This window comes from Eleutherodactylus coqui, chromosome 13, assembly GCF_035609145.1.
Source record: "Eleutherodactylus coqui strain aEleCoq1 chromosome 13, aEleCoq1.hap1, whole genome shotgun sequence".
In the NCBI taxonomy this organism is placed as follows: Eukaryota; Metazoa; Chordata; class Amphibia; order Anura; family Eleutherodactylidae; genus Eleutherodactylus; species Eleutherodactylus coqui.
Window position 1 is genome coordinate 46,312,949 of NC_089849.1, and position 288,358 is coordinate 46,601,306.

Here is a 288,358-nt window from a genome sequence, read left to right on the forward strand (position 1 = left end):
GCCTCCACCACTTCACCAATCACTGTACTGCCATCTCTCTTACCAAGCTGTGTCTTACGCTGTCCCAATCAAGATGGCCGCTGGCTAGGATAGTTTATCTATCTACGACACCAAAATACCTTACCTCAGACCTGGTAAAGGTGTTTAATACATTTGAAATTTGGGATGACTGCCCATAGTCTGGTGGGGAGAGGAATAGATTATTTGCAATGCTCAACTGTACTTACCTTTCTAATATCCGGCTGCTCATATGCTGATTTTTCATATCCATACAGTGGGGTTAAAAAGTATTTAATCAGATACCAATTGTACAAGTTCTCCCACTTAAAAAGATGAGAGAGACCTGTAATTGACATCATAGGTAGACCTCAACTATGAAAGACAACATGAGAAAACACATCCAGAAAATCACATTTTCTGATTTTTAACGAATTTATTTGCAAATTATGGTGGAAAATAAGTATTTGGTCATCTACAAACAAGCAAGATTTCTGTGTCTCACAGACCTGTAACTTCTTCTTTAAGAGGCTCCTCTATCCTCCACTCATTACCTCTAGTATTGGCACCTGTTTGAACTTGTTATCAGTATAAAAGACACCTGTCCACAACCTCAAGCAGTCACACTCCAAACTCCACTATGGTGAAGACCAAAGAGCTGTCGAAGGACACCAGAAACAGAATTATAGCCCTGCACCAGACTGGGAAGACTGAATCTGCAATAGGCAAGCCGCTTGGTGTGAAGAAAGCAACTGTAGGAGCAATAATTAGAAAATGGAAGAGATACAAGACCACTGATCATCTCCCTCGATCTGGGGCTCCATGCAAGATCTCACCACGTGGGATCAAATGATCACAAGAACGGTGAGCAAACATCCCAGAACCACATGGGGGAACCTAAAGAATGACCTGCAGAGAGCTGGGACCAACGTAACAAAAGCTACCATCAATCAGTAACACACTACGCCGCCAGGGACTCAGATCCTGCAGTGCCAGACGTGTCCCCCTGCTTAACCCAGTACATGTCCGGGGCCGACTGTAGTTTGCTAGGGAGCATTTGAATGATCCAGAAGAGTATTGGGAGAATGTCATATGGTCAGATGAAACCAAAGTAGAACTGTTTGGCAGAAACACAACTTGTCGTGTTTGGAGGAGAACAAATGCTGAGTTGCATCCAAAGAACACCATACCTGCTGTGAAGCATGGGGGTGGCAACATCATGCTTTGGGGCTGTTTCTCTGCAAAGGGACCAGGACGACTGATCCGTATACATGAAAGAATGAATGGGGCCATGTATTGTGAGATTTTGAGTGCAAACCTCCTTCCATCAGCAAGGGCACTGAAGATGAAACGTGGCTGGGTCTTTCAGCATGACAATGATCCCAAGCACACTGCCAGGGCAACGAAGGAGTGGCTTTGTAAGAAGCATTTCAAGGTCCTGGAGTGGCCTAGCCAGTCTCCACATTTCAACCCTATAGAAAACCTTTGGACGGAGTTGAAAGTCCGTGTTGCCCAGCGACATCCCCAAAACATCACTGTTCTTGAGGAGATCTGCATGGAGGAATGGGCCAACATACCAGCAACAGTGTGTGCCAACCTTGTGAGGACTTACAGAAAACGTTTGACCTCTGTCATTGCCAATAAAGGATATATAACAAAGTATTGAGATGAACTTTTGTTATTGACCAAATACTGATTTTCCACCATAATTAGAAAATAAATTTGTTAAAAATCAGACAATGTGATTTTCTGGATGTGTTTTCTCATGTTGTCTCTCATAGTTGAGGTCTACTTATGATGTCAATTACAGGCCTCTCTCATGTTTTTAAGTCAGAGAACTTGTACAATTGGTATCTGACTAAATACTTTTTTCCCCACTGTATGTAGTGTCCCAGAAAAAAAAGTTCTTGTTACACCCTAGTGCAAAGTTGTTGTGTGGTTGCATAAAGCATATTTTTCACATATTTTTCAAAAATATACATTGTTTGTAGCTTGCAGGACTTTGCATAAACTCAGACTATACAGAGATATAAGGGTTACATTGTACAGATGAGATGTGATGTTGACACATCCTTCAGCAAAATTTGCATCAATGATAATTGCGGAAGTGCCACAGGTCCGACGGTTTCCATCGACTTCAATGGAAGCCGTCCATGCGGACACCGCAGTGAAATAGAGCTTGCTGCGATTTTTCCTCCACAAGCGGAAACTACCAGTTGCTTTCCGCTCGTGTGTATCAAAAAGTGCCTTTCCATAGCATGCTGTGGAAGCTATTTGCTGTAGAACCCAGAGGCAGACACCGATCCGGATTCTACAATCCAAATCCGGTTGTGTGCACCGGTCTAAATAAATGTTTGGTTTTTTTTCATTACTATCTGTCACCAAATTCTGAGACCCAGAACTTTTTAAATTTTTTCGTCAATTGGCCTGTGTGAGGGCTTGTTTTTTGTGGGTACCATTTTGGGATGCACACATCTTTTTGATCAATTTTTATTCAAGTTTTTAGGGAGCCAGGCCGGCCCCAAAAAATACAATTCTGGCATTTTGTATTTTTTTATGGTGTTCACCGCATGATATAAACAGTACAATATTTTAATATTTTTTAGACCTTTACAAACATGACGATACCAAATATGTGGGGTTTGTTCGTTGTTATAGATTTTTTGATGGAAAAAAGTTTTCTTCTTTACTTTTAATATTTTTCTTTTTTTTTTAAAATTCCTCCATTATTATTGAGTCCCCACAGCGGTCTTGGATTTGCAATCACTCATTCGTTTGCATGGTTGATGATTGGGAAGGGGTTAGTGGAGCAATGTGGCTGGATCTACTACTAGGGCTGTTTCTGCTACTGGGACACTATGGATGGCTCTGTTATAGAAGCACTCTAGCTAACTTGGTTATGGGCATATTGTTGATGTCACTATTTGGGCTAAAACAGACTGGTGCATGAGCAAATACGATCGCTGCTACGGAGTGTTTTAGAGCATGAACCAGTGTATTTTTGGATTATTCAAAGTCCGCCCTATTGCGCACGAGGTTGAAAAAAAAAAAGCTAGAAGATTAGTCCTTCCCTATCCTTCTCGCACATAGAAAAACTACGAGCAAGAACGATAGGCCAAGTCCTATTTTTTCTTGTGCGTAGTATTAACTTGCAAGAATCCCGCTAGTTAAAACAAAACCATTGAAATCAATGGCTTAGTTTCATCCTGTTTCACGGGCATGATTTTCACGCCTGCAAAACAGATCAAAATCACGGTCATCTGTTTAAGTCTTTACTGTGGCTTGGTCTACTATGAAGGCAATGTAGCTGTGTCTACCGTTGCTGCCCTATTTAGGGTTCTGTGGCTGGGGCACTATTGATACTACTGATATAGGTTCACTTTGGTTGGTTCTGCCATTGGGGCACCGTTGATGGCTCTGTTATAGGGGCATTGTGGCAGGCTCTGTTAAATGGGGTACTGTGGCTTGGTCTACTATGACGGCACTGTAGCTGTGTCTGCAGTTGCAGCACTATTTAGGGCTCTGGGGCTGGGGCACTATTGATACTACTGATATGGGATCACTTTGGTTGGTTCTGCAATTGGGGCACCGTTGATGGCTCTGTTATAGGGGCATTGTGGCAGGCTCTGTTAAATGGGGTACTGTGGCTTGGTCTACTATGGCGGCAATGTAGCTGTGTCTACCGTTGCTGCCCTATTTAGGGTTCTGTGGCTGGGGCACTATTGATACTACTGATATAGGTTCACTTTGGTTGGTTCTGCCATTGGGGCACCGTTGATGGCTCTGTTATAGGGGCATTGTGGCAGGCTCTGTTAAATGGGGTACTGTGGCTTGGTCTACTATGGTGGCACTGTAGCTGTGTCTGCAGTTGCAGCACTATTTAGGGCTCTGGGGCTGGGGCACTATTGATACTACTGATATGGGATCACTTTGGTTGGTTCTGCCATTGGGGCACCATTGATGGCTCTGTTATAGGGGCATTGTGGCTGGCTCTGTAGTTGGGATAAAGTTTATAAGCTTTGTTGATGGCTCTGTGATTGATGTACTGTGGCTGGGGAGGCCGCATGTATGGCTTTACTATGGAGCACGTCTGTGGCAGGCTCTCAGCGGATCCCATAAAATGGATGCATTTGTACATCACAATGTGTAATTTATACAAATCTCATTAAAAGATTTGTCAGTGGAGGTTCCTTCTTGACGTGTATTAAGCAGCAGGAGTATGTAAATACCATCTGTCTTGAGAAAGCTTTTGTTTAACGCGCGGTACCCAGCGCTTGGTAATGTATACACCTACACATGGCCCACGTATAATTAGATCCACTTTGCACTTTTTCTTCAGGAGCTTTCATAACCTTTAGAAGTTTCGGCTGTCAATCACTGCCAGGCTTGCTTGAGTCATATCCCATAGCTTCATGTGCAATCTTCCATCAGGCACGTTTCCTATGGGAATCCTTGCCTGAGATTTACTTCATTCTTACCATATATTTCATTTCTTACTTTAATGTTTATGCATTCAGGTCATCATCCTTTATTCCCCGTCCTGCTGAAAGGCTGACATATAGGATTACCAGCCATCCCGAGCTGGAGATGTACGAAGATGTGGCATTCAGTGACATTTTCCAAATACTGCATAGAATGCAGGTTCTATAGGGAATACGCATTTAATATCACACCGTCTTTGTTCGCCCACAAATGCCTTCAAAAGAATAAGAAAGTATGCATCCAAAAGGCGAGAAACATTTATAGCTACCCAGTACGTGAATTAATTGTTGCCATCATTATTTCCACGCTGACTCTAAAAACCCTGATTGTAACTGCATGAAGAAGTCTGAACACCAGGGGGCACTGCTTAGCTAAGGAAACAGCATTATTTCCATTTGGTTCTATAAATGAATCCGGTCTCATCCGATTGAAGGTATATGGATATGAATAGTCCCATACCAAATTAGATACTGATGTAGTTGTAATGCAAGGGGTATAATTAGATTGGTTAGGTTTTTGCAAAAAAAAAGAATGTGCAATAAGTGATTTATATACAAAACTATGTAATCATGCCATTCCCCCAGTTACTAGATATTGCTTTCTCAGCATTTGGCGTGTGTGCGACTGCAAAGGATTCATCTATTTTCACTAAATCAATCTTGCACTCAGGTTGCAAATAAAGCATAAACCATACCCCAGCACAGTCCATACACCTCCAGATACATGCCGCCAACACGTATAGATGAAGGACAAGAAGTCCCACATACACACCTACATTACTCTCCAGTAGTCAAAGGGTTAATACTGTCAATGCTATAGATTTAGAGCAAACAAGGTCTACTTTGTTAAAGGTATATTCCCATCTTAGCATTTTCTAGCTGAAATGGGAAACCCATGTCTGTTTCCCAACCACCTGCCAGGCGTTACAGAAACAGCCAAGGTGGCAGCTTTATACTGTCTCCATAACTCCCATTGAAGTGAATGGCAAAAACGAACAATAAGAATGCGACTTATATTGCAAATGTTACTCCCTTCAATCAACATGGAGTATAGAAGGTGAATGTAGACTCACCTGGTGCTCAAAGGGTTAACCCTACCCAGGGATAACCCTTCGGCACCCTTTGTCCAGGAAAGCATGAAGAATTCACTCTCTGTCTGGAATCCACCGAGTACGTGGAGAGACGTCAAGGGTATACGAGTTCCCTGGTTGACCAGGAGCTCGTCATAAAAATGGCAGTAGGAAAAAATGAAAATCTACCCCGCGCTGCAGAGGACTACAAGTGAAAGGTTTCTTCGATAGATAATATAGGTTTATTACAGCCACACGTTTTGGCACAATTCCGGAATTGTGTCAAAACGCGTGGCTGTAATAAACCTATATTATCTACCCAAGAAACCTTTCACTCGTAGTCCTCTGCAGCACAGGGTAGATTTTCATTTTTTCCTACTGTCATTGAAGTGAATGGGTGTTACAGAAACAATGAAGCACAGTGTGCAACATCTTTTTCATAACACGGGAGTTACGGAAACAGCATTGCATACTATGCTATGTTATTTCCATAACACCCATTCACTTCAATGGGAGTTACATAAACAGCATAAAGCTGCCACCTCGACTGTTCCTGTAACGCCTGGCAAGGTAGTTGGGAAACAAATATGGGTTTCCCTTTTTAGCTAGGAAATGCTGAGTTGGGACAAGCTCTTTAAAGTTTTAAGCTTTAATACCAAAACCTGCAGTGCTTACAAAAAGCTAAAAAAGACAAACTAAAATGACATATGATACAAGCAAAACAGTTCTAAAATAAAAGGGAGGAAAACAAAAAGTTCAAATACTACCTGTAAGATCTTTCTGCTTCATTGGGGCTATGAAGAGTAAGCAGACACATCTCAAATTTGTTTATACCTCAAAATGTGAACTTCTTTCTATTGTCCAAAACATGCTTTGTAGCTTCAGGCTTCGACTTGGGTTTCAGAACTGCCCATTAGTTAATTAAGCAAGTTGAGTTGAGGACTGGACATTAAGGGCTCATTCACAGGGGCATGTCCATGAAATACGCAGCATTTTTACTGCATGTATATATGTGTATTTGGTGTGAATGTATTTTTTTTGCATGCGTATTCACTGCTTTAAAAAAAAAAAACAAAAAAAAAACAAAAAACAAGAAAGCGCAATTGTTTTTACAATTTTTTTAGACACTGTCTTCTGTTAACATTCATAAAAACGCACTGCATACACATGCAGCTGCATATTTGCTGCATTTTTACACAATCCCATAGACTTTAATGAGCAATTTTGGCCCATCATTACAAACAAAACTTGGACATGCTGCAACTTTTTTCATGTGACTGAAAGTTATGTTTAAAATACGCTTATCAGCATACATCAATACAAATTAATGCGGTTTATTCTGTTCACATTACATGTGTAAAAAAACACCTGTAATACGGAACGGAACTACCCCTGTATGAATGAGTCCTATGTCAACAAGGGAGCAAATCTCATGAATATGCAACGTTTTCCTATACTTGCCCTCAATATAAGGGAATGGGAAATAATCAGTTTGGATAAAGAAATGTCCATCCCCCATTCCTTTGAATCCTGCAAAACTTACGCTTAGGCCAGCTGTTCATGGGCGTTGTGCTGTTCGAAGAGTTTACAAAAAAAGAAGATAACTCTGTGCACACCAAATATATATAGTTGTGTTACCTTTTCATCACACTGGGGTGAGAAATAAAGTATATGCAAATGAAATTGTGAGTGTTTAGCTATTGTATTTTCACTTTAGATTATATTATAGTGTTCTTTAATGGGAAACACATTTACAAAATGGATTCCCTGTTATAATCAACAGAAGATGTTCTGCTACATCTTTATCTCCTGCTTTTTAAGTTGTTGTTATGATCTGTGGAAGGGGATTAGCAGACCACTATTTTCAGCCTTGTTACAGAGAAGTATGTCTGATTATTTAGTCTCTCTTTAAATATTTTTGGTTTCTGCAGTGTGGTGTGATTGATAGCTGTGACAGCATTGTCTATGCAGTATTCCTTGTTCTAGTTCCAATTATCTAGTTCTATTCCAGTCTAGTCTGTCTAGTCCAGGGGTGTCAAACTCATTTTCACCGGGGGCCACATCAGGTTTTTGGTGAACTTCAAAGGGCCGATTATAAGACAGTACAGTAAGGGCTCGTTCACACCAGCGTATTTGCGTACATAATATGCAGAGAACAGAAGCCATTGATGTCACATGATGTATATTCTCACACAGCATGACCTATATTGTTTCAAACTACGCACCCCAATAGGCCATTGAAGTGAATGGGCCGCGCAAATACGTGGTGAATGCGCAGGAAGCCTATGTATTCAATGCATATTTGCGCACCATCTCAGGGGCCCATCTGCGTTCTTTTCTGCGTGCCCAAATACGCAGGCATAAGCGATTTTCGATTGCACAAATACGTAGCGTTTTTGTGCGACCGAAATGCAATTACGCCCGTGTAAACGAGCCCTAATAGTGACCCCCATAGTGGTCGCAGTAGTAATAGTGACTCTGATAGTGGCCCCAGTAAAAATATTGACCCCCACAGTAGACCAGTTAGTAATAGCGATCCCCACAGTGGCCCCAGTAGTAATAGCGACCCCTACAGTAATATTACTCCCTCCCAGCAGCAATATTACCCACTCCCAGCAACAATATTAACCCCCCCACACAGCAACATTAACCCCTCCCCCCTGCACCAATATTAACCCCCACCCACCCAGCAGCAATATTAACACCCCCCCCCTCCTCCCCTTCCCAACCCGGCAGCAATATTAACCCCCTGCCAGCAACAATATTAACCCCCTCCCAGCAGCAATATTAACCCCCACCAGCAATATTACCACCCCACCCGACCCCCGCAGCAATATTAACCCCCTGCCAGCAACAATATTCACCCCCACCAGCAATATTACCACCCCACCCGACCCCCGCAGCAATATTAACCCCCTGCCAGCAACAATTTAACCCCCACCCCCACCCCCCAACACACCAGCAATATTAACTCCCTCAGCCCCGGCAGCAATCAGCATTATTAACCTTCTCCCAGCAACAACAATATTAACCCTCACCCCCCAGCAGCAATATTAACTTCCCCCTTCCCCAGCCATGTGCTTACCTCCACGATCCGAGGAGGAACGGTGCTGAGCCCGGGTGGCATATGAACTTTTCCCACAAGACTTCTGCACTATTGAGCAATTCCAGCAACCTGATTGGTTGTTTGGGGAATCAGCCAACCCAGACAACCAATCAGGTTGCTGGAATTGCTGACTAGTGCAGAAGTCTTGTGGAAAAAGTTCATATGCGTCCGGGTGTGCACTGACATCAGTGAGCAGCACGGCACGCTTCCTCCCTGAGTCCTCTCCTGCGGAACTGAAGAGCAGGGGACTCAGGGGAGAAGGGATCAGCGCTGTCAGTGTGATTACCAGCGGGGAGCTGCGGCACCCCAGCTGGTAATCACTACAGTGGTGAGCGGCCGTCGGCACGCCGCGGGCCACATAACACAAGGCAGCGGGCCGGATTCGGCCCGCGGGCCTTGTGTTTGACACATGTGGTCTAGTCAGTGTGTCTTGCTCCCTGGTTTTGTGATACAGTCTGTGTTTCCTAGTTTGTCTAATCCTTCCTTGTTTGTTTCTGTCTGCTTTGTGTTACTCCAGTATTTGCTTCTTCAGTCTCTGGTTTGGGCCCTAGTGCCCTCCTATTCTCAGGGATAGTGTTTTAGACAATGTCATTAGAGATGAGTGAACGTGTTCGTCCGAACTTGATATCCGTGCGAATATTAGGGTGTTCGGGATGTTCGTTATTCGTAACGAACACCATGCGGTGTTCGGGTTACTTTCACTTCCTTCCCTGAGACGTTAGCGCGCTTTTCTGGCCAATTGAAAGACAGGGAAGGCATTACAACTTCCCCCTGCATCGTTCAAGCCCTATACCACCCCCCTGCAGTGAGTGGCTGGGGAGATCAGGTGTCCGCCTAATATAAAAGTCGGCCCCTCCCGCGGCTCGCCTCAGATGCCTTGTGAGTTAGATGAGGGACAGTGCTGTTTGTACCGGAGCTGCTGTAGGGAAAGAATTGGTAGTTAGTGTAGGCTTCAAGACCCCCAAAGGTCCTTATTAGGGCCACTGATAGCTGTGTGTTGGCTGCTGTTAGCAGTGGCAATTTTTTTTTTCCTCAAAATCGGCTCTGCAGAGCGTTGCACCCGGCATTAGGGACAGAAGTGTTGCATAGGCAGGGAGAGTGTTAGGAGTGAGTGTAGCCTTCAAGAACCTCAACGGTCCTTTCTAGGGCCATATTTAACCGTGTGCAGTACTGTGCTGGCTGCTGTTAGCTATGCTGCATATTTTTTTTCTTCTCAAAGCATTGCACCCTCCATTGATACTGCAGGGAAAGAATTGTGTAGGCAGGGCCACAACACAGTTATTATTCATTGAATATACGCAGTGCGGCCTTTTGCTTGTAAAACAAGTGAAAAAAATTCTATTTGACCTGCCTCTGTCCGTCCTAAGGGCTGTGGACACGTGTCGGCTGCGTGTGCAACGCTTAAAAATCAGACGCACCCAGCTACGTTTTACTGCTGGCTTCGCCATTTGCTTTCCTTAATTTGGAAAAAAAATACCTGCTCTGCCAGAGTTAATAACTCTGCTACCCTCACGTTCTGTGCCACATTAGCAGGGCCACAGCACAGTTATTAAACTTCTCATGTTCATTGAATATACGCAGTGCTGCCTTTTGGTGGAAAAAAACTGAAAATAATTCTATTTGTCCTGCCTCTGTCCGTCCTAAGGGCGGTGGACACGTGTCGGCTGCGTGTGCAACGTTTAAAAATCAGACGCACCCAGCTACGGTTTACTGCTGGCTTCGCCATTTGCTTTTCTTAATTTGGAAAAAAAATACCTGCTCTGCCAGAGTTAATAACTCTGCTACCCTCACGTTCTGTGACAGATTAGCAGGGCCAGAGCACAGTTATTAAACTTAGATTATTCATTCACTAGAGGCAGTGGGGCCTTTCGTTTTCAAAAAAGGGAAAAAATTATATTTGGCCTACAGTCTTGCGCCAATTTATTTCCTGCCTGGGAAATCAAATCACTGGTAATACAGCATGCTGAGGGGTAGGGGTAAGCCTAGAGGACGTGGACGTGGACGTGGCCGAGGACGCGGAGGGCCAAGTGAGGGTGTGGGCACAGGCCGAGCTCCTGATCCAGGTGTGTCGCAGCCGACTGCTGCGCGATTAGGAGAGAGGCACGTTTCTGGCGTCCCCACATTCATCGCCCAATTAATGGGTCCACGCGGGAGACGGTTATTAGAAAATGAGCAGTGTGAGCAGGTCCTGTCCTGGATGGCAGAAAGTGCTTCGAGCAACCTATCGTCAACACGCAGTTCTGCGCCGTCCACAGCTGCAAATCCGAATCCTCTGTCTGCTGCTCCTCCTTCCTCCCAGCCTCCTCACTCCACTACAATGACACCTGCTCAGGAGCGGGAACACTCCCAGGAACTGTTCTCGGGCCCCTGCTTAGATTGGGCAGCAGCGGTTCCTCTCCCACCAGAGGAGTTTATCGTCACTGATGCCCAACCATTCGAAAGTTCCCGGGGTCCGGGGGAAGAGGCTGGGGACTTCCTCCAACTGTCTCAACAACTTTCTGTGGGTGAGGAGGACGATGACGATCAGACACAGTTGTCTTGCAGTGAGGTAGTAGTAAGGGCAGTAAGTCTGAGGGAGCAGCGCACAGAGGATTCGGAGGAAGAGCAGCAGGACGATGAGGTGACTGACCCCACCTGGTGTGCAACGCTTACTCAGGAGGACAGGTCTTCAGAGGGGGAGTCAAGGGCATCAGCAGGGCAGGTTGCAAGAGGCAGTGCGGTGGCCAGGGGTAGAGGCAGGGCCAGACCGAATAATCCACCAAGTGTTTCCCAAAGCGCCCCCTCGCGCCATGCCACCCTGCAGAGGCCGAGGTGCTCTAAGGTCTGGCAGTTTTTCACAGAGACGCCTGACGACCGACGAACAGTGGTGTGCAACCTTTGTCGCGTAAAGCTCAGCCGGGGAGCCTACACCAACAGCCTCACCACCATGCGCAGACATATGATGGCCAAGCACCCCACAAGGTGGGACGAAGGCCGTTCAGCGCCTCCGGTTTGCACCCCTGCCTCTCCCCCTGTGCCCCAACCTGCCACTGAGATGCAACCCCCCTCTCAGGACACAGGCACTACCGCCTCATGGCCTGCACCCACACCCTCATCTCCGCTGTCCTCGGCCCCATCCAGCAGTGTAGTTCAGCGCACCGTCCAGCCGTCGCTTGCGCAACTGTTGGAGCGCAAGCGCAAGTACGCCGCCACGCACCCGCACGCTCAAACGTTAACCGTCCGCATAGCAAAATTCATCAGCCTTGAGATGCTGCCGTATAGGGTTGTGGAAACTGAGTCCTTCAAAAGTATCATGGAGGCGGCGGCCCCGCGCTACTCAGTTCCCAGTCGCCACTACTTTTCCCGATGTGCCGTCCCAGCCCTGCACGACCACGTCTCCCGCAACATTATACGCGCCCTCACCAACGCGGTTACTGCCACGGTCCTCTTAACAACGGACACGTGGACAAGCACAGGCGGGCAGGGCCACTACATCTCCCTGACGGCACATTGGGTGAATTTAGTGGAGGCTGGGACAGAGTCAGAGCCTGGGACCGCTCACGTCCTACCCACCCCCAGAATTGCGGGCCCCAGCTCGGTGGTGGTATCTGCGGAGGTGTATGCTTCCTCCACTAAAGCACCCTCCTCCTCCTCCTCCTCCTCTGTCTCGCAATCAAGATGTGTTAGCAGCAGCATGTCGCCAGCAGTCGGTGTCGCGCGGTGTGGCAGCACAGCGGTGGGCAAGCGTCAGCAGGCCGTGCTGAAACTACTCAGCTTAGGCGATAAGAGGCACACGGCCCACGAACTGCTGCAGGGTCTGACACAGCAGACCGACCGCTGGCTTGCGCCGCTGAGCCTCCAACCGGGCATGGTCGTGTGTGACAACGGCCGTAACCTGGTGGCGGCTCTGCAGCTCGGCAGCCTCACGCACGTGCCATGCCTGGCCCACGTCTTTAATTTGGTGGTTCAGCGCTTTCTGAAAAGCTACCCACGCTTGTCAGACCTGCTCGTAAAGGCGCGCCGGCTCTGCGCACATTTCCACAAGTCCCACACGGACGTTGCCACCCTGCGCACCCTGCAACATCACTTTAAGCTGCCAGTGCACCGACTGCTGTGCGACGTGCCCACACGGTGGAACTCTACGCTCCACATGTTGGCCAGGCTCTATGAACAGCGTAGAGCTATAGTCGAATACCAACTCCAACATGGGCGGCGCAGTGGGAGTCAGCCTCCTCAATTCCTTTCAGAAGAGTGGGCCTGGTTGGCAGACATCTGCCATGTCCTTGGTAATTTTGAGGAGTCTACCCAGGTGGTGAGCGGCGATGCTACAATCATTAGCGTCACCATTCCTCTGCTATGCATCTTGAGAAATTCCCTGCAAAGCATAAAGGCAGCTGCTTTGCGCTCGGAAACGGGGGCGGGGGAAGACAGTATGCCGCTGGATAGTCAGGGCACCCTCCTGTCTATTTCTCAGCGCGTACAGGAGGAGGAGGAGGAGCATGAGGAGGATGAGGAGGAGGGGGAAGAGACAGCTTGGCCCGCTGCTGACGGTACACCGGCTGATTGCCTGTCATCCTTTCAGCGTGTATGGCCTGAGGAGGAGGAGGAGGAGGATCCTGAAAGTGATCTTCCTAGTGAAGACAGCCATGTGTTGCGTACTGGTACCCTGGCACACATGGCTGACTTCATGTTAGGATGCCTTTCTCGTGACCCTCGCGTTGCACGCATTCTGGCCACAACGGATTACTGGGTGTACACACTGCTCGACCCACGTTATAAGGAGAACCTGCCCACTCTCATTCCCGAAGAGGAAAGGGGTTCGAGAGTGTTGCTATACCACAGGACCCTTGCGGACAAGCTGATGGTAAAATTCCCAGCCGACAGCGCTAGTGGCAGAAGGCGCAGTACCGAGGGCAAGGTAGCAGGGGAGGTGCGGAGATCGAGCAGCATGTACATCCCAGGCAGTGCAACAGTCTTTAAGGGCCTGGACAGCTTTATGGCTCCCCACCAAGACTGTGTCACCGCTCCCCAGTCAAGGCTGAGTCGGCGGGAGCACTGTAAAAGGATGGTGAGGGAGTACGTAGCCGATCGCACGACCATCCTCGGTGACGCCTCTGCCCCCTACAACTACTGGGTGTCGAAGCTGGACACGTGGCCTGAACTAGCGCTGTATGCCCTGGAGGTGCTTGCTTGTCCTGCGGCTAGCGTCTTGTCGGAGAGGGTGTTTAGTGCGGCTGGGGGAATCATCACAGATAAGCGTAGCCGCTTGTCAACCGACAGTGCCGACAGGCTAACACTCATCAAGATGAACAAAGGCTGGATTTCCCCAGACTTCTGTTCTCCACCAGCGGACAGCAGCGATACGTAAGCAATACGTAGGCTGCACCCGCGGATGGAAGCTACGTTCTCTCTCACCATCCAAAACGGGGACATTTCTGCTTCATGAATCTGTGTCTAATATTCCTCCTCCTCCTCCTGCTCCTCCTCCTGAAACCTAACGTAATCACGCTGAACGGGCAATTTTTCTTAGGGCCACAAGGCTCACTCAAATAATTTTTCTGAACAATTTTTATAAGTTTCAATGCGCTTAAAAGCGTTGGAACTTTAACTTGAACCAATTTTTCATTACACTGGGCTGCCTCCAGGCCTAGTTACCACTTAAGCCACATTAACCAAAGCGATTCACCTGCCATCTTGGTTGGGCATGGCCAATTTTTACTGAGGTACATTAGTACTGTTGGTACACCAATTTTTTGGGGCCCTCACCTACAGTGTAATCATAGCAATTTGTATGTTCTTCGCCTGCACTCATGGTACAGAAAGGTGTGTGGGGTTGGCCTACACTTTAGCTACATAAATGTAACTTGGGCCTTGGCTATACTAAGGCTACTGAAATGGAACTAAGACTGCGCTCCCACTATACTGCTGCTTCAGAATTGTTACTGGGGCCTGTCTTGAGTGCTACTATTGCTGACATGGAACGAAGACTGCGCTCCCGCTATACTGCTGCTTCGGAATTGTTACTGGGGCCTGTTTTGAGTGCTACTATTGCTGACATGGAACGAAGACTGCGCTCCCGCTATACTGCTGCTTCGGAATTGTTACTGGGGCCTGTCTTGAGTGCTACTATTGCTGACATGGAACGAAGACTGCGCTCCCGCTATACTGCTGCTTCGGAATTGTTACTGGGGCCTGTCTTGAGTGCTACTATTGCTGACATGGAACGAAGACTGCGCTCCCGCTATACTGCTGCTTCGGAATTGTTACTGGGGCCTGTCTTGAGTGCTACTATTGCTGACATGGAACGAAGACTGCGCTCCTCCTATAATGCTGCTACTGATATGTTAGTGGGGCCTGTCCTAATGCTACGGCTGAAATGTTACGAATTCTGGGCTCTGCCTATACCGCTGCTAATGGTATGTCTCTGGGGTGTGGAAACAGAGGCTTCCCAAAGACATGATGGCGGCGAGGCCATTTCCCACCAACGCGGTTACTGTTAAGGTGCATATAACCACGGACACGTGGAGAGGACACGTAGTGCCTCAAAAACATCCCCCTCCTCCTCCAACAGGGAAACATTCTTGGCAAATGCCTTTGCATTGGTTCGTCTGGTGGCAGTCCAAGAATTTCACCTTTACCGACACAACAAGAGAGCCCCCACACCATCCCCCCGCCACGGCCCACTTAATCCTGGCCGCATTCCGAAAACCAACAAAATACAACCGTGCTACTAGGTCCGCAGTCACCACCACATTACCACCAACGCGGTTACTGTTAAGGTGCATATTACCAGTCTGACTGGGGCATGCAGACACCTTGACAGAATGAATAGTGTATGGCACATAGGTTCCCCATTGCTATGCCCACGTGTGCAGCTCCTGATGGCGGTGGCACAGGATTATATTTCTCATTGCTTCTGTACAGCATTGTGGGCTATCGCCCCGCCCCTTTTAAAGAGGGTCGCTGCCTAGCCGTGCCAACCCTCTGCAGTGTGTGCCTGTGGTTCCTCCTCATGGCAGACGCACTTCTAAATAGACATGAGGGTGGTGTGGCATGAGGGCAGCTGAAGGCTGCGCAGGGACACTTTGGTGTGCGCTGTGGGGGGGAGGGGGGGGCGGTTGGTCAGCATGTAACCCAGGAGAAGTGGCAGCGGAGTGTCATCCAGGCAGTGATTGTGCTTTGTTGTAGCTAGTGTGGTGCTTAGCAAAGGTATGCCATGCTAATGAGGGCTTTTCAGAATTAAAAGTTGTTGGGAGGGGGGGGGGGGGCACTCTTGCCGGTATTGTGGCTTAATAGTGGGACCTGTGAACTTGAGATGCAGCCCAACATGTAGCCCCTCGCCTGCCCTATCCGTCACTGTGTCATTCCCATCACTTTCTTGAATTGCCCAGATTTTCATACATGAAAACCTTAGCGAGCATCGGCGAAATACAAAAATGCTCTGGTTGCCCATTGACTTCAATGGGGTTCGTTATTCGAAACGAACCCTCGAACATCGCGGGAAGTTCGTTTCGAATAACGAACACCCGAACATTTTGGTGTTCGCTCATCTCTAAATGTCATCCATAGGGACAGTCCAAGCAAAGATAATGAAATGAGACACTCACTGCAAATCTTTTTTGAAAATGCAGTGACATGCTTTATTCCATATTCAAGAACACATAGACAGGAGGGTAAACACAGTGCAATACAATGACAGCTGTTTTGCATCTACCGAGGCTTTTAGAAAGATTTGTGGTGAGTGCCACTTTTTCATTATCTTTGCTTCGACTATGGCTACACCTCTGCTTGCTGAGCACCACCAGTTATCCACCTCAGCCACTGATCCTGGAGAAAATATCCAGAGATCTTTGCCGACTGCACTTTGCATTGTTCATCAATAGGGACAACTTAGGACTCTTTAGGTACAGCGGGGTCCTTCTGTTGAGGGACGGCGTCACAGAGAGTAGGGAGAGCCAGCGTTAGGCCTCCCTCGCATAGACGTTTTTGTACAGTGTTTAGCACTGCCTTTTCAGCGCTGCACTAAACGCTGTACAACACTTAGTCCAATTAGTCTGAAGTAGGAAAACTTTTTGTTTAGACCTCATCTACAGCATTACGTTGAGTCTCAATAGCCCCATACTATGGGGTTGTAGACCTCCATATAGCACGATTTAACAAAGAGATTCCCATTAGAGGCAATGCTTTGAAGAAACACTGGGGCACATTTCTTACAAGTGGTGTACGTTGTGCCTTTTTTTGATACAAATCAGTTTATACAAATTTACTCTTAATTTGCACCAGAAAGAACAGATGTCACATCTCACATTTGACAATGTTGGGAGATGCTGATCGTCTCACTAGCCCCCATGCCCTGTTATGCTGCACTTTCTTGTACTGTTATGGTCTACTTTCAATACAGATCATAGTACAATCAGGCTCTGTCTTAAGGCCCATTTACACAGGGTGCACTGTAAGGCAAATGATGCCCGACAGTGCGCCCCAGTGATGCTCACTCCTGTGCTGTTATACAGGAGTGAGTATTGCTCAGAGCGCAGCCAGCATGGTGGCGGGGCGGCTGGAGAGCGTACTCCCCTCGCCTGCCTCCATTCACTGCAAGCAGAGAGTAACTCAGAACTGATTGACTGCTGTTTACACTTAACGGCTAGTTGTTCAGTTTTCTGCATGCATTTACATGGGACAACTATCGTTCTAACTCCCATGGGAGCGCGGGGATTCAAACTACTCTGAACGCTAATTGCCCTGTTTAAATGGGCCATTAATGGACACCCTCTCTCACTACTTGTCATTTGATCTAAAGATAGCACTGTGTTGTAATTATGTAATCACCACCACCAACCTATTCCCCACTAGGAAATAGTAAACAGGGAGATAGCATTGTGTAGTACTGAGTGGGCATGACAACACAGCCTCTGACAGAGGAGAGTGGAGGGGTAGTAAGCTTGTGCCGATCAGTGCTGGGAACGGGTGGGTGTTAGCTGTAAGAAATAGCCAGCACCCACATTGGATGGAGCGGGATCGGCTCCCAATCCCACTCCATACAAACCCCGAACCTCCATGATGTAACTATACATCATTGAGCATTAAGGGGTTAAGAAACATTTTCTTGCTTTTAGTCCCAAAATAGACAGACCCCACACAAACAGCAAATACAACCATGTGACTCCAGGAAACTACTCTATACATCGAGCATGGTCACCTAGACTTCAGAAGTGGTAATACCTAATGTCACCAGCACACCCTTGACTTGGACAGAAGAAGGTGGGCATCGGTCTCCAGTTCAGACAACTCTACTCGCACTGCTGTAGCCTAGCTTGCTTTTGCAGGCCAAGTTCCTATTGAAATGAATGGGAACTTGGACTGCAATACCATGCGAGAGTACAGCGGCCCAGTGAACAGCTGACTGTCAGGAGTCCTAAGGATAGGCCATTAGTAGCTCATAACTGGATGCAGAGGTGTAACTTGAAGCTTCTGAGCCCCAATGCAAAACCTGTAACAGGGCCCACAACTATAATGCTTTATTCATAGTACTGGGCTCCCTCCTTGGAGAAGAGAGGCCTTATTGACCCCCTAAGGCTCCTGGGCACGGGTACAATTGCATACCCTATAGTTACGCCACTGACTGGATGCCCGCCTTAAGAAAAACACATGCCAAAATCACTATGGCACAGGGACAGACAGAGTTGAGTGGTTAGAGGTCATAGGTTCCTTACCAAGTGCTCTAGCCACCATAGTCTTTATTTGGGTTAATTTCATACTTCTAATGAACACGTAACACTTGTATTTCATTTTTCTTATAACAGACCCTGTACTTGTAGTTTTAACTGTCCAGGATGTGGACCCCTCCGGCCTCGGACCCTCAGGCCCTGCCTGCTCCTGCTATAGGTTAACAGAGAGAGAACATGTTATCATTGCACAAGGGACAGAAGTATTCCAATAGCTGGTAAGGCAGAATCCGTCTCATGTTTAAGATGCTTCATGTACTGAACATTTACATGAGGTTTTGCTCTGATAATGGATATGCTAAATTATTAATATGCAAAATGAGCAGATTAAATGTGACATAGAAGAGTATAACAAGTCGCTAATGGGTAAAGGAGATTGATGGCAAAAACCATGAAAGTAAGAAATCCAATCTACGGTACTCGGAAGACTTAATAAAGGTTTTATGATCCCCATCCTCGGTGTAACTAGTCTGTTTAATGGCATCACTAATGATCTACAATATGAAAATATGTTTCGTTGTCAAACTAGATCCCAATACAAGTAAACTGCAGTCACTACAGTACCTAACATCGCCACACGGACTAGTTTACGGTGTTTGTGTCAATTCAGTGTGCATACCACAAAATCCACGTAATGTGGACAGACATTATCCACCCTTCACTTCTTTTATTCAGATGGGTCTAGAATTTTGGCTTAGATACTGTAGTATAAAATCAAGCTCCCTGCCTGTTCTAACAGGACTACAGGACTTTTCTCAAAAGTAGAAGAGTCTCTGGGAAAAAAGTTGCATTCTCAGGAAAGGAGGTATCTGATCTGAGAGCTGGACATAAAAAGCCTGAATTCTTGGGTTGAGAATTGAGTAGTTTTTAGGAAGAAAACAGCAAGCAACTCGAATGATCTGAAAGTTTTCATACTTTCCAACATATTGTGAAATGTTTTTGTGATAACTCCAGGCTTCTCACCCAGCCAGATGGAAACGTACTGCACACTGATGAGGGGCAAAAACCCTGAGTGTCTGAAAGCGGCCCCATGGATGGCAGAGGGACCACAGGCAGGTCTTTGACTGGGGGCCCTGTGGAGTTCTAGGAGGCCTCTGGGCTAGCTCAAGTCACAAAGCCATATTGTCTCAAGGTTGGCAGTTGATATTGAGAGGTCTTCGAGAACGGAAGAAGAGTTCACATCGCTACTGTATCCAAGCTTAATTTTATTCAATGTCATAGGCAATCCAAGGCAACTTACAGCGCTATTGTTGAGGAACTCCTTTAAACTGGGAGTCAGTAAAACAGAAGGGGCAGATGCTGGGACTTCAAAGCTCCAAGGATGCAAATCCAAATTTGAACTTAGATGTAACATAGTATCATAGTATGTAAGGCCGAAAAAAGACATATGTCCACCCAGTTCAGCCTATTAACCCCTAATGTTGATCCAGAGGAAGGCAAAAAAACTCCAATGAGATAGAAGTCAATTTTCCCTATTTAAGGGAAAACAAAATTCCTCCAATCTGAATAATCTCTGGATCACTGACCCTTCTGAAGTTATTAATGATTATAACATATAATATTGTATCGCTCAAGAAAGACGTCCGGATACCTCCTGAACTCTTCTGTCAAGTCCACCATCACCACGTCCTCAGGCAGAGAGTTCCATAGTTTTTCTGCTCCTACAGTAAAGAACCTCATTTCCTCTAGATGTAGAGGGCGCACACTTGTTACAGTCACAGTCCTGGGTATAAGTAGATGATGGGGAGAGATCTCTGTATTGTCCCCTGATATATTTATACATAGTCACTAGAAAAATCTCTAATGCTTGGACAGATAAGTGGCAAAATAAGACCTGGCTGTCAAAGGACACGATGGCTGATACTATCAGAACGGATACTGGCAAGGATATCACACAACTGAAAGAAGCAGTGCAGAACCCCAAAACATTAGGGTCACCGATGGCCGTGAACGAATAAACAGCTAACAGCAACACTTATTAGGTCGCCCCTCAGCCATCTTTTTCCTATACTAAATAATTCCAATTTTGGGTCTTGTGTTCCACCCATTCCATTTATTACTTTAGTTGCCGCGTTTGTACCCGTTCAAGCTATGATATATCCTTCTTAAGTACCACTGCACAGAACTGTACACAATATTCCATGTGTGGTCTGACCAGTGACTTGTAAACAGGAAGAACAATGTTCTCGTCATGAGCCCCCTAGACCTCTTTAGATGCACCCCATGATCCTATTTGCCTTGAAAATTATACTGTCTTTAAGCAGACTCAAGCATCATACTTAACTCTTTGATCATTCTTTTTTTTTTTTAACTCATTTTTATTGACTTTTCCATAATTCTATAGTATACAACAAAAAGTATCCCAACTATGTCATATCGTACATTTGAAATACATTTGTAAAGTATAACCTGTGACTTAAGTATAATGTCAAACTTACACGAAAAATTTCAGTTTTATAAAGAATGTTCATGTATTGTCATCTCTGCTCATTACTAATATTCATATGCATATTAAGAACCCGATGCTTATTATTACCAAAATGAGATGCAAAAGTAGAGGTAACATTTTACATACAGTATTTTCTAAAACACACACACATATATATATATATATATATATATATATATATATATATATATATATATATTGTACTGTATATACCACATTGTTTATGAATATATACATAATTATATATATATATATATTGACATATATAACTTTTAACCCCACCCCCCAAACTCTTTTTGGTCATTCTTAATGAAGGGGCATTCTGTGTCCTGAATGCCTGAAATATTTAGCACAGAAGCTGCCCACTAAATATAAACCAACTGTATAGAGATTCTAATATTACTCAAACATGGGCTGACCACAAGTTGCCCTACTGCTGGGACCCTCAACGATCAACAAATTAGAGAATTGGCATCTCTGACTGACGATTCTAAACTAATTTGTGGATATTACAAAAGATGCTGAGTTTAAATATGCACTGTTTATCATCACTGCCGCTCCTGTCGTGACACCAGACATACAACATTATAGAGTTTGATGACAGCTAATAATGCAGGGAAATATACTTAAGCAAGGGTGGTAAACCATGGATAAATGTTCTGGAACTGAAATGTTTCGACCTACAGTACTGACTATCGCTAGCTAACTATAACAAGACTTAGTATGCACATTAAGCAGTTTATGGTTAACAAACACAATTACAGTAATGTTCTCCATGTAACAAGCTCAATTACATTTCTGCAGAAGGTATGAACTCAAAGGTGGCAATTTTCTGCACATAATCTGTATCTGACAAAGGAATCGTCCAAGGGCTTTGTCGGCAGAAGGCAAACACATATGTTTGCCAGCAGAGCTCTTACGTCCGAGCTGTCCGTGGAAACAACCTACACAAATGCAACCCAAATAAGGGCTGGAGGGAAAGGACGGAGAGAGGAATGGGACGTGCATACACGCTGGACACCGTAATAAACTGATCTTCAAATAGGACTGGCAAGTAGACATCCAACAACGACTGACAAAAACCAAAACACTTAGCTAAAATACCAACACGCATGAGCAGAAGTACTACGAGGTATCGGTTTGTATTTTGGCCAAAATACTTTAGCTCATGAGTCCACAACAAGGGTCCACGTTGTCTCATGAGTTATCACTCTAACAAGGCAATTTAACCCAAGGAGTCCTGCCTATAAGCGGGGCGATTGTCTCAATAAGAACAGCCCCACGCTGGATCCTAGGGGCCTGGAATGCTCTAGATGGTATATAACATATACACTGAACAGGACACAGTTCACACACACAAACAGACAAGGAACATACACTTTGGAGCCGATCACACCAAGTGTCTGGTCACCTACACAGACACTAAACATGTCGCTGTTCACACCAATAAAGAGGGAATCCCACCCAGAACCTCATGAATACAAGTGTAGTGGCCCAGAGTTAACGGGCCCCCCCCATTAGTAAGCATGTGTTTGTCTCATGTCATTGTGTTGTCAGGGTCTTCAATCTGTGTGTATTTGATGGGTATTGCAACTCTGCACCACTGAATGAGTTAACGTCTGGGTTATGTCTAAAAAATGTATCTTGCTGTGTGTCACATGATCATGTGATATATATGTGTTTTGCAAGGTGTGGTGAAAGGGTAGTTGTCTTCTTCTTCTTGAAAGGGAGAGTTAGTTTTCCTGGAGTCTAAGTTGGAGTCTTGGGAAGAGAGAGACTATGCCTCATCTTATGAGGATCCCCAGGATGCAAGAGGCTAAGCAATGACCTAATGTCTGCCCTGGAAGCAAAGCACCCAGGCCATCTTGGTATTAAAATGGAGAACTGAGAGAGAGAGAGAGAGAGAGAGAGAGTGAGAGGAACCGCCAGGCAGCGCTGAGTGTAACAACTAACTGTGAGTGTGTAGTGGTAGAGAGCTGGAGAGAGAGAGAGAGTAAAGAGAGTTTCAAGGAGCAGAACCCCACAGATAACGGGGACTGTGGACTCATTTGCCATCCTGTGATTCCTCCCTGTCACACCACTATTGTGTTCACACCAGCATCCTGATTGCTGATGTAAAGTTTGTGAACTGCTGACCGTTTATTCAAGTAAACAAGCACTACCAACCATTCCCAGCTTTGCTCAGAAAGTTATCCCTATGTGGACTATTTTATTTCAACAACTGCAGAGGATGGAATGGTGGCGTCACGAGTGACAAAGAGTACTCTGGCATTAGTGTTTCTTGATGCCACCACAAGTAGAGGTGGCGTCCAGATACAGGGGGTTTGGCAGGGCGGTGATGCCCCCTTAGTTTTGATTGGCTGCACGGCATTCATGGCTTCCTCCTGCTCACAGGTCCTACTTAAGCGCTGCTGTGAGGGCGCCGGTGCCTACTCTTACAGCGGGGCCACAAGCAGGAGCTGTCAATAGTGCAGAGCCAGGAGCCTGAGCTGTCAGTATTGCTGCCACTAGCTTCAGCTGTAACAAGGAGGAACGGCCGGCAGGGACACTGACTGCGGCCACCCCTACTAGCAATCATAGTTGAAATCGACAGCAGGAGCTGTAATTAGCCCGGGCACCGGCAGTAGCTGTAAGGAGGAGGATGTGCCGGCAGAGAGAGAGACAGCGGCCCCCCTACTACCAAGCGGCGCTAACATCAGTGCCAGGAGCAAGATGTGTCAGCAGCATGGCCAACGGCAGGAGTTATATAGAAGAGGAATGTCCGCTGGGGAGAGCGACAGCAGTGCCCCTAAAATCAATCTGAGGTGACAGCGGCAGCAGGAGCTGTCAGCAGCACTGAGACGACCAGCAGCTGTAAGCATTACCAAGGGGCGGCAGGGGGAGTGACAGCGGCCCCGCTACAAGGCAGGGGAGGGCATCCGCTTCATCACTGCTGGCGTGCCGGCTACTGTCACATCGGGGCCAAAGGCAAGACATGTGAGCTCGAACTAATACAGAATGCCATGCAGCCAATCACAAAAAGGGGGCGTCAATGCACTGTCAAGCCCCCTGTATCTTGACATCACCTGTACTTCCGGTGGCGTCAAGATACACTAATACCGAGTACTCGAAGGTAAATCGCAGATTGGGTCTTCCCTGTGAAACTCCCCCAACGGCAACTTGTTCAGGTGAGGAGGGGAGGAGATAGTAGAACCCGAAGACAAGGCCTCGATCTAACCTGCCTTCTCCTCAACTGTGGGCCCACTCCTTGGACACTGCACAAGTATCACCATAGCAGAACATGCATGACTCCAAAAAACAAGGTTCTGAGAGGGAATGAGAAAAATAGCAAAAGGAATAAAGGGCCAGCGCCCTCTAGGAAGAGGGGGTATTTATATGCAGCAGACAAGTGGTGATTGGCTGGTTGGAGAACTCCACACCCAGCCAGCTCAATCATCCCACACCTGTTGAAGTGTGCACCTGTTGAAACAAGAGCTCTGTTTTATCCCCGGTAACATACAATTGCCAATGAATGTGTTGTGTCCAACTGTATAGCATGATATGTCTTTGTCTCTAAAAGGCCTGCTTACTGTCTGGCACTGTTTACTTGTGTGCACACACTTGTTTTTTTTGAGGACCATCCTCACTTACGACTCGCAGGCAAAAGAAAACAGATTTTCATAGTTCTGGTCTAACACTGTCACAGCAAAACACAGCAATCCCTCAATGCTCTGGTCTTGACTCAGCTGCTGAACTCCTGGTTTCATACTCAGTTCAGCAGTAATAGTTTCCTTGATGCAGTGATGGCTTAGTCTCTGGCAAACAGCACCCACAGCCACTAGGCTGTACCTTGTCTCATGCAGCTGCACAATGTCCTCTGCCTCTCTACATGCACACAAACCAGCCATTTGCTATGTAGGTAGGACTACTGAGCACATGCGCATAATTAATAGCAATAGTTCTCTTATGCTTCAGCATGCAGTGAATGGGCAGTTTTTGGGTGCAAAGCAAGGGAACAACAGAGGGTGTAAAGATAAAACATACATATTTGATCTCAAAATCCGCTATATTATCTATGCATTACTTTTGTTTATGAAGTTCCAGAGTCTCTTTAACCCCTTCCTGCCACAGGGCGTAAGTGTACGTCCTGGCAGAGGGGTACTTAACGCAACAGGATGTACACTTATGCCCTGTGGATAGAGTGAGATCAGAAGAGATCCCGCGCTATCCAGCAGCACGAGCTGACTGTTACTGATAGCCGGTCTCCTGCTGCAACAGTAGGGGTGCATCAGGACAGCGACCACCACTGTTAACCCCTTACACGCTGCGACCTATGTAGATCGCGGCATGTGAAGAGCTCACAGAAGGTGAGCACTCTCACCGTGACGTCATCAGACCCAGCAATGTAATAGCGGAGGGCCGACGGGTTGTTATGGCAACAGGACCCCAGCTACAGCATTCTGCTCTGCTATTACCTATAATCGCTATTACTAGCGATAAGGCATTGCAGGACAGAGGTCCTGCAATGCTTTATCTTAGCAATCATAGGTGTTATGGTACAAGTCCCCTAGAGGGATATAAAACGTGTTTTAAAAAAAAGGAGAAAAATAGTGTAAAAAAAAAAAGAAAAATGTAAAAAGAAAACCTTTTTATTTGCTTTTTTCCCTATTAGTAAAAAAAAAAAAATTTAAATCCCACATATTTCGTATCGACATATCCATAATGACTTGAGCAACAAATTGAAAACACTTTTTTCCTGCAAAAAACCCCTAAAAAACTGAGGCAAATTGCTCATTTCTTTCATTTTGCCTCCCAAAAAATGCACTAAAAGTGCACAAAAAGGCTGTATGTACCCCAAAATGGTACCCATAAAAACTACAGCTTGTCACACAAAAATTACACTCACAGAGCTCCATCCATGAAAAAATAAAAAAGTTATAGGACTTTGAATGCAGCAATTTGGAAAAACATATAATTTCCAAAAAAAGGGATTTTATTGCGGAAAAGTGGAAAAACCTACAAAAAAAAATGTTGATATCATTGTAATCATACCAACCCACAGAAAAAAAGGATTGTGTCACTTATACTGCTCCCCTGCACTGCTGTCCAGCACTTTCAGCAGGCGGGAATTTAAAAATCCCCGCCTCCTGAAAGAGCTGTGCTGATTGGCTAGCTGAATAGCTAAGCACTGGCTGTAATTGACGGAACGCTCAGCAAATCAGCACAGCCCTTTCAGGAGGCGGGGATTTTTAAATTACCGCCTGCTGAAAGTGCTGGACAGCAGTGCAGGGAAGCCAGCCGGAGAACGCGTCTGAGCAGCGGACAGGTGAGTAATTTTTTTTTGTTTTTTTATCTAGCTAATGATGATTTTCATGGAGGGGCTTATATTTCAAGCCCTTCCCCGAAAATCATACTGCGGGGGTTGCCTCAAACCACTGCTTCCAATAGGGCCAGCAGCAGCGCCGACCCCATTGAAAGCAATGGGATAGCATGCTGCACTTCTGCCACAGCTGTCACAGTTGTGACAGCTGTGGCAGAAGTCCGCGGTATTCTACCTATGTTTTCAATGGGGTTAGCGCTGCTGCCGCTGGCCCCATTGAAAACACTGGCGATATCCCAGCGTTTTTTTTTGCGCTGCGAGGCGAATGTTTTCACTTGCTCTCGCAGCGCAAGAGAGAATAAAACGCCAGTGGGTGTCCACCCTAACCATTATGCATTTGTGCCTCTTCGGAATGTAAGAAAAGCTTGGTTTATATTTATTACTGTCTCCATTGCAAAAAGAGTTGGATCTGACATTGCATTAGGCTGCTTCACACTATTCTGTATTCTTTTTATTGCAAGTCCAAAGCGGAAAGATAGCTCTAACCATGCCCAAGCTGCTGCATTACACGATTACCTGTAAGGAATACAGGGTGTCTCTAAAGTAGGTCCCTCCTTAATAGATTTATGGCCGTTGGTTACTCTGTAATTAGAGGCTGTTTTCAGCTTTCTGTGATGCACAAGGATCCGAGGTTTAATCCATATTACATCAATTCAATGTGAGACCCATGGGTGACACAAAAAACATTGATGTAGTAATCGAACTGCTACCAGACTCTGCCTAACATGTCTGGCGCCTCAGTGTCTGCTGCTTCCTAAATTGTTATTCGCAATTTATCAAGGTTACATGGCAAAGGCGGCACATAGGTTTTGTCCTTGATGTAGTCCCATAAGTGAAAATCAGAGTGTTCAAGAAGTTGTCTGAGTTAGTTTATCCGTAAAACCTCTTCTGCATGCACTAAAATAACAAATAGTGGTGCACTCACCTCTCTCCACTCCCACTGTGTCCTGTGGCGGTGTCCGGTCTTCCGCACCCGTGTTGTTTACAGGTTGCAGTCTTGCGGTTTACAGGACGTCACAGGCACTGCAGCCAATAACAGAGCAAAGTTTTTAACCCTTTCCAATCCATTGTCTGACCTCTGAAGACATTATGATTTAAGGCTGTACAGCTCTGATGTTGGAAGACATCCTTCTGGGTTCTCTTACTGTACATTGCCAGCCTCTCTGCTGTCGGAGCCTATCCAATGTGTCACCTCATGCAGTACTGGCTTTAGCCAGCAGATAGCACCATTGTATAATGACAGAAAAAGAGTAAGCCCCCTAGGAAAACCAGGATAGAAATTGGATTGTAAAGGGTTAAGCGCTGAGCTTCGTTATTGGCTCTGTAAACAGGCTGGGGCAGACTGTAAACTTCATGTCAGAGGGGAGACCCAAAGCAGGGCCGCTGGACATAGCGGAAGCCAGGAGAGGTGAGTACATCACTATTTGTTATTTTAGTGCATGCAAAAGGGGTATTACAGATAAACTATAACTTGGGCCCCCCCTTAAAGTTGGCAATTGCAAGGGCTATTGCATAAGGGTCTAGTCATTTTTTCCCACTCTTCCTATCCAGCAGGGCATTGTTGAGGTAGGCATTAACTTCAAGGTGAACGTGGGTTGGTGCACTGTCCTGCTGGTAGAGGTAAACAACAGAGTCATCATTCAGTTGCAACATTTTCAAATAGGAGAGGTCAGTTACAGTGAACTCAGCAAAGAAGAACAGCCTGTACAGTTTGTCATCAAACATGGCACAGGAGACATTCCATTTTGGTGAGTCACGCTAATGCTCAGTCATTGCGTGGGGATTCTTGATCCCCCAAAACCTGCAATTGTGCTTATTCACCTTCCCACTGACATGGAATGTTGCCTCATTGCTGAAAAGGATGAACTTCATGAGGCTGTTTTCCATCCCATACACTTGCGTTGCACAAACAAAGCAATAACATTTATATCTGTCCTTGTGCATGAATGATGGGTACAGTAATAATTTGCACGGCTTCATTTGCAGCTGTTGCTGATGATCCTCCACACAACAATCGCTCAATCACTACTGTGTTGTGTGGGAGTGGTGCAGGTGAGGAGAGCTAAGTAAATTTTCCTTTTCTGGTTTGGTCTGAGGTCTGAAAAGTCTGAAAGATGACTACATTCATTACCTGGGGGCCCAGTGCAAAATCTACAACAGAACCATGTGTCATTTATAATACCAGCGTCTTCTTTTATGACAGAGGGGTCTTTAAGCTCCAAGAGGGTCCAGGGTCTGGGTGCGACCACTACTGCTGCATCCACTATAGCTATATCTGGACCAAAGATATTTCAGCAGCAAACTCTGCAGTCTTTGGGAGAAATTGCCAAGGTAGTCTGGGCCGAATGGAGAAGAAAAATAAGACTGCATGGAAAGAAGGGGAAGGGACTTGTTATTTGTATAGCACCAACTTGTTCTGCAGTGCTTTCAAGCAATTGGTTCCCTGCTTCCTTTTTAGGTATCTACCCAAGGGGGGGACACACCCAAGTCATTAAATGAAGGGTTGTTTTTTGAAGGGCCCACCATCCGCCCTAGCTCTACTTCTTTGCGTAGCTTTTCCCTCGCCATGTTCGGGTTCTCTTTTACTCACAAGTTATCTGATAGCATGAGAACTGCTGAAAATTCAAAGGCCATCACAAAACCACAACTAAATCCATCAGCGAGAAGCTTTGCTTCCTGGGATACCTTACCACTAACTGGTGTCCTCAGATGCACCCGATGTGGAAACATTTGAAGACTGTTTTGACCTGCGGAAGCAACGCACTGCTGCGTGGTTGCCACCACAAAAGGAACACTCGTGGCAGAATTTACAATTTGTGAGAAACTAGCATTGGCTCCTGTGCCAATGCTGTAGCTCCCTCTTGGAAGGGGCGAGGCTGCTTCTGTGGTAGAATACACAACATCCAAACATCCATGGCTTTAGTCACCCAACCTATGTCTGGTGAAAAGGCTAACCTGCGGCGCAATTGCTCTGCATAACGCCACCAAGCTGTACCACCATACAGTCTGTGAGTGATAAATATCGTATCAAGCTAAAAGAACAATTCTGGCCCCTTTTCAGGGAACCGCTGACAAAGCATGAATGCCAAGGTAGCAAAGCCCAGCAACGTTAGCGAATGTCTTTGCCACTTTACCACGCCTGCCAGAACCTTTTTCAAATAAGTGCTCTTTATCAATCATCACATGATCCATGGGAGTTAAGGATCAGACGTCGCCAAACGCCTGCCGAAAAATATTGTACCTAACCTCCACACACAGGTGAGCACCTAAAGGGGAAACAATGCAAAAAAGGAAATCTCTACACATGAGACTAGACTGTACAGACTCGTACTCTAAAGTGGGTTGCGTCACACAAGACGTGAGTAAAGACAAGGTTGTAGACTTGCTATTGAAACGAGCGGCAACAGCCAGAGGGAGGGAGGATAAATCCCCACTCCCCGAGGGACTGTGTACTTGGCCAAGCAGCATTATGAAATTACTTACCGTTAACGGAAGGCTGAACGACACCTGTTGGGATACCAACCGAAACTTCTAGTGAACTCACGGTTGCTGTAACCAAAGCCTGTCCTCTTCTAGGTTGACCGGAACAAGGGACATCCCAGGGTAATGAAAAGGTTGAACTGCAACTCCAATGACTCCCTGAATGCCTATCTTCTTGTGATCTGTGGGTTGGTCCATTCAGACCACCAGGTGAGGCTCTTCTACTGACTGGAACCGACTTTTCTGAGGAAGATGACCTCCTGCTACGAGATTGATGACGACGGGAATATTCCCTATTCCTCCTACTGACATCGTGCCTAGATCTGGATTTAGAATATTCCAGACTCCTGCTTGAACGAGAAAGACAAAAGTGAGGACAGGAACGATTCCACTCACCCTGGGCCTCCACCCATGCGCTGCGAGTCTCATGCATGTGCCCGATGATGCCTTCCAACATGGTTGTGAGCCATTGAAAACCCAGCAGCATTCCTTGGGAGAAGCCACACCTTGGAAAAACCTGTCAAATTTGTATAGGCTCTGCAACAGTCTTCTTGATAGACATCCATCACTCCTCCTGCCCTGCAGTACTAGGAGGGTTAACCATACATGGTGATCCTACCTCCACCATATTTAGGGCAGAAGCCTGTCTGCAGTACTTCTTTGTCAGAGGGATGGGAGATGACAGGTTACCAGCAGGTCTGACAACTGGGGATCTGCTGTTTGGATGGGACCTAGCACTGGGGCTAAGCTGCTCTGGAGTGTGCACTAAATGCTGCAGCCTACCTCATCTTGCCAACCTCCCTCGCGGGATCCTTTCTTCTCTTGCTGTAAAAAATTCCTCCATCCAGGATGTTACTTCTTCTGCAACTAGTGCTGCCATCTGCTGCAAAAGATCTTCAGCCATGTCTACCAGAGAAGGCAAGGTCTTGATCCCCACAAACACTGAAGGTAGTGATTGTACTGTTCTTCACGCTGTCTAGGGGGTAAGAGGAAGACCACACACCCAACATCTCCTTTTTATAAACCCAATCCAACCTCCTCACCCATGAACGCCAATCACACCAGGTGCCTCTGTTACCGGGGACATAATTTAACCCTTTAACCATCTTGCAGCCTAAGGGTCCGTTTACACATAACGGGTGTCGGCAAACGATGCCTTACACTCGCTCTATGATACTCGCTCTGCACAGGAGCGAGTATCGCTGGATTGCTAACAGTGCGGCCAGCAGGGAGGCGGGGTGGCTGGAGGAGCATTCTCTCTCCCCACCCCTCTCCATTCACTGTAAGCAGCGGTTGGTCAGTACTGAACGGCTGCTGTTTACACCAAACAATGTGTCGTTCGGATTTTAAGCTGCTTAAAAGTGAACGATTCTCGTCCAGTTGTTCAGTTTCTGCATGCTGTTGCACGGGACGATTATCGTAGGGTTTTGAACCACCAGAATGATAATCGTCTTGTGTTAAAGGGCCTTAGGGTCTATTTCACATGAATGTAATTTTAGCGCTCCGATTGCCGCGTTAAAAAAAAGGCGGCTATCCGAGCCTAAAATCACGTGAACGAAGAATAGCGAGACCAAGCTGGCTGTGGCGTCATACAGTGTACTGACGCCACAGTCCCGAAATCCCTCAATTGGCAAAGCAATGTAAATGACTTGAAATACCTCACAAGAGGCACCTGACATTGTTTATCCATGCTAGCCGCTGTTAAACTCTCTCCCCCTCTCTTTGCTGGCCAGCTTGCATAGACTCCCATAGGAATCTACGGAGCTGCCAGCGTTTTGCCATAAAAAAATAGGACAAGGCCTATCTTTTGATGTGATAGGAATATCGACATTGAAATAATGTCCTATGTTTTGACTCGTAGTTTTTTTTTTGGCGCGTCAAAAAATCGTTTGTCTGAAGGAACCCATAGGGAAACATGGGCTCCAATAGGCATGATTTTTGACGTGCCCACTTTGCGTTAACCTGACGCCCGGGTGAATGAGGCCTTCATCTCCTTCCCTATATGGCTTGGAGACTAAGTCATTCGCCAGATGAAATATTTTCTCTGCCTACATCTGTTTGTTTTAAATAGTGTATCAATCCATTTCATCACAGATCCTGCAGGGGTTGGGGGTTGCAAATGACCTAACCTGCCTAGGGTGCCAAACTGCCTTCTCCTGGTGTTGACTATTACCATCTTAAATGCAGTTTAGCTCCAATCGAATTTCATGTAAGAACAATCCCGCTGCTGTAACCTCAGTGCTTGGCGGTCCATAGCTTGACGGCAACACTTCTCCTACACTGTGGACTGACCGCAGCATTTACATATAGAGGTTGCTTTAAATACAGTATTTTGTAGCTTATTAACCCTTTCCAATCCACTATCTGACCTCTAAAGACATTATGATTTAAGGCTGTACAGCTCCGATGTTGGAAGATGTCCATCGGGCTTCTCTTACTGTATATTGCCAGCCTCTCTGCTGTCAGAGCCTATCCAATGTGTCACCTCATGCAGTACTGGCTTTAGCCAGCATATAGCGCTCTTGTATAACGGCAGAAAAAGAGTAAGCCCCCTAAGAAAACCAGGATACAAATTGGATTGTAAAGGGTTAAATTGAGTTATTGTAAATTTTATATTTTTCCCTTTGGCTAAAAACATTTCTTAAAATTTCTGATCAGCATGAAAGCTATTTAGCAGGACCTGTGCCTGTTCATGTGATATTTGTCAAGGTCATATGGAATAATATAGGATGACTAACACTTCTATCTCTCAGATGATTAGAGCGGTGCATGCCTTTTCATACTGTCTTTCAGCTTCACCTATCACCAAGGTAACTGAGCTGAAGAGCGAACGGCACGTGTGTAATTATACAACATCAATTAGTGGTACCGTTTTTTTTGCTCACGTGTAACATGTGTAAGGGTAACACTTTCAGGTTTTCGGCATGACTTATGTATTAAAATCATCTGGCACCACAAATGAGACTATGTGAAAAAAAATGTTAAAAAGTTTTTTGGAGCTCCGGCACGTGGCTTCGAGTTGTGCGGAGCTGCAATAAGGCACTTGTACAATTCTATGCGGCTCTACTGTACCTCCATGTGTCTATTATTTCAGGTAGAGACAAACACAACTTTTTTTCTGTATGGATACAATGGAAATTGTTTTTGCGATGTTCCATCATATTATGTATAACGGACGTATTCTGCACTTTTAGGGCTCAGTTTTTACATGTGTTCATTCGCACATAAAAATGATCGCACTGCGCCCGTAACAATAGTTCTATCTTTTGTAGGTGCAAAAACTGCTTCCAATGCAGGCAGTCCGACCTATGGCCCTTCCGCCATTGACATAGCGGAAAGGTTGCCAATTCCACATCTTCGCTAGGCAATGATGCGGGAGAAGCAGGGGTTTAAAAAAAATCTGTACTGTGCCTGTCCGACAGCGATTCTTGCGGACCATCCACAGTACAGAAGAGGTAGCCGAATCACTGGTACGCGTGGACGCTGGCCAGGCACAGGGTTGGATTCCGCTACGGGCTTCCGCATTGCAGAATCTGACCCGGTGGTGTGCAGCCGGCCTTAATCATTCTAAGCTGAGCTTGAAGACCACAATCCTTGGCCATGGTAATACCGCTGCTGTGACCAGGCATTGGCTACAGTCGCGTGGCAATGAAGACATCGTCATCTTTAGGGCTTGTTCACACATCCACGTGTTGGTCTGTGTGGAGTCCATGTTTACAACGGGGTGCAAATAGACGGTAATTACACAGACCCATTGACTTCAATGGGGCTTTTCAGACATATGATTTTTATGCACGGCCTTTTCTTTTACATGGAGCATGCATAAAAATCACAGCGTGTCCTATATTCCTCCATATCACAGTTAAGAATAGGACATGAAATGTCTGATACCCTGGGCCAGCATACGAACCTGCATCTGTGCGCTGGCCGATGTGAGTTCTATCTGAGAATTTCGGACGTAGCTTGCATACACCTGTGTAAGTAAGCCCTTATGCAATTACAGCCAGGTACAGCGGGAACTCTTGTAGTGTTAGTGCAGAAAGTTCACAGTGTTGTAATGCTGTTTAATAGGCTTCCCGAACACTAGCGTATTAGCATGTGTTGTCTGTGTTAATCCACGCACCCCATTATTGGGCTATGAGGACATGCACATTGATATTTTTCCTGTGGACGATCAATATCAAGGACGATACTAATGCATGGCAATGTTCTGTGTCTGTGTAAACCAGAGGGGTAAAGTTTTCCCCTAAGGAGAAACACAACCCATCCCAACCCACTTCACAGGACTCTCACCCAGCCAGCCAGCAACCTGCTTTACACTGAGGAGGGGCAACCAATCCAATTCCCAGTCATGTTACAAGGCCTGTTAGAAGGTCAGACATTGACTTGCAAGAATGTTACCTTCCAATAGGTGGTGCTGTAGAGGCATTGTCCCATCTTTTCATTTGCATAAATTTCCCCAAAGAGCATGCATGGCCTTATAAGACTTCTCACGCCGACTGGGTACTCTCACTAAGGGGCCTTTCACACGTGTGGAATATTTTTGCAAGACGCACCTAAGGAAGCAACATAATCTGCTTAATATCTACTCATAGCCCGCACATGTACATGCACATTTTGCTGCAGAATTAATTTTCTGCATCTTTAAGGGAGATTGCAGAAATATTCTGCATGTGTGAAAGGTCCCTAAGGAGAACCTTAACCCCTTCCAACTCTGATCACAAAATTTCACTCACCAGACGTTCTTAATGCAGTGATAGTTCAGTGTATGTACTCCATTAAAAAGGGCAACTTGACCACTAGAGTTGAGCGAGCGTACTTGGAAAAGCACTACTCGCTCAAGTAATTTGCTTTATCCGAGTATCGCTGTGCTCGTCCCTGAAGATTCGGGTGCCGGCACGGAGCGGGGAGCTGCAGGGGAGAGCGGGGAGGAACGGAGGGGAGATCTTTCTCTCCCTCTCTCCCGCCCGCTCTCCCCTGCTCCCCGCTGCGACTCACCTGTCAGCCGCAGCGGCACCCGAATCTTCAGACCCGAGCACAGCGATACTCGGATAAAGCACATTACTCGAGCGAGTAGTGCTTTTCCGAGTACGCTCGCTCATCTCTATTGACCACCAAAAAACAAACCTTCATACAACTATGTCAATAAAAAAGCCATAGCTCTTATAATGCAATGAGGAAAAATGAAAAGAAATAATCGTTACATCTTTAAGGTCAAAATTATCTACATCCTTAAGAGGTTAAAAGGGGTGGATCTTCGTTTTTCTGCTGTGAGCTCCACATACCCTGCATATACATCACCAACATAGAATGGGGTTCTCTACTGTAAGAGCAGTGAGACTGTGGAGTTCTCTGCCTGAGGATGTGGTGATGGCAAAATCCATAGAGGAGTTTAAGACGGGACTAGGTGTCTTTTTAGAGCGCTATGATATTACAGGATATAGACATTAAATAACCAGCGTGGTTGTTGATCTGGGTCTTGAAGTCGGGTAGGAACTCAAACATTGATCCAGGGATTATTCTGATTGCCACTATGGAGTTGAGAAGGAATTTTTCCTTCCAAATAGGCAAAATTTGCTTCTGCCTCATTGTTTTTTTTTTTTGCCTTCCTCTGGAACAACGGGGAAAGGGGGTGGAGTTTAAACAGGCCGAACTAGATAGACATTGTCCTCTTTCAACCTAACATACTACCGTGTTTCCCTGGAAATAAGACACTGTCTTATATTAGTTTTTGCCTCAAAAGAGGCACAGTGTCTTATTTTCAGGTGGGGCTTATACTCACCTTGTCCGCAGCGTCCCGATCCCTTACGCTGCTGGTCTCCGGTGGCGATGCGGCAGTCTGCAGTGTCCTCAGCACTGAAATATCCTCTTCTTTCTGGTGACGGGGGTTTGGTCACAGCGCCTCCAGCAAAGTACGCGCTGTGATTGGATCGAGCGCCAGCTAATCACAGACGGTGCTCAATGAGCCAATCACAGCCATTCGATGAGGTCATTCACTGAATGGCTGTGAATGATCAAGTGCTGGCTGTGATTGGCTGCCGCTCGATCCAATCACAGCGCTCATTTTGCTGGAGGCAGTGTATTCAAATCCCTATCAACAGAAAGAAGAGGATTTCTCAGCACAGAGGACACAGCAGCTTACAACAGCTCTGAGGACCATCGAGAGGGATGCTGCGGGGCCAGGTCAGTATTGATGTTGTAATTTTTCATGTAATTTAGCTAGGGCTTATTTTTCTTTGGGGGGTGGGGGGGTTATATTTCAAGCCTCCCCTGAAAACGTGGATAGGGCTTACTTTCGGAATAGGTCTTACATTTTCGGGAAAATGAGTATGTTATGTAGCATAGTAACACTGGCCCTTCATTTGCCAATCCTAATCTAAACTGTTCTGGAGAAAAATGCACCCAAATTATTATAGGGGTTCTGTCCTCAAATTAATGCTCCCCGACCCACGGTCATGATTAATCCAAGATATTAATTGTCTCCCTGATTGTTTTATTCTAAAATGGCATTTCATAATAAATATACTTTGAAAGTTGACTTGGAGCTGAGGATTTGGAACTCTGTATAACAAAACATGGATGTTACGGAGCTAGTGCTGCCATCTAGGGTTGGTCACAGTCACAGGTCTGGGCTGGCATCACCATGCTGGTGTTTGACAATATGATGCACTTTTTGGTGTAGTTTCATTCTGCACTTTCTACTAAAGGAGAAATGTCTCTCTTTTCTAACTGTACTGATAGTCTGGCTGGGCAGTCAATTATCTCAGTCAGCTTATCGGGAAACACTTGTAGGATACTGGTTCCTCCTTGTAGAAGATGCTGGCTATATTTTTGTATACAGATGAAGTGTTAGTGTTCACTAGTACTCAGTCTTCTCTGTGTTCACTGTTTTCAGTACTCACTGTATTCAGTTCTCTGCATTCAGTGTTCAGCAGTTCGTGTCTACTTGACCCTGTTTCTCCTAGCCTCGGACTTTGTTATTTACAAGCAGTGGGTTCGCCCTTTTCAGGGCGGTTGTTCCGCTTAGTGGCAGGTCCAGTCCAAGGTGATTCAAGAACTCCCTAGCAGCAGTATTCGTATCCTATTCTGGCTCAAGTCTTCCCGTGCACTCACCACTCAGTCTGTCGCAGTGATTAGCTCTTTAGGTTATTGACATCTGCTTTGCTGACACGTCTGAGTAGACGTGATTAATGGAAACCTCAAATACAGATATATTAAGAAATGAATTTAGCCGAGAAGTATTTAGATTAAAAGAAGCAAAATGGTGGACACAGACTTTAGGCCACGTCCAGAGAGCAAAAGAGTTCTAGTATTTATAGAAATATCTATTACCTCTATATATCAGTATGTAATTATCTCAGGGAAAGATGCATTTTTTCCTAATGCTCTATTTGCGGCTGACCTTCATCACATTATTCTGATTCTCCTGAATGTAAATGAGCACTGACATAAGCTAAGCGCATAGATCTTCTGCTTATTTGTACTTCTTAAAAGCCTTCATTCTACTGCAGTAATTCTCCCAATCTTAGCAGTACTAATATGAATGATAAATAACCCCGGCTTGTGGATGACACATTTACATCTACATTAGTCACATGTTCGTTGTCCGTTACATTCTGAACCATCGTCAAAGGTTGCTAAGCAACTGATAACCTGGGACCTGGCTGCAACTTTCAGCACTGATACTAACAAGAAGAGACATTTACCGGTCACAATATTACTTCTAGTCCTGCGGTTATTTCTGAATCTCATGCCTATCCTTTCATTATAGTTCATTTTGAATTCTGTATACAACATGACCTACAAGTGGTCACATTCTCAGTATGTAGGAACTACAGATGTATTATGATTCACGCACTGTATCCAGAACTCATTGTGAGGATGATGTTCTAAGATATTTAAAGGGGTTGTCCAATTGCAAACTATTGATGGACTATCAGTCAGTTAGGCTATCAGTAATAGATCAGTAGGGCTCTGCCATCCAGTACCCTAGTCAATCAGCTGTTGGCTAGGCTAGTGTGCTCATGCACTGAGCTCATTTCTGCAGGAAGGAGACCGCTCTCGTTCCCACTGCAGTGGCCAAGCATGGTATTACAGGCAAAAATCACACTGAAGTAAATGGAAAGTTTGCCTGCAATACCAAGCCTGGCCACTGCAGTGGGAATGGAGCTGTCTACTTTTTGCAGAAATCAGCTCAGTGCACAAAAACACTAGCCTGCCTAACAGCTGGTTGATGGGAGTGGGGCAAAACCCCACCAATATACTATTGACAGCTAAGCTATCAATTGTTTGCAACTGGACAACCGCTTTAATTTACATCTGTAGCCCATAAGCAATGGAGGCCACCATTTTATAGGATGAACCCCCAAATTGCATATACTGTATGATACATCAGTTATGTATGATGATGAGTTGATATTCTATATTTTCATTAGTATTTGTTCGCCTCACAAGATAGTAGTGTATGCCGAGCCTCCAAATCTACAGAGTTAGATAGTACACTATAGAATTACAGTGCAGATTTAAATGGTCACTGAACTTTCAACAAGCTTTGCATAAATCCTTGGCACAAGTAAATATATATGTGCCAGCCAACTTAGTAGGCGGGCAAGCCTAATTAGTTCCCATTGTTATCAATAAACACTGCAAAATCATGACGTTGAGTGCGTGACCTACCTTGGGACAAGTGCGCTTTTGTGCCCCCCATAGACTACATTAAAATCATTAGGTTTTAATGGATGGTGTTTGGCAACCAAAAAAGAAAATTACCTTAGGGCTCCTGCAAATTGGCAAGAGAGATATCGGGCCGAGAATCACAGCTCAATATTACCTTTGCAATCTTTTTGAAAACCCCTGGACGCAAGGATCTCACATAGAAACAGCCTCACATCCCTGTGGGGTTAAAGGAACACCCCATAGCGAGGAGAAAGAGGGAGGCAGAGATCTCCCCATATTTGGAGAGATAAGGGGACAAGGCTAGAGGGCTCCCCCAGTGCTTCCCCAAGAGCAGGGTGGGAGGGGGTGGGGCTTGAGAGGGACAGGGCTAGTGGGGGTTCCCATAGTGATTCCTCTCTAGCTGAGAGGGGCGGGGCTAGAGATCGGATCTGTCTAGCCACGCCCCCCTTGGCTAGAGAGGTATCATTATGAGAACCCCTCTAGCCCCACCCACTCTCTCAGGGAAGCCCTCTAGCCCCACCCCAACTCACCAAATATGGGGAGATCCAATGTAGCTCCGCACCCACTTTCTTCTTGCTTGTGGGATTCCTTCAGCCCCACAGGCTGTTTCGCGATCTTCTCCCCTTGATTTTAACGGGGTCAGTGCTGCTGCCGCCAGCCTCATTGGTAACAATGGGCAATATTGCTAAGAGAAAGGGCATGCTGCGATTTGTTTTCTGCATCACAATGCCCTTCTGCAATGACTCGGGAAAAAAGATCTGCACTGCACATGTCCAACGGCGAGCCGTGCCCACCATCCACAGTACAGAGAAGAGAAAAAGAAAGCAGATATGTGCGGTTGCTGCTGCTGCCATGCGGAATCTGGCCATCCCATGTGCAGGGGACCTTAGTCTACACTAATGGCAAATATACAGATAAACTAATAGTGTCGTGTATTCATTTTTGGTAAATCTTGGTTGTAAAACTTTAATTGTGCACATTAAATGCACAATTAATATTTTAAAATAACCAAAACAAAAAAACCTTTTGTACCTTCAAACGTTTCTTTGTAGCCTTCATCTTGGTTCCATGAACGAACCTTGGAAAGACATTTTTAACTGGAAAAAACACTTGAAACACAATTTTAAATAATAAGAAACCATTGGAACCACTTTGGCACGTAAAGTGTGCTTAGTATACGATAAAGATAGTAAGTGCCATGACTAATGAGGCCCCCTTCCCAGAAACAAATGAGGTCAGAATGTAGTCAAGACTAATGTATTCTTTCCTCTGCCTACATTATGATGTCATTTGTTTTTAGGATTCACATATTCATCATGGTCACCAACTGTTCGGTCCCCTTGGACCTAATTTAGAAACTTCTAACAATGCTGATCATAAAATGTTGAGTCTAAGACTTCGACCCTCGGACTTAAACTGTGTGATATTTCATTTGGATATGTACACAGACGTAATTATTCACTCTTCTATCCCTTTCATACTGCAGTGCCAATTGGTTTTCTTAACAATTAAAGCAGTTGCAGTACAATGGACCTTTATTTATCTATCCATAAGTCTGATTGGTGGGGGGTCTGACCATTGAGACCACCAGCAATCCAAAGAATGAGGGTCTCGCGTCTCCCTCTTCTGATACTGCAGACTCAACCACAGTGATGTTGAAATGGAATGTAGTTGCAGTTGCACATGTGTGGTGCTGCTTCATTCATTTTAATGGGGCAGATGGAAACAGCCAAGTACAAGCACTTGGCTATCTCTGACAGTCCCATTAAAGATAAATAGAGCAGCACTGTGATTGCATGACCGCTGCTCCGTTCAATTTCCTCCTCATTGCAAGGGATCAGTAAACCCAAAGTGAGGAGGAGAGAGGAGAAATGGGACACCCGGTCTTAGGATTGGTGAGGGTCTTGGAGGTGAGACCCCTGCCAATAAGACTTTTATCACCTATTCTATGATAAAATAAGGTGATAAGAGTCAGTTGTGGTACTATCCCCTTAGAGTATGGTTTGCTGCTCACTAATTGACCAATATCTATTTTGACTGGTTCACTTACCTTGTCTTCTCCTTTGTTTTTTGCTCCACTCATTCTGTTACTAGATTATGTTCTACCGTTCCTTTGTATTGATTTTAAATTTCCTTAGGGATGAAGCATTTAAATTTCTTCAAAAGCCAACTTGATCACTTAGATTATATATGATGACTGTACACCAATACTTGCATAATTACTACATTTTTGTGAATAACATCTGGTTAAATGTCATCTCCTGAATACATCTCCACACTCTGTTATTGTGACTAATACCGCCATCACTGTTGTAATTCATAAAAAAGTAATTTTGAAAGAAAAATTATGTAGGCTGGAGCAGTATTTCTCATATCTAGTACTCAAGTACAATCACAGAAAATGGCCGTTATTTACTGACTGAGGAGTTCATATAGATGCATCCTCCTCTCACCATGCAGGTAGCTGACTACCAAATGGAGGCGCCAATAACACCTGTGCAAGATGCCGATAAGATGTCCTGCACAGGTGTAATTCGCTCCTCCTTTTGGTAGTCAGCTACCTGCATGGTGAGAGGAGGATGCATCTATATGCTCTCCTCACCCAGTAAGTAACAGCCATTTTCTGTGATTGTTTCTAATTTTTCATTTCCCCTTCTGTGATGCTAGTACTAAAGTACCACCAATTGATCATAATATAGCATGTAGGACTGTATAAAACACCATGCACAAGTGCTGCCAGCTGGGGAAAACACAGGGCAATTGTCCTATTAATCTGATGGAGAGCTTTGATTTGAAAACAAATTTTTATTTGGCTCTCAGTTTTCATACAGATTACTATATGCTCAAGTTGGCAGTACTCATGCCCACTGATCATTTGCCCCTATCCCTGATGAAGCTGTGTCACCACCAGTGAAACATGTTGGTGGGTGAGTCTTTTTTATCTTTAATTGTTGATAGTCAGTGTAGCAATGTCCCTAGATCTTCCACTGTGGATGGCAAGGCCTGAGTTCTAGTTCTTTTACCCAACTGGAACACTAATTAGAACCTTCTTCCCTCAATAATTATATATCTATCTCTGCAGGCAATAATATTTTTTCCTTGTTGCCACCATGTGTTTTTATCACAACTGGTTGGTAATAAACAATGACTTTTGAATGCATCAATAAGAATTCTGCTTTATGTGAATGGAGTTTTGGATGTTCAATGGTGCTTTTGGCATACTTTTTTGTTTGATAACTTTTAGTCTTCTACGTGCTATACTCCAAACACTGGGACAATTTACATCATTGTGGCATTTATGGTTGGCATCTGCAGCTCCGGCCAAAGTTGGTTGTAGACTAGAGATGAGCGAGTATACTCGGTAAAGGCAATTGCTCGAGCGAGCAATTGCCTGCTCGAGATTAAACGTTCGGGTGCCGGCGCGGGGGAGCGGTGAGTAGCGGCTGTCAGCAGGAGGGAGCAGGGGGGGGGGGGAGAGGAAGAGAGACATCTCCCCTCCGTTCCGCCCCGCTGTCCCCCGCAGCTCCCTCCCCGCCGCCGACACCCGAACGTTTCATCTCGAGTGGGCAGGTACTCGATAAAGGCAATGCTCGCTCGAGCAATTGCCTTTACCGAGTATACTCGCTCATCTCTATTGTAGACCCATGTATACCATAGTTGTGGTTTATCAAAACTACTTTAAGTGAGCACCCATCTACTACCATACATGTTATTGTTATCTTCCCACCAGTACTGTATTACTCTATGTGGTGTTGTGCTTTTCTCTATTAGTGTATATGATTCAAACACCTGTGGCAATTTCCTAAGGACTGACAATAATTATATCACCTATGCAATACTGAGGTAAACATAAAAACATCACCTGTTGGGGGGACTTGAGGACTGGAGTTGAGAAACATTGGACTAGAGTGCTACTTGGATCGAAGGTAAAACTTCTGTCCTGTCCTGCTGTGGATCATTTAGCATCTCTGTGCGAAATAGGTCCTTAGGTTCCAGTGCAGGGGAGCCGTCCCTATTGGGACGATCGCCCTGCGTGCAGGCAGCTTTCATGTGTATATTATCTCATTAGAGTAGGGACCCACGAGATTAAGGATAGAATTACATCAACTGTCATTAACAAACTTTGGGGTGTTCTCTTCTGGTAGCTCAGCTTACCTTGGTTGAATTGGACTTACCAGCAATACCATGTTTAGCACATTAATAAGAGTGTCTGTGTTTTTAGAAAGCGAATAAGCATAATCAACCTTTTTAACTTATTCACACATTCAGCTGAAATCTGTTCTTGCACTTTTTCCCTGCCTAATCATGCCATACCCCAATAGCGTTAGGGTCATTTTACTATGCTACAATCTAGAATAAAAAGATTTTGATAATGTGGCTAGGAACACGTTGATACAAACGACTGAGGTACTCAATAGTTTTATAAGAAAAAGTCTTTATTTTTATTTTTTTGCAACTAGTATGAACAGTTTACCCCAAGAGTAACAATAAATTATGTAATCAACCATTACACAGCTTCTGAATTGAATCTACAGACAATAAAATAGCACATCATGTATAATTTCTTCATGTATACAAATTGCAGTACTTAGCTAAATGTCCAGAATACTGCAAGCCAAACATTACATTAAACATACTATAATTTGATATGCACAGTACTGTCTACTTTGTAGGCCAAACCTAGAGCTACATGCACCTGACAATATTAAAGAATGGTACTAAAAATTGTTCTTTTTTCACTATCACTTTCTTGCAAAATATATGAAAGTATTTTAATGACCATTCATGCCTTTTTAATTAGTAGATGGTTATAGGGCTATATGTGTATTGTATTGTATTTTTATAGGTTTTTTTAAACATTTTTTTAAGAAATTGTCATTTTTAATAAAAAGTGAAACTTAAATTGTAATACAGTTTATATATTAAGGCTAAATCATTTCTTTAATTTCCTAAACATTTACTAAAATAAAAATATGCTTATATGAGAATTTTTTTTAAAATTACTTTTAATGTTTGTTGATCTCATATAGTTTATATTTCCCTTTTCTTTGGATTAAAGTCATTTGCAGACAAAAAGAAAATTCAGAAATGTTTCCAAGTATGTAATGCGGATATTTCTTCAAGTTTTCTTATTAACCCCTGAGAGCCTCTTACTAATAGGATTTGAAAAAAAGATGGTTATTACAATTGTATAGATTTACAAAATGTTTCAAATTGAGATTACTTAAGACTAATTAAGACTAAGAATAATAAACAGGAGAAACAATTTAGAATATGTTTTCAGATGTTGATCTGCAAAGTGGTTTGCTTTAGAAAACCCGTGTTTATATGCCCTGTTAGGGAATTCTAAATAAACTGAGGAGGGTCCCTCATTCGAGACTTCCATCAAATGCTAAGAACAAAGATCTATGTCAATAGGACCCATTTTGTCCATGCATTTCAGACAGCCCACTAGTTTCAATATACAACATGCCATGCTTGCTTTGCCCTGTGGTGGTGCTGCAGAGAGATTGCCGCTGGGTCCCTCTGCTCCCAGCTGGACAATCAAAATGGACAATCTCATTGAGATTAATGAACTTGCTCTTCAAGGGTGAAAAAAATTACGAAGAATTGTAAATAAGATTAAAGGGAGAGTAAAAAATAAATAAAAATACAAAAATAGAATTTCCAATAGAATATCTTTAGTGCACATTTAGATTTTTTTTGCTTTAAAGGGAACCTGTCACTAGTTGGGAGTTGGTGAGACCAATGGCAGCTATAAAACAATAGAATACAGAGCATCCTAAATGTTATCTTGTTACAGTCCCTAATACCCTGCAAATGTAAGTTTTAATCATTCCCAAACTGTATGTAAATCAAGTCAGAAGGGTCTGGTGGGTGTGCTCGGACCATCCCTGGATATTCTCTGCATGAGAGTCCTGTCCAAATATTGTGCATATGCCGCGCAACCATGGAGCAGCGTTTGCGCAGAAGAGCCTGACGATTCTTTCACAATAGGGCAAAATGATCTGCACATATGCCAGTCCATGTTCATGCAAGTTCTGGACAGTTTTATAGATGATGCATGAGACGTTATCCACATCCCATATTGCCCATAGTGAGAATGTCTGTGGCTTGGAGAGCACTGACACCTGCAGACAGCCTGGCCCACCCCCCTGGACTGTTCAGCTGATATTAACATACAGCGCAGGAATGATTTAGACTCAGGTTTACAAGGTATGAGCCCATTAGATGTTAAAACAAGCCAACATTTTGAATTCTCTGCAATTTATTGTTCTATAGTTGCCACTGGTTTCATCAGCTCCCAACTGGTGACAAGTTCCCTTTAATGGTATGTTGAAGTTAAAGGAGGCAAAAATATTTGTTCCCAATTACCTTTAAATTCATTATAATCTAAGTAATTATGATTAATACATTTTTTTTATTTTTGCATTATCTAAAATGATCTATTTATTAGGGCTTGACAGATGGTTTGCTTTCTTTCCACTGTAAGCAGTGAAGGAAAGTATTGAGGTCTAGTTATGTACTGCTCTTAAGCTTTCATTGTTAAGGCTTTGAGTAGGAAAGATATAAACTTCTTAAAAATTTCTCCAGATTTTTTTTATTTTGTTCTATTTCAACTTTTAAGCCACTCTAGACGTTGGTACATTTTAAATATGAGAGGTGTATTTGTTTCATTTACCTACAATTTTTTTTCTAAACCTCTAACTCTCAGTACAATCTGTCATTTATATTGTGTAAGCACAAAAAAATGTAAAAAGGGGTTAGAAATTGACTCACAATATTACATTTCACTGAAATTAAGTTGTTCATTTCTTCCAAATAATTACAGCTATGTAAGACTTCATCAGTTTACTCCATATTTAATACCTGGGTAAAGAATTTCCTCTGAAAGTTAAAAGAGAAACAACCTTTAACACATATAGTTATTCTTAAAATGTTTAGAGATTTTTCATTATTTCGTATTGGTCATCATTTGATGACATTCTGTCTTAATATTCAATAAATTGCGTTACAAAATTCGGATAATGATGTCTTAATGACTCTGCCTTATTGGTCCCTCGCTAAAAAACATCTCAGTTAGATGCATCTTAATCAGTTAGTTATAGAGATGAGCGAGCATTGCCCTTAGCGAGTACTTGCCCGCTCGAGAGAAAAGGTTCGGGTGCTGGCGTGGGTGACAGGTGAGTTGCGGCAGTGAGAGCGGGGGGAAAGAGAGGGAGAGAGAAATCTCCCCTCCGTTCCTCCCCGCTCTCCCCCGCCGCTCCCTGCCTGCCGCCGGCAGCCTAACCTTTTCTCTCGAGCGGGCAGGTACTCGCTAAGGGCAATGCTCGCTCGAGCAATTGCCCTTAGCCAGTATGCTCGCTCATCACTAGTTAACATTGTCAGATGTTATCAGTCCAAATGACATTAATTGGAAACAATCCATAAAAGTTTCGAACAACTTCAATCCTCGTCATTCAGACAGTTAACACCTATGTATACTAGGTTCAAGGCTCTTTAGTGAATGGATCAAGGTTAGTATATCTCTCAAAGGTGTATAAATATGGGGGGGGATTTTTTATACCACTCATTTGACTCACTTAGATGAGTGGTGAAACATTTTCAAAATTTCTACACAAGTTCAATTGATTTGTCATTCATCGTCATTAGAAATGCCCTTACCAAGATTAATTAGCCCCCTTATATGCATACATTGTAAGTGCTTTTTTAGATTTCTAAAATCACTAGCCAAATAAGAGAAATGACCTCTTCTACTGATAATATCAAATGATTGTATGAGAAAGTAGATTATTTTTTTGCGTTTCACACTACCTTATACTATCGTGAAAAAAATCTAGCCCTTATTTTACTGTACAACCTACTTTTAAAAGCTAATCCTCTACAAAAAGTCTGATATTAGCATGATAGGATATTACTGACTGGCTAGCTATTATCAAGTACTCTTAGAAAAGCTTTGATGATCTTTCCATATCTTTCTCATTTTTCAGATTATGGTATGATGTTCCTCATGAATCCCAAATGGGGTTTAAAAGAATGTTTGCATTGTTTCAAATTAATGTACCGTATGAGAAATTGGTCAAACCATGGCAGGATACTTTTGACAAGGTTTGGCTTGCTAATACTCTTAAGTGAATGGACGTATTGTTGAATATCGGTAAACAAGTTTTCAAGGGGTTGTCTGTTTTAGAAAACCCATTAAGGACATTCTGAGTTGACACAGGAGGTCCTCATTTGATGACCTTCATCAGTTGGAGCTACAAAGATCTCTTTCTAGAGGACCAATCTTGTTTGTGTCGAACAGGGACAGTCCATGTAATGCTTGATTTCTTCTGTGGTGGTCCAACAGGAAAAATGAACACTTACTTTCATTTTTCCCCCCAAATTTCAGCTGACCACTAGGTGTCTCAGCATAGGGACATGCTTTGGGGACCTTTCTGTGTCAAGTGGACATAACCTTCAAATGCCAAATTCCTTGGCACTCACTGTCATGTTGGTTTTGAGTATTTTGAAATTTCACACACGCTCAACTATTCTTTTACATTTCTTATTAAAGTGCAATAAAAATACAATCCTCCATGGAGGAAGGTGATGTATAAGAGGCACCTGAACATAAAATACCTGTGATACAATCTGACTGATGCAATACTTGGAAATAATTTGTGTAATGTATCTTAAATACAACATGAAAGCTTGTGAGTTTATAGAACTCTTTTATAGTATTTTTGGGTAGCAAAACAACAGCAATGCACATTTCCTTCAATACAACTTGACTGATGCATAAATATTGTATATAATGACATAAGTGGATAACTGTGCTGCCACTGTCATTTATCAGGCATCTGTCAACAGCAAAATTGGTATGGCAGCATATGAATAAAGGATGGGATGTGCAGCTCCAGTCTATCTATGACTGGTGTTTCAACATAAGCAGTTTTACGAGACCCCAGAGTATAAAATTATAGTATATGATACATTAGATATTTCGGTTGATTCTACCCTATGGGTCAAATTATGTTTGAATAGCAAAAGAAATATCATATCTGCCCTAAAAAGACTTCGAAGACTAAAATCACACTGTAAACAATACAAAAGCCGTCTACGATGGAAAGTCTCCAAGGGATATGACTATAGACAGGCCGAAGCTTAGAATTTATCAGAAGCGAAATGTTCTGTTCATTGTATAAAAAATAAAAAGATGTGAAATCTAGAAATGCATTTTTGGAAAAATAAAACTTATTATAGTTTCTTTATGTTTCTAGTTAAGACAGGTCTTAAAACAGGAGGACGCGTATGCCATAGTATGATTATGTATTATTGCTTCAAACTACACATTGTACACAAGTAACTTTTGTGGTAAAAAGTAAAATTTGCGTTACTTTAACATTACCAAGAGAGCTAATTTTTGCCCCATTATTAGAGATCTGTATAATAAGAACAGATCTCAAGTACATCATGCTACACTAACTTCTAAATATCCTGGTGCGGTACTAACTTGTCGTATAATGAGTTACCATTTAAAGACCAGATGAGCAGACATTATGGTGACTAAATTTCTTACAGTAAAAGTGTCCCCGGGATGCTATCAAAGATGCATATAAGCAGAATTAATTGCTGTGACTAGACATACAGTCAACCGAAAGCGTCTTAGAAAATGATTTTGTGGGATACTGTAGGTGATGAAGGTGATGTGTAGCCTGCATTATCTTCAATGACTATTGGTAAGTTGTCAACGATGGTTCACAACCACGCTCCATCCTCACCAAATGTAGTTTTACCTCTGTCCATATGAGATGGAAGTGGACACATTCTGTATGGCGGTCTAGCCATATGTTGACCAAGAAGTATTGGAAAACATAAACAAACGCAGATACAATTCTCAGTAGTCTTAATTTGTATGGACTGCAGATGGATAGTGTGAAAAAACTATTAATTTACCACTGATTAAGCTACTCGATTCATAATTTACAGGGTAAAGAGGGCCTTGTATAACAGAAAAATGCATCCAAAGTTGGCACTGAGGCTATATAATATGATTTGGTTACAGATTGTATCCCGCTATTCCCGATTTTAAGAAAAAAAATCCCTTTTTTGCCTCTAATGGGCCCTTTAGCATATTTGTTAATCAGAATATTGTTGCACTACACTAATTCTGCTTATTAGAATTATGATTGCTTTTATCTCATTTTTATTTACTAGCAATGACATCTACCTGGCTTAAAACATAACAAACATATTTAGGCTCAATCTACTCAGTAATGTGTGGCCGAACTCTGCTGAAAAATTGAAGATTTAATGTCTCCCCATAAGGAAAAAGTGGCCTCTTGGCCATCATAGAAAATCCAACCGTGTCCAATTTTTCTTTAGCAGCGGTTGCAAAGTTTCTTGTAATTTTTTTCCCATAGAGGGAAATGTCAAACTTGCATTGTGGTTTTGCAATGATTTAATTGTGATTTACTAGGATCCCAGTGTCGCCCAACCTTATACAGAAACATAGTTACAACTTCAGTAATGGTTTAAATTATCATTCATTCTTTACTAATTGTCTGTGAACTCATTTAGGTCACCTGGAGGTCTACCTGTTGGAGATGTCTAGACTGTAACACACAATTAGCAATGAAGGATAGGTACAACATAAATAATAGAATGTGCAGTGAAACGTTTTTTTAAGAAAACCACTCAAAAAGTTGCTTTCTAGAGGGGTGGTCCTCTCATGGAAGAGGTTAATATACAAAGGACATAAGAGAATTGGAAGTCCATCATAGGACAAATCTAGCATGGACTAGGAGTGGTTTTCTTAAGAAACTGTTTTTTTTGCAGAGGTTTAACTATATTTACTGAGTTACCCAGTTATTCATGTAGATGATATCTGTATATAAAGAGTAAAATGGTGACTACGCTTTCTATTACAACTTAACTTTGAGTAACTATATTTAATAGAAGTCAGGTGGGCTCTAAGAGGAAATACAACATCGTTTTAGGTATTACCTGTAAAGGTAATTGTACATTATTTAAAACTTAAAAAAAAGTTCCTCTTTGGCTTATGTTATAAATATACGTAAAACAGATTTGGTTCAAAAACAGAAATTTTACACATACAAAAAAGTCAACCTAAACAATACCAAACAACAGCTGAATTTTCAATGGGAAAAGCCTTTGCATTTCATTAATCTGCGACGTTCAATTTGTTTTTCATTGGAAAAGTTGACATGAATTCACTCTTAAAGCGTTTGTTCCACAACTATATTAATTTATGTTGGTCACACATGCTCAGTAGTTTAGTTCACTACCTGTATCCTCTTCTGCAGAGTGATGTTTGCTATTGTACACGTCAGCCACCAGTGTCATCGAGCACTAGCAGTAGTTTCTTCTCACCCACATTCAACTCATTTAGGGCTCAGTCACACAGGCGCCGATCCGCCCGTGTTCCTGCACAAAAAATACGGCCGCAGTGCAGGTGCGGACGACTCTCCGCACCGCCGGAAGAAAGAACACATGACCGGCAATGGAGCCGGTCATGTGTTGTTTCTTCCGGCGGTGTGGAGAGTCGTCTGCACCTGCAGTGCAGCTGCCTTATCGTGCAGGAACATGGGCGGATCGGCACCCGTCTGACTGAGCCTAAGTGAGCAATTTAGAGAGGACATCAAATGAACATGGCAAGTATGTACCAGCAATATCTAGACACAGGAGCATTTGCTTAATGAATTGAAAGCTTGCTATGTTTTGCATGATTTAACAGACTAAATTAATATTTAATCGTGGAGCAACCCTTTTAATTGGATAGCCGTCAATTCATTCAGATTTCTAGTCAAGAGACAATATTAGACTGGGTAACAGTAACTGAATAGGATTCTTAAATAACTATCACAAAATAATGTGTTAGCAAATAATTAGCGTTTTCTACAAACAGTACATAGCAACTATTCAGATTCTGTCATTTGCCGGCAAATATGCGGTTGCCATGGGTAACACAAGTTTTTCTTGACATTTTCATAATTGCCCCCCTACCATTTCAGACCATCTTATAATATTATAACAAAATACTACATTACTCATCTCAAATGCATTACATTGGTTAAAGACAACATATACATTTAGCTTGTAGGCCATCATACCTAGCAGCCATCTTTCAGTCTTCGACTGGTTTAATTTTCGACAAGTATAGCCATCGATATGAACATTATTAACAATCAGTGACAAATGATGGGAGATTATGAAGTATTGCAATATGATGTAACTGTGTATTAAAGACAGTATAATGTGTAAGGACATCACATAGAGTACTATCCCTAAATGGCCGCACATTTCATCATTGTCTACAGTTATATTTTCCACAGTAAGCCAATAAAAGTTTTTTCTAAAAACACATAGACATTATGTAGCACTGTTTTTCTTTTACTATATGGTTTGTCCTAGAGGACATAAAGAGAGCTCACCGGACAAGATCTTTCCAACAGGACGTCTGTTACAATCAACAACAGCTATAGGGAAACAGTGAAAATTCCATACATAGTCCCACTAAGTCCATTTCTCTTGTTTATAGAGGACAAGTATGTGGACAGTTACTATGAGGATGATCTATCCATACTCTCTATGGAAAATTTTTGATACTATGTAAAAACTAGTGCTATGACAATACAAGCCTGGCTCTTATTTTGACCTCAGATAACTAATATTTTTGGACGGCAAATCAATCCATATTTTAAAGGGGCTGTCTGTGTTAGAATCCTTTTCATGGAGCAATTCGGTCTGGTAGGGGAACACAGATCAACAAGATCGATGCTCATCTACCAGGCCTCTACGCAGACCAATTCAGACCCTATAAAGGGATGACTGATTGTTCATATGATCGTTCATCCCCATAAAGTTTTATCATTATTGGCACCACATCCCCAATTCACATGGGGAGACATACTACCAACAAAAATAAATTTGTGGCACATACAAAATGCGATCAATCGACGAATGAGTGTTTCCTTGTTCATCGGGTTATTGGTAGCCCCTTCACCCAGCCTGATGATCAGGCATATGAACATTCCCAGGAATACACTTGTCAGATCTGTGTACAAGCCTCTTTAGATATTTTCTTTTATATGCTTTTCTATGGCACACTGAGTTGATATGGAGACCTTCTCATTGGGACCTATTTACAAGGACTGAATCAAATACTCAGAAGGACTGCATAAAAATTTTTTTTTTGAAAGTTGAGTGTTTATGGAAGGATTCTCACATGATAACAGCCAATTACGGGGAGGCTTCCATAAGCAGGAACCCCTTTCCAATCATTTGGCCTCAGGGAGAAGTTCTCTGAGACAAAACTCTTTCATATCTGAATGTCTGCTTTAAGTCAAATGTATTTGCACCACATAAAAAATTCTCAATATTTACTATTTTGTACTTTCTTCCATACTGAGTATGTAATGACTATCAGAAAGAAATTGGGAATGGAATTAAAGGACGAGCATGCATTTTTATTTCACAATTTTAAAGGGGTTGTCCCACATCTAGCAGTTTTGCTATATAGCATAGGGGCCCAGGTTGATACTGTAGACTGATTCCCATTTACTTTACTAGGACTCAGCCTGCAGTACCCACCCAGGCCACTGTGCAAAATACGGCGCTGTCTGCTTTTTGCAGCAAAACTGCTAGAAGTGGGACAACCCCTTTAAGATCTACCTCTAAAAGTTTTGTAATTTAACATTATATTTCCAAATCATATTCTTGCTTATATTAAGCTGACATCATAGCACCCATCTTTAAGTTAACCCTTCCAGTAGTGGTAATTAATATGGTTCGCCTTTTTGAAATGTATCATATATAATTAGCACTAAAAATGCTATAAACAAACAAAGCTACAATATAATTGTAGCAGATATTGTCCTTTATTATATGTATATAACTCTACTATCTATACTTTTCTTTACAGATCAATTTCTATGCATGTTTTAGCCACATAGATGTAAACGTAGAAAAATATCACAATTGATTTAACAATTATATATCTGCTAATTAATGAGAATTTAAATTCTGGTACGCAATAAAATAGCGCTTTAAATGCAGATACCTTGCATGCAAAATATAGTAGCTAACAAATTGTGTGGATTCTAAGCATAAATATGTTTTATTAAGGCTTTAGAGACTGCCCTAAGGGGGTTGTCCCTGAGCCTAGTGAAGTTAATGGGGCTCAGCCTGCAGTACCAACCCGGGCCACCGGACAATGCATGGAGCTGTCTGCTTCTTACAGCAAAACAGCTAGAAGATGGACAACCCCTTTAACAATCGGCATCTCTTCAATTGCTGTAAGACTACAAATCTCAGCACAAGCAGGTAGATGCCAGAACTTATAGCTCCATACCAGCAGGACACAGCTTGCTCTAGCCGGCTATGCGGGTGAGTGGGATGTGTTGAAGAAAGTTTTTTTTCTTCCTTTCCTTACATCACCAAGCTTCTGCTCTATTCTAGATAGTCATTAAATTGTGAATACATTGGATAATCGTTATTTTTTTGTACCAGAAAAGTATCATTATTGCTTAGAAAAGTTCTAAAGAAACTAACTTATCCGAAATGTACAGAATTCTTAATGGCATCAAGTGGATTTATAAGGCAAATTTTACCACAAGATTAGCTCTAAAGTAATAGGACATGCAGTGGTATTTGCAGGTAAGAGATTAAGAGGAAATGTGAAGAAGTAATTCTATCCAGTATTCAAAACTATATTTAGTGCAAATAAGACTCAGCGATGCTCAGCTCCCATCACTCTAAATGTTATAGCTAATATATTTGTTCCATAGATTTTAAAGGGCCAGTAGCAAAAATTTTGAGCATTTTAATTAACCTAAAATTAAGTCATTTACATAGAAGACTATTGGAGATCCTAACCACGTGACTGGGATCATCCATGGGTTCTGAATGCTCTTGTCAAATAAGAGTCCAGCACAGCTAGAGGTTAGTGGCACATGGTGATCTATTATCCTAAAGGCATAACGATGTAATCACTCTACATTGACTTATGACACACTATCAGTGAATACTATTTTTACAGCGTGATGCCACAATTTATGGCAGCATGTGACATCCTTGTTTGTTTGGTATTGGGCCCAGGTGTTAATTTGCACAGTGGCCCAGATGTATTAAGCTACACCTCTAGTTCACTGCTTTTAAGTATAACGACTAGCAACCCTGCAAAAATGACAACTTAAAGTTGGCAATAACCTGTTAGACATTTAATTCCATGTTCTAAAATATTCTAGAATGAATGCTCTGAAATGAGTTGCTCAGTTAAAGAGGGAGTCTTAACTGGATATTGCCTTTTAATAACCCATATAAAGGTATATGGACATTATTAAAAAGAGCTCCTACTCAGGATCCCCTTCTGTTATCTAGAGGAAAGAGCCTCCAGAAAGTGAGACTCGGAGGGCTCAGTGCAGCCCTGTATAGTATTACAAGGTCACTCATTTCTTTGAATGGGCACCATGTAATATTACATTTCATTGTAAATGTGTGACTGTTAAAGTTGAGTGAACATGCTCATCCGAGCTTGATGCTCGTTCGAGTATTAGCATACTCGATGGTGCTCGTTACTCGAGCAAGTATCACGCCGTGTTGAACCCCTCCCCGTTTTGACCCCTCCCCGCATTATCACTTCCTGCTGTGACGTGCCAGCGTGCACACATCTACAGCAGTATGTGGCTGGCTGGCTGGGGGGTAGAGAAAGAGAGAGAGATATAGATAGAGAGAGAGAGGGAAAAAAAAAAAAGCTCGGCACCCGGTGGGTCAAATACAAAAATGCTCGAATCTCCTATTGACTTCAATGGGGTTTGTTACTCGAATAGAGCTCTCGAATATTACAAAAAGCTTGACTCGAATAACGAGCACCCGAGCATTTTGGTACTCACTCATCTCTAGTGACTGTCTACATCTTCAGTTGATATCATTAGGCGTTTCAGCAGTTGGACCTACAGTGAACAGGTAATTGTTGGGGAACCTGAATTCTGAATTGCAATTGTCCGGTGGAGACAAACCCTTCAACTCATAAACTTGGTATTGTAGTTTAGTATAAAGATGTCTATACACATTAGATTAAAGTAGGAATAAATGTATAATTTCTATCAAAATGATCATTTGTTGGGTGAAATTGAACAACTGACAAACATTTTAGTCGACTGATGACAGACCATTATCATCTGGAAAGATATTGACCATGTCTGAAGTTTTTGTCCATTAGTGGGATGAAAAATCTTTCCTTCTCATGAAAGTTCTTTCATCCAAGAACGATCTTTCTTTAAAAGAACATCCCTAGAAAGATTGCTCATCCTTCGCCAGATTGGTCATTGATAATGTATAGCCAGTGTGCATGATTGTAATGGCTAATGTGGACTGCAATGTGTTGGCATAACGATTGATCATGAAACAATCCACCTACTTGTATCTAATGTGTATGGCCATCTTAACTCACATTACTTATTCCAGATAGTATTAAGCGTTTTTTGAATATGTTAAGAATTTAGATAAAAGAAACTTAACTTGTACAAGTTCAAAACTTATACTTATAATTGATGCTGGAATTAAACATCTTAGCCAAGTTATGCCCATAACATCTGCCTCTTATGTGTTCTGTCATTTTTGTCAAATAGTTTTGACAAAAAGGCTTTTGTTCCTATTCCTCTTATGTAATTTCTAATATAAATTATTTCAACAGTCAAAAACTGTTTTGGATTTCATAAGAACCCAAGCTATACATTTAAAATAATCTTTTAAATGTGGCACAAATCCACCAAAGCTAAAGAATTTCAAAAATGGACTTGAGTACAGATCAGAGGAGATTTTAAGCCCACTGGTAATTTTAATAAACAGGGCCATGTTGTAGGTGTAACTTGCCAACTGTACAAGACCATAAATAGATGCCCCATTAGTATATCTTATCTTCGGATAGTTACCTGTGCGGATACCAAATCACTTAAATATGACACAAAGTTTTCCAACAATACTCCACTTCCATTGTCAGGTTAATACTACAACTGCCTACATGTCCTAGACATTTTAGGACTTGTAAACAGTGGAGGAAGTGACTTGTAACCCTGTTTAACATACAGGAAGTTGTATGGGTGACTATCACCATTCAAACATGAGGAACACTGGTGGCCATGGTGGGAAGAGATCCATGGGAAGGGATTTTAATATTATATACCACATTGTATTTGATATTGAAATATGCAGTGTATTTCATAACTATTCTCAGAATATGAGAATATTTTATGATGATCACAGACCCATTTTATGATTTTACTACTGGATTAGAGCTTTGCTCTAAATTAACTTGTTATTGTGTATTCTTTGATTAAATGAGAATAGACGATGTCTTTAACAATGAAAATAAGTAAATTAAAGAGACTTAGCTTTGTGAGAAATTGATTTGGGTTATTTTGATAGTTAATGATTATCACTTAACAAGGACACAGCAGCCATTTTGTTGTAGCCACTGAGCTACTGTCAATCTGTTACTACAGTTATTAATTTGAAACCCGGAAAAAAAAATCTTTCAAACTGTTAGAGGAATTAGATCTATACCCTTAAAGCATTTGTTCCTTTTCAAAATACCTTATTTGTATATTACAGTGAAATATATTTGACATAAGACATTATTTTCAACAACATAGCAGTAGTTCAGTACATGCACACACATACATGGCTTTGAGGCATCAAAGCTGTTAAAATAACTTATAATTAAAGGGATTTTCCAGGGAGAATACTATTGATGACCTATTCTCCGGATAGGTCATCAATAGTTGATTGGTTGGGGTCCCGAGCAACGGACCCCGACCAATCACCTGAGCGGGCGCATGCTGTCAGTGCTGCAAATACACAGAGGTCAGAGTAGAAGCAGCGGAAGTCTCAGCAACGACCTCTGTGTAGTGGCCGGCGCTTGTAACTGCAGGAACGGCTCTCATTTATTTCAGTGGGAGCAGTGCTTGCTGTTACAAGCGCCAACCGCTACACAGAGGTCGGCATGGAGGCTTCCACTCCAACTTCGGTGTATTTATAGCGCTGACAGCATGCACCCACTCAGCTGATAGGTCGGAGTCCCTAGTGACAGACCCCAGCCAATCAACTATTGATGGCCTATCCCGAGGATAGGTCATCAATAGTATTCTCACTGGAAAACCCCTTTAATGTATGTGATGTTAAATATTCTTGTATATAAAAGACAAAAAGTATTATAGAGATGATACCTTTATGAAGAGTTTCAGATTTAGTTGTCCTTGCCCAGTTGCCCGTACATTTTATAAATGTTAATTAGAAATACCACAAAAAGGACAATTTGTCTATGACCCTTGTATTTTCTTTAAACTTATAGTGAAAGAACATTTGTGTTTCTTGAGTATCGCTGAAGCTCAAATTGTGTGGCCTGCATTAAAAAACTTTAAATTAATGTACTATTGAGTAAGCTAGGCGGCTTCAAAGTCTTTCTGAAATGTCTGTTTTTGCACTTAGCAGTGCAGATATCGACAAAATATTTTATGCTTATGTCAAAAAGTTAACTCTGACTCTAATGCTTCTAAACTAAAATTGATCCAAAGTCTTCTCTATCCAAAATAGACTTGTTGAACATGTATATTGCTTCTACATATGAAGGACTACACACTCCTCATTTTTCAAATTGTAACCTCTGAATTCATATAAGTTTTATAATCTAATTGCATTACAAAAATAACATTTCTAAACATGATCTCTTTAAAATAACGAAGATGAGCGAATCAATCCACCACATTAATACATTCGACAACCGGACAACAAATAGTATACAGTGGGAAAATTAGATTCACCTACTATTCTCATCCATCTCCATAAAGTGAACCTCAAGACTAAAACTGACTCCCAAACAATGGATCCACATGGCAGGTAAACTGCAAGTAGATTTGCACAGATTGATTCGCTCATGGATTAAGGATTAGCATTCACAGTTCCTCTTAATTCATTGATGCATGTGTTATGCATAATTACATTAAAAAAATAGAAGATATAGACACGCACTGTACAGAATTATTTGGAGTGAGTGGAAGAAAAGGGTTTGTGCCTCCACAATATGGACTGCAACATGCTAACCGAAATGGTTCTTTATGCATATGATTGCAAAAAGTGCTCAGTATGCATGACAAAAATATTAAAACACACAATATGTAGTCAGAGAGAATGACATTCACCTGAAATATATCTACACTCATATAATAGAATTCATTATCTTCTCTCAAAAACACCATCCTTCATTATTTTAGTATTGGGACGAGCAGCAGCACATATTCGAAAAATACAGAATATTCTATACATTTCTCTTCGTTTGTTAAGCAAGGAAGATTCTTTTTACTTTTTTCGGCAATTTCAATTTATGTCGTGCAAGACTCGATCCTTTACGGACTAATTACCTCTCTACGATAAGAACACAGGATTCTAATCTATTTTACCATGACTTTAAAGAGAGATTACATTAGTTTTCCTAAATCTGGCTTGCTAACATATTTTCTAAATTCCTGCTTTGAAATATATAGTATTATATCGTCTCAATATTTGCTATCTAATAACATCCTTATGAAGAAATTTGAATAACTTGAAATCATTCTGTTCTTCCTGTATTCTTTCAATTTTACGAGCTACAGTAGGAGACAGATCCAAAAAGATGAATTTTTAAAATACAATTTTCTTCATACCGCTAAAATCATGCTGAAAATGTATACAGTATGCAAATGATGATCTACATAATTAAACTATATGCTGGTATACAATGGCTTAAATTTATATTGGTTACTAGCACTTTAAGAAAAAAAAAGTGCTTCCCTGAACAAATTATATATATATATATTTATATTTACTACCTATTTCTTTACCTATTCTAATTCAATTATATATTTCATTCTCGAAATGATTTATCAACTGCATTGGCCAAGTAGTAAAAGACACTTCCTGGTAGATTGGCACAGTTTTCAAATCACAAAGATATCTTTTGATATACAATAAATAAAATATTATCCCCAATGAAAAGTTGCAGTTCTTTCTAAGCAGTTTCATAGTCACTTCTTTCAGGTTTCACACATTTTGTTTTAGGAATGTTTAAAAAGTTCTCGATAGAAAGTTATGAAAATACCTTTCTCTAGAATAAAAGATACTGCAACTTTCAACAATTCTCACTTTTAGATTCAGAAATATACAAGACGTTAAATGTGAGAATAGAGGTAATTGTACGATTGTAGACCTAGGACCATCACCCAAGGTTACTTTCATACACAAAGGGAAACCACACTTTCTCCTCTCTGAAGGTTGTTTGGTTGCTTTCAGCTTCCCAAAAAATTGGTCAAACATGCAAGATGTTTGAGGTCAGAGATCCAAACAAAGCCTTGGTAGTGGGTCATAAAAAACAAGTCAAGAAGTCATTGTCTTTACTATTAAGATCTTTCGCAACAGGGTCCCACAGTGCTTTCCAAGGAAAGTTGTGAAGCTTGACGGAGGAGAGGACCTGTTGATGGATCAACCATTGATGAGGTTGGGAATAACTTGTACCAGCCAATAACCATGCTTGATAAATCCAACTCTTCTAGAAGTATTCTGGCAACTCCCATAAAATGCTTCCTTTCCATTCTTCCATAATTTCCCCAAACCATCACCTTTAAGACAACACATATCATCATCATACGTAAGTGGACTTGCCACATTGGATTAATCAGCTTTCATAACTTTTTGTTCTATTATCATTCATTTTTTAAATTATTTACCATGAAAATACAGTTAGAGTTATTAAGTACAATGATGTACCTAGAATGATATTTTGGATGGTGTGTAGAGATGAGCGAACGTGCTCGCTTAGAGCAATTACTCGAACGAGCATCACTTTTTTCGAGTAACTGCCTAATCGGGCAAAAAGATTCGGGGAGCACTGGGGGTGAGCGGGGGGTTGCGGTAGGGAGTGGGGGGGAAAGAGAGAGAGAGCTGCCCCCTGCCAACCCTTGCTCCACCCCGCTGCCCCCCCGAATCTTTTCGCCCGAGTAGGCAGTTACTCAAAAAAAAGCGAAGCTCGATCGAGTAATTGTCCTAAACAAGCACGTTCGCTCATCTCTAATGGTGTGCTATTTGATTATAACACCAATCAATTTTAATTTATTAAGTTAAATAAAGTAAAGCAAAAATGAGGTTATTCATCTTTGGACACCCTGATGTTGAACGAATACTCTATGAACTTTTAGTTTGTCTGTGGAATTTCAGTCCCCATCTAACTTAAATATAACTGAAAATCTGTGATGCGTAAGCTCTCCTACCAATAGGCAGAATAGCACATAATGAACCCATTCTCAGCCAATAGGTTCAAAACAGACCTATTATATCAGTCAACCCATGGTGCCAGAATGAACACAGCCCTAAACTTTTTTTTAGTGATTAGAATAATTCTCCACAGCACCACCTCTGAACAGCTGTCTGTACATGGACACTCGGATTTAGATTACATATCTAGTCATGTTGCATGTTTTATTAAAAGATTGGCTCATGAGGTTGCTACCTTCCAATAGGTGGTGCTGTGGAGGATAATTCCACCATTGACTTGTATCAGTAGTATGAGAAACTGCCCCTTGCTTTTGGATGGACCAGCACTCTACCTCTCTGGTTCAAACTACCAAAGTACACTGTGTATAGCGTAGTTTGAGAATTTGGCAGCCATATTACATACATGAAGAGGAGACTGGACATAGGACAAACCACAGCAGCAACAAAAAGGAGGTCACCGGGTTTGTTAAAGATGTCCAGGAATAGCATAAAATGGCTGCTGCCAGTGCAGCCAGTGGAAACCCGTCCTAGGATGGAAGAATTTATTTGAAACCCAAAGGAAGAAGAGGCCAGGACCATGAGCAGCAAGTGGAGCCCAACGCTACACTGTTCTGAACAGTGCAGAATGAAGCTCTGCCCACTGCTGCAGCTCCGCTCTGTTACTCCCTTCTCTGAGCTGCATATAAAATCTCATGTCAGTATGCTGTTGGGCTTCTATGGCCCTATCAGCACATGAAGTCACATTTGCCCTTGGATAAAAGTTCTACTCATTGTTTCCCCTATTACACATGAATGTATTGATTTTTAACCAACTTTCCCATGTGTTAGATGATCTTGTGATCATTTTCCTACATTTTCCTCTGTACAACACATTTGTAAGTATTTTACAATATTACAGTTTTATGTTGAGGCCTTCATCAGCTCATTTATGAGCTTAAAGAAGACCAAAGAAGAAAATTGCCATGCACCTTCTCTTGAGTACAGATCTATTAAACCTGTAAAAAGCTATGTAAGTATCGGCTGCCGTGCCAACAGTCACAATGATGTTAAATCAACTCTTAAAAGAGCTGGAATAGGAAGTGAGTGACTAATTGCTTTCTTGGGGATGTAGTTTCAAATTAAATTATACAGTACTTGAAGAGAAAGGACATGGCTTCAAGTCAGCTCTGCTGTTAAGTGCACAGATACCGGGACGCATCTTGCATAGAACTGTCACAAAGCCAAAGTATTAAGTATGCATTCTACAAAGATCACTTCCCTTTTATCACAGAGGAAGAGTGTTAACCTTACAATGAATCCTCAATGGCTCCCCGAATTTCTGAGGACTATTGTAAGATGCGCCAATCCATTTTTGTAACCCAACCATTGGTATAATTTATATTGCCAATGTCACCCGGGCCAAGTAAGCACACAGCCAGCTTGACTCTGTGAGACTATGGAATTCTCTGCATGCGAGAGTTCACAAGGGGTATTTCTTGGACATAAAAATATTACAAGCTATAGTCACAAGATTATGGGAGGTTGCCATCTCACAGCCAGATCATTTTCCGTAAGGATCAATCCTACTGTATGCACAGAGTTGCTAAACCATTTATTAGGCAATCTGTGGGACATTTCCATAAATAATTACAGTCAGAAACCTAATTTCCTTTACCAGAGATTCTTTTTAAGGCCTTTTTCTGATATATCACATGGATGGTCATTCTTTGCAAGCATTAGATCAAAGATTTACAGAGATGGAGATCTCCTAGGAGCTTCTAGGGGTCTCAGTGAGCAGTTGAACCTTCACTGGTGTCCTCTTTTAACATCCCTTACGTTCATAGTTTTATGCTCTCTTCATAATCGTACTCTTCTATTTCTATTGTTTGGTCATCTTCAATGTTTTTTTTTACCACTTTGTTTATTAGTAATAACAATATTTATAACATTTTAATATTCAGGATAAAAGGGCTTCTCGTCCTTACCTGCAATACTTTCCCTTGTGGGCCCTCTGAAAATACAAGAACCTGATTATATAATGGGTCTACTGACTTCCGGGCAACTTTTGTCTTCTTTTTAGCAACACAAAGTCCATTCTCTAGTAGATAAACCTTTATGTAAGCAGCTGGAAGATATAAAAGCAGACAATATTAAAGCCATTTAGCAAACAATGCAAGAAACAGATTGCACGCTGAGCAACATATGGACAATGCACACTGCAAACTGCTGAAGCTAACATTATCAGGGACAAAAATCTCAGAGTCTGAAAAATGTTCTATTTTATTTCTAGTATATAAACTATTCAATTGTTTTATGCACAATTAAAGTTTGTAATACATTTGGCTACAACAATAATTTAACTAGCTGTATAAAATCATTAACTGTTAAAGCAATGGAGTACATAGAAGTCATGGGGCCCCATAGCAAAAATGGGCCCCTATTATGGTATCTAGTTTTGCCACCCAGGGCAGTGGAGCCCAGTGTTTGATTCGTGTTCCATGCCCTTTAAAATGACCCTTGAGAATATTCTCAATCTCTTTGTCTGCTAACAATGTAGTTCCTCTTTGCAGAAAGGTACTGCAAATGGTTTTACTATCAAGCAGAAAAAGGGAGAGTGCAATCCCAGCTGGGACCCCTCTCTTCAAGGGCCCCATAGCAGTCACATGGTCTGCCTCTGCTATGTATGCCTTTGTGTTAAAGCAAATATGTCAATATACTGTACAATAAAGGAAACCTGTTAACAACTATAAGCACCATCTAATATAAAAAAGTCTACATGCTTTTTTGTGCGCCACAGTTTGACTCCTTTGTGTCACCTTTGGTGGATGATTTTGGTGTCATTAGATTTGTGACATCCTCAGCACCACCGTAAAATCCTAAAACTTGAGTTTGATACATTGAGTGACCTCTCAGGCCAGGTCAAAGTTCCTATGTTAAGTCGAACGGTGCTGCTGTGCTTTAGCCAACAGCACTGCTAGGGAAAGTCAGGGCTCCTTCAGAGTGGAGAGGGCGATATCGGGCCGTGAATTACCACTTGATATCACCCTCTCAATCCATTTGGAAACCCTCGGATGAGAGGTGTTTTTACATGGAAACAGCCTTGCATCCCTCCAGGGCCAAAGGTATCCCGTGGCACGGCTGTCACAGCCACAGCAGGGGATAGCAAGGTTCTCCCATTGTTTTCAATAGGGCCGGTGCTGCTACCACCCGCCCTATTGAGAATGATAGGCGATATCGCAAAAAGAAAGGACATGCTGCGATTTTGTTTCCAAGCACAGGATCACAATGTGGTGCCATGCAGGAAAACATCGCAAATGTGAATGAACCCATTTTATGTTTGTGTAGCTAACATTGCGTCAATCTAGTATAGAAAGTTTTTTCGCTTATACTTTAGGTGACATGGAATCTGGGGAGCCTCTTTTTATTCTCACCCTGTGCCCCATTCCTGTGATGTCGCCCCACAAAATCAACACGCAGCAAGCGTGACTCTTTTCAGATGGCTGTTTATGCATTCCCACAGAGAGGAATAAAAGTGCGCGGGCGCAGCCTTCTGAAAAGAATCGAGCTAGTGTACGTGCACTTATACAGCAGTAATGGGAGAAGCAAGTGAATATCACCTAAACTATTAGCACAATAACTTAGTTTATGGTGCTTTAAGTTGGTGACCGAGTCCCTTTAATTTGTTTGCAGAAAAAAGTAGCTCATGTGACTGTATAAAACTGTATTATATCTCATTAGCCATCTTCCTCATATCCTAGCAGCCTGAAGATCCCCTTTTGCTGGCTGCAGACTCTTTGTAAGAGTATATTTGCAAGTGGCAGATTTGTTGCAGAAATTTCTGCAACTGTCCCATTCATCTTTGAAAAATCCATGTTGTTTCCTCCAAAACAACCTCATGCCGATGAATGGAACTGATTTTCAATTGTAGACATTTCTGCAAGAAATCTACCGCATGTGAATCTATCCTAAATGTTCACAATCTTCCTGATTAGTAACACATCTAAAAGGTATTGTTTCTCCTTGCAGAGATCCAGAAACCCCTTGGCAATGGCAGACTGCTGTGAGAGGGGAAGAGGAGCAATAGGGTGCAGCAGCCAGTTAGTCAGACCTCACAGCTCATATCTTCAGCTCCAAAATCCTTTGCCTATTTTCTTAGCATTTATGTATTTTAAATTGCTTGGTTAAAAAAAAGCAGCCTTAGGGCTTCTACCCACTAGCGTGTTTTTTAATGCTGCGATATCGCTGCATTTTTTCAATGGGACTTTCAAATGTTAAAATCGTATCGCACAAAAATCGCAAGTTTGTGCTTCTGCAATTTTAGTGCAATGCGATTTTAACATTAGAATGTCCCATTGACATTTGCATAAAAAAATGCTGCGATATCGCAGCGTTAAAAAAAACGCTAGTGGGTAGAAGCCCTTATACATTGGGGTGAAAACTTTAGTCTGTGTGTTTGATGTATAATGGACAACTCAACATTTGGTCACTTATACCAGATGATATTTCAAACTATACAGGCATAGATTGAATCAAACGGGTCTCATCCTAATGGGATGGGAGGCGGAAAGCTTCCTCACTGCGGTTCAGGGTCCTTTTACAAATCACTGTGACAGTAGGGTTCTTTTTAAACTTAATTATTTACACTGGGAAGAGCCCACTAACTAATTTTAAACATAAAATATAACTTTTATTCACTCTGTTAAAAATTGAGCTCACTGACAAACATACACAGATATATATCAATCTAAATGATCAATTTACGATCAGTAAAGTATCAACACTGTAGTTCCAATATTAATAGATTCTGTTGGTGGACAAAAAGTATATAAATTATGCACGATCAACTTGTTTTTGTGTATCGTGCAGAAATTAATTTATTCTCCCACAGTCGACGTGTTTCTTCAGTCACCTCCAACCTGTGACTGATTCATCAGGATGGGGAGACAGTATATTACAGAAATAGGTCCACTTTGATGATGGATAGTGAGGATGTATTAATCACTTATCAAAAACTCCCTTTTTTCTCTTTTCCTGTGGATTTTTATATAGTACGGGAGTTTTCTTTTCCCCAAAATTTGATGATACTTGTGTTGCAAATGGTCTGAATTCTGATATTAATTGGTTTCAGCTCAGTACTTGAAGTATCCAGCCCAGATTGATTTAGGTTTAATCATGGTTAACGGATGCCATCCGAGCTAGATCTCTAACCACATTAATGATATCACTCAGGAATCATGTGGTTACGATGATACGCGGACTGGTATCCAACTGATGTATGTATCTTCACTGTGACTCTGTTAGACTAATGGTCATCAGTGTGATCTTATTCCATAAATTATTCTAGTAACTTACTGGGGTACTTCTGTGTAGCTGTCCCTGATGTTTGTTTATAAACCATCAGTAAGTAGCTAACAGATGTTACACAGATACTTGAAATGTTTTTATATAGGCGGTCATAAACACAGTTGGGCCTCAATATTATGAGCCCATTGATAAACTGTGTTATCATTAGTGTCCTTAGTGCAGCTTTTGGTTAGTCTAAGTCAAAAGAGCTAGATCCTTTGGCTCAATTGCAGTGACTGAACACTAAAGCTGACTTAGTTTGCTGCCCAGATCACTAAAGAGAGCTGTAACATAGTACTGGAATCGGATGTGATATCTGATAGCACCCTTCAACCTTTCCCACACAGCACAGCATGTGCAACCGCTGGGATCAATGTCCCACAATAAACTGACAGACCTTCATGAATTCATGAATGGGTGAGTGAGAGCTGCCCCTGATTTGCCCTGCGCTGAGCCAATCAGAGGCAGCTCTCAGCTCACACCCATTCATGAATTCATGAATGGGTGTGAGTGAGAGCTGCCTCTGATTGGTCAGGCTGTGACCAATCAGAGGCAGCTCATTCAGCAGGCGGGGATTTTAAATCCCCGGCTGCTGAATACTAGAGAGAGCAGTTCAGGAGAACTGCCGCTGGCCCCGGCTGAACTCCGTCTGCCGGGACAAGGTGAGTATATATATTTTTTTTATTTTTACACATTTCTGGATGAATTGCAGGGAAGGGCTTATATATTTAAGCCCTTCCCGACAATTCATCCCGCGATCGCCGGCAGCCCATTGCTTTCAATGGAGCGGCTGTATTGCCGGCTCCATTGAATTCAATGGGCAAACATCGTTCTTCTCTGTCACAGCTGTTACAGCTGTGGCAGAGGAGAATGATTTGTCTTCTATATGTTCTCAATGGGGTCGGCGCTGCTGCCGCTGGCCCCATTGAGTGCATATAGAGAAGAGAACAGGAATCGCAGATCGCAGATAAGTGGGATCTGCGATTTCTGTTCTATAATTTATCGGACGAGCGCATAAAAAGCACTCATGTGTCCGATACCATTGCAAAGCAATGGTTTTATAAAATCGCCGGACGCATGCGCATGCGAAAATCGCGCAAAAAAATGCCCGTCTGACTGAGCCCTTACAGAGAATAAGGATCTCCTGACCAACATTTATGGTTGTTTGTGTGGCCATTCATTTCCGTGTTTGTTGGCTACATGAAGGACACTAGAGGGGATGTGCTAGAGACAAAGAAAGGTTTTCATGCTCACAAAAAAGATACAATCAGCCAACAAACGAGTGTTTGCTTATTTACTGGCTGATCGTAGGTCTATTTACACAAGGCAATGATTGAGAACAATCGTATGAATGCTTGTTCAGCCAATCACTGTCTCATGTAGAGGGCCTTAAAGGAAACTTGTTTTGTCCTATGAGTTCCATAAACTAAAGTTACGGGCTCGTAGGAGAGGGGCCACTGAATTTGGGAATGTGATTTTTATACTCATCGGTCTCCTCATTCCATTGCGGTTTGCCCATAAAGTTGCCACTCTACAGAGAGAACAGTGTGTGGGTATGCACGCAATGAAGAGAATGGATACACTGACTAGCAACCTTGAGCTCAGATAGTGAGGGATAGGGGAGGCAAGTGAGTATGAAAATCACACCCTCCAACTCAGCGGCCCCTCTCCCATGAGCTTATAATTTTAGCTTATGAGACTCACCGGACGTGACAACCTCACTTTAAGAGAGAGCTCGTAGAGAGGAGTGGAAGACCAGATGACAAAGAAACTTGCCTGATGAGAGATTATAATGGTACCTGTCAGACAGCAACTTCTTGCCTCATGTGAGATAACTCAGGAGAACAAACTGCTGAGTTTGCCCCAGAATGGCGGCACACCTTGGTGACTTTGTTGCCCAGAAATGTGTTCTGGTTGGTTGCCATTTTTTTCTAACATGGTTTTGATACATGAGGCTAATCGTGTGTCAGATCTTGCAGTTTGCAAGCAGACAGACACAAACGGTTTCTGTAAATAGTTTCATGTGCAAAATTGAAACATCATTGTAATAGAGATATCTTGTTTGTTCAACCCCCCCCCACCCCCTATTCCCGCGCTATCCATAATTTCTCGAGAAATCGTTGACCCATAATGTATGACTTGGAAGGTTCAGAGACAGATCCATTTGTTTATTGATTGATTTTCTATTAAAGGCCCCGCAGCGCACATTCCCAGAAGATGCTAAAAAACAGAAATTTAATTAGATGAACCACAGGCGGTTAATCGATGTCATCTTAATCTTTATAGATGCGTTTTCAGATTTTCAATGCCTGGATGATGTGGATCCGTCATTCATTCCCCCCCCCCCCCCCCCCCCCAGTTTTGTCACCTATAACAGCCAGGCTTAAACTTTCCCTTTTCTAGGATCAGTTGCAAAAAAAAGATGGCGATCTGATTGGTTGCAACACTAGTGTATAGAAATAAGACTTATGGTCTTTTCACAGTTAATAAGGTTAATCATTTTTCAATGCTATCCAGGGACATAAATCACATAAAAAAGCATATTATATGAAACTGCCAACAGTTTTACTACTTGTTGCTGAGCAGCTAATTCAAAAGTGACAACCAATATGGCTGCACTTGGCATGCAAAAATGTACATTGTAACGGAATAGGGAAATGACAAATTTAACAGTAGAGATGAGTGAGAATACTCGGTAAGGCGATATACTCGAGAGAACATCGCCTTTTTCGAGTACCTGCTGGCTCGTCCCTGAAGATTCGGTGGGGGCGCGGGGCAGCTAGGGGGAGCGTGGAGGAGAGTGAGAGAGATCCCTCTCTCTCTCTCTCTCTCTCTCCCTCCCGATCCCCTCCGCAAGCCCCTGCTCACCCCCGCGCCCCCTCCCCCGAATCTTCAGGGACGAGCCAGCAGGTACTCGAAAAAGGTGATGTTCTCTTGAGTATAGAGATGAGCGAGCGTTCTCGGTAAGGGCGATTTCGCAATCGAGCACCGCGATTTTCGAGTACTTCACTACTCGGGTGAAAAGTACTCGGGTGCGCTGTGGGTGAGCGGGGGGTTGCAGCGGGGAGTGGGGGGGGGAGAGGGAGAGAGAGAGAGCTCCCCCCTGTTCCCCTCTGCAACCCCCCGCTCACCCACAGCGCACCCGAGTTCTTTTCACCCGAGTAGTGAAGTACTCAAAAATCGCGGTGCTCGATTGCGAAATCGCCCTTACCGCGTACGTTCGCTCATCTCTAATTGAGTATATCACCTTACCGAGTATGCTCGCTCCTCTCTATTTAACAGTCATATTAAATTTACAAAATGTCACATTTTTATTGTACATTTCAAATTTATGTTTCATGTAAATATATTTGGCACAGAACTTGGTCTCCTTAGTTGCATTTTTAACCCATTTTGTGTTCCAGCGGTTATAACTTTTTAATTTTTTGTCAATGTAGCTGTATTAGACCTTGAATTTTGCAAGATGAGTTCATTATTTTGGGTCCATAAAATGTATTAAATAAATGTTATGTTTTTTTGCTAGAGCGCAATGAAAAAAAAAAACTATTTCTCCTGTATTTTTTAAAATTTATTATTACGATGTTCACCATGTGGTATAAATATTGTGTTACCTTTAATTTTGCACGTTTTTACGATTATAACAACACCATATTTATAGAGGTTTTATTCCGTTTTACTACTTTTGCACAACAAAACACTTTTTTTTCCTAAAAAAGAACTTGTGTGGCGCCACACTCCAGAACCAGCACATGTCTATATTTCTGTCGACAGAGCAGTATGAGGGCTTGTTTTTTGCAGGCCAACTTGTAGTTATTATTGGTACTATTTTGAGGTATATATATAATGTTTTGATTCTTTTTTTATTCATGTTTTGGAGGGAGCAAGATGAACCGAAAACGGCTATTTTGCCAATTTCTTTTTTTGTTTTACCAAAATTAACTGTGCTAGATGAATAATGTAATATTTTATAGTATTGGATGTTTTAGATGTGGTGATACTGATAACTTTTTTTTGTGTTCTTTTTATACGTTTTTTGTCATGTACATTTAACGTACCGTATATACCGGCGTATAAGACGACTTTTGAACCCCGAAAAATCTGCTCTGCAGTCGGGGGTCGTCTTATGCGCCGGTAATACAAAAAAAAAAAAAGTGTAAAAAAAAAAAATTTATTACTCACCTCCCACGGCGTTCTGTCGCGCTCCGGCAGGCTGTCGCTCGCTCCTCGTCCCCGGCGCAGCATAGCTTTCTGAATGCGGGGCTTGAAATCCCCGCTTCCAGAAAGCTAATACACACGCCGGCAGCCATGACATCATTGAATGGCTGTGATTGGCTAAAGCACACGTGGCTTCAGCCAATCACACTATTCAATGACATCATTGAATGGCTGTGATTGGCTGAAGGCGCACGTGTTAGCAATCACACCCATTCAATGATGTCATTGAATAGTGTGATTGGCTGAAGCCACGTGTGCTTTAGCCAATCACAGCCATTCAATGATGTCATGGCTGCCGGCGTGTGTATTAGCTTTCTGGAAGCGGGGATTTCAAGCCCCGCATTCAGAAAGCTATGCTGCGCCGGGGACGAGGAGCGAGCGACATCCTGCCGGAGCGAGCGACATCCTGCCGGAGCGCGACAGAACGCCGTGGGAGGTGAGTAATGAATTTTTTTTTTTTTCTCCACTGTATACCGGCGTATAAGGTGACAGTTGGGGGGTCGTCTTATACGCCCCGTCGCCTTATACGCCGGTATATACGGTATGTATTAATCCTAATGTGAACAGTCCCTAACTTTATTCATCTTCAAGTCACACAAGTGTTCACTTCTCTGCCCATCTCTCAAGTCTGACACGTCTGGAGTGGGATGGGCAGGGCAGGCTGTGGAAGATGCAACTGCCAATACTGTTCAGGGTTGGGGTTGGGGGGGGGGGAGGAGTCTGGTCCCAAGCACTTCTGTCTCATCATCCACCACCAGTGCACCTAGTTAAAAGGGTTGTCAAAGTTGTTTTTTTTCTTACGAAATCATGCAGCATCATAACAAACAGGCATATACTCTCCCAGGCTGTCCACTGTGCCCCGTGCCACTGCTCCGTGTCTGCCATGTGATATCACATTTACAGGCTGCAGCAGCTGGTTTATGTGATGTCACCGTCTGCTGCAATCAATGACATAGCTCAGCGCTCGATCACTGACTACATATGACTGTTTGTTGTTTCTCATGATCCTGCATGGGGTACATATTTGTGCAAGAAACTATTTTAAGTTGCGCCGTCAGTGCAGCCAAAGCCACAGAGTAGCATAAGGCATTTTAAAGGGCCCCTCTGGTGATTCTTTAAAATTCATTTGGCATGCACATATCCCTCCAGTATATATAAGTGGGCTAGTGTTACCTTGGTTAGTCATTTCCTTCTGTCTGAAACACCCAGCCGCTTTTATCTCAGATAGTTATGTGATCTCAGTTCTGACCAGCTAAGATCTTCTTGAGGTTTATGGATTGATTTTCTAGTCAATTTCTCAGTTTGTCTCATTCTGTTACATAGATCTACCACTGAAACTGTGTTGAGGGGGAGACAGACACTCCCGACCACACAGCTCCTGTCACACAGTTTTAATAGAGGAGATCACAGCTCATCCTCCTGATTGTATACTTATGGTCTGTGGATTTTTACAGAAGGTATTAATAATGAAACTGTTATAATAGAATCGCATAACCTTAGCTAATGCTGGGCTTATTGCATCATGGGATAGATGTGAAACTGAAAGTAAAAAATCTTACCATTAACATGGTGCCTGATAAGCATCAGAAAAGGGCTGTACTGCATGGAAGTAACTGGAATACACAGAGGAGGCTTCCAGAGTGTGACAGGCAATCAGGAGCAGGGATGGAAAAATGTGTTTTTGCCGAAGCAGTCCTTTAAAAAATGTAGGAGTTGTGAGGGGGCACTTTTAACCGTGAAACTTCTCCCTTGTGTATTCTCCTGATTTCAATCTTATAGGATGTTGCATAGGAGACCCTCACCTACTGGGAGAATGGGGATCCCATGTTCCAATCGTGTATGGCTGTTGTCCTCATAGTCTTTAAAAGAGAGGGAAGTGCACTAGTCTAGTCTATGAGAGTTATGGAAAGAGTTGACTATTTTATTTTGCCCTGTTTTGGGTCTTCAGACATTTGCCAGAGCCGACACTGTCTTCAAAGAAGACATCTGTGCATTACACAGAGTTGAGTTATTCAAAGGGTACCATTTGATGCTTAATTTCCCCTGTGGTGGTGCTGCAGGGAAATTGAAAACTCATTGCCAGATTCCTCCAGATGCCAGATCAGTTTATAGTCAGAGAACCCTTCTAAAAAAAGGGAATTGTCCGCAGCAGGCAACTCCTTTAATTATGGTATCCAGAAAAAATAGGAACAAATGGCCACATTCTTCTTTTAATCCGGCTGTTAGTCATGAAACAGGTTTTTATTTTTGAGCAGCTCGAGCCTCGATTTATTAGATATTGAACATTTCCGTTAAAATAATAGCCCTATTTTGCAGGCCTCTGTCGAATTACATCTAGTTATTTAGAAAGAGCTTTCTGAAAACAGCTGCGGCGCTTGTTCAATTTCCAATAATAACACAAAGCCGTGAGCCCGGTAATCTCTAGTGCTACAATTATTTGGCAAACAACGTAATCTTGATGAATAATGTATTTTTCCGTTCAACTTTCTTTTCAGGGACCTTAGAATCCTTTCTAATATATAAAAGCTGAAAAGCTGAACGTCTTCCTGCATGTCTTCTAAGGGCTAAGATGGTCTTTTATGTCGAGCTCTGATTCCTCTGTGATTAGCTGGGATTTTAAAGTGAACTCGAGATGTTGAAAGTGTGGACTTTGTACTTTATACAGTTAGCTATCTGTAATACATTATGAAAACAGAGTGTAGAAAAATGCAGGAGCCTGAACCTTCTCAAGAGCCAAAAATAACAGCTGTGTGGTCAACCAGCAGCAGAAGGAGATGGATCGTAACCCTTTGCAATCCAATTTTGGATTCAGAGTTTCCTAGGGGGCTTTCTCTTTCTGCCATTATACAATGGCGCCATCTGCTGGCTAGAGCCAGTACTGCAGTTAGGGACATGCTGGAGAGGCCCCCTGACAACAGAGCAGCCAGTAATATACAGTAAGAATACCCTGCCGGACGTCTTCCGACATTGGAGCTGTACAGGCTTCAATCAGAATGTCTTCACACGTCAGACAAAGGATTGGAAAGGGTTAAGAAACTGCAGCACAAATACATCCTCTACATTTGTACATACTGTCCTTTACCACCCCAAGGTGCTAACTGTGTTAGAGGAGTCATAAAAATAGCTTGTAATGGCAGCCTGTGATTTTTAGGTGAAAAACCATGGATAACGTCTTCTACTGTACTCCTAAACTCGACTTGTACATGTACACTATCCAACTAAAAGTAATTGGACAACTGAACAAGAATCAAAAGTAGTATTTTTTTGCATGTGTTAATACGTAGTGAGGCTCCCTTGGCCCTAATGACATCGGATACTCTCCCCGGCATGCTTTCTACTAATGTCTGATACACCTCAAGAGGTATTTCCCTCCATTCATCCTGCAAACATCTGGCGAGTTTTCACAAAGAAGATGCATTGGACATCTACTTCTGTTGCAAGGAGAGTTGTCATTGGACAATTGAGCAGTTGAAGTATAGTGATGAATCACACTACTCCATCTTCAAATCAGGTGGACATGCTTTGGTGTGGAGGATCCTGCGCAACACCTTTTACCTGAGTGGGATGTGTCAACAGTTAAATACGGTGGAGGTTCCATTATGGTCTGGAGATGTTTTTGGTGGCATGGTCTCGGTTTGTTGGCTATAGTGACAAGAACCATGAACAAGGAGGTGTACCATGACATTCGAGACAATAATGTGCTGCCAACAATGTGGTAATACTCTGCAAATAGTCAACAATTCTTCATCAAGACAGTGCGCCTTGTTACTAATCCAATGATATTTAACATTCAATTGAGGATCTGAACCCTACCGAACATCTTTAGGATGAACCGGAACGTCGGGTCAGGAAATATGAACAGAGTTCATCTTCTGTGAGTGAACTGACCAGATGTTTGCAGGATGAATGGAGGGAAATACCAGCTGAAGTGTATCAGATGTTAGTAGAACGTATGCCATGGAGAGTATCTGATGTCATTCGGGCCAAAGGAGCCCTTTAAGTATTAACATATGGAAATAAATACTACTTTTGATTCTTGCTCAGGTGTCCAATTACTTTTAGTAGGATAGTGTATGATTGTTATTTCTTCTAACAGCATTTCGGCTCAGTTCTGGTTTACAACTGGAAGCCATATAACTTCTTCAGTTTATCACATCCCTGGCAGACATACGTACACTGGAATATAAGAGATTGCTGCAGTGGTTCTCACTGCTGGACTTCTCCCTCTTATTGTTACAGATAATGTTTATTCAGCAGTTTCTATACTGTAAGATGTTCCAAGGTGGCTATAAGACTGGATATAATCCTGATTGTACTCTGCTGAATGCAGCCTTCTTCCTCTCGGATGATAAAATTCTCAGTGTATAGGGCATTCATATTAATTCCAAATTAGATATAATAGACAGAATAGAGATTAATATCACATTAGGAACAACAATAGAATACATATCATACATATCATATACCTGGTGGTGTTTTGGAACCGGCCTTTGCTGTCAGACCTCGAGCCTGAATAATTTCCACTTCAAGTTGTCCATTCCTCTCCAGAAGACCAACTTCAACGTCCCCTAAAGTAAAGGAATAAAACATTTATATACAATTTGATGTATTAAAGAGGTTATTTGGGACCTGGGCCGGCATCCGGTAAACTCAAGCCGGTGATGGAATCAATCCGGTCCTCATTCTTTGAAATCAATTGTATCAATATCGCAAAGACATGGATACAATTGACTATGACAGTAGCACTACAGGAAGCGGAGTACTTATTGCTCCACCGTTCTCTGTCACCACCTGCATTGTTTCGCTAGGTTCTGGCCAGAAGAGGCCAAAGCAGAAGATGGTTTGACGGGATTGAGCAGCAGAATCCACATGTGACCGATGAAAGTGATGCCAAAGGGCAAAGATGAGGTTGTAGTGCTTGCCAGAGCACCATGGTTCCTTCAAACAGCTGATCGTGGGTTGCTGAGAGTTGGATCCCTACCAATTTGATATTGATTCTAAGGAAATGTTATCAATATTCAAGTCTGGGGTAACTCGTTTAATGTAGATCCTCCACTGACTGCTATGTCTATTCATACTTAGTTATCCATTATTCGAAGAGGAGCTACGAAGTACTCAAGATTGTTCTGGGACCTGAATGTGATGCAGCCCTTGGTAGGTGGATTATGGTTCATATAGAATGTGAAAGCAATCTTAGTTTCTGACTATGATGAATGAGGGTAGAGCGCTCACTAGAAGGATACTGGAGAATATAATGAGTAGGTAGTCCTGATGTCCAAACGAATATTCATAGGTGTTGTAGACAATCTCATGAGAGAGAGCGGCTAGAGGAAAGCTCCGATCATGTGCATGAAGGTTTACTCTTATTCTAAGGTGTGAGCGCTGAGGTTTTTTTCTTTTCTTTTATTTAGTTTCTGACTATGGGTATGGTTGGGTAAGAGTTGGTGGAAACTGATCTGCAAGCTGTTAAAGCTTCTATGATTCATGCTCATCCAGTAGAGCAGGACATATTGATGTTACGCAGTGTACATGTTCTGGTCAACTGAATGTTCAAGTAGAGCCTCATGTGGCAGTCCTAAGCTCTCGCTCATGACCTGAAGGTTGTGAGTTCAATCCCCGAATGGTTCAGGTAGTCGGCTCAAGGTTGACTCAGCCCTCCATCCTTCCAAGGTCGGTAAAATGAGTACCCAGCTTGGTGGGAGGGTAATGAATAAAATTGACTCAAAGCTGTGGAATAAGTTGGCGCTATACAAATAACAAGATATTTTTTTAAGTAGCTTATCCTTTATAAGAAACTATTGGACAATACAAAAATGAGAATTGTCAGCAGTTGTAGTCTGATTACTGTCACTTACCCATGGATGTGGTTGCTAGTGTCTGACGACCAACAAACTGCGCTGGACCCATGCCAGAAAGGAAGTCACTAAACTGTCCATCAGATGCCAGGCACATTCCACTGTAGTTCAAGCTGCAGGTCATAACATAGAAAACCATCAGCGACAGGATTCATATAAGCTGCACAATCTGCTCTACATTCCTTTGCAGCATTGTATGAACTGGGCTTCAAACCGAGGAACTCTGAATCCATCAATGAAAAAGGAACCACTTGAAAACCACGGAGTGGGGTAAAATAGATGCAGCACATGAAGAGAGCAGAGAGACAGTATAAGGTCATCCAGTTGCTAATCTCTATTCTCATAGCACATTAAGAGGACATTCACAAGTATAGATATGTTGCGGAAATTTCTGAAAATCAGTTCCATTCATTCCTATGGAGATGTCCTGGGGCAAGCACATAGATTTCTGCAAGCCCCAATCAGATCAATGGAACAGTTGCAGTAATTTCGGCAACAAATCTTCTGTGACGGTGCATATACTGTCTGACCCCCGTCCCAGGCCTCAGTAGCAAAGCCAGACTCCTACTCTACACTGATGAAGGGCAAATACCCTGAAACAGCTGTCTGTACATGGAGTCTGGCTTTGCTTTTAATTGCCAGTCATTGTTACAAGGCTTGCATAAAGAGTCTAACTTTGGCTTGAAGGAATGCTGCCTTCCAATAGGTGGCACTGTGGAGGTATTATTCCATCCCCCTTATGTGCATATACTGTGAGGCTGGATTCATACAAAGCATTTTGCAGCACCTTTCTCTACACTTTACATCTGCTGTCTTGTTCAAAATGCTGTATACTCTGGATATGGCATTTTTATGGTGTTTTTCCCCCGAAGGCTTCCTTTTAGTACTTGAAAAACTCAAGTGAAATTACATGGTTTAAATGTTGGGCAAAACTTTTTGATGGCTTGTAAAAAAGTGTGATTTTTTTAAAACTAGAACTTGCCGTTTTTAGAGGCTTTTTTATTCATACATTTTTATATGTGCTTTTTTTCTGGCATGTTTCTTTCCTGTAGAGAAGCCTTTGAAAAAAACGGAAGAAAAAAATGGCTAATCTGCTGCCTGCTTTGATTGTACAGCAACCCGACTGACCCTAAAAACGCACCACAAGTGAAAAAAAAGGCACCAAAAAATCCCTCTTTGTGTAGTGCATTTCATATTTCAGCGTTGACCTACAGCTGGAAAATTGCGCAAAAACACGCAGAAGAATATCCCTGAAAGTGTGGCATTTTTTAGAAAATAAATGTAAAAAAAATACAATTTATCATCTAGGTAAAAAGGGTTAAAAAAAAAGCTTGAAACTCAGCAAACTTATAAGTGTTTTAAAATGCTGCTAAAACACTGTGTGAAGGAGACCTATGGCTCCACGACTGCGGACTACAAATGTCATATCAGCAAAGCGAACCATTTCTGGAATATGGATCATCATCTGCTATTAACAGTCTAACGAAACAGGAGCAAATTATCATTAGAAGTCCATTAAGGAAGATGAGCCCTGTCCAAACAATCTGTTCGATAGGAGGTCAGTGCTATGTCATGATATAGAATACGTCTTCTTGAATATGTTAAACAGAACCAATCTAATCAGAAAATTAAATATTTTGTTGCCATTTTTCTGCAAAAACTTTCAGTTTTTAATGTTTTCACAACTAGTAATATAAAAATCAGTAAATATTGCACTTTTCATATTAACATCTAGATGGCAGTATAACAGCTAAGCACTTGCTAACTGTATCTCACTTTCCAGCTTGCTGGAAGAACGAAGGTTATCAGCAGGGTTGTCTCACTATGCATACTATAGTAGGCAGTTACAAATGAAACCAAATGAAATTCCACTTATTTTATATTTTCCTGAATGTAGTTTTTTTAAGGCATGGGCTGTAAAGTAATATTACACATAGTGATCATCACACTGTGTCATTATGGTAGATCACAGGGTGATATCATGCTTATTAAACGCTATAGTGAACTAACGGGAAGGAACACGATATTAACTGTGTTGTAGTTGAAAATAATCCAATTGCAGTTCTATAAAAGGGGATGTAGAAATGCTATCTCATGCAACCTCCATAGGCCACAGCATTGTATTGTGTGATTCTTGGTATGCATGAGATCACTGTGGTGCGCCAGTCCTACAAGATCTGGACTGCTGTGATCTGATTCTTCTCAATGGTTACATTGCTTTCAGATGTTGGCAGGATTAACCCTATGTCACACTGTGCTGTTTCTCTGTGCATACCGTGTTTGCCCAAAAATAAGATATACCTATAAAATAAGCCCTATTCTGATTTTCCGTGGGAAGGGTGTGGAAAGATGGGGCTTGAAATATAAGCCCTACCCCATAAATAAGCCCAGCTACACTACATAAAAAAATTGCATGTGATTGACTGTGATTACTTCACTGAGCACCGCACTGATTGGCTGAGCGTGGCGCTCGAGAACCAATTAGAGCAATAGCTTGGAGGTGGGGTTTTCAACGAGAACTGCACAGAAGCCTGTTGAAACTGCGGGGACCAGTGGGAGGGACCCAGATGGCTCCTGATAGGTAAGTCTTATAAGACATTCCCCCAAAATAAGATCCTGTGCCTCTTTTGGGGCAAAAAATTAATATAAGACAGGGTCTTATTTTCGGGGAAACATGGTAGTAACTTTACTGTAGTAGTCATGAGTGCGGCTAGGGCAACAGAGAGATTTGATCGTATGACATGAAGATCTTAGGGCTCTGTCACACAAGCATATATCGGCCACCATTTTCACGGCCGGCCGATATACGCTACGATGTGATGCATTGGATTCCAATGCATCACATCACATGGCCGTATTGTCGCGGTGTAAAAGCACCCAGCTGGGCGATTTTACGTCAACCGAAAAGATAGTACTGGAATACATTGGCCACTGCATGGGTTTCTATGTGAGCCAATGACAGCGGCCGGAGAAGGGAGGTGGGAGGGAGTTTAGCAGCGTGACTGCTAAACTCCCTCTTCTCTCCTCCTCTCTCCTCCCCTCCGGCTGTTTGCAATGGAGGGGTCAAGGCGGAGCTGAGCACTGCCCCATCCCGCCTCCTGCCATTGCTGGCTGCGGACAAGCACAGAGGGGGCAGGAGCTTAGCTCTGCCCCCATCCCACCCCCTCCTATTGCAAACAGCCAGAGGGGAGGAGAGAGGAGGTGAGCCTGCAAGGGGGAGGAAAGGGCAACGGCATGCCGGGCCCATGCCGTCTGAACGGGTGCACAAATGTTAGATTTTTGCGCCCATTTGTGTGTTTTTACGGCGCTGGCGGGCGCACATAAAAACGCCTATGGCCGTGTGAAAGAGGCCTTACATTGAAATCTATGATTGAAAAATCGCACGCATCTTGCAACCAAAATCCAACTCAGTTGAATTTTCCACGACTGTCGTGGTCTATGATCTTCACGCCGTGTGATGCTGTGTACCCCCTAGCCTTATCAATATATCTGTACAAATACATAAAATATGTATCACTCAGACTGAGCACCATGAAGGTCTTTTGCCACATAAATGCCATTTTCGTGGTCAGTGCTTCAGAACTGCGCCAAGTGCGACTTATTAACTTTTTACGCCACTTTTCTAGATGCCTCGTTGAGGAATCTGGCGCGTTCTCCACAGGGAAGAGATACTGCCCCCTTGTTCCTACGGTCCCCCTGTATTAACAAATATCCCCCAATGTTCATTACACACCACAATTGCATTCTGTCTTCGCAAGCATATTTACGGTTCAAAGATGCCAGTTTTTTAGGACTTAAAAGCCCTAATGAGTTTAATTAAGAAAGATCTTTGCATCATTAAAATGAAGGTAAAACACGATCATGCTTCCCTATGGTCTGTAATTTAATTTGTATAGACGTACAGAACAAGAAAGTGCATCATTCGTAACAATTAGCGAAACGGAAAAATAAAATCAGCTGATGCAATTAGATGAAAGTTCAGCGGCACGATTTGCTGCGGCAGCCCTTTTTTCTCAGACTATTGTTTGGAACAACTTCTAAATATTAGATGGACTTAATTTTCATCTATTCTGCAAGTAAAAAAGCTGCGACCAGTCGTTGGATGATTAATTAGCTTTACTTTGTTGTAAAACTTGAGCTAAAATATTTGTTATGGTTGATTACAAACTATATTGGACGGAAATTGTAGTACACGAAGGAAAGCTCTTCTGGCCTCCAATTATAGGAAGCCTTTGATTAGGAAATCTAGCAGTATGGTGTAAATAGTTGCCAATGGGATGGATGTGACCCACTAAAGGAATGCGATAATTGCTCTATTTATCCCTGCATGATAAAAGGAGCATTGAATCAGATAAGGCAGAAAATCCCATCAATGCAGTCCAGGAGTTATAAGACCGTTATTCCAGGGCTGCAATGAGGATCATTCCAGGACCCGTTTATTTGAAACACCGGTAGGGGGTCACACTTCACCAATGCCATCTTTTGAACTGACTGATTGAAATGTCTTCAAGGGGTTACTGGGGAGGGAGGAACTTACTGTGTTCAGTTCAGATCCAGTAGAGCTGACACCTATGCTTTTGGTCCAGTTCCAGCACTGGGTCATGGGACATGGACCTCTCATCATCATAGGGGGCTGACTGGCACATTTCAATAAGTAAGCCAACTCTCTTCTCTGTCATTGCCCTGCAATGATGTCAACACCAATGAGAGGTCCATACCATGTGACCCAGTGTTGGCATTGGACTGAAGTAGAGATGCAGCATCTTGGGTACGTTTCTCCCTTTGTGGATAACCCTTTTCAGATTTTATCATTCGTTCCTCTTTGAAGAACTTGAAAATTTCTCAATATTAAGTGAGTCAGACCACCAGAGACTCCATTGATCTCACACTGATGACCTGTCAATAGTAAAGCACAGATCTGGGAAACCTCTTTAATCAGGAATGAATTGTAGACCTATTTCATGAAAACTAAAATGTGTATGAGGGTGGACATTCACTAGAAGCATTTCTTCGGCCCCATAGGAGACTTCACCCAGAACCAAGTTACAACCCTAGTGTGGACCTTGCATTCCAGTCCAGTCTTAATCTACATGAAAACCATCTACACTATCTTGCCACATATATTTGAATACCCCTATTAGTAGAATGGACCGTGTCTTATTAGCATGTCACGTATCCTAAACCATGCTACATAAGATGCAGACCCTTGGAGGTGTCGGCCATAGTTTGTGACGGGAACTACATGCTATTGCATATACGGGTTATGCTGATGTACTCAAGTTGTCCATCACGAAGCGCAATGCAAAGGCCAATCTACAATGGGGCAAGGAGCGTCGTCATTGGACAATTGAGCAATAGAACTTTCTATGGAGTAACACTATTCCATCTTCAGATCAGATGGAGGTACCTGGGTATGGAGGATGGTTGGGGAACACCTTTGCCTGAGTGTGTTGTGTTGACAGTTGAGTACAGTGGAGGTTCTGTTATGGTTTAGGGATGTTTTACGTGGCATGATCTTGGTTCATAGGTTGTAGTGACAAGGACCATGAACATGGAGGTGCACATTGATACTCTAGACAAGGATGTGCTGCTGATAATATGATAATGGGAATGGTTAGTAATACTTCCAAACAGACAATGTGCCTTATCACAAATCCAACACTACTTTACATTGGTTTGAGAATGTGGATGTTCCATGTGAACCTACTGAACATCTTTGGGACGAACTGGAATGTTGGATCAGGAAAAATGAACAGCAACCATCTTTTGTGAGAGAACTGTAGGATGAATGGAGGGAAATACCAGCTGAAGTATATTTGTTGTTAGTAGAAAGTATGCCACGGAGAGTTTCTGATGTCGTCAAGGCCACAGGAGCCCTACTAAGTATTACCATATGGAAATAAATACTACTTTTCATTCTTGCTCAGGTATCCAATTACTTTTCACTGGATAATGTACCTAATTTACAGTACTCCCGGATTGTAATTCTATACAAACACACTGTTAGTTTTTATATGAGACTGCTATAACATTATGTATACCGCTATAGGAGCGGCACAGACAAATGCACATCACCGAGCGGCACATACATCACCAACATAGATTAATAGGTGTAACAAACTGGAGAAAGAGGAATGATTCATGCAGGCTATACAGTTTATAGCTTTAGAATTCTAGTTCTGGGAATATGGCGGACGTTGATACATGATGATGATGAAGATGATCATACAGATAGAAAGCTATAAAAATCCATCATGAAGCATACACAGGAAAGGTGCCCAGCTGAATCACATTACTCCATCTAAAAAGAAGAGTTTCCATAGCAGAATGGAAAGATTATTCAAGGACAAGCGAGAACATGAGAGATTCCGGATCTGAAGATACATTTTTCAGGCTGTTCTTCAATAGGTTTTCTGCCTTACAAGCAACATTGAAGACATGGCAGGCAGTTGTATGTATGGTGCCTTATGGAGGAGCTGCCTTGAACTTTGGGCTAGAGTGAATATATATACCCGTATATATAGTTTATAATAGCTGCCATTCAAAGTACTTTGAGATTTGGCATTGTGTAGTACCTTTCTAATAATCTAGAATGATTTGGGCTGGAGTAGACCAGGGATACGGAATTTGCTGTCTCTACATCCAGATGCCATCTGACCGGACGCTACAACCACATTTTTTTTTTAAACTCGTCTTTTTATTAAACAGTATGCATCACATACAATAACAGTTAAGTTAACTGTGTATACATCAGAAAGCTCTTTGGCATTGGCATTCAGTACTCAAATACGTTACATTTCTTCTGTGTTTATCAGATGTATATTAACACATGCATTTAGGGCTCATGTCCACGGGCAAAATGTGATTTAAAATCCGCAGCGGATCTCCCGCGCGCGGATCCGCACCCCATAGGGATGCATTGACCACCCGCGGGTAGATAAATACCCGCGGATCGTCAATAAAAGTGATTTTAAAAAAAATGGAGCATGAAAAAATCTGGACCATGCTCCATTTTCATGCGGGTCTCCCGCGGGGACGGCTCCCGCGGGCTTCTATTGAAGCCTATGGAAGCCGTCCGGATCCGCGGGAGAACTAAAATAGGAATTAAAAGCATTTACTCACCCGCAGCGGGCCGCGAAGCTCTGCTCTTCCTCACGGCCGCATCTCCCTTGCTTCGGCTCGGCGGATGTGCCCGGCGCATGCGCGCGGCACGTCGACGACGTGCCGGCGACGTGCCGCCGGCGTCAGGAATTCATCCGCCGGCCGAAAATGTAGAATCTGCAGCGGATCTGATTTTCCCCGTGGACATGAGGCCTTATAGGATTAATGACAATATTTCTTGTTTTACATGTCGAGCCTGGGTGTGGTTCGTCTTAATAAATTTTGAAACATTTCCTGTGTAATGTTTGTGTTTGTTGACCCACACCAGATCCCCCAAACCTTGTCAAATTTTTCAGGATATTTTCTGTTTTTGTAGACTATTTTTTCGTATGGCAGGATAGTATTAATAATGCTCTGCCATTTTGTAACTGTCGGGGGGCGCCTGTCCATCCATCGTAGTGCTATAACTTTACGGGCATAAAATAGTACTTTGGTAAGAAATATTTTATCATAGTGCTGCCACTGTTCCTCGTCCATGACCCCCAGCAGACACATCGCTGGATCCAGTGGTATTGGTATTCCCATCAGTTGGGTTAGGAACTCTGTGATCTCCTCCCAGTACGTGTACACCATCGGGCAGTTCCATATTAGATGGTTGAAATTTGCGTTTGGTGCGCGGCAGCGATGGCACTGACTGGTAATTGACCTATTCATTTTATGGAGTCTACTCGGTGTTAGGTAGCATTGGTGTAGGATATATAATTGGGTTAGTTTGTTATTCGCAGCTGGCGAGACCCCGATGTATATAGCCATCGCGGTCTCCCAGTCCTCATTAGTCAGTGTTGGGATAAGTTCTTTCCATCACCGTCATCTGTGTGCCTTGGGTCCTGGAGTGCAGCAGGTGAGTATATAGTGCCGAGATTAGGCCCCTGGGACCTTGTGTGCGCTGTATACCTATTAATGGGTATGTTGAGAAGGGTCTCCTGGGCTCCGGGAATTGAGCCGTCAATGCGTGTCTGAGTTGTAGGTATCTAAAGAATCCTGTTCTAGGTACCTGGTATAGTTGTTGCAGTTGCTCAAAGGAGGCTAGTGTTCCATCTATGTATAAGTGTTCCAATGTGGTGATTCCTAAGTTTGACCAAAATTGTCTGTCTGGTAGGTTCAGTAAGTGCGGCAGCGCTCTGTTATTCCATAAGGGGGTCTCCAGGGGGGGTGTCTTCCCGCCTAGTTAGTTGCCTGCATGCCTTCCAGACATTTGTTGCGAGTCTGTGAATGGGCAGCATCTGTTTCGTCAACAGTCCTGGTGCCTCCAGGAGGATCCAAAGTGATGCCTCCGCGAGGAAGTACATCAGGTGGTGCTCGGAGTTCGGGAGAGGAGAGTCCGACAGCCAATGGCGTATATATCTGACCTGCCCTGCTAGGTAGTATATTTTAAAGTCCGGCAATGCCATGCTACAACCACATTTTAGTTCGTTATTGCATTGATTTTGGGTTTGACTATAATGAGGCTTAACCGGCTTCTATCCCACACAAAGTAGCGCAGCATGCTTTTTACTCTGGAATTTGTGCCCGATCTGCAATGGAGGGTCTGAAAGGAGCCTCCAATGAGGATGTAACCAGAGGATAAGTCAACGGGATCCCTTGGGATTCGTTACACAATGAGTATGTCATGGGTATACATCAGATTTACATTATTTAATAGGGTTAGGCCGGATTCACACGAGTGTATGCATAGTTGCGATGCATTTTTGTGCATCGGACGTTGCATATTTGTGTGCGCAAATGCATTTTTTACTGTACTATTTGCTAAAGATCAACTTGGGAAATTTTCATTGCACATGAACTGACTTGTGAAATACGTATTAACATGCATGGAATGCAGACTGTTGTAGGAGCTGATGCACGTTTTGGCACTGCCATAGGCGCAACTACGCTCACCGCTACGGAACATAGTTGCGCCTGATTGAGGGAAATTTCTTCTCACTCGCCGGCTTTTCAAACTCCATGACAGAGTGCAGGAAGATTGGTGCTGCCCGATCTTCCCTGCATGATGTATTCAGTACGTGTGGGGAAGATAGAGCAAGTCCTATCTTTTCTTGGCAGTAGTATTAACGGCCGATAAAAGAGCTAATGAAAATGGAACCAATGAAATCCATTGAAATCAGTGGATTCGTTTTGTCCCGTTATACTGCAAAACAAATCCATGTGTTTGTGCACTTAAACAGATGGGCGTTATTTCGTCCCGTTATGTGCCCATAATAAGCATAGCCTAAGCCACTTGCGTTGCTGATTTACACGGCATTTTTGCTGTTTTTTTGCGCGTTTTTCGCGCGTTTTTAGCGTGTTAATTTCGGAGCACAACATGAGGCGCTGCATTTTTGCAGCCCTCCATTGACAATCATGAGTGGATTAAGAGAAAAATAAGGAGACATATGCAACTGACAGTTCCTATGTGAAAAAACCCCATGAAACGGAAAAAAAACCCCAGATGGACAAGAACACATTCTATACTAATTGCTCTTGAGAAAAAACGCAAAATGCATTTTAGCATCGCAGGAAAAAAAAACGCAAGTGGGTAGGCACCCTAAGGGCGCCTACCCACTGGGGTTGCCGATTTTTGTGCGTGAAAAACGCAGCGTTTTTCGGGCCTTTTTCGTTAATTTCCATTGACAATCATGGGTGCATTAAGAGAAAAATAAGGAGACATATGCAACTGACAGTTCCTATGTGAAAAATTGCAACGAAACGAAAAAAAAACCCCAAATGGACAAAAACACATTCTATACTAATTGCTCTTCAGAAAAAACGCAAAACGCAATTTAGCATCGCAGGAAAGGAAACCCTAAGGCTGGATTTAGACGAACGTATATCGGCTGGGTTTTTCACGCCGAGCCGATATACGTCGTCTCTCTCTGCAGGGGGGAAGCCTGGAAGAGCCAGGAGCAGTGCTCTGAGCTCCCACCCCCTATCTGCCTCCTCTCCACCCCTCTGCACTATTTGCAATGGGGAGAGGCGGGACGGGGGCGGGGCTAATTCTCAGAACTTAGCCTAGCCCCTGCCACGCCTCCTTTCATTGCAAATAGTGCAGAGGGGCGGAGAGGAGGCAGAGAGGGGGCGGGAGCTCAGTTCCTGCTTCTGGCTCTTCCATCCTTCCCCCTTTCCCCTGCAGATGAGGACAACATATATTGGCTCGGCGTGAAAACCGAGCCGATATACGGTCATCTGAATCCACCCTAATAACAGGACGAAACAAAACCATTGATTTCAATGGCTTCCTTTCCACTAGCAATATTCTCGCCTATTAATACTACGCCCGAGAAAAGATAGGACTTGCCCTATCTTTCTCACACATGGTTATTACTACCGGTATGTGCAAGAAAGACATGTCAAGACCTATATTCCTGCTTTTTTTTTTGTCAAACTTGCATGTACTAGCACAATTTTTGAATGGTCCAAAAAAAAAAAAAAAAAAGAAAACCGTTCGTAAATGACATCAGTTGTTTTGACTCCAGTAAAACTTTCTCTATGTGCTGCTAGCTCGGCAGCAGCTGAATATGTTCCTGGATCTCTTTATAGCCTATGTATTAGGGCATAGACAAATAGTAACATAGTATGTAAGGCCGAATGAAGACAATGTCCATCTAGTTCAGCCTGTTTATCCTCCTATGTTGTTGATCCAGAGCAAGGCGAAAAAACCCAAGAGGCAGGAGCCAATGAGCCCATTTGGGGGAAAATTCCTTCCCGACTCCCTAATAGCAATCAGACTGTTCCCTGGATCAACCCCTAATAGTTCCTACCTGCCTGTATACCCGGATTAACAATTAAACTAAGATTTATATCCTGTAATATCCTTCCACTCTAGAAAGACATCAAGTCCCCTTTTAAACTCCTCTATGGATTTTACCATCACCACATCCTCAGGCAGAGAGTTCCACAGTCTCACTGCTCTTACAGTAAAGAACCCTTTTCTGTGTTGGCCATGAAACCTGCTTTCTTCTAGACGTAGCGGATGCCCTCTTGTTACCGTCACAGTCCTGGGTATAAACAGATCATGGGAGAGATCCTTGTATTGTCCCCTCATGTATTTATACATGGTTATTTGATCGCCCCTTAGCCGTCTTTTTTCCAGGGTAAATAATCCCAATTTTGATAGCCTCTCTGGGTATTCCAGTCCCGTCATTCCATGTATGAGTTTAGTTGCCCTTCTTTGAACCCGCTCAAGCACTGCTATGTCTTGACTGAGCACCGGTGTCGAGAACTGTACACAGTATTCCATGTGACAGGTGCCTTGTATAGTGGAAGAATAATGTCCTCATCCCTCGCCCCTATACCTCTTTTAATGCACCCCAAGACTTTATTAGCTTTTGCAGCAGCTGACTGGCAATGGTTACTCCAGTTTAATCTACAATCCACTAGTACCCTTTCCCTAGCAGTACCCCATTAAATGGGCGTGATTTAGTCCCATAACGGGACGCAACGAAACTTTTGATTTTAATGTTTTAGATTTCACCAGCAGTATTCTCGACCGTTAATAGTAAGAAAAGATAGGACTTGCTATGGCGCAGAGTTTGAACAGCCCAAGATGAAAAAAAAAGTCATGCACAACTACGCTTTGTAACTGCGAGAGTAGTTGCGCATACGGCCATGAGAAGCAGCCCTTAGACACAAATGTTTTCACCTAATCGGTGGCTGAAGCACTGATGGACACCAGCACCGCCACAAGTAGGGTTACTACAGAAAAGATCGCTACTGGCTTCTAGTGCTGAAGAAAAGAAGTATAAGTATATACAGGGATACGGAGTGATTCTCTCCCTAGGAAACCCAAACGTTCTTCAATAATTTTAGTTTTTGTCTGGTTCCCTGTGAACATTGATCTGTATTTACCTTCTATGTTGCCTGCAGCATCTGCTGAAAATAGCGCCTCCTGTACGTGAGTCTGCATATCGGCAAAGATATCTACTAGTGTGACATTGGTAATGGTAGTAACCTCCTGCCATATCACGTCTTTGAGGGCATCAATTGTTTGCTGCTTATTGCTCTATACATATTGATTTGTCCCAATTTTTCGGGGGCTGCCAGGTAATTCTGCCTATTGAGAGAGGCCTGTGGCCTATCTTAACAGAATGCCAGTAGAAATACCAAAGTATTGCAGTATATGCCATAAGCAATCAAATGATCGCATGTTCAAGTCCCCTAAGGGGACTAAAAAAAAGAAAAAATAATTGAAAAAAATGTCTTCACTATTGTAAAAAAATAAAGGATATTCTAAGTTTAAACCCGCCTATTCCTATATTTGTAATAAAAAAATAAAAACAAAAAAACCCCATAACATATTTGATATTGCCAAGTTCGTAAAAATCTGATCTATCAAAGTAATGCATTGATTTATCCTGCATGGTAAATGTTTTCAGAAAAGAAATACCAGAATTGTGCTTTTTTGTTTACCTCCTCATGGTCTCTAAGAAAAAATTTGATATTGTTGTAGTCGTATTGACCCATAGAATAAAGTTATCATGTAACTTTTACTGCAGTGTATACATCATAAAAAAGACCCATCCAAAAAGTTTTCATTGAAAGACTTTCAGTCTCGGTGCTGGAGGTGTTCTTTACACTATAGAACCATTTCCTTCTGCACAAAATGAAGCAGAGCAGTTTGGAGGTTTTTCTACATTTTTTAACTTTTTGCCTATATTCTAAACTATGAATAGTCAGCCTAAACACATCTACCATATAACCAAGCAGTAGCAATATACTGTCTATGTACTCTGCCATACTGACTGCAGGTACAGATAATACCCACCACACAGATCCAGGACGGGGGTTCACTGAAAAGAAGAGGAAAATTTGCAATGAAAGCCCCAAATGTCACTGTACAATTTCATCAATACACCTTCATCACGTTGACTGCTTCCAATTAGATTTTCTATGTCTTGTAGCCAAATGGCCTCTCCATCTCCCTCCAAGCGTGATTTTAATTTATCGTTAGGTCTACGCCATCAATAAAACCTATTTACGAAAGTGCTGTTTCAAAAGGAGTGCAATAAAATTACACACTCGGCACTTGACTGGCAACTATTAATTAGGAGGTTGGGCTGGCGGTAAACTTAGCAAAACACTTAGCAATGCTCAATGAGTGCAGGAGTGTCAAGTGTTGAACAGCAGGCTAAATACGACGGGTTCATCAGTATTACCATCTGGACCCATCGTGAATCCGCCTCCATTTACTGGTAATATATATCATGTACAGTAAAGCTTCTTGTCTTTATTATTATTATTATTATTATTAGCATATAGTTAGGAATAAGATAAGTTCCAAATATGACACTTTTATTTATCTGGTTTTGTACCAAACACATCAGCCCCCCGTCAATGAATAAATTGGGGGCTACAGTGTTTTTAATTAGATTGTCTGGATTAGAAAGCTCTCAGCAGGGGAGTTTTGCCTAAGAGACAACCTTTTTCTCTGAGCTGGCCAAGAAGCAGAGATTACAAAGGTGTTCTCTTTCTGGAGGACCCAGAGCTTTTGTCCATTACTCATTTCAGTGACAAATGTGTAATATTTAATATCCCCTGTGGAGGCGCTGCAGGAGAATCGAACACTTGCTATCTGGTTCTCTCCTGCAGACATCTTATTGATGGTGTTCCCAACAGCAGGACAACAGATATTGAGGCATATCTATCAATCAATTCTGGTGCACAAAAGTTGCAATTTTGCAGGTTTACACCAGGTTCTACAAAGGAGCAGACAAAAACAAGTGTAAGCACAACCTTGTAAGAAAAGTACAAATTTGTATAGTGTGTCAGCGCAACTTCTTCATTTTTACAGTATTAATCCAGAAATCCATGTGTTTCGGGGCTACACCGCCCCTTCCTCAGGATTGGTTGGGAACATACTTGATGCTCTTGATATGGGCAACAGATTCGGCGTGCGGTTTATCCATGAGTTTTATTCCAGTGAGAATTCAAGGATTGTGTCTTTATTGTACATCCTCCCCGGCTCGCAGGTGACGATCAGCCTTTTCAGCTTCTACTGGCTCAGGGTGCGGTAATGCCAGCAGTTGACCAGCCCTGCATTCTTATCAACCTTCTTGGACACCTTCACCAACCCATTGAGCTAGGGGATGGATCCTCCATCACCTGATTGCTTCAATCCTTTTTTTTTCTCTACTTTTTCAAAAACTGGACAGGGCCTAACATTATAGGGTGTGGCTGCACATGTCCCTTTACATTTACCATAATGTACACCAAAATCTTATGTACATTATAGCACAAACCTAGTCAAGCTGGCATAAGTTTCAGTCTGGTGCATGGAGGTTCCACCAGACGTGACCAGAGGTGTTAGCTTCTTAATACATTTGTCAAGCTGCTGTATGAAACGCCGGTCTAAGTAAATGTGCCTGATTGTTCAAAGCCGATCAATTCTTTAAAGAACTGTCTAAGTTGTTGAAAAACTTGGCTAAGGCTAGGTGCACACTAGTCATGAATGCAAGTTGCTCCCTAGAGACTCAGTCGTTACTTGCATCGGACACCTGTCCATGTGCTGTCCAATTTGGCGGTATATGGCACAAAATCACTGAGACCAGTCATTGGTTCCAGCAATCCTGTGAGTATATGGTCATATTACAGTTGAAACCATGTTAAACAGAAACTGGTGGGAAGGATCGGATAAGCAACGCTGAAGAAGCTTTGAATTTGGCTTGTAAGTTATACTTTTTTAAAAATTATTATTATTTTTTTAGATTCCACCCCCATCCGTAAGACCCTGGCATACCACCATATTTGGGGCTGTGTGCTGTCTGTCTTAATCCATTATGGCCCATGAGGCTATGCAGATGGATGATTTTTCACTCGAAGCGATGGGCTGCATAAAAAAACTCACAGCATGTCCTATTCCTGTCCATTTCACTGGTGAGAAATAGGACATACAGGTTAGTGTGCATCATCCAAGTATATTGCGCAGTATACGAACTGGTGTCCATGTGCTGTCCGATGTGAGTTGCGCCTGAGTTTCTTTGATACATCTTGCACTTAGAGTGGCTTCACACGAGCGTGTTTTTGTGCGTGCATACGCACGCACTAAAATACACATCTGTTAGAACCAATGAATTCCCTTGGTGTGTTCACATGTCTGTTCTTTACAGACGTGTGCCTGCAAAGATAGGACATGTGTGCACCATAGTGAATGCACACATTGCCTTCAATGGAGCCGCGACTGCTGCAGGTGGCTCCATTGAAGATAATGGTCTGCCAGCACTCCGTAATTGTTTGTCAGGGAAGAGCTTTAAATAAAAGCCCTTCCCTGAAAAACAAGGCAAAGTAGTGTTAAAAATAAAAAAAAAAACATACTCACCTTCCTTCCGCGTCTTCTCTGCACTCTCCCCGGCTCTGTAATGCAGTTCTTTGAGCAGGCGGGGATTTAAAATCCCCGCCTGCTGAAAGAGCTGCTTGTAAATGACTGAGGCGCTCAGCCAATCACATGCAGCTCTCGCCTGTCATTCATTCAGCAAAAGCTGCCTGTGATTGTCTGAGGTGCTGTGGTAGGGAATTTTTTATTCCCCGCAGGGATGAAGAATTCCTTCGCTGCATCTGTCACGTCTGTGACAGGTGCAGCAGGGAATTCTTTATTCCCCTCGGGGATGAAGAAAACATCTGCCGCATGTGGTAGATGTGTTCTTTATCCCCTCAGGGTACACAGCAGCGGCAGACAGGTAAGTATATATTTTTTTTTACACTAAAATGGTTGTTTTTCAAGGAAGAGCTTACATTTAAAGCTCTTCCCTGAAAAACAATTAAGGGGTGCCGGCAGACTATTGCCTTCAATGGAGCCACCGGCAGCAGCCACGGCTCCATTAAAGGCAATGCGCACCTACATACATGCGTGTTTTTGTGCGTACTGAGGTGCGCACATATGTACACACACGCTCACGTGAAAGCACCCTTATGGCTAGTATGCACCAAGCTGTAATCAAGTTTTTTAACAACTTGGACAAACCCTTTAACTTAGCAAGTTAAGTAAGTAGTGGCAATAAAAAAAAACATAGAAGGCCTAAATTCTCTGGGTCTTTTGAACCCATGAAAAGTAGGGTGCTAGTGATGAAGAGACCTTCTCTGAGTGAATGATCTGGCATGTGCCAAATATGTTCTCAGTACCCTATGCACAGTCATAACTAACAGAGATCCTGTCATTTGTCGTGCGTGGTGGTGAAGCTACGCAGGATACAGGCCATGATGCAGCAGACGGAGTGAAACAATATGCAAGATTTATTTTAGAATGCAAAAATAACAGTAGACAAAAGGATAATGATAGTTAAGCAATTGGTCTAAAGGCTGATTTACGCGCACCGATTATCGCTCAAAATTCATTCAAACGATGGCTTTTAAGCGATAATCATGCAGTGTAAATGCTCTTATCATTTGCTTTTCTGCCGAATGATGGATTTCATGTGAGCACGATATCCATCGTTCGTGATAGTAGGGACCGCACGCTGTGAGTCTCCGCAGAAGCGCTGATAACATTGTCTTCAACTGCGGACCCACGGAGGAACAATGGAACTGTATGCAGATAACAGAACACCTGCTGTTATATGCATACAGCGAAGGAAGCCTCATTTACATGCAAATGAAGCTAGTAAGCTACTAATGGGCATTAGTGCCCATTAGTAGCTTATGCAAAATTATCGCTCAAACTGTCAATCAAACTATCTTTTAAACAAATTTTTGAGCGATCATCTTTGCGTGTAAATGGGGCTTTATACTTTTGAGTTCCTTGGTTCTATCTATCGCTAGCTAAAATGTTGGAATAACAATGCTTTATGCAAAATACGTAAGAATAGTAAACCACTAACTAACAAGACCATATCAAAGAAATATAAATGGCTGGATATAGCGCAGAACTTCACTTTGGTGATAACTAGCCAATGCAGTCTTTTAGAAAAGCCAGTCCCTTTATACACGTACAATACAGACCACGACCGAGATTTGAACGCCAGAGATTTACACATTACTGTCCATAATATTAGTATTTCCTGGAGCAGGTCAGCTAACAACTATTCCTATCGGGGTGCACACCCAGCGGTTTTACTGAGGCCAGCCTCACTTACAAGTCATTGTCGACGAACTCTGATTTCCACACTTGCTGTAATCTGGTACTCTTTCAACAGTCCTACTCTTTCTCTGGCCTCCATACGGCTCCTCTCTTGATCAACCACCTCCTGTCTCAGTCCTCTGAGTCCCAGAGTTCTCTCTAGTCTAGCCACAGCTGCTTTAACGAGCTCACTCGCAGTCCCTGTGCTCCATGCAGACTTTTATGCTCTTGGTCTGCTGCAGTCTGGCAGCACCTCAAGCTCACTGCCCCACACTTTGCTATCTCCCTATGGTGCGACAAAAATTCTCCTTTTACATCAACCAATCAACACTCGTCCTCTGCTCATGCTCTGTTCTACTATGCCAGAATTTATAGCAAATTTTGGCGCATCTCCTGGTCTACCACCGTAGTAATGGTTTGGAGGAGTACAAAAACAACACAGTGGTGACACAGCGCGACGCACCAACAATAATTGAATAATTAGAACAATTAGGTAGGAATTTCTTTTTTAATTGGTCAAATAGACAACCAGTATTGCTAAACGCGTTTTGGGGAAAAGCCCTTTCATCAGTTCAGCTGGATTAGATACTAAAACAGTTGGAGACCTGAACAGAAAGAGGTCCAAACTGCCGAAGCAGACACTGGGATACCGGTGGAGGGTGCAGGGATCAAGGCTTAAGGAGTAATAGTTTAACCTTTTAGGGAGCCCCTTACAATTTGACAACGGTTCTTCCCTCGGCGTCCTGTTCAAACGAAGCTCCCAAGACTCTCTTGGTCGCGTTGAATAAAATACTCCAGCACATGAGGGTATACCGTGTTATTTGGAATATGATTGCTAGCCATGAATTGAGCACATATGACATTGGGCGTACGGCACTGAAAAGGCTTAATCACGTATATTGTACAAAAATGAGAAAAAAAATACTAATTGCCTTTATTTTGAGCATTACCGCCCCCCGCAGGCAGCTCTGCAGCACTAACCTTGTGCAATAACCTGGTATTTTAATGGCACATACACCGGCAGAGAATTTAGATTGTTTCTCCTGACCTGGTTATCTAATTTTAGTCTTGATCACTCAAGAACAAAACAGCTCTGCGAGCAGCGCCAGACGCAGAGGAGAATAAGACCGTGGAGATCTCGCGCTGCTGCTTGGTTTCCAATGTCTGAGATTTTTTTGCAGAGGGCAGGTGGCACGTCCTGGAGTTTTACTAATTATCCCATGTTGTTGGAGCTGGAACGAGCTTCCTATGAACTCTGCGTCTGACAGAGAACATCATGTCGGGCCTCAGCATGCTAAAATGTGAATTAGCAAATACCTACATAGCCAACCCCCTCCTCCCGGCAGACAGCAGAAAAGCCTGCGAACACATCGTTGCCATGGCAATAAAAATGTCCACTTGTTTATGACGGCTGGATACACAGCGGCGCTGACTTAAATGTGTGCCACGCACAAAAGATGCCAGGGTGAGGTAAAGTTGTAGGAAACGCACCTCACGCCCGGGCTTCTGTGCTGCGGACAATGCCGAACATGTGAGGGTGTTAAAAATAAACATGGAGAAATTTGCTGCCGTGTGCGGAAACGGGCGACGCCGATGGCTGAATGTGCTTCAGTGACAAATTTGCCTGGGAATTAGTAAATCCCAAGTTTCATCTTCTTTCAAGGACCGGCAAGAAGAATCAATAGGCGGCAAATTAATAAGGGAAATGTCAATGTGAGTGTCAGGGCCGCCCGTCCCAATATGCGGGCGCGGTAACGGTGAGATGGAGGGGTTTTTACAGTTTACATAGGCAGCTGTAGGTCGTTCCATAATACTAATCATCATAGAGAATGTGGCCAATTTTGCACATTTTGGACTGAAAAATCTGTTCGAAAATCCGGCGTAAATAGCGCCCGGTAATTTGAATGGGTGTAGGCTTTTTTTTAACACGGACAAATGGTCCAAGCAAAGAATATCACAGAATGTCCCATTCTTGATGTAAATAGTACATGTCAACGTGCGGTGGCCCACGCATCAGACAGACGGGATGTCCGCGTGCTGTCTGAACGGAGTTGCATGCAGTTGGGGTGCTACTATTTACATGTCTTTGTGCGTGTACCCACTGGCGTAACTAAAGAGGATGCAGGGGATGCGGCTGCACCCGGGCCCAGGAGCCTTAGGGGCCCATAAGGCCTCTTTTCTCCATATAGGGGGTCCAGTACTATGACTAAAGCATTATGGTTGGGGGCCCTGTTACAGGTTTTGCATTGGGGCCCAGGAGCTTCACGTTACGCCTCTGCGTGTACCCCAAGTGACTTTTCCCACAAGATGGACTATGCCATCCTTGAGTTCCACACTGCGGATTTTGGTGCTGAATATTCTGCAGAAGGATATATTCCGCAATGCTGTTGTTTTGCTGACAAAATACCAAGAAAGACGAGAAAATTGATTGCGCTCACTGCGTATTCTCGAGCTGCTGCAAAGAAAACTTTTTGCTCTGTAATCCCTCTAGGAAATGTCACTTTTTTACTGCAGTGTTTGATTGCATGTCTCATATAAATATATTTGGCGCAGAACTCAGTCACCTTAAGTCCATTTTGTAACTCCTAGGTGACATAACTCATTTCAGTCTTAAAGGGGTGGTCCAAGTTATATTTTTGCTGTAAAAGTATTTTCTTCAATGCAACAAATTGGCATATACTCACCTCTACTCCCCCCTGCTGTGTCCCATGCCGGTGCTCAGTCCTCCAGTTCGGTTTATCCACAGGCTGCAGTTCAGCATGGTTTAAGCGAAGTCAAAGGCACTGCAATAACAGAGCTAAGCGATTGAGCACTGAGCTCGGTTATTGGCTGCAGTACCTGTGATGTCCCATATATAGGCTGTTGCCTATATATGGGACATCACAGGTAGTGGGGAGACCCGGAGCACTGGCGCGGGACACAGCGGGAGCGAGGAGAGGTAAGTATGGGCTAATTTGTTATTTTACTGCATGGGAAACATACTTTTACAGAATAAATATTACTCGGACCACCCCTTTAAGGACCACTAATTAATTTCCCCTTTTGTGTTCCAGTGGTTATAACTTTTTTATATTTTTACTTCAATGTACAGTAGCTGTATGATACCTTGTATTTTGTGTCACAGGTTCTAGTTTTTATAGGAACCAATTTAGGGTACATGTAACGTATTGGATAACTTTTATCAACTTTTGCAGGGAGGAGGGGAACATGAAAAAAAGCTATTTCACCACTGTTTTTGGGGATTTATCTTTGTGGTGTTCACTATTTGGCATAAGTATTATGTTTACTTTATTTTTTTGCATTGACAGAGCTGCATGTGGGCTTGTTTTTTGTGGGATGGCTTGTAGTTTTTATTAGTATTTAGTATCATTTTGAGGTAAACACTGTAAGACTTTTTGAATACTTTCTATTCCTGTTTGGGGAAGCAAGATGAACACATAACAACTGTAACAGGGTGAGAGGAATGGTCTGGAGTGGAAGGTATGTGTCACAGAGGTTATTAGCCTCTGTGAGGTAGTCCAGTCCTCTTTCACTCCAGGCCAGATCTTACCACCTGTCCAGCATACCATTTAAGGAGACAGGTGGAAGGTAGAAGGAGGTGTGTGTGTGCCTGGGAGATACAGGCTGCAATTACTCTGTGCCTTCCAGTGAGAGCAAAGAGGCGCTGTGGACGAGGCACTGCAAGCTTCCAGCTGGACCCCTGGGGATACGCCTGCCCTTGGACTAGAGCCTGAGAGAGTGAAGGCATAAGGACCAGCTGCGCTCTGGACATCCACAGGTCTGTGCACCTCTAAGGACTTGTATGGTCTCCTCAGCTGAGGGTTTACCTGCGTTACCTCCGGACTGAGGAGGGTTAATCCTAAACAGAGACTTTTTTGTTGTTGCTATCATTTACTATTTATCTGGAGACCCAGTTACTTTTGTTTCTGTTAAAGACTGTGTAAATAAACCAAAAGAAAAGAAAAGTGACGGTTTGGAGTGCTCTTTAACCCCTGCTGTGCTACACAACTATTTTGTCTTTTTTTTTTCTTTTACAGAATTTACTGTGCTGGACAAATAGTGTAATATTTTATAGTACAGATTTTCAAACATGAGGTGATAACAGTTATGTGCATTTTTTTTGTTTGTTTTATTTTTTCAATATTTAAAACGTTCTGTAAGGAGTAAAAAACTTTTTAAATTTTTTCTCTATAAAACCACAGTGATGCTATTGGTCAGCAATGACTGCAACATTGATTGTGGCATCTAAGGGGATATCAGCAGGGATAGGGGTTTTGTCCGATTCTGCCGTTGCAGTAGGATCCCAGCTGTCAGTTACAGCCAACTCCCGCTGTGGAAGATGCAAGCTCATATATGGCATTGTGCGCTAACCATTTTCCTCCCATGACGTACATGGGGCAGGAAAGGGTTAAAGTTAGAAGTCCAATAATACTTTTAACTTCCCTACAGTTGAAAATTTTATTAGAAGAAATCTAGCCATTTAATCAAACACATTTTTTTTATTTTTCCGTTTTCCTTAAAGGGGTTTTCCAGAATTTCAGTATTAAAGGGGTTGTCCCGCGCCGAAACGGGTTTTTTTTTTTTTTCAACCCCCCCCCCGGTCGGCGCGAGACAACCCCGATGCAGGGAGGTAAAGAAAGCTTACCGGAGCGCTTACCTTAATCCCCGCGCTCCGGTGACTTCAATACTTACCGCTGAAGATGGCCGCCGGGATCCTCTGTCTCCGTGGACCGCAGCTCTTCTGTGCGGTCCATTGCCGATTCCAGCCCCCTGATTGGCTGGAATCGGCACGTGACGGGGCGGAGCTACACGGAGCCGGCATCCTGCACGAGAGGCTCCATAGAAGACTGCAGAAGACCCGGACTGCGCAAGCGCAGCTAATTTGGCCATCGGAGGGCGAAAATTAGTCGGCACCATGGAGACGAGGACGCCAGCAACGGAGCAGGTAAGTATAAAACTTTTTATAACTTCTGTATGGCTCATAATTAATGCACAATGTATATTACAAAGTGCATTATTATGGCCATACAGAAGTGTATAGACCCACATGCTGCTGCGGGACAACCCCTTTAATGATCTATCCTTTGGTGAGCCCCAATGGTGCCAATGTAAGTGATGAGAGTCTCTGTACGGCACTGCAGAATACACATATATAAAACTGAGTGGGGTTGGGCAACAAGGGAGCATGGCATTGAGCAGCCCATCAGGGTTACTATAAGTTATGCCAAAAACTGGTGTAAATTATAGCTGAACCTCTTCCAGCTCTTAGTTGGCACACGGCGGTGCTGCCAGATGCGACCAATGCATTAAGGATTCTGCCTTTTAATATATTTGTCACATATACCCCGGGAGACACTTTATTTAATACTGCTCAAAGTAAATGTGCCCCATTAACTTTAATAAAACCATAATACATTTGGAGAGCTCTCCCCGGGAACGGAAGCCATAGTGAGTTCTGCTACGGCACCCATGTTTTATGGTCATCGCATAAATGCCAAAACTTTCAAAACTTCCACAATTCCTAAATCCTGTTACTATTCCTAAAGCCTTGGGTTCTTGCAGGATTTGAGCTACTGTTTATTAAAGTCTATTTTTATGAGCGCGTCATATTTACAAAGCTTAGAGCCTCCGTTCTTGAGTAATCTCTCTAGAGGATGTTGTGAATATCGCCTAAATGTCACAGTTTTCTATCTGACACCCGCTAGATCTTAGGACGCGGATGGAACATGAGCTCTGTGTTCAATGATCTGCAAAGGTTTTTACAATCTGACTTTCTCATACAAGGATTTAATTTGATCCGTCAGGCAGATTTGGGCTCAGAATAATCCGAAGAAGCCAGCTTCATTAATTCTTCTGTTCATTACTTTCTGTTAATTTGTCTAGCAGCTCGCAGGCACTTTGCAGAGCCACTGAATTCACCCGATTTTAGACAGCAGACCTTATTCTGGGAAATTGCTGTAGAGGTAGAAAAAAAAAATTTGAAACTCATTTATGGGACTTGTTCTAGATAAAACCAACTAGTGATGGAAGAAATATACAGTCATCAGCCATAACAGCCATGTGAAGAGAGTAATATTGGTTATCTAGTGACAGTAAAGCCTGTTAGGTGGTGGGATATATTGAGCCATTCTAGAAGGGCTGTAGCATAGGCCTGCAAGGCCGTGGGCAGAGGCCACCATGACCGGGTCAACAGGGATGTGGGAAGGGGTTACCAAGGGATAGAAGAGGGGAAGACAGTGAAGGGGGGGGGGGAGCTACAAAGTGTGGAAAAGCTGGGGGTGGAGTTGAAGAAAAGTGCGGGAAGTGACAGTCTGAAGAGAGAGGAAAGAAGAACGAAGTCCAACCCTCCCGTCCTGGAAGAGGATATAGTTTAAGGGGTAATATTGTGAACTTTAGGGTTCAAAAAAAAGGGGAGGGGATGTGTTGCATTGTCATGGCAGTGGCGAATGGGAGGGGGATCTTGAAGTCTGCATAAAAGTGGTTAGGGGGAAAGGCAGGGGGTGGATGGCCACTTCCCCTCCCTTGTGATTAATGGTTACTAGTGGGTCTGTTGCTTCTTGGTTTTGACAGGGCGGAGTCCTTGCAGAGACGGTGGAGTGCTACTCTTGTAAAGGCTAGTGGATCTCTGTGTCGGGAGCTGGGCGGCTGAAGGCAATTGGGAAGTTGGGTTTGTTGAGTCAGTTGGTGTGCGGTGGGAGGCATTTCAGATATTTCCCTTAAATGGTGAGGCGACAGATTTTTCGAGGCTCCCTATTCTGTGGGGGAATGTTACTTGTTAATTTTATTAAAGTTTGTTTTAATAAAATGGCTCCTGTGGCCAAGTCATCCAAAGAGAAAAGGTGTCTGTCTTCATTCGGACATTGGGGTTGGAGACTTGGTGGGGCTATAGGTGGAAGGCTACAGCTAGGAACGACTCTGTTATACCCGAATCATGAAGTTAATGTGTTGGAAGCAGGATAAATGGGCAAGTGGAAGAATCTAAATGACTTTGCGCCATTACAATTTGGCCCTTGTCAGGGTGTTAAGGCAGCAGAATGCAGTCCTAAGCTCTCATTCATGACCTAAAGGTTGCGAGTTCAATCCCTGGATGGTTCAGGTAGCCGGCTCAGGGTTTACTCAGCTTTCCATCCTTCTGAGTACCCAGCTTGCTGGGAGTAATAAATAAATTACCTGAAAGCGCCGTGAAATAATTTGGCGCTATACAAATAACAAGATTTTTTTTTTTAATTCTATCTCCGAAATGGCAAGTCTTGTAGGGTGTTTTCAGTATGTAGTGGTTAATACCTACCAAAAGGGGTCCAAGAAAAGATAACTAGTGGAGTGGAGACAGGGTCGTTGGAGCGTAAGGCTCAGTGATGTGTGTGAGGAGGGAAGAATAGCTTGTAAGGTCCAAACAGAAGAGCATCTATAGTACAAACTGCTGAACAAGTTACTGCAGCATTTACACCACAAGTCCTGCGGAGGAGATCAGCTTCACATGGTGCGGAAATGTTATGCAACTAATCTGCAGCATTTTTTTTTTACATGTCTACGGTAGTTCTGCTGCGGAATTCATCCCTGGACATATAAGTGTTAAATCCTGCAAGAGATCCTCTACAAATACTGCAGCCAAATCCGCACCAGCGCAGGTTTTCTGTTGCCAAGTACCCGCAGCAAGTCTGCTTAGTATTAAGATACCCTAATATATCCGACCGCCTGATGCGCCACTTTACTTCACCTGGCAGTGATATAAGGCTATGACTGATCGGTGTGCGTGTATACACATATTATATGACCTAATGTAAGATATTGATAAATTGCTTATTGTCACTTAAGTCCCTAAATACGGTCTAATTTAGTTTGTGTTTATGTTCATTGCGTTACACTTAGGAGGCCATTTATCATTGCTGCTGTTTGTGCTGAGCCCACATCGCCGGTATAATCCACAGAGGAATGGTATAAAGGGAGCCATCAGCACAGGTAAAATGCATTTGCTAATATATATATATATATATATATATATATATATACACACACACATCTTATATATAAATGGCATAAAAATCCATAGTCCTGGTCCGATTTGAGTAAAATTTTGCATGAGCGTTCTGCAGCACAGGGCGACGAATACTGGCAAAATTAAAAATCCAAAACTCAACCCTTTCTGACTCTATATTCTAGGACTGCTAGTTATAAAAGCTGCATGGGTATATTACCTAGTACATATATATACACAATAGTCATCTGCCATTATCTGTGGTTGATGTAGAGGCCCCCAGCTTTGCTCAGCCCTGGCGGCTGTAACATCTACATGAACCCTTTGTGTGCTGCAGTAAGCTTCAGTTCAGCAGAATACATCTTGCTGAGCGCAGTGCTTAATCTGTTTAGCTGGCGAGTTCTGTCACCGCGGTCACATACTGAGGTTTGAGAAAAATCTCAGAAGACGGTCGTTTTAGCCAGGTTTTACTACTGTTTGCAAACAGCAGCAATCCTCTAACGTCCGGATCGAAGTTGTGAAATCTTTTCCTCCTAAGATGCAAAAACTTCTCCATCCAACCAAAATATGGCAACGACATGCATTTTACCTGATTACTGCCATACAATGCCTAAATAATGCTACCACATAGTGCCCACTGTGAGGGTCTACATGTCCTTCTCAGCTGCCCTGTTGTCACCTCTAGAACCAGCCCTGCTTTTACAGCAAGGATGCATAGTTCTGCAATGTGGTATATGGGATATGTCACTGCATAGCGAGACAGACGGAGGGGATATTCACATTAGCTATTTCTAACCATGCAGTGAAAATCACATTAAAAAATCATGATTTTTACTGGTGAAATTTGTAAAAAAAATGTTTTCACATGTAAAAACAGCAGATGAGGGGGGTAACGTAGTCAGAAAGGGAGCCAAAAGTTGGTATCAGAAGGTTTTGTAGCAATAGCAGAGGAGCAGGCAGAATAATGACGCAGTGACGGAGTGGCAGGGCCAGGCTTTTATTGGAAGTGTAATGTAGACTGGGGTCAGGACCAGGAGGCAGGAACTAGGTAACTGGGATCAAGAAACACAGCTGAGAGTCATGCAGGGGAATGGTCCACAGGCTGGATAGCTTAGTAGTGAGAGCTACTGACTGGAGCACAGGAGGTCCTGGGTTTGATCCCTGACAACTCTGTTTAAATCTTAAATGTTTCACACGGGACGGAGTTACACCGCAGTGGAATTCCACACCAAAATCCATTCGTCCAACTGCAGAATTGCAGGCAGGTTTTAAGCCATTTCAGGTAGCCTGCAGAATTTACCGTGGCTCGCATTGTGATATGTGCATGCACAGCCGCAGCCAATTATGGACTAGAGTGGTCTTGAGCCATATACCGCTGAGTCCAGTGATTGGCCGGATGGTCCTGTGTGTATACAGAACATCACCGCTGCAGCCAAGTCAACAAAGACTTGGATGGGAATGGCAACACTATACCTGCGGGGGTACCGAGCAGTGGATACACCTTAGGTTGTTCTTTTTAACCCTTTCTTGGCCTTTATACAGATGTTATAACTTTAAGATAATTTGGAAAACCCTTTTGTACAACTTAGAAAACATCAAAAATCCGCCACCAAATCACTTGCATGACAGTAGAGGCAGCAGTGATGGAGATGTCGACTACTTAGTGTCTCCCAGCTGCTTCCTTCTCTGCACCTATACTTTGTATTCTTGTAAGCCGCTGTAATATGTAATTTAGTAATAGATTTGTATCATTATTATTGACGGAAGCATCAAGCATTACAGCGGGGACCCTGCGAGGCACGGAAATAAGAACACTCCAGACATGTTTAATAGTGCCGGTGCAGAAGAGACGGACCGGCTGGAGTAGAGCAGACGCTTTCATCCCAGGTTTATATTAATACATAGCAGGTGGCACAGTTATCCAAACACTCGGCAGAACACATTATCCGGCTCTAGCACACTGTGGTAGCTGGTAAATGTCATCGGTCCATTCCTCCGACCATGTATGGGCCTTCACCCATGTCAAGAAAGCATTATGGGATCAGACAATTTGTCACGCAAATGCACAAACGTTCAATATGTACGCACTCGGCGCGGATCGCACAAGGTTTCTCCCAGCCATCCTCAGTTGGAACGGTGCATAAAAGCAGCATTGGCATACGAAGAACAGGAGTGCAATGCCACCCCAGTGACCCGCTGTAAAAGTCTAGAACAAATGGATTGCGTAGACGGATGTAACCTCTTACAACAAATCTTGTGGATTGGATTTAGGCCAGTCGCTGACGTACGGCTATAGAAACAGATTAAAGGAGACAGCGGCATCTAAAAGTAAGGTCGCGGTCACACCTGCGTTGGGGTCAGGTCAGGATTTCCGTCTCTCCGCTCCGTTTTTGGAGGAGAGAAACTGAAATAAAAAATTAGTTTTTTAAATGGGGTTTCAGAAAAACGGAAAGCAAATGGAAAAGAGTTGATGGAATTTGCTGTGGCTTTTGTTGCAGATTTTGTATTTGTACTTATGTGCGGATCTTCTGCGATGGACTGTGATACAATAGTCGGAGTTCCTGCATGGGGGTCACATGGGCAAACTTTATTTTCAAACATTAAGAAATGTAGATTTCCACGCAGATTCAGCAGAAACGCTTCAAAATCGGCAACAATAGTCTAATTGCGGACTTTGGTGAGATTTTTATGTTCTCCATTGACCTGCAAAATCCATTGCATTTCTGCGCAGTTTCCGCAACATTAATATACATACTATGGATTCGTAATCCTCAGCGTTTTCAAATTTCCGGTATTACCGCAACAGATAAAGCCTGCAATGTGTGAGGCCTCTTTCACACGAGCAACAGCGATATCGCAGTGAGAAAATTCCAGCTGTATTCTGCGCATTTTCTCGCTGTGATATCGCGATTTTGTGGTGCTACAAAGGTGCGTGACTTTGCAGCATTTTTTTGCCTGGATTTTCGGGGGAGTGGTGGGGGGGGGGCTTGAAATATATGACTTACCTTGAAAATAATCCATAGCTGCATTTAAAAAAAAACCCAAAAAAAACAATGCATTACCTAACAGGCGAGGTCAGGGGGTTCAAAAAAGCCGCCTCCAGGAAGCGCTGACTCTGATTGGTTCTCGAGTACCAATTACTGCAGTGCTCGATGAACCACACGAAAAACGCCATTCCGTGCGATGCGATACAACGCAAAGCAATGCTCCATAGGGAAATATATGCCACAAAAAATTGCAAATCGTGGCTGTATAGAGCATGCTGTGTTTTTTTTTTTTTTGCAATGAAGCAGCCTACAAAACATCACTAATGTGAAGGAACCCGTTGGAAATCTCGAGCTTCACATACATGCAATTTATAGAAATTTGCGCAATTTTGTCACCTGTGGGGAAGCGGCCTAAAGGAGATTGGTAAAATCTCATTCACTTTGATTTTACCATAAACGCTGCAGAATTTCCGCAGCGATTGCTCCTGTGTGAAGGTGGCCTAAAGCGTTATTCACACGGCTGTATATACGCAGCTCGTCCAAAAATTGGGCAAGAACCGTGACCATCAAAAGCATTGGATTCCAATGCATTCATTCAGATGAGCGATTTATAGCCATGTAAAAAAATTGCGCCGGCAAGAACAGCACATCGGCGACCGTTTTGGGCACCGATTGTATATACTGCGTCCAAAGATAGGTCTTGCCCTATCTTTGGCCGAGATACACTGAAAGCTCCAATACAGTCCTATGGAAGCTGAAAAAAAACGGAGGGGGAGGGAGCTTCGCTGCGTCCAACGCTGAGAAAAGACAGCTGGCTCTATTTAAGCATCAATAGTCATTCCAAAGATTTCTGCTGATTAAGGGATTTCCGTGCTGCAGTGTATTTTTTTGCCGATACGCAGCAGCGGCCCTTGTGAATGGCTGAAAATACGCGACTAAAATAGGGACCCGATCACAGCAAATTTTCATTCATGTGATTACGCCGAGTATCCGGGCGGGCGTAAAAATGAATACGGTCATGTGACAGAGCCCTAAAGGTGAATTCACGCATAGCGATATGTGATCACACCCTAAAAGCCATTGAAAAGGCAAATAAACTGTTCGGCACAGAACTTTTACTTAACGCATTAACTGTCAACTTAAACTTTGCTACATCTGTACTTTGTGTAAATTGTCATAATTTCCCAAAACTCTGCTTGCTGTCACTGAATACAATTTGCATTCAGACTGCAAATGTACCCCGTGGCCAGATCGTGGTCATATACAACATATCAGTAGTAACATATGGTGCTGTCCGTCCCCCATCCTTTCCTTATACTTGATGTCTCTGAAAATTAGGAAATGCCGTTTTTGGAACATCTACAGTGGCAGGCTATTACGCGGAGCTAGGAATGTCACATTTACATGTAATCCAGCCAGCAGAGTTAATAACAGATAATAATGGAACATCATTATGAAACACCTTCCTGCCACAGGGCGCTAATAAAGTTCTAATGAAGGTCTTCATGTTGCGTAATAAACCAAATATCTATAAAAAGCCATGCAACCCAAAGCCGAAAAACTCCCCAAAGTACTGAAATGATCGGAAGTGTATGAAGCGAACGTTCCGAGGCACGCACACTTCGGGTGATAATCCTCAGCTAATAAATTATGCATACGTCCAATTTATTCTGCTTCAGTTACACAATGCACAGTTATTACGCCGGGCTTGTAAACGGTCTTCGGTGCCAGAGTGTATTTATAGGGGACATACTGGGGAAATAAAAGGAAAAGAGTTTACATAATCACACTGGAGCGATTATATGACTGACAAGATCGTTAAAGGGTTTCCATACCTTATAGTAATGTAGTAATGTATAGTAATTTATAGTAATGTAATAGGTAATTGCATAAATATTCAATCCCCTATACATTTTTGAGCGGTGCCTGCATTCCTTACCTGGGCTGCCGCAACGTGTACGGATTTTCTACACCCTATTCTGTATACACTCTTAGCAGCCCAATGATCAGGCGCCTTATGTCAGGGCCACAAGACATGGGATACGGAGCGGAAGCAGTTAGCGCTGACCACTGTGTAGTCTGATACACTTCAGCTGTCCGTGTGCTGTCTGATACACAGACTGCCCACACATTCACATGCGTTTGCATGTACTAATTGTCGTCCGTGATATGGAAAAAAATGGGACATGCAATGAGATTTTTCACACTGACCATTGGTCTGTGTATAAAACAGCAGTGTGCATAGCCTTATAGGCTCTAGTGAGTGCGTATGCTGTCCATGAAGGGGACAACAGATGGACCCAAATACACTAGTGTGTCAGAGGCTTACGGGTGTATATCAAAATGCTTGTTGCAAACATCAAACCAGTTGTCATAATGCAGGAAATGCCTACCACCCATGACAAGCAATTTCTGGGGAGATTCCGTGAGAACACTGGGATGTAAGTGAGGACTGGCCTCATTAAAAGCCGAGGACTTTGTAGTTAGCAGGCCTGTTGATAGGGGTATTAATATAAACAGTGACCAGATACAGTGGGGATGTAATAGTGGGTCTGAGGAAAATCGTATTTATTGTTTATTAGTGTGTTGTTTTAATAGGACATAGGCGTTGTTGGTACCGGTGATGTATGTACATGATGCAGCAGAATAGAGAGACTAGATGTATGGTTTATGTGACATCTAGAACGTCATGCATCTCAGTGGTGAGACATGACCTCAACAAGGCGGGGTAGGTAATTATGGCCAATGGTCACATGAGTGAGCAGGTTACTGCAGGCTGGCTCTGGACGCAGTGTACAGCGATGTACCCAAATGTTTCATCTTGTTCTGACTGTTATGCCAAATAATGTTTATACAGCATTTCAGAATTACATACCCTCAAATAGCGTGAAAACCCCATTTTTAAAATAATATTAAGTAAAGTTTATTTTTGTAAAATGTGTGCTGCCACAGTCTCCGTCTTTCACTACTGTATGATGAGCTTGGTTCTGATGCTGTATTTATGTTATGAGTTTGGTTCTGATGCTGTATGTGTGTACTGAGCTTGATTCTGGCACTCTATTTATGTGCTGAGCTTGATTCTAGTGCTGTATTTATGTACTGAACTGGTTTCTGGTACAGTATTTATTCATTGAGCTGTTCTGGTGTGGTATGCTGCCATCTTGCTGCTTTGCACACAAACAGAACACAGGCAGACGGTCTATCAATACAATACATATATAGTTTTTTTCTTATATAGGGGGGCACCAAAAAAAACAAACACAAAAATTCTGCACAGGGTGCCATTTAACCTTGGGCCGATTCCGGATAATTACAGCACTTTTCTTTCACATCTTCATCCAAGCAGCCATTGAAGCATTCAGCATGTCCCTTTAAGCCGCATCATGACGCTTCCCCACCACTCATGAAACCCCTCACCCCTTGCAATGAGCTATTTCATTTCTCACATGGTTGGCTTCCTAGATTTTAATTGCATCAGTCACTGATATCTAAATTGTTGCATTTAAATTGGGTCTTTCATTATCTGCAGCTAAATATCAATCACCGCGACCCCTGACCTTCTGCTAATTGTTAAGAATTCTCCATGGGAATTCTTACAGTGTTTTGCGGTTCTGAATATAAATCTAAGAAAAACCAGACAGCATAGCTGATCAAAATAAATGGAGATTTCTAAAGTATCAGCAATGCTTCCAAAATAGGTGAGACCACCTACCCAATCTATCTAACAAGCGGACACCTGCAAAGATAGCAGTGCAAGCCCTGACCCCAAACTATGCCCTGTATCCCCCCAATATCCAGCAATGCCCATTCTCCTCACTGCTGCTAAGATCAACAGACCATGAAAGTGGTATCACCTCGTAGCGGTGACATACTCTACTGAGTTATGCATTTGGCTACTTTTAGACAGAGGGACTTAACTCAAGGCTACTCAACTGGCAGACCCAATTCTGAATCTGGACCAGGGAAGCCAACTGTCCTGACCCCGCATAGTGCATGAAGGAGGGCAGTGTCTACTCCAGTGTATCTAGCGGAACTACTGACGGGGCCCAACAGCTTTCACCCATTTCCTTCTGTGAGCAATAAAGGACATTAGTCATTATTATCCTTGTGTTTTTTAAGGAGGTTGTCCGGTTATTTTTTGAAAATTTAATAGCAGGCGCAGCTGTATGAAAACAAAAAATACAGCAGTACTTACCTGTCCTTGGCCCCAGCACTACAGCCCCGTGGTTGTCCCGATCTCTGTTGACAACAGAAATCAGGTGACCATTGCCTGCCAATCAGAGGCCATAGCATCACTGTTTGGAACTCCTGGCATCATGGCGCCTAGAATGTGAGTGCTGATGCCAGGAGAATGGCTGATGATGCTGCAGCCTCTAATTGGCAGGCAGTGGTCACCTGACTTCCGCTATCAATAGACACTGAGATAACAGTGGGGCTACAATGGTTGATCGCCAGGGCTGAGGATTAGTAAGTATTGCCTGATTTGTTATTTTCATGCAGCTATACCTACATTAAATTTTCAAAAAGTAACCAGAGAACCATTTTGTTTCTTAAGTAGGAAGTTGAAGTATCCTGCTTCTTTGCTTCTACATAAAAATGTCATGCGATCCGGGTGCCTGGTCAATACCTTTGACTGTGATGTGACCTCTAGAATCCTGGGTTGTGTGTCTACTCTCATAAGACCTGGTGACAGGTCACCCAGCTTCCCATGGAGCAGATAGAACTATGGCTGAAGGGGTATTTTTTGGGGTCCAATGTCCAGCCATTTTGACCTCACTGGAATTGACCTCCTCCAGTGAACTAATCTCTGGGGTTCCGCACTCTACATTTAAGTGGGCAGCTTTGATATAAGGACCGTAAATGGCACATAAAAATGAAGAGAACACGGGGCAATTGTAAGGTTGTACTCTTGGGACCTGTAGTTCTATGGGTTTCCAGGAGCACATTTCCACAGGTGTTGGATGATTCAGCTGACTGGATATGTACTGCTCCAGCCAGCCAATCACCGCCGGTCTGCTGCACATAAATACCAGCCGCTCTGGCTAGAGGGTGCTGGTCATTTATTCATTATCTCATTCCATCTCAGAACTCTGGTGTTTGAAGTCATGCATATTCTGCTTTGGTGTTGCTGCATGCTTGAGGTTCTGGGTGGGATTCCCTTGTCTGTTTGTTGGTGTGAACAGTGAAATGTTCTGTGTCTGTTTGTAGGTGTTCAGACATTAGGCGTTAACTGTCCCATTCAGCTTGTGTTGTTTTCCCCTTGTCTTGTGTTCCTGTCTCTTACCATATAGAGCAAGCCAGGACCCAAGGCTCCAGCGTGGGGTCATCCCTATTGGGAAGATCACCCCACTTGTAGACAGTACTCCCTTTTTGGGTTTTATTTGTCCTTAGTTGGGACTTACAAGACAACGAGAACCCTTGACGTGGGCTTGTGTATTTTGGCCAAAATATTAACCTATACCTCGTATGTACTAACGTATTAGATATTTGCATCTGTCCAGGTGCTGTGATATATGGGTAAGTATTTTGGCATCTGTTGCATGTTTGATGTTGGTGTCCAGCATGTATGCACATCTTTTTCTCTTCTTTCCTCTCTCCAGACCTTTTTTTATGTTATGTCTGTGTAGGTCGTGTGAACAATGACCTACATAGACGGTATTTATGTGCAGAAAACTGGGGGTGATTGGCTGGCTGGAGTAATACATACCCAGCCAGCTCAATTATCCCAATCCAGTAGACATGTGCTACTGGAAACCCATAGAATTACAGGTCCCAGGAGCACAACGTGACAGCAACTACATTTTTTACCTGTCTGGTCTGGAATTAAAATTAAAAGGGTATTCCCAAGATTGACTTGTATCACCTATCCACAAGTCTCATATGTTGTTGGTCTCACCACTGAGACTCCCACCAATCCCAAGAAAGGGGGTCTCTCCTCCTCAATACAGGTTCGTAGTACTGTTTGAAATAATGTGGAGATTAAATGGAGTGGCAGCCGAACATGTGCGATGCTGCTATATTCATTTCAATTGGGTTGATAGAAAATAGCCAAGTACAATCGCTTTACTATGTCTGGTAGTCCCACTGAAGATGAATGGAGTGGCGCCATGCATGCATGACTGCCGCTACATTCAAACTCCTTACTGCTGGGGGTGCAATGCGGAGGGGAGAAGAATACGAGATCCCCTCAGGATTGGTGGGACAGTTAGATCATCATCGGTATGTGATAAAAATCAATTCTAGGAACACCCATTTAATTTTAGAGGTCGAATTCGGAATCTGAAAGACATTAGGTTTCTGAAGAGTTGTAGTGGCCCAAAGTTAACAGGAGTCCCTCCATAAATATGAATGTGTTTGTCTTATGCCTATGTATTGTCAGTGTCTTCTATGTTGCATGAATGTGATGTGTATTGTACCTCTACAGCACTGAATGGGTTACTGTCTGGGTTATGTCTGAAAAATGTACCTTCTTGTGTGTCATGTGACCATGTCATATATATGTGATTGCAAGGTGGAATGAGAGAGCGTCTAGTAGTCTATGCAAGTGAGTGAGTTGGTCTTGCAAGGGAATGTGGAGTCTAGCAGCAGTCAGGAGGAAGCAAGGAACTTTTATTGAATAGGAGAGACTGTGTCTTCTCTTGTGATGAGCCCCAAGATGGAAGAGGCTGAGCGATTGCCTTGTTTGTGCCCTAGGTCCAATTCAACCAGGCCTTCCTGCTATTAACATGGAGGACTGAGAGAGTGAGAGGAACCGCCATGCAGCATGAGTGCCTTATCCTTAAATATGAGTGTTGATTGGGAGGGGGAGAGAGAGGGAGGGAGAGAGAGGGAGAGAGAGGGAGAGAGGGGGAGAGAGAGAGAGAGAGGGGGAGAGAGAGAGAGAGAGGGGGGGGGGGAGAGAGAGCGAGAGAGGGGGGGGGAGAGAGAGCGAGAGAGGGGGGGGGAGAGAGAGCGAGAGAGGGGGGGGAGAGAGAGCGAGAGAGGGGGGGGAGAGAGAGAGAGGGGGGGGAGAGAGAGAGAGAGAGAGAGGGGGGGAGAGAGAGAGAGGGGGGGGGAGAGAGAGAGAGAGGGGGGGGGAGAGAGAGAGAGATGGCTGGGCTGCGATGTATACACGCCGCAGCCCGGAATGCCGTCGGCCGGGGAAAGAGTTCAGCTCTGCTATTGCTCTGCATAACTCATCGTACTCCGTAGTACCGAAGGTCCGCAGCATGACAACCTGGTGGCCTAATGCCCCATAGGTGCCAACAATGTCACTAAATTTAGGAGCTCCGCGTCACTGCAGACTTTCACCCACCGTAGGTGTGAATCAGCATCGTCATCATAGAACTACGGTTTCATGTACAACTTCGTCTGTGCATAGCGCTGCAATCCCGAGCTGCTCAGACCAGTGCTGAAAAGCACTAGTCTTCTCTTCTTCCCCGCTTCCCCTACCGGCTGTGTCCGTGACGGGAGGAGGTGAGGATTAAACTTGCAGTCGTCAGCCGCTCTGACAGTATCCTCCCCTTACCTCCCCTTAACATAAATCTGAATTAATCTGACCCGGCAATATTTTTCCACTGCTTAGTGATCCAATTTTTTTTTCTTTTTTACCCATTGGAGTCTTGTCTTTCTTTATTTCTTAACAGCAATGGCGCCAGTGGAACTGGTGGTCTGCCGATATAGCCCACACGTGCTATGGTACATGTTAGCTCGAGCACCAGTGTTGTATTTGACTGCAGTTTGCTTGACTGCGTACCACCTGTTCAGCAGAACGATTCTTCACATCCTCCTTTGACCCCTTTCATCAACGGGTTGTTTACATTCGCGGGACTTGATGTTTTTTCTTTGATCACACCATTCTCAGTATACTCTCCACCTGAAAACCCCTCAAGGTTGATAGTGTAATCCTAGTCTAGCACTGATGACCAGTCCTCGTTGTTCGCTTGGATCGCTGGATTTTCCCATTCTAATGTGAATTCATAGTGATTCACTGAAAATTATTACCTGATTTTATGCTGCACTCCGGCGTCACGGCTCTACTTTCCATAGAGGTAAGTTCTAATCATGAAAGGATCGGTAGCTCTAATTTTTGTCTTATAGGAATGTCAACTCCAGACAAGTCAACGATCCCGGTCAGCTGTGGCCAGACAGAAGTCTCATAAAACATGGCTTCCATTGTTCGGAATAAGTAGAAGATGACAGACCACACACAGGAGACTCAGAGTTTTATAACTGAAAAATGACTTTTGATAGCGGCACAAATCCAAGATGACATTTAGATCTCTCCCCCCCCCCCCCCCCCCGGACAAACCTCTTACATGAGCATCGCCTTGACTTTTATCAGTGACAAATGGTTTAATTCCTGCGCTGCAAGTGTTTTTGGTGCAAGGCAATAAAGTCGGCTACTCAGTGTATTTAGCATTTTCTGCTGCTGTCAACATAACACTGATCTATTGATTCGCCATAGTTGTATAATTGTCTAGAACTGAAATAATTTACTGACATTTTGAGCTAAGTACCAGCAACTGTGTTTTACTGCAGCAGACGATGATCGCCTTGTAGAGAGCTCGGAAGAGCATTCCTCCCAGAGATCTATCATGTTCTGCGTTCGGGTCAGTAGACAGTAGATGTAGGGCCACGACACTTGTCCATTATACAAACACATAAGTGCACTTGGAGTACCCTTGTGTGAAAATGGGCTTATACTACATTCACATGGGCGGAGAAACTCAGCCCCATATTGAATGTGTGATTTTGGCGCCGATGTTTTTTGATTTTAAAAAATTGCAACGCTTCTGTGAAATTGCAATCCTTATGCATATGTTTCACTCATATGATAGGATCGCAAGTAGAGATGAGCGAGCATACTCGCTAAGGGCAATTACTTGATCGAGCATTGCCCTTAGCGAGTACCTGCCCGCTCGGAAGAAAAGGTTCGGCTGCCGGAACGGGGAGCGGCGGTGCAGAGCGGTGAGAAACGGAGGGGAGATCCCTCTCCCTCTCCCCCCCCCCCCCCCCCCCCCGCTCTCCCCTGCTCACTGCTGCAACTCACCTCTCACCCGCGCCAGCAGCCGAACCTTTTCTTCCGAGCGGGTAGGTACTCGCAAACGCACAATGCTCAATCGAGCAATTGTCCTTAGGGCTTATTTAGACGACCTTATATCAGCTCGGTTTTCATGCCGAGCCGATATACGGTGTCCTTGGCTACAGGGAAGGGGGGGGGAATGGAAGAGCCAGGAGCAGGAACTGAGCTCCTGCCCCTTCCCAGCCCCTCGCCACTATTTGCAATGGGAGTGGCGGAGAGGGGAGGGGCAGGAGCTCAGTTCCTGCTTCTGGCTCTTCCATCCTCCCCCCCTGCAGACAAGGACACCGTATATCGGCTCGGCGTGAAAACCGAGCCGATATACGGTCGTCTAAATAAGCCCTTAGCGAGTATGCTCACTCATCTCTAATCGCAAGTGCCTTCTATTGACTTTAATGGGAAACATCACACTGCACTTACATGCACATCGCACAGCAATGCGAGTGCCATGCGATGTCTTTTAAGATCCCATTGACACCAATGGGCAAGGTGTTCCAAGGGAACGATCAAAGATAGAGCACACTGCAATTTTTTTCCCTTTGCTGCATGAAGTTCATATTTGTGTGAGTTTTATGTGTATTCACCCACTGAAGTCCAACGTGGTCAGCCTCCCCAGCTGAAAGACATCAGCAAGAGATGTACCCCTTTATCTCTGCTGGGTTTCTACCAGGCTGCCAGGCATCTCTTATTTGTAGTATTGGTCTCCTTATATGGGGCAGAATGACCTTTCAGGTCCCCGCTAGCTCCAGGCTCAGGGGGGATTGCAACCTCTGCACCCTTATAGCTATAACTCTGCAGAAACATTCACTTTTCTCTCCAGTAAATTGGATCAAGATGACCAATTAGCTAATCAATGATTTCTAACAGATATGCTCTCCAAACGAGATCCTCTCCAAAAGTGAGTTCACTACATAGTAAAAAATAGCAAAATTATCAATACTTCTATATCATGGTATTTCTATAAAGTAGGCATAGCAGGTCTGCAGTACACAAGAGGCACAGCAGAAGTGCAGTACACAAGAGGCACAGCAGGTCTGCAGTACACAAGAGGCACAGCAGAAGTGCAGTACACAAGAGGCACAGCAGAAGTGCAGTACACAAGAGGCACAGCAGAAGTGCAGTACACAAGAGGCACAGCAGGTCTGCAGTACACAAGAGGCACAACAGAAGTGCAGTACACAAGAGGCACAGCAGGTCTGCAGTACACAAGAGGCACAGCAGAAGTGCAGTACACAAGAGGCACAGCAGAAGTGCAGTACACAAGAGGCACAGCAGAAGTGCAGTACACAAGAGGCACAGCAGGTCTGCAGTACACAAGAGGCACAGCAGATGCGCAGTACACAAGAGGCACAGCAGATGCGCAGTACACAAGAGGCACAGCAGATGCGCAGTACACAAGAGGCACAGCAGGTCTGCAGTACACAAGAGGCACAGCAGATGCGCAGTACACAAGAGGCACAGCAGATGCGCAGTACACAAGAGGCACAGCAGGTCTGCAGTACACAAGAGGCACAGCAGGTCTGCAGTACACAAGAGGCACAACAGAAGTGCAGTACACAAGAGGCACAGCAGAAGTGCAGCACACACGAGGCACAGCAGGTCTGCAGTACACAAGAGGCACAGCAGGTCTGCAGTACACAAGAGGCACAGCAGGTCTGCAGTACACAAGAGGCACAGCAGGTCTGCAGTACACAAGAGGCACAACAGAAGTGCAGTACACAAGAGGCACAGCAGAAGTGCAGTACACAAGAGGCACAGCAGAAGTGCAGTACACAAGAGGCACAGCAGAAGTGCAGTACACAAGAGGCACAGCAGAAGTGCAGTACACAAGAGGCACAGCAGAAGTGCAGTACACAAGAGGCACAGCAGAAGTGCAGTACACAAGAGGCACAGCAGGTTTGCAGTACACAAGAGGCACAGCAGGTTTGCAGTACACAAGAGGCACAGCAGATGCGCAGTACACAAGAGGCACAGCAGATGCGCAGTACACAAGAGGCACAGCAGATGCGCAGTGCACAAGAGGCACAGCAGATGCGCAGTGCACAAGAGGCACAGCAGATGCGCAGTGCACAAGAGGCACAGCAGATGTGCAGTACACAAGAGGCACAGCAGATGTGCAGTACACAAGAGGCACAGCAGGTCTGCAGTACACAAGAGGCACAGCAGGTCTGCAGTACACAAGAGGCACAGCAGATGTGCAGTGCACAAGAGGCACAGCAGATGTGCAGTGCACAAGAGGCACAGCAGATGTGCAGTGCACAAGAGGCACAACAGAAGTGCAGTGCACAAGAGGCACGGCAGGTCTGCAATACACAGGAGGCACGGCAGGTTTGCAGTACTCAAGAGGCACGGCAGGTCTGCAGCACACACGAGGCACGGCAGGTCTGCAGCACACACGAGGCACAGCAGGTCTGCAGCACACACGAGGCACAGCAGGTCTGCAACACACACGAGGCACAGCAGGTCTGCAGCACACACGAGGCACAGCAGGTCTGCAGCACACAGGAGGCACAGCAGGTCTGCAGCATACATGAGGCACAGCAGGTCTGCAGCACACACGAGGCACAGCAGGTCTGCAGCACACAAGAGGCACAGCTGATGTGCAGCACACAGGAGGCACAGCAGGTCTGCAGTACACAGGAGGCACAGCAGGTCTGCAGTACACAGGAGGCACAGCAGGTCTGCAGTACACATGAGGCACAGCAGGTCTGCAGTACACATGAGGCACAGCGGGTCTGCAGTACACATGAGGCACAGCGGGTCTGCAGTACACATGAGGCACAGCGGGTCTGCAGTACACAGGAGGCACAGCGGGTCTGCAGTACACATGAGGCACAGCGGGTCTGCAGTACACATGAGGCACAGCGGGTCTGCAGTACACATGAAGCACAGCGGGTCTGCAGTACACACGAGGCACAGCAGAAGTGCAGTACACAAGAGGCACAGCAGAAGTGCAGTACACAAGAGGCACAGCAGAAGTGCAGTACACAAGAGGCACAGCAGAAGTGCAGTACACAAGAGGTACAGCAGGTTTGCAGTACACAAGAGGCACAGCAAATGCGCAGTACACAAGAGGCACAGCAGATGCGCAGTGCACAAGAGGCACAGCAGATGCGCAGTGCACAAGAGGCACAGCAGATGCGCAGTACACAAGAGGCACAGCAGGTCTGCAGTACACAAGAGGCACAGCAGGTCTGCAGTACACAAGAGGCACAGCAGGTCTGCAGTACACAAGAGGCACAGCAGAAGTGCAGTACACAAGAGGCACAGCAGAAGTGCAGTACACAAGAGGCACAGCAGAAGTGCAGTACACAAGAGGCACAGCAGAAGTGCAGTACACAAGAGGCACAGCAGAAGTGCAGTACACAAGAGGCACAGCAGAAGTGCAGTACACAAGAGGCACAGCAGAAATGCAGTACACAAGAGGCACAGCAGGTCTGCAGTACACAAGAGGCACAGCAGGTCTGCAGTACACAAGAGGCACAGCAGATGCGCAGTACACAAGAGGCACAGCAGATGCGCAGTACACAAGAGGCACAGCAGGTCTGCAGTACACAAGAGGCACAGCAGATGCGCAGTACACAAGAGGCACAGCAGATGCGCAGTACACAAGAGGCACAGCAGGTCTGCAGTACACAAGAGGCACAGCAGATGTGCAGTACACAAGAGGCACAGCAGGTCTGCAGTACACAAGAGGCACAACAGAAGTGCAGTACACACGAGGCACAGCAGGTCTGCAGTACACAAGAGGCACAGCAGGTCTGCAGTACACAAGAGGCACAGCAGGTCTGCAGTACACAAGAGGCACAACAGAAGTGCAGTACACAAGAGGCACAGCAGAAGTGCAGTACACAAGAGGCACAGCAGAAGTGCAGTACACAAGAGGCACAGCAGAAGTGCAGTACACAAGAGGTACAGCAGGTTTGCAGTACACAAGAGGCACAGCAGATGCGCAGTACACAAGAGGCACAGCAGATGCGCAGTACACAAGAGGCACAGCAGATGCGCAGTGCACAAGAGGCACAGCAGATGCGCAGTGCACAAGAGGCACAGCAGATGCGCAGTGCACAAGAGGCACAGCAGATGTGCAGTACACAAGAGGCACAGCAGATGTGCAGTACACAAGAGGCACAGCAGGTCTGCAGTACACAAGAGGCACAGCAGGTCTGCAGTACACAAGAGGCACAGCAGATGTGCAGTGCACAAGAGGCACAGCAGATGTGCAGTGCACAAGAGGCACAGCAGATGTGCAGTGCACAAGAGGCACAGCAGATGTGCAGTGCACAAGAGGCACAACAGAAGTGCAGTGCACAAGAGGCACGGCAGGTCTGCAATACACAGGAGGCACGGCAGGTTTGCAGTACTCAAGAGGCACGGCAGGTCTGCAGCACACACGAGGCACAGCAGGTCTGCAGCACACACGAGGCACAGCAGGTCTGCAGCACACACGAGGCACAGCAGGTCTGCAGCACACACGAGGCACAGCAGGTCTGCAGCACACACGAGGCACAGCAGGTCTGCAGCACACACGAGGCACAGCAGGTCTGCAGCACACAAGAGGCACAGCTGATGTGCAGCACACAGGAGGCACAGCAGGTCTGCAGTACACAGGAGGCACAGCAGGTCTGCAGTACACAGGAGGCACAGCAGGTCTGCAGTACACATGAGGCACAGCAGGTCTGCAGTACACATGAGGCACAGCGGGTCTGCAGTACACATGAGGCACAGCGGGTCTGCAGTACACATGAGGCACAGCGGGTCTGCAGTACACATGAGGCACAGCGGGTCTGCAGTACACATGAGGCACAGCGGGTCTGCAGTACACATGAGGCACAGCGGGTCTGCAGTACACATGAAGCACAGCGGGTCTCCAGTACACACGAGGCACAGCAGAAGTGCAGTACACAAGAGGCACAGCAGAAGTGCAGTACACAAGAGGCACAGCAGAAGTGCAGTACACAAGAGGTACAGCAGGTTTGCAGTACACAACAGGCACAGCAGATGCGCAGTACACAAGAGGCACAGCAGATGCGCAGTGCACAAGAGGCACAGCAGATGCGCAGTGCACAAGAGGCACAGCAGATGTGCAGCACACAAGAGGCACAGCAGGTCTGCAGTACACAAGAGGCACAGCAGGTCTGCAGTACACAAGAGGCACAGCAGGTCTGCAGTACACAAGAGGCACAGCAGATGTGCAGTGCACAAGAGGCACAGCAGATGTGCAGTGCACAAGAGGCACAGCAGATGTGCAGTGCACAAGAGGCACAGCAGATGTGCAGTGCACAAGAGGCACAGCAGATGTGCAGTGCACAAGAGGCACAGCAGATGTGCAGTGCACAAGAGGCACAACAGAAGTGCAGTGCACAAGAGGCACAACAGAAGTGCAGTGCACAAGAGGCACAACAGAAGTGCAGTGCACAAGAGGCACAACAGAAGTGCAGTGCACAAGAGGCACAACAGAAGTGCAGTGCACAAGAGGCACAACAGAAGTGCAATACACAGGAGGCATGGCAGGTCTGCAATACACAGGAGGCACGGCAGGTTTGCAGTACTCAAGAGGCACGGCAGGTCTGCAGTACACAGGAGGCACGGCAGGTCTGCAGTACACAGGAGGCACAGCAGGTCTGCAGCACACACGAGGCACAGCAGGTCTGCAGCACACACGAGGCACAGCAGGTCTGCAGCACACACGAGGCACAGCAGGTCTGCAGCACACACGAGGCACAGCAGGTCTGCAGCACACACGAGGCACAGCAGGTCTGCAGCACACACGAGGCACAGCAGGTCTGCAGCACACAAGAGGCAAAGCAGGTCTGCAGCACACAAGAGGCACAGCTGATGTGCAGCACACAGGAGGCACAGCAGGTCTGCAGTACACAGGAGGCACAGCAGGTCTGCAGTACACAGGAGGCACAGCAGGTCTGCAGTACACATGAGGCACAGCAGGTCTGCAGTACACATGAGGCACAGCAGGTCTGCAGTACACATGAGGCACAGCGGGTCTGCAGTACACATGAGGCACAGCGGGTCTGCAGTACACAAGAGGCACAGCGGGTTTGCAGTACACAGATGGCACAGCGGGTCTGCAGTACACAGGAAGCACAGCGGGTCTGCAGTACACACGAGGCACAGCGGGTCTGCAGTACACACGAGGCACAGCGGGTCTGCAGTACACACGAGGCACAGCGGGTCTGCAGTACACACAAGGCACAGCGGGTCTGCAGTACACACAAGGCACAGCAGGTCTGCAGTACACACGAGGCACAGCAGGTAATCAGAACACAAGAGGCACAGCAGATGATCAGAACACAAGAGGCACAGCAGATATGCAGTACACAAGAGGCACAGCAGATGTGCAGTACAGAGGAGGCACAGAACATGTGCCGTACACAAAAGGCACAGCAAGTCTGCAGTACACAGGAGGAACAGGAGGTCTGCAGTACACAGGAGGAACAGGAAGTCTGCAATACACAAGAGACACAGAAGGTCTGCAGTACACTGGAGGAACAGGAGGTCTGCAGTACACTGGAGGAACAGGAGGTCTGCAATACACAAGAGACACAGAAGGTCTGCAGTACACAAGAGGCACAGAAGGTGTGCAGTACACAAGAGGCACAGCAGATGTGTTTTCCAGAAGGTGGAGTAATCCTGTCGTTTTTCAACCCTTCTGAGTTCTATAATTCATTTTATCTTCAGATTATATCTGAAGCCACCAAAGTTCCTTTTTTCACACTCGCCGCTACCCAGACACATTGCTTAAAATGACTTCCTTTCTGCAGTGACAGAGAAATTGATGCCGTTATGTCGTCAATACTAAATTGCAGCAGTTTGTCAAAATTATTGTTTTACTTGCTGCCTGACAGTCTGGAAAGTCGCTCATTCTTATTTTTTATAAAAAAGCAGCAAGTAGGTCTTCCACCAACAAGGAAAATGCTTGACTTCTTAAGTACAGTGTTCCTTATTATTCGCTGCTTCACCTGAAAGAAAAATCACAAGTACAAAAAGAAGACCTTTAAATAAACTGCCTTCCATTCAAGAGAACAGAATGGGCACGTCTCCTATCGGGCCGCTGCTGAAACACTAGGGGGAATTTCACTAAGACTGGCATTTCAGGCGCTGGTCTTAATATAATTTCTCCCGCTGCACAATGCAACTAAAATATGAAGAGGTGCACATCTGTTCATATATTAGGCCCAGCCTGCTTCTCTATGTGCTGACACAGAAAGCCAGGCGCTGGTGGAGATTTCTAAATGTACACCAGTTTCTGTCTTAGGGCTTAGTCACACGGGCGCATCCGGGCGCCGATGCGCCCATCTTCCTGCATGAAGAAGACGGCCGCACTGCAGGTGCGGACAACTCTCCACAGCGCAGGACGAAATAACACATGACCGTCAACGGAGCTGGTCATGTGTTCTTTCTCCGCACCTGCAGTACGGCCATCTTATCCTGCAGGAAGACGGGCGCATCGACGCCCTGATGCGCCCGTGTGACTAAGCCCTTAAAGTGTACATTCATTTGTCAGTCCGGAATGGCTACGCCCCTCCCAATAAGCCCCACCCACATTTTTAAAAACAAAAGTGGCAAGAGCAGCGCAGAAAGCCAAAAAGTTGCAGAATTTTTACACAATTGGGAATTTCGCCAAAATTTGTGACTTTTCTTTGCCATATTTCTTTCATAAAGGCCTTTACTTGAGGCTGTATTCACATAGGCAATTGTGATTATGGTCCATAGAAAATGGTCCAATTTTTCATTTGATTATCATCTGATTTTTATGTGTTTTTTTTTTACGTGCGTTTTCCATCCATTTGCATCCGTTTTCACATATGTTTTAAAAAAACAAACATATAAATGCACAAGCTCTGCACTTCCTGGTTCTCTTAATTTTTTATGGTCCCCATGGTTACATGAATTAAAAATGGATCACACTTACTTCATGCGAGTGCAATCCCTTATTTTTAACACAACCATGAATGGGCAATTTTCCTCAGAAAACTGGACAAAAGTAGGACAGGCTGTTTTTTTTTTACTTGGACTGTCCATCAGGGTAAAAAAAAAAAATCGCCTGTGTGAATACAGGGAGATAACGAAGTGCATCGCTCAGCTCTCTCCATAGACAGTGAATGGTGTGGTGGCATTCATGCACACTGCTGCTTCATTCCTACTGTCGGACTCAAGGATGCACCGTTCTTGTGATCCCTGAGGATCCCAGCTGTTGGGCGCCCAGCGAACAAACATTTCCTGCCTCTCCTGTGGATAGGTGATAAATCTTTTTGGTAATATAACCCCATTAAAGATTTGAATAGCATTTCCCCTAAAATAAAAAAAAAACTCAACAGATATAAGTCCTTGAGTCTTCCCTTCTCTTCAGATTTACAAACGTTCAGCTCAGTTATTTCTTAACCATAACTGTTTCTGAGAAACCTCGGGGCAACTAATATGGACGCCATTATGGCAACCATTGGGGTTGTCACCACCGAAGAGCAATCTACCTAGTTATATGACAGCAGGGAAAATGAGATTATATAGCTAATCAGTTTGTTCTTCAGGGAACTTGGGTGGCAAACCCTCAGGCTGGTATAATGGCGACCCGGCGCCGATGTCCTTGGGTTTCCTAAAAATGGATATAGAATTACGAAATTACAACTATATGTCCAATATATATGAAAGAGAAAAATGTATACACCCCTGGAAATTACTAAGGATAGCATTTACATATGTCCAGTAATCTAGTGTCGTTTCCTTCCGACCTAAAAAAAACCTTGGCTGGTCCCAATTAAGCCTTTGGAGTGCCAAAAGGGATGCCGGGTGAGTTACGTCCATTTAGCATTACCATGTAGATTGTTCCAACAGGTAGTGTGTCAACAGCACTCAATTTATCCCCCCGCGGAAAGATCCAATTGCGGAAGGAGAAAAACAAATGTGTATAAACTCGCAAAAAATGCAAAGCCAACCTCTGGGTTGTAGACCAACAACCCCTTGTAATTGCTCAAATGTAAAGATATTGAAGAAGTGGCAGCACTAGCATTACCATGTAGGGTAGCTTTTTTCTTTTGGGCCATCTTTTGGGCTCTATCTTTTCTCGCCAGTACCATTAACGTGCGAGAATACTGCTAGTGAAAACACAACAATTGAATACAGGCTGCATAGCGGGACAAAGTGACAACCATCTGCTTAAGCCCTAAAGCATGACTATTGACCACCACTGACCATTGTCTTCCAAGAAATAAGACTCAAGAAGTAAGACGAAGCCAGGTCCAAGAATCTTATCACATATCTGAATGTGCAATATTAATTTTCATGAGCGCTGTGCAAACCGGTCGAGCTTTGCTAAAAGAAGAAGGAGGAAAAATAGGGCAGAAGAAGGAAAAAGATGGAAAAAGAAGGAAGAAAAGGAGGGAAAAAAAGAAAAATAATGTTTCCTTCTTTTCCATTTTCTTTCTTTTTCGTCTTTTTTCTTCTTTTTCATTGTTCTTTCTTTATTTCTTCTATTTCTTTAACTTTGTCTTAAAAACAGCCTAAATGAACAGTCCTGAGTGACCTAAAAGTGTTATACAGAGCTTTTATGACTCTTAGACAGTGTTATACACCAATTTTAGGGGAACGGGTGACGTTCTGGTTCGGTTCAAATTAATTTCGATTGCTCTGAACTTTTTGCTGAAGAATGGCAAACCAGCTGAACAGAACTTTACAAAAGTTCCCTCATGACTAATTATCATTGTTACTTTCACTAGTTTGAAATGATAACTGCAAGTCAGGACTTCTATGGGATTCAGACATTTACCAAACAGAATGATACCAAATGGAAGGTCATTTTATGGAAGGTCATTCGAATCACTATCTGCTCAGCAGGGAGGGAAAAAGGAACAAGCAAAGAAATCAGCATGCCAGATTTAAGTCATGTTAGACACAACTTTGCACATCATTAAGGTTTACAGTACTTTACAAAGCATAACTCAACAATGGGATCAATCCAGCAATTCCAGAGGGTTACCTACCTGGGGTCCATTGTGTCCCCCAAAGACTGATTCATGCCTGGTGCTCCCTGCTCGCTCCCACTGGAACAGAGTTGTTGGTGGTCAGTACGCTGCCTGTATGAAAAAAGACTAGGTTGACAGGAGCTAGGAGAGTTCCCCGATGTCTGGCACTCCTCTGCCGCCTGCCAACCTGTTTTGTTTTCTGTTTCATACGACTTGTGCCTTAACCACCAGTAAGAGATATTGCTAGCAGGACGGAGTAGAGTAGCACCTGGTGCATGCCAGACATTGGGAGATCCACCTGATGACATGAACATTAGAACCCAGGCATGTAATATTCTACAAACAGTCTTTACTTTGGGTCTTCCATCAAAGAATATATTCCCAATACTATAAACCCACCTTCTACATAATGTTACATGGGCTGGATGAGAGGGGCTAAAAGAGATAACCGCGGAGCAAAATATTGTGGTGCTCAGAGCAGTTACCCCTCTAGGGTGTGTTTACACGTCATTGGTTTGTTGCAGATTTTGGGGTGGATCTGCGACAGACTTCACCCTTTCAATTGAATTCAAATTGAATGGGGTGAAATCTGCAGCAGATCTGCAACAAATCAGAGACATGTGAACGTACCCTAAAGGTAATCGTTGCGTGTAAATGGGCCTTAAGAAAAGATGATCCAGCATTTTTATTTCATAGGGAAGACAAGTAAATGTACTCAAACAGGATGGCTTCTCTTTAAGGATCCCCGTTATTCCTTACAATCCCCTTCAATGTTAAACAGGGACGTACGTATTCATGAGTGCTAAGAATACTGAACAGGTGGAATTGCTCTTTAATACATCACTATCCATGGGCAACATTTTCATGCACTTTGAGAAGATGTAAATGCTGTGAAATTGCAGAAAAAAATGCCAAGATTTCCCTTTCCAAGACATCTTGTTGATTCTGCTTAATATCAGGGAAGTCTTCACCGATCGGCTCACTGAGCGCATATTGTGTCATCTAACTCCCTGAACAATGCAACAACTTATTTCTGCTTCAAGTCAATTTCCTTCTCCATCCTGAAAAAGCAGACATTAAACTAACAAATAAATATGTTCCACTTGTGAAAAACATATATTTCCATAAAATGATGATTCTACAAGCTAGCGATGTCATCTGAGTGCTTGACGGCTCTAATAGTGGATTCAGAAACGCAATCTCCAAGCTACAGATGAGGACCAGCACCCCTATCTCTACATTATGTCGCTGGTCGCTGTCCCTTATAGGAAAAGGTAAATCTTCCTCTAGTGACTAATGCCTAGGATGCAGACTTTGTAAAAATTAAAGGAATTGTACAGAATTGGGAAAACATGGCTGCTTTCTTCCAGAAATAGCGCCATACCTGTTCATGGGTTTTGTCAGGTATTGCCGCTTAGCTTCAATGAAGTCAATGGGAGGACATGAGCTACAATATCACCCACAACAGGGGGTTTCACCGTTTCTGAAAGCTGCCATGTATTTCTCACCCTGGACAACCCCTTTGAAGAGGATCTGCCATGTCCTCCGACCAGCGGGACTGGAGGCATAGCTTTGCAGCAGCGGCCCCACTGAGCATATGCACAAGCTTCAACACAATGTATTTGTTCTATGAACGAAGCGCTTACTTCTCTATGCTCCCCGTTGCCTCACACTGACCTCTGTAAAGCCCCTTTCACTCAGAATGAATTTTGGGTGCTTAAGCGCCCAACGGCTGCCCCAGCGATAATAGCTATTATGCTTTTATATAGGAGGATCATCGCTTTGTGAATGGAGGTGGAGCTGCGGGGGATCGTTCCGGCCCACACATCTCCATTTACAGTAAACAGGCAGTCATTCATAGATGAGCAACTGCCTGTTTAAGCTGAACGATGCAGCGGCGGACCAAGGATGATCTTATGGCCTGCATGAAAGATCCGATCAGTGATTTAGCACTGCACAATTATTGTTCCTTCCAGCTAAGGAATACTTTGCATGATAATCTTCCTGTGTAAAAGGGGCTTTAGATTTGATTGGCAGTAAGTGATGGATACCACCCACTTGACAGATTCAAAGCTCTAGGAGTCAAATCTGACGTCATCTATTAACAGTAAGCAGAGGAGATCTCACACTTGCTAGATTCAAAGCTCTGAAAGCCGAATCTAATGGAGGTCAGTGCAATGAAAATAGAGGGTGTATAGAAAATGAAAAGGTGAGATAAAGTAAGCAGGGCCCCAGCTGCGAAGCAATGCAGCCAGTGAAGTGATAAGAGGACATGACAGGTGGTGTCCCACTTCTAGCTGTTTTGCTGTGCATTGTGCTGTGGACCATATTAGTACTGTAGGCTGAGTCCCATTCATTTCAATAAGACCTAGCCTGTAGTACCAAACTGGGCCACTGCACAATGAATGGAGCTGTCTGCTTCCTGCAGCAAAACAGCTAAAAATTGGACAACCCCTTTAAGTAAACTCTTCTCCATTATCCTAATCACCGAGGTTTGCTTGAGGTCCCTTGGCTTTTCTCTGCATACTTCAAGCAGTTCAAGACACCAAGCTGTACAATGGGCTGTGGGTTTCACACTAAGGAGGAAGCAGGCAATGAATGGCCTAAGTAGATAATATAATTTAGTGATTGGACATCAACCTATTTCCAGACTCCATCTTATTTAAGTTTCTCCCATATTCTTTAGAAATTAGTTCACATCAGCAAAGTACCTTTGTCTCGCAGATATCACTATTAAAAGGGTTTTCCAGGTAAATACTATTTGTGAGCTATCTTCAAGATAGGTCATCAATAGCTGACCACTAGGGATCTGCCGCTAAGGATCCCCAGCAATCAGCTGATCGCCCAGCCAGCTGTCAGTGCGCCGCGCTGGTTGTCATTATTGGAGTCAAAGAGGAAGTCTAATACGATGCTTTGCTCCCATTGATTTCAATGGGAGCAAAGCTACCTACAACACTTCTTTCTCCAACCCCTATGACAACGTCTGACCCCGATACATTGACAGTGGGCCATGCGATCAGCTGATTGACGGGAATCTCAAGTGGCAGATCCCAGGCCATCAACTATTGATGACATATCCTAAGCATAGGACATGCTCAGAAAACCCCCTAAATAAAATGGAGCCGGAAACACGTTCCTTGTCCAGGTGACAAAAATGTCATAAAGTACAAACAACTTTTTGGCTTTTGTTGTTAAAACTGTTTAGAAATCATTGGGGAAGGTGAAAAAAAAGTCTGCAGATAAGGATTTTACAATTTCCTCCAGTTGGTGTGAATCAAAGGGAACCAGTGGAGAAACCAATACCAGGAATTAATGATTATTTGACAAAAACACCAAACTTTTTAAAAATGCAGAAAATGCATGGACAGATGAAAGTGTTGGTGACTTACTTTCCCTCAGACCCGTAGCTGTTCATACTGTCCTCTATTGATTCATGGCTTGCTTGTCGTACAGTTCTACTCGGCATCTCGACGGCTAGTCCGGTCTCAGTACTTCGTTGAATAGCACCTTTAAGCTTGCGTCCATCTTCTGAAAGACACAAGAAGTATTGTTACATGTTTGTACGACTGCGGGGTGCTCTCACATAGTGGTTGTTGTTCGCTCATTCAATTTTGCAGTCACTGAATGAATGGTTGGGAGCTTTTACACAGGCCGAAGTATCATTCTCCAATCAGTTAGGGAATACAAGGTTCTTTGGAGGGCGTCTATTAGAAATTTCGTCCCCTTCCCAACACACACTTATTGGTTGCCAAATCCACTGAACGCACATAACATAAATACGCGTGTGTCTTCGAGTGACCAGTTGCTGCTGCGATCTGTCACTGGTTCAACTGAATAGTTAGTGCTGCAGCGAGTTTATATTCGAAGACCAAAAACAGCCAAGGACCAGCAGGGACTATTCTGTAAAGGATCTTGTGTGGTGCAGGGTGCTAAGGCAGTAGAAATGCAGTCCTATGCTCTTGCTCATGACCTGAAGGTTGTGAGTTCAATCCCTGCTTGGTTCAGGTAGCCGGCTCAAGGTTGACTCATCTTTCCATTCTTCTGAGGTTGGTAAAATGAGTAACCAGCTTAGTGATGGTAATAAATAAAAAATTACTCCAAAGCACTGCGGAATAAGTTAGCGCTCTACTAATAAGATTTATATACATGCCACGATTTTTTTCCTCGCAGCATCTTAGAGGTGAAAAACATGGCTCATGTGTATGTGTCTATTCAAAAGAAAGGAGTTCATATGCTGTGCTAGCTCATCCGGGATTTGTGCTGATGGGAACACGCCACGTACCGCCCTAGGTATGCCCACAGTTTGCCCTTAATGTCTGTAAGAAGGTTGGTTCTTTCTCTCGTTTCCCCAATTGCCGCTCACACCTTTCAATCACGAACATACTGAACCAAGGAACAAGAACATGCTTTAAAATGCAAGCGCTGATCTTACATGCGGCTTTATATCAAACACTAAAGGCAAAAAAAATCAATAAACAGAGGAAGCAGTGTAATAGCTTTGTTAAAGTAAGCCGGCACAGACCAAAAGCGAATAAACAAAGGAATGCAGTGCGGCCGGCTGTGTCTGGGGACCGCTGCACCGTGCCCCAATTATGTCAGCGCCAGATATTTATAACCAAGTTGGGGGAAAAAAAGCATTTCGTTGGGAGTTAAAATATGCATGAATTGGATTAAAAACACTAGGAGATTAAAAAATGAGACGTTGCATTTTTTACTTGTGAAATGTGAATGGGACTGCTGTATAAGGAGGCGATGGCGGAATAGAGCAATGGCTGCAGACATCGGCACATACTGCATGGGACAAGATATGGATATATAACCGCAATGATATCTGCTAACACCTAATTACACTATTAGGGCTTAGTCAGACGGGCGTTTTTAGCCGCGATTTGCGCATGCGCATGCGTCCGGCGATTTTTTAAAACCATTGCTTTGCAATGGTATCGGACACATGAGCGCTTTTTATGCGCTCGGCCGATAAATTATAGAACAAAAAATCGCAGATCGCACCTATCTGCGATCTGCGATTCCTGTTCTCTTCTGTATATGCGCTCAATGGGGCCGGCGGCAGCAGCGCCGACCCCATTGAGAACATATAGAAGACAAATCATTCTTCTCTGCCACAGCTGTAACAGCTGTGACAGAGAAGAACGATGTTTGCCCATTGAATTCAATGGAGCGGCAATACAGCCGCTCCATTGAAAGCAATGGGCTGCCGGCGTGTGCGGGGTGAATTGTCGGGAAGGGGTTAAATATATAAGCCCTTCCCTGCAATTCATCCTAAAATGTGTTAAAATAAAAAAAAATTGTGTACTCACCTTTCCGCTGCAGCCGGAGTTCTGCCGCGGCCGCTGTCAGTTCTCCTGAACTGCTTCTCGGCACTATTCAGCCGGCGGGGCTTTAAAATCCCCGCCTGCTGAATGATCTGCCTCTGATTGGTCACAGCCCTGACCAATCAGAGGCTGAAAACACTCACACACCCATTCATGAATTCATGAATGGGTGAGTGACTGCTGCCTTAGGGGCAGGTCTGACTCACATCCCCTTCACACCCACTGCAGGACGGCCGCGCGGAGCTTCGGCTGCCGGCAGAAGGTGAGTATACAATTTTTTTTTATTTTAACACATTTTAGGATGGATTGCAGGGAAGGGCTTATATATTTAAGCCCTTATCGACAATTCATCCCGGGCTCGCCCGCAGCGCATTGCTTTAAATGGAGGCGGCTCTATTGCCGTCTCCATTGAATGCAATGCGCTGGACAGCTCCGGCCCGTTTCTAATGAAACGCGGCTAGGAGCAGATTTTCGGGCGATTTGCGGGCGACTTGCGCGCACCGGTCACGCGATTTGCGGATGCGCATCCGTCATACGATCCGCAAATCGCGCGAAAAAACGCCCGTCTGACTGAGCCCTTAGGGTTTCTTCACACTGGCGACTTCGCAAGCGTTTTCGCACAAGCAAAATCGGCCACTAAAACGGCATTGAACCCATTGATTTATATGGGTTCCTTCACATTCAGCGTTTGTTTCAAGTGCACAAAATAGAGCACGTTGGGCGAATAAATACGTGGCAGGCATGCTCTATTTCATGTGAACCCAAAGGACCGTAGGAATCTATGGGGGAACGCGTGAAACTGCACACATAACTGTGCAATTTTGTGCTCCCTTCATAGAATCCTATGGTGCCTTAGGTGCGCACAAACATAGAGCACCTTGCGTATTTTTTGCCCAATGGAAATGTATGCGCGAAAACGTTAAATGTGAGGGAACCCACTGAAATCAATGGGTTCTATTGTTAGCAGTTTGTGAGCTAAATCACCCCTGTGCGGGAACCATAACACCGGGGACTAATTAGGCTGCTCAGTCAGTTTAAAAAAAGCACGGGTGTATCCCACGACAAAGTAAAAAGGGCCCAGCAGTGCAAAAAAGTAGAGTAAGCAGCGCAGATAAGCTCATGAGAACACGTGATAGGGGTCCATTCACAGCACAATCACATCATACTCTCGCGAACATATCTACGCATACGCTCGTGTGCAGGAGCCCTAAGACAGGGTTCTTCTTCAGTGATAATCATGATATTGTATGAGGAGGTACCCAAAAGGAACAAGAACATTCTTCTGGTGGCGGGATGTTACTAATACAAGTTGTTGCTGCTAGGTGAATATCCGCAAAGACCTTCTAAGGTGGTATGCCAGTGGACCTTGTTGGGGAAGGTTGGCATTCGGCTCCAGTGATTTTTTTTATAAGGAAGTTGTTTGTTTTTTGCCAATTTTGCGATGGACGATCCATACAAACAATGCGCAGCTGGGAAATTTTGTTTTTATTTCCACTGCTCAAAAAAAATGCACATGTGAGATCAGATGAATACGGAGGGAGAGGCAAGGGTGTCATACCATTTTTCACCAAAAATTGCTTACTGTCCATGTAGTACCCCAGAGTTGGGGTCCCACAGCACTGTGTCAGGGTGAATGTTCCTACTCAGAGGAAAATGCGGAAAATGATTTCTGTTACAGGCAACAAGAGTACTTAGTTTATTAGGGGTTAATTTCTAATAGCGAGAGAGAGAGAGAGAGAAAAGAGGGGAGAAGAATCGAGTCAGTAATGTGTCTATTCAATATGAGTCAAAGTTAGCCTTCCTGAGAAAATGTTTCAATGCCATGTCTGCAAATGTGATTTCAAGTTCTATATTACGACAAATCAGTGTGATGCAACCGCTATTGCCAGTGAATCTGAACTGCGGTTGTTTGCTTGAAAGTTGCACTATTTCCACTCTCCCCTGCAATAAAGAGTTAAAAATTGCTTTTATCTAAAGACTGTCTGCTGGATTACTTCCCACCATCTGTAACAACTACACTGAGGTACCACACAGCTCTACAGAAATGTAAGAAATACTACCCCCATTTTTCTTTGTTTTTGAGGTTATTCCCGCTTTATTTCTTTTTGCCTCGCACGGGTCCCTACCCGTATACAGTTTGGCGTCACGATAGACTAACATAGTATTTTTTTTTTATATAGATCATGAAATTGAAAATTTAAAAACAAAAATTCTTAAAAAATATGTTAAATATGAAAACTTGATTTGTTCAATGGTTAATTTTCTGATGACACATTCCCTTTAAGATCCACCACTTATCTAGCTTTCCGAACGCTGCTAACAATTAGTAGGTCTTTTCTTCGTGCGGTTCTTTGCAGCGCTCCCTGCTAGGTGCTCGAATCCTTTCTTTTTTATAGTTTAATATTTGTCCCTAGATGAAAGCACAGAGACATTTAATGGGTGCAATAACTCAGCCGCGGAGACAGTATCATTTCATGCTCTGATTTATTCTGCCAACAGGGAAATATGAGAAGTACCACATGGTTATATATAGATTTAATGCACACGGAGAATGGCGCTGACATCTTCCTTTGAGTTCAGTTAAATAACATTATAATCTAAGAGAACTTCTTATTAATTGGAATCTGTAACCCTTCAATATAGAATCCAATGTCTGAGAATCAATATGTAGATTTAAGTGGCAACTGCGTTTAAAGATAAAATGTACACATTTCCAGTTACATTCTGCATAAAACATAACTTAGTGACTTCCTTTACTTCTCCTCTACAGCTTTTTATGTTACACAATGTTTTCTTCTCCATGCATGCTCCCATGGTCTGCCTTCTTTCTCCTCTCCTCTGTCTTGGTGACTGTATGGTTAGAGCCCGAACACACTACCCCCTGCACCATCCGTTTTTTACGTGTGGAGTGCAAAAGTGGGTCCCGGCCTGACCACAGGTCTCCGGACCCAAATATGGAACATCATACACGCATATGATGTTCTGAGTTCAGGTCCAAAGACCCACAGTCAGGCCAGGACACACTTCTGCACTCCGTACATGAAATAGATGGTGCAGAAGCTAGTATGGTTCGGCCCCTAGTAGGAATGGGGTAAATGGGAGGCCACAGTTACTTCCTAGTAATCAAAGGTTAGTCTCTTATGTACTATTGAATTCTGAAGTTAGGTTGGTTTCACATGTGTGGCGGGGTTCTGCTTTCCTGCTCCATTTGGGAAGCAGGAAAGGGGAATCCCCATGACAGAACGGTTCTGTTTCTGTACAGAACTGCACAGCGTCGGGCAGATGCCATTGATTATAATGGGGTCCATCCGCTTTCCGTCCAGCTGCCTGGCTTTGGATGGAAGAAAAAGCTCTGCACGCAGCATTTTGCCCCCCTTTCCTTCTCACTGTGGGCTCACTGCACCCCCTATAATGACATGAGGATTGTATGGAGCGGCGGTGGAGCATGTGCAGTGCTACTCCATTCATTTTCAATGGGAGGGTTGGAGGATCGGTGGAATCTCAGCAGTGAGACCCCCCAGATCAGACTTTTATCACCTAACCTGTGGATAGGTATTCTTGGCAATGCCCTTTTAACATTAAAAACTTGACAATAGGTAATTTTATGATGACACAGAAAAAAAGTGTTATCTTTGTGAACAAGAGCATCCAAGGTTGTATTTACAAGCAAGAAACGGCCACATAACGGGATGAAACGAAACCACGGAGTTCAACAGGATTTCAGTGGTTTCGTTTTCACTATCGGGATTCTCACCCGTTAATTGTACGTCCGAGTAAAGAGAGTCAACGAACTGTTCTATCTCTCACGCTCGTCTGAATAAGCCCTTATAGAGGGCATATATAATACTAAGGGCGGCTTAAGACGAGAGTATGTGCAAATACACTTGCTTCTCTGTGCATTGCGCATTCAATTTTTACATGCGCAAAAGTGCACGCAAATACGTCTATGTGAAGCCGCCTTAGGCACAATGTGTTTCACTTGCCTGCAATGTTTGCTACATTTTTACATGGTTTAGTTGACCTTTACATTAAGAATGTTTAAAGTGGCACTTTTAGGCCTCCTTCACTCGAGCATAAGCCATTTTTGTGCGCCTGAGTGCTGCGTTTTTACGGAATGAACAATGCTCTTTTGTGCGTGCATCAGCATATTTTACTGTACTTTTTACTCACAAGGCATGTTTATTTACTGTTAGTGCAAACCAATATTTGCTATACAATATGCTACTGGGGTCCAAATTCTTAGTTTGTTAGAGGTAAGCTGAGCTCAGGAGACTAACATTAAATCACACAGCATGGGATGTGATCCAAAGTAATCTGTTTATTCAGTGACAAGCGGCAGGTTTTATAGGGTCACATGTTCAATAACAATAATTCAAATCTATTGTAATTCCTTTGTTACCATTGGTCAAAGAAATATAAACAAAATATAAATATACAAGATAAGGAATTTACATCTAAAATGGCAACCAAACGCACACAGGCGCAAAGTTGACCATACAACTTCTTGGAACAGTAAATCTAAACAATATGTTATTTAGAGAGAATGTTTAATAACATATGTGAACAGCCAGGAACATTTCAGTTTGACCCATTGGCCAGTCTAAAGGCCATATAGCTATCTTCTGGAGCAAAAGCCTTAGTGATTCACTCAAGGTTTATTAAAACCATTTAATATCTATAAATCCTCCAGAAAGAGGACAAGTTAATACAGTGAAAAGAGACACAGAAGATGGCTACATAGAACATGGAGTCATATCCATCTTACTAACATTTACGCAAGGCAATTAAAAAAAAGACGCACCAATTGAAATGGCCAATAAGTCTTAATGCGTTCCAGATGTGTTCTTTTTCCAGCGAAATTACACAATGCTTAACGCATCTCCTTGCGTATTTCGCACACATCCCAATTGACTTCTATAGGGACCTTTGGTGAGCAAATATGTAGAAAAATAGAGCATGTTCTCTTTTTTTGCACGACTGAAATGCACGTGCAAAATACAGAAATCAATGGGTTCTATTCTCTGCGTACTGCACTGTGTCTGCAAATACGCCTGTGTGAAGCCAGCCTTACTCGATGGAATATATTATATATCATATACAGTCCATGATCCCACAGATCCAAGTAATAGACCTCTATGACAACAATGCCCCAATGATCTCAAACAATATTGAGGTAAATAACAGAATATTGGGGTGATTAAGAGAAAGCTGATGCAAGCCAAATAGCTCAAAGTTTGTGGCATCTTCAGCTGCCCCGTGTGTGACACTGAGTCACGTAACACAAGCACTCCTGGCTTCGTAGTAAGTGTTCAGATGAAATACTGACAGATGGGCTCCAAGAACACATGCCAAATTTATCCATGAAATTTGGATACATTTCACTGCAGGGCTACAGAATTGCGATCTGCCCTCGCTAAGTTTTAATTGCTGTGTATGACAAGAAGCATGTCATATAGAAAAAGGACACAAATGATGTAACTGGAAATGATGCTTCATCACCAGTCATCGACAGCAAACAGGTTGGCGCAGGTACTGCATGTTATATTACTGCAGGTACTGCATGTTATATTACTACAGGTAGTGCATGTTATATTTCTACAGGTAGTGCATGTTATATTACTACAGGTACTGCATGTTATATTACTGCAGGTACTGCATGTTATATTACTACAGGTACTGCATGTTATATTACTGCAGGTACTGCATGTTATATTACTACAGGTAGTGCATGTTATATTACTACAGGTAGTGCATGTTATATTACTACAGGTACTGCATGTTATATTACTACAGGTACTGCATGTTATATTACTGCAGGTAGTGCATGTTATATTACTACAGGTAGTGCATGTTATATTACTACAGGTAGTGCATGTTATATTACTACAGGTACTGCATGTTATATTACTGCAGGTAGTGCATGTTATATTACTGCAGGTACTGCATGTTATATTACTGCAGGTATTGCATGTTATATTACTACAGGTACTGCATGTTATATTACTACAGGTACTGCATGTTATATTACTACAGGTAGTGCATGTTATATTACTGCAGGTACTGCATGTTATATTACTACAGGTAGTGCATGTTATATTACTGCAGGTACTGCATGTTATATTACTGCAGCTACTGCATGTTATATTACTACAGCTACTGCATGTTATATTACTACAGGTACTGCATGTTATATTACTACAGGTACTGCATGTTATATTACTACAGGTACTGCATGTTATATTACTACAGGTACTGCATGTTATATTACTACAGGTACTGCATGTTATATTCTCACACCAGACCAGCTCAGTGAATAAATACAGCACCAGAACCAAGCTCATAACATTAATATAGCACCAGAACCAAGCCCATAACATTAATACAGCACCAAAACCAAACTGATAGCATACATACAGCACCAGAACTAAGTCAGTACATAGATGCAGTGAGAAATAACCTCAGTACATAGATATAACAGCAGAACCAAAATCAAATACAGCATCAGAACCAAATTCAAAACATAAATACAGCACCAGAACCAATCTCACTATGTGGATACAATACCAGAACCAAGCTCATAACATAAACACAGTGGCAGAACTAAGCAATGGTATTGCGAGTACACGGATGAGCTAAGAGTGGGCTTTATAACATTAGAGGGAAGGAGACAGTCAGGAGGAGGATTATTCATATAACGCTATGAGACGCTGCCACGTGAAGAATGAAGATCATCTGGTGAAGGAAGAACTAAAGGTGGCAATCACCCTCAGCCTACATTCTCGATTGTTGCACTTCAGTAACGTGAAATGGCGACATTCACTGTACGTAAAGGCTCATTCACACTGCCATTTAGCTTTCTGTTCTGTTATGGGAACAGGAAAACAGAAAGCAGAATCCATCTTACGACAAAATTGAATGTTACTGTCAAGGCCCTTTAGGCGTGATTAGTTCCGGGCATTGGCGCAGCTCCGGCATGACATCACGGCATCAGTGCTGGACCATATGATGCACCTGTTGGCGCATGCCCAGTGTCATTCGGTGTTGGTAACCGTCAAGCTAACATCTTCGTGTTGTTTTAGCACTGATAGGCTGGCTGGGTGGTCATTTGCCTCAGTCAGCCTATTAGTGTCTTTCCTAGGCTTCTTATTCCGGTTCCTCCTGGCAGAGGATTCTAGTTATAGAGATGTATTCCTGGTCCAGTTCTGTGCCATATGGTGTTTTCCCTACAATTATATTATTGTATATATTGCTTTGACGTTATTTTGTTGAGTCTCTATTTCTTGTTGGTTTGTCTTCTCCTTGTAGTACTCTATTTTCACCTCTTGCATTGTGTCTATGGTCGAGTGTATTTTGTGCTCTGGTGGGTCCATCCTGTTTAGTCCATTCCTGGAGTTGCCTCTCTCTCCCATCTGTCATCTAGGGATGTGCATGGAAGTCCCCCAGGTTCCTGTTATGGGTTACCCTTTTCAGGCTGGGTGGTCTACTTTATAGACAGATTTGGCGACTCTATCATTAAGGATAGACCTTGGTTCTCCAAAGTCTGTTGTTTAGTACATCTTGTTGCCCTGTGACCTTTTAGTGTGCCTCATGTCTCTCAGCCTTTCCTCGTATTTTGTCATTTTTCCTGTTTAGGCATGGTCAGACATGACAGTGCTGGACAGACCCCATGGACTTTAATGTCCAGCTTTCATCCTGCCCTTCGGCATTTTCCCAGACTAAACAGCACTTTAGGATGTATCATGTATTCATCGGAGGCCTTAATGGACGCTCAGACGCAGAATGTCACTGTGTGACTGGTGGATGGTCAATGGGTCCAGGGTGGCATCGTGGCATCAGCAGCGACCTATGTGATGTACTTCGGCACATGTTCATTTTCTGTCAGCACTGGTCAGCAAGGAGTTAACTACACTTTGTACTCTTTGCTGTTAAGTAGTTAACTGACTGGCTGAGGTAGTTGGCTGCTCAGCCAGTCAGCAACTGTTTGGCTATTTTAACCAGCTCTTCTGAACAGAAGGTGCTGGCTATACTTTCTGGTTGGAGGCATTTTCGGTCTTGTCTGTGGCTCCTGGGTTGGAACTGTGTCAAAGTCAAGATAAGTCCCCTCTTTTTCTACTTATTTATGTAGGGTGTTTGTGTACACACACATATACATATACATACACACACACGCGCACACACATACATACATACATACATATATATATATATATATGTTATAATATCTCGTGAGCAAGCGGGTGTTCACTTGCCTGCAGATCGCCGACCTTTGCTACCAAAATGGCCACCACAAGTGCAGAAACACTCAGGAGATGTGTATTTTTATAAAGTCTGGTGCCCCCCAGCTTTCATTCAGTATCAAATCATAAACACAGTCCATATAAGCACGCCCCTTGGTGTGAGTCCAGGGTTATCACCCCTATCGGACTTAGGCCCTTTGCTGGTCCACCTTGGACCACCAGCCTGCAGCACCTCTGCTCTGCTGTGCTGTCACTTCCCTTGATCCTGGCAGGAACTGGCTCTTTTGTATCCAATTTCTGCTACACCCAGGGCATTAACCCTGACTATTCCTTTTTCCAGGTATCAGACTACCTATTTAGCACCCCCTGTAGGCCAGTCTGATACTGCCCTGATACAATAAATAAATATATATATTCATAGCCTAGTGGATATCTATCCACTAGTACATGAAAAAAACTTATAAACACCCCAGATGAATAAGTAGAAAAAAGAGGGACTTATCTTAACTGAGATGCAGTTCCAATTCAGAAGTGACATATATCATGTTATCTTACTTTTGCAACTAATTCCCTGTCTACATCTAGGAAATGTCAGGGTTGCCCTAATCAGGGTAGGTGATCAGCTTAAAGATAGAGTCTTCTAGTTTCAGTAGTTTTAGGGTGCCTACCCACTGGAGTTTTTTTTTCCCTGCGAAATTCGCAGCATTTTTTTTCCTGCAGGGGTCTATGGGACTTGTAATGTTAAAATCGTGATCGCGCAAAATCGCAATTTACTGTGATTTCGCGGTAAATTGCGATTTTGCGCGATCGCGATTTTAACATTACAAGTCCCATAGACCTCTTCAGAAAAAAAAATGCTGCGAATTTCGCAGGGAAAGAAAAACTCCAGTGGGTAGGCACCCTTAGGGTTATATTTTTCCTTTTTGTGTTTCCTTATCACATATTTATGTTACTCACATTTATACTGAATCTGTATATATTCATCCTTTTTGGACGCAACCAAAATGTCCGCGTCAGACGTACCATGAGTCACGCTCTTGAAGTCATTGTATATCCCTGACTACCTAACCATCTAGTTGTGACTTCAATAAATAAACCCATCTGAAGTATTTTGCTTGATGATGAACGACAAAGAGATAAAAGTGGAGTTTTATCGCCACTGACTTTCGGTCTTGACCGGGCACTGATGACATTTTGGTGCCCAATGCTTGGCATCTTAAAAGGCAGACTTTTACAATCTGGCAAGAATTCCTTGAGATGAAAGAAACTAAAACACAATCGATTCTCCGCCAGCCGATGTCTCGTAAAGAGCTATTTCTGGTAGACCACAAACGTTTACAAACATCCTACGTTACCAAAAGGAGTTATCAATAACCCAGATACAGCAGGAATAGGTTCTCCTATGATGGCACGGGCCTGCTGTGACAGGCCGCAGATGGATTTCCTCCTACAGAAGATACTGAGGACATTAACCTCAATTGTATCCTGTTTCCTCATACAGAACATTCCCACACAGCAGATGTGTTTTCTAATTGCCGCTTTGTATTTTTTTTCAATTATGCAGAGCTTGGGTTTTATGAATACTTCCAAGAAAAATCCTTTCATTCTTCGCAATTATTGGATTCTTGAGCTACAGAGGTTTTAAGTGTCGGGAACTGCTGATATATGGAAACCTAAGAATACAAGGAAGAGATGCTGTAGTATTAAGAGCACAATACAACACCATAGGGCTAGTAGTACCAATGCCGTACTATAGGCGAATAGTGGAAACTGTAAGCCGTAAATATTACCGTGAGGGCATGGATGTCACTGCTGACTCTGCCAGCTTATGGCCCAACACTCCGGTCGGGAAATCTCCTTGATTGACTTGACGCCAATATATGAAATGTGTATTAAAAAATTATTTGAAAAAAAATTGGTAGAAGACAGCACTTATCTTTATTGAATATGAGCTACGCATTTCAAGACCATACGAACTTCATTTTTAGGCTTTTACAAACTTAAAGGCTATGGACACCTTTGGGGGGCAATTTCTTTTCACTTAAAATGTATGTATTTTGGGCTGATGAATATTTTTGCAATAAAAAATTTGCACCATTAGTTAAGCTTCTATATATTATTGTAAATACAAACTGCAGTCTTAAGGGCCCTTTACACGGGACGATTATCGCCACTTTTCATTCACAGGTTCTTAAGGCTGATTTTTAGTCAGCATAAAAGACATTGCTAGATCGCGGGCATCTGCTCAGTATAAATGCTCCCGCCCAGCGCTTCACATAGCATGTGAAGCGTTGAGCGAGGGGCCTGCGATCCAGCAGTGAACTCTGCCTGTTTAAATGCTCTGCAAGAACGCTAACTGCCTTTTGCAGTCGTTTTAAGCAACTGTCGTCTTGTCTAAATGGGACTTAAGTTGCAATAAGAGAGTCAGGCTGGACTGATGGAGGTGAGATAAGGGCTGAAAACTAAAAGCTCATTTACGTGCAAAGATAGTCTTTCAAACAACCGAAAGATTGAAAGATTTTGCAATCTATTTGCATAAAGTGTTAATGACCATTAACACTTTATCATCTTTATTGCATGTAAAAGGGTCTCCAGGAGCTGTTTGCAGAGCCCAGTGTGTGATTAATCACAAACCCAGCTGTCCACACAGCTGCACTGTTCTGCTTGTGGTTGCTGGCAAATTACTATGTTATCTGCCGACTCCCCGTGGAGATAACAGCCTTTGGTCTATTGAGAGATACTTTATCTCTCAGTGTCTTAACGATGGATTTTAAGTTCACCTTAAAATCATCGTTCAAATGAAAAGTGCACGATGCCTGCGTTTACATGTAACGATTATTGTTCATTTTAGGTCGTTTGAACGAATTTTAAGAAATAATTGTTATGTGTAAACGGGCCTTAAGCCATCAGTCCGGCCTCACTGATAGATCTCATATTGAGAATTCAACTGCAGTCTCTATATACAGTGCTATGAAGAAGCTGCAGAAGACAAACGGTGCAAATTTTTAAAGACACCTAATTACAAAAATGAATGTCCGCAAAAATACATGCATTTCAGTGAAAAAAACTACCCCCAAGGTGTCCACACCCTTTAGGCCCAACGTCCACAGGCGGACTTGAATTGCAGGTGCCCGCTTGGACAATCCACAGTTCAAGCCGCCCATAGAGAAACATGGGCATCCAAAGCTGAATTAAAGCATGCAGATTTGTTTTGCGGACCTTTTGGTCCGGAAAACAAATCGCAGCATGCTCCATTTCATTGCGGTTTCCGCACGGACGGCTTCCATTGAAGTCAATTGACATGGCGGACGGGCCGCGGATTCCGCAGGAAGGCAGGAGTTTAAAAAAAAAACTCTACTGCGTATGTGCGGCGGTGCACTGGCAGGCACTTGACATCTGCAGTAAAGACCTAGACAGGTACGCACGGTGCTCAGCTGCGGACAGGTTTGGATTCCGCTATGGGCTCCCGCATGCAGAATCCGACCCGCCTGTGGACATAAGGCCCTAAAGTAAGTAGCTTTTATGCAGTAAAGTTACTTTATCCTTCACTGATGACTGTATGGAAAACGTCCAGTGAAGCATTATCTATGTTTCTGGGTTGACTTTGTACAGATCTCATTCCTATAAGACACGAATACAGCAAGCAGCACAACACATTGCCTTGTAATAGTAGATTACAACTCAACCCATGCAACTCTGTTCCCCATAGTTTAAAAGGCCTATTGAGTTCTCCAGAGCTGCATTCCCTGTACCTGAGCAAAACAGACGTAGTCAGTAATATAATTCATTACGAATGCTAAAATCAGGAATCAGATGGTTGTCAGACAAGTGGATTTTTTTTATCAGATATTTGTAATTCTTTAGTTTTTAAATTCTCAAAATACAAAACTAATGTCTAGAACAGGTTGGGACTCATGGGTCAGGACCAGGGAGAGCGAGCACAAGTGGTTCCATCACCTATACAAGCATCTAATATGTAAATAACAACTACATAAGGGCTCACCCACACAGGCGAATGTTGTCAGCGTATTACACATGTATTTAAGTGTGTAATACGCAATATGCTTCAAACACGCATGTAGCATGCATATTCACTGCTTATTTTATGCATAGACTATAAGGGCTCAGTCAGATGAGTGTGGTTTACACGCTGCTAAGCAACATGCAAACCAAGCTGCTTTTATCCTGAAAAAGATCGCGTGACCTGGCTGCTTCTAACTCCGTGAAGCTGCGCTTCTAAAAAGAGTCCGTGTGTGCACTTCCATAGGAACCTATTGGTTCCTATAGCCGCGTGGTATACACGCTGCAGTAGCAGCATGTAAACCACGCTCATCTGACTGAGCCCTTATGGTGCATATTACGCGCATAAAGGAGAAAGAAAAGGAGAGAAAGAAAAAAATGAAAATGTACCTTTAGTAGTGACCTACAACTCACAGCTAGAGGTACTAAGGAAGACTGCAAAGAAACTCCATCATACCCTACACAATAATGACTGTCTGAAAAACATATTCCCGGACCCTCCCCTTTGTGTTACAGGCAACCTCCAAATTTAAGGAACTTTTTAATCAGGAGTGCATTGCCCCCAGACACACAAAAAGCAATTTATGCCTGTAAGGTAAGACGCTGCAAGACCTGCTCACATGTATTGACTGCAGACAGGATACGGATCCCCAGCACACAGCAGGACTACAAGATCCCGGGGACATTCACATGTTCCACGTCCGATGTTGTGTACCTGATCCTGTGCAGGGAATGTCCTGTTGGAGGGCTTTATATCAGGGAAACAGGACAAAAACTGAGAGCCAGGATGAGATCTCATCGCCACTCAATTACAAAGGGAAAAATTTTATTTTATTTTTTTTGTTGCTTTAACCCCTTAGTGACCAAGCCTGTTTGCGCCTTAATGACCAGACCAAATTTTGGAAATCTGACATGTGTCACTTTGACATAGCATAACTCCGTAAAGGTTTTGCATATCCAAGTGATTCTGACATTGTTTTTTCGCCACATATTGTACTTCAGTTAGGTGGTAAAAATAATCCGATAGAATTTGTGTATATTTATTAAAAGCGCCAAAATTGTGAATATTTTGAAAAATTTTTCATTTTTTCACATTTTCAACTGCGATATCTCAAATATGTGCAAACATACTGTACAAATTCTTGATAAGATATATATTTCCATCTGTTTACTTTATTCTGGGTGCACATTAGAAAAAGTTCAGTTTTTTTTAACCATTTAAGAGACGTGCAAATTTAACATTGATTTTCAGCATTTTGAGGAACACTTTATTTTCCGGCACCAAGCCAAGATTGCACAGGCTCATAGGTGTCAGAATGATAGATACCCCAAAAAATGACCCTATTTTAAAAACTACACCCCTTAATGTATTCACTGAGGGGGGGGGGGGGGGGGTCAGGAGTATTTTTACCTCACAGATTTTTTTCAGGAATTAATGCAATTTAGAGGAGAAAAAAAAATTTCATGCTTTTGCAAATATGCCATTTAAAAGATGGGATATTTTTTCTATAATGCACATGAAAATGCGTATTTGCACCCAAAATGGATACCCCCATTTGTCCTGTGTTCAGAAACATACCCATTGTAGCCCTAATCTTCTGTCCATATGCACAACGGGGCCGAAAGGAGCAGACGGTGACTTTCAGAACAGTCATTTTGCGTGAAGGTGTTTTAGGCCCCATTGCACACTTGTAGAACCCTTGAGCGGCCAAAACGACAGAGGACCCCACAAATGACCCCATTTTGAAAACTAGACCCCTTAACGAATTCCTCTAGGGGTGCACTGTATATTTTGACCCCACGGTTTTTGAATGAATCTAAGCAAAGCAGAAGGAAAAAATTACGATTTTCATTTTTTTGGCAATCATGTCACTTTGAAACTCGTTTTTTTTTGTACAGCACACATATAAATGAAGACTTTCACCCCAAAATAGATACCCCCGTTTGTCCTGTGTTCAGAAACATACCCGTTGTGGCCCTAAAATTATGTCCGTATTCACAACGGGGCCCAAAACGAAAGGAGCAGCCGGTGGCTTTTAGAACAGACATTTTGCGTGAAGGTGTTTTAGGCCCCATTGCACACTTGTAGAACCCTTGAGCGGCCAAAACGACAGAGAACCCCCACAAATGACCCCATTTTGAAAACTAGACCACTTAACGCATACACCTAGAGGTGTACTGTATATTTTCACCCCACAGTTTTTGAATGAATCTGAGCAAAGCAGATGGAAAAAATTACGATTTAAATTTTTTTGGCAGTTGTGTCATTTTAAAAACATTTTTATTTGCATAGCGTACATAAGAATGAAAAAGTTCACCCCAAAATAGATCCCCCCTTTTGTCCCGTTTTCAGAGACATACCCATTGTGGCCTTAATATTATGTCTGAATGCACAACGGGGCTCAAAAGGAAAGGCGCATAAAATTTCAACTGTGTCTTAAATTTTACGTAATCGCCATTATCTATTGGGTAACGGTGATCATGTGACCGGGGACCGCTAACTGCGGCCCTCGGTCACTGCTCCAGGCTCTTGGCTACATTTAGTAGCCAGGAGCAAGGAGACTTTGAATTTCCAGGGCCCTCAACAGCTTTTGCGCTTGCGTCTGCCATTTTGCTAATGGGCACATGCGCCAAAGTTGGGGAAAGGTCCGTGGATAAAGATTCCATTGGGGGACATCACTAGAGGCCTTAGGTAAGTAATTTCACCTCCTCTCACGAATCTGATCTGTGATTGGAGGTGAAATTTTCCCTTTTTTTAACTTTTACGTGTTCGCTGTTTTCAATTGAAAAACGGCGATCACGTGACCAGGAACCGCGTTTTGCGGGCCCCGGTGAAATCTCCAGGCTCTCGGCTACATTTGGTAGCCAGGAGCAGGGAGATTTTAAATTACCCTGGCAATCTGCGCCTTTTGCACATGCCATCTTGGCGGCGGGCGCGTGCGCAGAAGCCGTGGTGAAGTCCACGGATAAATGCGGTGCCATAGGTACGTTATTTCATCTCCCCCCACGTATATGATGCTTGAGGGGAGATGAAACGTAAATTTTTTTTCTTTTTTTTAAACTTTTTAAAGACTTTTTTTTTCTTTACATGATCGCTGCTATCTATTGGATAGCAGCGATCATGTGACCGAGAACTGCACACAGCGGCTCCAGGTGACATCCCTCTGCTCTCGGCTTCACATGGGAGTCGGAAGCAGAAGAATTTATAAATTTCCCAGGCCGCGCGCGCCTTCTGAGCGCGTGCCCGACGTATGACGTCGGGCGCGCATGCGCAGAAGGCGCCGACAGGACCTGGAGGCTGGGACACCGCCAGTCATCGTGGAGAAGGCGGGTGAGTATTTTCAGCTGCCCCGATGGATCCGATCCACCGGGGCAGCTGAATGTTTCACTTTTTTAAACTTTTTACTAACTTTTATATGATCGCCGGCATTCGGTAAATGCCGGCGATCATGTGACCGGGGGAGGGGACCCGCGGCCCGGAATGGCAGCTCCAGGTTGCCGGCTACCTCCCGGAGCCGGCAGCAAGGAGCTGCCACGTCCTCAGCTTGCAGGGCCTTAATCCCTGCAGGAAACGTATTTCTACGTCCTCAGGCAATAAGGCCCAGCAAGTGAGGACGTAAAAAGACTATGGGTCAGTTGTTAAGGGGTTAAAACTTCAGAAATATTCAGAACTTGACTTGTAATAATGTTGCCATTTACTAGGTGGTGCTGCATCTCCTTCCATGTGCAGGTTGAAAGAGAGATAAGACACATCGTAAAACTGTCCTGAGCTCAGTGTACTGATTTACGATGTATGTCTCCGCTCTGTTTGTCTGTTGTTTTAAGTTTTGAGTGAAAAACAATCTCAAATTTGTGTGTGTGAACATTTATTTAGATCAATAGCAACTGAGCATTCTGGACAGTTCCCAAGAATGGTGGGGCTACACATTCACCTGACATGACCCCAATTGAGCATTTATTGGATTTGGTGGAGAGGTCCATTAACACAAGAGATCCTGCACCTACAAATAATACTGAGCTATGGGTGCCTATCCAGACAGCATAGCTCAACATTTCTCCAGACATCTTCCATCCACTTGTGAAATTGATGCTACATCAACTTTCTGTACGTCACCGGGCTATAGGGAGTCCTACATATTAGTTCCTCTCCTATGAATTTTAGCATATAATTGTATTTACTACACTCATAAAAATGCAAGGTCCTTAGCACGCATTTTGACTCAAGTATTTAAGCCCATCTGCTACGACAAGGCGACTACTTGTAGATGAGACCCTACACCGACAGAGTCACCTCTATTTGGGCCTAAGCCTCCAAATGCATTCAGAAAAAATTGGGATCTGGGTTTATACTCTATTTAAAAGGGCAACAAGGGATAGTTGGCTGAAGAGGGGACACCACAGATATGGAAGCAGCCACCACTAAAAATGCAAATGCAAAAGAAAGACTATTTTAGGTAGCGCTGCTGCAGCAGATGGGCTCGCACGCTCACTCACACAACAGGCATGCTAAGAACCTCACGGTTTTATATGGTTAGTAATTCTCATTCAAGTATTAGATGTTTGCAGTGTGCGGCAGCCACTTGTGTTTGCTTGTAATGTATTGCTGCAGCCATGGCGTATGTGCACTTGCGCATTTCTTTTATTTATAGGATGTGCTGACGAAAATTGTTTTCCCTTTCAGGACCAGGAAAAACACCAAAGGGTTGGTCACCTGAGCGACTCACAGACCTCTAATGCCCTACAGATGACAGATCCCATGTGTAATTACAATCAGAGAGCATTTGTTTTTTTCCAATGACTGCTTTAGAAAAGCTGCTGTGATTGGCTGAACTACACAGTGACATCACTAGTTCCAGTCCAGTTGGCCAAAACTGCGCGAGCCCAGAAAGAACACCCGTATGACAGCCTTACTATCTATAATAGATTCCTAGAGTCTTATTTCTTTCTTCTCTTTTTTTTTTTTTGAGGGTGTGTGTTGTAAACTAGTGGGATGATGACGATAAGTACAGAAGAGCGGAATGAAAACTGCCGATTGGGCTTAACATTGAGTTTAGCCTCTTCACTCCTGAGCCAAATTTCATTTTTTCATTTTTCTTTTCCCTCCTCACTTCTTTATTTTTTCATCGACATAGCCATCTGAGGGCTTGTTCTTTTGCAGGATGAGTTGTATCATTTAGTGCTGCAGTTGAAAGTACTTTATAATGTAATGGAAATCTTTCAAAAAGTTCTGAGGTAGAATGCGAAAAAAAACACAATTGGGCCATTTTTGAGAAGTGCCTTTTTTATGTGTGGCTAAAATGACATGATAGCTTTACTCTGTTAGTATGATTATAGTGATATCAAAAAAATTTTAAAATTTAAATTGCTTTCTCTCATCAGCTTTTGCCCGTGAGCCTTGTTTTTCAAGGGGTGAACTGTAGAATCCATTGGTAACATTTTGGGGTACATATGACTGGTCACTTTTTATTTTTTTTTTCTTGGAGAAAGGGTGAGCAAAAACAGCAAATTTGGCACTATGACTTTTTTTCTAATGGCATTCAACATTGAAGTATATTGTATTAATGCAGGTAGTCTATTAAGCCTTGCCACAGTACAGTTTAATAGGCAGAAATAATAGAAATAATTGTCAGCTTGCCAAGACACTTAAATGACACCCGTGAGCTCGTTGTTGGGGAGGGTTGGGAGACAGAGGGTATCCCTTCTTTCTGCTGGCCCTTTTAAATGCTGTTGTCAGACTTGACAGCGGCATCTAAATGGTTAACGGCGGCAATTGATGCCATCTTTAAACGTGGCCAGGTGACAGCCGATACCCACGTATCAACCATGTTTGGCTACTGTGCTTGCTCCATGAATACCCTGCAGCCAAAGGGTGTACATATACACCCTCTTGCAGTAAGGAGTTAGGTAGCTCATGCTGTACTGAGCTAGCTGGGCTTCTGGCACATATAAGACCCAATCACTCTAGAGCTAAACAACATCATATGAGGATGAGAATCTGGAAGCCTATGAGTCTGGCAGTAGTGGTGCAAAAAACATGCATGTCAGATCATTGGTTAGAATTCTTGCCTTTCATGGAGGGGTACCAGGTTTTATTCTCAGCAAATGCTAATGGCAGAGGGGCCTAAAAAAGGGGTTATATATAAAAATATGCATTGGGTGCATCTGGTGAGGACTAGACAGAGCTTAGTCTTTGGTTGGAGAACTGATTAGTGCATTGTCCTGGAGGTCTAGTCAGTATTTGTCGTAATGAAATGGTTAAAAGGCTTCATCAGGCTTGATACTAATGTGTAAATGATAGCTGCCCTATATGTGCTCACTCTTGTAAAATAGATCCTGCATTAATTCACTCCCTAAGAGCAGATGCTTGTATGCAGTCCTCACCAACGGATCAACAATAGATTTAAAGATTGTCGACTGGTAGCCACGGTCCTTGAAATCTACTGTTGGGGGTTAAATTAGTCCTGTGCCTATATTACGATATGTGAGCCAATACGGTGTTCATTTGTATAAACTTTATTGTTTCCTTGCTAGAAATCTTTAAAATATGGGCATGACAGGTCTATTTCGGGCTTAGGTACGCAGCGATTTTTTTTTGGGGGGGGGAGGGGTGGCGGGTCATTTTTTATTTTTCCAACAACATGGTCTTATGGGGACTTTTTACTGGTAGCATTTTTGGGGTACATATATTGTATTGCATAGCTTTGTCAAATTTTTTTTGAAGGGAAAGAAAAAACACCTTAACAAGCCATAAACATACAGCATAAATGACATTAATTTGTTTTCTGTGTGTTACGATTACAACAGAACCAAAATTATATGTATGTATGTATATATATATATATATATATATATATATATATATATATATATATATATATATTTATATTTATTTATTTAGGGTCTTCCATTTTTGGGCAATAAAACCCCTTTTTTTTTAGAACTTTTTTTTTGCATCGCTGCACTCAAAGTCCAATACTATTATCCCCTTTCCATGGGCAGAGCTCTTTGAGGGGCTGTTTTTTAGTGTGACGAGCTGTAGTTTTTACTGCCACCATTCTGGGGTACATAAGGCATTTTTGTACCGCTTTCTTGGTAAGCGAAATGAACAAAATAAACATTTTGGCTCAGTTTTCTCCCTTAACTGTTTTTGCCGTGCAGGATAAATAGTGTGTTCAGTCTATTGCACAGGTCATTATGAATGCAGCAATACTAAAATCATGCAGTTTTTATTTATTTTTTTAAGAGTTTTTTTACCTCTTTTTAACACTCTTTTTTTACACTATTTTAATTTTTTTTATGTCCACAGAAGGGAATTGAACCCACGATTGTAGGATCGCTACAATAATACACTGCAGTCATCTGTACTGCATTGTGTTAACGCTATCGCTAGCCATCATATGCCATGGCAGACCTGGACGCCAGGCAATGGCATCTGTTTACTATGGCAGCCCACTGGCCCTCTGCAAAGATATTGCGGTGGGTTAATGATGCCCTAGAGGGAACGGGCTCAGCTTCTAAGCCATGCTATGTGCCCGACATAAGTTGACGTCCTGCTGACGTTAGTACCAGGCAACCAGGACGTAAACTAGCGTCCCGTGCCTTGACGTGGTTGAAGGCTTTTATTGCTTCTCTCCACACATCAGCTTCAATCAGACACTAATAAATGCATACATTCTGGGCAACTAGTCAAAAATCACAGATCTTATTTTGAGAGTCTGGAAGTACTTACTGTATATTTGTTTATCGTAAGTAACAGACCATCTGGCCATCAGTTCTGTGGCGCAGGATCACATGGTTACAGTTGCGACGATTGAAACAGCAGCTGTAGTTGTGGCGATGTAGCCTGAGATTCTGTATGTACATCCCATTATGCTGATCAGACCAGAAAATTAATGTTATCTTCCATAGATGATGAATTATTTATGTTCTGCATGTTGTATAGCCAGTAAAATTAACCAAGTGAGACAATAAAAGCTAATTAAGTGCATTAGAGTCCCATTTTGTTCTTTGCATAATTGTGCCAAGCTGGGCAAGTGTGCCTTTCAGATGACAAGTTATTCAGGAACATGGTTATCGAGCCAACAACACTAAGGGCCATTTTCAGGGGCCGATTCTTGGCCCCATGTAACGAGTGCTGATCGCAAGCACGTCAATTGGTGCTCGGTTACTTTTATTTCATGCAGGCTGAGAATTGCTGTTAAGGGATGGAACAATAATTATTAGTACAATCATTCACCCCATAAACCAGCCGTTCATAACCCCATTCGTTCATTCATTAGCTGATCGCTGTCCCTGGCTCTAAGATCAGGCGTACGGACATGTGTCTGATATTCAACTTGTACGAATGGGCCTTTAGCATCTTTTTAGATCGACTAAGAACTGGCCCACTGTAATGATCGTCAATTGACAAAATGTCTAGTGGCACTCGTTCATTACTGTTCGCACATAAATAAAATAAAAATAAATCTTGTTATTTGTATGGCGCCAACTTATTCCACAGCGCTTTCAGGTAATTTACTTATTACCCCCACCAAGCTGGGTACTCATTTTACTGACCTCAGAGGGCTGAGTCAGCCTTGAGCCGGCTACTTGAACCATGGGGGGATTGAGCTTGCAACCTTCAGGTTGTGAGCGAGAGCTTAGGACTGCATTTCTGCTACCTTAGCACTCTGTGCCACACGGGGCTCTAGTAGAAGATAGCCTACATGGGAATGAACATGGGAATGAACACTTCTTAATACGATCATTCATCCACATACAACGATGATTGGCCAGCTGCACACATCTCTGTTTAGGCATTTTTATGCTTGCCTAAATACACATAGCAAGCAATTGAGCATTTGTTCATTTGTCGACCCCTTTAACATGGCCTGATGATAAGATAAATGAATTATCAGGACCGGCGGCTCCCGGGTCCCTCGTGCCCTGACTGCCGGTCCTGTCACAAGTTCGGCTGCCGTATGGCGCAGAGGATCCCCGGTCCTCGTCACCTCCCCTGGCCGCCGGGCTGCTTCTGCCGTCGGGTTGCTAGGAACATGGTGGGTGTTGCCCCGCACCGCATCCTTGGTACCATGGCAACCCAGCATGCTTCTCCTTCTCTGTCTCCTGCAGGGCTGGGGGCAGGTTCTGTGTGTACTCAGCTGCTGTCAGACTCCCCGCCCCAATCAGCTGCTGGGGCGGGAGCTCTGACAGCATTTAAACCTGCTTGTGTCTGCATACCAGTGCCAATGTTAGTTTGGTCTTCCTGCTACACCCGCATACTTCGTGGTTTGACTCCCTGTTTTTGGACCTGACGTTGCCTTAGCCTGACCCTCTTGTACCGCGTACCCTCTCGTTGCCGACCCGGATAGTCTGACTTGCCTTGCTGTTGTTTGTCCCAGTGTCTGTCTGTTCAGTAGTCCAGGTGTGAGTGTAGAGACCGTCGTCCAGTTGTCGCCCTGGGGTAGGTAGGGACAGGGGTTGTGGCTTTTTTCAGGTACCTCCAATACCCCGGACCCCAGTCCTGACACGAATATTCCGGCAAAATTTTGTGCCCAATAGTAGGGTTATATTAAAGACTCCTAAGCTGCTGTTCACATTTGGGTTGAAAACATTCAATGGCAGGTGAAGGGCAAAGATAGGTGAATTTTTAAAAAGTTCATCAGGTTCGTCAAAATTTGTCAAATTAGTTTGAACCGAATCATAACTTTACAAATGCCCTAAAACTAGTATTGAAGGCTATCTATGAGCAGCGTCTTCATTCTACGGATGTGGCACAATGGTTTGCACTGCTCCCTTGCAGTACTGGGATCCTAGGTTCAAATCTGACCAAGGATTAGATCTACATGGAGTTTGTATGATCTCCCTGTTTTCCCTGGTCTTTTGTCTCCTCCAAATCAGGAAGGAGGAGAAAGAATGTAGAGGCAGCATGGTGGTTCAGTGGTGTCTGGCAGGCCAGGAAGCCCTAGGCTCAAAGACAACATCTGTATGGAGTTTGTATGTTCTTCCTCTTGTTCTTCTCCTTCTCCACCAGAAAAGGAGAAAGAAGTGGTGTGACTCAGAGGTTAGCACTGTCATCTTGCAATGCTGAAGTCCTAGGGTTAAATCTGAGGACAACGTCAATATGGAGTTTTTTCAAAGTCTTTGCAGATGTTGTCCTTGGTCAGATTTGAACTGAGAACCTCTGTGCTGTAGGGCACTAGTGCTAATCACTGAGCCACATCCATTGAACCATCACTGTTGCTTCAGGGCTCATAGACAGAGTCCCATACTAGTTTTAGGGGCATTTTTGAACTTCCAGTTTGGCTGAAACAAACTACCTGAGGTTTGGGTTCTGGCAGAACCAAATATTTAGTAATGTTCAGTCCAAATTCAAGTTCTACAGGTCTGGTTCGCTCATCTCTAGTGAAAGGGATTGGTGGGTGTCCGTTAATTATTTCTGATGTCAAAAATACCAAAAAGCCTGATGGACCTCATTAAAATCAACAGACTTCATCAGGGCTCCCCATTATTCACTTGGAATCTGTCATAAAGTAAAGCCATGGTGCTTATGTGAACAGAGCTTAACAAGATGTTTGTTACCATTGACGTCCCCAGATATCAGATAATGGCTCCATATGCTTGCCCAGTATTGGCATTCCCCTTCCATCAATTAAGTGTAAATGTCTTTTTGATTACCAGCCATTAGTCATCATCAACCGAACTCAAGATCAGGAGAAGATAAATGAGTGAAGGAATCCAATGTTTGTCTATTTTTTTCTCTGATATCGGTTGGGCCTCAGATGTCAAACATCTCAAAATTTTAACTCATAGTTGACTGAAATTGTCAAAATCATTTATTGCAAAGACCCTTGTATACTTTCTATGGCTGGGGCACCGCTATTCGGCTCCGCTGGTCCGTCCATGTCCTCTACTACTAGAAGTCAGGTGACTACTGTGGTCAATCAAAGGTTGCAGCATCACCTTCTGAACTCCTGGCATTAGCGCTCACATTCTGGGCCTCTGATTTACCACAGCAATCCCCTGATTTCTGTTGGCTGAGGACAGGGACGGAACAGTGGACCCTGTTGTCTTCACCTGGGCCATGACTATTCCTGACAGGAACCCCTGGAGAGGTGCACCGACACAGCAAGATGAAACAATAAAGGGCTCCTTCACACAAGCTTTTTTTGTATCCGTGTTTTGGGACCCAAAACCAGAAGCAGGTCTAAATTACAGAAGAAAAACAAATCTTTCCATTATACTTTCTCTCTGTAAGTTCCACTCCTGGTTTTGGCTCACAAAACACGGATACAAAAAAGACTGTGGGAAGGAACCCTAAAAAGGTAACAAAAACAACAGAAATGATCACAAGTACTTACAGTATCTGAATAAGGAGCTTTCCACCCAGCATAGAGGCACCAACCTACACCAACCACTCCTCTATAGAACTGAAATAAACAGCAAGGAGGAAAGGGAGGGGTAGTAATATAAAGCCCTCCACACCTGCAGATAGGAAGAGCAGCTAGAGAACCACACCCCAAACCCTCTCTCAAGGTATGACACATAGTTAGCATACAAATATGCAGCATACTGAGAGATAGCAGCCAGCAATCTCTGCACAACGTGCATTAACCCTTGTCATGCATAGTAATAGGGTGGCAGGTCTGACCCGGCGTTGTAGCATAGTGGCCAACAAGGAGTTGCCTGACAACAAGTAGTTGAATGTTTCCAACAACAATCAGAATAATTGTGAATAGAGCTCTGAAGTATAAGAAACATTCTAACTTAAGGCCAGTAAAACATAAATAATGTACAGTATATGATAACTCCTTAGTGACATGACCTATTTTGGCCATAAGGACACAATGATTTTTTGGAGAGTCTCATCTCCAATTTTCAAAAATCATAACTTTTTTATTTTTCTGTTGACATGGCCGTATTTTATTGGCACCATTTTTGGGTACATATAATGTAATAAAACGTTTATTAATATTTTTTTTTGGAGGGCAGAGAGAGAAAACACATAGATTCCACAATTTTTTTCTACAGTGTCAATCATGCAGCATAAGGGCTTATTCAGACGACCGTATATCGGCCGCGTATTCACGCCGGCTGATATACGGCATCCCTCTCTGCAGGGGGAGGAGGCTAGAAGAGCCAGGAGCAGAGTTCTGAGCTTCGGCCCCCTCTCCACCAACTCTCTACCCCCTCTCCGCCCCTCTGCACTATTTGCAATGAGGGGAGGCAGGATGGGGCGGAGCTAATTCCTGGAACTTAGCCCCACCCCATTCCACCTCCTCTCATTGCAAATAGTGCAGAGGGGCGGAGAGGGGGTAGAGAGGAGGCAGAGAGGGGGCGGGAGCTCAGAGCACTGCTCCCGGCTCTTCCAGCCTCTTCCCCCTGCAGAGAGAGAGCGTGAATACCTGGCCGATATACGGTCGTCTGAATAACCCTAAATGACATGATATTTTTTTTTTATGCGTTGGTACGATTAGGAAGATACCAAAATTATATATATTTTTTTTCTAGGTTTTTCAACTTTTGCACAATTAAAACCCTTCTTTTTCACATTGCAGTGTTCAAAGTCTTATAACATTTTTGTTTTTCCATGGATGGAGCATGACAAGCTGTGGTTTTTCTCAGTGTTTTGGGGTAGCTCTGACTTTTTTGATCTCTTTTCTTCCGTTGTTTTTTTAAGGCAAAAGGAACAAAAAAGCATTTTTGGCTGTTTTTTTTTTTTGCAGTGCAGAATAAAAAGTGGGTTCAATTTATTGTATGGCTCATTACAGATGCGATGACACCAAATATGTGGGATCTTACATTTTACATTTTTTTAATCAAACAGAGGAAAGTCCCTAAAAAGGTTTTTTTTTTTACTAATTACATGTTTTTTTTAAACAATTTGTATTTTTTTTTGTAATCTTTTTTATGGCCCTGTAGATGACTTGCGATCCTCTGATTGCGTTGATAATACATTGCAGTACTTCCGTATTGCTATGAATTATTGCTATAGATAGTGAACACAGACCGTGGCAGATCTGGACACCATTGCGATTACATGGCGGAGGCCTGATGATGATGCGATGTCACAGTAAGGGATTAAGAGTGGAGACAGATGTTTTCACCGATCCCCGCTGTTTGAATGAGAGGCTAGCTGTGAATCACAGCCAGCTCCCGCTGTGGGTGCTGTGGGCTCAACGTCTGAGCCTGCTCCATCTATAGCGTGTAAATATACCCCCATTCGTGGGAACAGCTCCCCACCATGGTTATACATTTTTGCCCTGGGGCAGGAAGAGGTTAAATAACAAATAACTTCTATTATGTAGATACTGACACAAACTTTGGGAAGTTTTTGTTCTCATTTCTTTTGATTTGAGTTTTTTTTCCTGTTTTCAAGAAATTTAAAAAAAAAAAGTCAAAATCTAGTTTTATTGATCGAGCGCAAGGAAATAAAAAGAGGAGAAAAGGAAAGAGTCTGACACGTTTTCTGCCACTTAGGTGTATTTTTAGGCCTTCACACTGATACTTGTGAATACCCACAATGTGACATTAACAAAGCTCTGTGAAATAAATTGGCTACATGCTACTTTTCCAATGTGAGCTGCAGGAGGCATCAGATTTACTAACCAGTGGGCTGAGGAACAGGCAAAAAAAGAAATGTTTTCTTGGCCGCATAATAGTGATGGCAAGAAGCTCTACCTCTCTTTATTCCTGCAGGGCTGAAGCTGCGAGGTACACGAAGTGATTGAAAGAAAATCAATCATTTTAACTCCTAACGTAAGATTTACCTTTTAGTCTTATGGAAAAACCCATCAACATCATTGCATTTGTGCCTATACAATAATAGTCACGAGTTCCTGCTAATCGAAAAATGGGAATAAATGCCGCAATGGGATGGAGAGCGATGGATGGCCAGAAAAGGGGTTGTGTATTTCAATGGACAACACATAAAACCGCATTCCTCCTGCAGCGCCAATTTTGCCCGTCGTCGTCACTTGATCTACGAGAATTTCACCTGCCAGGCTTGCAGTGATCAGATGATCAGTAATACAGATTCAGACAGGTGGGAACTTGAAGTGCCGTGAATAAAAAACTCCTTTTATTGTAATCCGTGCATGTAAAAATCATCATCAGATGATCAATAGCAGTTCCGCACTGAGGTTGGATTCATACGAGGGTTTTAACGCGGCAATCTTGCCGCGGTAAAACACTGGCCGAAAATCGCGACCATCTGATGTATTGGATTCCAATGGATTTGTTCAGATGGGCGATTTTCCAGTGCGCATTCCGGATGGCCGTTTTAACGGCCAGACGGAAGAGATAGGTGCCGACCTATCTTTTGTGGGAATATGCCGACCGGTCCCATAAACCCCTATGAGAGCTGACGAAAAAGGGAGGTGGGAGGGAGTTTAGCAGCGTCTCTGTTAAACTCCCTCCCCCTTGCTCCCCCTCTCCGCACACTAGCCCTGCTAAGCTCCCGCCCTGTCCTGCCCACTCCCTTTGCCGGCAGCCAGAGAGGGGGAAGGAAGGGGGAGGGAATTTAGCAGAGCTAAACTCTCCCCCCCTGCCCGACAGTATTCCGAGCTGTGGCGTATACACGCTGCAGGCGGGCCGTCTGAATGGGCGTTAAAACTGGATATATGTGTCTGCCTCTCGTCTATGCGATTTTTAGCTGCGACGTGGCCATGATGATGGCGCCTGAAAGTCACTGTGCCTGTGTGAAGGAGCCCTTAGAGAAATAGAACAGGAGAAAGGTTGCGCCAAAGCTCTAGAGTTTTCCTATTGACTGTGATAAGTATAAAAATTTATGTTCAGAACGAAGAATAGCTTTATTCAAAATTAGCAGATACCATATTTTGAGGTGTAACCTCCCAAAAGACACATGAAAATTGGAAATATCCTCCTGGAAATGTAATTCTTTTAAATTGTAGGTTTTGAATTTATGTCAATACCTTTGATGCAAAACTCATTTGTGGTTAATGCATCTTAACCCCTCAGTGACATAACAGATTTTAGCCTTAAAGGTGTTGTCTGGTTTCTGGACAACCCCTTTGTTAATAGGACCTCCTGGGGTAAAATAATGAACAGAAACAGAAAGGTACGTCCCCCTCCGCTGACGCCAGGATCCAGTGCCACAGCCCCCTACGGTCCTGGAGTTTGTTCATATAGATAATGTCACAGAAAATCATGTGACCGCTGCAGGATGTGAGTGCCCATGCCAGCTAGACGGGTGGTGCCGCTGTAAACTCTCATTGGCTGCAGCAGTAACCTGATTCCCTGTGACATCATCTGTCACAGCGAGCTGCAGCGCTGGTTTCCAGTGGCCGCAGCGAGTTCTGTATATCTCTATAGGCTGTTTTACCCGGCATGGTCCATCAGTGTAGCTGTATGACACTTTGTATGTTGCAGGATGATTTCTAGTTTTTAACGGAACCAATTTCAAGTAATATAATATATTGAAAAACTTACATTTTTTTTGCTGGGGGCAATGACAAAAAGCTGCTTAATCATTGTTTTTTGTGATTTATTTTTCTGGCATTCAGTGTGATATAATTATTATATTACCTTTATTCTGCGAGCCATTATGATTATGGCCACACCAAATTTAGCCCCACTTATTTTCTGGGGAAAAAACCTACAATGGGACAGTCAGAGAGTAAATATGCTGGCACATCTCACATTCTACTGTGATAACAATAGTTTAACCCTTTAGGGTAGCTCCCTACACTGTCACTCTCTACCTGAGGCTTTATGCACATGAGCGTTTTATCGCAGCAATTTTGCTGTGATGAAATGCTGGCTGAAAATCGCAACCATCTGATGCATTGGATTCCGTCCAGAAAAGATAACATACTATGCGCATTCCGGATCGCCATTTTTATGCAGGCCAGAAAAGATAGGTCTGGACCTATCTTCCGGACGGTCCCATGGACTCCTATGCTAAACTCCCTCCCCCTCTCCGCCCCTTGCCGGCTGCCGGCAAAGGGAGGGGGCGGGAGATTAGCACACTAGCTCCCGCCCCCTCCATTGCAGGCAGAAGGCAAGGTGCAGAGAGGGGTGGGAGTTTAGCACAACAGGCTCCTGCCCTCTCCCTTTGCTCACAGCCGGCAAGGAGCTGAGAGGGAGATGGGAGTTTAGCAGAGCAAAACTCTCCCCCCCTGCCTGACGGTATCCCAGGCTCTGGCGTATATACACTGCAGGCCCGGCCATCTCAACAGGCGTTAAAACGGGAGATGCAGCTGTGACTTGGTCATGGCTGCCTCTCGTTCATGTGATGTTCAGCTGCGCAGCGGCCATGACATGGACATCCGAAAATCACCTACGCTCATGTGAAAGAGCCCTGATATTGAGATTGAGCATTCAGGAATGAACATGCATGCAGCAACCTGCAGGTGTGTATTACTGGCAGAGACGAGACAGGAGCCAAGCAGTGTGGGTAGTGAGTGCCGCTGTTTGGCATAAGCTCTAACTCGATATGTAAATGTTAATAGCTATTACACAATATCTGTATGAAAGGCGGCCATTCAATAAATGAAAGCATGGTTAAGAGGCGTCTGAGTGCTAAAAACATTAAGATGCGATTATCCAGATACTCAGGACTATAATGGTGTTTAAGTAATTTTCCACTTAAACCTTGGTAGCCGATTAGGCTACAGTAGTATGGGCAGATACGGATGCTCTATCAAAGACTTTTTCGGTTAGACAGTACATTTGGGTGTGCAGTAAATACAGAATATGTATATTGTGATATAAGTTGCAGGAGATGGGAAGAAGTCTGGATTTTTTCGACATACTTGGCCTGGCATCTAGAACCTCTGTCAGGCTCAGTATTACTGTGAGTGAGATCTGCTTGTTAAAACGTTAGTGCATGGCCGGTGGTTTGTCAAGGAATTAAGGCGTTATTATATTAATGAAACCAACAGGGGTCACTATTACACTAATGAGGGCAACAGGGGGCATTATACTAATAAGGTCCACTGGGGGCACTATTTTACTAATGAGGGCCATAGTGGAAACACTACTACCAAATGAGGTATTATTACTATGATGGGTCACAGAGAGAGCACCTATTTAGTGTGGCTACTATCTCTATAGGGGGATTCTGAGAGGAAGGAGTAGCTGCAGGATGGGGAGGCTGTACTACAAGAAGTCTTCATGGTGGTCTGGGCCCAGATGGAGAAGAAAAACGTAACAGATATCACCAATCACAGAAGAAGTCACCTGTGCTTTCTAGAGGTTCCTGCACTGTAATCACTATCAGTGTGTAGAGCTAGTATCTGACTATTATTAGGTGATGGCATTATCTAGAAATATACTAGAGCTGGGCTGTTGTATCTGAAGCCCACAGGAGAGGGTTCTGAGTTTTGCTATGGGCATATACGCGGCCCTGGATGCAGTGATTTGCCACGTGAGCCCCATGGCAACATATTGCACTTAGCTATTTTATTTGCTTTATGTGGTTATTAGAGATGAGTGAGCGTACTCGGAAAAGCACTACTCGCTCGAGTAATGTGCTTTATCCGAGTATCGCTGTGCTCGGGTCTAAAGATTCAGGTGCCGCTGCGGCTGACAGGTGAGTCGCAGCGGGGAGCAGGGGAGAGCGGGCGGGAGAGAGGGAGAGAAAGATCTCCCCTCCGTTCCTCCCCGCTCTCCCCTGCAGCTCCCCGCTCCGTGCCGGCACCCGAATCTTCAGGGACGAGCACAGCGATACTCGGATAAAGCACATTACTCGAGCGAGTAGTGCTTTTCCGAGTACGCTTGCTCATCTCTAGTGGTTATCCATTTTATGTGTTTTATACTTTTACCGTGTGTTTCTTAAACATTAGAGATGAGCGAGTATAGCCTTTAGTGAGTACCTGCCCGCTTGAGACGGAAGGTTCGGGTGCTGGCAGCGGGGGAGCGGTGACTAGCGGCAGTCAGCAGGAGGGAGCGGGGGGGGGGGGGGGGGAGAGAGGGAGAGCTCTCCCCTCCGTTCCGCCGCACTCTCCCCCGCAGCTCCCTGCCCGCTGCCGGCACCCGAACCTTCCGTCTCGAGCGCGGAGATACTCGCTAAAGGCAATGCTCGCTCAAGCAATTGCCTTTAGCGAGTATACTCACTTATCTCTATTAAACATTAATAGCATTAAGACATCTGGACACAACCCCGCTTCACTAGGGCTGAAGGGATTGAAATAATAAACTGACGTCACAGGAACTCAGGTGATCGCTGTAGCCAATGAGAGGTTGCAGCGCCACGCCAATTCTCCTAGGATTAGCGCTCACATCCTGAGCGCTATGATGCCAGGAGTTCAGGAATGTGACCCTGAAGCCTCTCATTGGCTGCAGCGGTCATCTGAGTTCCTCTGATGTCACCGCTCACAACCACCGGGACCACAGTGGGAATGCAGCATTGGAATCCAGCGGCCACGGAAAGGTAAGCAGCATGTTTCAGTTTATTATTTTAAACCCTTCAGCCCTCTTGAAGCGACAACCGGACGACCTCTTTAAATACACAAACTGTTATTTTTTGATATTTTGTGATATATAAATAAAACATTGTGCCTCTTATTGGATATTTCTGAAACAATGTTAATCCTAAACTCTATTTTAGTGTTAACGAAACTGAGCAGCGTTATTTAGCATTGTGCGCTCTTGAAACGCCAACATGCGGCGTCTTACAAGGAGAGGCACATGGTGGGACTCAGCAGGGGGTTGTGCAGACAAGCACATTCCTGGTTCCGTCTCCAGCACATTACTCCAGCTGATGTACATTGGTGCTTGCTGAATCACAGAGCTGTTTAGTATTTGCACTCGAGCACCGAGACATCTTATTCTCATTACAATAATTAATCCTATCATTAAAAACAATCGCTGATCTCTTCTCCACAATCTTTATCTCAGGGTCTTGATTGTCGGGGAGGGATGATTAAATTATTCCTTTTTTTTCTATTCCCTTTCTAATTACAGAGACAATAAATAACATCTCAGTTTGATAGGTAATGAAGGAAGGAAATAATTTATCTTCCATTCGCAGCGGACCTGTCATTATGTCCAAGGGAGCCAAGTTCTCCTCGGCTCCTATATAATACAATGGCGTGGAGGGGAAGCGGCAATGAGAACACAACCTTCCTCCTGCATGGATGGAGACAGTACTTATTTTTGGGCATTGATGACGGCTTCATATATATAGCTGTGTGTAATTGCAGCAGCTTCCACTGCTTAAGGACTCTTTTACATGGGCTTTGCAAATTCGGCCGCCCGCATCGCGACTGAAAATCGCATGAATGGAAGAAAGCTGCGACCTAGTCGTAGCTAAATCTTTAATTTTCTCGGCCGTTCACACGACCGGGCTGCAGCGTATATTCCGTGGGCCGGAGGGGAGACCTAGCGCCGAAGGTCTCTCCCCCTCCCCTTGCCGTCTGATAGCGGCGATAAAAAAAACTCTCATAGAAGTCTATGGGAGCTGCGGGCAAGGGGAGGGGGCTGGACTTTAGCATCGCTTGTCATGCTAATTTCCCTCCCCCCCATCACCTTCTCTCCCCGGCCTATGGGAGCTGCTGGCAAGGGAAGCAGAATGGACTTTAGCAGCGTGAACCACTACCTAGCTCCCTCCCACCTCCATTTTCTGGCAGCTCTCATAGCTGTTTATGAGAACGGACGGCGTATTACGGCAAAAGATACTCCTATCCGGTAATGCGTAAAAATGGTCGGCCAGAATGTGCACCCTATGCGCTATCGTTTCTGGATGGCTGATTTTACGCATTGGAAAATCGCCCATTTAAACGTATGCCTATTTGCGCACGCCTGCGCGCTGTGTATTTGCCGAATGAACAATGCTTTTTTTGCGCTAACATCTGCGTATTTTACTGTACTTTTTTGTGCCCATACGGTATCTTGATTTGCGTGCGGCAAACAAAGACACACCGGTTGAAATGGCTAATTAGTCTTAATGAGTTTAAAATGTTTTCTTTTCCGTGTGCAATTCCGCAGTGTTTCACGCATCTCCTTGTGTATTGCATGCGCATTTGCGCACCCCCTATTGACTTCTATTGGGACCTTTTGTGTGCAAATATGTAGAAAAATAGAGCTTTTTTTTTTTTTTTGCACAACTGAAATGCACGTGCAAAATACGTAAATGTGATCGAACCCATTGAAATCAATGCACAGGGAAAGGGAGTAGGTCCGGCGTAGGGTAAAAACTCTTTCTTTAATGAAAAATCCAGATAGATATGGAGGAACAAGAAGCATGTGCTGTCTTACATGTTTCAGGCAAACATGTTGTCCTTGACCTTGCATGGGACTGAGTTCTGGTTTGCAATGAAACAGTGGGTTCTGTTCTCTGCTATGGGTAGTGTATGTTCACACAAATCTGTATGTTCACACAAAACTGTCTGACAGCTGAAGACATTATGATTTAAGGCTGTACAGCTCCGATGTTGAAAGACGTCCGTTGGGGCTCTCTTACTGTATATGGCCAGCCTCTCTGCTGTCGGAGTCTATCCAACGTGTCACCTCATGCAGTACTGGCTTTAGCCAGCAGATAGCGCCCTTGTATAACGACAGAAAAAGAGTAAGCCCCCTAGGAAAACCAGGATACAAATGGGATTGGAAAGGGTTAAACTCTAAGTTTAGAAAGAGCTATGATTGTGGTAACTTTCTTGGGGCTTATATTTCTTTAATGGCTCTAAGGGTGTATGTATGGGGGTGTGGCCAGCTCTAGGCAAGTTGGATTTCTCTCCAGGATCGGGAGGAGGGCGGTCCAAATCACTGCATTAGCAGGCTACACCAGAGAAAACAATAGAGGTATTGAGCTGATCCCGACAGGGCCAGTAACATTGCATGAGATCACCTAAGACGGCATTTACCCTGGAGACAGTCCTCACTTGTATATCACTCTGACTGGGAGCTATCAGGAAAGCCACAGATTTTATTGCACAATCTGTGAGTAAGGCCATTTCCACATGGGTAATTCAGATTCCGCATGTGGGAGCCCACAGCGCAACTTGGCTCTAACCTCGGCCGGCGACCTCACGTACTTTCGCTTTCTCTATTGTGGATGACCATGGACGCTTGTCATCCGTCATGCGCAGTACAGATTTTTAAAAAAATATTTGTTTTTTCTACGCTGTCGCTAGGCGATAGGTACTGGCGGCTTATCCGCAGTGTCAATTGCGGATTGGCTGCGGGTCGGACTTCAATGGAAGCCGTCCATGTGGATTCCACACAAAAATAGAACATGCTACAATTTTAATTCTGCTTGCAGAAATCTCAATCGCTCTACTGAACGGACATGCGACTATTCTATTTTCTCAATGGGTGCGGAATACTGTGGATCGTCTGGACGGGTGGCAATCGCAGATTCCGGAATATAAATCCGGTTGTGTGCAGGCAGCCGTACCCGATAACCGGTTATAAATGGACTCCAATTCCTCGGACTCAGACCTTTAAAGAGCCAATTAACATGCCAAGTAATGGGATATTGAATTTTCCTCGAACCGATCTACAGTTTTTACCACCTAACTCACAGCCCGATTACAGCCTTGTACCCCATCATATGAATGTTACTTCTGAGTTGGGCATTTATTAAGGCTGGATTCAGACAAACGTATATCAGCTCGGTTTTCACGCCGAGCCGATATACGGTGTCCTCATCTGCTGGGGGGGGAGGATGGAAGAGCCAGGAGCAGGAACTGAGCTCCCGCCCCCTCTCTGCCTCCTCTCCACCCCCTCTCCACCCCTCTGCACTATTTGCAATGAAAGGAGGCGGGCGGGGCTGAGTTCCTCGAATTAGCCCTGCCCCCGTCCCACCTCTCCCCATTGCAAATAGTGCAGGGGGGTGGAGAGGGGGCGGGAGCTCAGAGCACTGCTCCCGCCTCTTTCAGCCTCCTCCCCCTGCAGAGAGAGACAACGTATATCGGCTGGGCGTGAAAACCCAGCCGATATACGTTCGTCTGAATCCAGTCTTAACCTGTTGTTTGAGCAGCATAATGAGCAGGTCGAGTTTCTTCCAAAGATATAATCAGAGCCTCCAGTGGGCCGCGGGGCCAACAGCCCATTACCTAGCTGAACGCCATTGTCTGAAACTGGATCTGCATCATGCAGAGTAACAGCTCTCTCCCTATACACAAGCAGGGAGAGGAGCTGTCAGTCTCCACCCTAGGGCAAGGAGAGACAGGTGCTGCCCGCTCCCGTGACTCAGAACTTAGCTGTGAGTCAAACTTCAAAGTATATTTATTCTGAAATGCTTCAGAATAGAACACCCATGGGGGCAACAAGCATCTCTGTCCCGGGTTCGTGCTGCCCATGACTCAGGCAGCCTGAACCTAATAACAGATTCCCTTTAAAGAAAAAAAATCTTTTTCCATTTTTTTATCATAAAAAGAAAAATAAACATATTTGGTTTCACTGCTTCTGTAAAAGTCCAAAAAGTCCTGTTAAAATATATATATCCTCCACAGTGAATTTGGGCAGAAAATGGTAAGTAGTACAACCAAAAAAAATATATAAATTTGGTATCGCCGTAATCATATTGACCCACAGAATAAAAGTAACTCATTTTTTGCTGCATTGTGTATGCTGTGATTTTTTTTCACATTTTTCAATGATACAATTTAATGAAATGTACTGAAAACATTTCTAACATTTCTAAGTAGAGTGGAATGGAAAAAAGACAATTTCGTTTTTTTTTTAGGGGCGGGATCTTTTTTGATCCTTACCCCCCCCCAAAAAAAAAATATTAAATTGCCTTTTTTTCCATTCCACTCTACTTAGATATTTTATAAAAGTTTTTCAGTATATTATATGGTTCATTAAATTGTGTCATTGAAAAATACATCTCGCTCTGCCAAAAAACAAGCCCTCAGAAAAAAGTAAAGGGAGTTGTGATTTTTTTTTGAAAGCGAGGAGGAAAAAAAACAAAAAGGAAAAATGGCTTGGGAATGAAGGAGTTAAAGGGTGATAATTGTGAAGTAAGAAAAGAAGAAAATAAGTGTAGGGAGAAGTGAGGAACGCTGTGAAACAGCTGGGGATGTATTCTTTCTAATAGGTATGTTTCATCAATAGCGAAATACCGTCGGGCTATGTTGTGCCTATTTTGTGCCTACTCATCAACACCAAATCTCCCCAGTGGTGCCTCTAGAGATGAGAAGGAACACAGGTGCGAGGTTAGCGCACAAAGCCTGCGATGGAAGCATAATGATGGTATTGTCAGTAAGAGCTGGGGGTAGGCAATACACGGGGTACATATAGTAGTGCCTTGTTACCTGGCAACTACTCGCTCCGAGCTCTCATTGTTAAAGACAAGTGACAATGGGGCTTAAGTAGCGCGCTTGTTATATTGTATACTGACTATACATATTGACAGTACATTACGTACATGATGACTATTACTTCAATAGTTAGAGATGCAGAGCGGGTCTGGCAGCGGTTAAGGTAGACATTTAATGTACATCTACTGGATAGATTTACCATTATCAACCTTATTATAAAGGCTATTGATTTAAAGGGACCCCAACACCCCCAAATGATCTTACCTCCTCCTTCTTTGCAGTATAGTGTTTCCTGTTATTATTAGTCATTTCAGGCTTAGGGCGGTCCTATGACGGGTCATATGTAAAATGAATATGGCGTAAAAAAAAAATTTAAAAATGCTGATCCACTTTTTTTGGCAGATTCAGCACTAGTGGGGGCATCACTGCTCCCCTTGTGAATCGTTAACGGCAATTACAAACCATAAACATGCATTAAATAAAACGGCCAATTATGCATCCACTCAACTCTGTTCTAGCAAGAAGACTTCACCTTGTTCGACCTTTTCCTTACTAGATAGAGAGGAGGGGGGCAAAGATAAAGGAAGTGAGACGAAGAGCGAGAGGAACGCAAACTTACATTGAAGGTGATCTTAGATGTAGGGCAACGTTTGATAGTCCTGCAATATCTGCCTGTATATATATATATATATATATATATATATGTTTGCTAATACAAAGGCACGGGACTACTGGCTGCCAGGAAGTAAAGCAACTCTGGACAAACAAATATGGCTGCACCACTTCTTTGACTATCTAATGCACATTGTGCATTGGTGTGCATCGGTAGTCTAAGACGCTACATGCTGCTCTCTCTGACTGGCTAGTGCTGTGCACATAGTCAACATTTGCGATTTGATAAGCTAATCACAGCCATTCAGTGATGTCATTCACTAAATGGCTGTGAATGATCGAGCGTCAGCTGTGATTGGCTGGCACTCGATCCAATCACAGCGCTCGCTTTGCTGGAGGCAGAGTATTCAAAGCCCCGTCACCAGAAAGAAACTGAAATGTCAGCGCAGAGGACACTGCTCGACGCAGCGCCGCCGGAGACCATCAAGAGGCATCGGGGCGCTGCAGACCAGGTGAGTTGATTTTTTTTTTTCATGTAGGTTAGCTAGGGCTTATATTTGGGGGAGGGCTTATTTTTCAAGCCTCCCCGAAAACCAGGGTAGGTTTTATTATTGGGGAAAACTGTATGTATTTCCATATGTTGTACTTCGTGTGGCTCATTTGGCTCCAAGGACATTGAATACGCTCTGTGGTATACTCTCTACTTACGCCTAATACACTTCAGCTGGGATTTCCCTCCATTTGTTGTGCAAACATTCAGTGAGTTCTCTCAAAAAGAGGCATCAGCTTGTCAACAATGGTGAAAGAAGTATTGTTGGACAGTTGAGTAATGGAAGAACATTCTATGGAGTGACGAATTACATAACTCCATCTTTAAATCAGATGGATGTACCTGTGTGTGTAGGATACTGGGGAACACCTTTGCCTGAGTGTGTTGTGCCAACAGTCAAGTACGGCGGAGGTTCCATTATGGTCTGGGGATGTTTTACGTGGCATGGTCTCAGTCCTTTGGTTGTAGTGACAAGAACCACGAACACAGAGAGGTACCCTGACATTCTAGACCATATACTGCTGTCAATGTGGCAATACTCTAGGAATGGTCAGCAATACTTCCAACAAGACAATGCATCTTGTCACAAATTCAGCACTGCTTTACGTTGGCTTGAGGATATAGATGTTTGACGATTGGACCGACCTACACAGACTCCAGACCCGAACCTACTGAACATCTTTGGAATGAACTGGAACTTCGGGTCAGGAAATATGAACAGCATCCATCGTCTTTGAGAGAACTCACCAGATGTTTGCAGGATGAATGGAGGGAAATACCAGCTGAAGTGTATCAGAGCTTAGTAGAAAGTATACCAAGGAGGGTATCCAATATCATTCTGGCCACAGGAGCCCCACGAAGAATTAACATATGGAAATAAATACTACTTTTTGATTCTTGCTCAGGAATCCAATTACTTTTGGTAGGCTGATGTAAGTGAATCTAATTTAGGATAGTTGCTCACATGCCATAATGTTACATTTTTTAGCAAACGGGGCATTTGATGATGGTGATATATCAGCCTGTAGACGTCTGCACATCATATATCTAGCTTCTGGATGCGAACAGAAATTGTATTCCGCAGCTTTCCTGCACCCAAACAATAGAGCGGGAACGATGCATTCAGCATTTCTGCATTTGCATTATTTAATATTTGCAAGCAATCTTGAGGGAGAGGTTAGAAGAAATAAGTCTGAGTGCAGCTGTTTGGATAAGACGAGACGGCGCACGTCCTCACCATAATTCATTCCATTTTTCTGCTCTGCTGTTCTTGTGATTAGAACGTGCGCACGGTCTAAATTTTACACACATATATATATATTTTTAATCGCACTTTTTTTTGCCATTTCTGCAATTTTACAGTCAAGTCTCTCTCAAACTGTGACGCACACTTGGGAAGAAGGCAAGATCCTTAAAATTATTCTGGAAGGATCTGTCAGGAGAACAGAGAGCAGCGTTAAATATAAACCTGAGGTGTCCTACATTCTGCTCAGCTCGATATTCTCCACACCTGAAGGTCTGACACATCATAAATAACAGTATAAATAGGACTGTGATATCTCAACTGTACTTGGGAACTAAAAATTGCTTGAATTGCTAAAGACATTGTTCTAATTTTGGCTCAAACTTCATCTCCCGTAATGCCATGTGCAAGTTAATAAGTGGGTGGTGGAGAACCATACCTGAGTTCCACCATTCTTGCGGAATAGTGGGCGCCGATCCATTATAATAGGACAATCTGCTGTGCATTCAGTCCCCACACATTATATTGTGTTGTGGAAAACACTAGAATAATAAGCAGCTAAACAAAATCATTAAGCTAAAAGTAATTAAGAATGTAATCTGTGGTTGATTAAGATGGCACAGGAGTTCTGTGCAGCGTTCAAAAGAAACACGCCATATGGGCCCTCACTTTTGTTCTACACTACAGTACATACTGTAACTTACAGGAAATACTAATCAACATAATAGAAACTTAGCAAGGTGCTCTCTAGAGTCCAGATAACAGGTAACACCCAGAGGTAAGCTGATTATGGGTGTTCATGATGTTCAAACCCCCATGCACAGCTTTATCGGGTGGCCCACTGTGTATTTTTTTTATTTTCACCATCGCACTGCTGCAAAGGAAATTAAAGGAGTCGTACCAAGATTGACTTGTATCACCATTTTTATACCATGGGATATGCCTCCAAACTGCCTTGGATCCAGTGGGACAGTCCCGGATTTGGGATGCTGTCCTAGGCGGCAGGAAGCATGTCCCACCCCCTTTCCGCCTCTTCACTCCTCCTCCGCCTCCATCAGGCTCAGACTGAGGAGATTTCCTAGTGGGCATTCGCACTAAGAAAAAGAGTGTAAAAAATACATTTTATTTATCTAGCAACAGCTTATTCCGCAGCGCTTTCAAGTAATTTTTTATTTATTACCCCCCTCACAAAGCTGGGTACTCATTTTACACCTCGGAAGGATGAGTCAACCTTGAGTCAGCTGCCTGAATCATGCGGGGATTGAACTCACAATCTTCAGGTGAGAGCTTAGGGCTGCATTTTTGCTACCTTAGCACTCTACGACACAGAAGCCTCAGTGAACTTGAGTTTTCGAACATGCTCTTACGGTCAACGCCAATAAATCTCCTGTACTGCCCCACCCACCAAGGTGCGCACAGCCCACAAAGATCTTGTTACACTATAGCACACCGTAGTGTCGTCACAGCAGCAGGGTAAGAGCCCATTGCTGCAAGTGATGGGCCGGCCTCCTGAACTGGTGGTATGGCTTTGGTCCCAAGCTCTCAACCTATTTGCTTGCGGCTTCTTGCAAGCATTGTAAAGCTTGTGTTTTCTGGCAGCAGCATAGCGCTGAAGCTCCCGGCAAAAGGGCCAAGCATGATGTTGGAGAGACTGAGAAAGGCAGTGTTACTGCTCTACTCTCAAAAGGTGATGAGTTCCTGGAAAACAAGAGGGTCCACCAGGCTGCAGGGTGCAAGTGCAAAGGGAAACCATTCCTTCATTTGAATTAAAAGCGCCTCACATCGGCGTGAAAAACTCATGTGGGCAAGCGAGCCGAGTTTCCTGAAACCTGGAAGTCATGGATCTGACAATGCCATAAAAGAAGGATTGGGCATGTTGAAATCCAACAGTCTCAATTCTCAGGAAGACTAGCTGTCAACAGTGGTGTCCGGCGGCATATAGCCCTCTTCCCAATTTAGATGTCGCGGGTGGGGGTGTGCGATGCAGGTTCCAGGATACGATGCAGAAGACGGAGTTACAAAAGAAGAAACGAGTGTTGGCTGACTGCTATCAAGGGTGCATGGCCAGCTTTAGCCACAGTAAGCCATACATCATTTACAAGCAGACAAAAAGCCGCCGGAGGGTTTTCTGGAGACAACAGCAGATGACATAAAATAATATGAATTTGCTGTAGTCACTCAATACTGTGCATCAGAAAATAACAGTACTAGCTTCCGACATTATGGTTCAAGTAAGAATTCACATGAGAGCATTTAATGGTTTTCCCTTTAAAAGGGTTTTCTGGTCCAATACTATGGATAACCGTTCCTCAAGATAAGTTATCAATAGCAGTTTGATGGGGATCTTACTCCCAGGATTCCCAATGATCAGCCGAATTGAAGCCACTGAAGGCCTCAAAATGCCTTCTGCAGAGCAATGGTGCAGTGGAAGAGTGTTGGGCCCAAAACCCAGAGGGTGATGATCAAAACCATCTGCTGCTAAGATCTCAATTTATAGGGGCAAACTAGATACACCATGTGGCCTTTTTCTGCCGTTAAGTTTCTATGTGTGATAGTGCACGCTCTCCCATTGGCTGTACTACATGGTGGGCCACTGCTTTGCAGAAGGTGTTTTGAGCATTCCGAATGGACCGCAGCTACTTTAAATAAGCTGATCATAGTGGCTCCTGGGAATCAGACCCCACCAATCTGTTATTTATAACTTATCTCGACAATCAATAATCAAAAAATTGATAAAAAAAGAGGTCAAACTTTAAGAGACCCTCCAATTCTGGGACAAAATTTTGTCTCGGGCCAGAATGGAGCAGTTATACTACCTGCTATTCGTCTTCTGTGCTGCTGCTCCTCTGATTATGAAGTCGCTTTTTCTACTGTCCAAGATGGTTGGTATATTCTTCAGACTAATTAATCCCCACAGTGCATTGGTAGTGTGAGGCTGCCAATGCACCCTACCTGCTCTATGATTGGCCAGCACTGCTCACATGATCAGTGTTAGCCAATCAGAGCACAGTGCATAATGTATACTATGTAGCTAGAAAATTGTAACAATGTACTTTGGCAGCTGAAAACAGGATTCCGAATTGCTAGACTGGAGGGATGAAGAACGACAGCAGGTAATATATTCTCCCTCCTTCGGTCCTGGGATAGAACTGTGTCCTGAGGGTTGCTTTAAATGTAAGATACAGCTTGCACTATGGAACCAACATGCCAAACAAAAAAGCACAGCATATACAGTATATAAGTGTTGTGACTTAAACAACCCCAGTGTGAGCAGAACCTGTCTGTCAATGAGCGATTACATGATATACCTCAGAGCCCTTTTTCTCTGTATTGTCCTAGCAACACATTTTTTTGTAAATGTTATATTGGCATGGGCCTATTACCCGTGATCATAATAGCCAAAAAACACAATTTTCATGATGACTTTGCTAAGAAACCACTAATGTTAATTACAAGCAAGCTGCCTTTCTGATGTCTACTGTTGTCAAACATGGCCAGATTTCCTTCTGGCTGTGTCAGAATAATGCTCCATTACTTGATGTGAGGGTGCTGAAGTCAAACCATATCACAGTGATGGGAAAAACTAGAGTGAAGCAGGCAGCCGGCGGGCACAGGCTGTACCTTTGAGATTTGTATTTTATGAACACTAATATTCGTTGCAATTCAGTAACCTGAATTTGGAAAGTTCTAGGTAAGTAAATGCACTTTCTCAAGTATATTCTCTGCAGCAATTTATTTGGGAAAACAGTGAGAGGGTAGTTACCTATAGGTGGCACTAGAGTGACTTCGGCAGAGCTATTTTGCATATTTTTCCCAGGGAGCAATGACTGAACAATTTCCTACCAGCTGGCTCTCCACAAGGAGAATCAGTACTTTCTGAAAGCATAAAAAGGAATGGATGAGTGGAGTGTAAGAGATTTACCAAAAGGGTGTACTGGACTGCACAATGGAGCACCATGATGGCCACTCCAAACAGAATTGAGCATGCACCCCAAGAACTTTCCAGTGAGATAATGTCTGCACTATAAAAGGAATTTCTGCTACACCATGTGCAGAGACTGTCAGTGACTGGAGGTGCTGCTGCTGGTGAAGTGCTACAGCCTGCAGAGAAACTGCTGCTGCCAAAGAGGGAAAGATGGCAGGAGCCTGAGTCCTGGATGTCACAGGGGTTGTTTGAGTTGCTGTTGTTGTGGAGCCAGAGTGCACACCAGTATCCAGGAAAAAGTGTCACCTGCCAATGTTTGACAGCCTGCCACAGACCTCCAAGAGCATGGGTCCTGCCCAAGCCCAAGCCCACTCTCAGACTACAACCCAAGCTTTCTCCCATCGAAGCACTCACTTCCCAGTACCCCAGTCGCCTTAGTGAGCTGGCAAAGTGGGCAGGTGGAGCGATTTCTAATAGCTGTGTTCTTTGAAGTGGCACCCACCCATGTTTCACAGTCTGCTGCTTTGGAAGGTGCCAGTTCTGCACTTGCCTGAGACTACTCTCCTTGGACTACAGCCCAAGCACAGTCTGCCACGGAGAGCCGGCAAAGTGAGCAGGTGAAGTAATTTCTAATAGTCGCTCTCCTGAAGTGCCATGTTGCTAACTTTTTCAGTCTACCCTTCCTGCCCAGGACCTTGGAGGGCATCGGTCCTGTCAAGGCTGAGGCTACTCTACTTGGACTACAAGCTTTCTCTTGTTTAGGAGCTCCTACAGCAATCTGGAGAAGTGGGCTGTAGGAGCAACATCTCAGCCACACTTCACCCACCCAACAATGTGCAGAACCAGGAGTGCATAACCCATCATGTGTTTTTTTTTTTAATGTGCATAAAAATTGGGTGCAAAACGGATGAAAATCATGCGAAAGAATGAAAAAATAAATCACAGACACGCATAAAAATCATATGAAAATCACACAAAAAAATTGGTCCAATTTTCAGGACTGAAAAAAGGCCCGCCCATATGAATATACCCTTACGTTCATATAAATATAGAATTAAAAGCTGATTTATAGCAAATAGTATCTACAAAGACGTTACTAATGTCAGGCAAAATGTGATACTTCTACTTAGCTACCCCCACTTTCTCTGCAAACAATCAACTTAGTTACTCATGTGTTTAGATAGCCATAAACAAAAATAAGGGCGTCCGCTCATTGTTCATTATAGTTCTGGGTTGCACGCAGGCATTATACAACACCTACACAAATCTGAATAACTCAGTAACCTGTACAAGGAGGGAGAGGAAGTGAGCTGCAACCATCACCTATTATGAATGGTGCAGTTTACAGCATGCAGAAAGTCTAGAAACTATAGAAGCCCTTCACAGACTAGACTATTAAAATATTAGGCCTAAAAACATACAGACAAGGGCTAGACCACTGGGACAGAGGTATGTGTCCAATCTTGGACCCCAAAACCCGGTAACAAACAAACATCTATACAGACTTAGACACCAAAACAAAAACTAGGAGAGACAAAGCTCTCGGGTATGGTCACATGGAGCTTGACAAAGACCCTGGGATAGGGTCGATATGTGGCTTTTCCACCCCTCCTTTAATAATAGGGATTAATAAAAAAGCATCTTGAATGAGGCATTGATTTTTTTACCACTTGATGCTGCTCAATCCTACTTGTCTTCGGTATATGCAACCTGGAACCTTGGGATCCAGTTCCTATTTTGAGCTGTGCATAGTGGACTACCTCACACCAGTGGTGACATACTTTGGAGTGCTGCTGCTCTTTTTTCAATTGATCTGATAGGGTATTCTTACCATCTATTGCCAGCCTATTGGCTTTAGCCAGCAGATGGCACCGTTGTATGACAGCAAAAAGAGAAAGCCTTTTAGGAAATCCTGAATCCGAAATTGGATTGGAAAGGGTTAGAAATAAGATGATCTACCCCCTTTTATTGTTATATTGTGCGCACAGTATAAATAACGATGTCACAGCAGCGCGTTTTATTGCCTAGTAGTAATAGTGACATTTAGAAATAGATTGTATTTCGGTCTGTTGAATCTTTTTCTATTTAATAAAATGTTATTTATTAAGTAATAAAACCATAACCGGTAGGTAAAATTGACCATCCTTACATTATGTGTGAAAAATGTTCTTCTAAGATCTCAGTGTTAAGCTGTGAAAAACATCAACAAGAGTGGTCAGGTTATTTCCCCCTGAGGTAGACACACTGGTCGTGGAGAATACTATACACTCAATAGAACCAGTATCTTTACTGTAGCACGAGATAACCATTTTCATTTGTCCTCTCCACTCCCGGCGTGACAGAAGAATGGGCATAACATCATTATCTCCAATCATACAGAATCCTCTGAGGGCCCTCTTAATATGACGTTATATTTATCATTTATGGTCTTTCTTATCACTGGTAAAGCCATTTCACAAGGCAATATTGTAATCCAATATATTCACTTGATGAAATGAAGATGAAGCAAGAGGCTTAATCTCTCATATGTGATGGAAATCTGTTACTTCAACATAACATGAGGCTTTCTTGAAGTTCTACTTCAAAGACCTGAGTACCCTTGAACCAAGCCAGCAGGAGGTCAACACATAAGAGAATGGGTCATTACTTCTATTAACTAGCGCAATGTAGTAGTGAGCTTTATTCATGCTGCTATTCAGTTCTCACCTACGTAATGGGACTGATATTTTAATTTTGGTCATCATGATAGGAACAGAGAAGATGGATCAGAGGGACAATGGATCTTACACAAGCTAGTCAGATCCAATCCTTCAGTATGTTCTTAAATATAATCTTGGGTGAATCTCAAAAACACACGATCAGGGCAATATCTTTACTACAATGGCAACATGACCTCAGGCAGAAGAATTTTCTTAAATGACAAAGACTAGCTATGACTTTGGGTTTATCTTCACAGGTCAGTTCTTCTTTTACTATGCTAACAATCAGTCTGACTTTTGAAAACTGTGGCTGATATTGCCGGAGGAAAGTCCCTTCACTAAACTTTTCCATCTCCATTTTATCCTTGAAATAGCAGCCAAGCTCATCTTTCTCTCCAGCTGCCTCGCCAATGCCTCTACCCAGTGCCAGTGACTGCTTAAAGGAGATGTCCCGAGGCAGCAAGTGGGTCTATACACTTCTGTATGGCCATAATAATGCACTTTGTAATATACATTGTGCATTAATTATGAGCCATACAGAAGTTATAAAAAGTTTTTTACTTACCTGCTCCGTTGCTAGCGTCCTCGTCTCCATGGTGCCGACTAATTTTTGGCCTCCGATGGCCAAATTAGCCGCGCTTGCGCAGTCCGGGTCTTCAGCAGTCTTCTATGGAGCCGCTCGTGCCAGAGAGCGGCTCCGTGTAGCTCCGCCCCGTCACGTGCCGATTCCAGCCAATCAGGAGGCTGGAATCGGCAGTGGACCGCACAGAAGAGCTGCGGTCCACGAAGACAGAGGATCCCGGCGGCCATCTTCAGCAGGTGAGTATGAAGACGCCGGACCGCCGGGATTCAGGTAAGCGCTGTGCGGGTGGTTTTTTTAACCCCTGCATCGGGGTTGTCTCGCGCCGAACGGGGGGGGGGTTGAAAAAAAAAAAAACCCGTTTCGGCGCGGGACATCTCCTTTAAGTTGCTCGGCCACTTTAGAATATAATTTAAATTCATCACTCTCATCCATAAAGTTCTCCACAGTGCTGCACCGCCCTATATTTCTTCCCTCATCTCTATCTGCCACCCAACCCGTGCTCTTCCTTCTGCTAATGTTCTTAGACTAAGATCCTAACAATACTGTCAGCAAGATTTGTCAAAGCTGCACCAAATCTCTGGAATGAGCTACCCCAGACAATCTGGCTAATCCCAATATCCACTTTTAAGTGTGCCCTAAAAACACATCTCTCTAGGGAGACCTATCACATTTTGTAATCAAACTCTTCTACATTTTTCCTCAGAACTTGAACCCCTCATTGATCAATAACCTCCCACACTCCAGGCACTCATAGACACTTATATCTGTATATATACAGATACCAGTTGGTGACTGGTTTATGCAGTTTTATATAAAATACCTCACTCAGCTGGACCATTTAACAGAACTAGCATTTTTTCCTTTTGTGTTAATCCTGTTTCGAGATAAATACATTGTGGCTCTTGCTAACAAAGCTGTCACCACTAGGGTTTATAATTTTATTTATCAGCACCCGGCAAACCTGGGGAGTTGCCAGGGCTCAGTGAGCCTGGGGACGGTGGTCCACTAAGGTGGGATCGATTCGGTCATCATTTTTTGAAGTTAATTGTATGCATGTCTTAAACAATAATTCCATTAACGATGACAATGGCACTCTAGTAAGCCAAGTGCTTCCAACTCCAACGTTTGGTGCCTTCTCAATCACGCAGGTGGCACGAGGATGTCATCACACTGACAACATTGTTCTGCACAATCCTGGCTAGAGGAGGCCAATGCAGAGGGTGAAGATACAGTGGGAGTGTGATAAAGGTGGGTGGGTTTAGTTTATTGCCGGGGCACAGTGAGACCTATAAATGACTCAGGGAGAACAGTCAGGCCTTAACAATCGCTAAGGAGCACAGTAGGGACTTATTAATGACTCAGTGGGGCCTATAAATGACTCAAGATGCATAGCGGGGCCTATAAATTACTAAGGGGGAGACCGGGGCATATAAATTACTAAAAAGGCAAAGCAGAGCCTAATGAGGCCTACTGAGACTCTATCACCCAAGGACCCACGAACAGCTGGAGCTGGCCCTGCTGCTACGTGTTATATCTGATTGTGCCTGTTCATGTTTCCTCTGATTTCTAAAGTCCTGTAGAATATATTGGTGCTGTATAATTAAAGATTGGAATTATTAAAGTTGAAGCCTCTGCACGAGAAATGTAGGATTACATGCCAGCCATTCATATAAAGAGCCGACATGTAATACAAGAACAGGTTGGGTCCATTAAAGAAACAGCATCTCCATCTCTTTGTTTGCGGCTCTCAGCTAATAGAGGGGGGTCCTGAGCAGGGGACGCCCCTTTGTGACACCAATCTGATCTATTAACGGTTGTTGCCAGGAGGCCAAACCATAAATTCTTTTTTGCCCACCTTTTTGCTACCCTAAGAGAGGAGTGGGACGAGTGCTTAACTCTTCATTGTCCTAACAAGGACTACACAACTTTATTTTGAGACCGCTTTGAGAAAATGATAATGAGAACAGGATGAGCTTCAGTCTTTCTGTACCGACAGTGAAAGAAAAAAAGCGTTGTGAACTAGGTAGCGTATGAGAGCACATAAAGCATATAAATGACTTTTAATGCCATATCATTTGGGTTTTGTGTGAAGAAAGACGGATCCCAGCCATTTACATTAAAGAGGCTTATTGAACAGTTCCTACGCACAGACCCTGAATGCACAAGTGTTCTGAAGATTTCTTTCACAAAGGGCAGAGTTTTTACTTGCACAAATGAGCTATGGATGTTTTCAGCCGCCGCTCTCAAGGCCGTTTATTGCACATATGCCTGAAAGGAACAAGTTATTCGTCGGAATAATCCAACTCAACCGAACTGAAGAGTTGCATTTAGTTCTCCTAGCTCATTGAATAAGTCACTGCATAAGTATTGAAGAATCTCTTGTTCCTACAAATAGAAGATATATGGAAGAAGAATCAGAAGAAATAGCTCAGCTCTTCAAACAAGTGTCTGCATTTTGACCACTTTAACTCCGGTTGCCCACATTTCCAGTCTTGAGAAGACTATTGAGAAATGTAGTCGATAAAATACAAGCTTGCTGCTCAATTTTTTTTTCAGGGGGCTTTTCACTTTTTAAACTATTCCAAGTACCTTTTATAACAAAAATTTCCCCTAAGTCTTCAATTGTTGTGTTACAATTCACGGCTGTGGTCGCTGTCTTGCCTCACTTATCTCTGATGGTGGCCATGCCGTGTGTTCCTTCCATGCCTGCCGCAGACATCTGGCTCTGGCCTCCTCTCTGCTGGCCGAGGGGGCGCGCGCACATTCTGGCTATTCCTGTCTTCTCCATTCTCCACTCCTGACCTCGGCTTGTTGTATTGACCATTCTCCTGTCTGCTGCCTGTCCCAACTCCTGATCTGTTTGGGCTGAACCTACTCTAAGTGCCCGGATCTCTGGACTGCCCCTTGTTTTACAGTTTCACTGCTTGCCTTGACCCAAATTTACTAGACTACATCTCTATACACTCTCTCCAGTACTGTGGTCTATTGTAGAGTCAGCTATCGCATAACTGGGACCACTTCTACTGTAACAGCCTGTAGACCCCACAGAGAAGCCCAGATCCTGATTGTGAAAGGGTGAAGACGGGGTTCGTTAGGTGTCGTCTGTAGCTTTGGCCCGAAATCAAACTGGTGTGTGGCACAATGGGTCCAAATTTGCTGGACCTCACAGGGTTGATTACTTTTAAAACTCCAGCTGCCCTTTCGATGCTGTGATCGTTAACATCAGCTCAGCTGAAAAGAAGTAGCGTACTCGGAAAGAGGCAGGTTATACTGCAACATATCATCCACCTAAATTATTGATAAATACTGAACCTCATTATTAAGATCGGAGTATGAATGTGACCTGCTCTGTAGTTAAGTGGAATCTCATGACTTGGTTTGGAGTTTTCCCAAATTTCAGGACCTGAAGAGGACATTATGGGGCATATTTTTAAGAAGACAAAGGGGGACTACCTGATAAGAAAAGACAATAATACTACTTAGAAAGTTAGACTGGCTCATAAAAGTACAATTAGGAGCACTGTTGTAGCTGGGCCCTACTATAGTGCCAGAACCTCAGTTCATTAGACAGTTCTAGCATTATATTAGGGCCCATCTACAACAGTGAAAACAATCACAGAAAATGCACATATACTTATTGACTAAGGAATGCATATAGCTGCATCCTCTCACCATTGCAGTTAGCTGGCTACCAAATGAGGGAGCTAAATGCACCTGTGCAGGACACCGATGAGACAGCCACTCACACTGCCTCTTGATATAAAGGGGGGTGGCTGCTTGGTGTAAAATCCCACACAGAAAGGATACAAAATGCCAGACCATTCTGATACATGTAATTCACCATGCAGACCAGCAACCTATTAATGACGCCAGGTTGCCCTGCACTTCAAACAGTGAACCACATTGGTACTGCCACCCTGGGCTCCCCCTGGAGTCTTAAAGCCACGCTGCATGTGAATGATAGATAATAAAGGCAAGGCATTAGTTGGATGTTGGCCAAGATACATGAGCCCACTAACCACTTCACGGTTCCTTGCGTTGTAGTGTGTCCCTATACTAATATAAATACATCACAGAAGGGGAAATATAGAAACATAAAAACAATCACAGCAGACGACCAAATGAGGGAGCTAATTGCAGCCACCCCCCTCTATATCAAGAGGCAGTGTGAGTGGCTGTCTCATCGGTGTCCCTCACAGGTGCAATTAGCTCCCTCATTTGGTGGTCTGCTACCTGCATGGTGAGAGGATGCAGCTATATGCACTCCTTAGTCAGTAAGTAATGGCCGTTTTCTGCTATTGTTTCTATGTTTCCATATTTCCCCTTCTGTGATGTACCACCATCTACAACAGTGCTCCTAATTATACTCTGACGTAACATCATCTAAAATTGCAACTGAAATGGATCACATGTAGCTGTAGCGGCCAGTGGGACTACCAGACAGAGTTTGTATATTTTTCATAGAGCAACAGGACACTGAACCTCCACAAGGGCAGATACTCTGAGGACACTGATTGAGTGAGGGATTTGCTGTGGAAAAACACTCTTTGGCGCTGCCTACATTCACTGGACTGACAAAGAAACGGACTAAGGTGCCCTTGTATGTCAAAGTTTCTAAGTGCCTTTTGATGGTATAGGAAACTGCCCTGAATGCCACCTTGGCAATTTCTCTGTAAGACAGACATACACTTCTAAGGGTTGTAATTGCTTCTCTGGCCTGAAGAGCAAAACTGTCCAAATCCTGCCCTAGAGGGTATTGTAATGCAGTCTGTTCCAACGCTGGTTATATAGAATCAGAGGGTTTAAAAGTAATCTACAAAAGTTGAGAAAACTGTAGGAATAGTTTGCATTTGCAGACTATTATAATATTTTCAGGTTAGAATTTCGTCATATTTTTATGTTTTTAACTTACTTTTGAACCTTTGAACTATTTCTCATTGTATACTGGACTTAAACTGTGCTAATGTCAAAAATAACTGGAAAAATTGACGTGTTCAAAAACTTTTGACCGGCAGTGTATGATGCTACAATCTGTTTAGCATTGGCTTAGAAATCATTGTGGATAAGTGGACATATAAAACAGTTACATGTAAATCCATATTTCCATTACTTCTGTTACTCTAATGGCAATGTAATTAGCCTGGCTATTATATCTGCAGGTGACATCATAGATTTCCATCTAGAGAGTCAAAAATAAATCTTAAAGGGGTTATCTGGCAATATATATTTCTTACCGGAATGGGCAGTTGTCGGACCCACCACTTCTGGTTGCACTCCGGCAAGATGTCACGTGGTATCACAGCCTCCATTGTCTGTGTCATCATAGAAGAGCAATGAGCTGTCACCTCATCAAAAAAATTAGGCAAGGCCCTCTATCACTGCATTGGTGGGGATAGAAAGAGGGCCTTGCCGAAATATTTTAATGAGCCGACAGCCCGTCGTTCTGTTATGAAGTCACCAACAACAGAGGCCACAATACCACGTGACATCTTGTCGGAACGTAACCGGAAGTGGCGGGTCTGACTCGGAAAGAAATTTAAATCACGGGATAACCCCTGTAACTCTACATTTTCCGGATACAACACCCGTTCATTAGTTGAAGTAAATATGACAAGTCAGCATCTAATGTAAACAGTAAGATGCATGATGTGGCTCATAAATATTCGCATTTATTTTGTCAGAAAGATCAGTCCTTCTTTCTCAAGTCTTTGTTAGGTTCATTCATAACGATTACTGCGCCTTTCTTCCCCAGTTATAGATAAATGAGATTAAATAGACCAATAGGCAGAACAGAAACATGAAAAATGTGAGTTGCTCCTGACAGACCATTTATATCAATTTGGACAGATAAAGGGATTATCTGGGCAGGAAATTTTTTTAAAACCTGCTCACAGTGCTGCGTAAACATAGAAGAAGCTATGTTCACCACCTTGATAATGGCTAGCCTTAGCTATGTGTGACCCATGCTAGCCACCAGCTTGTGTGTGTTTGTGGGGAGACCAGGTGGATGTAGTTTGGGGGTGATCATTCCCTTTTGGTCAGCCTGGCCAGCTGATGTTCTTCCTCTGTGCAACAATATCTTTTGGAACCACATAAACGTTCCTTCTCCTGACTACCTCTACCACTCTGATGCTCCGAGTCACTGCTGTCAGCCCAATGGCATCCCTGGAACACGATTGCCTAATTCTTCTACTATATTAATATTATGAGCTTGGTTCTGGGGCTGTTTTTATGTTAAGAGTTTGGTTCTGGTAATGTATCTATGTACTGAGCTTGGTTCTAGCGCTGTATTTATGTTATGAGTTTGGTTCTGGTATTGTATCTATGTAATGAGGTGGTTTGTGCTGTATTTATGTACTGAGCTTGGTTCTAGCGCTGTATTTGTGTTATGAGTTTGCTTCTGGTATTGTATCTATGTAATGAGGTGGTTTGTGCTGTATTTATGTACTGAGCTTGGTTCTAGTGCTGTATTTATGTACTGAGCTTGGTTCTAGCGCTGTATTTGTGTTGTGAGTTTGCTTCTGGTATTGTATCAATATAATGAGGTTGGTTTGTGCTGTATTTATGTACTGAGCTTGGTTTCAGCACTGTATTTATGTTATGAGCTGGTCTGGTGTGGGTGTGCTGCTACCTTACTGCTTTCTGCACAACCAGAATACAAACAAGATGTCTAACAGTACAATAAATATTGTTTTTCTCTTATGACCGGATGGTGGCTGGAGGATGCCACTATATTACCATTACATTACTGATCCACTGTATTACAAGATGAATGAGATGAAAGCACTTTCGGGTTGTTGAATGAGGCCATTAGCAAAAAATATATATTCTTTTTCTTCTTTAGTGAAAGGGAGGCTAAAGGCACAATAGTTCAGTTGGCACCAAAAAACTTAAGAACAAGCCTTGTGATATGTTTATTATGTTTTAGATAATCCTTATACCTCCCTCAACAAGTTGCTTAGTAGGAAAGAAAGTGTGTAATAGTAAGGGACCGTTCACACAGGATGGAGTTGTCCGCAGGACACAGCGTACGTGCAGATCTTGTCAATTAGTGCAGATTTTGTTGCGTTCTTAACTGCAGAATGCGTTCTGTGGAACGTCTTATGGAATTTCTTACATTTGTTCCGCAGACTTTAATTGCGGAATTACATCTCCTGTATGTTAGAAATCCACAACAATTACGCAAGACGTCCTTAATTCTGCAGCAGAAAACTTTTCCACTGTGGATTAAATCTTGCGGTTTCGAAGTAAAGATCAGCAGATGTGCAGAATTCAAGTCCCATAGGGAAAACATTGTCACACAGAAATGTTCACATGGACCAATTGTATCATGTGTGAAAGGTCCCTAAAAAGGGGTGTTGCTAAAAATGCCAAAAGGGGTGTGCCAAAACGTTGGCGACAGATATGGAGGCACACAAAGCCAACACCTAAGTGTTGTAAAGTTAGACAAGTGTCTAAAGATGCACCAAATGTGTAATAAAGCTTGAGCCACTACGATATACTTGGCTCATCTTTAGTGTGCCTGGTCTTGGAGCGCTTTCCGCGGGCTATCAGCTGAAAACAAAATATATCAAATGTTGGCCAATATTGATAAATTTGTTGCATCTCTAAATATGTTTAGAGATGTGGAGTCACCTTGTACACTACCCAGCTACTGCAGTGAGACTGCAGCAAATGTTGTGGTTTTTTAAAAAATCTCGTAAATGTCTCTATGGCCTCCCTCACACAGTCGTTTGCAGTAAATGTAGCATTTTTCAAGCTGCGTTTACTGCGATTTCAGCAGCGATGCCATGCGTAATGGCGGCGTTTTCAGCACAGCTGATAACGCTGTCAGGGAAGCTGAAAAAAAAAAATACTCAGCCAGTAGTCGCTGTCCCTTCAGGCTTCCAGGATCTCTTGCTGCTAATGGAGTTTCAAGAGCATGCCTCCAGCAAGAGATTGCTCTGATTGGCTGAGCCACGAGCCATTAATTCATTGAATGGCTGTGATTGGTGCATCCAGCGCTGGCTGTGATTGGCACTGGATTAGCCAATCAGAGCAATCTCTTGCTGGAGGTGGGGTCTTCAAAGCCGATCACTAGCAAAAGATCCTCTGACAAGTGCCCAGAGCCCCGGAAAGCAGCCAGGGACCAGACAGTGCAAGCATTGGGGAGTATAACTTTTTTTTTGGTAGTGCAGTTAGTGCTGCCCAGAGCGGGACCATATTGTGCCGTGCTTTCAGCAGCACTGCTAACGCTGCCCATTCATTTCAATGGGTGACGCAGGGCTGAAAATGGCCAAAGATAGGACATGCATCGCTGTCAAAGCGCAGTGTTGAAGATGCTACATTCTGATGCTTATGTGAACAGCCTCATTGAAATGAATGGGATCATTATACAGCGTTTAGCGCAGTGCTGAAAAGACAGCGCTAAACACTATAAAATAGTCTGTAGGAGGGAGGCCTTAGGCTGCTTTCCTGCCTGCGTTGGGGATTCCATTTTCCTGCTCTATTTGGGGAGCAGGAAAGGGAAATCCCCACGGCCGAATAGCTCCATCTCTAGACAATACTGAACGGTGCTGGACGGACCCCATTGACTGTAATAGGGTCCGTCCGCTTTCCGGACAGCTGGCCGGCTTTTGGACGAAAAAAAACCACTGAATGCAGTGCTTTTTTCCAGTATTTTGAGCCAGATCTGTGATGGACCCTCCGGCCAGAGGTTTCGACGAAGATGTGATAACAGCCTAAAAAAACACTCCACTCAAATCCTGCCTCCTTTTCTGAAGATTTTTGAAAAGTGAAGTGAGCGGTGGAGCATCTGTTCTTTTTTGCTGAAAATCGATAAATTTGTTTAAACTGGTTTGCAGAAAAAACACTATTATTACATTTGCAGTTGATCGGTGACAGGTAAATGTAGGCTGTAAAGATAGATCTTCCCAACCAGATAATCATTTTCTTTCACTGTGCCGCAGCATCTTGCGGAGCTACATGAATCATTCTCATCCTGGCTCTGTCTCCTTCCCTCTGATGTTCCAATGCACTACTCAGTCCATTGGCACCTCCGCATCACGATCGCTTAGTTTTGCTACTGTATTTATGTTATGAGCTTGGTTCCAGGGCTGTTTTTATGTTATGAGTTTGGTTCTGGTATTGCATCTATGTATCAAGTTTGGTTTGTGCTGTAATTTATGTTATGACCTTGATTTTGTATTTAGCTTGACATTGGTGCTGTACTTATGTTATGAGGTTGGTTCTGGAGTTATACTTGTGTTATGAACTTGGTTCTGGTTTTGCATTTATGTACTGAGGTCAGTTTGTACTCTATTTATGTTATGTGTTATGTCTGTGCGGGTTGTGTTAAACAACGACCTACACGAATGCGACCCAATTTTAGGACTGGAGGGAAGAAAGGGCGGTAGGGACTTGCATACACAACCGGAGAACAACAACATAAACCGAACATCCAAACAAACAACCACAAAGACAACAGACGACAAAATAGTTACCAAATATACTACAACTCAAACAGGTGGAAATATGAATAAGGAAGTACGAGGTATTGGTTTGTATTTTGGCCAGAATATGTAAGCTCACAAACACATGTGTAGGGTCCTCGTTGTCTTGTGAGTTTCTACTCTAAGAAGACAACCAAAATCACAAAAACGGAACCCTGCCTACAAGCGGTGTGATCGTCCCAACAGGGGCGGCCCCACTCTTGAACCTTAGGGTCTAGCTTGCCCTAAATGGTAACAGGCAGAAACACCAGACAAGGAAAATAACACAACAGAGTCTGCTCATCTACAGAAACAGGAGAATACAACATAGAACATAAAACTCACCAAGTGTCAGCACACCTACAGATATCACCATATAGAAAATCTACTATGCATATAGACACAGAACAAGACATTGTTCACATCTAATGTCTGAACACGTCACTGTGCAAATCAACAGACACAAGGGAATCGCACCCAGAACCTCATGTGTGCAACTGACCATGCGTGATTCTAAGCACCAGAGTTCCGAGAGGGAAATGGATAAATGGCAAAATGACCACCACCCTCTAGTAAGAGTGGCTGATATGTAAGTTCACTGTGTGGTGACAGTGTATTACGTATGTGGACTTTGCTTGCATAATATGCTGTACCAATCTGCCAAAGGATCCCATGGTGCAGCTGTGGGAGATATCCTATATGTATTTTCTGTATTTTTGTCAACTGTGAATATACTGTATTTTGTCTATAATGGTTTTAAACCTCTGGGGGAAGAAACATCACCCCCCCACCTCCACAAGAATTTAAGGAGCAGTGCCTATTGTCCCAAATACTGGTAAAACCAGTTCTAACTGGCCAAACCTATCTAGGAGTGCTTTGTCTTGGACAGCAGAGAGGAGAAACAGGATGTTCTCCTCATGAGACCAAATTCAAGAATGAACTGAGCGTGCTCACTGAAGTTCCTCCCAGATGGATGACATCACAAGCTACCTCACAAATACCTCCCTCTGAGAACGACCAATAGGCTCGCTAACTACTGTAACTGTATTCCTAAATTACTTCACTTCCTGTGTTGAAACTTATTTAAGTTTTACGCGCGCTTAATAAAGGGAGACTCTTTTGGGAACACATGATGTAGGCTTGTGATCTTTGAAGGCTCTCCAGGCCTGTACACATATTATCACATTTGGAACACACGGTATATCTATAATAGCGAATTTTGCGCTAACACAGCTCACACATATTGCGAGAAGCACATGTGCAAGAAGGATTGCAGCATGCTCTATCTTGCGCGTATTACATGCGCATGCATGCCAAGATAGTGCACACTGATAGGCGGTGCACTGCAAGTATGCAATGTCATTGCATACTTGCTGCATGCGAGTCTCTTAACCCTTTCTAATCCACTGTCTGACGTCTTCCTACACTCTGATTGAAGCTTGTACAGCTCCAATGTCAGAAGACGTCCGACAGGGTATTCTTACCGTCTATTGCCAGCCACTCCGCTGTCAGAGCCTCTGTGGTGCACACACACTGGCTTTAGCGAGCAGATAGCACCGTTGTAGAACAGCAAAAAGAGAAAGCCTTTTAGGCAACCCTAAATCCAAAATTGGATTGGAAAGGGTTAACGGGGGCACACAGCGAATTACACTTGTGTGAATCCGCCCTTAGGTTTTCTAATTGTTCCATTGCACTGAATAGAAGGTATAAGAGAGGAATAAACTCGTTATGTAATCCCTGCACCTCCTCCCACCCCAAATGTTAACAGATTAATAACCTGACTGGGAATAGGTTATTAAAATGAAAATAAAGTCTAAATCTGGCCTCATTTCAGAGTATCACAACTCTTTTTAATCATCCATCATTTATTTGCCCAATTTATATTCTACGTTCCTCTGTAATCTATTTAAATCTTACCCAGTTTTCATCTGAGTTCAACAAGTTTAGACAAGCGTTGGTAATTTTCATTTCATTATCTCCTCAGCAGCTGTTACAGTGTTTGAGCACAGGATTTCCAATCCGCTAAGCAGAAAGTGGTTTGCGGTCATGGTACAGGTATCTTTCACTGTATAACAAATTTAATTGCCCCGGTGCCAGACACACACAATATAAATACAGATAACTCAAAAATGCATAAGGTCACACCAAACAGGGAAGATGAGGAAACTAACCCTCAAGTCTGAGAAACAGGAAAACCATACCTACTAGCAGAGCGCTCGCCCTGATGAGGGCGACCACACATCAGGAACATGGGACGACCCTGATTATCATTCAATGGTGACAGAGAAAAGTGACAATGGATAGATGAAAATCCCAGATTAATAAACCACAATAGTACAAGAAATAAGATATACACACACACCTCAGATAACTGAGTAAATCACCAGCTGACTTAACTAAACAGGAATGCAGGTAAGGACAGGAATCATAGAATCGTATAGTTGGAAGGGACCTCCAAGGTCATCAACAACCCCTTGCTCAATGCAGGATCACTAAATTATCCCAGACAGATGTCTCTCCAGCCTCTGTTTGAAGACTTCCATTGAAGGAGAACTCATCACCTCCTGTGGCAACCTGTTCCACTCGTTGATCACCCTCACTGTCAAAAAAATTCACTGAATGGACCAGAACACCTTCAGACTGAGAGTATAACCGGTGTCCTCTGTAAGGAGGAGCTGGAATAAATGTGCACTAACTAAAGCCGATTGGGTGGATGGGTTACACACCTCCCAGCCAACCAACCTATCTTTTTTGTGGATTTTAATATATTTTTACAACAGGGGTGGCGAACATGGATTCTTCTAAGTGCTAAACAAATGCTTTCTATATCTGACATGCATAACAGTCTACATGGTACAGAGGAGCTCTCTAGCTCACAATGAAGATCTGAAGTGCGGCAGTCTTTCAAGAACATGTTCCTTATTACTCAGCAGGAAGAGTCACATGAAATTTACAGTGCAGACTCTTCATTCAGATGAGTCAAGTACTTTAATGCACGTTTTCTTTGGCAGAAACGGTTGACCTTTCTCTCCATAAATTCAGAAAAGATGTCCCCGATCATCAACTGCATTACAACTGGATAAGGAGGGATCATAAGGAGTCAACTGGCTGCAATTGTGAGCCTACAAGTCTTAAACTTGTCATTCTTTAGATATTTTATATGGAATCTTCAGCCTGATAAAGCTTATGACACAAACAATGAAAGCTGGAGGATTACATCTTGGCAATGTTTGAGGAACGGATAAAATACAAGACTGTATTTATTATGGTCCTTTTAGACGAGACGCTTCTCCTTTGAACGAGCGAGTGACATCACCGCTAATGCGCTCGTTTAGACAGGCAAATGCATTGTTGGCTCGTTCAAATGGGAATCGTTCAGTATAGGCAAATAGAAGCACTGAATGAGCGCTGTTTAAAGCGAATGAGCCAATGATGATTTTTATGCCTGTAGAAAATGAATGACGAATGAAAAGTGAATGATTCTCGTTCCTCATTCGTTGGCTCGCGTTTAGACCGAACGAATATCGTTCACTTTCGCTTGTTTGAACGATTTTAAAAACGATTACACTGTGCAACACAATTTTTGTAACCAATAAGCAGATAGGCGGCTCATAGTAACTTTAGTGCGCTGAATTCAAATAGGATATCTATTTTTTTTCTGCCATGTAAGGTTTTCCAATTATGGTAATAATGTAATCTAATTGCCGTTGTACTTTATTTTTCGGAAATATGTCTATAGAATTAATCCAGTGATTGTGCAACTATTCTGCAATCACTGTACACACCGCATGCTGACTGAACACTATACGGGTAGGTTTATGTAACATATAGGGTATATTTCCACGTGGCGGAAACACTGCGGATCATCCTGCGGTAAGTTGTAATTAATGAACTGTTTTTTTACAGGTCATTGGTTAGACTGGGACTATTTTTCAAAATGTAATAACAATATGGCTGAGCGGTGCGAATGTCTGAACAACCCAGACAATTTCAGATTTGTCTGCGGACAGTTCACAACAAAGACACAGCACAGGAAAATAACATCCTTGGTAAAGTGCGCCCATCACAAGTATTTTGGAATAAAGTTTGGTGGCCAAGATAAGAAGTGGCACCGCACATCATCTGTGTGTCATGTAACACTCATCTCACACAGTAGCTGGAAGGCAAGAGTAGAACGCCATTTGCCATTCCGATGGTATAGTGAGAACAAAGAGACCACCATACTGACATTTCTGCATGACAAATACCAAAGGTTTCTCCAGTAAACAGAAAGAGAAAATTCTGTATCCAGATATACCGTCTGCAATAAAACCTGTGCCTCATGACGCCAGATTACCTATTCATGATCCAATGGGAGGGTTGCTATTGGCCTCTGGTTGGGCAGTATCCCTGAGACTACTATGATGGTCACTATTACTGCTCGGGCCAATATAGGGGACACTGCTACTACTCAGGTCACTATAGGGGTCACTATTACTACTGGGGCCATTATGGGGGTCACTTACTACTTTGGCCACTATGGGGGGGGTCACTATTACTACTGGGGCCACTATTGGGGCTCATCTCAGTCATTGAAGACCATTACAAAGGGAAGTACAATCCGAATATGATGGGCCTCCCACAGCCCCCCCATGACAGCTCCAGGATGTCGGCTACCTCTGGTAACCGACAGCAGGGAGCTGTCATGTCCGCAGCCTGCAGGGCTTTAACCCCCAGGGGAGGTGTGTTTGTATGGCCCTGGGGATTAAAGCCCAGCAAAGCAGGATCTAAAAAGTCTGAATGTAACACCATGTGAGTTGACTCTATAAGATAACAGGTCATTAATTTGCAATAGGTAGCAATCCGTTAATCTTTTGATTTAGGGGACTTTTGTGAACTTTGAAATAATACTAAACTGATTAAAAATGTATAAGTTAACATTTTAATTTTTTTTTTCAAATTGCAGCCCTTCTGCCCCTTTCCCCCCTCCCCTCTTCAAGTCAAAATCTCTAAAGTTTGTGGATTCCGTCACAGAAGAGCACATCGGCTTCTTCCAGCAACCTTGAAGGTGAGCAACCAATGTGTTTTTTTTCTGTACCAAGGGAGTCTTTGCATCACTGAGCAACTGTAGGTTTTCATGGAAGATGAAGAAAATACCCAACCTGACACTAACATAATAAAAAAAACTGAATGTGTTAAATATATAAAGCCGCGGAGGGATATATGGTATTAGAAAGTCATGTAGATTCACCTATAGGCGTATTCCATATAATGGAGTATACATATTATGCCAATATATTCAGTAGCGCTACATAAAAAGTCTTATTTAATGCTTGTGGCAATGCCCAATGCCGTAGAATCTCAATTCAGGTATTGCTATCAATAATATGTACTCTAAAATACATATATATTTAGCCGGTACTGCTGGTTGAAGAAGCTTCTTGTCACCTGAAAGTTAAACAGAGCATCAATATAATGTAGAACGTGTGCAGTGAATTGTGCCGAACGTCTCTGGCTGGCAGCTCTGCCACCTCTGGGAAGGAGCCAGCCTACATTTATAACAGCAGACAGCCGGGCTCTCGGTAAACTGTGCTCTAATGAAGGAACAGCAGGATCTTGCAAGAGCTAGTGTAGGACCCGGATACCAGGGATGGAAAGCAATGAGTAAGATGAGAAAAAAGTGGGACAGACAGATATCATTTACTGTTACCCCGGTGTACAGGATGCTCACCTGCAACAACACCAATCAATGTGACTGGCAAAACGCGGATTAAAAGGAAACAAGATTTCCCGTATTTTGCTGGAAAAGCCTTAAATAAACTAGCAAGTACAGAAGGCTGCAGCCGGCTGCTACTGAGATGTGCCGTGCCATAATCCGCCATCTAATGCCAACTTGCTTAGAATCGTGGTAGCACTAATCTGAAAAAAAGAGTCACTGCTTGTAATGTAGAACAGTATTAAACCTCAACAGGCTTGGGATATTCAAGTGTCAGATTATTGAAAATACTGGATTATTGGATGCTTTAACCCCAATTACCCCAAGCTCTGTTCGCTCTACAGCAAAAGGACGTTACAGTTTTGGATGATAGAGTTTGCTCTACTTCAAACGGCTGTAGCTCCGGTTCTTTCAGTGCTGATGGCATGTTTTTGGTGTCATGTCTATAGCCTTGATAGAACCGGCCCTATAGCGGTTTGAATTGAGGTTGGAAATTCTGAATTTACAGCTAGCTTCTCAGGCTGTGTATAGAGCAGGGAAGGGGGGGAAGCAGGGAAAACATGGAGGTAGAAAGGTCTGTAATTCTCCTGTCTGTCCCAGGAGGCAGAAAATGGACTTTTGTTCTTGTCATTACTCTCCCTTATCAATCAGAGAGCATATTTGCTCTCTGATTGTAACATATGAGGTGTTTTTTCCCAGAAAAGAAGTGAAAAGATGAGCACTTGCACATCTAATCACTTCTCTATGCCATGTAACTCCACAAATGTTATGGTCATTGTTGATTGCAGCATCTATTGATTTTACATTTAAAAATACAAAAAATATATATTTTCTCCCTTTAAATCTAAATAAATTACACATAAATGGTATTTCCACATCAATAATAACCCGTATAATAAAATATTACTTTATCCAATATGTGACATTCTGCAAAAAAAAATTAAATTAAAAAAATTGCCAAAGAAGCAGTTTTCTGTTCATCTCGCTTCCCCAAAACAGGAATAACTAGTAATCAAAAATTTGCATATACTTCAAAATGGTACAAATAAAAATTGCAATCCATCCTGCCTTACCCTCATACCGCTCGGTTGATAGAAAAACTAAAATGCTCTGCTCTTAGAATGTGGTGATACACAAGAGAATCTTTTTATTAAAAAAAAGTGGTTTGGTAGTTAGCACTGTTGCTTTGCAGCATTGGGGTTGTTGGTTCAAATACCACCCAGGACAACATCTGCTTGGAGTTTGTATGTACTTCTCGTGTTTTTGTGGATTTCCTCCTGGTATTCAGGTTGCTCCCTACACTCCAAAAGCATAACAGGTGAACTCAGATTGTGAGCCTTAATGGGGATACAGAGTGATGCGCAGCGCTGCAGAATAAGTATGCGCTATATAAATGTGTAAAATAAAATACAATAAAAATATTGTACAAAAGTAGTAATAAGAGCTATAAATTTGGAATTGCCATAATCATGCATACAATTAAGTTAAGAATATTTATACCACTTGGTGAATGCCGTAACAATAAATACCTAAGAACAATGGTGAAATAGCTGTTTTTCAATTTTTCCTTGCAAAAAATTAATTAAAAAGTTTACCAATATATTAAATGTACCCAAATTTGGTTCCTATAAAAACTAGAACTAATTCCGCAAAGTACAAGATGTCATACAGCTACACTGACAAAAAATAAAAAAAAGTTATGGCAGCTGGAACACAAAAGGGTAAACTACTTATTGGCTCTTAAGGCTAAAGCTAGGGGGTTAAAAATAGACTTAAAGGGGTTCTGTCGGCAAAATAAAAAATATATATACTCACCTGCATCCTGTCTTGCATTCCTGTACAGTCTAACCTGTAGAAAGAAAAGAGTTTAAAAAAAAACAAAGTAAACTTACCTTATCCCGTTGCATTTCCTCCCTTCGTTGTTTAGCTGTCGGGTGAGGAGTCAACTCCCAGCAGGCTCCTGCGCGCTGACGCCGACCTGGGCCCATCTAACCTCTGATGTCCTTGGAAAGTCGACAGCAAGTGCACAAGTGCACCACGAAAGGGGATGCATGCGCACTCGCCAGTGACTCTCTGAGGACTTCAGAGGTTAGGGGCGGCCAGGCCAATCAGTGGGCAACATGTTACTTGCGATGCATCAACCACTGACCCAGGCGGCAGTCTTCTTCTGTATTCTGGTAGCCGGGGACTGAAAAATCCCCACCTCCAGAAAGCACTGCCTTTAATTGGCTGAGTGCTGTGACCAATCAGAGACAGCGCTCAGCCATTCATTGGTGCTGTCACAGTGTTCAGTGATGAGGGGACCTTCGTGGAGCAGCTGCGCATCTACAAGCACAGCTGTTCTAGTGAAGGGTCATATGACACTTTGCCCATTGTAGGTCTGCACACACTATTTTGCGCACATGGAAAAAAAGCACGCGCATTTTGCACATCTGTGGAGCACTTTTTTTTTTGCACACAAAAAAACATGCTCATCTGACCGAAGCCTAACAGTGTGCTGCTATATACATACAAAGTGTACGGAGATATTGTACAAAGCACAACAAGCGTTTTCATTCCCCATGTTGCATGGCATGTAGCTCAGTGTTTCTCAACTCCAGTCCTCAGGGACTCCAACAGGTCATGTTTTCAGGATATCCTATAGTAAGAGCACCTGTGGTAATGTCTGAGGCACCGACAATAATTACATCACCTGTGTAATACTGAGGGAATCCTGAAACATGACCTGTTGGGGGTCCCTGAGGACTGGAGTTGAGAAACACTGATGTAGCTCTCCATAGGCATGGTCAACCTGCAAATGCAGCTGCACATTATCACAGGTCGTTTGGCAGCTGTCTATGGGAATTGTATCAAATTCCTTGGTTGCTGCAGCTTGGTGATGATGACCCCAACTGAAAATGTCTGCTTCATGTTCATGCAAAGAGTAAGATTAGCTTTACACGAATAGTTGCTCTAAATAGTCGCTAGAGCGTACGAACGACTGTTGTTTATGTGCTTTTACACGGAGCTATTCTTCACTTGTTCAATTTCGCGGTTGCTGAAGCACACAGCTCCCTGCAAAGCTATTGGCTAGTCGTTGAATGGCAAATAATTGCCTGTTTACACTAGACAATAATTAATGAACCAGCAACTATTTTTAGGTGAGCTGAAACAAAGTGAATAGTGAATGAATTCTCACTCATCACCGGGTTGGCGGTCGTGTTTACACAGAGCAACTATGTGGATGATAATTATCCCATTTAAGCTACCTGAAGTCTGAAGTTTGAATCCCTTATGTTGCATCTGAGGTCCACGACATGTTCCCGAACATTGTATATATCGTTTTGGGCCAGCCTGTATAATACAATATCTTAAAGGGGCATTCTGGATTTTTTTAAATTGATTGCATATGCTTTCAGGTCACTGCACAATGTATGTAACCATCAGGTGCCCAATGGCAAAGAGTTGATCGGTGGGGGTGCTGAATGTTAGAGCCCCACTCAACTGATACTGTTGACCTATTCTATGGAGAAGACCAGTTTCAAATTAGTGTATTTTATACGTCTGTAATACGAATCCATAATACGACATGTTGGAAATGGGAAACAGTGTCCCTGTCTTGACGATTTAAAATACGCTATTGGAAAAAAACAGAAATTACGTCACCTCTTTTTTCATTTTCTGCAATGGATCTTGGTGTTGAAATCAATGGGGCTTCAAAATATACGTCTCCAGGTTTGGACACATATTTTGATGTGTCTGCTCCTAAAAACAAGCGTCCACAGGAAAGTATTTTGACGCCATTTTTTTTGCCCCATCAATTATACGAACAAACCCTCACAAATGACATTACAACGCTATAAGATCGATATTCCATCAGTATTTGATCTGCAGTTACCTCCTTATTTACTGTCATTGCCCTAATTTTCTGCTGAGCAAATACTGACCGGTATTGGCCCAATTGAAAAGAATAGCAATATGGAGGCAACAGTTGACAAAAATAGGTCATGCTAGGTTTTTAAAAAACAGTTCTGAAAAATACAGTCATGTGAATAGATACATAGATCTACATTAGCCCGGTATTACAGTCCGCAAAACGCTGACCCATTATGGAGCTAAAACACGCTTATCTGAAAGCGACTTGAGGGATAGAATTGGGCATACGTACCTTTAATAAAAAAGCAAAACAGCTAAAAGGTATCACTTCACAAAATATTACCTAATCTATAATAATTCCAGTTACATAGTGGAACTCTTCCAAAATGGCATCTTTTAGCGTCGTCTCGCCAAAGAAAAAAAAAAAACAGAATTATGACAAGTGCTATAAAATTAAGGAGGGAAGGTTTGAAAGTGGATTTATCTCGACTCCATCCATTAACTGCTGTGAAGGTTCCCTCCAACCACTGGCAAGCAGTACGACAAATAGGTTTACGGATAGCGGCATTTATTCCTACAATGCGTGTGGGCTGCAGGACAATTTCTTTGCTTTAACAGAACCAGCTAAAGCGCTGGAATAGTGCAGTAATTATCTGAATAAGCGGCGTGTGGGCAGCCCTGATCCTATACAACCTGCATTTGGTTCTAAAAACATTCTATTCAGATGACTAAAAGTCAGTCGCCTTCAGTTCTGGCAAGAGGCGAGCGGTGAGTAAGACATACTGACCTATTTTTGAGTAATGGCATTTCTTCTGTAAGCACCTCATATTTCCAAGGTCTCCAAATTAAATTTTTGATGCATTTGCAAAAACATTTATGGTCATGGTCTTGAACCCTGAGGATCAAGGACTTTAAGTTTGTCAAGTAACAAGTATAACACTTTGCATATGAAAGGCATCATATTTAGTGGCGTACAGCTGATCAGGGGAGTATAGGGTTGCCAACCTTTGTCACCAAAAAATACAAGGTAAAAGGTAGCGTGGTTTAGGTGTGTCTATGTTGTGCCTTATCATGACATATGATTTTTACCTCCATTATTCCAGTGGCGCACTATAGTAATAGTGCACCTTCTAAGTGGCGCCAATGTCGTGTTCGCCCTGAGCGTAAGACGCACCATGCCTACGACAATCGTAAGGTTGTGTTCACATGGAGCAGACTGCGGAACTGAGTAAAATATCATATAATCTAAACAAAAGAAAGAAGACACCCTCACCCTGAATACTAAGACAAGAACCGCCCTGTCTAAAAGCGAGGTTATCGCCTCGATAAAGACGGCCCCACATCTCGTGCCTCGGCCACTAACTCGAGTTACTAAAAGAAGGAAAACACTAATGAACAAACAAAAGCACCACTTAGCTTTACAGCAGAACTACCACCACGAACATGTACTCTCTCCACCAAGACTGAGGAAATAATCAGCAACAACCAGACCAAGAAGTAGACAATTAATGACTGAGGCAATGCAATTGGACAGACAGAGTTCCACAAACATCAGGCTAAAATCCACATACAGAAAACAAGAAAAATATCAGTGACAGGGAAAACACTGTGGGAATACAGACAAACAACCAAAGTAACACCTTAAGAAGCGACAAACCACAAAAACATAAACATCAACCTGTTGTACTGACTGGAACAGTACAGCCAGTACAGCTAAGCCTTGAGACCACCATGCCATGACCCATCACGGCCAACATATCGTGACACCCTATAGTGCCCAATCTCAGTGGCTGCAGCACTAATAATGCCCCTTCTCTGTGGCTCAAGTAGTAATAGTGCCCTCTCTCAGTAGCCCCTGCAAGTAATAGTAACTCCTCTCAATGGTCCAAGCAGTAAGGGTGCCCCCTTTCAGTGGCTCCCATAGTAGTCATGGCCCCTTTAGTGGCTCCAGAAGTAATAGTGCCCCCAGTAGTAAAATTGACCCCCTTAGTGCCCCCAATAGTAAGTGTCCTCCTTAGTGGCCCTAGGAGTAATGGTGCCCCCACTTTGTGCCTTCCCCACCTCTGTACCTCCGGCCGGGCAGCAACCACACTATGAAATACTTTAACTCATTCTCTAGCTCCAACTGCCATTGACGCAATCAGAGACTCTGACCACTGACCACTCCACCTTACAGGGAGCTGCGTACAGGACATGCAGAACTGCAGATATTGGGAGGAGGGGTCAGTGTCTCTGATTGCATCAGCAGCAGCTGGACCAGAGCTAGAGAGTAAGTTAAAGTACTTCTTGGTATGGTTGAGGCCCGGCTGTGCTCACAGCTAACAATTAATATGGGCAGTAAAAAATGAATACCTGCACCAGCCTTTGGATTTAATTACCGGCTGGCTGGTTGATTTACCGGCCGAGTGGCAACGCTAGGGGAGCACCTTGGGGGCCACACTTCCATAACACTTGTGGACAAGACCTGTACCGACCCAGCAAGAGTGATTAGTAATATAGTGTTAGTCACAGATAGATCTTTCTCTAATGATAGAGAATAGCAAAGGAAGAGGAAGTCATATGCAATAGCCATTGAAAGGACAATCCCCTTTGGCTTTTTACGTATTCAATTGACTCAAAGGGAATGTATCAATTTTTTTTTACAAATTTAAAACTTCTGATTGTACATGACTATTGGTGCTGCCATCTGGACTGAGCTTCTTCTAATAGCAATTAAAGATGATTTACACCAAAAATGGGTAATCCCCGCAATGCACTGGAGGGGTCCTGTTGACTTTTTTGGGGGTATGTGTTGTGGGCATGCTTTGTAACCTGCGCAGAGGGCATATATCTATATTACTCCCCAAATCCACACCATTCGCAACCTGATTGGTTGTTTGGATTTGCTCATTCCCAGTGATTGGTTATTTGGGTTGCCTGATTCACTGGGATTGGTTATTTGAGTTGGCTGATTCCCAGTGATTGGTTATTTGGTTTGTCTGGTTCACGGTGATTGGTTGTTTAGGTTGACTCGTATAGAAGTGGGAAGTAAAAGGCTAATATGTGCGCAGAGGTCATTGTGCAGGAAAGGGGAGGAGGTAAACTGTGACCATTACCTATTGTGAATGGTGGATCCTGTGTTATATATATATATATATATATATATATATATACATATATGTGTGTGTTACCTTTCATTATAATCCTGCCTGTGATGATAATGAGATGACTGCTGAGAAGGTTTCTCCACAGACCAGGAAGTGAATTAGGCTTACTGCTCAGTGTAAAAACTGAAAGATTTTAGGATTATTTTTAAAATATAGACTGTGGCAACGAAAATAAAAAAAAGCACCAACAATTCTTTAAAAATAGGTTTAACATAGAAACTGGATTTAAGCAGTAAGTAATTTTCTGATGACACATTTCCTTTAACTCTTTAATAGCCAGAGTGTTTTAGTCTAAAATGACAAGACACATTTTACTGATTTCTTACTGTTTAAGTAGCCCTAACTTTTCATTTCTTGATGCATCAAAATCATTTTTGTGTCTTTTTTGTGACAACTTGGGCTGTTTCTTGGTATCTAATTTTTTTTAGTTTTACAGAAATGCTTTTTTTGTTCCTTTATTTAGATTTACTAGGGCTAATGTGTATACATAAAGATTTTTATGTTAAGGTTTCTATTCCATAAAATTTGCAAATTAACATTTACATCAAGTATTCGAGTGGGTTCCCTATTTAAATTCAGTCATTTTCATATGTAATATATAGTGCAGTGTCTTGGGTTATGCGCCAGCTATGGCGACGGTCTGTGTTGGCGTGGGCCGTGGGCTTTTAAAATATATTATTTCATTTTTTTTACTGATTTATGTATACATTGTTTAACATAATATGCCCGATTGAGGTGATAAAAGTCCTCCCTGGACATCCACTCTGAAATTTCCTCTTAAACTGGGACATCTATCAGAACTCCAGTTACAATGGAAAATTGCCCCCCCACCTGTAGTGATATTATGCACTAGTAGACTCAACAGCTCGACCATGGCGGCGGGGCACCTGGTGATAACGGATGGCCGAGTCCAATAGAGGCAGCAACCTTGCCGCATCCTCTACTGATTGTATAGTGCTATTGCATACTGCGTAGGTAGAAGAGAAGGTATGCACTACTTTTGTCTTCTCCTCAGGGTCCACAGTTGTCTCTGATAGCTGTGCACCCAACCTGCTACCGCTAGACTGCAGAATCAGGAACTTTAATCCCTCAACATACATGAAAATTTGCACATGATGAAAGCCTATATCCAGGTGATGGACATATATGCCACTTGGTCACTAATAAGTTGAAATTGATCTGTCAGTTTGCTGGTGCTTTTGAGAGAAAGAATAGAAGAATACACTGTTCCCGCCAGTATAAGCCTCAGCATGCCGACGCAAAGGAAAAAAACACCAATGTGAGCCTTAACTAGTTGATTGCTGCCTATGGAGGAAGGAGTAGTTTTGGGGCATGGAACAAGAAGGGTGTTGTGGTTTACCGTTGGGCGAACACTATGGTCAATACAAGGAGTGCTATTTACAGATTGTTTTGAGGGCATAAAAGATGTCCCAGCATGCCTCATGTACCTAGCTATATTTCTTATCTTCAGTCCTTGCTCTGCTACAGGGCACAAAACTCTCAGATTCATTCACGGTACAGAAGAAAGCAATCCTTTCTATAGACATCTTCAGATGGAGATCCACCGCTGGGAAGAAGAAAGAGGGAAGCCTGCGGGTTCCCCAAACAGTGGAGTTCACAGACATTGTCTCATTGCCCAAGTATTTCATCTGTGCCGGGTACAAGGAAAAAGAATCTTGTTCTGCTGAATGCTATTTAGTTGTTGTGCAACTTCAACACTTTTCAGTATGTTAACTGGTTGTCCAACCAAATAGGAAAGTTATAGGAAATCCACAGGATAGGGCATAACTATCTGATCGTTGGGAGCCCAACTGTTGGGACCCCCACCAATCCTGAGAACGAGGTCCTGAAGGTCCTTCAATGAATTTGTTTGATAGTTGCCGTTCCATTCGACAGGACTACTGGAGATAGCTGAGTTCAAGCGCTCAGCTATTTCCAGCAGTCCCACTGAAATGAATGTAGCAGTGGTGCACATGCTCAACCGCCACTCCATTCATTCAGGGATCTTCTCAGAGGAGCCAATTACATACCTCTAACAGGATCGTCACAAGGACCCATTTTAGTGATATTGGGAAAATGGTTGTAATATTAATGTAATATTAATTAAGAAAATAGGCAGGTTTGACAAAACGATCTTTGTAAAAACACTAAAGTAGTCATTATGAGTTTTTTTTAAAGCTAAAACTAGAAGTATTCTCAGAAGGAATTGGGAAATATGAAGAGAGAACTTTTTCATTTCCTTCCTCTGGATCCATTTCTGGCTTTGCCACCAAAAAGTACATCAAAATCTCCAGGGGCGTTAAAAAAAAACAAGAAAAAAAAAAAAACAACGCTATACGTGACACCATGCTTATGCTGTTATTATGTCCCTCGGTGTATCAGATCATCTAGGGACATTTGCACCTACGTTTAACTTCTCCAAATTACATCAAGGAGTTGCTATGTCACATAATTATGTGCATTCGGTTACCATGACTGCATTTCGTTAATGGCAAGGACTGACAAGTTTGTGAAATAAACCATGAAATACTCTTGTGATACTCCGTCACACTGGAGTGAACCATGTAGGCTGGTGTAAGGGTTCGTTCACATCAGCGTCGGAAGCTCCATTCAGAATCTACATTTCTGTTCTCCGCTAGAAAACAGGACAAAGTAGCACAGCAAGCTGCGCCATTTCATCCTGCAAATTTTGACAAAATGGCAGATTGCCAGCCAAAAATTGAACAGACCCCATTATAGTTAATGGGGATCCAATCAGCGCCACTTGGTTCAATCAAAGGACAGAGCTGTTCGGCCAGGGGGTTCAGACTTCCTGAATGGAGCAGGAAAACGGATCTCCTGAACGCTGATGTGAATGAGCCCAAGTATGTGCAGCAAATATACAAAAGCATATTATATGGTATTTGGAGTATTTCTACTTTTTCCTACATTTTTTTAACAAGATGCCATCTAAGGGACCTTTCATACGAGCAGAAGACGCACCCAACATGTGGTAAATTCCACTTAGCTCCATGTGGTTTTTGATGTGGAACTGAAAATGGCTTAATTCTGCTGGCAATTACGCATAAAATGCCAATATAAGACTTGCAGGTTTTGGTGCAGAGGTCACTGCGGCAAATTAAGGTTCGGATTCAGGTGCGTAATGTGGGCTACTTCCACCGCATGTGAGAGCATCCTAAAGCTGCCCATACACATTCAACAACTGTTGGGCGAAGGATTGTTTATTGGACAGCTTTTCCGACTGCCCCATACACGTTCGAATCGGTTGAACGTTCATGTGTTTAGGGAGCTTAGCCACAGGCGGACAGCTCTGGTGGCAGCTTATCTCCCGGGAAACAATAGAACCGGGTGCTTAAATAATTTTTTACCCCAACATTATCTATTGGGAAAATTCAAGCCCCCCCCCCCCCCCCCATACACATCAGGGTCATCTGGCTCCACCATTATCAGCGGTTTAGGCAACTAAAGTCCAACGTGTATGTGGTCCCCAAGACTCACCATTTTATGGGGCTTGTGCTCTACGCAAAATACTTGTACTATGAAGGTGCCACATAGAGATTTCTAATCTCTAAATCTAGATGGAAATTCTTGCAATAGAGAAGCAGATTGATTGGAATAGGAATCCTTCTTGAATGTTGTTTAAAGTCCTGTTCACACGGCAGAATGTGCTATGGATTTGATGTTGAATCTGTGCCGATTTTGTGTGGGTTCCACATCAAATCTGTGTAAAATAAGTGTCCCATTGATTTGAATAGGAATCCAAATTGCAGTCTAAACTACATGGATTTCAGCAAAGGAAAAAATAAATGGAGTGTCAATTCTTGATGTGGATTCTGCGCAAAATCCGCAATGGAGAAAGTCACTCTTAGGCTAGTTTCACACGGGCAATCGTGATTTTGCCTCCTTTGTTCCCACGATTTTTAAGCGTCAGCGATGCTTTTTTCCGCCTTTTTTTAGAGTAATCTCGCATCGTATCGCAAATTTGTTGCGTTGGGGTGTGATAAAAAGGAGGTTTCATAGAGAAACATGGGAGATTAAAAAAAAAAATAATAATAATAATCCCAACCATCTGAAGCATTGGACTCCAATGTATTCATTCAGATGAGCGATTTTTGGGCACATAAAATAATCACGCCGGGAAAAAGTAGCATATTGGCGACTGTTTTTGGTTGCCAATTTTATACCCTGCATCCAACGATAGGTCTTGCCCTATCTTTTGCCGAGATACGCAGAAAGCTCCCATAGACTTCTATGGAAGCGGGAAAAAAAGGAGGGGGGAGGAAGTGACTCGGTGTACAACGCTGGGAAAAGAAGACAGACGGCTATTTAAGCATAAGCAGTCATTCCAAGGATTTCTGCGCTGCAGCATATTTTTTTTGCCGACGAACAGCAGCTGCCTGTGTGAACAGCAGAAAATACGCAACTAAAGTTTGGGACTCGATTGCAGCAATTCTTAATTTACGTGATTTTAGACGCATACGGGCAACCGTAAAAACGCATATGGTCGTATGAAAGAGCCCTTAAATGTGTGGATTTCTGCCTTGGAATGAAATCCATGTCGGATATTTCCGAAGCGGATTATTATTGTTGATCATCATAAACCCTTTTAGGCTACTAGTATAATAAATCTAGATAGGCTTCCATGCGCTCCTCAATCTCATGAGCAGCAAAAGATTATTTTAGGTTCTTTTTGCCACTACTCATCAAACCAGATTCTTCTCATTTAACACCCTACATGGAGGGCGCAGATGTCATTAGTAAAGGAAAGGGCTCTGGATGCTCTCCCACCGACATGATATTGGCCTTAATGTGACAGTATGGACATTTATTAGCGTCTCGCATGATCCACATTCACAATATCAATATTCATTACTTTAATGGATCTGTATTTTTCAACCCTGTTAACTATATTGGAAGTCCTATCACAGAATAGAGCAGCGCGTTTTCTGACTGCAGCTTCCATGTAATACTAAATAGATTTGTATTTCAGTATATAGGAAATCAGAGGTGATACAGTGTAATAAGGTTCAGGCCCCAAATTGAAGGCAACCTGTAGATTCTCGTTGCATATTTTAGAGGGGTTTTCTGGGCCTATACCAATAATGACCTGTCTGCAGGATAAGTCATCAGTAGTTAGTCTGCCGCTCGGGATCCCCACCAATCATCTGATTGAAGAGGTCATGATGATCAGGTGAGCGCCACGGCCTCTTCTCAGGCCTGTGATTCCATGTTCATCGGCGGTGTGCTCTGAGAGCAGCTTAATTCTATCCAAGTGAATGGGACTGAGTTGCAATAACGACCACAGCTGCTATACAAGGTACGGCGCTCAGCCAAGTGCCGCTGTCCCTTTAAGCAGCTGATCATGGGGATCCCAAGCAGAGGACTCCTGCCGATCACCTATGCTGAGGCTAGGTCATCAATAGTTTAGTCCTTTAATTTGGGAGTCCTTGAAAGGGTTGTTCCAAGATAAAAAGTTGTCCCCTATCCATATGATAAGGAATAACTTACTGATGTGTGGGGTTCTGACCTTTACCAACCTCAAGAATGGGGGTTCGGTGTGGCCAGGAATGAACTGAGCAGTAGTCTCACATGCACACTGCTGCGCCATTCATTTCAATGGTTACGCCAGAGATAGCAGAGTTCAAGATAGCAATCCCACTGAAGTGAATAGAGTGGCAGGGTACATGCAAAACCAGCGCTCCATGCATGAGGGGGCCTTCGGGACCCTGAAAGTAAACAATAAAGGCTCATACTGAATGACAGCAAGCAGAGATCTAGAAAACGGGGAGGAATTGCTATAGACAGTATATGGGACAATTGAATAACTTATAGTTTCAGAAAATATTTTTCTAGTGACTTTTGATGTTACCTGTCAAGCCTTGACAGGCATTTATGCGTGGCAGCCCTGGAAGCACCATTGGCACCTTCCGATCGTGTTGCAGGGGGTGCTAATGGGGTGTAGGAAGTCCTGCTGACTATTTAGACATGTAGTCAGCTATGACCGCGGCACCTATACAGTTTACTGCCGCAATCAGAGCTAATTCTGTTTGTGGTAGTTCCCTGCGGCTGTCAACTATCAGAAACAGCTGATAGCTTCTGGGGAAGGAGCGGACTCAGATACTGCGCCCATGCCATATACACTTCAGGACAGCAGGACGTTTATAGTCATTTAGCGGTCCTGAAGTGGTTAATAAAACTTGATTATCGATGTGTTTATTGAGCAGATCTCCTGTGTGACGCGGCTACGCAGCTCCATAGTCACATTTATATTGCATCACCGTCCTCCTCTTCCATCAATGGATCGACTCTCTTGGTTTTGAATAATTGAAGCCACTAGGTAAGTCTGTTAGACCTGATAATGGCTTATTTCTGGGAAGCGTGCGTCTCCACTGCTGCAGTAGCCGGCTGTTCCCTATGAGCTCTCATAGATAGCACTGGGATCAACCCCAGCCTGCACTGCAATGCATCCTGGGCAGAAAAGTGTCCCCAAGGCTCGGCCTTTGCTAAGATACTAAGGATAAGTATTAGTATTTACAAATATAAGTACATTAGAACAGGACCCGTCTCCATGCTTATCTGCATGCAATACATATAGGCGAGTCTACAGGTCATCCTGAAAATACTAGAAAGTATTGAATTCTGGGGACACCTTTTTAAATACATGTATTTTGGGCTGACAATCATTTTTGCAATAGGCTTTGGTTAACATTTTTTTCCTGTTAGGCTGGATTCACACGAACGTATATCTGCTCGGTTTGCACGCTGAGCTGATATACAGCGTCCCTCTCTGCAGGGGGAGGAGGCTGATAGAGCCAGGAGCAGGAACTGAGCTCCCGCCCCCTCTCTGCCTCCTCTCCGCCCCTCTGCACTATTTGCAATGGGGAGAGGCGGGACGGGGCTAACTCTCGGAACTTAGCCCCGCCTCGCCTCCTTTCATTGCAAATAGTGCAGAGGGGCAGAGAGGGGGTGCAGAGGAGGCAGAGAGGGGGCGGGAGCTCAGTTCCTGCTCCTGGCTCTTCCATCCTCCCCCCCCCTGCAGATGAGGACGACGTATATCGGCTCGGCGTGAAAACCCAGCCGATATACGTTCGTGTGAATCCAGCCTTAGACTGTCTTCACACAGCCAAGAAAATCTTGCATGAATGTGAACCCCGCTCTTTTGAATTGGGTCATACACCCGAGCGAGTTAAAAAAAAAAATCGCCGCATTGCACCGTCCATTGTCTTTAAAAAACCGTTGGCAGCATCGGAACTACGTGCTAGGTGCATGCAGAGCTGTGTGATGTGAAGTTTCCCCATTGAAAACAATGGGAGAATCTCCATAATCCTGATCGTTGCTTCCCCAAAGTGATGCAAGGCAATTTTGCCATGAAACAACGCTCGTATCCACGGGATGATCGCATGTTGGCGAGCGTGATATCACACTCGCCCATGTGAAATTAGCCTAATTGCCTGTTTTCTCAAGCTTCTACATATCATTGTACAGCGTCCGAGCAGCAGGCCCTCAGCTGAGGAGACAGCGGGGTAGAGATGCTGACTTTGTCACGGAGCTCTACATCTCCTCCCACTTATGGTAGCTCGGGACCCGACTTCATTGCTGCTGGGGGAGATCCCAGAGACAGTAACTGTTGTTACGTGAAGTCCAATTTGTCACTCGTGACGCCACCGTTCCGTCCTCTAAGGTGGATCTTTGGGGATGTAAATTCCAGGTAAATAAAGTAGTGCACGCACAAAGTATACTTTTGTGAACAGGAACTGAGAACGTTCAGTTCTGCTTGTTTACTGAATAAATAGCATGGTTAACAGTCCAAGCAGTTCCCACAATAGTGACGCAGGGTGGATTCACGGTATATTTGGATCTCTACAGTCTCAGTTATCTGTAGGCATTAACTCTCCCAGTAACATTCTTTCACTCTCTCCTGCCAGTCACTCACACTTCTCGCTGGTTAGCGGTTCCTTTTTCCTCTCTCCAGACTCATGTGGTTACCACGCGTTTTGTCATAGTCTGGGTGCACTCGCTTAGTTGGAGATGGCGACTAAGGCTAGGCTCAGGCAGGAACAACGAACCACGTCTCAGACTCTTCAATACTCCTACTCTCACTCTACTCTCCTACTCCTCTCCCTTCAACACCTGACTCCACTACTCCCTTGCATTGCATTCTGCAAACACATATATCTAACACCATCACATGACCACAAATGATACATTTTCCAGACAGGACAGGACATACCAGACATTAAAGGGGTTGTCCCGCGACGAAACGGGTTTTTTTTTTTTTTCAATAGCCCCCCGTTCGGCGCGAGACAAACCCGATGCAGGGGTAAAAAAAAAAACGGATAGTACTTACCCGAATCCCCGCGCTGCGGCGACTTCTTACTTACCTTGCTAAGATGGCCGCCGGGATCTTCACCCACGGTGGACCGCAGGTCTTCTCCCATGGTGCACCGTGGGCTCTGTGCGTTCCATTGCCGATTCCAGCCTCCTGATTGGCTGGAATCGGCACACGTGACGGGGCGGAGCTACGAGGAGCAGCTCTCCGGCACGAGCGGCCCCATTCAGAAGGGAGAAGACCGGACTGCGCAAGCGCGTCTAATCGGGAGATTAGACGCTGAAATTAGACGGCACCATGGAGACGAGGACGCCAGCAACGGAACAGGTAAGTGAATAACTTCTGTATGGCTCATAATTAATGCACAATGTACATTACAAAGTGCATTAATATGGCCATACAGAAGTGTATACCCCCACTTGCTTTCGCGGGACAACCCCTTTAACATTTTCAGTCCTGCAACCATCCAATACACATATACCTGATGCATTCCACAAACAAGACACTGACATGACAGTGACATGAGACAAACATAGAACATTCTGAAGGAGACCCAATTTACTCTGGGGCACTACAATTGTATATAGACACTGCAGCCTAAGGTCGGTGTCACATGAGTGTAAGCCCATTTATGCGCGTATTTTTACAGCATGTTTTACTGTACTTTTTGCGTGTGCAAATTCTGTGTATTAGGCCTTATTCACACAACTGTATATATACCACTATTTAGTGGCATAAAATAATCGCGACCATCCGAAGCATTGGATTCCAATTTATTCCTTCACATGAAAAATTTTTGAACGCGTTAAAATAAAAATACAAATTGGGGAAAAATAGCACATTGGCAAGTAATTTTATACACTGCATCCAACGATCGGTCTTGCCCTTTCTTTTGCCGATGTGAGCAGGAAGCTCTCATAGGCTTCTAGGATAGCGGAAAAAAAGGGAGGGGGAGGGAGTTTAGCAGCGTCCAACACTGGGAAAAGAAGACAGCTGCCTCTATTTAAGCATTAACAGTCATTCCGAGGATTTCTGCCGATCGAGGGATTTCTGTGCTGCAGCATATTTTTTTGCCAAAAATATGTTGCTAAAGTTTGGGACTTGATCGCGACAATTCTTTATTCATGCGATTTTATGGCGCATACGGACGACTGAAAGAGGCCTTATCACATGCAAACAAATGCAACCATGCTCCCATTCACTAAAAAGGTCAATTAGGTTCATTAGTTCAATATGTGCTATTTTTGTGCACAAATGAACAGGAATTAGAGCATGATGTGTATTTATTTTTTGCACAAATGAAATATTTGCATAAAATATGCTTATGTGAATGAACCCATTGGAATTACTGCGTTTTGTGCGCGCAAATTTAGTACGCTCCAAATGCTGCACAAATACGTTTGTGAAGGCCATATGGATACTTTTACACTGGCTGACAGCTGCCCTAGTACAGAGCAATTATGGGTGACTGTAGTTCTATGCAAACCTGGGATGCTGCTTTTAACTCACCTAAAAGTGTCAGTCTGTGTAAACAGGCAGTTGTCCATCTATGAATGACTGCCTGTTTACTCTGATTGGATGTGTGGGGCCAGAAGAGCTCTCCGGTGTGCTGCGCCTCCATTCAGTCAGCGACTCTCCCTTCTATGTGAGAGCACAGGAGGGATAATCAGTGGGCTGGTTCTTAGGCACTAAAGTGCTCAACAGGCGTCCCGTGTAAAAAGTAGCCTAAAGACTCTTTTACATGCAATGATTATCACTCAAAATTCATCTAAACGACCGAAAATAAGCAATAATCGTTACATGTAAACGCGGGGATCACACACTTTCCATTTGAAGGATGGATATTACTTCACATAAAATCCATCATTCAGCCGCTGAAAGACTGAGCAGATACATTTCATTTGAATGTATTTCGCTCATCTTTCAAAAGATTGCAGGATGTTCTCTTCGTGGCATGTTTAGATTAGCCGAGAGGAGAACAATGGAATGTGTCGACAGCTGTTTGCACAGATGGGAGTGTGTTTAAACACAGGGTGGGCTCTGCAAACAACTCCTGGGGGTCCTTTTACATGCAAATGCAGATGATAAAGTGTTAATGGATTTTAACACTTCATGCAAATAGATCGCTAAATCTTTCAATCTTTCATTTCTTTAAAAAATTATCTTTGCGTGTTAAAGGACCTTCAGGGCTCCTGCCCACGGATGGATGTTTGCTGCGGAATTTGCTGCAGGCGTTCGCACCATGGATCCACAGCAATTAGCACCCATAGCATGCTATGGGAAATCGATTCTTCCTGCACACTTGCGGAAACCAATTGTTATTTCTGCAAGTGGAGGAAAAATCGCAGCATGCTTCCTTTTTCTGCGGATTCCATACTGACTGCTTCCATTAAAGTCATAAACATTGCAGAAAGGTCATGGATTCCGCATCATCGGCTGACATGGAATAAGCTGGAGTTAAAAAAAAAATCTGTACTGCGCATGTCCAACGACTCGCTGTGCGGACCATCCGCAGTACAGATGAAAATGAAAGCAACAGGTACGCATGGTTGCCGCTGCTCCCACAGACGGATTCCGCATACGGAATCCGTCCCTGCCATCTGCAGGCGGCCTAAGTCTCACTAGTGAGGCTTGACTGATTTTGTTTTCTTCTACTCTTATTGGCTAGTTTGTGGCCACAACGAAGTTTATCTTTATGCAATCATAAATTAGCTGATAAAGAATGCAGGAAAGCCATTCTGTTGTCATAGCAGCCCAAGGCCTTCTGAAGGCCCCCACCCCCCAGCTGACATGTATAAATGTCTAATAGGAAAGGTCCATAGCCTGTTCTAATCGAATGCCAAATTTAATACCATGAACTACACTGCAATACTAAAGTATTGCACTATATACTATAAGTGATCAAACTATTGCAAATTCAAGTCCCCTATGAGGACCAAAAAAAAATGTAAAAATAAGTTAAATAAGTTATTTTTGTTATTTAAAAAAAATTAAGGACATTAAAAGTTTACCCCTCCGCTTTTCTGTTTTTATAGTAAAGAATTAAAACAAGCAAAAAACTTATCAAGATGTCCATAAAAGTCCGATCTATCAAAATAACTAATCATTTATTACACATGGTACACATCGTCAAAAAAAAAACAAAGCCAGAATTACACTTTTTGTCATCCCCATCTCCAAGAAAAAAAATGTAATAAAAAGCTATCAAAAAGTCAGACGTACTTCAAAATGATACCAATAGAAAACACGGGTCATTGCACAAAAAACTAGCCCCCACACAACCCCATCCATGCAAAGAGAAAAAAAAAGTTTTAACAGCTTTTCAGTACATTACATAGTACCCTTGAAAAATACACCTCGTCTCAAAAAAAAAACAAGCCCTCAGACAGCTACGTCGATGGAAGTTAGGATTTTTTGAAAAGTGGGGAGAAAAAAAACCTAAATTTAAAAAAAAAAAAAAAGGGGCGGCCCTAAAGGGTTAATCATAACCTATGCTGCACTATATATAAAAAAAATTGTTGGAATGCTGTTTTACGGAGTCAACCCCAAAACTGACCGTAGTAGAAAAAAGAAAAAGCCTGTGAAACAGTGTGAGCCTGATTGTTTTTCTAAGCGGTGTCCAGGCTGCGCCGTTGTCTTCTGTTAACATGCACTTACAACATCCACAAATGCATCTGCAAGGTCACCGAAACAAAAAGACAGAACGGCCGGCGCTTCCGACGGCAGCTGTCAATCACAGGAGCAATTTTAGATGATTGAGTCGAGTGCGAGGAATACGGACGTCTCTTTCAGCATGAACTCAGCAAGTAATGGCATTGTGAATATTAAAGCCGTGTGAGGATCATAAAAGCAGCCGAGGAAACGCGATGCATTATTAAACAGGAGCGGTGCAGTCAATACATCGCTGCTATTATTGTTATGACATTAATGTTACATTGTAGCTGGTTTGCAGAATGTATCGCCCAGACACGGACAAGAGTGCTGCGATGTCTGCGAAACTTGTCCGACTGCTCCTTCATTGTGGGCCAAACCTGCTGTTTTCAACAAGACTGCCCGACAATGTAATAATCATGGGGGCCGCTCACCAGCTCCGCCGTGTCTGCCGTCAGGGAAAAGGAGGATCAGGCATGTATCAGTCCTCTAGATTTGTTCACATCAGCGTTTGAGCCTCTGTCATTGATTTCTATTAACAACCTACTGCAGCATTCTGCACTATTCATCCCGGCTTCACACGGGCATATACATATTTGCGCACGCCTGGGTACTGTGTATTTGCAGAATACACTTTTTCTTCTGCACGCATCGGCATGTTTTACTGCCCCCCAAGGCATGTTCAAGCGACAAACAGACGCACCGCTTGAAATGGCTAATGAATACAGGATGTGTTCTTCTAAAAAAAACACAGAAAAAGGGAAAATATTGCATTAAAATTACATAAAAAAGTATGGCCATGTTTACTTACCAAAGTACTAGTAGGACATAGATGGGGAGGCAAATACACCACCTCCCATTAGATGCAGACAGACCAAATGCTAAATGGAGAAGCTTATAACAGGGGCAAAATAATGATGAACAACTGCTCACATGACCAAACTACAGAGAGGGGAGCGGCTACCCAACGCTACAGCGGCATATAGATAAAGCATACAAAGGGTGTCATGCTCCATGCAGATCCAAAAGCCCACAAGTGAAAGCTACGTGGGCTGATCCACAACCCAAAAGCAATCCACATCTGTACTGACCTCCCCCCGGGCTCCCCCAGCACCCAAAGCCACCCACAGAAGATGCTGATAAGTAATGATAAGAACGAACATACAGACAGCCAGCGCGCTGAATGGGGGAGCATTGCAAAACACTGATAAGTAACCACTCACACACCTATGTTAACGCTTTCCACTCCGCTGTCTGACGTCTTCCTACATTCTGATTGAAGCTCGTACAGTTCCAATGTCAGAAGACGTCCGACAGGGTATTCTTACCATCTATTGCCAGCCACTCTGCTGTCGGAGCCTCTCTGGCGCACACACTGGCTTTAGCCTGCAGATGGCACTCTTGTATAACAGCAAAAAGAGAAAGCCTTTTAGGAAACCCTGAATCCAAAATTGGATTAGAAAGGGTTAAAAAGGGGGAGCGGCTGCCTAGCACAAAAAGTGGTAAAACTGTTGTGTGTGTTGGTGATTCTTTTGTATATAAAACGCTAGCAAGAAAACACGTTTCAAGGCACAAGAGCTCTTCATCAGTTAAGCTGGGTACAAGTAAGGAAAAGATGATAATCTAGTTGAACCAATTCAACACAACTGTGATATGAGAAGCACCTAGTCTCAATGACTGCCGAGGGGCTGGTTACTGGGTGGGCGGCAAGCAGGGACACTGTAGGTGTGGCACAAGTGTGAACGAGTTAGTGGTGCCATCACTCATTCGCTGGTTCAAACAAGAATCGGCTTGTCTACAAGGACCTTTAGTCCTCTGCAATTGTGCCATTCTTATGGAATTTTATCGATAAATTGGCAATTGGGTGTTATCAGTTTCTCTGTCACTAACATCCACGTGCAACTTATGTGGGTTTTGCGGTGAATTTGTGGCGTATTTTTTCAACATGTGTGAATCCATTCTAAGAGTTCTCACTATTCTAGGTTTTGTACATTTACATATTGTTTGGCCTTTGACGTCTACAGGATAGGCAACGGAAATGTAGCCCGTCTCCAATCCTGGCATCCAGAGGTGTAACTTGAAGCTGCTGGACTCCAATGCAAAGTCTGTAACAGGGCCCCCAACTATAATGCTTCATTCATAGTACTGGGCTCCTCACATGGGGAACAGGGACCTTTCATTGTACACCAGCAATATAAGAATGTAACAGCGGATAGTTATTGTGCAAGGCTGTGTACAAAGTGGAACAATGAAGGAAATGCAAGAGACATTCGCTGACAAGTACCAAGGTTAAAAAACCCTCTGATAAACCTTGTATTCAGAGGCTGGTTCAGAAGTAGCACCAAATCGGGTCTGTCGCAAACAAGAATAAAGTGGGTTCTTCATCAGTCTAGACGTCCAATGTCCTCCATTACAGTCAGCTGTGGATTGCAAATAGCCCTTGAAAATCAACTCGGAGTCTGTTCCAGCAAGTTGGTGTATCACAAACGACGTGTTGGAGAGTGATGAAATCTCTGAACCTGAAACCATACCGAATACCGTGTGTGCGACAAAACTAAACCCGTAAATTTCTGTACGTGTTTGCTGACTATGATTGCTAGGGGACTCTTGGACCCACTGCTGTACTTTATGAAGCCTGGTTTCATTTATTAGGTCACGTGAATTCACAGAATACGAGCTACTCAAAATCCCCACCTGACTCATAAAACACCACTGCGCGACTAGATAAATGGCGTTTGGTACGCATCAGGAGCATGAAAAGCAGGCCCAATTTTTTTCAAAGGAACCGTGAATAACACATTTACCTGGACATATTTGAAAGCATTACAAGCAACTACCACCAGAAGAAATGTAGTGCTTCTTCTAACAAGATGGGGCAACATGCCACAGCTCCCGCGACTCACTGTCCCGGGTTCATGAACTGCTTATGGAAGAGCAAACTCTGAGCAAGGGGTAATAGCCACCATACTCCCCAAACTTGTCCACATGCAATTTTAATCTGTAGGGTGATTTAAAGAAGTGTACACCAATAATCCACATACCTCGGATGTACCCCAGGAAAGCATCATGAACACTATCCACAGCATCACAGTTGAAGAGCTGCAGGCAGTATCAGCCAACAAGCTGCAACATGCCCAGAGGTTGTAACATGTGGGTAAATCATTAAAGCTTTGGAAAAAACAATGCACTTGCTTGTTCTTTCTGTCGCAGTATTGTCATAGATGGGCTGCTTTTTCGTGGCCCACCCTGTATATAGTAATTGAAATCTCATTACTTTTATAGCTCGGAGACATTTTTCTAATTTAAGTTAAAAACAATGCACCAAATGTAATACTCAGCTTTCCAGAGTGAATTTACCTTCCATTGTAATTCCTTATGACATGTTGGCATCAGAGACATTTTTCACAATTCTAGACTAACCACAACTTCCCTAAATCATTTCATATTCATACATTTAATTCCAGAGCAACAGAAAGGCATTAGTTTTGTAATATAAACTCGGCTCCCTGGAGATATAAATCCAGCGTGCTGCAGCACAGTGTGGACAGGTGAGATTTCTCAAATCTGCCAATTACTAAGTACAAGCAGAATGTGCCATGCTGCTTCTAGTTAAATGTATTATGTGCCCCTCTCTGGGGTATATTGATTTCATAGGTTTGACTTTCATGAGGGTGATGAAAACTTATTAAAGGGCTTTTCCTGGCAACTTTTATCCTTGGGATAGATTATCAGTAGTTGACCAGCTAGGGTCTGCCTTTCGGGACCCTAGTTGATCAACTGTTCAAGCACCCACTGTCAGTGCCACAACAGAGTGCACAGAACGGAAACAGAATCCCCCGATCCCCTTGGTAGGGGCCGATGATGGTGATTGGAGGCACAGCTCCCATTAAAATCAACTTTGATCAATCAATCATCAAAATAAATTGCCAACAAAACCCTTTGAAGTATATACTATAGGACAGGCGTTCTTTATTTAAAAGGAGCATGACAAAGCAATACATCCTTAAAGGGTTTGTCTCACTAGGTGGTTTCACATCTGCTTTGGAACCTCTGGCTGGAAGTTCCTTCGCAGATACGGCGAAAAATGCCGGAAGAAAAAGCGCTTTTTCTTCTGTCCAAAAGCTGGGTAGTTGAGCAGAAAATGAACAGACCCCATTATAGATGAGATAGCGCCTTTTCAGCCATGGGGGTTCCCCTTTCCTACTCCCTAAATGGAGCAGGAAGACGGAACTGCAGGTGCAGGTGTGAACCTACCCATAGAGAACCCCTTTACTTATGCTCAGACACCACAGAGAGGGGGCCATCGCTTTGAACTACCCATCCAGCCTCCCTCCATATGAGTAAGAATTGAGAATCACTAACAAAGAGCATCTCTCACTCTTTGGTGGACCTGACTAACCAATGCATTACAAGCATTACAACAACAGCTTGCCCCAGCTATAAAGCTTATTGCTGATGGGATTTCCAGAGCCAGACCCATATAAAGGGGTTATCTTCATGAGACATCCCTTTAAAAACAGAAGGTAATTACAGCTTACTTTCCCCACATATTGAAAAACCATGGAGAGTAGACTTCATTCCCGACATGCAAATTATTCTGTTACATCTCTGGTCACCTATGCATCCAGGATCGCTGTTGTGTAACCCAGTCAACTCCTCAGGTATCGTGTTAAGATAAACCTAACCGGGTTGCATCATCTGCCTCTTAATAAAAACTGTTTATGGGGTAACGGTCTGGGGTTTTCTGCAGCAAGGACTAGATCCTGATTGGTGGGGTTAAAGGATGAAATCAGTTTGGTGCATGAGAGCACCGGCCAAGCAATCAGCTGATCAGCAGGAGTTCCTGATGGCGAACCCTTGCCAATCTACTATTAATGGCCTATCCTAAGGATACTCCATCAATAGTTTACAACTGGACAACCCATTTAAATAACCCTCTGCCCCAGCGCCCCACTGTGATTCAGTGCTAGAAGTTCCTACAAAGGTCATGTGCCATTCACATGAACACTGCTGCCAATCACTTAGGGGCCTTAAGTTATGAGTCATATGGCAGTTTCCCAGGAGTGCTGGGAGGTATTTTTTATATTTACCCACCCCCTGATGCCAACATTGTCATCCTCGAAAGTCTGCACACTGACTGTGCATTAAGCGCACAGACCGTATCATCGGACCTAAAGCTGAATTCTGTGTGCGCTCACTCCCATATCGATTGAGCCTTCAGTTTTCAGTCCGATTACAAGGTCCACGTGACTACTTTCAGGGCCGATAGTGCGGGCAACAAAAAGCGGATAAGTCTAAAAAATACCTCCCTGCACTCCTGGGAACCTCCCCTATGAGTACATAACTTTGTTTATGGTGCTCATAGCTGGTATGAGGTTCCTTTTAAAGATAATATGTCACCTAATTTTAGCCCTATAAGCTAAGCTTATGGGCTAAAAGTAGTTGACCCACTGAATCCGGGGATGCGTTATATTTACCTTCCCAATCGTTCCCCCGGTGTCAATGCTAGAACCCACCGCTCAGTGCATTGAGCAACGCTGCTAAGTAGTCCGCCCATTCTAATTTTATAATAGGCGGACTACTTGGCAGTGCCGGCTTTCGGTGCTCACATCGGGAGAGCAACAGAGATGGTTAGTATAACACTTACATTCCCGGACTCAGCGGGTTACCTACTTTTAACCCATAAGCTTAGTGTGTCGGGCTAAAAGTAGGTGACAGACTCTCTTTAAGACAATCTGCTATCAAACCTCTAGGCACCATGGGAATGGGATCTGTCCTCTTCTACAAGTCCTAAAGATGTTGTAAAATCTCTTTTTGGGGGACATTGACTATCTGAGGTCATCATATTCTGTACTGCACGTTCTTAGGTCATTGTGATGATCAGTCTGTGTGGGATCTCATATTCTGGAGTTACCCAGTGAACACATCTTCACTTGTAGTCTAAAGAATCATATATCCTATCAACAGTCCTGACATGCAAGAAAGTCGATAAGTATAAAGTTCGAAGTTTTGGTTCACGTAAAAGACAACGCGTTTCGCAAGAAGACATTTCACTACCTAGATCAGTTACCTCTAGAGGTAGTGTAGACTGATATCTTAGCATAACAACTATAGCAATACATTACCAGAGGTTTACCCGGCAAGTATGCAAATGGACGCTAATGAGCCATCACACATTCATTTATGGTTTACATGATGCATCTCATTACATGATATTCAAATAAGCTGTTATTGTCTGTTGGTATATTCAGATGCCATGTAATTAGGCGCGATCGTGTACGATAAGCTCACTGAGGATTAGACTTTGAAAGGGAATAACGTGCAGGAAGTTGGATTTCGGCGAGATGATTACCAGTATCTTCTGATATTTCTTTTGACTGATAACATTTTCCATTGTGTGGATTAAACGAGCGAAGAAAGAAGAGGAGATAATGTTTTTGTTCTCATACAATGAAGCAGAAAGAAGACGAAAACTCTAGAAAGAAAAAAAACTCTTCAAATATTTGATGTGATGAATGGTGTCTTTCACGGGGGTTTCGGAAGCCTTGGAATAGTTTAATGCTACTGTACCCCCACACGTCCATTAGTGTGGGCTATCAGCTGATAAGGAGGGTTGTGTCTGCCATCTTATTTCTCTCATCATGAAATTTTTGACATTGTCAGACCTGGCCTCCAGCATGCTATATTACAATGCATGAAGGGTCTGTTACATACAACTATGATGCCATCTACAACTGTCACCAACACAGTAAACCATGGCACGATAATGTCCACAGTGGACCAATATATACATGTATAATAGCACCAAAATAAGGAATAAACCAAAAGACAAGAATGGGAATCCCCATCCAACATTGGATTGGAGGACCCTGTCTAATAGTAGGGTGATTGTCCGGATGGCCCCACATCTCATACTTATGGGACCTAGCCTATTCTTCTAAGAATCATAAGGAAGGACATACATATAGCAAACAGAAATACCAAAAGGGCTAGGAAAAGGCACATATCAGAGTCCACAGCCACCCCAGACACAACAAACAGTTCAGGTGTCTGCCGACCAACGGACAGAGGGGGTTCAAGTGTCCACACACCAATGGACGGAGAGGATTCAGACATCCAAGCAACAAATGGAGAGTCAGGCGTCCAGCAATGGACGGAGGGGAATCAGACACGACATCTACCTTTAAACGTCGGGCCACCATCAGATGGGGAAGCAGACAGGTCTAGACTCAGGCGTTTGACCACCATAAGACGTAAGGAACAAACAAGACAGAACTCAGACCAATAATAGGCAACACCAGACAAACGCCCATCTATACTGCATGCACATAGCAAAATAAGCAGCGCCCATACAGGGGTGGAAGAGATTGTGATAAAATACTGGTGGTCAAGGTGCAACACTCTAAGCTAGTTGAAAGTTAAGGTCCAAGATGAGATAGTGAAATCACTTCTTTTTTATTTAACTACATAAAGAACCAGCAAGTGAAAACGCGTTTCGGGGTTGAGCCACTTTGTCAGTTCAGCTGGATCAAACACAACAGGATGCCTGGGTTGACAGGATTCCCAAGGTTTTTGGATATGCCAGAGGTCCTGTATGTGGCAGGGAGGACAGAAGTGCTTCAGCCAGTATTTTTCCACAGTCGTTTCGCTTTACTCACGTCCACCTTGGTGGAGCCTCATCTGGTTGGCAGCATGTCCATCATCTGAAACACTTTTTACTCCAGAAATATTTCACCGCTCTCACTAGGTCTTGCTCCACCATCCTTTTTAATCTTTGTTACTCACATACATGGGTGAGGACAGAGTAAATACACACCAATTATGGCTGACCGGCTGACTAGGAGAAACACTTCCTTGTCAGCCAATCAATACGTACACTTAAGGAGATATTGAAGTAGAGAAGAGTGGAATATAAAACCCTGAGGAATCACCGATGGACTACTCCTAGGGGAATCTCTGCAATGACAGGAGACCCAGAGGGATTTCTGACAGACAACACGCAAAGGACGTTCTGCAGGAGGCATTCATAAGCACCCAATGTTTGATCACGTAGACCAGGCTCACATCCAGATTCCATTCCGGTTCTACTACCGGATTGTTGCTGCACAGGTTGTTCAAAATCAATTGGAGGTGCTAGGTAGACCTCTCACCTACCTGGGGAAAAGATGTATACACAAGCCATCATGGCATGTCATAGTCCAAGGAGAGGAGCTACAGTGACTGCTGCTAATATTATGTTATTGATGGGTACTCAAGTTTTGGGAAAACAAGGAAGAAGGGGTGCAAAATGTAGAAACCAAAATGTAAGCAAAGCAAATAGAAATATACCAGTCTATTTACTAGGACCGGCATTTCACATGTTGGTCTAAGTAAAGGCGATACATACAGTAGCCATACATGCTTTTAGACTGAACAATCATTCAAAAAATTGTTCAAATGAGCAAAGGTGAACAATAATCGTTCAGTCTCAATGTACGCCAATTACGGAACGACGAATGATAATCATTCTTTTTTCGCTTGTCGTTCATTTTATGCAGACATAAAAACCATCGTTGGCTCATTCACCTAGCATTCGGTTTAAGCAGCGCTTGTTCAGTCTTTCTCATTCACTTATACAGTGAATATGAAAAACGTAACGATTCTTTTTGCATTTGTGCTTATTAAAACAAAGGTTTATATCTCCAGATATTCCAGGACTAATGTTAGAATAGATCTAACCTGCTGTATCTGCTCTATGTCCTCCTCAGTAATTGTTCCAAGGTGGTCACACATGCTCAGTCTTGCTTCTCTCTACCCTGCTGCCTGTATGGAGGGATCTCAGTGTGGTGAGCGGCTGCTTCTGAAGTTGCTGCGTCTTCACTGATGTCAGAAGAGATGCTGAGCAGTGTTAAGAGCGAGACAGCGTTACTGCAGAGAAGTAAGACTGAGCATGTGTGACCACCTTGGAACAGTTACTGAAGTGGACTGGACACAGAGGGTCTCTTCAATAGAAACAGCAGGTGGCGCTATTCTAACATTAATCCTGGAATATTTGGGGATAGAAACATTTTTAAATAAGTGTAAAAAGAAAAAATGTTTAATCATTGGTTGGATGTAATGAGAAACAATTTTTTTTTATGGGACAACCCCAAAATTCCCAGAGCAGCACTGCATGATCTTTAAGTCTAAATACAAAAATGTCTAGAATTATGGGCTAGATTTACCTATAAACAATATTTTACATTGGTTAACCCTTTTAACTCCTTAACACCACAGGACATAAGTTTATGTCCTGGGCATATGGTACTTATTACTTAACTTAGCAAAACATCCTGTAGATTGCATAGGTTCAGAAGTCAGCCTGGAGTGCCGATGGGTTACCATGGAAACCATATGAAGTACTGCAAATACATTATCATGGCAATCATAGCTGGTTTAAATCCGCTATAGAGAAATAAAAAAATGTATAGAAAAATAGTAAAGCTTTTTTTGTGCACTTCCACCTCTTTGTAGTATAATCTCTAACCACTCCCCCCCCACCCTACATTTTTGGTATCATCATATCTACACTACAACAACCTGCACAATAAATTGAAAACACTGTTTATCCTGCATGGCAAAAACTGTTAAAAGCGAGGAGGAAAAAATGGAGACAAAATGCTTATTTTGTTCATTTTGCCTCCCAAAAAGATGCAAGAAAAATGATGACAAAGGCCAATGTGTTACCAATAAAAACTACGGCTCATCTCGCAAAAAGCAAGCCCTCACAGAGTTCTGTCCATGGATTGATAAAAAAAGTTATGTGACTTTGAATATAGCGATGCAAAAAAAAATATATAATTTCCAAAAAAAGGCTTTTTATTGTGCTAAAGTGGAAAAACCTAAAAAAATATATAATCTTGGTATTGTCGTAATTGTAGCAGCACGCAGAAAAAAACATAATGTAATTTATGCTGAATGATTAACGCTATAAAAAAGACAATAATAACAGAATTGATGTTTTTTTCCCTGCCCTCCAAAAAAGATTAATAAAAATTTTACCATACATTTTCTATACCCAAACAAATACTACAGTTCTCCCAGCGAAAACAAGCCCTCAAATGGCCATGTCAACAGAAAAATGAAAAGTTATGGCTATTGAAAAGTGGAGGTGAAAATCCTCAAAAAATTGTTGCGTCCTCATGGCCAAAATAGTCACTATGGGTTGGAGGAGTAGTGGACCTACAAATGAATGATAAACTCGAACAGGAGGTAATCTTGTCCTCACTGACAATCTGCACGATTTTCTGCACGTTTGTGAAACAGTCTTGTAGTAAACTCGGATAGCATAAAGGTGTTTCTTCCTGATCGCTTCCATTTATAACTGGCAAAGAGCCAGAAGCTAAAGAGCTTTGTTATTGTAAGGTGTTTCTTACAACATACCAACATTGGGGGGAGGCTCCCGCTGCAGTCAGATGCCTCGCTGCAACACACAGGACTGATCTGAGCTCCGGAAGAAAGATGGATGATCTCCTGGGAAATCTAAAATAATTCTTTATATAGTATATGGCTCAGAGTTTGGATGAAAGGAGAATTTTGTGTGTATTCTCTACATATAAGGATCTTTAACCCCTTCCCTCCCTATGACGTAAGGGTACGTCATGGGAGCGGGGTACTTCCCGCAAAATGACGTACACTTACGTCATAGGGATAGCGCGAGATCATGACAGATCTCGCGCTATCCTGCAGCGGGAGCCGGCTGTCAGTCATAGCCGGCCTCCTGCTGCAGCAGTGGGGGTGCATCGGAGATGCGACCCCGGCTGTAAACCCCTTCCCTGCCGCGATCTATGTAGATGGCAGCATGGGAAAGGTTCACAGAGGGAGCGCGCTCCCTCTGTGAAGTTGCCGGGCTCTCGTGATATAATCACAGAGAGCCCGGCCTGTTGCCATGGCAACAGGACGCCAGATACCGGCGTCGTATGTTGCCACAGCATATGATCACTGTATAAGCGATAAGGCATGCAGGACAGAACTCCTGCCATGCCTTATCACAGCGATCATCAGTGCTGTGCTGCAAGTCCCCAGAGGGACATACGTGGTGTAAAAAAAAATTATAAAAATGTAAAAAAAAGAAAAATATTTTAAAAAAATGAAAAAAACCCCACGTTTTTATGCTTTTTTTCATATTAGCATAAAATGGCACATATTTCGTATTGACGCGTCCCTAATGACATTTACAATAAGTGGAATATGCTTTTTATTCTGCACGAGAGAAAGCGTAAAAAACCGCAATAAAACACAGGCAAAATGCTAATTTTTAGCATTTTGCCTCCCAAAAAATGCAATAAAAGTGATCAAAAAAGCCGTATATTGCCCAAAATGGTACCAATAAAAACTACAGTTCGTCTCGCAAAAAATAAGCCTTCACAGAGCTCCGTACATAGAAAAATAAAAAAGTTATAGGACTTTGAATGCAGCGATTTAGAAAAAAAAAAGATTTCCAAAAAACAGGTTTTTATTGCAGAAAAGTGGAAAAACCTTAAAAAATTAAGAATTTTGGTATCGTTGTAACCGTTCCGAGCAGCAGAAAAAAAATGTATTATGTCATTTATGCTGCATGATTAACGCTGTAAAAGAAAAAAAATCTATGGCAGAATTGATGCGTTTTCTCTCCTTGTTATCATAGAAACAAATAATAAAAGTTTTACAATGTAGTCTATGTACCCAAAAATGGCACCATCAAAAACGACAGTTCGCCACACAAAAAACAAGCCCTTATACGGCCGCGGCGACGGAAAAATAAAAAAGTTATGGCTTTTGAAAAATGGAGATGAAAATCCGTCAAAAATCATTGCGTCCTCACAGGAAAGGTTCAGGAAAATATGGTATCACTGGATGGTGTACCAGGAAGCCGAGGAATACCGCTCGTTAATGGATCACTAACAGATAGAAGCGAAACCCGACTACACAGCCTTATCCTGCGCAACGTAACGACCGAGTCTTATTCCCTCCCCCCCCCAAAGGTGTCCCCCCGGTCAACCCCCTTTGTGTCATGTCCGTTTAACGGGTTATGTTAGTTTCTACTGTATAGAAAGAAAAGAAGCTCAGTTGACGAACAGAAGGACACTAAGCCTGGAATGTTGCAATATGTTAAGCCTTTTCCTTACTTACAACAAAGAAAAACCGTTCAAACTCTTTAATACTGTTATATTCACAATGTTTGCATGACGGTACACAATGAACACACTTTGTAAACTGTAACCAAATATAATCTGTAAAAATTTAAAAATAAAGAATTAAAAAAAAAAAAAAAATCATTGCGTCCTTAAGCCCAAAATAGGCCATGTCCTTAAGGGGTTAAAGAACCCAAAGAGACAGAAAGAGACCAATTATCCTCTCAACTATGGGAAAAAAACTGAATACAAAAAGAAAAAAAGAAAACAACCAAGGTTGGCACATGGTTAAATCATTCCTATCCTATAGTGTGCGCACACTCAGCGATCTGTGGACAGGCATTTGTGGTGGAATTAGGGCCCTTTTACATTCGTTAAGATCCACGCACCCAGCGGGAGTTTGAACAATTTTCATTCCATATGAATGCACGCCCGACTGAATGACAAACGAGAATTTGCTTCTCATTCGTTGTTCAGTTTCTGCATGCATAAAACCGCAAATATATCCATGGACAGACAAGCTGATTTGGGGTCTCTTGACCCTCATCAGGGCACAGTTAGAGCACATGTGTCAAACTCAAGGCCCGCCATGTCATATGTGGCATTCAGAAGGACCGGCTCTCTGCTCTCCCCGAAGGATGCAGCCGGCACTTGGCAGGGGGAAGCAGTGCCAGCACAGGGAGCAGGTGCCATCTTGGATTCTGAGCTCCGGCGCTCACCTCCACACTGCTCTGTTCAGCGACTCACAGGTGGTGGCACAGCTCCAACAGCCCTACCCAAGCACCTTATCCACCCTCCATGGTAGGCACCTTGGTGCTAAAGAGGTGGAAGGGGTTGCCTATTATCTAACCTGGTCCTACATAACAGCTTGAATTACATTTTAGTCATACACCCCAATACATTTGAACGGTTGTGCTTGCACTTTGTTTGGTAGTTCTTATTTCTAGAACATGATCGATGGATGAGGATGGTGTGTGATGTGGTGCCCCGGGTTATTTAATAACATGTTAAGGAGTAACTACATTTATATAGTCCTACGATTACAAACGACCCTTTGAAGGCAACCGTAATGCTCATGAGGAATACCGTGAACATGAGTTTGCCCCCCTGGCATAGAGTGTAATCAACCATACTGGTTAGTGATGAGTCTGCTACCTGTATAAACATTCTTTGAAGAAAATACTTGGTTGTTTAGTTGTTTTTTTCCATTCTTATTCTGCTATGCGATGTATGTGGATGATTAATCATTTAACTATTGACTAACCTTTGAGTTTAGAAGTTGTGAATCGTCCCCTGACTTAATCTGAAGGGGAAATGTAATATTACACAATGCTCATTTATGAGATCAAGTCCACCAGAGCAGAACCCCTTTTTCTTACTTCTATAAAGTCTCTAGATGCCCTTGTTGTTAATACACTCTCTCTAACGCATCTTGTCATGTATGATGCCTTTGATGTTTTGCACAGGTATATCCTGCACTCACATACCAGCCATTTGTATTCTGTAATTGAAGAAATGTGAATACCAACCCAAGCACATCCTGAATTAGTATGCACAGAGAATCAATGCAACCCATGTGATTCACGATTCAAAACTGGCCTGTGCAACAGAAAAGCTCCTATGACCAGTCCCAATAGGTGCCGTCCAGAACGCACAACCCTACACCATAATCTAAAAAGGAGCAGATCAGGCATCTTCCTCCTTTTGGAAACTTTGCCTGTTTCAATGTCTTGTGTCATTAGTAGAGATAAGCGAGCACGGTCGGATAAGCCAGTTACTCGAGCAACTGCATTCTTGTCCGAGCGTGCTCGGGTGGGGGGGGGGGGGTTGTGGCGAGGGTGAGCGGGAGGCGGCGATTTAGATGTGAATTTACAGCAGATTAAACACTTTCAATTGCTATTGACATGGTTTCCATCACCATTGTCATGCGGAATTTGGTGTGAATTGTCTACTGTGGCAAACTGCACCCTTTTCTGCTGCTTAGGATCCCCAACAATCAGCTGATTCCCGGCACCACTGTTGGGGGTTGTTTCTCCTAAAACAAGGTGGCTCAGAATTGGGGTCCTGGGTTTAAATCTGACCAAGGACAACATATGTATGGACCTTGTAGATGTGGATCAGATTTGGTCAGATTTGAACTGAGGACCCCAGTGCCGCAACAGTGCTAACCGCTGACCCACCTGTATCACTGAAGTGTGTGCAGTCATTGGCTGTTAGGGTGCCTATCTACAGTACAGTATGGTCCTGGACTGCTCTTTACCCGTTGCCAGGATGAGATGCTCTTTTGCATACCCAGTGAGGGCGACTCCATGTTATTTTTCTGGTACTGTGTCTTCTGTATAGGACCCTGAAGAAGCTGCTTCAACAGCTTTTTCTGATTTTATACGTTCGGACTTCTTTTATCTGTATTAGTTATCTGCGTATTTTTCATCAATTCTATTTTCTTTCTTATTTTGGTTTGACATTTGGGGGCTTCAGAACTAATTACTGGCTGTCCGCAGAGTTATGATCTTAAAGTTATAATAGATTCACCTTACATTGGTCTTCTGGGAACAAAAAAACATTGTAACTGTCACAGCTTGCCGGCCGCGAATGAAGATCGGGACTGGAGTGACATCATGAAAGCACTTGCTCACTGTCATCCTTATGCTAGACACCGATGGGGACACTTCTCAGTGGGGATATGGACAGATGGTTGGCTGGAAGATGGGCATCCCAGCCAGCCAATCAGCTTTAGTTTGCATATATTTATTCCGGCTACTCTTCAAAAAGGACAGAGTGAAGGTATCTTTCCAGCATTATCGCCCCAATTTTTGCTGGAAACAGATAATTTGGGCGATAATCATTCTGCGTACACGCGGCCGCTGACAGGGCACTGAATGAGAAATTGCTCGCTTGACGGAGTCGCTTGGACCTTAGCAGAACTAGAAACCAAGTGACTATTGGCCATGTAAACAGGAGCTGCTCAATGTTTCAGCGACTCCTGTTTACGGTGAATGGAGGCGGGCGGGTTGGAACGATCGCTGGCTGCTGCATCTCCATTCATTGGAACGACTATCTCTCCTATGTAAGCACAGTAGCTATAGTCGGGCGGTAGTCTGTGGAATGGCTGTTCGACGCTTGTGCTCCTGACAGTCGTCCCATGTAAAGGTACCTTTATACTATATGTCTGAAGGGGTTTCTGGTCTTGTCGGCAGCTCCTTGTCCTGTGTCTCAGTTAAATCAATAATCAGCAGATCTTGTTCGCTGTACTCTTGTAGTTTATTATTTATTGAGTGTCATCTTATCTTGCCACTATTCCCTGCCACCATCTAGGGAAAGTCAGGGTCGCCACAGGTTTCTGATGAGGGGTTGCCCTTATCAGGGCGAGCGCTCCGATTGTAGTAGGGTTTTTACATATCAGAGCGTTTACGATAAATTTTCTGATATTGCCCGTTCTGTGTTTCCTTTTACATTTTTGTGTTGTCTGCATTTATACCCAGTGTGCATATATTTGTCCTTTTAAGACGCATCTAATATGTCAATCTGTAACCCAGGTGTGCTAAGGAAGTTCAGGGAGGACAGAAACCTCCAACTGAGCTGAAGGGCAGGTGTAACTGGAAGGACATTATAATATAGTGGCATTTTTACATCCTGACCACTACTATCATGTATGGACAACAGCAACAAAAGCATAATCACTGGAAACGGCAACAGAAGTAAATATTCCGGGTGACGTAAAGAAGAAGAAAGAAGGAAAGAGAAATGAAAATGAGCTTCTCTAGGAAGCAGGCTGCTTAAAACCTGCAATATCTCAAGCCCCTACTAGACTCGGAGTAGATTGTTATTTGCCATTCACTGTATACGTGTTTTTGCAATTGTCTGTTCTAAAGGCTTCTGAGACGGCAGCAGCTACACAATAGAGACTCTGTGCCGTGTTCCAGCCACGCGGTTGCACAGACTTTCTGTTCTCGACAGGGGAGCGTTCTCTGTGTAATTGACATATGTTCACCCTACAGCTGACACAATTCTACAGCCAATAGACATTATGTAGCAAAAGCAGCATGAGACAATGGTTTCTGTGTATGCCGATATACAGGGAGGCTGCAATGCATTTTCGGATATCTATACCCAACACGGCACATTCGAATTTACAGACACAATTGGGATTTATTGTAGGGCATGTTCTCCTTGTATCCTGTCTATGTCTACAATGGAAGTGGCTTTCTATTTCAACGAATGCATTGCATCTTCCAGCTATCATGACTTCCCGTAACACATATATATCAGTGCATGCATCGCATGGAATCACTAATTAAAATTAGCAGTGCTTTCCCTATAATTAGTGGCAAGAGGCTTTCTGCTGGGACTGTAATGATACAAGGCCTAAACCCTTGAGGGCCATACAATTCCCAGTGGCCAACTGATAGTATATAACCAATCCTTCGATTAATGCCGGCTATGTTCTCTTCACAATCTTATGTCTACATCATAACCCCAACGAGGCCTGCAGTCTACTGCCCTAAGCTATTGCTAATTTCCTAAATGTTCCCCAAGCTTTTGCCTCATTTTAATGTAATTGAAATGGTAAAATGATGCAAATACTCTCAGTACGGAGAAGGTTTGAGCCTGACGGAATTGCACAATGAATTCTTTATAATTAGGAAACATCTGTAGATTTGTGGATTAAATGTGCAGGATTCCGGTCTTGGAACAGGTGTTCATTCAAATTGCAAACACATATGGGCATCTTAATGGGCACAGCGTATCTAACTGGTTACTAGATAACGCCAATTACTTATGTTTTACATGTTCTTTAAGTTATTATTTACAATCAGAACATGCAGCTAGTTTAGACAGAATCACTTCACTATACAGGGTCTAGCCAAAAAGACCGATCCAGCGCGATATCTCAATATCGGTGTCGTATATTGAAATAACAATAGCATACTTGAATAGGAAGGTATGGGTGTACTACACAATGGTATGGCGCACGGGTACCTGTGGGCCCCAGGACCTGGATTTTATTTTTGTGTTGTGGCCCCTGTAAAAGAGAAAGTGATACCCAATTGCAAAGTTAAAGAGTAGCATATGAGAAGCCGAAATCCCCTTCCCGCGTCTTTCTAAGTCCCGCTGGACCGCTGCTATGACTGAAGTAAGGAAAGCGTACTCAAAGTGGCCTCCTTCTACTACAATAGGGCAGATCATCCAGGGAGTCATCCACCGCCATCTCTAGGAGGTTCAGGTACCAATCCGTGTTGAGAGTCTCTTGAATGAAGACGGGTCCAACATCGGTTCTATGCATGTATCATAGTAGAAGGAGGCCACTTCGAGTACGCTTTCCTTAATTCAGCCATAGCAGCGATCCCACGGGACTTGGAGGGATGCGGTATGCAGATTTCGGCTTCTTTCATACTACTCTTAAACTTCTCAATTGGGTTTCACTCTCTCCCTTTTACAGGGGTCACAATGCAAAATTGAAATCCATGATCCAGGGGCCATATGCCATAGCGCATCCATGCCTTCCTATGCAAGTATGCTATAGTTATTTCAATATAGGACACCAGTATTGAGATATAGCACTGGATCCATCTTCTTGATTACACCTCATACCTGTTACCTAACCCCATTCCAAGATCTTTCGTTCTCCCAGCCCATGAAAACTGGCCCTGCTTACATAGTGTTAATGGTGGGCCAAGCACCAAAATAATTTTGGCCCATCGTAAAGAAGATTTTCACTGTTAGCCCACCATAGCAATGGCAGTGGCTTTGCAGCAAGTATGCCATCGTATTGTTATTATTATTAGCCATTGTATGTACATGGGGTATAGGTAAATGAATGTTATCACCTTTGCAGTTATTATATACATCATGCCATCACATGATTACTAGGAATAAATGGACCAATAGCGACAAATCATATAGGATGACTGCTCCATGTAAGAAGATGGTAGATAATGGGCAGCAGTCCGAAAGTCAGTGCTTATATTCACCAACACTATGTCTGATGTATGCACGGTTGCTTTGGTCATGTTTAATGCCTAATGACTTACTACATGGGATTGCTTATATGTATATGTAGCCACGATGTCTAATAACCTGATAAGTGTCATTACTGAAAGCAGAACTACTGCAGAAGCACCACAGGTACCTGTGCCAGAGTGACTTCATCAATGACTGCTGCATATATGAGCCAAGGTATTAAGTCAGTCTGAAAGCTGCATCCATTGACTAGGGTAGACTCATGATATACAGTACGAGTAGATTAGATTGTATATAGTATATTATTATCATGAGGTCAACGGGTAAGATACAGTAACAGCTTCTGGTAAACTAACTACTAGGGTCAGGAAGTGAGGTGGAGATGTCTCCTGTGTCTTCTTCATTGCGTATAAGACAATAACAGTATAATAGTTGCACTCGTACCGCCGCGTGTTCCTATTATGACGCATATTATTATCATGCAAAAAAAAAAAACACCTTACATTTTTCCCTTATGACTTACAACACAACCGTCATCCTAATCAGACTTTTATCTCGTTACATCTCTCATGGTCAATTGATTAAACCCTGATTTACACTCCATAGTAGCCTATTGCAGATGCCTTACCGTACTAATTGATGAAATCTGCGCATTGACATACGTTAACCTGGCCCTGTCATAAACGGATGGCGCAAATAAAACACAACTATGGAAAGGTGAACGCTAGGGCTTTTTTACCCAATGCACAAACCATATGGCCACGGGGAAAAGAATATGCCGGACAAGCAGAAGATCTTTCTCACTTGCAATGGACATTTTGATATGATCCGATGATCCGCCTCGACTGGACCAAAGCCTGGTGTGAAAGTGTGCAGTCTACAAAGAAACCACAATGACATTTGCTAAGTATGTTCGATGCTTACCCCCATCTTCTTCATCGAAGGAGTTCATGCAGGGGAAGTAGATGGCCAGTGCCTCGAATGATGCAGACAGACTAATCCGGCTCTGTGACCTCTCCATGAACATGGTTGGGGCGCTCCCTGGATCTGACGGGGGTTTCGGGAGCTTGGACGCCCCATTTTTCACTCGGAGCACTGCACGAGGCGTCTTGGCAGCTTTTGTGGGTTCCTAGATAGGAAGAAAATGCCTCTACAACCTCCTGCACCCCAACAAGTGCCCCTGTACACCACAGTCCTATGGATGCCGCTTGTAGATGGTGCATTTACAGAAGCAATATGTCCAGCCTTTCAAGGTACAGGATCCAGGTTCCAGGTGAAAGACAAATAATCCTGTGCACCTAGGCTCTATTAGCTGTTCCCCCTCTCCTGCTTTCTTTCTACTTGCTAAGATCGCTGGTTGACTTCATTCACAGAGAGATGACAGGAGGGGGCTGAATGAAGTCATTATTAGGATGCATCCTGGCCAATCCATGCAAGCGAATAATAAAGGGAGGCTTGGTCTAAGGCGCAGCAGAGCCGAGGATGAGAGAAAGGGGTTGGCAGCACATTCAAAGCATCTTTGCACTCAGTGGCTCCGGAGATGTCTAGTCATTGCTGATATGAACATACATCCAGGACTCCATTACATTGCAATATAACACGCCTGTCACCATTTTCCTTTATATGACCACATGACTTATAGCTCCTTAGGTCAAACATGACGGACTGTGCAGAGGGGCTCCTTTCATCTGAACGGACCGTGCAATGATTTTTTTTTTTTTTTTAACGTTTGATGTAATTAATTGCATGATGTAATTTCTTTTGGCAGAAATGAGCTAAAATAGCTTTGATGATTGCAACTGTCATGCAACGACATGTGTGTATGATATTTGCCAGTTCGGTGTGCGGCTTGTATGTCCACCTATAAAATAGTGGCAGCATGCTTCATTGGATGATGTACATTTGCTGGCCACTTTATTAGAGACCCCGGCTCGTTCATGATTGGAGCTTCCCTGTATAGAAATTAGACCAGTGACCATGCATAAAATCACTCAAGCAAGTTTCCCGTGGATCAGTTTTAGGCTTCTTTCACACAACTGTTTTATCACGGCTATTTTGGTGCGATAAAACGCCATCCGAAACTCGCGACCATCTGAAGCATTGGATTCCAATGCATTTGTTCAGATGGGCGATTTCTTTTAGTGTGTAAAATCAGCTGGTCGGAAAAGATAGTGCATGCGGTGCGCATTCGGACGGCCGTGTTTACGCACATCTGGAAAAGATAGGTCTTGCCCTATCTTTTGCATGAATACACTGTCCATTTCCATAGACTCCTATGGGAGCCTATGAGAGCAGTTGGAAAAGGGAAAGGGGAGGGAGTTTAGCAGCAGCTCGCGTTGCTAAAGTCCCTCCCCCTCCCCTTGCCGGCTGCTCCCATAGGCTGGGGTGGATAGGGGGAGGGAGTTTAACGCACTAGCTCTGCTAAGCTCCCACCCTCTTCTTTTGCTGGTAGCCTGCAATGGGAGGAAAGTAGGAGGGAGTTTAGCAGAGCTGAATTCTCTCTCCCCCCAGCCGACGGTATTGGCGGTCTAAATGGGCGAGAAAACAGGAGATGGAGCCGCGACTGCTTCTCGTTCATGCGATTTTCAGCTGCAATGCGAAAATTGCAGCGCCCGTGTGAAAGAGCCCTCAGTGTGAATCCACATCAGATTGGAGAATCAAGTGATGTCAGCAACTCCTAGGTAGGCTTGAACATCGGTGCTAGATTAACCGGGGCCAGGAGTTCACACACTGCCAGCCTTGTGGGGGTTTTCGTGCAACAGTGTGGTGAGTATACCGAGAATGATGTGATCGAGAAAAAACATCCAGCGAAAGGGGATCCTGTGCATGTAAACAACTCATCGATGAAAGGGGTTAAAATGGGATGTCAAGAATGATTCTGAGCCAAATACAACACTAGTACTCCAACTAATGCGTCCAAAAGCACAACTTGGCGTTCTTTAGTACAGTTGAGCTGATAAGGAGTTCCAGCACCATTGTTATCTACGAGAAGCAGGAAGATGAGACTCCATTGAGTAAAAGAAGGCAAAAATTGGATCACTGAGCAGCAGAAAAACACCTCCTGGTCAGATGAATACAGATTTCTGTTGCACCGTGCTGATGGGTCAGAATTTGGAACAAGCAGCATGAATCGATGACCCCTTTCTGTCGGTTGTTCAGAACACGTTAGTAACTTCATCTAATTTTCAGCAACTACAAGAAGCTTCCTGTCCGCAGGGGCCAGTATTCCTAAAGAATAATTTTAACACCTGGTGGAATCTATGCCACGGTGAATTGCTTCATTTCTGAAGGCCAAAGGAGGTGCAAGTGCTACTAGATGGGGGTCTCTAATAAAGTGACCATTCAGTGTATGTTGAACGACATTGTCCCCTAGAAGCAAGTATTTCTACTGGAAGAATATGCTGATTTACAGCAAGCAATACAGACTATAGAGTAAAACACTGAATATTTGGTTTACGAGAACCAAAGATGTGAAATGGTACATTTTAGCATGTTGTGATAGTGAAAATCAGATTGGAATATCATTAACCCTTTCCAATCCACTGTCTGATGTCTAAAGACATTATGATTTAAGGCTGTACAGCTCTGATGTTGGAAGATGTCCGATGGGGTTCTCTTACTGTATATTGCCAGCCACTCTGCTGTCGGAGCCTATCCAACGTGTCACCTCCTGCAGTACTGGCTTTAGCCAGCAGATAGCATCATTGTATAACAGCAGAAAAAGAGTAAGCCCCCTAGGAAAACCAGAATGCAAATTGGATTGGAAAGGGATAAGAAGAGAACTATTATCTATGTAAGGAGACCAGACAACCTGATTTAGGCAGCACAGTCCCGCTTTGGAACCTTTGTCCCGCCTTCCGCCAGGACCGCAGCAGGACAGGCATTTGTCCCGCTTTCTGATGATGTCTGATCACCATTAAAATAATTACCGGACGAAGTGCCGCAGCTCCCTGCTCGGTAATCACTCTGCAGCGCCACAGACCGAATGCACACACTGATAGCAGTGTGTGAACCTGGGATTCTCCTCCACCCCCTCACCTCTCCTCTTTGGTTCCGCTAGAGAGGAGACGAGAGCAGAGGGGAGGAGGCGCTGCTGCAGGTGCACACACACTTCCGCCCACCGGCAGCAGCGCTGAGAGGATCGTCGGCGCTGTGAAGACCAGGAGGAGGATAAGTATATAGGTTACTGTGGGGGTCACTGGCCTGGTATTTGAGAGCACTAATACTGTGGGGCTTCTGTAGGGGTCACTACTATTTCTGTGTCTTCTGTGGGGGGTTACTATTATTGCTGGGGATTTTGTGTGTGGGGGAGTCACTATTATTGCTGGGGCTTATGTGGGGGGTCACTACTATTGCTGGGGCTTCTGTGGGGGGGGTCACTATTATTGCTGGGTCTTCTGTTGGGCGGTCACTATTATTGCGTGGGCTTCTGTGGGGGGGTCACTATTATTGCTTGGGCTTCTGTTGGGGGGTCACTATTATTGCTGGGGCTTCTGTGAGGGGATCACTATTATTGCTGGGGCTTCTGTGAGGGGATCACTATTATTGCTGGGGCTTCTGTGAGGGGATCACTATTATTGCTGGGGCTTCTGTGAGGGGGTCACTGCTATTGCTGGGGCTTCTGTGAGGGGGTCACTGCTATTGCTGGGGCTTCTGTGAGGGGGTCACTGCTATTGCTGGGGCTTCTGTGAGGGGGTCACTGCTATTGCTGGCGCTTCTGTGGGGGTTCACTGCTATTGCTAGTGCTTCTGTGGGGGTCGCTTTTTTAGCTGGGGCTTCTGTGGGGGTCACTACTATTGCTGGAGCTTCTGTGGGGGGGGTCACTATTATTGCTGGGGCTTCTGTGGGGGTCACTATTATTGCTTGGGCTGGTATAGGGGACACTATTACTATTAAGGCCACTCTGCACATGGCTGCATATTTCAACCTGACTTAGGGTATGTTTACACGTGGCAGAGATGCTGCAGAATATCCGCAACAAATTTCGCATTTAAAGAAAAGTCAAATTCTGTACAGGTGCAGATTCTAACTAGAAATCAGCTGCGGTTATGCAGCAGCGCTCCTCTCACCTTCTCCGTAGGCTTCCCGTTGTCAGTGCTCCCCAGATTCTGGTTCCCAGAGGACTTATCAGGTGCGATGCCACTGGTCAGGTGATGCTGGTCAGGTAAAGCGACTACAGGCCACTGGGAACCATTAGCCGGAGAGCAATGATAGCGGGGAGCCTACGGAGGAGGTGAGGGGGAGCACCGCATAGTATGAAATCAGCTGTGGGTACGCAGCTGATTTCCAGTCAAAATCCACACATATGGTACAGATTTTGACTGTCTTTGGGTGCAGAAATGTTGCAGAATTTGCTCCCTGTTTTTTTTTGAACCGGCCCTTTACTTTTTATAACGTCGGAGGTAAAATCATACGTTGTGACAAGCCCCGCCCCCTGACCACATTCCTCTGTCCCGCTTCGACCCTGGGAAAATCTGGTCGCCTTAATCTATGTAATGTTTTTTTCATTCTGGGCAAAGGATGTTTCATTAATTACTTCTGCATAAAACATAGTAGATCCTACAAACTCGTCACCAGAAGAAGGCACAAGTCTGTGTCAAAGTTTGCATACTTAACAGCATGATTGTGGCATAATTTGATCATTTCCAATTTGGTAAAATACTGAAAGTATACCATAAGCCATCAGACACACTACACTATCCTGCCAAATGTATTTGGACACCCCTATAAGTACAATGGATCATGTCTTATTAGCCTGTCATGTGTTCGAAACCATGCTACATATGATGCAGCCCTTTGAAGGTGTCAGCCATAGTTGGTGATCAGAACAGCACACTATTGGATATATGGGTTATGCTTCTGCACACATTGCATCGATCTGTCTACAGTGGTGCAAGGAGTGTCATCATTGAACATTCGAGCAATTGAAGAACGTCCTGTGGAGTGACGAATCATGCTATTCCGTCTTCACTTCAGATGGATGTACCTGGGTGCGGAAGATGCCTTCGGGAATGCCTTTTGCCTGAGTGTGTTGTGCAAACAGTTAAGTACAACGGAGGTTCCGTTTGGTCTGGAGATTTTTTATGTGGCATTGTCTCAGTTTGCTAGCTGTAGTGGGAAGAACCATGAACATGAAGGTGCACCATGACAATCTAGACATTAATATGCTACCATTGTGGCAATACTCTAGAAATGGTCAACCATACTTCCAATAAAATATTCCGATCTACATACCAACTATGAGTTACATGGTAAGAGGGCCCCATGATCCGTTCACACAAAGAGCTCCAAGAGAAAAGAAGCTGCTTGAGGTTAACCCCTACACTACTGGATTGCCTGCTCTTCTCGTTTCTGGGTCTGTAGATGACCTCTTGGATGGTCCAACTTCACCATTGGTGTACTATGGCTTACCTCCTTGGTTATGACCATTTTTTGATCGTTGCGCTGTGCACTATAGCTGACCACACACATAACATAGTTATTACCCCCAATTTGCCTTAATTGACTTTCAGCAGAATCCAACGTGTATCTCCTCCTGGTGGGGGGAGGGGTTCGCAGCTCCCAGGCTCCTCTGCTGATTGCTTTTGGCAGTGAAAATCAAATAGGATCAATTTAATTTCCCTTTACAGCAGCAAAGGGGTCTGGCAGCCTCTCGTAGAACATGGCAGATCCCGCAGCGTCAGCAAAAGGAATCCAACATGTACCGGGATTTTTTTTCTTTCTTGTAATATGATACTTCGTTAACACTTTAGTTGCTGACCTACTTTCTCTTTGCTGGATCTTCCTTCTCTTTTTTTCTTTCCTTGATTCAAACATGCAAGCAAAGCAAAATCCCTATAGTAAAGCCGGATTCATGCAAGCATTTGCGTATTTGCACCGGCATTTGTGTTGTGTTTGTGCGGAGTGGGCGTTGTGTATTTGCGTGCGCTACAGCATTTTTTACTGTATTTTTTGGTGGCACAAATCGATGCTTTCAGCCATTAAAATGGACAATTCGTGTAATAAGCTCCACATGTTCTCTCTCCCTGTGCAAATGTGCAAGGACTTAGAATATGCTGCGCATTTTTTTTCACAACCGAAATGCGGTCGCAAAATACAGGCGTGTGAGCGAATATATTGAAATCAATGGGTTCTATTTTCTGCTTATTGTGCGTGCAAATACATCCGTGTGAATCCGACGTTTGTCATAGACTTGGTTCACCTGGCCAATAACAAGCGCTTGTGCCAGTTACCTGTGTCCGAGTGCAGAAGGAGAATTTACGCTTGATGGAAATCTGAAAAAAAGAAATTCGATGTTGAGTTTTCTTGTCATATTATTACAGAAGACTTAACAAGTAGGAGCAAATGGGAGCTCAGAACATGGGCACTATTCTTCATAAGGCCGGTGGTACGCCAGCGTGTTCTTGCTGCATTTATGCGTCTGGATGAGTGCCCATATTTCAGACCGCGAGTATCCTGACCCAAACCCCGAGCGCCACAGACTCTCCTGGTGTTTTCCCCATCTATTAACCTCCCTAAACCATTTCAGCTTGTAGTGCCACCATAACTCCTGTGTGCTGGTCACTATCACTGATGCCTCCACCCTGTGCCAGTGACTACACTGATGCCTCTACCCTGTGCTGGCCTCTACACTGATTCCTCCACCCTGTGGCGGTCACTACACTGATGCCTCTACCTTGTGCGGGTCACTGCACTGATGCCACCACACTGTGCCAGTCACTACACTGATGCCACCACCCTGTGCCAGTCACTACACAGATGCCTCCACCCTGTGCCAGTAATTACACTGATGCCTCTACCCTGTATCAGTCACTACATTGGTGCCTCTACCCTGCCAGTCCCAACACTGATGCCTCCAACCTGTGCCAAACTGTACACTGATGCCTCCACCCTGTACCAGTCACTACACTGATGCTTCCACCCTGTGCCAGTCACTTCACTGATGCCACTACCTTGTGCTGGTCACTACAATGATGCCTCCACGCTGTACCAGTCACCACACTGATTCCTGTACTCTGTACCAGTCACTATGCTGGTTGTCTTTCTACTATAGAATACATCACTCTCACCCATTAGTTTCTCCAAAGTGCTGCAGCACCCTTTATCTTCTCCCTAAATTGTCTACCTCCCTACCTATGTTCTCCGTTCTGCTTATGACCCTACACTGAGTTCTTCCTTATTCTGTACCTCATACAACCATATAGAAGACTTTTCCGGAGCTGTACTAGTTCTTTGGAATGTGCTACCACAGACAATCAGGTTAATCCTGAACTCCTACAGTTTTAAGCATGCCCTAAAAACACATTTTTTTATGGAGGCCTATCACATCCCCTAATCTAACTCTGTCCCGCTTACCCTTTGTCTGTATTCTCTCTCATATCCTGACCCCCTTCATCGCACTGCATACCCGCATACCCTTAAGGTTGCCACCTTTATCGCAAAAAAATATCAGCCAAGGTAAAAGGGAGTGTGGTTTGGGGCGTGCCTTATCATGACGTATGGTTTTTCAACTGTTATTTTAGCGGCTTCAACTTGTAATTTTGTCCCCAGTAGTGGCCCCAATATTATTAGTGCCCCCAGTAGTAACAGGGCCCCCTTTGTGCCCTACCCACCCTGGACCTGTGGCCAGGCAGCAACCCCACACCATCCAGGATATCACTTACCTTGTCTAGCACCCTTCCAGCCGCCAGTGCTGGAGTCAGAGGCTGTGACCCATGACCTCTCCTCCCAGCATCTGTGCTGCGTACAGGACTAGATGCTTGGAGTTGAGGTCAGGGGTCACAGTGTCTATTTAGAATGGCGGCTGCATGGAAGCTAGACAGAGTGAGTGATATAATGGGTGGTGTGGGTTTTTAATGGCCATTAATATGGCCAGTAAAATTTAAATACCGGCACTGGCCTCAGGACTTGAGCTTCGGCCATGCCATGCACTCCAAGGCATTTCATTATGGCTCATACAGCTTTATGTATAGTAACCCTAACAGATGGCTGCACCATAGTACAGATGAAGCACTTGCACCTCTTGTGTCAGCCCTATTTCCTTATAGATTGTAAGCTTTTGTGATCAGGACTCTCACTCTTATTGGTCAAATTGCCTATTAATGTAATACTGTCTGTAATGTCTGATTTTGTCTGTTCCTGTTCCGGCCGATTTGTAAAGTGCTGCGGAATATCTAGTCTATATAAGATTATTATATGATAGCTACAAGTCCTTAACTAGTAAAGCAGGTGGTGCAGCTGATTCTCCACAGGAGGCAGTAGAATCTGATGTTAAGCAACGGTGTGGACATATTTGGGCTACAGCTTCTCAAACAGCAGGGGCAAAAAAATGTATTACGGTAATTAGAAAGTCTGAAGGTAAGTACAACAGGAAATGTCATTTTTTTCCAATTCTCCATTAGGGGCTGTCATCTAGCTAACATGATAGAGTTTTTTTTCTTGCCAGCATGTCTTGGTGAACCTATGATTAGTAAGAAATCTAAAACAACCAAAATACTGGCACTCCAGACAAATCATTAAATAGGTTGTTTCCCTATATTGCATGGAGTGATGGATTATAGAGAGTATAAATTATATCCAATGGGGGCTATCAGGGGGCTTGATACTTTTTGTGCATTTTAATTAGCAGCTTATGTGCTCTATTTCTTTTCATATGTTATGGAACACTGTGGTGACACCCAGCTTGCCATTGTCGTGGGTGGTGGTATTGCAACGTAGATTCAGGATATACTGCAGCCGAAGGAGTTACAAAAATATGCAATAAAATGCAAGCGAATAATGGTATAGGTAAAGTAGCCTAGGGTGACGTCACATTGTGAGGTTTTCTTTGGCCGACTGTTTTTGCGAGGTGGTTTGCCATTGCCTTCCCTAGTCATCTTTACCCCCCAGCAAGCTGGGTACTCATTTTACTAACCTCAGAATGATGAGTAAACCTTGAGCTGGCTACCTGAACCAAGCGGAGGTTGAACTTGCAACCTTCAGGTTGTGATCAAGAACCTAGGAGTGCATTTCTGCTGCCTTGCCAAACGGGGCTCTTTTAGTGGTATAATAATGAGTAAGCAAATTTAACTTCGACCCCGCTGCAAGTGCGCATTGGAACAGCTGAAAGGCCCTTCCCCGCCGGCGGCCCACAACGCAGCACCCCGCTCTGTGTTGAAGAGCAGAGTGGGGTCGGCATAAGTGAGGCGACACTGGTGTCAGGTGCCTTAGCCGGGAGCGCCGCAGAAGGTGCTTCTCAGGCCACAGACGTCCTCAACATTCCAGTCGGCAGCTGAGGGACACGGCACCGGGGGTGCAGGAAGTGACAGACGCTGTCCACACCCAGCAGGAGCACAGTGTGCAGCCGGCAGCGGCGCGCTGCACTCCCTGATATCCGTCACCCGGCACTGCAGCAGGAGAACAGGGAGCCTACAGGGACGGCGCACACTCTGTTACTGGCTGCTGCCACATACAGCAGGAGGAGGACAGCTGGGAGGCCACAGTGCCGGGGCCGGGGGACAGTCGGTAAGCTGCGCACAAGTTGCATTGCATATAGTACACCTCACATAAAGTACGTTTAGCGCCTTCAAAGACCTTACAGCCTTGACCCTATCGGCAGCTAGGGGTGTTCCCTGGTTAATTGCTTCTGGGTCTCCTGCTCGCTGATGCACGTTTTCCAATCACCACTCTATATAGCAGACTCGGGCAGTCCAGACAGTGCTTCAGTGTTGTTGTGAGATTTGCCTCCATAGCTTTATGGTTAGCCGCTGCTCCTGCAGTTATTTCCTATTTTCCGGTGCTCTGTGTTTTATTGTTCCTCTGTTCGAGTATCCTGCTGTCTGTCATCTTTGTGAATCTGCTTTTCTGATTATCCTTGTCAGTTTGTTCCTCCTTTGTTTCCATGCTCCCCGGTATTGATCTGTCTTTTGTTTGTAGGTGTTCTGTCCTATCAGGGTCAGTCAGCGCCTAGAGGAAGACTACAGGGTCATTCTTATCAGGATGCCTGCCCTGCTTATAGGCAGGGACTTCCTTCCCCCTGTCACCAGCTCAGGTCAAGATACTTTCCCCAATTCTAATCTATATATGGGGTTTGTACACCTGGTATCTTACCTCCAACGCTGGGGTCGGCTGTCCGTCGTGCTGAATTGGGTCATCACCTACCCGGTTGGTTGACATAGTGGTTCCACATCCACAGTCATTACAGTACACTGAAGCCATGGATCCAGCTGACTCCAACCACGGGGGTCTTCCTGAATTACTCCAGGAGATGATGCATCAATGGCAGAGGAACAAGCAAGTCCTATTCGTCTTGGTAATATTTTCCCCACCATAGTGGTACAGCAGTCCTCCGCTGTTGCGGCAACTGCTGCATCATCCCCACCGGCAGCCTCTGTCTCTGGTTATGGCCTTCACCTGGCTGCACCGCCTCATTACGAGGGAGACCCCAGACAATCATGGTTTTTCTTAGGGCTCCTGTCCATGGACGATCTTGCATTGCGTTACTCACTGCGATAATCTGGCCACGAGTAATGCAGTGCATGCTTTCGATAGCATTGGTATGGAAAGCGCAGTCCCCTGTTCATGAGCGGAGAATCATAGCGATTCTCCGCTCGCAGGACACAAATCGCAGCATGCTGCGATTTGCCGTGATTCTCCGTAGTGAGCCTATCTGTCAGATAGGCTCACCGCAGAGAACTGTCAGTTCTCTCCCCGGCGGCGGAATATCGCTAGCGATATTCCGCCTCGCCCATGAACAGGGGACCTTAATTAATGTACCTTGCACTTTGAGCTTTTGCCGCATCTTTTTCCTCAGACCACACAAAGATCGCATTTATAGTGTCTCACCTTTCAAGCCAGGCTTTGGCGTGGCTCAATCCCCTCTGGGAGCGCAATGATCCCCTGGTTAATAACCTCAGTCTGTTCATACAGTCCTTTCGGAGGGTGTTGAACGAGCCCGGTCGTCCATCTTCAGCTGCCTCTGCCCTGTTACGTCTCAGTCAAAATAACCTCACTGTGGGTCAATATGCTATTCATTTCCGACCTTTGGCCTCAAAGCTGGGGTTGAACAACAAAACTCTGGTAGCAGCATTTTGGGAGGGACTAGCAGGGCACATCAAAGATGAGTTGGTGGGTTCTGAGGTCCCTACGTCTCTGGACGCTCTGATTTCTCTGGCTGCAAGGATTGACCTGCAGTTCCAAGAAAGATCTAGGGAGGTTATGCAAGAGAGGAGATCAATCCGTCTGGCTCCTTGGTTCTAGAGACCCCTTGTCTCCCCGCCGAGCACTACTCAGTCTAGTGATCTTGAGCCTATGCAGGTGTATCGGCTCAGGCTATCCGAGGATGAGTGCGCTCATAGATGTAAAAAGAATCTTTGCAGATCTCCAGATCACCTTGTTCGCACTTGTTAACTCAAACTAGGACTCTTACACCTAGGGTCAGTTGGAGAGGCTCCCCTAGGTGAGGATTGCTCCTCTTCCAGGTTGAACTTACCAGTAACCATATTCTTTTCCAGTGTCCAGGTTCCAGTGGCAGCCTTCCTGGATTCCGGCTCTGCTGGGAACTTCGTTCAACAAGCCTTGGTAGACTGCCACCGGATTCCTGCCCGGCGTCAAGAAGGAGAACACTCATAACCACAGTCAATGGTAGTAGCCTCTCTGAGATGACCAGTTTGTCATTGGGCTGCTGGAGTTGAGGATTGGCGCCCTCCATTCTGAGAGCATTTCCCTGCTGGTGCTGCCTGTGGCGACCAGCTCTCTACTCCTGGGTTTGCCGTGGCTCTAATTACATAACCCTACCTTGGACTGGAGTACAGGAGAGGTATTGATTTGGGGTACCACCTGCTATACAAAGTGCTTGCATCCTGTTCACCGGATCACTTTACTATTTAACCTCCAGGGCCCACTGGAGCTTTACCGTGGTTTTGTGGACATCTTTGACAAGAAGAAGGCTGAATATCTGCCACTGTATCACCCCTATGATTGTCCCATTGAGCTTGTGCCTGGTTCCATGCCTCCTCGAGCTAGAGTATCCCCTCTTTCTCTGCTCGTGACCCAGGCCACGGCCGAATATGTCAAAGACAACCTGGCCAAAGGATTCATCCTTAAGTCCTCGTCCCCTGACGGGGCTGGATTTTTCTTTGTTAAGAGGGATGGGTAGCTAAGGCCCTGTATCAACTATCGTGGTCTGAACGCGATCACAGTTAAGAATAAGTATGCATTACCCTTGATCTCTGAGCTATTCTATCACCTACATGGCACTCGGATTTTTACCAAGCTCTACTTGCGTGGTGCTTATAACTTGATCTGCATCCGCGATGGAGATGAGTGGAAGACGGTCTTCAATACTCAAGATAGACACTTTGAATATTTGGTCATGCCATTTGGCCTGGTTAATGCCCCAGCCATCTTTCAGGAATTTGTTGAGGACATTTTCAGAGATCTCCTTCATCAATGGATTGTCGTGTACTTGGACGATATGCTGATTTTTTTTCCCCCCGGATATGCATTCGCACCAGAGACAGGTTCACACGGTGCTCCAGTGATTAAGGGAGAATCGTCTGTTTGCTAAATTGGAGAAATGTGTCTTCGAACATGAGTCGCTTCCCTTTTTGGGATATATTATATCCAAGCAGGGTTTAGAGATGGACTCTGAAAAAGTCTCTGTGTGCTGAATTGGCCTCGTCCCTCTGGACTTCGGGCAATCCAATGATTCCAAGGGTTTTGAGAACTGTTATTGACAGTTTATTCTGCACTTCTCCTCCCTAACCTCTCCCATCTCTGCTCTCACACAAAAGGGAGCTGATGCCAATGGCGCTCGGAGGCAGAATCCACTTTTCAAGCTCTAAAGGTAGCCTTCTTGTCTGTATCCGTGCTGCACCAAATAAAGTGCATGAAGCAGTTCTCTCTGGATGTTGATGCTTCTTCCTTGGGTACAGGGGCAGTCCCACTGCAAAAAGGTGCTTCTGGCAAGAGGGTGACATGCAATATTTTTCTCGAAGTCATTTTCCATGGCAGAGCAGAATTACTCTAAAGAGGACCGTGTGCTACTGGCTATCAAGATGGCTCTGAAATTTTGGAAATATCTGTTGGATGGAGCTTTTCATCCCATTGTTATTTACACCGACCATAAAAACCTGACATATCTTCAGACCACACAGCGGCTTAATCCCTGTCAAGCTCGGTGGTCCTTGTTCTCTGCATGGTTCGATCTTATATTGTATTTTCGGCCTGCCAATCAAAATATTAAAGCTAACGTGCTATCCAGAGCATTTGACTGTAATGACACAGAGGAGGTTCCGCAATTTACCATTGAACCTACCAGATTGGTAACCGTAGTTCCTGTTCAGGTTAAGGATATCCCGCCGGGGAAGATGTTTGTGCCTGAGGTCAAGAGAAAAGATGTCCTGTCCTGGGGTCACTGTTCCAAATTAGCTGGTCATTCTGGGCAACGCAAGATTAGCAAGTTAATTTGCCATCGGTACTGGTGGCCCTCCATGGTGAGGGATATCCGCGAGTTCGTGTCTTCCTGCACTTCCTGTGCCCAGTATAACTTCATAAGTTCATTCATTACCTATATCTGAGGCTCCATGGCAGCATATTGCCATGAACTTTATTACTCATTTACCTCCGTCCAGAGGCTGTACTGTTATATGGGTAGTAGTGAACCGATTTTCTAAAATGGCCTATTTTGTGCCTCTGCCTGGTTTGCTGTCTGCTAGTCAATTTGCTGAGAAATTCATTGATCACATTTTCAATCTCCATGGCTTTCCTATGGATAAATCATTAGACTTCCCCTCGGCTTATCATCCACAGTCCAACGGGCAGGTGGAGCACACCAACCAAATCCTGACTGAATATCTTCATCATTTTACCAATGTTCACAAGGATCATTGGGTCAGTCTTCTGTCTTGAGCTAGTTCCCTTTTACTTGTGCGATGTTTCTTTAAACAACAGAGTGCTTCAACCAGGTTTGAGCACCTGAAACTTGCATAAAGTCCAATGTCCGTGCTATTAGCCCCATATTCTATAGCAGTCCTGCTAATTAACAGACTAGGTCTTTTTGAGGTGTGCACACCTAACCTAGAGACCGGCCCCATTTACAATTCTTTGTTTGGGAAGTGTCACCATTACCGGCCCAGGCTAGTCCAAGGTCAGGAGGATGACCTTGGACTATGCAGTCCTGATACCCCCACTAGGTTGAAAATGTAGTATGGTCTCTCTCTTTAATGACTCCAGGCAGTCTCCATTTCCTCAGTCCAGAGCCGACTGTTCTCTGCAGTCATCCCTTTTTCTCTTACAGTCTTGCTACTACTCCTCTGCTGCTCCTTGCAGTCTTGACCAGCACCTCAGCTCTATCAGGGCTCCTACCCACTTGCATTTTTTAACGCAAAGTCAATGGGACTTTCTAATGTTAAAAATGAATCCTTCGAGCAACAACTATATCTACGTAATAACAGAAATTTCTTGTACATGAGCTATACCAATAAAACTCTCACTTTATTGTCTTGGAGAGTTTTCATGTGAGAAATGGTGAAAAAAAGTACAAGAAACGCACCATTTAATAAAGTGTAATACACCAAAAGACATTCATCTAAACTTCTTACACATAAAAGTCTTTTAAATAAAGACTCTTGGTGCTTCTCTGGGAAAGAATATACGGGAGTTGTTGAGATCCTCTCTCCTTCCCCTATATTTCCCGGGACCCCACTGGCGTGGATCTGTCTGTCTTGTGTTATATGTTCTATGTTTTGTTTTGTAAGTAGGCCCTGACCCTTTTTATATATTAATTCTAAATAAAGGTGAAATTTTAAATTCTATATCTGTGAGGGCACAAAAAACGCAAAGCACAAGCTTGAAATGCATTTTGAACATTAGAAAGTCCCATTGACATTCTCGTAAAAAAATGCAGCGGTAACGCTCTGCTCTGTCTACTTGTTTGTTCTCAAAGTTCAACGATATCAACAATTTTCCTGTCCTGATGACAGCTGTCTACTATTTCTCTCTGTTCATCAATTGTTCAGTTCTTAAAATGTAGAAGGTTCTTGATATGCCTTCGAGCAGCTCTGTATCTTCAATGATCTTCTAGCCCTACTTCTCTGTACATGGCCATGTATGGGAGACACTCATCTAGTAGAGATGTAGAGGGTTAATCTTGTTTCTAAGCTACCAAAATAGTAAGAAAAATAAATGTATGCCTTAGATAGTGAAAGCGGGAACCAGGTGGTCAGGAAATAGTTTGTCTCAGACATCCAAGGTTCGCGTATCTATCCTTCTCTCCCCGGACTTAGTGTACCAAGGACATTTGTGGTAGAGTAACAAGATGTACCGTCTCTGAGTTTTCTTTTTCTCTTCACAATAGCTCATTAAGAAGGAATATATCCTTGCAACTATTTGCTGACCACAAGATAAAGCCCCTCCTGTCTGGGCGGTGGTCTATGGTCTTTATAATCCAATGTATTTATTTCAATAAACTAGAAGCCATTTTGATCACACTATGTCTGGTCAGCGTGTCTTCTCCGAGCGCTCGTTGATTGCTTATACCAATTTGGACCTAGGCAACATTAGCATCTGGTCCCCCTTGGAAGGACCCCCTACAGAACGTTGGACCTCCTTTGGCTTTCAGAGCTGCACTAATTTGTTGTGACATAAATGCTACTAAGAGTGTTAATATGGTTCTGCAGGAATATTGTCCCATGCGGACAGAAAGTTGCCACATATCCGGTACTATCTGTGTGTGTGACAGCTTGGAGACCCCTCAAATAGCCCACAGCTAATTTGGTGCATGGCAAGGCAATTCCACATCCACCTACCTGACAGCTCACTTGATTTTATGCTGCATTCCAGGGTCACAGGTCTAACTAAAGGGGTTATCCAGGCAGGAGCTGCTGGGATACATTGGGGTCAGAGCGGGAGAGCTGCTCCAACTCCTGTGTAGTGGCCAGGGCTTGTAATTGCAGATGCAGCTCTCATTGAAATCAATGAGACCCCAGCTTGCAGTTACAAGTGTAGCTCCCATTGATTTCAGTGACAGCTAAGCTTGCAATTACAAGCACAGACCATTATATAGAGGTTCTGCTCCGACCTCGGTGTACCCAGGCGGGCGCTGCCTGGATAACCCCTTTAACATATAGAAAGCCTCCAATTGTGAAAGGGCCAGCGTCTCTAGTCATTCAGTGTAAAGCTGCCCTAAGCTTTAATAGATGGGAGCCTAACATCTACAATGAGGAACTAGAACGGGTTAACATTTCATGCACTGCGAGTGTCACGCTAGTCATAGCCATCTACTTGATTATCGACAGAATGATAATCATTCTTAAAAATTCCCTACAGAGACCTCAAGTTTACATGTTAATTAAATTACTCGTAAGACTTTCATCCCTAAGTATTTTAATATATGCAACAAGCATCGTACTTAAAGTGTTTGTTAATGAACATCAATCTGCCTTACAAGGACACTTCAAGCACTGAGTTAGTAGGAAATAACTGGGCACCTTCCTGTATGTAGATATTAGTGATCTAAGCACGCTGGCTTGAAAGGGTTCTTTAGCGCGGGACGGAATAGGTCACACAACGTACCACAAGCGGGATTGAATATGGCTTAAAACCTGCCTGCAATACAGCACCAAAACGCGCGGTTAGACCTGTGAAACTCCATCCTGCGTGAAAGGGTCCTCTTATAGAGCAAGATAAATGGGAAGGAGCATGTGAGCAGGAGGACGTAGGGATCGTATATATCGCTCGCTTTAAACTGAACAATAATCAGGTAGTTTCGATAGTTTATTGGAACATAACCTCCTTTAGCCAACCCTTCTGCTGCTGTTTTCTAGTCAGCAAATCATTAAGATGCCTCTTTACACAGATGGATTTGCAGAAGACGAATGATGATTTTTAGGTCTGCATGAGGCTGCATTCCCACGAACGTATATCGGCTCGGTTTTCACGCCGAGCCGATATACGTCGTCCTCATGTGCAGGGGGGGGGGGGGGATGGAAGAGCCAGGAGCAGGAACTGAGATCCTGCCCCCTCTCTGCCTCCTCTCCACCCCTCTGCACTATTTGCAATGAAAGGAGGCGGGACGGGAGCGGGGCTAAGTTCAGAGAATTAGCCCCGCCCCTGTTCCGCCTCTGCCCATTGCAAATAGTGCAGAGGGGCAGAGAGGGGGCGGGAGCTCAGTTCCTGCTCCTTGCTCTTCCATCCTCCCCCCCCTGCACACGAGGACAACGTATATCGGCTCGGCGTGAAAACCGAGCCGATATACGTTAGTGGGAATGCAGTCTTAAAGATCTAATCAGAGATAGTTCAATAATTTATCTCTGATCGCTGGCTGCACGCGTTTATACCTAACAATTATCGTGCAAAGAACTCAATCTAAGGGCTCATTCACATGAGAATTAGCTGCGCAAAAAAATCACAACTAACTCACAAGAAAATCATGTGAATGGACGATTTTTCCGCACAGAAGTCCGGAGTTTCATTAGCGTGAAAATCGCCCACTCAGATTATCTGGAGTGGCATTTTGCTGCTCCAGGAGGAGAGAGAGCGAGATGAAGGAAAGGCCATGAAGGGACTCTCTTCATCTCAGTTGAGCTGGAGGGATTCCACTGCAGAGGAGGTGGAGGGATATCCCCGCTGCTGGAAATCCCTCCATCTCCACTGCAGGGAAATCCCTCTGTTGCAGCCGTTCTGTGGCCTGCACTTTGCTTGCAGGCCAGACCAGGTTTTGGGTGTGCCCTTGCTTCTCCTGGAGCTGAGGGGTGTGGTAGTTGCAGGAGTAATGTCAGTCAGCACCTGGTGCTGAATAGCTTGGCTCCTACTTAAACAGTGCCAGCATGATCTCCTGTGCTAGTCAATCCTTCAGTTACCTTTGGACAGCGACGGAGGAACACACCTTGGCTGAAGCTCCTAGCTAAGTTCTTTTATGCTTTGTTTGGTTTTCTGTTTTTACCTTTCTTTTGTGCTAGGGCTCCCTGACAGGGACTAATCAGTGGCCCAGGCACGCGTGCGGGCTCACACTTGTCAGAGTGGTCGGTCCGCCGAGTAGGCAGGGTCCCCTCCCGGGTTAGGGGACGATAAGGAGAGAATTCCCCTTAGTTTTTGTTTCCTTTTGCACAGTTGTGCCTTTTGTTTGTGTTTTTGAGGTTGCACGTCCGGAGGACGCAACAGATTGACCAGCCCTTACCTACTCAGGGAGATTCTGTGCAGTTAACATGAATCCCCTTGAGGTTTTGTCGCACCAGCTTGGCACGCTGGCTGCTGAGGTTGCTGAGATTAAACAGCGACAACTTGCGCTCCAGGTTCCCAGCAAGGAACAAAAATTGAACTACCTGACCGTTTTTCTGGTGATAGGAAGAAATTCGGATCCTTCCGAGAGGCCTGTAAGCTCTACTTCAGACTGTGTTCTAGCTTTTCGGGGGACGACGCCCAGAGGGTGGGCATTGTAATGTCCAGACTGCAGGGAGCGCCACAGGCATGGGCGTTTTCATTACCCCCGGCGTCTGAGGCTCTGACCTCAGTGAATAATTTTTTTTGCTGCTTTGGGTCTTATTTCTGATGACCCTGATAAGATAGCGGTGGCTGAGGGAAATATCAGACGTTTGCGACAGAGAGCTTCCACTGTGGAAGATTATTGTGCTAAGTTTTGACGTTGGGCAGCAGAAACTCAGTGGAATGACCCTGTTTTAAAGAGCCAGTTCCATTGTAGTCTGTCACATGAGATCAAGGATGTACTGGTAGGACATCCAGTACCTCGCAGTCTAGATGAGGCCATGTCTCTGGCTATTAAAGTTGGGAAACTGATCAGTGAGAGGCACCAGGAACTGTCTACGGATCCCAGCCTCCTACCTACAGGTATGGAAGAGCCCATGCAGCTGGGGTCTCTAGCTGGCAGGGTTAGGAGGAGAAGGACGATACAGTTTAATGGCCGATGCTTTGTCTGTAATCGCACAGGTCATATGGCTCAGTTTTGCCCACGTAGTAATGCTCAGTGGGAAAAACTAGATGGCCTGGAGGTTAGAGAGAAAGTCCCTGTAGGCCATCAGATTGCTTGGGTATCCTCTTCCAGGCTGGTACTTCCCGCTGAAATTCGTTGTGGCAGTGTTGACAGTCCCATACGAGTCTTTTTGGATTGAGGAGCTAGTATTAATTTAATACATCAGGAGACTGTCAAACGTTTAGGCTTAGAGATGAGTGCTTTGGATGTTCCCATCCCTGTGTCCGCCATTGATGCTGCTCCACTATCTCAGAGAAATTTTTTGTACCTAGTGTCCATTTAAGGATTGGGCTGTTCCACACGGAATGTATAACACTATATGTCATGGAATCCCTCCCTACGCAAGTAGTTTTGGGGTTGCCCTGGCTGCGCTTACACAACCCAGTAGTGGACTGGGAAAAGGGGGACATTGTTAAATGGAGCCCTGGTTGTCTGTCCGGTTGCATTTCTGCTGATATAGCCTCCATTCAGGCTGAGGAGTTGCCTGAATTTATCGCTGACTTCTCTGATGTGTTTTCCCAAGAGGGGGCAGACAAATTACCACTGCACAGAAAGGGGGATTGTGCCATTGAGCTTCTCCCGGACTGCAAGTTCCCCAAGAGTCGCATGTTCAACATATCGGCCCCTGAGAGACAGGCGCTCAAAGATTATATTCAGGACAGCTTGAGAAGGAATCATATATGACCATCTAATTCCCCACTAGCAGCGGGTTTCTTTTTTTGTAAAGAAAAAAGATGGCGGGTTACGTCCCTGTGTTGACTTTAGGCAATTGAACAAAATCACGAAACGCAATCCATAACTTCTCCCCCTTATTCCGGATCTCTTTTCGCAGTTGAATGGCTCCAACTGGTTTTCCAAACTAGACTTGTGCGGGGCATATAATTTAATCTGGATAAAGGAGGGGGACGAGTGGAAGACTGCGTTTAATACCCCAGAGGGGCATTTTGAGAGTCTGGTGATGCCTTTTGATCTCACTAATGCCCCTGCTGTATTCCAGTCCTTGATCAATGAGGTTCTCTCTCAGTTTGTGGGCCGATTTGTACTAGTATACTTGGATGATATTTTGATCTTTTCTCCGGATTTTGAGTCCCATGTTTCTTATGTTCGCCAGGTCCTCCAAGCTTTGCATGAGAATTGTTTGTTCGCTAAAAGAGAAAAGTGTGTGTTTGCTGTACAAGAGATCACATTTTTTGGGCATATAATTACCCACGAAGGGTTCATGATGGATCCTGAGAAGGTCCGAGCTGTACAGGATTGGGTCCTACCAGAAAATGTGAAAGCCTTACAAAGGTTCTTGGGGTTCGCCAACTATTACCGTAGATTAATTAGGAATTTTTCGGTGATAGTTAAACCTCTCACTGATATGACTAAGAAGGGGTGCTTTCCTACTAAATGGTCGACGGAAGCTATGCAGTCATTTCAGAGATTGAAGAGGTGTTTTGCTACTGCTCTGGTTCTGGTGCAGCCCGATACTTCCAGGCCCTTTATTGTTGAGGTCGATGCTTCAGAGGTGGGGGTTGAAGCAGTTCTATCTCAGGGAACGGAGACATTGCAAGATCTCCGCCCATGTGCATTCTTCTCCCGTAAATTTTCGTCTTCGGAGTGAAATTATGACATTGGGGACAGGGAATTGCTGGCGATTAAATGGGCATTCGAGGAGTGGCATCATTTTCTAGAGGGGGCGCGACACAAAGTAACGGTTTTCACGGATCACAAAAACCTCATATATCTGGAATCTGCCAAGAGACTTAATTCCAGACAGGCCCGCTGGTCGCTTTTCTTTTCCCATTTCAATTTTTTAGTTACATATCGTCCAGGCTGGAAGAATGTGAAGGCCGATGCTCTTTCCAGAAGTTTCCTTCCAGTAGTTTCTGAGGAACCTCCTGTCTGAAGGGGTGGTGGTGTCGGCAGTGTTATTAGAGTTAGGTCCGTAAAGCACAAAATTTGGCCCCGTCAAAGCTTCCGGCTGGGAAGCTTTTTGTTCCTGTTCATCTAAGGTTACAGGTGCTGGCCGAGATTCACAGTTCGGTGTTGGCAGGGCATCCGGGGATTAATAATACCTGTAAGTTACTCTCAAGAACCTTTCGTCATGTTAGGTGTGTGCCAGAACCAAGTCATCACACAGTCGGCCAGCCAGTATGTTATTGCAACTGCCTATTCCTAATAGACCATGGACGCATTTGTCCATGGACTTCATCACGGATTTACCACCTTCCGATGGCAACACTGTTGTGTGGGTGGTAGTGGACCAGTTTAGTAAAATGTGCCATTTTGTGGCACTCTCCGGTTTACCTAATCCCAAGATGTTGGCGAGTTTGTTCATTTGCCACATCGTTAGACTACATGGTTTGCCAGAGAATATAGTCTCCGATCACGGCATACAATTTGTGTCTAGCTTTTGGCGAATAGTCTGCTCTTGTTTGGGTGTCCAGCTTTCGTTCTCTTTGGCATACCATCCTCAGACCAATGGGCAAACTGAGAGGTGTAATCAGAACCTGGAGCAGTATTTACGTTGTTATGCCTCGGAAAATCAGGAGGACTGGTCGAAGTTCTTACCACTAGCCGAGTTTGCTCTAAACAATAGACCACAGGAGGCTACGGGGACTTCACCGTTCTTTTGTAACTACGGATTTCACCCATGTTTTGGCCCCTTTCCAAGAGGGTTTCGGAGGTACCAGGAGCAAATGAGTTTTGTTCGGATATGGAGGCCGGGTGGGCGGAGGTCCAGAAAAATTTACAGCGATTTGTTCGGCACAGCAAGCGAGTTGCAGACAGTCACCGTTCTGAGGGGGCGGGATTCTGTGTTGGAGACTTGGTGTGGTTGTCTACCAGAAATATAAAACTCAAACAACCATCCGCTAAACTAGGCCCGCAATTTATCGGTCCGTTTAAAATGTTTGAGAAGATTAACGTGGTGGCCTTCTGGTTAGAAATTCCCAGCACGATGAAAATTAATAATGTGTTCCATAAATCTCTGCTCAAAAGATTCATCGATTCTGGGAATGACTCATCACCCCCGGCTCCTGTGCTAGTGGATGGGGAGGAGCAGTTTGTAATCAGCCGCATTCTGGACTCCCGTCTAGTCAGGAATTCCCTGCAGTACCTGGTGCACTGGCGCGGTTATGGCCCAGGCTTCCTGCAGCGGATGTCCATGCTGATCGTCTGCTAAAAAATTTTCATAGATCAAACCCTGGTCGTCCTCCTCCTAAGAGTCCTGGGGCCCCTTCTAGAAGGGGATAGTTCAAAGTGTACAAAAAGAAGCAAAATGATCCCGCGCTCCTAGGGCAATATCAAACCAGGGAAGGATAGTGCCACAGACTGAAAAAAACTATTTTTAATAAAATAGTTGTGGTAGTTGCAGGAGTAACGTCAGTCAGCACCTGGTTCTGAATAGCTTGGCTCCTACTTAAGCAGTGCCAGCATGATCTCCTGTGCTGGTCAATCTTTCAGTTACCTTTGGACAGCGACGGAGGAACACACCTTGGCCGAAGATCCTAGCTAAGTTCTTTTATGCTTTGTTTGGTTTTCTGTTTTTACCTTTCTTTTGTGCTAGGGCTCCCTGACAGGGACTGGTCAGTGGCCCAGGCACGCGTGCGGGCTCGCACTTGTCAGAGCGGTCGGTCCGCCGAGTAGGCAGGGCCCCCTCCCGGGTTAGGGGACGATAGGGAGAGAATTCCACTTAGTTTTTGTTTCCTTTTGCACAGTTGTGCCTTTTGTTTGTGTTTTTGAGGTTGCACGTCCGGAGGACGCAACACCCTCTCTCCCCACAGTGTGGATATCCCTCCATCTCCCCTGCAGGGAAATCCCTCTCTCCCTGCTGCAGGGAAATAACCCCAGCCCTGAAGAGATGAAGGCAGTCCCTAGTGATAAAGGGGGTTCCCCGGGGACTCCCTTCATCTCGCTCTCTCTCTCCTCCCTTCGTGAAAATTCCCACAGCCCCGCGGAGATAAAGGGAACACCCAGGGACTAACATGGGCTTAAAGTGGGACATTTAAAACTTGCTTCTGGGTTTAGCAGCATGGGAGTACAGCTTCCCTTTTTGTCCAATTCCCATAGTAGTTTATGGAAACTCCTGCGCATTGTGCAGCAAAGATAGGTCAGGTTCTATCTTTTCACACAGCAGGAAATTTGAGTTGTGTAAATTTCAGTCTCTAATGTTCTTTCTTTTTAGGTGAGAGTTTTTTGAGTGGCTATAATTCTTTTCCTCTGAAGGTTTCCATGGGAAACCATTAGTCAGGTTTTTTTTTGTGCTTGTAAGCTGCGTGAGTTCCCCCATGTGGAAGAACCCTAGGGGTGCATTTACACAGGTGACTTTCCCGCATGATTCCTGTGTGTTGCAAGATGCACAGAAATCGCACGGGGAAAGATGCCATTTTATCAGGGCCATTTACATGTGTGATTTTTCTCCTGCAGCGCTACGAGAAGAAGTGGTGAAAGAGAAAAATTGTAGCATACACTATTTTTTGGGCAATATTGTCCATTGTCCCCTATGGGAGCTAAAAAAAAATTGCATCACATTTGCCTGTACATGTAAGTGCAATGCAATGTTTTTACTTTTGTAGTCAATAATGGTTTTTCAAGCGCGAGAAAATCGTAAGTGCTGCGATTCGAGTGCAATGTGTTTTTCTTGCAAAACACATCGTACTTGCATAAAAATCACGTCTCTGCAAGTGCCATAATGGTATGAGTTTTTTGGCCTGATATCACACTTACATGGTGTAAATCCACCTTAATGCTTCTTCGCACAATCATCAGGCCGTGTACAAGATCCCTTAGACTCATCCATGTCTATTCATTTATTCCTAACTCCTTAATGCCACAGGATGTGATGTTATGTCCTGCATGTTCGGGGAGTGTATAGGTTTCTTAAAGCCAACACCCAGCAGCAACAGCTCTGATAATCCACTCAGCTCATCGGAACTGTTAACCCTTTAAGCGCATACGTCAATTCTAATAGTGATATTTAAATCCCCCAGACGATGTTCCGGGGTCCCGTACTGCCCCCCATCCCCGCAATGAGCTCGCAGGGAGCCGTGCGGGTGTCATGGCAGCCGGGGGCCTTCTGAAAGGCCCCAGTGCTGCTATGGCAGCATGCCTATCAAGTCATGCTCATGGGGTGGCTTGATAGACTACTTGCACGATTGCAGTATAATGTAATGCTATTGCATTACATCATACTACAGGAGGGATCAAAGCACTGCAAGTTGTTGTCCCCTCTGGGCAGTAAGAAAAAAAGTAAAAATAAGACTAATAAAGTTTCACTAATTATTAAAAAAAAAGTAATACAAGTTTAAAAACAAAACCTTTTTCCATGTTTATAATAAAAGAATCTAAATAATAAAAAAAAAATACATATTTGGTATCGCTGTGTCTGTAAAAGTCAGATCTATCAAAGTAACACATTATTTACCCCCCACGGTGAACGTCGTCAGAAAAAGAAACGAACGCCAGAAATTCGCTTTTTTGGTCACCCCATCTCCAAGATAAAATGTAATAAAAAGCGATCAAAGAAGTCGTATGTACTCCAGAATGGTACCAACGGCAACTACAGAACATCCCGCACAAAATGAGACATCGCCAAACTATGTCGATAAAAAAGTTACTGCGGTCAGAAGATGGCAGCAGAAAATTTTTAAAAAATTAAATATCTTTGAAGAAAAATAAAAGTACAGCAAAAAAAAAAACAATATAAATTTGCTATTGTAGTAATCGTACTGACCCACAGAATAAAGTCCTCCAGTCATTTTTGTTGCAGTGTGTACGCCATAGAAACAAGACGCACCTAAAGATGGCGGAATTTCATTTTTTTTCCATTTTACTCCACTAAGAATTTTATTTAAGTTTTTCAGTACTTTATATGGTAAGTTAAATACTAGCACTGAAAAATACAACTCGCTGCGCAAGAAACAAGCCTTCAGACAGCATAAATAAAAGAGTTAGCATTTTTTAAAAGGTGGGGGAGGTAAAAACGAAAATGGAAAAAAAGAGGATGGTCCCTAAGGGGTAGTCCAGTGTTAGAAAAACATGGCTGCATTCTTCCAAACACAGCACCACCCTTGTCAATGGGTTGTGTCTGGTATTGCAGCTCAGGTCCCATTCCCTTCACTGGTTTTTACAGTATTCATGGAGCAGTAAAAATTACATATTCTCTTTATTCTCAGGGTCAGCATGATTACGGCAATACCAAATTTATATAGTATTTTTTTAGCTAGTACTGCGTGTAAAAAATATTTTTTCTCAATTATTTTCTGTCACCGTCTCTTGACCCTTATAACATTTTTACTTTTTCCGTAGATGTAACCATATACATGCTTGTTTTTTGTGAGGTGACCAGTGTTCTTCAGAAGGCCTTGGGCTACCATGACACCTGGATGGCACCCTGCAATCTCATCACTGAGGGCTGTTTGGAAATTTTCTATCCTGATCGAGACATTTAAAAATCACTGTCAGAATTTGAAGCAGAATTTAAAGGGTTAACAGCAGCGATCAGTTTATAGCTGTTGTAGGCAGGAGTTGGCTGTCAAAGACGGCCGGCACTTGCCATGTATGGAGTGGGCTTGGCTCCTGAGTGACACCTGACATGCGGCGTTCATGCATAGTGCACATCCTGAAGGGGGTTTTCAGCTTTACACTACTTATGACCTACCTGCAGGATAGGTCATCAATAGTAGATTCTCGTGCGTCGTTGGCGGCAGTACCACTGGCCCCATTGAAAACAATGGCAGAACATTGCGATTCCCCTGCCGCAGCTGTGACAGCCTCCCCCTGCAGAAATGAACAGCGTATCTCAGCTGTGCGTGAAAATCCGGCCGGTATATGGACGTCTGAATAAGCCCTAAGACTACCTACACTCGTCTGATATCGTTCTCGTCAATCTGCATTTTTACTCACTTGAGTCAAAAAAATTATCTTCCTTTGCTTTCAGCCACGTCGGAGGAGCAGCAAGTGTTCGCGTTGTTTTCAATGAGAAACCTTGCGTTGCACACCGTGCAATGTGTTTTACGGCCCCATTGAAAACAATGGGTGATGCATTCTAAGGAATGCCCAAAGATAGGACATGCAGAGATTTTTTTCTCACAGTGCGATGCAGGGAAAACATTGCTCATGTATATGAATCTTGCATGATTATATATATATATATATTTTTTTTTTTCTTTACACTTTTATAACTTTATTTTTGTCCCAGTATGGGACTTGGAAGTCATCACTTTTAATTGTTTAATTGTATTATATAGTCCTATGAAGCTCAGCCATAGGCTGAGTCTCACAGGCCACAATAGATGGCAGACACGGAGGCTATTTCAAGTCTCTGGGTGCAATAGCAGCCTACTGCGACCTTGTGATCACATTGTGGGGTTCCAATGGGTAACAGAACAAGCCTCTTCCCTCTGTCAGCCTATTATATGCCACAGTCGCATTGACCCCAACATGTAAAGGGTTAAACAGTGAGGATTGACAGTTTCTCAAGTTAGAGAAGGTGCCAGGCTGGAGACCCATCCCAGGCTTCTGATGCAGGGCTGTGAAAAGGTGCATGCATCAAAATAAAGCCCCTTAAAGACTGCCGTAAAAGGCATATGGGCAGTTGTAAAGGGGCTAACGGATCAGTTTTTAAATGACCATGCGCAGGAGGAAAGAAAAACAAAAGAAGATAAAATGGATCCATCAAAACTGTATTTTAACAGAACACAAGAGAAAGAAACTGATTGCAATGGCCAATTTTTTTTTACAGATCTGTCTACGGGATCTGTTAAAAAATGGAAAATATTTGGTTCAATTCTGTTTTCATTAAAAAATGGATCAGTTAAAACTGGAATGTGCGTATGTGAAGAATGTGGGCTGAGTTGGTTTGAACCAAACCTTCACCAATCCCCCTAAAACTGGTGTGTAACACTTGTCTGAGACCCATAAAAGCCCTGTGTAACACTCTTAGGTTACCTTAAGGCTTATTTAGACGACTGTATATCGGCTCGGTTTTCGCGCCGAGCCGATATATGGTGTCCTTGTCTGCAGGGGGGAGGATGGAAGAGCCAGGAGCAGGAACTGAGCTCCCGCCCCTTCCCTGCCCCTTGCCACTATTTGCAATGGGCGGGGTGGGGACAGAGCTAAGCGCCAGTACTTCACTCTCTCCCTGTCTCACCCCCTCCTATTGCAAATAGTGGAGAGGGGCGGAGAGGGGGCGGGAGCTCAGTTCCTGCTCCTGGCTCTTCCATCCTCCTTCCCCTGCAGACAAGGACGCCGTATATTGGCTCGGCGTGAAAACCGAGCCGATACGGTCGTCTGAAATAGCCCTAAGAGTGTATCTCAGTACTTCTGTTCTGTTTTTAAGGCAAAATTACTGAAGAAAAAAAGAAGAAAAATGGAAAAGAAGAAGAAAAAAAAGAGAAAAGGAGGAAAAGAAAGAATAAAAAAGAAGAAGGAAAAAGAAAAAAAATAAGGAAAAAGTAGGAAAAAAGAAAGGAGAAAAAAGAAAAAAGAACAAGAAAAAGTTGAAAAAGAACAATTCCAGTGTGTTCAATGGATATAAACCACCGAGGTTCGGGTTTGCGCTGAACCAAACTTTAGCAAAGTTTGACTCGAAATAGGGTTGGACTGTTTGAGGCTGCTCAATGCTACTTGTAACCTTCCTTCATCTGCTTGGTGCTCTGGCATTGTATAAGAGCAGCTATGCTGATGTTTTAGCAGCCTCCATCCTGTTAGATGGTGTATTGTTCCCTCTAACGGTGTCTCACCCCTGTAATTGCCGGACAATACATGATGACAATATACTGTATGAGAGGAGAATCTTGATTATGGCTGATTACCATCCATTTTGCTGTTTGGTCCACTACACTGTATTGTATTGTCTACTTCTTATATTCAGATCCGACCATTAACATTGCCCTGCGTGAAACGCCTTCCAGCTTCACTTTGTTATCAAAAGCTGCTCACAATACAAGTGTTTTTGAATGCAGGCGTTTGTAATGAAATCTCCCGCTGCGCTTCAAGCTGCTGAGTCCTTTTCTTAAATGAACCGTTAATCCAACCTCGACCAACCTGTGCTTAATTAATCAATTGACAAATTGGGCTTTCAAACACGTTACCCATAGAGCCTATCCGCCCGCTTCGCTTTCCAGCTTTGTTTGATTATATTTTTCTTACGTATTAGTGGAAGGCAAAAATAAATATTTCGTCAACTAGAAAGCATTTTGCCTCGAGCCCCCTACAAACACATTTTTAAACTAACTTTAGATGCCTGCAGACCAAATGCTCCCGTGCCTCATACTTCCACATTGTGCCCTAAAATGCCAGAACACAGAGTGATTACCCGCTAATATGACAATGGCCACTATTTCCTCCAATGTGGCTTTGTTTGCCTTTTTTTTTATAAATTACAGAATGGTGATCATATACCCTTAACCCCTTGAGAGTGCGGTTTAGTTGGGTACTTAAAGGGGTTAAATCAGAATTACAAGTTATACCCTATTCACAAGATAGGGGATAACTTGCTGATCGTTGGTGATCTCACTGCTGAGACCCCCACCGACCCGAAGAACAGGTTCCTGAGTCCGACGTCCGGCGAGGCTACTTCACTTCCACTTTGACATCAGAATGGATGGAGCGCTGGCCGAGCATGCGTGGTCACTAGAGATGAGCGAGTACCCAGATGCTCGGGTCCGCATTATTCGAGTTGAGCTTTTCGTAAAATTCGAGAGCTCTACTCGAGTAACGAACACCATTGACTACAATGGGAGGCTCAAGTATTTTTGCATGTGGGATGCCAGGTGCCGAGCTTTCCCCCCTAGGTTGGTCTCTCTCTCTCTCTCACTCTCTCTCTCGGCGCCATCGAGTACGCTAATACTTGAACGAGCATCTAGCTCGGCAGAGTATGTTCGCTCAACTCTGATGGAAAGATATGAGTGCTTTCCGCTCGGCTATCTCTGGCAATCCCATTGGAAATTAATGGAGTGGCAACACGCTTGAGTGACTAACACTCCGGTAGTAAGTCTGCAGCGAAGAGGATAGGGACACAGCACCCCTATTATCGGGATCGTTGGGGGCCTCAGTGGTCAGACCCTCACCAATCTGCAATTTATCTGCTACCCTAAGGATAGTGCATAACTTGGGATTCTGGTACAACCCTCTTAAGAATGTGATTAGAGATGAGCGAGCACCAAAATGCTCTGGTGCTCGTTATTCGAGCCGAGCTTTTTGTAATACTCGAGAGCTCTGTTCGAGTAACGAACCCCATTGTAGTCAATAGGAGAATCGAGCATTTTTGCAATGGACCCGCTGTGTGCCAAGTATTTTTTTCTCTCTTTCTCTCTACGTCACAGCAGGAAGTGGTAAAGCGGGGAGGGGCCAAAAAGTTTTCTCGAACATGGCGTGGTGCTCGCTCGAGTAACGAGCACCATCGAGTATGCTACTACTCAAACGAGCATCAAGCTTGGACAAGCATGCTCGCTCATCTCTAAATGTGATCATTTTTTGGAATATATTTATTTCCCCTTTTTAAAAACCACAACTTTTTTATTTTTCGGTTGACATATGGCATTCCGTCTGTATAAGGACGTGGCAAGTTCTAGTTTATATTGGCACCATTGTGGGGTACATATAATGTATTATATGACATGTAATAATTGTTGGGGTGCAGGGTAACAAGAACACATCAATTCTGTCATTGTCTATATGCGGTAAGATTGATGTGATAACTTTTTTTATGAGGCTTGGTTCAATTGCAATGATATCACATACATTAGAGGTATTTTTAGTTTTTTCCAGTTTTGCACAATAAAAAAGTTTTTTTGGGTAAAATAATATTTTTTGAGCATCACTGCATTCAAAGACTTTTTATGTTTCCAAGGACGGCTTTATTTTTTACATGATGAGCTGTACTTTTAATTGGCACCATTACTTTTTTGATCACTTTTCTTGTATCTCTGGTAGGTAAAATGAACAAAAAAAAGCATTTTGGCTCCTTTTTTTTTTTTAAATAGTGTTTGCTGCGCAGGATAAAAAATATATACAGAGAGCACCAATACACCCAAGAGTATTTCCACCACACTTAGTATTGTCCTCTCAGTAGGAGAAGGAGGTAATACACTGCAATACTTCTCTATTTATTTACATTAAAAGCCATTGTAGACGCAGAGGCTTTTGACTAGCTTTCGGTTTGTAATCCATTGGCCATCCACGATTTGAGTGGCAAAGGTCCAATGACACCACAGAATGAGCTCCTTCCCTGATCAACACTGTAGTGCCCTTCCGAGTCAAACTTCAAAGTAGGTATGTTTATTCTGAAACGTTGCCGTATTTCAGTGTAACACATGCTCAGGCACAGTTTTACGTACCTGTCCTGTGGTCCGGGCAGCATGAACCTGATGACTGGTCCCTTTAAGTGTCCCTAAGTGCTGATCTGTAACAGCGAGCGTTATGATGACAGTATAATCTTTCATAGCGGTTGACATCCATGATATTTCCAGTAACATTTCTCTCCGCCTCTGCCTGCATCGGAGATGCGTATATGCCAAGGTGTAAATGTCATATACAAAAGGGTGATGTACGCAAGAACGTCAAATCCACAAGTCTAAAAATACATTAATCAAACTATAACACGGGCTTATAGTTTTAATCTCTGCTAAGCATTACATAATACTCTATTATTTGCTTGGTAGGTTTATATTTTCAACCAGTAGCAGATTATCATATTACATCCTATGACGTATAGCCGAGTACAAATATTGGACTTGCCTTAGCTACATTTCACAATACAATGCTGGTCATACTGTTTGATGGCCCCTTACTGACCGGACAGTTATTGTGCCTTAAGGACCAGGCGTTTTTCATAGTTGCATTGCAATAGCCACTTTTACTACTTTTTTACTACTTCAGCACAAAAGAAAATGTTTTTAAAGAAAAACTATTAAAACTGCGTTGCCGCAATCTAAGCCCCATACCATTTTTCCAGTTACGGAGCGGAGTGAGGGCTTGTTTTTTTGCGGGAAGATTTGTAGTTTTTTTATTGGTAGCATTTTAGGGTACATGTGACTTTTGGATTGATTTTTTGAGAAGCAAATAAAAGAAAACTACCAATTCTGGCATTACTTTTTTAAATTATTTTTACCGGGTTCACCATGCAAAAAATATATAACAAATTATTTTTATTGTCTGGGTCGTTACGATTGTGTTAATAATATCTATTATGTGTTACTTTTTAAAAAAAAACATATTTTAGTCTTTTATCTACTAAAAAGGGTTTTCGTGGAGAAAAACATGTTTTTTCTAACTGAAGTTTTAAAAAAATGAAACTTTAATGAACGTTTTTGACACAGTTTTTTTAGTACCTGAAGTGGACTTGATCGTTCGATCGCTGGGATAGTAGAGTGCATTACTTATGTATTGCATTGTACTATGCCTATGATATCAGTTAGAGATGAGCGAGCGTACTCGGTTCGGGTGTTTTTGCACCGCTTTTTCCGAGTAACTGACTACTCGGATGAAAGGATTCGGGGGGCGCCGGGGGTTGAGCGGGGGGTTGCAGAGGGGAGCGGGGGGGGGGGGGGGGGAGAGAGAGCTCCCCCTGTTCCTCACTGCTACCCCTCGCTCCACCACGCCACCCCCCGAATCTTTTCCGGAGTGTGTGCATCTGGCCGGGGCACAGCTGAGTGATTACCAGCCAGGGAGCTGAGGCACCCTGGTTGGTAATCACTTTAATGGTGTTCCCACACAAAAGCGGGACAAATGGCTATCCCACCTGGGACCTTGGGGAAAGTGAGACACAGGGTCCCAAAGCAGGACGTTTCCGCCTAAATGTCTGGTCACCTTATTTATCATGGCGTAGATCCCACCAGGAGATGAAATCGTTCTACAGGAATAATGGCCCATGCGGACAGGAAGCTTCTTGTAGTTGCTGCATCAGCATAGTGCAACAGAAATCTCTAATCATCTGACCAGGTGATGTTTTCCCACTGTTCACTTGTTCTCCTAGAAAGCAATGGTGCTGGAACTGGTCATCTGCTGTCATAGCCTATCCATTCAAAGGAATGATGAGTTCTGTACTCGGACATATTACTTGGAGCACCAGAGTAGTATTCAGCTGCAATTTTCTTAACTGTGTACTGCCTAGTCATCAGGACCCCTTTCATCAACCATTTATTTATGTCCACAGGATCACCTTTTGTGGGATGCTTTTCCTCAATCACACCATTCTCAGCATACGCTCCCCACTGTTACATGAGAAAACCCCACAAAGCTGGCACTATAAGAAATCCTGACCCCAGCTAGTCTAGCATAGGTTATCATGCCACATCTTTCGAAGTCACTCAGATCGCTGAATTTTTTGTATATTCACACTGATTCCCATTTTATGCAGCACTCTGGGGTCACTCTTTCAAACAGGGAAGCTCCAATCCTGAAGGGACTGGTGTCTCTAATAAAGTGGCCATTTGGTGTAGGCCAAATTTTGGCTGCCTGTCCGCGGGTGTTGCGGTATCCCACGGCGAAGATCGGCTGTGGGATACCGCCGCCCGGAAGCAGGAGCCGGCAAACGGATCTCTGCTGTCAGCCTATCTGACAGATAGGCTGACCGTGGAGTATCGCAGTAAATTCCTAGCATGCTGCAAGTTGCCGCCCGCGAGCGGAGAACCGCAATGATTCTCCACTCATAGACAGGAGGGAAGCGCTCTCCATAGCAACGCTATGGAAAACTTTCACTGCGTTCCCCCTGGCCAGATTATCGCCACGGGGAACGCAATTCAAACCCGCCCGTGGACAGGCAGCCTTACAGGAATATTTCATAGTTAGGAAAAAAATATTTTGCAAGGTGGGTTTAACCATTATTATAGGGGCCTTCTTTCTTTACGTAACACCCTGATCTGGGCCAATCAGACGAACGCTTTGATATGAATGTTCCAATTCTAGTAAAATTACCCAGCGTTTAAGTGGGGAGTTCATGATGTGTTTTCATGGTGAATCAATCTGATTGGTTCAAAATCTGCACAAGTAAACTAATCGCACAGGAGTTTTTGATATTCCTTTAAACGTACATTGTAGCTGTTCCTTTGTACTTGGAGAGCAGTGCTAAATTGGTTGTTGGTACACAGCTGCAGGCTGACGAAGAATCGAAGCGGAAAAAAGAAAGGTAAAAATAGACCCTACTCTTAAACTGTGTTAGACGGTGTTCTGCTAAGCTTACAAGTGACTCAAGACATACGGAGATTTAACTTTCCTAGTTTAGGTTGAAATTGTATTAAATTAAAAAGAGTAACAAGTGTATATGAGTGTAATAAAGAAATGCTGAAGAGGAGATAAAATGATGATCAGCGGGTGTCTTGCTGCATCCTTAACGCCTCCTTCCTAAGTTTGTTATGTTACTATGTTACACCATACTGCTCAGCCTTTTTCAGACAGCAGTGCTTGATTGGATAGCCTCTTTTTAAGTATTCATGGTTTCAACAGTGTGGTGCAGCTGATAGCTGTGACAATGCATGTTTAATAGAGATGAGCGAGCACGCTCGGTAAAGGCAGATACTTGAGCCAGCATTGCTCTTCTCGAGTAACTGCATACTTGTCCGAGCAAATGGGGGGGGGGGAGCGGAGGGAAGTGGGGAGGGGGAGAGTGAGAGAGATCTCTCTCCCCCAGCTCACCTTCGCTCACCCCTGCCGACCCCCACATTTGCTCGGACGAGTATGCAGTTACTCAAGAAGAGCGATGCTGGCTCGAGTATCTGCCTTTACCGAGCATGCTCGTTCATCTGTAATGTTTAATTCAGTCTTCATTGTTCTAGTTTTAAGTAGCTATTCTAGTCCATTCTAGTTTGTTTAATCAGTGTGTCTCGTTCCTTGGTTATTTCTAGTCCAGTCTGTGGTTTGTCTGATTACTTCTTTCTCTGTTTTAGTTCATATTTCAGCATGATAGCTTCTTGATTGGATTATAGTGCCCTCTTGTTCTCAGGTATAGTGTTTTAGACAGGAATGACTGTAGGGCAGTGGTGTCTGTTATTTAGGGATAGCATCATAGGGAGTTTCCATGCCCTTTGCTCCAGTCTTCACTGCCATTTTATCATCATTATCTTCTTCCTCATCATCTGGTTATCATCACTCTCTGCTCCTTTCATCTAATGGTGGGCGCTTAGTATCATCTGTACTTTACTGTGTTGATATGTGCTTTATATAAATATTTCTTGCAATGTTTGATGTTGCAATGTGTAAGTACTGGGGCGTTATGAGTACAGGGAACCCTCAAGTTACATTATACACTGAACTTTCCCAGGATATTGTAACAGATGTCCAGATCTGTGGCACATGCACTTTGATGGAAGACCCAGCCAATCATCCAGAGCATTTCACTGGTTAAACCCCTGTATTACTGAAGTGTGTGTACTAATTACCTGCTTTATAGCGCCTCTCTATAGTACAGTGTGGTACTACATGTTATGTGCTGCCTTTTACCAGTGCCAGGTTGAGCTTCTCCTTTGGACATCAGATACAAGTGGCTTCATGTTATGCTTATAGTACACTGTATAGGACCCGGAAGAAGGTCCTGTTCTCCACATAGAATGTGATGTACAGCTTTGTACGGCTCTTTTTGACTTTTCTATGTAAGGACTTGCTTCATCTGTATTAGCTATCTGCTTAATTTTCTTTAATCTTCATTATTTAATACTTTTGGGTGACATTTTGGTAAAGGTGAAGTTGAGTTCTGCTGTTAAGCCGGCGTCATTACATAAAGTAATAATAATTAAGGGCTCGTTCACATCAGTGTTTTTTTAATTCTGTTTTGAATAGATCAGCTTTATTTATTTTTAAATGGAAGGGATAGCAAAACCTAAATCAAACGGAAACCAGTTTCCATCTTTTTAATGGATCTAGTGGAGGCCTCTGGCTTTTGTGCAATCAGGTTACACTTCCAGGCACTCCTACTAACTCTTGACTTGTATCCCCAGCAAAACTGAAGAAGAGGCGTTATTGCCTCGAAGCGTATCTAATATGCTGTGTTGGCTGCACTTGAAGCCTACTGGACAAACTAGCTCTACCATGAAAGAGAATGGACTCTTTTACCATACATGGATCATTGACTTTCATTGACTCCATTCACCATGTTTCAGACAGCTGTGTGTCACACGTAATACGTGGTGGAAAAAAACCCTTGGACATGAAACCTAAGTGACAGACTCACTGATTACAGGGATATGTCTGCGGTATTTATCTGTGCAGTAGTTTGGGGGAACTTGCATCTTATTAGTGGCAGCCAGACAGAGGACTGCAGGAAGTAGTCCTGGATATTCATCAGCTAGACATACTCACTCTGCTCTCCATGTGCTGATTGACAGCTCTTTCTCTATTCACAGTAGTAGGCCGATAGCAGTCAGTCAGTGGCTGAAGGGTAGGGTGGGCATGGCTAGCCGCAGCTCATGAATATCCAGGACTACTTCCTGTAGTCCTCTGTCTAGCTGCTACTAATAAGATGCAAGTTCCCCCAAACTACTGCACAGATAAATACCGCAGAGATATCCCTGTAATCAGCGAGTCTGTCACTTAGGTTTCATGTCCAAGGCCGTTTTTTACCACGTATTACGTGTGACGCACAGCCGTCTGAAACATGGTGAATGGAGTCAGTGAAAGTCAATGATCCATGTACATGTGCGTGTAGATACACGCGAGAAATAGATGGCAGCATGCTCTTTTTCTCGGGGTACCACGCTACATGAGTCGTATACTTTTTTATGGGCAGCGTATGCAAACGCTATCCATATGCAATACATTGCATATGGGTGTCGTTTCATACACAACCCTGCTGTGAAACAGAGTGGGAAATTTATAACACACATGACCGTGTGCGTTTACCGAAACGCCCGTGGACAGGGGGTCTTACTTGGGAGCTGTAAAAAGATAGCAACTAGAGATGAGCGAACCTACTCGTTTCGAGTAATTACTCGATCGAGCACCGCGATTTTCGAGTACTTCCGTACTCGGGTGAAAAGATTCGGGGGGTAGCAGCGGGGAACAGGGGGGAGCCCTCTCTCTCCCTCTCCCCCCCACTCCCCGCTGCAACCCTCCACTCACCCACGGCGCCCCCCGAATCTTTTCGCCCGAGTACGGAAGTACTCGAAAATCGCGGCGCTCGGGCGAAAAAGGGGCGTGGCCGAGTACGCTCGCTCATCTCTAATAGCAACAGATTCACTTTAAAATAAATAATTTCCCCAACATCTTTGGAGGCTCCGATTTTTGCACACCCATTTGTCCATTGGGGACGCCCTAATTTTTATATTTATCACTATCAAACTTTTGCGCTGACCATTACTCCACCGCATAATGAGAGGATACAACAGACAATTCCTCAGTGTTGTGCCAAGGTAAATCTGACCAAGACTTGACATAAACAAAAAGGGTCAACAAGTGAGGTCAGCTTTGGCAGTGCTCCTCTTCAGAATGTAATTACCATTCATGGCACGGTCAGTTGGCACGACTTCACTTGCCTGGCACAGAGTGTACTTTTTTGCTATAAAATGCCATTCAAACCTTAATACCAACGCTGTCTTTTCAGACATGACCTACAGGTAGAAGGAAGAAGATGATAGCAGTGTGTTCCTGCAGCAATCCCTCAGCTAAATTAGTACACAGGATATTCTATCTACGAGGAAAATAACTGCTACTCAGAAATGCCATGCACAATATGTTATGTACCCAATTTAGAGGAATTATCTCTCAGGAGCCTGAAGCTGCCAGATCACATCAGCTCTAGTCACTGCAGAAGTCTCGCTCTTCACTAATATATTGACCGCTGTCACTAGCTGTAACGAATACTTCCAAAGCAAGGGCAGTAAAAAGAAATGAAAATATCATGATTAGAGATGAGCGAGCACCAAAATTACTCAAGCCAAACTTTTTGTAATGCTCGAGAGCTCGTTTCGAGTAACAAACCCCATTGAAGTCAATGGGAGACTTGAGCATTTTTGCAGGTAACCCATGCTCTGCATAGGGGAGGGTGTGTGAATCACCTGAAAACATCAGAAAGTGATGGAAACACCACAGAAATGGATAGGGAACAGCAGGGGCAGCATGCATGGATGCATCTGAGGCTCCCAGGTCCCACTATTAAGCCAAATTGTGGGCAAGAGCCAGGTGGTCATCCCCTAACAATTTACTTGGGCCAGACCATAATCAGCAAGGCACACGCACTGGCACATCCTAGCTATGCACCACACTAGGTGGAACAAAGGCCAATCACCGCCTGCGGGTGACACCACTGCCTCTTCTCCTGTGTTACATGCTGGCATTGCTGTCTAATCCCCCCAGGACGCAGTATGTCACCCCCTAGGTCTGCTAAGGCCCACTTGGTACCTGTTCCTGATCCAAGGTCTGGTCTGGATGGTGAGGGTGTGTGCATTAGGGATACAAGTGTGAATGGGAATACTCCTGGTTCAGCCCGGGTTTCTGATGCTGTTAAGAGCTCAGAGACCAGGGCAGCTCTTGGTGCTCCTAATATGGGGGCACCTACTGCACAAGCAGGTACTGTATCTGTAGGTGGTTAGGAGGGGTCCCAGGTTCCAGTCGCTCCTCCGCTGGCGACAACATCTAGTAGGAGTTATGCCAGTGTCGCCGCTGGAGGAGGGGGGGGGGGGTCCTCCTTGTCTCTAGGCTCTAGAGGGGTGATTTGCAACAGCGCCTCCTGGGGGCTTTGTGGAGGGGGAGAGTTCAATTACAGTTGGAGGAAGAGAGGTGGACCTATCTCTCTGGATAGAGAGACATGGCTTAGGGGCCTTCCAAGAGCAAACGGGGGAAACCTCTGGCTTGTCTGAGTTTACATCAGTTTTGTTCGCCGAGAGGGTCTAGAGATCTTCTGGGGAAACTATGAGCTAATGAAAAATGAGCCCGGCTGGCGAGACTGGCGTCCAGGTGGTGTCTCGCCAGAATGAGGTCAAGAAGGTGACAGTTTTGACCCATAACCAGTCCCTTGCTATGACATTACGATGTGGTTCAGTTGGTATGGTGAAATGATAGACATGCCCAAGAAGAACAGGGATGAGCAAGGCATGTGGTCCAGGGCCTGGACGTTTATGATCAAGCTGAAGCATTCAGGGAACTCAGTGGCTCACATACCATCTGCAGCCTTCCTCAGTAGAGATCGTATTCTTGCCTTTTACCAGGGGCAGCTGAAGCTCTGCCACAGGTGCGGAGACCCCTCACACTTGAGCGCCGCTTGTAAGACCGTGAAGTGCGCTCTGTGTGGGGGTCTGGGTCACCTCGCTGCCTCCTGTGCGGAGATTAGGTGTAACCTGTGCTCACCCATTTAGCCGCTGTCCGCGCTCCTTTGTCAATGTGATCTCAGCTCCTGGGGGTCGTGATGTGACCTTCGGGGGAGAGGGGACCAGCAGACGTGAGGGGGCTCAGGAGCCAGGGAAGAACCGGCAAAAGACGGCTGCTCAGCAGAGGAGTCATGAGAAACGCAGATGGAGCAGGGAGCTGGCAGGAGCCCACATGGCAGGTTGGCCCCTGTTCCCAAAGCGAATCTTGCGGCTGAGGCTTTCAGAGACAGCGAGTTAGATGAAGAGGTCAGTAGAATCCAGAGGGAGGAGGAGACCAACTCTGCAGATTTCTCCCACTATGAAAGTGGGGATGAGGAAGGCAAGAGGTGGTTAGAGAAAAGGCGTAAGCTAAATGCCACTAGGAGGAAACAAAGGGGGGATTCAAGATCTTCTCCCACCCCAGGCCAAGTACTGGAAGGAGAAGCCTGCTCCCCTCCGGTTGGAAAAATTGTGGGCAAGAGCCTGGTGGTCACCGCTCTAACAATTCACTTGGGACATAACATAATCAGCAAGGCCCACGTGCTGGCACATCCTAGCTAAGCACCACACTAGGTGAAACAAAGACCAATCCCCGCCTGTGGGTGACGCCACTGCCTCTTCTGTGTTACATGCTGGCATTGCTGTCCAATCCCCCCTAGGATGCAGGCACGAGCCTGCGTCCACAGTGTACTGAAATTTTTCCCAGCGCAGTGTCCAGCTGTCCCCATCCTAGATGGAATAAGGCGCACCTCTTCGCCTTCTCAGTAGTCCACAGCGTACTGAAATTTTTCCCAGCGCAGTGTTCAGCTGTCCCCATCCCAGACGGGGTAAGGTGCACCCCTTCGCCTACTCGGTAGTCCACAGCATACTGAAATTCTTCCCAGCGCAGCGTTCAGCTGCCCGCATGCCTCACTGTCGCTTGATAGCCACACCACCCTCATTTCTATTTATAAGTGCGTATTGGATGAGGAGGAACAGGAGACACACACTGCAGAGGGTTGGCAGGGCCTGGCAGCGACACGTTTTTGAAATTGTGGGTGATAGCCCACAATGTTGATGCGAGTTGCTGATAAATTAACGTATGATCATAATTCCAATACCATGCCACCCCTGTCACAAAATTTCAAGAGCCACAAACGTGGGCATAAAGGGGATTCAGATGCCAGTACTTCTACACATCTCCACAATTCAACAACCAATTCTAAAACAAAAGATTTTTTTACCCAAAGTGCAGGTGAACCACTGAAAGATTTGTTTATTAAGAGTAAATTTGAACCCCTGAAGGATTTGTTTACCAAGACTATAGGTGAACCCCTAAAAGGATTTGTTTACCCAGAGTATAGGTGCACCCTTGAAAGATTTGTTTACCAAGAGTGCAGGTAAAAACCGAAGAAATTTTTTGAGCAACAGCTCGTACTTGCTTAATAGGATTCAGGTGGCGGTTCACCGACAGGCAAGCTACTGCCTGTCCCAGACCCTGCCTCCCCCCAAGGGGCTTGTTAACCAGTGCCCAAGGGAAAGACAGCATGAACTGTAAAGAAATTAGTGGCCAAAGATGGACACCGCGCTGGGATATGTTTCCGTAAGCCATGTGACCCTTTTAAAATTGTGCTTCATAGCTGACAAATCGCAGACAAATTAATGTATGATTGTAAGTGCCATCTCATGCCACCTCCATCGCAGCATTTCATTAGTCACAAATGCCAGCATAAGGGGGACTCAGAGGCCAGTACTTCTACATTTTTAATGAAGAAAATAGCCCATTTTAAAAAGAAGAATTTTTTTACTGAGATTGCAGGTGAGAACCTGAAACATTTTTTGAGCGAGCGTGCAGGGTATTTGTTTACCAAGAGTATAGGCAAACCTCTGAAAAATTTGTGTACCAAGAGTATAGGCGAACCCCTGAAAGATTTGTGTACCAAGAGTATAGGTATACCCCTGAAAGATTTGTGTACCAAGAGTATAGGTGTACCCCTGAAAGATTTGTGTACCAAGAGTATAGGTGTACCCCTGAAAGATTTGTGTACCAAGAGAATAGGTATACCCCTGAAAGATTTGTTTGATCAGAGTGCAGGTGAACCCCTGAAATATTTTTTAACATAGAGCTTGTACTTGCTTAATAGGATCCAAGTGTCTGTCCACAGACAGGTAAGCTACCGCCTGTCCCAGCCCCTGCCTCTCCCCGAGGGGCTTTTTAACCAGTGCCCCAGGGAAAGACAGCATGTACTATGAAGAAATTAGAGTGGCCAAAGCAGGACAATTCATTCTGTTTCAGTATCAGATAGCTGGACACTGCGCTGGGATACATTTGTGGACTCTGTGGGGATATGAAGCTGAAACCAGCATGTTTGCTGAACCTCTTCAAAATTGGGGGCAAGAACCTGGAGGCGGCCCTCAGAAAAAATTGTTTTGACAGAGCCTGGATGCAGCCATCCAAAAAAAATAGTTTTTGCAGAGCCTTTTGGCCCTCTGAAGAATTGGCTGTTCAGCGTGCTAGCATGCTGGTTTAGGAGGAGAAGAAGGAAGATCAGGGAAGGATAGACCAAGCTACTTCTACCCTTTTTTGGGGTGATAAAGGGTGCATGGTTCTCCAGTTCCAGCTGAAAGATACTTTATGATAAGCTGCTTTCCACCAGTGGAGAAGAGAAGTCTGGGGAAATCCAGGCTTTGTTCATCTTAATAAGTGTAAGCCTGTCAGTTGACAGGTGTGTACGCTTATCTGTGATAACTCCCAGCACTAAACACCACCTTCTCTGATAACACGCTAGCGGCAGGGCAGGCCAGCACCTCCAAGGCATACAGCGCAAGTTCGTGCCACGTGTCCAATCCAATAGTTGTATGGAGCAGAGGGATCACAGAGGACGTTGGTGCTGTCGGCCATGTACTCCCTCATCATCTTTTTGCACTGTTCCGTCTTACTCAGCTTAGACTGGGGAGTGGCTGGGGTGCCATAAAACTGGCAAAGGCCATGGAGAGTGTTCACCTGCCTGCGCTAGACATGCTGCCTGTTCCCCTCATCTCCCCTGCTAGTTGACCCACTGAACTTCGTCCTCTACCGCTAGCGTTGTCAGATGGGAACTTTAGTATCAGCTTTTCCACCAGGGCCTTGTGATATTGCATCACTCTCGTACTCCTTTTCTCTTCGGGAATGAGGGTGGAAAGATTCTCCTTATACCATGAGTCGAGAAGGGTGAACACCCAGTAATTCGTGTTGGCCAGAATGCATCTAACGCAAGGGTCATGGGAAAGGCAGATTAACATGAAGTCAGCCATGTGTGCCAGAGTCCCAGTATGCAACACATTGCTGTCCTCACTAGGAGGATGACTCTCAGTCTCCTCCTCCTCCTCTTCAGCCCATACATGCTGAACAGATGTGAAGGAAGTAGCATGGGTACCCTCTGCAGTGTGGGCAGCAGTCTCTTCCCCCTCCTCCTCCAATACGCGCTGAGAAACAGACCTGAGGGTGGCCTGGCTATCAAGTGACGTATTGTCATCCCCCATCTCCTGTTCTATCCGCAAAGCATCAGCCTTAATGCTTAGCAGCGACCTTCTCAGCAGGCAAAGCAGTGGGATGGTTACGCTGATAATGGCCGTATCGCCGTTCACGATTTGTGTTGACTCCTCAAAGTTTCCTAACACCTGACAGATGTCAGACATCCATGCCCACTCCTCTGTGAAGAAGTGCGTAGGCTGGCTACCACTCCGACGGGTATGTTGCAGCTGGTATTCAACAATGGCTCTACGCTGCTCGTAAACCCTGGCCAACATGTGCAAAGTTGAATTCCAGCGCGTGGGCACGTCGCACAACAGTCGGTGAACTGGCAGCTGGAAGCACTGTTGCAGTGTCCTGAGGGTGGCAGCATCTGTGGTGGACTTTCTGAAATGTGCGCACACACGACGCACCTTGCTGAGCAGCTCAGACATATTGGGGTAGTTTTTAAGAAAGCGCTGAACCACCAGATTAAACACGTGGTCCAGGCATGGCATGTGTGTTAGTCTGTCAAGCTGCAGAGCCGCTACCAGGTTACGCCCATTGTCAAACACGACCATGCCCGGTTGGAGGTTCAGCAGCAAAAGCCACAGGTCTGTCTGTCAAACCCTGTAACAGCTCTTGGGCGGTGTGCCTCTTGCAACCTAAGCTCAGGAGTTTCAGCACGGCCTGTTGACACTTCCCTTGTGCAGTGCTGCAGCGCGTCGAGCTACCGACTGAAGGCGACGTGCTCACACATGGGAATTGAGAGGTGGAGGTGGCATAATAAGCCAGAGAACCATGACCAAGGTAGGACCCGCAATCCTCGGTGTGGGTAGCATGTGAGCGAACCCAGGGTCAGACTCGGTCCCAGCCTTCACCAGGTTAACCCAATGTGCCGTCAGGGAGATGTAGTGTCCCTGCCTGCCAGCACTTGTCCACATGTCGGTGGTTAAGTGGACCTTCCCAGTAACTGCGTTGGTGAGGGCATGGTTGATATTCTGTGACACGTGCTGGTGTAGGGCGGGGACGGCACAGTGGGAAAAATAGTGGCGACTGGGGACCGAGTAGCGAGGGACTGCTGCCGCCATGAGGTTGCGGAAAACTTCAGTTTCTACCAGCTTATATGGCAGTATCTCCAGGCTCAGCAGTTTGGAGATATGCACGTTTAGCGATTGTGCATGCGGCTGGGTGGCTGCATATTTGCGCTTGAGCTCTAATGTTTGTGTTATGGACAGCTGAACGCTGCTGTGCTGGGACACATTAGTGGAGGCAGTGGAGGACCGTGCAGGTGAAGGGGTGGGTGCAGGACAGGAGACGATCGTGCCTGCGTCCTGGGAGGGGGATTGCATCTCAGTGCCAGCATGTGACCCGCAGGCGGTGAATGGCCTTCGTTCTACCTCGTCGGGTGCTTAGTTATTATATGTCTGCACATGCTGGTGGTGGTCAGGCTGGTAGTGGTAGCTTCCCTGCTGATCTTGGCATGGCACAGGTTGCACACCACTGTTCGTCGGTCGTCCGCGCTCTCATTAAAAAACCTTCAGGCCTTCGAACACCTAGCCCTCTGCGCGGGAGCTTGACGCGAGGAGGTGCTGTGGGGAACAGATGGGGGATTACTTGCTCTGGCCCTGCTTCTCTCTCTGGCCACCCCACTGCCTCTTCCAACCTGTTCTGGTGCTGCACTTGCCTCCCTCTCTGAAGCGCTGTCTTCAGAAGGCTTACTAACCCAGGTCGGGTCAGTCACCTCATCATCCACCAGCTCTTCCTCTGAATCCTCAGTCTGCTCCACTCTCAGACTTACTGCCCTAACAACAACCTCACTGACAGACAACTGTGTCTCATCATCATTATCATCATCAACAAATACCTCTTGAGACACTACTTGGAAGTCCCTGCCCTCATCACCCTGAGACTGTGAAAGGTCCAAATTTTGGGCATCGGTCACGAAAAACTCCTCAGGTGGCTCATCAACCATTGTTTGCGTCTCACTTCCTGTGAGTATGCCTGTTCAGAATCTCTCCTTTTCCTGGAGTGACCAGGCTGGGAGGAAGGAGGATCAGCGTGAGGATTCACGGGTCCAGTCCCTTGGCTAGCATGAGTGGACTGCGTGAAAGACTGGGCAGTGGATAAATTACTGGATGAGTTATCCACTATCTACGTCATCACCTGATCGCACAGTTGTAGTTTTAATAATGATGTACCACGTGGACCTGCAAACTGTGAGATGCAGCTATGGAGCATCGATATGTGGCATTTTACTTCTCGCTCCGCAGCAGGCACTGCCCACACCCTCATTTGGACGCCCACATCCTCGTCCTCGACCCTTACTCCTAGTGTTGATCATGTTGTATAATGCACTGCGTCAAAATGCTACGCAAACTGTGAGGTATTTTGCGTATGCTTTAAGCCAAAAATAGACAGTGTAAAATGAGTACAGTCTTGTTATATAGTGTGGATCAACAGGACATTCTGATAGATAGGCTGACCACGGAGAATCGTGGCAAATCGCAACATGCTGCGAATTGCCCGCCGCAAGCGGAGAATCGCAATGATTCTCCGCTCGTGGACACTGGGCCGGCGCTTTCCATTGCAATGCTATGGAAAGCTTCAGCCTGCGTGATTCACCAGCGATTTACTGCCGGCGAATTCATGGTCGTGGATAGGGGGCCTAAGGGTATTTTACGTATGCTTTAAGCCAAAAATAGACAGTGTAAATGAGTACAGTCTTGTTATATAGTGTGGATCGACAAGACACACACTTTGGCCTATTAAGCAAATGTTTTCAGCGAAAAAACAAATGTAAAAAAATGAAAATGAGAGAAGTTTTGTTAGTTTCTATATAGTCTGTGTACACCAGTAACAGTATACTGTAAAGAACCGGTAACAGTGTGCAGTATACAGCACTACTGGTCCCAGGCAGCCAAAATGACGATGCACTAAAGTGGAGTTGTAGTCCTAAGAAGGACTGTTGGGTTCTTTGAAGATGGATCTCTGCCTAAATGCTCCTTCTAACCTACACTAACGCTCTCCCTCATTCACAGCAGCTCTGTCCCTCAGCTAATCCAGCTTCCGTGTGAGGCGAGCATCAGGTGATCTGAGTTTTTATGATCCTAGGTCACCTGATCCAGCCAGCCAATCACTGCTATAGACATGCACCGGGTCATAGCAGGAGTTGCCAAAGCCTTCCCTGCATGTTCATTGGCTAAAAAAGCCGCTAAACATGTGGGGAAGAGAGGGTGAAATTTTCTCGAACACAGCATGGTGCTCGCTCGAGTAACAAGTACTTTCGAGTATGGTAATGCTTGGACGAGCATGCTCGCTCATCTATAATCATGATCTAAAACACATATTACACCAAAGGCTGTAAATGTACCAAAAAAAGATCTAAATCTAATTTAGATTTCATCATACATTGAGACACATTTTTTGGTATGACAAAACACAAATCTGTTAAGTTTAAGGTTCCAGGTGTGGATGTTTCAATCTTGATATATAGTATGAACAGGGAACCACAGGCAGCATGAAATCGTGACGGGCTCCTTCATTACAATGAACTATATTTTACTTGGAAGCACTGTGGATTTTTATAGAAATTATAGAAATTATATTTCCTCTTAAAAAGGGGGGGGGAGGGAAGTGGGCAGAGCTTAGGAGAAAGGGCGTGGCTTCCACTGCCTGATACATTTAATGTCACGGCCTAGGATGACATCACGGCGTCAGGACCAGCCAACGTGACTTGATCATTGGCGCATGCTCTCCGCCACTCTGTTGTTGGACACTGACAGAAAGTCTCTACAGCTGCTCAGGTAGATTAGTTCACTAGGGGGTGGATCTGCCTAGCCAGCCAATCATCATTTGTCTGTGCACATCTATTCTAGCCCCTCCTCTCATAGGGTGCCGGTTATTCATTCAGCCTGGTCTGTTCATGCTGTCTGAACTGATTACTAATCTGGTCTGATTCCTGTCTGAAGGTGTTTCTGGTCTTGTTGGCGACACCTGGTCCAGCCCTGCACCTCAGTTAGGGTAAGTCTGTCTGGTGATTTACTTTTGCTGCAGTACAGCATCATTTTCCCCCTACTCTGGTAGAATGATATTGTTTGCTACTTCTTTGCTACTATTCTGTCTTCATCTAGGGAAAGTCAGTGTTGCCCCAGGTTCCTGAAGATGCTATTTTCATTCATTTCACTCCGCTTATAGGTAGGGTTTTCTGTATCTGAGACGTCAGGGTCAGTTTTCCTTTATTCCCAGTAGTTATGTTTCTTTTTATACCATTTAGTGTTATCCGCATTTGTACAGAATAAAGTGTATCCGTTTTGTCTTTCTGCGTTTGGGTAGGTCTCTGTGGTTGCGCCTTGCACAGAGGTAACATTTACCTGACATATTGAAATATAACCTGGCCAACCGTTTTGTTCTGCCAGAAGATGAGATTTCCCCCGACTGAACTTCCACTCTCACCCAATCCAAATGTTCATGCTTATTGTACCATAGTATCATAGTATGTAAGGCTGAAGAAAGACCTATGTCCATGCAGTTCAGCCTATTAACCCCCAATATTGATCCTGAGAGAGGCAAAAAAAAAAACCCAATGAAGTAGAAACAATTTTCCCCAGTTAAGGGGAAAAAAATTCCTTCCTGACTTCAATCCGGCAATCGGAACAATCCCTGGACCACCGACCCTACTGAAGTTATTAATTACTATAACATAGAATATTGTATTGCTCAAGAAAGGCGTCCAGGTCCCTCTGGAACTCTTCTCAAATTTGCCATCACCACGTCCTCAGGCAGAGAGCTCCGTAGTCTCACTACTCTTACAGTAAAGAACCCCCTTCTATGTCGATGCAGAAACCTTCTTTCCTCCAGTCGAAGAGGATGCCCGAGAATCTCACTTATACAGATGATCATGCAGTTCCTTCCGCAACCATGAGGGAGCCATATTGGGAGGTTGGAGGTGTGGATGAATGAGCTTTTCCCCATTATTTAAAGGGAGTTAGTCATCAGAAAATAAACAATTCTACAAACTGAGTAATGAAACATATTTTTAAAGAATTAAGGGTGTTTTTTATTTTCAATGTAACGATCTATATTTAACAAATTCCTAAATCCTGCAGTTTTCACATTGACCACTAAGCCTAAATAATAGTCTGACACTTCCTGTTCTGCAGTGAAAACGTCTCAGAAGTCATCTCATTATCATCACAGGCAGGATTACACTGACAGGTGACAACTATATAGAGATATCACAGGATCCACCATTCACAATCTGCTATGGTCACAGCTCACTTCTTCCTTGCACAGAGCATGCCCACAGCACGTTCCCACAGAAGTCAACGAGTCCCTTTCAATCAACAGTCCTTGAGACTGCTGTAAAGCATGTCTGTAAATGCAGTTAATTGCAGCTCAGATAAGATGGCCGCCCCTCATAGTTATTTACAGAAAACAAAATAACAAATCTACAGTCAGAAAACAAAAACAAAAAAATAAGATAAGTATCATAATAGCGGATGTGGGTTTGCTGTACCTCTAAACAAATTGACCTAGGGCAGTGTTGGCGAACCTATGGCACGCGTGCCAGAGGCGGCACGCAGAGCCCTCCCTTCTGGCACGCACCGCCATCGGCCGCTCACCACTTGTGAATACCAGCAGGGGCCATGGTATCCCGGCGTGCACTGTGACGTCAGTGTGCAGCCGGGATCCTCCCCCCCCCCCCCCCCCCGACGTCTCCTCGGTACTTGTGTATTATTTCGCCACCGGAGGTAAGGGGTGATTCTGATTGGCTGGGGGGGGGGGGGAGGACTGCAGCGAGGCTGAGAGCGGCGGGCCTGAGGCCAGGAGAGCCGGCCCCGGCACACAGCAGAGCGGCGCGGCAGGGAGCACCGAGACAGAGGACAGCGTCGATCCTGGGAGCTGCAGAGGCTGAGGCGCAGAAGGACAGCGCAGAGTGCACCACAACTCTGAGTGAGGGAGGGGGGGGCCGCTATGGGGTGTCACTATTACACTGCTGGCCACTGTGGCGTGTCGCTCTTACACTGGAGCCACTGTGGGGTGTTGCTGTTATACTGGTGGCCGCTGTGGGGTGTCGCTGTTACACTGGGTGCCGCTGTGGGGTGTCGCTGTTACACTGGGGGGGGGGTCGCTGTGGGGTGTCGCTGTTACACTGGGGGCCGCTGTGGGGTGTCGCTGTTACACTGGGGGGCCGTTGTGGGGTGTCGCTGTTACACTGAGGGCCGTGGTGGGGTGTCACTGTTACACTAGGGGCCGCTGTGGGGTGTTGCTGTTACACTGGGGGCTGCTGTGGGATGGCAGGGCTGTTTCAAAATAGACAGGGTGCAGATTTTGACTGCTTTTTGGATGTGGAAATGCTGCAGAATTTTACACAGTAATTTCCACTGGAGGACATTCTGCAGTATTTCCGCATCCAAAAAGCAGTCAAGATATGCACGCTGTCTATTTTGAAGTGGCCCTGTCCTTTTTAGAACGATGGGGGTAAAAATCATACGTCGTGATAAGCCCCGCCCCCTGGCATGTTGCACTTTGCGATAAATAAGTGGGTTTTGGGTTGCAGTTTCAGCACTCGGTCCTTAAAGGTTCGCCATCACTGACGTAGGGTTAGTTCTGAGACTAGCACTTGAGGATCTGCATTTTTCACCTTTTAACCCCACCAATTAGAATCTGGTCTTCCCTACAGAGAACCCAGAGCGTTACCCCAGAAATAGTCTTGCTTAAGAGGCAGTTGATGCTACTTGGTTAAGTATACTGTAGTGCGGTACCAGAAGATGTAGACTGAAACATGGTCATAGAACAGAGCGAGGTCAGGTGAGGTGGAATTCTTACCCAAGGATTTCCATAGAGCTGGAAAACACTTTTCTCCATCTCTGCCCCCTCACCTGATTTCCTGTCACACTCTAAAGGCCCCCCCCTGTGTATTGCAGCCACTTCCATGCACTGCAGACCCCTGTCTGATGCTTTTCAGGCACTATTTAGGGAGAGAGATTTTTTACTTCCAGTTTCACATCTATCACATGATAGATCAGCACAAAATTAGCTGATGTTATACCATTTTTGCCTGCTGGGGGACAGTTTTATTATCATTACCTTCTATATTCACCTACATAAGCTGCAAACCATAAGTGTACAGTCAGGAGGATGAGCTGTGATCTCCTCTATGATATCTGTGTGATCATCATCAGTACCTATGACAGGAGTGTCTGTATCCCCCTCTAGGTGGTTTCTGTGGTATGGATTATGTAACAGTATCACACAGAGAAATTGTCTAGTTTCAGATATCATCACCCCAAGTAGATCTGAGCTGGTCAGAATTGAGATCATGTGACCATCTGAGGAAAAAGAGGCCAGGAGGTTCAGACAGAAAAAAACATAACCTAGGTAACACCAGCTCACAAATATACTTGGGGATAGTTAAACAATGAATGGATTAAAAAAAACACCAGAGTAGCCCTTTAAAGGTGTGTATACACCCAGCGAAATTGATGAGGCATGTGAGCTCAAGTTCTGCAGCAATGTACAGTGCAATGTAAATGACTGGCATTTTAACCTCTTAGCAACCACCCATATATCTTTTTGACTGCAGTGCCATCAAAAGGCAGTGCTGCCTTAGAAGCCTAGCGTGGGTTTCCCGGGCCGGGGGGAGTGGGTACTCGGCTGGTATATAGTAGTGCATTAGAAGAATGAGAAAAATGCTGATCATCAAGTCCCCTAGTGGAATAAAGTATAAAAAAAATAAAATAAATAAAAAATGTCAAAACTGCAGTTTTTCCCTTTTAGGCCCCCTGCAGACAGGCGGGTCGGATCCGGCGGCGAGAATTTTCGCCGCGGGACCCGACCCGAGCGCCTGCAGGGACCAGCGCGTACTCACCCGTGCCCACTGGCTCCGGCTGTTTGATGTGCCGGCTTGCTGTGCAGCCGGAGCATGTGCAGACCGGAGCCACAGGCGGGTGAATACAGCATACCGCGATTTGTTTGCCGCGCGATATTTCACGCGGCCAAATCGCGGCCGTCTGCATAGGATTGCGTTTGTTAACGCAATCCTATGCAGGCTTCCAGCAGCGGAAATTCCGTGGGAAATCCCGCCGTGGAATTTCCGCTCGTGTGCAGGGGGCCTTACTTTGTAAAAAAAAAAAGAAATCACAAATGTGGTATCGCCACATTCATAATGACCTAGAGAAAAAAGTTAGTACATTAGTTAACCTGCACAGTGCATGTCATGAAAAAAAACATGGCAAAAATAGCTAGTTTTGTCTATCTCGCCATATAAAAAACACAATAGAAAGCAAGCAAAACATTGCGTGGATCAACAAATGGTGCCATTAAAAAGTACAATTCATCCCGCAACAGAAAAAAAACTTTCACGGCACTATTGACAAAAATAGAAAAATGTTAGGGGTCTTTGAATGCAACAATAAACAAAAAATAACCTTTTTTTAAAGAAGTGTGAAAAAAATTGCAAAATATAACCTATATAAATTTGGTATTGATATATTCGTACCGGCTTGCAAAATTAATTTAACATATCATTTAGGGCTTATTCACACGTCCATATATCGGCCGGGTTTTCATGTCTGATATATGGTGTCCCTTTCTGCAGGGTGAGGAGGCGGGCCGGGCCGGGAACAGTGCACGGAGCTCCCGCCCCCTCTCTCTGCACCTCACCACTATTTGCAATGGGAGGGGGCGGGGTGGAACTTAGCCACGCATGAAGAAAATTTGCACGTAAAAAGATAGGACATCAGCGACTGAAATCCAGCAACTAAAATTCCCTGCTGTGCGTAAATATAGGTCTTGACCTATCTTTGGTGAGCAAATGCAGGAGGTTCCATAGACTCCAATGGGAGCTGGAGAAAAAGGGAGGAGGACCGAGTTCTGTTGCACCACTAAACCCAGAAGCATTCCCTTCATCTCCCGGGGCTTCCCTTCATTATGGGCATAAGGGGACTCCCCAGAGCTTCCCTTCATCTCCCTTGGGCATCTCTTCATCACGGGCATGAGGGGACTCCCCAGGGCTTCCCTTCATCTCCTTGGGGGTTCCCTTCATTGCTAGGATGAGGGGACTCTCCCGGAAGAGGAAGGGAAGCCTCAGGGAGTCTCCTCATCCTCTTCATGAAGGGAACTCCTGGGGAGATGAAGAGAAGCCCTGGGGCTTCCCCTCATCTCTCTCTCTTGAGCAGCTCATATTTTTGGTCCCTCCGGTTCGGCATGGAAAGATCATGGCTGAAGCTTTGGACTTCAGTGTAGAAAAATTGTTCGTTCAGACGTTTTCCACAGCTATAGTTGCAATTTTTTTGCACAGCCAACAGCTGCGTTAATTCTACGCCCATGTGAACAAGCCCTTAAGGTGTATCACTCCCTCATCCCAGCGATTGCATGGAAGAAGTAGCTAGATTGCCTAGGCGTAACTATTATAGCTGGGAACAATTGGTAATGTCTTCCTTGACCCACTTGTCTGTATCCTGGAGCTTCTTTGTCTGGTTGAGACTATAATATGCTCCTCAGAAAATGACATGTGTTAATTAATATTTTATTTCAGCAGATATTGAATTACGAGAAAAATGACAGCGACTAAAGTAATTTTCAGAGTGCTGTGTTCTTTTCCTGCCTCTTGTATTATTACTGGCGGTACATTAATGTCTTCATATATTGGTTTTGAAAGAAAAGTATAACATTAATAAGGATTCATTAGAACAATTATCTGCTAACAGAGACTCGCAGTATTATTTTTGTTTGGTACATGTTGTCCTGGCTCTTCTGTCTTGTTGAAGCTGAATCATGTTGTATGCAGCAGTCCCTCAAGTTCTAAAGTTCTAATATTAATTAATTCTGGGGCAGCCATTGTAGGTTGAAAGCACTCACGTGGCCGAGAATCTCGTGCAAGATTTGTGCGTTGCGAGACTCACAAATCTTGGCTGAATATGAACCCACATTCTTTTAAATGGATTCATATACATGAGTGATGTTATCATGGCATGTCCTATCTTTTTGCATTCTTTGAAACTCATCGCCCATTGTTTTCAATGGGACAGTAAAACACATTGCACCGCGAGTGTCATGTGGGGTTTCCAGTTAAAAACAATGAGAAACACTGGCCGATCTTCTAACGTGCTTGAAAGCCGTGTCGGAGGATCACCACTTCACAGAAGTAATGGGAGGCGTTTTTCTGTTCGCATTAACATGAAAACACACGTTGGCGAGCGCGATACTGGGCTGAGTTTCTCGGCCCGATATCACGCTCTCCCATGTGTAGGTAGCCTGACTTGGGGACATGGAAACTAGTAATTGCTTCTAAAGCCCTCAAAATTACATCCCAAAATGTTTGCTGTTCCATCCTTGCCTTTCAAGCTTTTATACTTTTCTGTGGACATAGCTGCACATACAGGGACCAGGGGGCAGGGCAACAAGAGCAATAGGGGGGAAGACAGTGTAGACAGTGACGTGGGACCAAGTAATGGGAATGGGGGTCGAGCGAGGGGGTTAGAACTGACAGAACAGCTAATAGGACCGTAAGTAGCATAATAAATATGCACTAAGGCAACCAATGCAAGAAGTCTGGTCAGTAAAGTGGGTGAGCTTGAAGCGAGAATATCTGAAGAAAATTACAATATAGTAGGAATAATGGAAACATGGCTTGATGATAAGTGTGATTGGGCGGTGCATCATTTACAGGGTTACAATCTCTTCAGAAAAGACCGTGGGAACCTGAAAAAAGGAGGGGTATGTGTGCATGTTAAATCCTACTTAATGCCAAGGCTACGAGACGATATAGGTGTAGGAGATGAACGCGTAGAGTCTTTGTGGGTAGTAATACTGGAAGGGAAAAATAACTAAATTCTGATAGGGGTTTTCTATAGACCACCAAAAATAACAGAAGAAACTGAAAACGTATTATTAAGACAAATAGAAAAAGGTGTCAAACCGCAATTCAGTAATTATTATGGGAGATTTTGATTATCCGGATATAATATGGGAAGACAAAACCTGCAAATCGCATTTCATAAGTTCATGATAAGTTCTTGAGAACAATTAAAGATAACTACCTTACCAACTTGTGCAGAAGCCAACTAGAGGGAGGGCCATCCTGGACTTATTAACCAACAAACCGGACAGAATCACAGGGGTGCAGGTGCAGGGACACTTGGGAAATAGTGACCACAATATAATTAATTTCCAGCTGTCATTCAATAGGAAGCCTTATCAGGGAGAGACAAAAAAAAAACTAAACTTTAGTAAAACAAAATTTGATCAGCTCAGAATTACTCCCGGCAACATTAAATGGGACAACGTCCTCAAAAATCACAGTGCAGGCAACAAATGGGAGAAATGTAAAAACATCCTAATTACCTCATGTGAACAATAGAAGGAAACCAATGTGGCTCGACAAGACTGTTAGGCTTCATTTCCACAAGCGTATATCGGCCGCCGTTTTCACGGCCAGCCGATATATGATACCATCTGTGGGGTAAAAGCTCGTGAATGGGTGCACAAATCTAACATTTGTGCGCCGGTTCACACGGCATAGGCCCCGATGCATATATGCCGAGGCGGCCATGCCGTTGAGTCTTCCCCTTCCCTCCTCCTCGCTGGCTCACCTCTTCTCTCCTCCCCTCCAGCTGATTGCAATGGGAGGGAGCGGGACAGCTTAGCCCCACCCCTGTCCCACCCCTTGTCCGTAGCCAGCAATGGAAGGAGGCGGGACGGGGTGGCACTTAGCTCTGCCCATATCCTGCCCCCTCCCATTGGAATCAGCCAGAGGGGAGAAGAGAAGAGGAAGGGAATTTAGCAGTCACACTGCTAAACTCCCTACCACCTCACTTCCATAGGAGCTCATGCAGCAGAAGACGTATTCTGGCCCAGAAGATAGTCCTGGAACTATCTTTTGGGCCAGAATACATTGCTGGCTACATAAAAACATCTGGCGCTATATTGGGCACTTTTATGTCATGGGAATACGGCCATGTGATCCGATGCATTGAAATCCAATGCATCAGATCACAGCGTATATCGGTCCACTGTGAAAACGGCGGACCGATATACACTCATGGGAAAGAGGCCTAAGGGGGACAATAAGTGAAAAAAAGAAAGCATTTATATTATTAAAACAAGAAGGCTCTGATGTAATACACCTAAGGGTTCTAAGGGAACTGAGTGACATGATGGATAGACTGCTATTCCTTTTATTAAGGGACACTGTTGGGACTGGGGTTTTACCACTGGATTGGCGTATTGCCAACGTGGTTCCAATAAACAAAAAAAGGGTCTAAAAGAGAGCCTGGTAACTACGGACCAGTAAGTCTCACTTCAATAATTGGAAAAATATTCGAGGGGTTTCTGAGAGACGCCATCCTGGAATACCTCAAGGAAAACAATGGCATAACTCCTTATCAGCACGGGTTCATGAGGGATCGATCATGTCACACCAATTTGATCAGCTTCTACAATGAAGTAAGTTCTAGGCAGGGCCTGGGAGAGTCTATTGATCTCATATATGGATTTTTCTAAAGCATTTGACATTGTGCAGCATAAATGGTTGATATATAAAATGAGGCAGCTCGGATTGGGCGAAAACATTATTCTCCCACTATATAAGGCCCTTGTCAGGCCCCACATGGAATATTGTGTACAGTTCTGGACACCGGTGCTCAGGAAAAATGTTGTAGTGCTGGAGGGGGTTCAAAGAAGGGCAACTAAATTAATAAACGGAATGAGAGGACATGAATACCCAGAGAGGCTATCAAAATTGGGATTATTTACCCTGGAAAAAAGACAGTTAAGAAGCGACCAAATAACTATGTATAAATACATTAGGGGACGATACAAGGATCTCTCCCATGATCTGTTTATACCCCAGACTTCGACGGTAACGAGAGGGCATCCGCTACGTCTAGAAGGAAGCAGGTTTCATCACCAACATAGAAGAGGGTTCTTTACTGTAAGAGCAGTGAGACTGTGGAACTCTCTGCCTAAGGACGGTGTGATTGCAAAATCGATAGAGGAATTTAGGAGAGGTCTAGACGTCTTTCTAGAGCGCTATGATATTACAGGATATACACATTAAATAACCAGTTGGGATGTTAATCCGGGTCTTACAGACAGGTAGGAACAAAGGGATTATTCTGACTGCTATTATGGAGTCGGGGAGGAATTTTCCCCCCAAAATGGGCTAAATTGGTTTCTGTCTCGTTGTTTTGGGGTTTTTTTGCCTTCCTCTGGATCAACAGGGTGGGGGGGCTGAACTAGATGGACATTGTCTTCTTTCAGCCTAACAGACTATGTTACTATGTTACAAAAGATTGTTTTTTTTTGAAAGAGTGATATTTTTTCATGGCACCATTTAAAGCGATTGTCCAATTGTAAACTATTGATGGCCTATCAGCAGGGTAGGTCATCAATAGTAGATCAAATGGGTTCATTTGCCTGGTATCCCCACAAATCAGCTAGTCACTGGGCCTGTTGATTTCTGCAAGAAGCATACAGCTTTGTTTCCACTGCAGTGTCCAGGCTTGGTATTGCAGGCCCAGCTTGCATTGAAGGGAATAGGAACTTATTCTGCAATTCCACTTCAGTGGGAATGGAGCTGTCTGCTTCCTGCAGAAATCAGTTTATTATATGACCATACCACCCCAGCAATCAGCCAGGGTCCCAGGTGACAGACCCCCACAGATCTATTATAATAGTACTGTATATAAGTATATATAATTGCTTACAGTGTAACCATTGGTGTGGATTAAAGACATTTTATGTATCCATTTTCTAGCACTGCACACATATAAAATGCTAATTATAGTGATGAAAAGAGCGGAAAAAGAATTGCTTGAAACGCAGGTGTTTTACAAGAAATGTGCACTATGCTAATTAAATCAGCTATACCTTAAGAATGCATCAATGTGAGCAGCGTAACATCCTCTTCCTTCAGTAATTAATATTTAGTTGGTTCTATAACCTGAACCTTACATAAAAAGAACCTGTTTGCTCTCCTGTCGTGTCTGCTAAGTAAGCACTTGTATTCCCCATAACCAGTGGTACGGCTCTAGGAGTCGCAGGGCTTGTAACTGGGACTGGGCTCCTATGCCAGGGGGCCTCAGGTCCCCCCTCACTACTGTCATGTCGCCTATGTGGATGCAGCCTGAAGCTCATGGTTTCCAATGGGTTCTTTCACATACATGAATTTTGTAGCGATGATTTTGTAATGAGATTTTGTAGAAAAAGGCCTAAAACTATATTTACACAGAAATATTTGCGCACACAATACGTAGAGAATAGAACCCATTAATTTCAATAGGTTCGTTCACATTTTCGTATTTTACAGGTGCATTTCACTTGCGCAAAAAATAAAAAAAGCAGCTTGCTCTACTTTTTTTTACATAGAAGTCAATGGGGAGAAGGCAAATGCGTGCGCAAAATGCAAGGAGATGTGTAATATGCTGCATAATTCCGCTCTAAGGGCGCATTCAGACGACCGTATATCGGCTGGGTTTTCACGCCCGGCCGATATACGGTGTCCCTCTGTGCACTGAGCTCCCGACCCCTTTCCGCCCCCTGCCGCTATTTGCAATGCGAGGAGGCGGGACGGGGCAGAGCTAAGTCCCAGGACCTAGCTCCGCCCCCTCCACCCCCCATTGCAAATAGTGCTGAGGGGCGAAGAGGGGGCAGGAGCTGAGTGCACTGCTCCCGGCTCTTCCAGCCTCCTCCCCCTGCACAGAGGGAAACCTGCAGAAATGATGAGCAGTATTCAATAATAGCCAAAATATTCCGTCCAGTGGTGCTGTATTGGGGATTTTAAATGGACAATCTTACGAGACCCCTGGACGGAGCCTAAAGTCATTCCTGCTTGAAACGCACATGATTAGATCCCGACGGCGCACCGCACATCAGACATATCCATTTTTACAAGTGTGTACCCAAACAGTATGATTAGCCCTATTCTGCTATACACTACAGGCTGGACTAGATGGACATTGTCTTCATTCAGCCTTACGAACTATGTTACTATGTTACAACGTGTTGGGCTTGTGCTAAACGCCTATGGCAATCATACGAGTCACATTACCATCACATGACATCACAAGTACATAGATGCATTTATTTTGTGATTCCACAGTATTTGAATTGCAGCTTCAAAATGTCTAAATAGCAATGCAGCCTACAAACAATATTACTAGTATTAATAATACAGTTATGCACCTTCAGTGACTTACGGTAAGTTAAATACATACTGTAGAATGCAAGTTACCAAATGAAAGGTGTATTTGTCGCCCTCTAGTGGCTCATACATTTATTGGTGTTTGTTACTTTACTGTTGAAGTAAAGGATATGCTCACATGTAGTGGAAATGCTGCAGATTATCTACAGTGGAAAATTCCACAGCATTTCTGCATCAAAAACAGAGTCAATACCCGCAGCGCAGCAGGCTCTTTCCAAATTTTTTCACTATGTTTGGTGAAGAAAATGTCCCAAGCATTTGTACTGTGTATGTGGCTAACACAAGCAACTATAAGCCTAAAGGCCCATTTAGACAGGACGAAAGTCGGGCAAACGATGCCCGACACTCGTCCCCGCACATACTAGCCCCCATGCTGCTGCAAGGGAGCTACTATCGCTGGTTCACAGCAAGGCGGCAGGAGGAGATTTCACTCCTCGCGCTCACCCGCCTCTCTCCATTGACTTTACGTAGCAGCTGTTCAGTACTGAACGGCTGCTATTTACACTGAGCGATCAGCGCATCGCTTATGTGGCATAAACGATGGACGATGAGCTGATCGTTCAGTGTAAATAGCAGCCGTGTTCAGTATTGAACGGCCGCTATGTTATGTCAATGAAGAGGGGCGGGGAAGCGCGAGGAGATAAATCTCCTGCAGCCGCCCCGCCCCCCTACTGGCCGCTTGGTGAGTGAGCCAGCGCTACTAGCTCCCGTGCAACACCGAGTACATGTGGGGACGAGTGTGGGGCATCGTTTGGGCCTTTAGGCAAGGCTCACATGGGGGAATTTGAATTACAAATTCTGAGATCGGCATCCGCAAGGACGATACGCAATAATACGCAGGCACTGAAAGCATAAACTTTCACCAGTTCGCTCAGACGTTCAGGTAGGAATTGTGGAATCCGCAAGTGGAAGAAAAATCGCAGCATGCTCTATTTTAGTGCAGATTCCGCAAGGACGGCCTTCATTGATGTCAATGGATGTGAGTGTACCGTCGCTTATATGCAATAAACATTGCGCATGAGTGATGGACGTACTCGCTATTTCATAGGAAAATAGATAGAAAAGCCAGAATTCCAGATGGAGAGGAGCGGGAGATCTGTCTTCTGCGTGGACAATACGCTGTGCATTGTGTACATCTGCGTGGAAAAAACAATCATATTTGTGTTCTTCAGCGATTACTCGCAATTACTTACCGCAAGGTATTGCAGGTCTTTCGCTGCGAAAATCCACATGTGGGATTCGACCTGTTCGTGTGAGCCTGGCCTTTTTGCAGTTCCGTATGTTGCCTACTAACTGCATGGTTTGTCCCTAATGAAGTTAAAGTGCCCTAGTGGGACAAAAAAGTGCGCAAAAGTTCAATAAAAGTGTAAAAAAAAAAAACACCACAAAACTGGCCTGACCATGTTTGTAACGCCCTAAATAAAGAAGTTACCCCATTATTTAAGCGTGGATTTCATGTTAGCTTTTAAATCTTCGTTTTGGCTTTCCGCTTTTATCCCACTGCTTTTAATAGCGCTGACTAAAGCAATGGAAGCAAACCGATAGCTTTCCTTTTGTCTGATACTTATTAGGTACCATCTTGGATGTTGTGACTTGCCCATGCTTTCTCTTTCGCTATTCTATGCTCTCAATCCCATGATGCATCAGAACAATATCACATGGGCAGCTAGAGGCAGTACCATCTCTGCCTGCTGAGAGGGCAGTTTAATTATCTTCTATAATCACCTAAATGAGCTACAGACCACAAGTATGCAGTCAGGAGGATGAGCTGTGATCTTCATTATAACTGTGTGACAGGAGCCTCTAATCATCAGAGGTGAGTGTGATAAGAGTATCTGTGTTACCATCTAAAGAGCTTTTGTGGAAGAGTCCACCACACAAACATTATGCTGACTGAAAAGCTGACTCTTTGAGAGGAGCATAAAGCCAAGTAAATCTCATATGCTCAAAATGAGCTCACATGACCTCCTGAGGAGAAGCATTCCAGGAGGTTCAGATAGAAAGGAACAACCAACTAAGGTAACTCTAGCTCACTTATATATACTGGGGGCAGTTAGATAATGAATGAGAAAAATAATCACCGTAGTGGGTCCTTAAATACAGCACCAAATTTTGTATTTAAAGAGATTTTGTCACCATTTTCTGAGAGCAGCACACGGTAGTGACAATCACACTGATTACAGTCATATGTCTGATGTGTGCATCTGTGCAGTAGTTTTGAAGAAACTTCCCTTTTATCAGGGGCAGCACATACACAGAGAACTATTTAACGTAGTCCTGGAAATTATTGAGCTGCAAGCTAGTCACACCCACTCCGCTCTCCAGCCACTGACTGACAGCTGCCTGACTATTAGGCCTCTTTCACAAAGAGGGGCGACAGCGGTTCTCCCGCAAGAAAAAAAAAATCGCAGTGATATTGCAGCTGTGTTCTCGCATTTTTTTGTACGATGTCGCTGCGTTTTCTCGGGCAATACAGCAATTTTGGGGTAAGTTTTATTTTCCCTGAACATAAGACCTACCCCAAACATAAGACCTACCCAAGTTTTTTAGTATTTTTGGAGAAGGGAGTCTTGAAATATAAGCCCTAACTCAAAAATAACCCCTATCTGCATTACATTAAAAAAATACATTAGCTAACAGGCACAGTCTCCTTCACTCTGTCACACTTGCTTGCAGTCCTCAGCGCATTACTCCCTGGTTATGGGATTCATAAACCCCGCCACCAGGAAGTGAAGGCTCTAAATGGTACTCCAGTGCCGTGGCTCAGCCAATCAATGTAGAGTTCGATGAACCAATCACAGCCATCGGGGTTTTTATGTAATGCAGCTAGGAGTTATTTTTGGTGTAGAGCTTATATTTCAAGCCCCCCCTGAAAACACTGAAAAATTAGGGCAGGGCTTTCTAATGTTAAAGTCACATTGCATTGCATGAAAGCCGCGATTACGTGCAAAGAGATGCAACACAAGCGAAAGCTCCATTGGGAAACATGGACTACAAAAAAAATGAAAATCGCAAATCGTAGAGGGACATGACAGGTTCCCTTTAATATCTTCTTTGTAGCAAATTGTATATGCTCAACCGATGACTTAAATGTGATGTGAAGCCCCTTTGCAGCTCCACCAAGAGAAGTAAAAAATGATCAAAGGTATATATCTGCTAAAAATACGGCACATTTCTTTAAAACTCCTGCTAACAGCATGTCAAGACATTTGGTATCATAATACAATAACCCCTTTAAAGGAGTTGTCTCCCAACAGGTTTTACCCAAATGGCAGGAGGCGGCATATGTGCACCACCACTCCATTGCCTTTAATGTGACCTCTGGAGACAGGTGGCTGTCCCATTGCAGTGAATGGAGCCAACGTTTGCATGCGCTGCTCACCCGCTGCCATGTTCTTCGGAATGGAACTGCAGCTAGGGGGTCTGCATCACAGGTAAAACCTGCATGAGACAACCGCTTTAGGGTGGATTCAGACAAGCGTGTTTAGGTTGCACAATTGTGCGCACAAAGCCATGCATCTATTAGAACCATTGGTTCCCTATGGTGTGTTCACATGTCCGTGTTTTACGGGCATGCAAACGCACACACCTTTAAAAGATAGGACATGCGTGCACCATAGGTCCATGGTGTGTGTAAATATTCCCCGCAGGGAATCCTCTTGTCACTGAAGTCTGTGACAGCACTGTCATAGTGTTCAGTGACAAGGGGACTTCCCGCGGGGAGTAAAGAATCCCCTGTCACAGCTGTGGCAGAGGATCGCAATCTTCTCCCATTGCTTTCAATGGAACCGGCACTTCTGCAGTCCCATTGAAAGCAATGGGCTGCCGGCAAGCCCTGCAGGGATTTTCGGGGAAGGGCTTTAAATATAAGCCCTTTCCTGAAAATCATCCATAGAATGTGTTAAAAAAATATATATATATACTCACCTCTCCTCAGCTGCCAGGGCTCAGGCGCGTTCTAATGTGACGACTGGGAAAAGGGTGTTTTTTAAAATGTTTAATATATGTATAAAATTTACAATACTTCACAAAAATAGAAACCTTTATTTTACATTTTCTTTAGTCCCCACAATGAAGTTGAACTTACATTTGTTTGATTGCTCATGCTGCATAAGAGCTCGTTCACACGGGGTAATTTGCGCAGCTAAGTTAGCCAGGCAAAAAAAAACGTGACTATTATAATCAATGGTTTCCTAAGGAAACATTCAGACGAAGGAATTTTAGCCAAACAAAAAAAAAGTTGCATATAAAAAAATAGGACATCAGTGACTGAAAATCAATGCTGTGTGAAAATATAGGTCTTGACCCATCTTTGGTGCGCAAAACGCAGGAGTGACCATAGACTCCTCTGGGAGCTGGAAAAAAAAAGAGAGGGGGAGTGAGTTTTGCTGCGCCGCTAAACCCAGAAGCACTGTGTCTCCGCAGGGTTGAAGGGAAGACATGTGACGTGAACTCCCTTCATCCCAGCGCCGGGGCTTCCCTTCATCTCCCCGGGGACTCCCTTCATCACTGCCGGGGACTCCCTTCATCACTGCCAGGGACTCCCTTCATCACTGCCAGGGACTCCCTTCATCACTGCCAGGGACTCCCTTCATCACTGCCAGGGACTCCCTTCATCACTGCCAGGGACTCCCTTCATCACTGCCAGAGACTCCCTTCATCACTGCCAGGGACTCCCTTCATCACTGCCAGGGACTAATAGGAGCTTAGAGTGGGACATTTAAAAGTGAAAACTTGCCATTCAGCTGAACGAGTGACTTCGGCGCTGCTGCGGCACTACTGAACATCAGCGCATTTTTTTTCAATCGCTCATCAGCATTGTTTCAACACTGATACAGCTCGGGACTTGTGCGGAAAATGGCCTGTTCATTCGAAATTTTTTTCACACAACTACCTCCTGCGTGAGGCTCTGCTAAACTCCCTCCCCCTCTCCGCCCTTGCTGGCTGCCAGCAAGGGAAGGGGGCGAAATGGGGCGGGACATTAGCACACTAGCTCCCGCTCCATCCCGTTGCCGACAGCCGGAAAGGGTGAGGCAGTTTAGCAGGGCTAACCCCCCCCCCCCCCCCTCTCGCCCGACAGTATTCCGGTTGCAGCATATACTCGCTGAACCCGGGCCGTCTGAACAGGCGCATAAACCAGAAATGCAGCTGTGACGCGGCCGACCAAAAATCGCAGCGCCCGTGTGAAGGAGCCCTGAGGCTGTTGCAGGCGAGGGGTGACTGTTAAAGATGTTGAAAACCCGCCCTGTATTTTACAGCACTCGTCAGGAATGGGTTAAGACCGCTTTCAGAGAAGCGTATATTTAATCTGCATTTTGTCCGTGTTCTTCAGACCACAATGTGGAGCTTTTTTTTTTTTTTTAATCTATTTACAGGGGCGGATTTTTCATGACCGTGTTTTAAAAATGCAACAAATTTGGTGCGTTTTTGGTGAAAAATACTCCCGTTATAATTAGAGATGAGCGAGCCTACTCGGCCACGCCCCTTTTTCGCCCGAGCGCCGCAATTTTCGAGTACTTCCGTACTCAGGTGAAAAGATTCGGGGGGCGCTGTTGGTGAGTGGGGGCGAGAAGGAGAGAGGGCTCCCCCCTGTTCCCCGCT

General features: G+C 43.9%; 1 protein-coding gene across 2 annotated transcripts; it reads right to left on the reverse strand.

The window, feature by feature from the left end:
• Positions 1–58,757: 58,757 nt before the first annotated feature.
• RIMS4 (regulating synaptic membrane exocytosis 4) lies at positions 58,758–225,879 on the reverse strand. 2 transcript variants are annotated; one of them, XM_066586569.1, is made up of 7 exons: positions 225,777–225,873; positions 183,086–183,091; positions 125,595–125,730; positions 75,021–75,133; positions 73,632–73,733; positions 61,593–61,732; positions 58,758–58,976 (listed from the first exon to the last, which is right to left on the reverse strand). In XM_066586569.1, exons 1-7 carry the CDS (start codon positions 225,871–225,873, stop codon positions 58,758–58,760), a joined length of 813 nt encoding a protein of 270 aa, XP_066442666.1. The 2 variants fall into 2 exon arrangements, with proteins under 2 accessions (XP_066442666.1, XP_066442665.1); XM_066586568.1 differs by lacking the exon at positions 183,086–183,091 and having other exon boundaries at positions 125,595–125,733; positions 225,777–225,879.
• Positions 225,880–288,358: the final 62,479 nt, after the last annotated feature.

Bases quoted from the DNA above. Each gene is read 5' to 3' on its own strand.
- RIMS4 (XM_066586568.1), bottom strand. From the start codon at position 225,879: ATGTTCATGGAGAGGTCACAGAGCCGGATTAGTCTGTCTGCATCATTC. The intron at 125,734-225,776 runs GTAAGCATCGAA...TGTGTCTTTCAG, and splicing joins CTTCGATGAAGAAGATGGGG to AAGATGGACGCAAGCTTAAA. The intron at 58,977-61,592 runs GTAAGGACGAGA...GTTGTCTTAAAG, and splicing joins CACAAGGGAAAGTATTGCAG to GTGATGGTTTGGGGAAATTA.